The sequence below is a fragment of the Musca vetustissima genome, unplaced genomic scaffold (assembly GCF_032173495.1).
Source record: "Musca vetustissima isolate MV318-11 ecotype Yass unplaced genomic scaffold, APGP_CSIRO_Mvet_v1 utg4240, whole genome shotgun sequence".
NCBI lineage: Eukaryota > Metazoa > Arthropoda > Insecta > Diptera > Muscidae > Musca > Musca vetustissima.
The window spans coordinates 1-209,196 of NW_026877284.1; the positions used below are offsets into that span (position 1 = coordinate 1).

Genomic DNA, 209,196 nt, shown 5'->3' on the forward strand with positions numbered 1-209,196 from the left:
ATAAAAATCTGAGTGAATCTATAGGTCACAAGCCGAACATCACAACACATCCCATGGTGAAAGGAATGTGGACAACTATCTGGTGTAAGAGCTGTACTGAATATTGGGAATATTCGGAATATATGTCAGTGTAATGAAGAGATGCTGTTGATCTCTAATCGTTCAAGAGGGTACAAATATGACGATATATTTCCCAGACTCGAAATAAACATCCGCAGAAAATTAGAGTTGCGTGGTATTTGTGTAAGGTATCGTATTGTCGACCCCGTCCGACTATGTTTTCGTTGACAATTGGAAGCTAGATATTTTAAAAAATATTTTTTCTGTAACTTTAAAATTCCTATATTTTTCGAGGACTCTTAAAAACATCCACTTTATGTGATTTTCATTTATTCATTTTTGTAACAATATCTTTCCAAGGACAGTAAAATTCCTGTTTTTTATAATTTTTAATTACTACTAAGGCCTGCAATTAAAATAGGTTCAATACTAAAGAGTGGTATTGTTCAAAATATTTATTAGAGTTCCCACATAATCCTGAATTAAAACAAAATTAGGGTTTCTATAGGGATTTTTAAACAAATATTGTGGAAGCATAATATTGTTTATTATAGACTGGGTTATTTTTTGATATTTTCGGAATTTAGAAAATGTTGCATCAAAGGTGTCCTTGTTAGTGCCGTTCGATATAGGGTTGGAAACTTCATTGCAAAGAAATGTCTATATCCTTATGATCGAACATAACACCTCTCTTGCTTGTTTTCCTGAATAGCATTTATCACATTTTTTTTTCTTAAAAGGATTATAAATATATTTATTGTTATACCCTTCACCACACTGTGGTACAGGGTATTATGTCTTTGTGCATATGTTTGTAACAGGCAAAAGTAATCGTCTGTCCGTCCATGTATTTTTGTTAACAAATTACAGGTCGCATTTATGATCCGATTGGGATGAAATTTGGCACAGATCACTTAATTGGCCCCAGGACGAACCCTATTGAAATTGGGAAAAATCGGTTCAGATTTAGATATAGCTCCCATATATATTTTCGTCCGATTTAAGGTAAATGGGGCACCAAAGTCCCTATATATATTTTCATTTGCCCGAAATTAGGCATAGAGTAAAGAATTAGGCCTAGAAATATGTGTGTAAAGTTTCCTAAAAATCGGTTCAGATTTAGATATAGCTCTCATATATATTTTCGTCCGATTTTAGGTAAATAGTGCACCAAAGTCCCTATATATCTTTCGATTTGCACGAAATTTGGCATAGCGTACTTAATTAAGTCACGTTAAGTTTCGTGAAAATCGGTTTGGGTTTACATATACCACCTAAATAAATTTTCGTCCGATTTAATGTAAATGGTGTACCAAAGTCCCTATACATATTTCGATTTGCACAAAATTTGGCATAGTGTACTGAAATGAGTCTGGAGTGATGTGTGTAAAGTTTTCTGAAAATCAGTTCAGATTTATATATAGCTCTTATATATTTTTTCTTCCGATTTTATATAAATTGTGCACTAAAGACCCAAAGTTTGTCCGATTGCCACACAATTTTGTACAATAAACTTTAGTTAATATAAGTTAATCTCTACCATTCTCATTGAAATCGGTTCAGATTTTGATATAGCTTCTACATATATATTTGACACAACTTTTGCACAACGTACTAAAGTTTTGAAATGTGGAAAGTTTTGAAATCGGTTCAGATTTGGATAGAGCTTCTATTATATATATATATACATTTTCTCCCGTGTTTTTGTAATTTTGTCCCATTGTAAAAAGCAACCCTATATCTGAACAAATGAAAAATTTAGTATAGGTTGCAGAGTTCGACATCTGTTAGCATTCATCTGTTGAATATACCCAAAGTGGTGAAGGGTATCATATAGTCGGCCCCGCTCGACTTTACTACTTTCCTTACTGTTTTTTTTTTTCAATTTGTAAGAAAATGAACCAAAATTGAATTCTCCTAAAATTTAGTATGAGTATATTAACATATATATTTTGTATGAATAATACTGCCGTTCCCATTACTACGAGCCCTTCTAAGCTCTTTCTACGAAAATATTTTTTCAATTAACATAAATGATTTCATACATTATAATTTTAAAATCATTTTAAAATGATAGATAAATTATTAATACTGACTCATATTATTACACTACCAGAAAATCTGAACATATATTAAATATATGATTCATACATGTTTTCGTTAAAAGTTTTTCTCACAACTAAACTTTTCAATAAACAAAAAAAAACACTCATATTTTTTATCCCAAAATTTATTTTTATTAAATAAATCTTGCTAAAGTTTTTCTTCACCCGAAAAAAAAACACTGAAACATAAATAAAACAAAAATATCCCGCCTCATCTAAGCGAGACAGTCCCACCCTCCTTCCCTTTTGATAAATGTCATAATCGAATTTATGCCTTGGCTTTTCACTTTTTGTTAACAATTTATGACATTTCAGGAGTAGTTTGAAGTCAGCAAGGGAGACACGAACTATTATTGGGGTCACATAATCAAAAGCGTTCTAGGAAGATGCATAAATATATGTTCCATTACATGAATACACCATGAGGAGGATGATGATGATGACGACGGCGACGACGACGAAGATGGTGTCAAATGCAATTTATGCGTAAATTTTGTGTTCTCCTTGTTGAACTTATTTTTGCATAAATGATAAAAGGAAATAGTTGGAATTGATTCCCCTCTGCTCTTTTTTTATATTAAACGGTCTCCTACTCCTCCTCCAAGAATGTCTAGTGGGAAATCCCTTTTTGACATAATCACGACTAGTAGTTAGTAAATTTATGTGATTCTTCTTCGTTTGAATTTCATTTTGTGGAACACTACCAACACCACTCCACAAAAAGAGCTTCACAACTTGTCTGTTAAGCTGACAGCCGCTACTACACGGTGCAATTCAATTCTAAACATAAATCTTTAAAAATAAATTTTTATATATTCCATACGCGACACAACACCGCTCGGCGGTGATGTGACAAATGCAGTACAACATGAACATACAGTGGGTCGAAATACCAGATTTTATTTTAAGTGAAATAGCTTGAGGTAAAATTTCGGCAGGCAGTAGCTATTGAATAAAAGAGAATAATCGGAATTCTTAAGTTATGCAAAATAAACATATATTCAAACTAATAAAAATTGTAATAATGGAAGTTGAGGAAATACAATTGGAATACCTAAAAAACTATGTGAACTGATGACAATCTGTAGGGAGATCCGAAACGATATTATTCCCTGCCTTATATCTGTTAGTGCTTATTTTTTCAAAAATCAGGACTTAAAATATTGCGCATGTGGCTCTAATATTCCTTCAAAAAATCTAAAAAAAAACAAACACACATATCGTTCTGATAGTCCTTAAAAAATTACTGTGACAGTCATTTTAAGGGGACTACCCCGAAAGTTGAACAAATGTCGATAAATTTTAATTGCCCTTAAACAAGCAAAAAATTGTTAGTAACCGACAGATATATACCCCCAGTCTATGGCATACGAAGTTCTACGGAATAAAACCCAGGTTTTATTATTCGTTGTATGAAAAAGTACATGATTTTATTAAAGAGTTGACCATCTTTGGAGAGGCACCCGAAGAGGTTGCCCTAAAGACCCCATCTTAGAATTTAATGTAGGTTTGAAAAACGATTATGATTCCATTATCTTGATATTGGATTAACAAATTTTCAAAATGTTGGGATTTGTGTGGAATGTACCAGATGGAGTGGACCAATGGGTCCCATCACTAAGCTTGATCTATGTAAGATAAATATATTACAATGTCCAAAGATTGTATGAAATTGGATGTTCCGTTCGCTCCATTCAAGATTAATAAGCTTTCAAATGTTGACCCTTTGTGGGGAATGTACTGGAAGCAGTAGACCAATATGACACTATGTAAAATGCATTTTTAGCACAATATGGCCAGTTTGTGGGGGAGGTACCAGAAGGAGTTGGCCGATGGGTCTCATTTTTCAATTGAATAAAGTTTGAAAGAAATATTATATATGGGAGCTATATCTAAATCTGTACCGATTTTCACGAAACTTAACACACATCATTCTAGATCTAATTCAGTAACTTATGCCAAATTTCGTGCAAATCGAAAGATATTAAGGGACTTTGGTGCACCATTTACATATAATCGGACGAAAACATATATATGGGAACTATATCTAAATCTGAACCGATTTTCAGGAAACTTAACACACTTCATTCTTGACCTACTTCAGTACGCTATGCCAAATTTCGGGCAAGTCGAAAGACATACATGGACTTTGGTACACCATTTACAATAAACCGGACGAAAATATATATGGGAGCTATATCTAAATCTGAACCAATTTTTCCCAATTTCAATAGGGTTCGCCCTTCGTCCAAATAAGTGACCTATGCCAAATTTCATCCAAATCGGTTCATAAATGCGACCTGTACTTTGTTCACAAAAATACATGGATGGACGGACATGCATAAATCGACTTAGAAAATGATTCTCTAAAGGAACCATGTGTCTATCTCGGAACCACAAAGACATAACACCCTGTACCACGGTGTGGTGAAGGGTATAAAAAATTGGTTCTATTTGGACCGCTTAATATTGGCCGATCTTCGTCAGCTAAATCCCCATCCCCATGTACAATTTCCTGGTGTTCGGGTCATAATTGTAGTCTCTAGAGCGAACAGAAAAACATACCAAAATAAGGTTTTTTGTTCATTTCATTCCCCTTCATTCATTAAGGGTACCTCCCCCATTCTCGATTTTAAATTTTCATTGAGCTGGTAGATGAATACCAATGCATGTTATGATTTGTAACTTTACACATATATATATATATATATATGAATATATAAAAGAGAAATATTAGCAAAATTTAGTTGCTGTAGTTTTGTTGTTGTTTTTAGTGATAAAAGAAAAGTCCTTATTTTTGATGGCGGGCATGATAACTCCTCACTGGAACATCTGAATCCGGAATCCAAGGGTGTTAGAAAGAGTATATGTCTATACGAATACAAATTTGTAATTTTTCACGCAAAAGTCAGGGCTCATTTGACCCGCTAAAAATTGCCAATCTTTATCAAACGGGCCAAAGAAGGATTCCCTTCTCCGTGTAAAAATTCGAGATGTTTGGGTCATAATTGCAGACTCTGGAGCGACCTGAAAATCAGACAAAAATAAAGTTTTTGTTCCATTTCATCACCTAAATATGAACCGATCTTTACGAAAAGCAATAGCGGTCTTAATTGGGCATCCTACCAATCCTGAAGATTGGTCCATAACTGTGGCCTGTATCGTGTTTACAAATTATAATGGACAGACGGGCGGACGGACACACATGTCTAGATCGACTCAGCTAGTCGATATATGACGATCGGTATACTTAAAGGTGGGTCTAGGACCAATATTTAGCGACGTTACAAACTCTTGGGGCTGCACAAAGTTATAATACCCTGACAACACAGTTGTATAATAAGGAAGTTCTTCACCGATTAGCTTTATCCCAGTTCATACGATAGTTATACACTCCCAGAGAAACGTGTCAAAATTTGGAACCGATTGGATTATTAGTTTTTGTGGTATCTGCTTGGAGAAAATGCATTTAAAATTTGAGAAATCACTTAATGCTGACACAATAAATTCGCGATATCTTCAAGAGTTATTGAGATTTCCACTTGAAATTTTGTAGGGGTATTATTGTATCCTTAATTTCATATTTCCCTTTGATAATTCCCAAATATATCAATTCATAAAAATACCTGCTGAGCTCCACTGTACATAATGTTAAAAGTAATGCATTACTAATTTGGTCTATTTTTGTTGTTCAATGTGTTTTTTTTTTCAAGAAGAAAAAATAAAAACAACAACATATAAACCTTGTCATTTATGTTTATTTTGTGGGGATTTCAATTTTTATTTTAAAAGTTTGTTTGTTTGAACATTCATGCTAGGGGCTGAATAAAACTCCACCGAATAATTTTCATTTGAAAATGTTAATGCTACGGATAGGTAGGTGCATCTTTATATTGTTTTTTTATTTGGGGGACATTGGTGAAATGTGATCAATACACAGCTACAGCATTTATGGCTACAAGAAAATTGTGTTTTTATTTTCTCCAACAAAATTTAATGGATTTTTTCTCAAATTTTTAGGCAATCAACTAACCGAACCCACCAGCATCGTGATATTAAATTAATAAAAAAAATTTTGGTTTGTCATAATTTTTATGTCATAAAAATGCACTTTAACGCAGACATTCTCTCGCTCACTCTCTCTCTCTCTCTCTCTCTCTACTCGATTTCATTTAGTTTATTAGTAAAGAGTAAAAGTGTGACAAGTTAATAATGCCAGCGGATTAAAAACTACTTAAAAAATATTTGGGAAATTTCGTAAGTTTTTTATGGCTTTGGATATATAGATTTTCACAATGTGCATAAATAAATTTAGTAGTATATTTCTATTTGTTAATCATAAATTAAATCATAATGGAAATTGGTCATAAAACCCAAATACTTCCACCCTTTCATTTTTCTTCTGTTGACACTATCAGCAATCAAAATGTGAAATGAAAATTTCGAATATTATGATTCATTGAGTTTAGTAGTTTTATTATTATTGGACAGTTTGTGGGCCACACGTTGAATAGATTTAAGATAATTTTAAATTGGTATTTAATAGATGATTGAATTTAACTGCCTATAGATAAATATCAGACATATTTAAATACATTAAAATATTGATTACCAAACCACTGTAATGTTTTCATTTAGACGACAGTTCGACTGCTTGTCTTCTCTCCTTTTCAAATATTTTTTTGAACTAATAAAAATAATATTTTTCTATTTTCATTTCAGCATTTGTAAAATATACACTCACTAAAATCACTTTCAAACAAGGAGGAGGCCACAATCAAAAACGGAAATAAAATGTCTTCTGAAGCAATCAAAAAGAAATGAAAAATTTTAAAAAACCCAAAATAAACAAAATTATTGTACATCATCTATAATCATAACAAAAATAGGAATAAAAATAATAAGTGTAATAAATTTCTCTCAATAAACAATAAAAACGAAGATAGAAAGAAAAAAAAAATTCAAAATGTTCAACAAAATGCAATGAAAAAGTGAAAAACTTGATTTTTTTTTTTTTTGAAACAAACCTCCAACCAAGGAAATTTTTTCGAAGTGTCTGCAAGTGTTCCTCAAAAAAATGTTGACACCGTACAGCTGTTTCTTGGCCATGTCATGGCGAGGTGTCGTGCAGGAGCATCTATGATGTTTTCGGCAATATCATAAACCCTTCAACATCTCTGCTCCAAGATTATTTGAAGTAAAACATAAAAACTATAAATAAAATTTAATTTTTGTGACAAAAATTTAAATATAAATTTTGACGACTAACCGCCATTCTAGCCAGGCAACATTATTTATAAAGTGTCCTTATTATTGAGATAATTTAATACAAGAAATAATTTTGAAGAAAATATGGCTTTTATGAACCGAAGACTAACCATGACCTTGCTACAAATCATACTGTGGCTGGTGGTGTGTAGACTGCAGGGTATCAATTCCATGAAAGGTGAGTACCAAAAAAAAATATTCTATATTTTATTTTTAAATGATAATTTCGAATTAATTAAAAAAATATTATTATCAACGACTTGTACAACAACAATATGATTTTTTAATAAATATAACATAAGAATTTTTAAATATATTTTTTCAACGACATTTTCAAGGACTACCATAGCCCCTGATTTTTTTAAATATATTTTATAAGAACTACCATACGCGTAGATTTTTAAAATGTATTCTTTAGAAGTAATACAAGGTGGGGTCATTCTTAAATGTATTTTTTTTTTTTTTTTTTTTTTGATCGGCAATTACAAGGATTCAATTTTTTAAATAATAATTTTCCAGGACCATGGATTTTTATACCCAACTCAACTATGTTCACGGGGCATTATAGCTTTGTGGGGCCCCAAGAGTTTGTAACGCAGCGAAATATTGGTCCTTTAAAATACCGATCGTCATATCTCGACTAACAGAATCGAACTAGACACGTGTGTCTGTTCGTCCTTCCGTCTTTCCATTATATTTTTGTAAACACGCTTCATGCTACCAATCGTCATGTTGCATGTAAGAACGTATCCCATATTGTTTTTGGTAACGATCTGTTAATATTTAGGGAATGAAATGAACCAAAATCTAGAGGCCGCAATTGTTGTTGTTGTTTGTTAGCTGGCTTGTGGCAGAACATTTGTTCCAAAAGTCGAGCTTAAAAAATATTTCCAGGCGCGTTGGTCTTTTGCCAGCTCTTCCAATTTGAAAGACCATGTTTCGAAATGTTCTCTTCTACTTGATCTTTCCATCTAATTCTAGCCTTCCCCTTCTGTGTGAGCTATCAGCAGGCTCGCTTTTTCACAGTTGGCCCGAGTCTACTGGACGTCTTGCGCGTTGATAACATCATCGAAGTAGGCGAAGTATGACCTTTTCCACGGCAAGCTGTAATCTTGCCTTCGGCATTAAATGGATCCGAGATGTCTTTTCGGACCTTAACTGCCGACCTTGTGCTAGTTAAAATTATACTGCATAGCCGTATTAATTTTGCAGGAATGCCAAATAAAGACATGGCTTTATACACCTCTGAACGGATAGGGCTGTCGAATGTGTCGATGTGTTTTTCATGGGTCTTTGCCAGGATTTGTCTCAGAGTGAAAATCTGGTCAATGGTCTTCATAAACTCGATAGCACTTTATTCCCTTTTTATGCACGGGACACAGAGGCCGCAATTATGATCCCCAACTCTAAGAAATCTCAGAAGTTCTTCAGTCTTTTCCATTCACACTCCAGCAGCTCTTGTTCTTCTTTGCAAATTTTGCATTCGTCAGCTTTTCCGGAGACCTAATAATCCTTCTGGTTTTTAACAGCGAAAAGGCGCTATTTTTTCCGGTTCACCGTAGCGAGATAACTGCTTCTTTATTGTCGTGAGCCTGATATTATGCTTGTCCATTTATTCCATTATCTTATCAGTCTCTTCGCATCTACTCGACTACAGATGCCCAAAAATACATATATGTAAGAAATGATTGCTCACGATCGTAGGATGACAGCGGAGACGAATCAACGACACCCTCCGGTACTGGGTAGTTTAGTTTTTTTTTATTTTCGAGGAATACCCATCAGTTTTGATACGCGGGATAAAGCCTTAAATGTTGGTGATTAAACTATTCCATTATCTTCAGGTTTAACTGGTTGTAATAGATTAGTACATTCATTTAACATATGGAGGGTATAAAAACTTAACATTCATAAATTATTATTCATGAATAAAGAAACACTTTCTTCAGAAATACAAAATTTGTCATATTTTTTAACGAATTCCATTTAAAGAACCACTTGTCTAATCTTTCGTCAACTATTTTTTCTGAAATTTATCACTTTTCTAATTTTCCTCAAATTATTATTTTTGTTTTAAATTAATGGAATCGGAACTTCAGATACATTTCCATTTGAGTCACAATAAAAATGCGAGAACTTTTCGTTGCCATGCGATTAAATTGTCGTTCGGTTCCTCATTAGCAATTTATTGCCATGAGGGCAATGTTGTGAAAGGTCATGATTTTCTAAGAAAATTTAAATAGAGAAGAAATCGTGGAAAACAAAACTAATGGAAAACGAGTGACTCAGCTAGATCGATATAAGAACATATATACACACATATACATTTGAGTGTATGTACTCATATTGAAAATGGCAGCAAAATGTGTATTCCATATCTTGGGCCTGCAATAATTACTATAGACTTTTCCGGTCTTAATAATTTTGTGTACATCGTTTATTTATTTTTTTTTATTTTACAAAATTTAACGTCTAATCTTAATATAATGAACAACAAAACATGACATCTTAGTGACGCCCAGACAAAAATCAGCAAAATCCAATTGAAAATGAAAACCATCTGACCATAAGCCTTTTCGTCTAAAAGCCAAACGAAAACAAATCTATTCTGAATATTGACAAATGGCCAAGAAAAAATATAAACTAAACAAAAAACACATTTAGACTTTGGGCTTTAGTTAAAAAAACGAAACAAAAAATAAATTAGAAATCAACTAAAAGTAAAATACAACAAACCCTGAAGAAAATCTATAAAAACAACAACAAAACCAAAAAATAATGCAACTCTTTTGCCAAGAAAATAAAAGTGAAAATACCTCGCCTCGTGAAGATGTGCTCACATGTGTGGCGAAGAAGAAGAAAGAATTGTCTGTCTGGCCAAAATGAACGAACAACAACGTTCTGCTATGGATGAATCATCCATCCCAATCTTGACGAAATGGTGATCATCAAAAAAGCAAAACACCAACTGCAAACAACAACAACAAAGAACGCACATTTGCTCACACATCAAAGTGACGTCACGCACCCATGAGTGTGAAAATAGTCGAAGAAAAGCGAAGAAAAAAGAATCGAAAATAAAAAATATATATAAAATGAATATTTAGACAAAAACAAAACGCTACTCTAAAATTAATCGTAAACATTACGTATTCGTACTAAATTAAATTGCATACAAAATACAACGACTAAAATTGCACAGAGACGTGGCTAAATGGGGATTAGATTGGGCGCCATTATTATACCCTACACAACTATGTTGTCAGGGTATTATAGCTTTGTGCGGCTCCAAGAGTTTGTAACGCCGCGAAATATTGGTCCTAGACCCACCTTTAAGTATACCGATCGCCATATCTCGACTATTTGAGTCGATCTAGACATGTGTGTCCGTCCGTCCGTCTGTCCATTATAATTTGTAAACACGATACAGGCCACAGTTATGGACCAATCTTCATGAAATTTTGCATGTAGGGTGGGTTCTGCCCAATGAAGACCCCTATTGTTTTTGATAAAGATCGGTTAATATTTAGGGGATGAAATGGACCAAAAACTTTATTTTTGTCGGTTTTTCTGGTCGCTCCAGAGGCCGCAATTATGATCCAAACACCGCGAATTTTTGCATGGAGAAGGTGATCGGGCCAACGAATATGCCTGTTTTGACAAAAATCGGTCAATGTTTAGCGGGTCAAATTAACCCTGACTTTTGTGTGAAAAATTACAACATTTTTATTCTGAGGCTTATATATTTACTCCTGAAGGATATAGACCTGAGGAGTTGATAGCATATCCAAGAGGATTGGTTGGCCTTTAAGTTAATACCAAATACAGTTATGTATCTACTCAGATCTGGGAGTTACACTCAAATATTTACAGGTGCTTACGTATTCAGATATTATTTACTAACACATTACCACATTAGAGGGCGGAAATATCGCGCTGATCGCTTTTAAAATTTCTATGAAGTTCCAGTTATGGTCAAGGACAACGCCTACAATTTTCGGAGATGATCAGATAATAGTATTGGGATGAAATGGACCGAAAACTTAATTTTTTGTGTGTTTTCAAGTCGAATATAATCCGAACATCACAACACAACCCACCGTGAAGGGAATCTGGATTAGTAATTAGAAGGGCTGTACGGAGTATTCGAAAATGTAAGGATGAGGTGCTGTTGACCTCTAATCGGCAAGAGGGGGCAAATATCACGAAATATTACCCAGACTCGGAATAAGCGTTCGTAGAGAGTCAGAGTTCCGTGGTAGTTGTGTAGGGTATCGTATGGTCGGCCCCGTCAGACTATACTGCTCCGCTCACTGGTTATACATGTTATTTATATATTTTAAATATGAGGACCACTCGTGTTGTCTGACGCCATCTGGTATCTCCATTGGAAACTTTGACATTTTTTTATCATAAACATACTCAGTACGATTACACGTACGACCATGTGTTGTGGTGCTTATAGTGAATTCAAAAGAAGAATTACCTGTTGAGTATTTTGATGTCATTATTTTTCACAACTATCCTTGTGGATTTTACTGTAACAAAAAATCGACGTCATGATCTGGAGGGTGGAAAATTCCTTATGGGCATGAAAACCCTTGGCGAGTATATTATGAACCCAATAGGACAACAGTAGCATATATTTGTAAAAAATATCCTATTTTGAGTCCTTGCTCGTCCTTTTCGTCCCTATTTAGAAATCGACAAAAAAATCTCGAATTGATATATGGTTTTCTGAGCAAGAATCGGAAAAATGACAATGAAAACATACAAATGTCGACTTCTTGTCTTTGTGATCCCTATGTAAAATCTTATGAGCGACATTTTTGTAGAATAGTAGAAGGTCAAATAATCTCGTCTTACGGTTGATGAAAATAACGACGAAAAAGGCACACAAAGCTTCAAGGTAGAAGAACGGTATGTTTTACAAAAATACATTTGATCTAACAAAAAGCTGCAATATCCGCAAACATAGATATAAAACATTTCCAACCAACAATTCATCAGGTCATAACTCAAAAACTTGACCTATGACGAATTTTTCCTTCTGAGTTTTGAAAATAATCTTCAAGAGCTTTCAACCCAATAAATAATTTCCACCCTCCAAAATGTTGTGTTGTTACGACCCTAAATCTTTGACCTGTTATTACTCTTGAGGCCATAGGTTTTATAAAAAAAACATCACTATCTTACCCGATTATTTATTGTTTTATTTTTATTAATTATATCACCGTTCTTATTCCGTCTAAATAGATGATAGATAGATTGTAGCCTTTCCTAAGTGATGGTGCTGCCATCTATCGTCGCCTAGAAAGAAAGTTTCCTTGAATTTTGTACAGTGGTTGATTTCCTTGCTTATTTAGTGTTTCCAGTTTCCTCTGGGTGGCACTACCTCCTGCCATTCCTATTTTCCTATCCTCATGTCGCTCATTTGCTGTAAGACAGGCATAACTCAAAAAAACATGATTTCCATTATAAAGTGTGAGTAAATTGAAAACTTAAAACGCATTTTCTGCAAAATCGATTTTTATACCCTACACAACTATGTTGTCAGGGTATTATAGCTTTGTGCAGCCCCAAAAGTTTGTAACGCCGCGAAATATTGGTCCTAGACCCACCTTTAAGTATACCGATCGTCATATCTCGACTAGCTGAGTCGATCTAGACATGTGTGTCCGTCCGTCTGTCCATTATAATTTGTAAACACGATACAGGCCACAGTTATGGACCAATCGTCACGACATTTTGCATGTGGGATGGGTTCTGGCCAATGAAGACCCCTATTGTTTTTGGATAAGATCGGTTAATATTTAGGGGATGAAATGGACCAAAAACATTATTTTTGTCGCTTTTTCTGGTCGCTCCAGAGGCCGCAATTATGGCCCAAACACCGCGAATTTTTGCATGGAGAAGGGGATCGGGTTAGAGAATAAGCATACATGTTTTGATAAAGATCGGTCAATATTTAGCGGGTCAAATGGACCCTGACTTTTGTGTGAAAAATTACAAAATTTGTATTCTATGGCATATATATTTACTCCTGGAGGATGTAGACCCCAGGAGTTGATAGCATATCCAAGAGGAGTGGTTGGCCTTTAAATTGATACCAAATATAGTGATGTATCTACTAAGATGTGGGAGTTACAGTCAAATATTTACAGGTATTCAGATATTATTTAGTAACCCATTACCACATTAGAGGGACAAATATCGCGCTGATGGCTCTGAAATTTTTCATGAAGTTCCAGTTATGGTCAAGAACAACGCCTACAATTTTCGGTGATGATCAGATTAAAATTTTGGGATGAAATGGACCGAAAACATAACTTTTTGTGTGTTTTCAAGTAGAGTATAATCCGAAAATCACAACACAACCCACCGTGAAGGTAATCTGGACAAGTAATTAGAAGAACTGTACTGAATATTCGAAAAAAGGAAGAGGTGTTGTTGACCTCTAATCGGACAAGAGGGGGCAAATATCACGAAATATTACTCAGACTCGGAATAAGCATCCTCAAAAGGTTAGAGTTCGTGGTAGTTGTGTAGGGTATCGTATGGTCGGCCCCGTCCGACTATACTGCTCCGCTCACTGGTTTGAGTTATGTTTGTCTTGCAACAAATGAGCGGTATGTTGATGCCGATACATATACCTATTCATCTGGATGAGGATGTACTTTTTTATATTATGAACTCATTTTGAAGAATGTTTTCTTCGCAGCTGGGATTCTAACGCGTGACCTATCGCTTTTTAGCTCTACACGCTGATTAAGCACCAAAATATTTGGTTTTATTCTATTACTCCTCCTAAAAGCATAGGACTTTCAGAAAGCATCGCCAATTTACTTGATTATTGTTTCGGTTTGCTTTAACTTGCCGGGTCCGCCATCTAGTGTTGCATAGAAATTACAATCAATGAATTTAGGACAGTGGTTTGGGACCTTGCTTATTTAGTTTTGGCTATTTCCTGTGGTGGTATTATTACCTGCCTTTCAGCCTTGTATTATCCTCAATGTTGGTACCGGACAATTTGGGCAGAGACTGTCATATACAACGATGTTACAGTGGCAGACCCGAAGGTATGCTTCGGCGCTGAAAGTGTATAGACCAACTACAGATATGCAACATTGGTATCGGAGTGGGTTAATTGTGAGATGGACAGCTCGGCAGTCCATAGTTTCGTTTGTCTTACTCTAGAGTCCCGGCATCACATCCGTTGACGAACCACCCGTCATAATAACGTATGAAACATTCGAATTTCCAAGACCATGAAAAAGTAGAGTGGTACAAAGTTTTTCGTCCAAAGAGCTGTTAGAATGTGAGGTAGACTTCTTCCATAACATGCTGCTTCTTATGCTGAGGCCTAAGAGGAAGAGGGTATGCTCTTGAAGTTGATTGGTTAGTAGTCGAAGAAAGTATTCAATGATGATAAATTATGGACAAAGATTGCATACAACCATGTTACAGTCGTAGACGCGAACATGTGCATGTGCACGGGAAGTGGCTAGTCCGCCTGTACCTATACAAAATTGATAGTGAAAAAATGTCAATTATGAAGTTGAGATCTCAGATCGTCCAGTAGTCATCACTGCTGCCATCGCTTATTTATAAATTATGTAACCTAACATTCTATAATTTCCTTTTGTTCTGACTATATTACCATTCTTACTTCCCTAGACAGATCACACGACTTTAAAACTTCTAAGACTCCCGACATTTTTGACTGTTTTACAGAGTTTATAGAATAGACCTCATACTAATAGACATTCTGCAACATAAGAGAAGACTGTTCCAGTCGCTATACAACTTGAGAAGCAATACCAGAGATAGGCATCATTGTTGTACCAGGTGGACGAAAATTCGACAAAGCACATAGAATATTCAACATCCACCGCAGATCCAATAATGAGACAATTTAAAGTCAGCAGGCTATTATTTGAGCGTAATCTACAGGCTAGACTACATTAAAATATGCAAGGTCTACTCAAATGTTATTTTCCCGACCGATGAAGTACCGCAGCAATTTAAGCATAGACCACCTTAACCATATGTTATAGGTTTTTACATTCCGCGACTTTAAAGTGATAGACTGGAAGATGTGTTCGTTTAATTTTAACCTACGTTTTATAAAATACTCTAAGGTTGACAGAACTATGTTTGGTGTCTTACATCGCATAAGGGCCTTTCCGACCGAAAAAGTACCACAGCAGCTACTAAATTTTAGGCAGTTTGCCTCCACTGCTGCATTCTGACTAAGATGCCAACAGGGATATATCGAACCAGCTGATTTCATATTTTCCTTAATGTTTCTGATATTCCAAGGTCAGCAAAAGTCATTGATATAGTTATGAATGAGAAGGATGGTACGGTGGGGAAATGCGGAAATTGACCTCCATATATTGAAAATTGTCTCCGGTGATATTTTTCATCCTTCAAGAACCAGAAATGCCCAATCACAGTCATATCGGTGAAGAACTTATACCGAAAATGATGTGGGATCTTTAGTGGAGCATATGTCAAACATGAACCTACATTCAAAAGTTTCTATGCTCAACTATAACCAATTTAGTCGGAGAATGCTGCTAAAACCATAAAAATGCCGAAATTTGAGCGGGACCTTATGGTGGAGATTATGACAATTTTCTGCAATTGTGTTTATCATCATCCAAAAAATCCGTCTATATTTTTCAAATCACCGAATATTGAGGGGTACCGTTTTATGAGGGCTACAGTAAAAAATGGATCGATATACCAAAATCTAAACTATAGAGATTTCACGGAGAGCCCGATGTACATGGTTTATTATTCGGATCAAAAACTGTATAAACTTTGAGGGATTTACGACGAAAATTTCGAGTGTTGTCAAATTTAATACTCACTACCTCTTAGAGGATATTTTTAAGCAGTGGCTCCCCTTTAAAAATTAGTAATTTTTCCCTTAGTTCTACTCCCCATCTCTGTCTTATTTTTCTATTTCTTCTCATTTATGTCTGGGTGCGCACACACATAACCTCACCATTCAATTACAATATTTTGAGTGTGACAGACCTTTGGTTTGGGGCATGTGATCCGCACCAAATGCGTTCTGGTTGCACGTTTGCACGGTGCAGGCACAACAAATAAAAAAAAATCGATTTTTTTAGAAGAAAAACACAAAACAACATTGACTATTCGCTCGCTACTATCATGACTATGAAGAGAATGCGCTTTTACAAGTCAAATGTCAAGCGTGAAAAATGCGTTAACCGTTTAGTGCTGCGGTGATGCATTTCGCAGAGAGTCTTTCTTTTTTTGTGAATTTTATTTGCAAAGAAAAAAAAAAAGAATAAAAGACGGCAAATGGTGTTTGTGTGCGGTTGCGACGGACATCTGGCGGCAATTTTTACAGTTTTTTTTTCTTGTTGTTTTTTTATTCGGTTTTCTTCATGGCGGCACGTTGTTGTGAATGATATTTCTGTAAAGATATTCATATCTGCGTTTTAACACTTCTTCATGGTTTTTCTGTTCGCATCGATTCTTTGTTGCAAATTGATGTTTGTTGTTTGGAAAGAGAGGACCAGTAATGGGTGATGTTGGGTGCCACATAAACTTTAAGAGTGTTCAGGTGCATGTCAGGTCAATCGAATGAACGTATGGTCTCTGATGGAGCATTTAAATAAACTCGGACGATCATATATATATGGAAGCTATATCAAAACCAGAACCTAGTGTCACCAATATTCTAAAAATGGTTTTATGTATGTCCTTCAATTATGCGTCTATCTTATAAGTATGACCCAGGCATAAAGAACAACACAGATTAGAAGCAAAGATTCTCTCTCCAGTATTAGGAATAGCTATCCTGTTGCAGAGCAATTATATGGGTTCTAAAGAATGATCGCATGATCGCCTTTCAAAAGTTTTTCATTCAATATTTACATATAAGACGAGGGCTAAACTAGAACAGTGTGTGCTTTAAATGCCAACAATTCCGCTGCACTGAAATCGAAAACTCATGCATCTAACCCTGTTTGAAACGACAGACAATCAATTATATATCTTCGTGAAGTTTTAGAGGTGCTGAACAACTCTACTTTTCCGACACTCCATGTTTTCTAGGCAATATTTCAAGAAATATTGTACGATCATGACGTCGCTTCATTGCGTTAAGAACGTATCTGAAAGGTAAAACCAACTCTCCAAATCTTGATGTCATTCGGCCGGATTTCATGTTTTTATCTACTGTGTATACTTACCGACTACGTATACATAATCAGAATAAAAATCTATGGCGATTTAGACTGCCCGTCTGAATCTCTGTGTCAGTTTCACTTTTTGGATATATTTAAATAAAAATCCAGGCTTTTTCATAGTTCCTATATAAAAGTCCGGCCTCATGTTCGATATTTTGAAGGTTTTGGCAGCATTTCTCAACCGCGGGGGCAAGATGATTTCCTGCAAATATGGGTATCAAATATGGGTATCTTTTCGATATTCTGAATGTTTAAGCCGCATTTCCCCACCGACGAGGATTTAATTTCGCATTCAGGTTTTTATAGGCTGAGAAATATCTTTCCAGAGAATGTTATATATAAGTCCAAGGTTTTAGTCACATTTTCCAACCGAAGGGTTCCTATGGCAATCTCATTCTGTAGAGGGTGAGGGAGAGATTTCCAGACCAATTTTTACACATTTTACGTTCCGAAGGGGTGGCATTGCGGGTTCTCAACGTCTAAAAACATATTTGCAGAAGATTTTCGATATAGGTGCATGTTTTAGCATATTCACCCTATAAAGTTACCCATTTTCAATATTTGATAAGTTTTAGGTGAATTTTTCCATCGAAGTCATTATAAATTGGTATTAGTACTTATTGGGTGAAACATATTTTTGCAGAACAGTTTCCATACACCTCTATGTTTTAACGTTGTCCCTCAAAATATAAGGTTACCGATCCATTTACTCTACTGGCTGGCCTTTCATGGTAAAGAAATTATTTGTTGTTTTAAAAATTGTCTATTTATACCCTTTGCCATACTGTGGTACCGGGTATTATGTCTTTGTGCATATGTTTGTAACAGGCAATAGGAAACGAGATATACCCATGGTTCATTTTGAAAATATGCATAGAATCACTTTCTGAGTCGATTTATGCAAATCCGTGTGTCCGTCCGTCCATGTATTTTTGTGAACAAAGTACAGGTCGCATTTATGATCCGATTTGGATGAAATTTGGCACATGTCACTTATTTGGCCCAATGATGAACCCTATTGAAATTGGAGAAAATCGGTTCAGATTTAGATATAGCTGCCATATATATTTAAAATCGGTTCAGATTTAGATATAACTCCCATAAATATTTTCTTCCGATTTTTGACATATAATGCACCAAAAGTATCAATTTTAGGGCGACTGGCACAAAATTTTACACAACGTACTGAAGTAGGGATATCCTCACATGAGTCAAGTTTTATTGAATTTGCTTTACAATTAGATATAGCTTCCATATATATTTTCGCCGCTTTTAGGTGAATGGTGTACCAAACTCTTCATGTTTGTTCGATTGACACCAAATTTCGCAGGACGTTCTAAAGTTGGTATAGCCTAACATTGGTTAAATTAAGGTACTAAATTGAGCAAAAAATTAGTTCGGAGGCAAATATTACTCCCACATAAATATATGTTCGGCTGACTTCATGTTAATTGTGCACCAAATAATGGACTGGTGTCCTATTGAAATTACATTTTAAACAGCGCTCTGTGTTAGAGAATGATTAGTTTGATATAAATCGATTTACATAATTTTGTCCCACTGCACAAAATGACTCTAAATCTCCCGTAATGAATTTGCCGAGAAAATGTGGATTGATGTATTCAATTATACCGCATTGTACAAAATTTCAGCGAATTCGGTTGAAAAGACCGCTCAAGAACCGAAAATTACCCTTATATGGGGGCTACCAGAAAAAGTGAACTGTTATTTATAATTTGATATTCAATAAGAATCCATTGTACCAAATTTCAGAGAATTCGATTTAAAAGCGGACTCAAAAACTCTCCATACTATGATTGAGGGCATAAAAAAGTTACACATGTACCCTGTTATTGATCATAGGGTTAAGTTGTTCCACATATAGATACAGATCACACATTTAATTTAGTCCAATTTTATGTCAATGGTTCTTCAACCATTGTTAGGATGCATCTCTTGAATATAGCCAAAGTGGTAAAGGGTATCATATAGTCGGCCTCGTACGACTTTACTACTTTCCTTACTGGTTCTGTTTTATGTTTTCTTCATTGTTATACAATGTTAAACATTCGGCTGGGCTTGTTGCACGTATAAACACTTGTTTGATATATTATAATTGGCATTTATATCGAAAGAATTTAGAAAATACATATGCGAATTCTATATCACAATGCAGATGTCTGTAACAGTGTCTTTAATAATGGAAGAATAGAATGCAAAATTAAGCACACAATCGAGTGAGTGGAGAGTAAAAATAAAAGAAAGAGTAACAACCATCAAGTGAGGGGAGAGGTGGGGGAACATTATACATTTTTTGGAAAAAGTAGCCGTTTTCCCATAATTTTAATATTTTTTTTCTAAGCGAGGTACCTCAACAATATGGAAAAAATGTACTATAAATAAAATTAAGAAAATATTCATTAAACCTTATTTCTGTGTATTGACTCAACAATATGGAAAAAATGTACTATGAATAAAATTATGAAAATATTCATTAAATCTTTTTTCTGTGTATTGACATCTGTGAAGAAAATTTGTTGATATATCACTCTTAAAAAATATTGCCCTATTTTCTGTGTTTCGATGGTTTTAGATGCATTTTTTCACCAAAATGGCTTCACAATGTCTGGTGAAGAGAAAACTTCTTCCCACAATTTTTATAATCTTCACCACTCTGTGGTACAGGGTATTATGTCTTTGTGCATATGTTTGTAACAGGCAAAAGGAATCGAGATAGACCCATGGTTCCTTTTGAGAATATGCATAGAATCACTTTCTAAGTCGATTTACGCATGTCCGTCTGTCCGTCCGTCCGTCCGTCTGTCCATGTAAAATTGTAAACAAAGTACAGTTCGAATTTATTATTCGAATTGGACGAAATTTGACACAGCTCATTCATTTGGTCCAAGGACAGAGCCCTATTGAAATTGGAAAAAATCGGTTCAGATTTAGATATAGGTCCCATATATATTTTTCGTCCGATTTTATGTAAATTGTGCACTGAAGTCCCTGAAATTCATTCGATTTGCACGAATTTTGGCATAGCCAGGGGACCAAAGTCCCTTCAAATCATTAGATTTGCACGAATTTTGGCATAAGTCTGAAATGTCGCGTGCTATGTTTCCTGAAAATCGATTCAGATTAGATATAGCTCCCATATATATGTTCGTCCGATTATAGGTAAATGATGCACCAAAGTCCCTGAAAATCATTCAATTTGCATGTATTTTGGCACGGCGTACTGAATTAAGTATATAATGATGTGTGCGAAATGTCGTGAAAATCGGTTCAGATTTACATACACCTCCTATGAGGGAGGTACGCAGGGGGGCGGCTCTGGGGGCCCAAGTTTCCTTGAAATCGGTTCAGATATAGATAAAGCATAGCTTACATATATAATTTTGACTTATTCATGTTAATTGTACACCAAATAATCAATGGGTGTCGGATCGAGATTACATTTTTAACAGTGCATAGGTTGCAGAATTGCATGTGAAGCGATTGATTTTAGTCGTTTTAGATATAGATAAAGATCAGATATGCTGCTTCGAAAATGCGACGTCTTTTAAGATACATATTTAGAATATACCCGTAGTGGTGAAGGGTATCATATAGTCGGCCCAGTCCGACTTTACTAATTTCCTTACTCGTTTCAATATATTTCCCGCTTACTTATACCACTTTCGGCATATTTAAGTTTCTATGTCAATTTTCCAATATGAGTATCTGTAATTAGCCATTTAGTTTTCAGATCATAAACAGCCTTCTAGTAGACAATTTACAATAACATAGTCGAACTTAATACTTCGTCTGTTTTTGGTTAAATTTACTTATAGAAATTTTAAAAACAACATAGTCCTGATGATACCTAAATTTAGCACTTTACATACCTCTTAGACAATGTCTCTATGTTGAAACTTCGAGCCCTTAATCTTCTTCTACACTCTATGGAATACCTTGAGTGTTCTAGACATAAATCATCATCTATAACCAGAAAAATTCTCTGTAAGTCTCCAATTCCCAGAAGTCCTACCACTTTATAACAAGGAAAACCTCATATTTAAATAAAATGAATTTCCTTATGGTCTACTCAAGGTTGCACCAACCTGCACTTGCCGGTTGCGCTACTCATCACTCAAAAAATGTTCAATGCAAGTGCATGGTTCCTTGTTGTTTTTTTTTCTTCTTGTGGTCTGTGCCATTACCCTGTACAGTCATTTCTTGGAGTCGCTCAGTTTTATAATTAATTTATTTTTTGGCATAAATGAACATGTTGTCTGTATTTTGCTGTTGGTGTTGTTGTCGCTCGGCGACTTTGTTGTGTTTATTTTTTATGCATCACATCTTCATGGGTACAAATTGAGGACATGAACATGTTTCATTTTAGTGGCTGTTGATTGTTTTTTCTTCTTCTTCAGAAGTGCAAAAATAAAACCGCCACCAATACATTGTCAATTTTTGTCACTCGAAGCTAAAGGAAAATCCATGCAGGAAAATGATTGGAAACAACCAACCAAACACCAATATTAACAAACTGCTGCCAATTGTACATCGTCGTCGTCGTGTCCCTACCATTTTTGGCTTTTGTGAAGGAAACGTAACGCAAACACACAAAACAACCAAAATCGTGCTGAGATTTTTCAAATCAGATAAGATGAATTCGGAGTTCGATTTAGAGTTTTATATTTTCATGGTGAAATCTGTAATGGAGATTTAAAAGTGCAACAGAATTAGAAGTTGGCATATTGTATCAAGGTAATCAGCGAATGGTCAATGATAGCTGGTGGGCGATTTGGTGTTTTTTTGAGTTTTTGTGTTGGCTTTGTTAACCAAAATCATATACAAAATATCAGATAAGAAAATCTAGGACTACTGACTGAATATACATTTTTATGCAATTAAAATATGTTTCTCTGTTAGAATTAGATCTGTTCGAGATAAGTTTTAGCCAAATTTAGTAATCAAGTGTTGTTAAATGTTGTAGATTTTTGAAAAACTGTAACAAGGAATACAAAAAACCCAGTAGAAACGTCGTTATGTGCGGCCGGCCGAACTTATTATACCCGATTGATCGAAATTTTAATGTGAGCCATGTAGCCATGAATAATTTGTTAACTAATGAAAATCCAAAATATCAAATTAGAATCAATTCGTTGGAAAACGTACCCAAAATTCCCAACCGGGCTACCAAATTTTTTTTTTGTTTTTGGAAAAAGAAGTAATGAATTTACCAATGTCAGACGGCACCGACTATAGACCATATACATAAATTGTATATTTAGCATAAATGTACTCAGTAATGTTTTGCTGATAGTGCTGGTCGTAAAATAGCTTAATTTGATGAAAATCGGACAAAACTATATATGGAAGCTATGTCTAAATCTGAACCGATTTCAACTGAACTTGACACATGTTAGTCTATATTCACTTCGATATCCTGCGCAAAATGTCAATCGGACGAACCTGGGGAGACTTGTGCACCAATTTATTGAAAATCGAATGAAACTCTATATGGGGACTACATTTAAATCTGAACCGATATCAACAAAAAATTATACACGTCATTATAACCTCATTAAGCACGTTGATTACAAAGTTGGGGTTTTGGTGCATTACTTACATAAAATCGGACGAAAATATACATATACAGAGGCTATGTCTCTATGCAGGATAACTTTAAGTAGCACAAGATCAGCAGTTAAAGTAGGAAAGGACCTATCGGAGTCCTTCAATACCTAACGAGGATTCAGACAAGGTGACAGTTTGTCGTGTGATCTCTTTAACATCCTACTGAAAAAGTCATACGAAACGCAAAGGTGAACAGAAATGACACTCTGTATACCATACAACACATGTTACTCGCCTACGCCGATGATATCGATGTAATGGGTCGAACATTACGAGGGGTTACAGCCACCTTTGAACAAATTGAAAAGGAGTCTGCCAAAGTGGGTCTGGCAGTAAACAGCGAGAAGACCATGCTGATGGTATCAACGCGCAAGACGTCCAGTAGACTCGGACCAACTGTGGAACTTGAGAACTACAGCTTCGAGGTAGTTAAAGACTTTATATACCTTGGTACCGCCATAAATAAAACGAATGACATCAGTTTTGAAATTCGGAGAAGGATTGTGATGGCCAACCGATGCTACTATGGTCTGAGCAAACAACTCAAAAGCAAGGCTCACACTTTACAAGACGTTGATACTACCCGTGATATTATATGGATCAGAAGCATGGGTACTTGCGCAAGCAGATGAGGCAGCTCTTGGGGTGTTTGAAAGAAAAATTTTCCGAAAGATCTACGGGCTGATCTGCGTCGACGGTGAATATCGGTGTCGAATGAACCACGAGCTCTACAACTTATACGCGGACATCGATCGTATTGAGCTGCAGCGACTACGGTGGCTAGGCCACGTTGTGCGGGTGAATGAGAATGTCCCAGCTCAAAAGGCATATAAAAACGAGCCTACTTATGGTTCCCGTAGAAGGGGAAGGCCACGAATTAGATGGAAAGACCAAATAGAAAACAACATCTTGGAACGTGGTCTTCCAAATTGGTGGATTTGCGGACAAGGCCGATGCGCTTGGAAATCTTTTTTAAGCTTGGCTTATGGAACAACCGTTCTGATTTATTTTTCCCCAACCTAATAATAATTTTATTCTGATTTCAGAAACCAACTTCTTACCTCATTCTTACCAATTGAACTTTTAGTAAGAATTTCCAAAATCAATTACTTTAGCTCTATATTTTACCCGACACTAAATGTACTAATTTTAGTTCCTTTTAGTTATTTACGTAAGTGATAATATGAGTTACAAAACCGTCCACTTTCAAAACAAAGGAGAATATCTACTATATAATTCACCATCGACTCCTCACTCCAAATTGTTAGTGTTCTTCATGTCCAAAATCAATGCTCCCATTTCTAGTACCTTTTGCGTATTATGGTTTTCCATATATCTTGCCCTATCACAAACCTACATAAAAATATTGTCCCACTTTTTTCAAATTTCTAGATTTTAGTTTCAGCCACTTTGCTGGGGTTTTGATAATCCGTCAGTCCACATCACGCAACACTTTTTTTATCAGTGCATGTGTGCTAATAAATCTCCAAATCCTTCTTATCCATCCATAGTTGTGGTAGAGTATAATTATGACTCCTAACCTTCCCATAAATCCTTACTCAAAAAGAAGGTGGTAAAAGTGAATTAAACCCCCCTAAAAACACACATGCCTCACGCTTTACTATCAGCTGTTAATCCCTTAACACGAATTCACGTGCCAGGTGGGAAGTTATGGAGGTATGCATGTGATTTTTATAAAAAAAAAAAACATTACCAAAGGATTTACCATTTGGTTAACTTTAATCCTTCACAGTATGTCAATCCACGAAAATGACACCACCCGTAGAATTTCACTGGTTCCTGTTTATGCAACACAATCCTAAACAAATACGGAAAGAACCATACGACTCTCCCTACTCTCATCTGTTCAAATAGCTGAATAAACACTCACAATATTGAAATTATATCAAAGTCAACTTCAAACATTTAGTGTTTCATTAGATAATATAATTTTGTGTGTTTTGAAGTACAGTTTTGATTATTTCACACATCCTCATGGGCCATTTCCGACGACATATGTCCTCATACTCCTCATGTTCATAAAACGAATGTTATGTTTGTAGTAGTTGTGTCATATGCGGAATGGTGGGTGCTTGCTGGTTGTGAAAGAAAGAAAGCAAGAAAACACAACAAAAACTAATTTGTAGAACATTGTACTGCCCATAACACAAAAAGGCATTTAAGAAACAGTAAACGCAACTCTCTCGGAACTGACACATTTTGTGACATGCAATAGCATAGCGTATGTCGGTCACAATATGACGGAACACCTAAAATAACACAATTGTGAAAATATACAATTGGTGATTGTTTTTCCAAAAATAAAACAATGTCGCTTTCTTAATGTAAATAGAAGGAACCAAAGAAAAATAATTCAGATGATACTGCATATATTATTACTAGGAACTTAAAGGGTTGTAAAAAGGCATGAAAAGTAGTAAATGTCGAGGTTCGGATTTAAAAGTTTTGATTGAAATAAGTTTTAATAAGTCCAAAACGGCAGAATGAATAAAATTGCTCCAACACTACTATGTAATGTAATTCAACTGCTTCTGGAATCCTCAAATTTCGACGGCTTGTGATGCTTTAGCAAGGTATTACTATATTGACTCAAATGTTGGTGTAGACCTTCTTTTTTCGGTATTTTGGGTAATTTTTTCAATCGAATTGACATTTAGTATACCCTACACAACTATGTTGTCAGGGTATTATAGCTTTGTGCAGCCCCAAGAGTATGTAAGCCGCGAAATATTGGTCCTAGACCCACCTTTAAGTATACCGATCGTCATATCTCGACTAGCTGAGCCGATCTAGACATGTGTGTCCGTCCGTCTGTCCATTATATTTTGTAAACACGATACAGGCCACAGTTAAGGACCAATCTTCACGAAATTTTGCATGTAGGATGGGTTCGGCCTAATGAAGACTCCTATTGTTTTTGGGAAAGATCGGATAATATTTAGGGGATGAAATGGACCAATTTCTTAATTTCTGTCGGTTTTTGTGGTCGCTCCAGAGGCCGCAATTATGGCCCGAACATCTCGATTTTTTACATGGAGAAGAGGATTTGGCCAAATAATAAGCATACAAGTTTTGATAAAGATTGGGTCAAATGAACCCTGACAAAATTTGTATTCTATGGCGTATATATTTACTCCTGAAGGACATAGAGCCGAGAAGTTGATAGTATATCCAAGAGGAGTGGTTGGGCTTTAAATTGATACCAATTATATTGCGGAATGTACTCGGATGTGGAAGTTACACGTAAATATTTACAGGTGCTTATGTATTCAGATAATATTAAGTAACCCATTACCACACTAAAGGACGGAAATATAGCACCGATTGCTTTGAAATTTTCCATGAAGTTCCAGTTATTGTCAAGGACAACGCCCACAATTTTTGGTGATGATCAGATAGCAATTCGAGTTGAAGTGGACCGAAAACTTTTTTTTGTTTTATTTTTTCGAGACGATCTATAGGCCACAATTATAAATCGAACATCACAACATCACCCTTGGTGAAGGGAATCTGGACAAGTAACTAGAGGAGCGGCTGTACTGAATATTAGTAATATTCGGAAAATATGTCAATACATCGGACAAGAGGGTGCAAATATCAAGAAATATTACCCAGGCTCGGAAAAAAAATCCGCAGAAAGTTCCAGTTACGTGGTAGTTGTGGTCGGCCCCGTCCGACTATACTGTTCCGCTCACGGGTTTGTTTTGATATTTTGGGTTCCCAATTTTTGCAACATTTTTCTATCAACAGTTATCAATATTGTTTCACGTTTTGGTATAGTCTCCGTATGACGGAACCCAAATTTTCAGTATTGGCTTTAAATATATATATTTGATTCTCATTGGGTATAAAATATTCCTACCAAAAATTATATATACCGGTCGATCTTTGGGTATAAGGCCCATATAAAATCTCTTTGGGTATAAGCCCCAACTGATTTATATATGTATTTTAATGGTCCTAGGCGCATTTTTCAACCGAAGGGACTATATTTTTGGCATTACGAAAGGATTGGCAGAATTGTCTCTACCTAATTCAGTACGCCAAATTTTAGTCTCAATCGGGCTAAAGTTGTGAGTTTGGAGCACCATTTAAATAAATTGGAATGAAACTATATATGGGAGCTATATCTAAATCTGAAATGATTTCTACGGATTTCAGCGGAGTTATATTCTGAGTCTAGGCACAATATTGGGTCCTCTAAGCAATACACAACTATGTTGTCAGGGTATTATAGCTTTATGTTGCCCCAAGAGGCCGCGAAATATTGATCCTAGACCCTACTATTATATTATACCCATATCCCGTCATATCTCGACTAACTGATTAGATCTAGAACATGTGTGTCCGTCCATTATAATTTTAAAACTCGATATAGGCCACGGTTATGCACCAATCGTCACGACATTTTAGATGTAGGACGGGTTCTAGTCAAATAAGACCCCTATTGTTTTTGGTAATGATCCGTTAAGATTTAGCGGATCAAATGGACCATAAACTTTATTTTTGTCTATTTTTCTGATCGGTCTAGAGTCTGCAATCATGACCCAACATAATAAAATTTTACATCACGGAGGGAATCTGGCAAAAGAATAGGCACGACTGCTTTTATGAGGATCCCTCAATATTAAGCGGGTCGAAAAGATTCTGACTTTTGTGTGAAATAATAAAAGAAATTGTATTCTATGGCGCAGCAACGTACACAGGATTTCATTTCGGGGGGGGGCCCGGTAGTACAAAATGAAAAAATTCGCTGTTACAAACATAAATTTACTGTGAAAAAAATTAATTTCGGGGGGGGGCCCGGGCCCCCCGGGCCGCCCCCCTGCGTACGTCCCTGCTATGGCGTATATATTTACTCTTGAAGAAGGCTCGAGATGTTGATAGTATATCCAAGAGGACGCCAATTATATTGTCGTAGTACCTGCGTGAACCATTTGTTTTGCTTTTATATGCCTTTTAAGCTGGGGCATTCGCATCGATACGTCTGACTATATCAATGTCCGAGAATAGATGGTACAACTCATGGTTCATTCGACGGCAATATTACCGTCGACGGAGAATTAAGGCGAATTTTTCATCTGTTGAAAAAAAAACTATCCGAATCTCAAAACCGATGTCATTTGCTTCATTTATGGCGATACCGGGGTAGATGAAATCTCTGACTACATCAAAGCTGTAATTTTCCAGTTCCATTGTTAGTCCAAGACGTGTTGATACCATTAGCATGGTCCTTTCGCCATTTACTGTCACTCCCACTTTGGCGGACTCCTTCTTAATTCGTTCAAAGGTGGCTGTTACCGCTAGCAATGTTCGGCCCATGTCGTCGGCATAGGCAAGTAACATATGATGTTTGGTATGTATACAGAGTGCCATTTCTGTTCATATTTGCATCTCGTATGACCTTTTCTTATCAGCAGGATGTTAAGAAGGACACACGATAGACTGTTCCCTTGTCTGAATTCTCGTTCGGTATTGAAGGATTCAGAGTGGTCCTTTACTGTATAACTGTATTAATTTGGCAGCAATGCTGAATGCAGACATGGCTTGAAACATCTCTCGAATGCGTTTTCTGTCTTTTGTGCATATGTTTGTTACAGGCAAAAGGAAACGAGATAGACCCATATGAGAATATGCATAGAATCACTTTCTGAGTCGATTTATGCATGTCCGTCCGTCCGTCTGTCCGTCTGTTGGTGTTAAATTGTAAAAAAAGTACATGTCGCATTTATAATCCGATTTGGATGAAATTTGGCACAGCTCATTTGTTCCGCCCAAGGATGATTTAAGGTAAATGGTGCACCAAAGACCCTATATATCTGTCGATTTGCACCAAATTTGGCATAACTTACTGAATTGAAGCTAGAGTGATGTCTGCCAAGTTTTGAGAAAATTTGTTCAGATTTAGATATACCTTCCTTATATAGTTTCGTCCGATTTCATGTAAATGGTGCCCCAAAGTCCCAATATGTCTTTCGATTTGCACGAAATTTGGCATAACGTACTGACTTAAGCTTAGAGTGATGTCTGCCAAGTTTCGAGAAAATCGGTCCAGATTTAGATATAACTCCCATATATGGTTTCGTCCGATTTCATGTAAATGGTGCCCAAAATCCCTATATATCTTTCGATTTGCGCGAAATTTGGCACAACGTACTAAATTGAGCCTAGAATGATGTCTGCCAAGTTTCGAGAAAATCGGTCCAGATTTAGATATAGCTCCCATATATAGTTTCGTCCGATTTCATGTAAATGGTGCCCCAAAGTCCCAATATATCTTTCGATTTGCACGAAATTTGGCACAACGTACTGAATTGAGCCTAGAATGATGTCTGCCAAGTTTCGAGAAAATCGGTCCAGATTTAGATATAGCTCCCATATATAGTTGCGTCCGATTTCATGTAAATGGTGCACCAAAGTCGCTATATATCTTTCGATTTGCATGAAATTTGGCATAACGTACTGAATTGAGCCTAGAATTATGTCTGTCAAGTTTCGTGAAAATCGGTCCTGATTTAGACATAGCTCCCATATATGGTTTCGTCCGATTTCATGTAAATGGTACCCCAAAGTCCCTATATATCTTTCGATTTGCGCGAAATTTGGCACAACGTACTGAATTGAGCCTAGAATGATGTCTGCCAAGTTTCGAGAAAATCGGTCCTGATTTAGATATAGCTCCCATATATAGTTTCGTCCGATGAAAAATAGGTGGAATGTGTCGATATGGTTTTCGTGGGTGTTTTTCAGGATTTGGAGCAGTTGGCTTTGTAAGAGGTAAGGTTTATACCAAATTTTCATTTATGGGTCTTAGAGGTTTAGGTAGATTATTTTTTGACATATTCCCTATATCTTTCTCTGAAAATACATTAACTTGTGTCAGAAAATATGTCACATTTTTAAAATAAAAACAACTAAAACGATGTTAAGTTTGGCCAGGCCGGATGACATTGAAAATATCTAATGGGACATTGGACATACCGAAAAATACGTGAGGCTATACAGAAATTATAATACAAAATATCATATTGCAGCCAAACGATAAATCGCATTTGTATTATCAACAATCTTAGAAGTACTTGCAATGTCTGTAATATTGTCTTAAATGTCTTAAATATTGTGATATCTATCGTGAAAATTTATTCAAACAAATAAAAAGGGTATTATATGGGAGCCCAATGTTGATAACGTGTCCAAAATTCTCAAAATACCGAAACATCCCTTCCAAATTGTACCGACCACTGATTTTAAATTTCCATTTTTTAAAATACCTGTCTCATATTTTTTTATTTTATTTTTAAAAATAGAACGAAGTATCACCAAATTTAATTTGACATTCAATGCACCACTTATTAGGTCAAAATGATCTGAATACTCTATTTTAAATCATTTTAACGGTTCGTTAATATTGGAGATAATATATATAAAACACATAATTTCAATCATTCAAATTTAAAAAAAATTGTATCTGCTCTCAATTGGACCCCAATCGAAAACAGAACAATTTACGTTGCCCTCTCATTTTCAGGCATTTGACCGCCTGCACGTTTGTGCCACGTTTTTTGTTCTGGTGTTGCAGTTACAACATTTTAAGTTATAGTTTATTTATGATGCTTGTTAGAAGAAACACAGCAACAACAACAAACATATATAATATCAGACCAGACATAGTTCGTCTGTTCTTCTTGTTTTTGTTGTTCCTGTCTTGTATGTTGTTGCAGTCTGAGGTCTCCGTGTTTAATTAATCTGTTTATTTGTTGTTTTATTGTGTTTTTGGTGGGTTTTAAATGACTTACTTGTGTTTTTGAGTTTTTTTTTGTTGTTGTTGTGGTTTTTGGGGAGGGAGATTTTTTAATTGGGTGATACAATCTTTTGGCTGCCTCCACTGGATGATGTCGTTTGTGTTTGTTTTTTCTTATCCCAACCACATAGGGCCGAAATGATGTGATGTGATATCTTTAGATTTCAAATCTACAACACGACAACGAAATAGAATTATGAAATGAGTTCGTTCTTGTTCTTGCTGTTTTGTGGGTGCAATAAACTTTAGTGTTTATTAAAAACTAGCATCGGAGGAGACAAATGTCATTGTCTATAATTTCGACAATTTACTGACCACCAAATGTAATAACTTATTTGATAAAGAGCGGTATTTCTGTTTGGTTTTTGATAGATTTTTTTCCCAAATGATAACACAAATGAATTGATATGATCTGTTTGTGTTTTGGAGGCACTTTGAGGGCGATAATTATAATTTAAGAATGTTTATAACAGTATGGGTTATGATCTCCAGCATAGAACGGGATGGGGAAGGAATATTTATGTTTTATGTTTAGGTATATTCTATCCACTCCTTGTAATAGTTGTTGAAAAAATATATTTAAAAAATCCAAGCCTTGTAATAGTCGTTGAAAAAATATTTTTAAAAAATCTAAGCCTTGTAATAGTCGTTGGTCTTAAAATAATTTAAAAACCAGTAAGGAAAGTAGTAAAGTCGGACGGGCCGACTATATGATACCCTTCACCACTATGGGTATATTAAACGAATGTATCCTAACGAAAGGACCATTGACATGAACTTGGACACTATAATATATATATGACCTTTATCTAAATGTGAACCGACTTAGATCAATCCATAAACATGCCATTCGTTTGTTACAATGGGACAAAATTATGTAAATCGATTTACGTTGTACGTTGTGCAAAATTTCATGTCAATATTACAAACATAGGGAATTTGGTGCACCATTTACTTAAAATGGGATGAAAATAGATATGGAAGCTATATCCAAATATGATTCGATTTCAACGAAACTTGTCACAGGTTAGATTGTGTTACTTTCAGCAGGTTTTGTTCCTAATGGCCATATTTAAAATCGGACGAATATATATATATATATATATATATGAGAGCTATATCTAAATCGGAACCGATTTTCAAAAAAATTTACACACATCATTCTAGACTCAATTCATTACGATATGCCAAATTTCACGGAAATCGAAGGATATATAGGGACTTTGGTGAACCATTTACATTAAATCGGTCGAAAATATATATGGGATCTATATTCAAATCTGAACCGATTTTCAAGAACTTTTACACACATCATTCTAGACTCAATTAAGTACGCTATGCCAAAATTTGTGCAAATCGATTGATTTTCAGGGACTTTGGTGCACCGTTTACCTAAAATCGGGTGAAACTATATATGGGAGCTATATATAAATCTGAACCGATTTTCAAGAAATTTTACGCACATCATTCTAGCCTCAATTCAGTACGCTATACCAAATTTCGTGCAAATCGGAAGATATGTAGGGACTTTGGCATACCATTTACCTAAAATCGGGCGAAACTTTATATGGGAGCTATATGTAAATCAGAACCGATTTTCACGAATCTTAGCACACATCATTCTAGACGCAATCCAGTACGGTATGCCAAATTTCGTGCAAATCGGAAGATATATTGGGACTTTGGCATACCATTTATCTAAAATCGGGCGAAACTATATCGACGCCTCCGAACCATAGTATGCTAAGTCTGAAAAGTGAGTTTTTCAGTAGAAGCTCTCAAAGTATGGAAGTTTCATATATCCAACGGGCCATGCTAAGTACATTTTTGCTTATAACTTTGGTTTAGATTGGCCGATGATTACCAAAATTTCAGAGAATATAAATTAAGGACGGTAGTATCTAAAAACGTAAAGAACTTTAAAACATGCTAAGTCGACTTAGCATACTATGGTTCGTAGATATATAGAAGCTATATCTAAATCTGAACCGATTTTCACGAAACTTAGCACACGTCATTCTAGACTACGCTATACCGAAATTCGTGCAAATCGAATGATTTTCAGAGACTTAGGTGCACCATTTACCTAAAATCGGGCGAAACTATATATGGGAGCTATATCTAAATCTGAACCGATTTTCACGAAACTTAGCACACATTATTCTAGACTTAATACAGTACGCTATACCAAATTTTGTGCAAATCGAAAGATATATAGGGACTTTGTTGCACTATTCACATAAAATCGGGCGAAACTATATATGGGAGCTATATCTAAATCTGTACCGATTTTCTCCAATTTCAAAAGGGTGAGTCCTTGGGCCAAACAAATAAGCAGTACCAAATTTCATCCAAATCGGATTGTAAATGCGACCTGTACTTTGTTTACAATTGAACACCAAAAGACGGACGGACATGCATAAATCGACTTAAAAAGTGATTCTATGCATATTCTCAAAAGGAACCGTGTGTCTATCTCGTTTCCTTTTGCCTGTTACAAACATATGCACGAAGACAATACCCTGTACCACTGTGTGGAGAAGGGTATAAAAAGGGGGTTATATATTTGGACTATCCCTATCCCGAATTCGGTTGAAAACCGCGCTCAAGAACCCCAACATACCAAAAGGTACCCTTTTATAATTCTTAGTGGGGAAATTTGGTACAAAATAGGAACTCAATGTACCAAATTTCAGCGAATATGGTTGAAAAACGCGCTCAAGAACCTCAAAATACCGAAAATTTGGGGGTACCCTTATATGGGAGCTATGCCTAAACGTGGACCGATATAGCCCATTATCGAACTTGACCTGCCTGCAGACAAAAGACGACTCTATGCAAAATTTTGGCGATCTATCTCAATTAGTTTAGACGCTAGAGTGATTATAACAGACCGACGGACTGACGGACATGCTTAAATCGTCTTTTACGCTGATCAAGAATATATATATATATACTTGATAGGGTCGGAAATGATTATTTCGATGAGTTACAAACGGAAGAACAAAATTAATATACCCCCATACTATGGTGGAGGCTATAAAAATCCACGCCTTGTATTAGTCGTTGAAAAAAATATTTGTAGAAAATCCACCACTTGTAATTTTTAAAAAAATCGTCGCTTATAAATATTTAAAAAAATATATAATTTTTTCCTTCCTCATTTTTAATTCCACCTTCTAACCTTCCACCAATTTTCCACCTCTTCTCTTTCCAGTTTCATTCTTTGGCGATGGCTACATATCGATGCCCCTGCAAGAAGCGAAAATGTCTACAAACATACGTGTTAAATTTCGTACAGCTCAGGAGAATGCATTTCTATTTATGGCTGCCGGACGAACAGATTATTGTCTAATGCGGCTGGAGGCAGCTGCCATTACTTTTACCTATAAAATAGAACGCAATACTGTACAGGTAAGTTCACAATGCTAACTCGAAATCATTTTCTCTGTTGGCAGGTTGTTATTAACTGACCGCGATCACACGATAACACAAATCGCAAACACATCTTCATATTTATTTATACATACCAATGTTCCAGTGCGGATCTTTACAAATCTCTTGGTGGAGCGCGTTATTTTAATAGCCAAATGCCACTGGAAAGCTCATAAGCCATAAAAATTCCTTAGATCTTAAATTTCATTATTTGAAATTGGTAGTTTTTGTGCACGTGTGTGTGTGTTTGTTATATTATCTCTTTTTCAATAAATTACGCATGCTGAGATTTTTAATCACTTCCCATTTTTTCACCATCTTTATTATTTTTTTTTCTCTTTCATTACAGTTACGTTCACCGAAAAAACAGAAGCTCAACGATTTGGAATGGCATGATGTCGCCGTCCAACGCTATGAAAATAATATCACCTTACAGGTGGATGGCAATATTATAAGAAAAACATTGCCGGCGGATATGGGAGCATTAAATGTTCACTTTGGCACTTCGCTGGGTGGCCCGGGTGAATATTCACCTGATTATTTGAATGATTTGGCCAGTTTTAGAGGATGCATATCAGATGTAAGTTGTAAACGATTACAAAGTGTAATAACAATTTTAATTGGTAATATGATAGGAAATAAATTTAATTAGAGCAGAATAATGAGGTTAGGTCCTGTCAAGAGAATAAATTAAAAAGTTTTCGGTGAATAGCCTTCAAAGCCTTATATTCTCCAAATTTTGTATCCTTAAATGAATTATATTATGCGAACATTATTGTGTATGGTATACGTGAGTCATTGGTATACCTAAGTTACCAATAAAGGTAAGTTCTTGATGAAGGATTGGAACCAAAGGAACTAGGCGAACAAAAAAAAAATTAAGTAGATAAACGAAAGAGCTGGACATAGTACCGATCTTCTTCTTCTTCTTCCGGAATAGTTTCGTTGAACTATTCCGTTTCGGAACAGACGGATGAGGCTAAATCTGCTTTTTATATTGAGATCTCGAATTTTGATATCTATGATATCTAAGAAAAATATGTTCAAATTTTGGACCCAATAAGGGTTTGATAATGGGGCCATATAATACCTACCATCGAACTTGATTTATGTTTTAGAAATATTCCAAATCTGCTTCCTTCTTCTGGAGATATGGTGCACACCAGCCAGACAGACGAAAGGACGATGGTTTATAAATCGACTACATATTGTTCACATTTTCGATTCGATCAGCTTATTTACCGCCAATTCCCTGATATTTTCAAAACTTTAATGTTAGTTTGAGTATTCACATTATCGAGCGTTCACTGTATATTCATATGCAATATCTTCTACATCAATGGTGTCATACCGCCTGTGATAGAAGCACAACTCGCTATCATGATCACATCACCTTTTTTTGCAGTTCGTTGATCCTACTCAAGAATTTCAGTGCACCTAAAACCAGGACCCTGTTAATTCTGTCCCCTAGTGATCAATCAGTCTCTATTAGAGTGCCGGATAATCTGTCGATTTGTCGGCACAACTGGTGACGGATTGCAATCAAATTTCTGATAAAAAAGACTCCCCTATCTCGGATCTCAGGATAATAATCCACCTGTGCTTCAAGTTAACCTGTTTCAATAATTACAATGTTCCCTCTTCTTGATGACGCTTGAAACTGGCATAGGTTCTTAGTCCAGGTTAGCTTTTTCTTCTACCAATCAGAAGTGCTATTCTTGAATAGCGCACGACAATAAAAAAATTAGATGGAAAGAAACCAAAAGGGAAATTCAACATAAATTATATTCAAATTGTTTGCTGTAAATTGCATGATCCACTTCTTCAATTAAAGTATTCCTTCAACCGATCCTTGCGGAAAGTGATGCTTCAACAATTGATGGGCGCTTGAAACTGAGGTAGGCTCTTTGTCCAGATTTTCTTATTCTCTTCCACGTTAGATCAAATCTTCTTCAATGACACACGAAAATAAATGTCTCTTTCCCCTTAGAGTTGAATGGAAAGGAGTAGCTACAATAACAGAACCCAAAGACGGATTAAAAATATGTGATTCCATGCTTTCAAAGTGCTGCGCAATGTGTTTGCGTAAAGTGCTGCGACCGAGCAGTTTCGTTGTATATATCCCTGTGGATTCCGACTTACATGGGATTGAAAACAACAGCTTCCATGTTCTCCTCCGGATTAATGACACACGTCATACTCCAAATTAGCGGCATTGAAATTGGAAAACTATCATTAACCTATTGAATAATTTCGGCAAACATGTTTATATACGCCAGGAAGCAAATTATAGCAACTTCGATAAGACAATTCGTTAAAAATTTTTATAATACCAATAATTGGTCAGTCGCTCTATCAAAATATCGATTTTTATCTAAAATTGTCTAAAAACATTTGTTTTTCGCGCTGCAAAATCTCAAATCTCCAAATTATAGCAACTTCAGTGGAAAATTCGTCTGAAAACTTATAAATACCTCGATCTTTATATGGAGGTTATGTCAACACAGGAACTTATTTCTAAAACTCGGGGGAATTGGAACCAGCGACTCAACGGTTTATTAAATACATTTCTTTTAAAATTTGGATGGTTTATATCTGAAAGTAGAAAGAAGTAGATTATTGGTCATAATCAGTATAGCCCCTCTAATTACTTGTCCAGATTCTCTTCACCGTGGGTTGTGTTGTGATGTTCGGCTTTCGACTCGCAAAGTACAAATAATTAAGTTTTCGGTCCATTTCATCCGAAAAATTATTATCTGATCATCACCTAATATTTTAGGCGTTGTCCTTGACATTAACTGGAACCTCATGGAACATTTCAAAGAGATCAGCGCTATATTTCCGCCCTCCAGTGTGGTAACAGGTTACTAAATAATATATGAATAGTTAAGCACCTGTAAAAATTTAAGTGTAACTCCCGCATCCGAGTAACTACGACAATATAATCGGTATCAATTTAAAGGTCAACCACTCCTCTTGGATATACTATCAACTTCTCGGGTCTATGTCCTTCAGTGGTAAATATATACGCTATAGAATACAAATTTTGTCATTATTCACACAAATGTCAGGGTCTATTTGACACGCTAAATATTGACCGATTTTTGTCAAAACAGGCATACTTATTCTTTGGCCCGATCACCTTCTCCATGCAAAAATTCGCGATGTTTGGATCATAATTGCGGCCTCTGGAGCGCCAAGAAAAACCGACAAAAATAAAGTTTTTGGTCCATTTCATCTCCTAAATATTAACCGATCTTCAACAAAAACAATAGGGGTCTTCATTGGCCAGAACCCATTCTACATGCAAAATTTCGTGAAGATTGGTTCATAACTGTGGCCTGTATCGTGTTTACAAATTATAATGGACAGACGGACGGACGGACACACATGTCTAGATCGACTCAGCTAGTCGAGATATGACGATCGGTATACTTAAAGATGGGTCTATGAGCAATATTTCGCGGCGTTACAAACTTTTGGGGCTGCAAAAAGCTATAATACACTGACGACATAGTTGTGTAGGGTACAATTACCAAATTACTTCTGATTAGGTTGATAAACGTGTCCACAAGCTTCAAAATACCGAAAATGCGCCAAACGCCTCCTCTTACTGTTTGCTGTGGTTGTGGTCTTTACTTATTTAGTATTGCTATTTTCCCCTTGGTGGCGCTACTCCGACCATTTTGGTGTTATCATCATGTTTTGATAATGATGCTGAGGTTGTTTAAATAAATTCCTGGGGGCGTCGGATGCCTGCTGGGGAGTAAGCCTATTTTGTGCAGTAGTTTGAATCTTTTCTTATTTAGTATTACTTTATTCCTCTGGGAGGCGCTACTTCTGAGTTATCCTCCTGTGTTGATGATGATGCTGAGGTCCGGTAAGAATATCTTTAAAAATATTTGTTAATCAATTTTAAGGAATTTTTTTCCTCCTACACCGCTGGGATTCGAACCTGTAAACCATCGGTTTATTGAATGCCTTACCTTTAAATATGTTTATTTTTGAATTTTGTGCAGTGGTTAGAATCTTGGCTTATTTAGTTTTGATATTTTCCTCTGGAAGAGCTACTACTTTCAGTAATTGTCTGTGTTATCCCCATGAATGTTAAGATTGGTTATTAAAATGTCAATGGATGAATTTCATAAGGGGCGATATGTAAGCCTCTTTTTCAAATACTCGAAAACCACATTGAAAGATTTGTTTCGGCTCCGCTGTGATTTAAACCCGAGAACTAGCAGTTTGTTGATTACATAACTTTTACTTTTTTATACCCTACACAACTATGTTGTCAGGGTATTATAGCTTTGTGCAGCCCCAAAAGTTTGTAACGCCGCGTAATATTGGTCCTAGACCCACCTTTAAGTATACCGATCATCATATCTCGACTAGCTGAGTCGATCTAGACATGTGTGTCCGTCCGTCCGTCTGTCCATTATAATTTGTAAACACGATACAGGCCACAGTTATGGACCAATCTTCAAGAAATTTTGCATGTAGGATGGGATTTGGCCAATGAAGACCCCTATTGTTTTTGAAAGAGATCGGTAAATATTTAGGGGACCAAAAACTTTATTTTTTTCGGTTTTTCTGGTCACTCGAGAGGCCACAATTATGGCCCAAACACAGCGAATTTTTGCATGGAGAAGGGGATCGGGCCAAAGAATAAGTATGCCTGTTTTGATAAAGATCGGTCAATATTTAGCGGGTCAAATGGACCCTGACTTTTGTGCGAAAAATTACAAAAGTTGTATTCTATGGCGTATATATTTGCACCCGAAGGTCCTAGATCCGAGAAATTGATAGTATGTTTAAGAGGAGTGGTTGGCCTTTAAATAGATACCAATTATATTGTCGTATGTACGCGGATGCGGGACTTATACATCAATATTTACAGGTGCGTATGTATTCATATATTATTTAGTAACCCATTTCCATACTAGAGGACGGAAATATAGCGCTGATCGCTTTGAAATTTTCCATGAGGTTCAAGTTATGGTCACAGACAACGCCTATAATTTTCGGTGATGATCAGATAATAATTTTGGGATGAAGTGGACCGAAAACTTATTTTTTGGTGTTTTTTTTTCGAGTCGATCTATAGGCCAAAATTGAAAGCCGAACATCACAACACAACCCACGGTGAAGGGAATCTGGACAAGTGACTAGAAGGGCTGTACTGAATATTTTTAATATTTGTTGACCTCTAGTCGGCCAAGAGGGTGCAAATAATGCGAAATATTGCTCAAGCTCAGAATATAGAACGACAGAAAGTTATAGTTTCGTGGAAGTTGTGTAGGGTATCATATGGTCGGCCCCGTCCGACTATACTGATCCGCTCACTGGTTTAATTACTATATGTGAAATTTCCAACTTACATCGCCATCTCTGTGAGTAAATATAGGTCCACATTAATGTGGCGCATTTTTAATATTCTCTCGATATTTGTTATATTAGGGAAGACAAGATCTGATTTACACTAGACAATTGCACTTGGGGCAATCGCAAGTTGGTTGGCAAGCTAGGTTAAAGGTGGTCATTTCCCTTAACTACAGAGTTGAGGCAATTCAATTTGCCTAATGTAAATCAGGACTAAGAAACCTGTGCGGAATATGTAAATAGAGATATTTAATATGAAAATGTTAAAAAGAAACAAACAACAATATTATTTTCAATATAAAATTGTTTTTCAATAATCTTCCACTTATGCCGATTAATATTTCCTCTAGGTCTTCTATAATAATATCAACGTAATCAAGCGGGCCAAGGAAGGTACCGGCCATACGGATAGTAAACAAGTCTCATGGACATGTAGCGCTGAATTCAATGGAACCACTAAGGATGCTATAAGCTTTCTCAATACCGATTCCTATGCTCTAATGGCCAAGGAATCACACCCAGCTGGAGAGAGGTGAGTACCTATTTTTTAAAGTTAGAAGCATTTTTAAAACGACCACATTTTTTCTTACAGTGTATCACTGCAATTTCGGACAATGGAAGAAACTGGAGTCATTTTCTATAACGGCGGTTTCGATTATGTGCTGGTGGAAATTGAAAATAAACTACTGATTTTTACCTTTCACAAAGAGGGTAGTCAAATCAAGTTAACCTCCAATGATTCCGTGGCAGATGGTAAATGGCATAAACTGGTGATGCGTTATAATGCCGAAATGGCGGAAGTCACTTTAGATGATCAAATTTATCGGGGACAGCATGATAATGACACTAAGGCTACCATTAGTTTGGAAAAGAGTTTCTTTGTTGGCGGAGTGCAGGAGGAGCTGAGGCGTCGCCTTTGGCATAAGGGTCTGCGAATTAATGATAACAGTTTTATGGGCTGTATGAAAGATGTGCAAATAAATGGCAAAGATTTGGGTTTCCCACACATCAATAAGTCGCAGCATTTGGATTTGAATTGTGTGTGGAAATATCCCTGCGTGGAACATGAACCTTGTTTGAAGAGTGGTTACTGCAATCAGTATGGGGTGGATGAGTTTATATGCTATTGTGATCAATCGTATTGTATTAAGGCGGATTTTCAAGGGCCTTATAAGGTAAGGCGGAAATATTTCTTCTCAGAAAATAAAGAAAAAGGAGCATCAGTTTTTTCTAGATAAAATTCGACCTCAGACCATGTGAGGTATCTTTTTCTATAGAAAAAAAATCAACCTCAGTTCATCTAAAATATTTTTTCTATAGAAAAAAAATCCGACCTCAGTTCTGAGAGACTTTTTTTCTATAGAAAAAATTCGGTAGCTCAGAGACATATTTTTATATTCCCTATTTTTCTCTTTCCAGATCTTTACGGAAACCAGTCCAACCCTGGAGCTACTCTATGTTTCCCCCATGCAGTTACTCGAAGGAGGAACAGTTTTTCTCTCACCCAATTTTTTGGATACCCTTTTGGATTATCGCAAAACTCCTGGCGTCTCTGAGTCATCCATTGTCTTCCACGTTGTACAACAGCCCCGTTATGGTCAATTGTTACAATTCTCCCAAGAGAAAAATAACTTCGTGATATGTCGCACTTTCAATATGGTGGACCTGTCCACAGATAAGGTGAAATATGTTCACAATGGGGCGGAAAATTTCAATGATCATGCCATGTTGGATATGCAGATCTATGGCGATATACACAAGGTGCCGGAAAATATTTTGGGAAAACATCGTTTTATGTTGCATGCCAATATCACGCCGATCAATGACCCGCCTCAACTGCAAATACCCTCAAATAAAATTCTGCGAGTCATTGAAGGAATTGAAAAGAATTTGGATGTAGATCTTTTTAATATTCAAGATCCTGACAGTCCACCCAATGTGCTGATGTATACCATTTTGCCCTCTACCAATCCTCAGGAATCCTTTGGACGTTTCATTATCAATAATCGTCCGACCATGACTTTCTCCCAGGCCGATGTTAATACGGGAAAGGTGACATTCCTCTATAATACCACAACGACGGAATCGTTTAGCTATCAGCTTCTAATGCATGTCTCCGATGGTATTGAGACCAGTGATACGGTATTTTTGTCGGTTTCCGTGCATCCGCTGGAATTACGATTGGTCAATAATACCGGCCTGATCATGATCCACAAATCTTCATTACTCCTTACACCTTCGAATTTATCGATTGGCACCAATGCTGCCGATGAAAATATCGATATTCGTTATGATATTGTAAAGGCGCCACAGTATGGAGCTATACAACGTCTGCGTCAGGTTGATGCCACCTGGGTCAATGTGGATTGGTTCAGTGATAGTCAGCTACAGCTGGGTCACATACGTTATCTGCACAATTTGGAATTTCCCTGGCATGATGAATTTAAGGTAAGGGTCGATCAGAATTGAGGTCTGATTTTTTTCTATAGAAAAAAGGACATCTACTGAAAAAAGTCACCCGAAACTGAAATCGGATTTTTTCTATTGAAAAAATTCCATCAGAACTGAGGTCGGATTTTTTTCTATAGAAAAAAGTCCCTCAGAACTGAGGTCGGATTTTTTTCTATAGAAAAAAGTCACTCAGAACTGAGGTCGGATTTTTTTCTATAGAAAAAAGTCCCTCAGAACTGAGGTCGGATTTTTTTCTATAGAAAAAAGTCCCTCAGAACTGAGGTCGGATTTTTTTCTATAGAAAAAAGTCCCTCAGAACTGAGGTCGGATTTTTTTCTATAGAAAAAAGTCCCTCAGAACTGAGGTCGGATTTTTTTCTATAGAAAAAAGTCCCTCAGAACTGAGGTCGGATTTTTTTTTCTATAGAAAAAAGACCCTCAAAACTGAGGTCGGATTTTTTTATAGAGAAAAGTCCCTTAGAACTGAGGCCAGATTTTTTTTCTATTGAAAAAAGTCCCTTGGAACTGAGATCGGATTTTTTCCTATAGGAAAAAGTCCCTCAGAACTGAGGTCGGATTTTTTCCTATAGAAAAAGTCTTTCAGAACTGAAGTCGGATTTTTTCCTATAGGAAAACGTCCCTCAGAACTAAGGTCGGATTTTTCCTATAGAAAAAAGTTCCCCAGAACCGAGGTCGATTGTTTTCTATAACAAAAAATAACCTCAGAACTGAAGTCGAATTTTTATTGATAAAAGACCCTCAGAACTGAGGTCAGTTTTTTTCCTCGGAAATGTTTTTATTCCAATTTTTATTTGATTTTTCTCCTTCTTTTCTTTTTTCCAGTTTATTGCCTCCTTTGGTTTTGTGACCACTCAAACCTTTGATTTCCGTATTACATTTACCCGTTTGCGTATAAATTCCCGAAAACCCTCAATGATAGCCATAAATGGCTCCAGAGAATTTATCCTGACCAATGAGGTGTTGTCCTATGAAACCGTGCCCATTGAGACCTTCCCTCGGAATATCATCTACAAAATTATTAGTCCCACCAAATATGGCAACATTTATGTGGAGGGCTCTCGGAAATTCGCCAAGGAAATGGATTCATTTACCCAATTGGATATCGATAAGAATCGCATACGCTACAAGACTCATCATTCGGCCTACTCCAGTTTTCGTGATTATCTGGAATTTGTTGTCTCAGTGGCGGAATGTGATGATGTAATCGGCAAGGTGACAATTATGTTTACACCACGAGATGACCTGGTCAATAAACTGTCGTATCAAACAAAAGAAATACTCAAGGTCCAAGAGGGTGAAAGAGCTTTGATAACGAAAAATCATTTTGAAATACGTTTCAACATTTACGAAAGTCTGCGATTCGTGGTGACTCAAAAACCCAAATTTGGTACCCTTTGTCGTTATGATGAACGGGACCACAAAGTGATTATGGCCAGTGAATTTACGCTGGAGCAAATGTTTCTCAATGAAATCTATTATTGTCACGATGATACTGAGTCCACAGAGGACTTCTTCGACTTACTTATTCTATCCAGTGAGGAGACGGATTTACAATTTGTCTCACGAATCGATGTACGGATTAGCCTGCACAATGATAATGCACCATATCGTACCATGGAACGTATATTTCATGTTATGCGTGGCGGGATACGAACCTTGAATTCGGATGTCTTGCAGTATTTAGATGCCGATGTGGATACAAATACTTCGAATATCCACTACCTGCACATATCCTGCAATAATGGAGCATTCTACAAGTCTGGTCATTATGTGGATAGTTTTACCCAAGATGACATAGCCAATAGGCGTATAATGTTCCAACATACTGGAGCCGATGTGGGTACCGTCTCATTTATTGTCAGCGATCAAATGCATAATGTCGATGGGCTGTTGGAAATTCATGCCTCTGACGCCTTTGTTTCAATGTTGGCGGGTAATGCCACCATTGTTCAGGAGAGTAAATTTGTAATACTCCGCAATAAGGATTTTGTTTTGGAAACAAATTTAGATATGAAATTGGATGAGATCTACTATGAGGTAATTAAGCCTCCGACCTATGGCATACTAATGTATTTGGGGAGACCACGATCAACGGAGGATACATATGGGTCGTCTTCGGCGTCCTCACATTATAAATCATCTAATTTAACTTCGTTAAGTAATTTCACGCATTTGGATATTGAACGGGATCGTTTGGTCTATTGGAACACGGAAATTGCTTCGATGGATAAGTTGAGGTAAGGGTAGAATTTTCAGATTTTTTGGTTTATGGGCAGAGATTTTTAATGGTATTTTCCTTTTCTTTTTAGATACCGCGTCCACATTAAAAACATCAGTGCCGAAGGCGAGGTTCTGTTCCGCATATATCCCTCTGCATATTGGGAACCGCTGCAGGTGAAAAAGAATCAAACGCTGTATGTTGAAGAATCGACAAGCGTACTGATTTCCCGTGATGTCTTGGAGGTGAGTACTAGCACCCAACTAAAAAATCTGACCTCAGGTCTGAGGTATTTTTCCCAAAAGAAAAAAATAACGACATCAGGTCTGAGGTATTTTTCGCTCAGATTTGAGGTGTGTTTTTTATATAAAAAATCCGACCTCACATCTGAGGTCCGTTTTTCTACAGAAAACAATCCGACCTCAGTTCTGAGGTCTATTTTTTCTTTAGAAAAATAGAAAATAGGTCATATAGGAAAAAATCGAACTCTGTCTGAGGTGAAGTTTTTTCTTAGAAAAAATCCGACTTCCCTTTCTGATATGTGTTTTTTCTATAAAAAAAAGTCCGACCTCAGTTCTGAGTTACATTTTTCTACCGAAAATAATCCGACCTCAGTTCTGAGGTCTTTTTTCTATAGAAAAAATCCGATCTCGGTTTTGAGTTTTTCCGTTTTTCTACGTATTTCTCAGTTCTGAGGTCGTTTTTTTTTCTGTAGAAAATAATCCGACCACAGTCTTTAGGTCAGTTTTGCTATAGAAAAAAATCCAATCACGATTCTGAGGTGCTGGACCGAGTTCTAATTTTTATCTTTTTTTTTTGCTATAAAAACAAATTCAACCTCAGTTTAAGATCCCTTTTGTATAGACAAAAATCGGACCCCAGTTCTGAGGACCTTTTGAGTTTCGACGTCAGTACTGCGGTTATTTTAAGGTCCGACCTCAGTTGTGAGGTCCTTTTTTCCTATAAAAAGTCGGCTTCATTTCTAGATCTCTTTTCCTATAGAAAACAATTTCGACCTTAGTTCTGAGTTATTTTTTGCTATAGAAAAATTCCGAACGCAGTTCTGAAGTCCTTTTTCGGCATAGAAAAAATCCAACCTCAATTTTGAGGTAGGTTTTTGCTATAGAAAAAAAATCCGACCTCAGTTTTGAGGTCCTTTTTTCTTTTGAAAAAATCCGACCACCGTTAATGCTGAGGTCCTTTTTTCCGACCTCAGTTCTGAGCTGTGTATTTTCTATAGAAAAAATGAAACCTTAATTCTCAGCTGTGTTTGTTTTTATAGAAAGAAAATATACGTCAGTTCTGAAGTCCTTTTTTGCTATAGGAAAAGTTCCGTACTCAGTTCTGAGGTCTTTTTTCTATAAAAAAATCCGACCTCAGTTCTGAGGTCCTGTTTGGAGCTCTGTTTTTATATTTTTCTATCTTTTTGCATATTTCAGGTTGTCCATCCGAATATCTCCCCCGGTGATATAACCTTCCTTGTTACAGCCTCTCCTCTGCATGGCTACCTAGAAATGCAATCCATGTCCTTCGATGATGAATACAATTGCAAAGTGTTCGATCAATCGGCCATCAATACCGAGAAAATGTTCTACATTCAAGCGGGGGTAAATCAATCAAGTGACTATTTTATATTCGATGTAACCAATGGCATCACCTGGCTGCGGAACCTTATGCTCCGTATAGTCATTATCCCCGAAAAGTTATATATGCATACGAACACCATATCAGTGGTGGAGGGTAAAACGGTGCAACTAACCTCTGCGGATATACAACCCTTCTCAGAATATTATCGTGGTAAAATATTGGAATATATTATCACCTCCAATCCCTCGGCGGGTTATATTATGGCTTCGAATTCGAAAGTGAAGAGATTTACCCAGAAACAATTGGATCAGGGTGCCATACATTATATCCATAATGGAAGTGAAAATTCGACAGATGTTATGACTTTGATAGCGACAGCAAGGAATAAGGAAAGTGTGCCGTTCGATTTGGAATTTTCCGTGGTGCCAGTGAACGATGAACAGCCAGTGGTGGTGACCAACACGGGACTGCAGGTGTGGAATGGAGGGAGGTATATTATTCGATATACGGATTTGAGTAAGTAGACCTAGAACCTGGGAAATAGAAAATTTTAAATTAATTTTACTCTCTCTTTTCAGTGGCTCGTGATTATGACACCCCACCGGAAAATCTCACCTTTGTGGTGAATCACATTTATGGTGGTTATTTGGCCTTTAAAAGTGATCCGGAATCGAAAATCGAAAACTTCACCCAAAATGACATCAACAATGAACAGGTCTATTTTATACACGATTCAAATTCCCGACGCAATGAAATGTCCTTTATGGTCACAGATGGTCTGTTCAATACGACGGAGCAGGTTCTGAATATTGCCATCAAACCCATTGAAATTATTGAAGAACGAAATGAAAATCTCCATGTCTTCCCGTTGACAAAGAAACAAATTCTACGCGATCATTTACATTTCCGTTGTTCGGACGAAGAGCGGGAGATTCGATACAACATAACAGTACCCCCCACCTTGGGTCGTATTATCAACGAATATATGATTATGGATAATGGCCAGCCGAGAGAAGTGTCGGAATTCACTCAATACGATATTGATAATGGCCATATCTTTTACGAACATACCGCGGTCGTCATTGAATTTCGTATCAATGATTCGTTTAACTTCGATGTCATTGCGAAGCGGAGTGACCGTTTGTTGGATCAAAAATTTAATATTGAAATATCTGTGTCTTCGGGAGGTTTGCTGAGATTCTTACCCGTTTCGAAGTTGAATGTGGATGAAGGTGGTTCAGTGCCAATTAATTTGGATTTTTCAAAAATGTTGGAATATCTCAAGACTCGAGCTGGTATTAATAATCCAGAGTTGTTTATTGAATCGGTACAGAAGCCCAGTCATGGCACCATTGGTCTAGGGCATGAATTCCGTCCCACTCAGAAATTCCATCCAAGTGATTTCTTTACCCGGAAGGTGTACTATATTCATGATCACACCGATACCTTGGAGGATACAATTTTGATGTCGGTGTATTTGGAACAGGGGTGAGTACAAGATAAAATGTAGATAGATGTAGAATCACTGAGAATAGATCCGACCTTAGCTCTGAGACATATTTTCCTATAGAAATAATTTTTCTTTAGGAAAAATCGGATTTCAATTGTGAGGTATATAAAAAATCGGAATTCAGTTCAGCGATAGTTTTTTCTATGCAGAAAAAGTAAAGAAAAATACCTTTGGTGATCTGAGGTCGAATTTTTTTATTGGAACTAAACACCTCAGAACTGCGATCGATATTTTTTGTATAGAAAAAAATTTTAATATTTTTATGACGGCTTTCTTCTATAGAACCTAAAGACCTCAGAACGGCGGCCGATATTTTCTATAAAAAATAACTCAAAATTAGCTCGATTTATTTTTATAGAAAAAAATCCTCAGAACTGAGGTCGGACCCTAAAGGATCTCAGAACTGAGGTACTTTTTTCCTATAGAAAAAAATCCGACCTCAGCTCTGATGTACTTTTTTCTTAGGTCCTCTTTGTTATAGAACAAATCCGAGCTCAGCTCTGGTCTTTTTTTCTGTAGAAAAAAAGTTCTACCTCAGCCCAGAGGTTTTTTTATAAAAAAATCCGACCTCATTTCTAGATCTCTTTTTCCGACTTTCTTTCGGGTTCCTCTCCAAATCCGACTTTAGTTCTGAGGTCCTTGTTTTCCTATATAAAAATACGATCTCAGTTCTAAGGTCCTTTTGAGGTCCAACATCAGTTCTGAGGTTATTTTGAAGTCCGACCTCAGTTCGGAGGTCCTTTATTCTAGAGAAAAAAAACAACCTCAGTTCTGAGGTGCTTTTGATGTTCGTCCTAAGTTCTAAGGTAATTTTTTATATATATAAAAATCGACCTAGATCGCTTTTTCTATAAAAAAAATCAGACCATAGTTCTGAAGTATTTTTTACTATAGATAAAATCGGATCTAACTTCTGAGGTCCTTTTTTGCTTTAAAAAATAGTTCGAGCTCCTTTATAGCTATAGAAAGAAATCTGACCTCAGTTCTGAGGTGCTTTTGAGATTCGATCCGAGCTTAGTTCTGAGGACCTTTTTCATTTAGAAAAAAAGATCCGACCTAAGTTCTGAGGTCATTTTTTCCATAAGAAAAAATTAAACCTCAATTCTGATGTACGTTCCTATACAAAAAATCCGACCTCGAATCTGAGGCGTGGTTTTTTCTATGGAATAAAAATCCGACTTTAGTTTTACTGGACTTTTTCGATTTTTTTTTTTTTTTTGCATAGAAAAAAATCGACTTCAGTTCTGAGGTCAGATATTTTTCTATAGAATAAAATCGACCTCAGTACAGTATTTTTTTGCTACAGAAGTATCTGTTTTCAAATAGACGGCGTCGTCCGAATTTTCTCTTTTCCCTACCGATTTTTAATTTTTATTTTCCCCTCCCCTTTGCAGCCACATCTTTCTATGCAATCTCACCGTACCGGTTAGCATAAATCCCATTAATGATCAACCCTTCAAGCTGATTACCCACCAACCTTCGATGACAGTGGTTGAGGGTGAAAATCGTACAATAACCCGCAACATTTTGGTAACCGAAGACAAAGATACACCACCCGAAGAAATCATATATGACATAATGAGTGGTCCAACATTGGGGGTATTGAAGAAAATCTCCAAAGATGGTGTGGCCGAAGAGCTGCTGGCCTATTCAAATCAATTTACCCAAGCCGATATAAACAACGATCGTATTGTCTACGTGCACTTCGGAACTCCGCAATCGACAACATTTTGTTTCACCGTATCCGATGGGAAATTTAATCCCGCCTATGAAATATTTACCATTAAAATTGCACCCATTTCGATAGAACCAACGGCACAACAATATCCGGTGACGGTCCAGCAGGGTGCCACCACCGCTGTTATGAAATTGGAAAATATTGGCATTAAGACAAATGCTCAGATGCAGAGGTTGTCGTATAACATTACAAATTCTCCTCTCTATGGTATTATTGTGCTGAAACATCAGCCCACATTGCGGTTTAATCATCAGCTCCTGGAAATGGGTCAGATCAATTATATGCAAACGGATTTGAATCGTTCGAATGATACGTTCCAGGTTAGTGCCTATGTGCCGGGTACAAATTATGTGGCAACTGTAGATGTACTGGTTCAGGTGGAGCCTGTTATCAAGATTACAGATATTCCAATGCAAGGGGTGCAGGCTGGGGAGAAAATACGTTTGATGTCCCTGCTGGTGCCGGATAATCCCCTCTCACTGAAGCTGAATAAATTCAATCCCAAATTTCTGATAACCCGTCTTCCCTCGACTGGGCAGATCCGTAAAATAATACGCAGTTCGGGTCTATCCAGTGATGCCCAAAATGAACGTCCTACCACTTCCTTTTCATTTAAGGAATTACGAAGTGGTGTGGTGTATTTTATACCTCATGAATCCGCCGCAAATACCCGAGCTGATAATGACAGTTTCGATTATCAGCTTCATATAAAAACCGTACAGCCAGCCCAATCTTCAGTGAAAATTATTTATCGGAAACCCGTCGACGAAATGGCCAGGGATGTCACGAAGGCCTCAACAGGGTTCTCGCTAAATTATGTGGCCATAATTTGTGCGGTATTGATTTTGCTGATGTTGGTCCTGATCATTATGTTGGTATTGAAATTCCGTTACTTGAAGAAACATAAAGCCAATATTTCAAAGGATCAACCCCCCTCTTTGCCCTGTCCACCAGATTTGACCTCTGTCAGTCCTCAACATCATCATCCCCATCACAGTCCTCATCATCATCATTATGCCAATTCAGAGGCAGACTCAGTACCCGTTACAGGCAACTCAACACCTCTGCCCGGCTTCAGTAATATACCACATTGTAAAATTATACCCGTCGAATCGTATAAACATGATTTCCCCGACTATGATCCTGATGAGGATGAAACCGATGATCAATGTGATCCTCAGCAAATGATGTTGCCACAGCGTTACAATCCATATCAGTTAGAGAATGATACCTGGAGTTCATCGTGTGATATGGCCAATGATTTTGCGGGTTACTCAAGTGTGCCACAAAGTAGTGGCCAAGCGGCCTCAGCATCCACACCGCCTTCAGCGCCACCTAGTAATCCTTTGCTAAGGCGTAATCAGTATTGGGTCTGAAAATATTCTCACAACCAATATGAGGTTGAGGGTGAAATAGTTGTAATTATTTTTAATATATATTTTTTAATTTAAGAAAAAAATACGAACTTAACAAAAGATACGAGACAAGTGCTTTAAAAGTGCCTTTAATATTTTTCTATATAAATAAATATATTTTTTTAATTTATTTTTTAACAAACTTGCCATAAAGGGAAGACCTGCAAAAGCCTTCTCTACACAATTTCCAGTTATATGCCAAATAAAAATAATTCTAAACTGGACCCAAATTATTTTTAATATAATTAAATTTTATATTTAACATTTAGTGTTAAGAAAAATTGTGTATAATTTAGTAACTAAGTTAGTATTAAAATATATTAAATAATTAATAAAAATTACGCATTTTTTAAAATAAATTTTTATATATAAATGCCATTTCTTGTCGTTGCCATCATCCATAACATTTTAATGTTCTATGCCATGAATAATTTTTTATTGTAAGTTAATTTTTTGTGGCCATAATGTTTTTAATAATTTAATTTTATACATATCGATATTTAAGGTTTACATTCTATTTACTCATAGATTTAAGTGCTGCAAATAACTTATTAATAAATAATGACAATAACTTAACGATGATTCAAAATTTTAGTGTTTTATGGTTCCGAATATTTTTGGATTTTTTAAAGAATTTTTACCATGGCCTCGAAGAATATTCTTTGAAAGACCTAACCAAGGCGTAGATTTATTAAAGAATATTTTTTCAAGGACCTCAACAAGGCGTAGATTTATTAAAGAATGTTTTTTCAAGGACCTCAACAAGGCGTAGATTTACTAAAAAAAATATTTTTTCAAGGACCTCAACAAGGCGTAGATTTATTAAAGAATATTTTTTCAAGGACCTCAAAAAGGCGTAGATTTATTAAAGAATATTTTTTCAAGGACCTCAAAAAGGCGTAGATTTATTAAAGAATATTTTTTCAAGGACCTCAAAAAGGCGTAGATTTATTAAAGAATATTTTTTCAAGGACCTCAAAAAGGCGTAGATTTATTAAAGAATATTTTTTCAAGGACCTCAAAAAGGCGTAGATTTATTAAAGAATACTTTTTCAAGGACCTCAAAAAGGCGTAGATTTATTAAAGAATATTTTTTCAAGGACCTCAAAAAGGCGTAGATTTATTAAAGAATACAGGCCTGGATTTATTAAAGAATATTTTTTCAAGGACCTCAGCAAGGCGTAGATTTATTAAAGAATATTTTTTCAAGGACCTCAGCAAGGCGTAGATTTATTAAAGAATATTTTTTCAAGGACCACCGCAAGGCGTAGATTTATTAAAGAATATTTTTTCAAGGACCTCAGCAAGGCGTAGATTTATTAAAGAATATTTTTTCAAGGATCTCAGCAAGGCGTAGATTTATTAAAGAATATTTTTTTCAAGGACCTCAACAAGGCGTAGATTTATTAACGAATATTTTTTCAAGGACCTCAACATGGCGTAGATTTATTAAAGAATATTTTTTCAAGGACCTTAACAAGGCGTAGATTTATTAAAGAATATTTTTTCAAGGACCTCAAAAAGGCGTAGATTTATTAACGAATATTTTTTCAAGGACCTCAACAAGGTGTAGATTTATTAAAGAATATTTTTTCAAGGACCTCAACAAGGCGTAGATTTATTAAAGAATATTTTTTCAATGCCTAAACAAGGCGTAGATTTATTAAAGAATATTTTTTAAGGCCTAAACAAGGCGTAGATTTATTAAAGAATATTTTTTAAGGCCTAAACAAGGCGTAGATTTATTAAAGAATATTTTTAAGGCCTAAACAAGGCGTAGATTTATTAAAGAATATTTTTTTAAGGCCTAAACAAGGCGTAGATTTATTAAAGAATATTTTTTCAAGGCCTAAACAAGGCGTAGATTTATTAAAGAATATTTTTTCAAGGACCTCAACAAGGCGTAGATTTATTAAAGAATATTTTTTGAAGGACCTCAAAAAAGCGTAGATTTATTAAAGAATATTTTTTCGAGGCATAAGCCAGGCATGGGCGCACAAAGCGTCGATATTTTAAAGAATATTTTTCAAGGATCTAAACAAGGCATGGACGCAAAAAAGCGTCGATTTTTTAAAGAATATTTTTCAAGGATCTAAACAAGACGTGGACCGAAAATGGGTCGAGTTGTTAAAGAATATTTTGAAAAGACCCATCGATTTTTTAATTAATATTTTTAAAGGACCCATAGAAGCGTCGATGTTTTAAAGAATATTTTTAAAGGACCCACGCTTCTATTTTTTTAAAAAAAATATTTTTTGGACCAAATTATGTGAAATTATCAGCGAACTTGGTTCATGTCCATACTAAATTGTCATTATAACTTAAACATGTAGGTTGGCAACACGAATATCCATCGATATCTCACAATTCATGCCACCTTTATCGATAACAAATTATCGCGACTTTTGAAGTTCTTACGATAATTTTTAGAAGTCATAGAGATGCACATACAGTATGTAATGAATGAGTTTACACATTTAATAAATAACTACTTTTGTGATTTTGTTAGTAATAAACATATATGATTATTTATTAAAATAATTTGTTATTTATTTTAATTGCATACATTTGTACAGATAAAATAGAAAGCAAAAGTAATATCAATTTTGATTTTAAAACATAAAAAATATAGAAAACCAAAAAAAAAAAAATTAAATTGTACCATTTCAATTAACCCTTTTCACATCACGTAAATGCCCTCTACATCTACCACACATTGTATACGTTTTTTTCCTCGAGTGGACCAACATTTGTCAGAATTCTTTAGAATATTGTGCCACTCATTCAAAAATGCAATTTTTTTAATGTTTATACATTTTTGGGTTGCACTTTTCTTAAATAGACCCACAAATGTTCTATAGGTTTAAGGTCGGAACTTTTGACTGACGTATCCAAAACTTTGCCACAGTAGCCACATCCGCACTATATGTGACTTATTCTTAGGATCATTATCCTCATATGTGCAAAATAGCTCGTTGTCCCTGGTGAATTCAAAGTCCATGGCAAAATGTTTTTATGTCTAAATATTTTAAAAGTTTACTCCAAACTCTGGTTGGTCCATCGCTATATAATAACATAATTGTAGTTTCTCCTCGCAAAACCAGCAAGGAAAGTAGTAAAGTCGGGCTGGGCTGACTATATGATACTCTTTACCACGTTGGGTATATTTTATATATGTATCCAAACAATTTCATGTCAGTGTTCTTCGAGGGAATTGAACGAATTTGTATATGTGATCTTTATCTATAAATTAACCGACTAACATTATTCCATACACTTGCCATTCTGCAACCTATGTTATATTTCATTTCATTCGGGAGATTTAGAGTCTTTTGCGTACAATGGGACAAATTTAAGTAAATCGATGTATAACACACTTGATTCACACTATTCGGTATGCCACACTGTTCAAAATTTAATCTCAATCACACACCCGTTCGAAATCTATATATATATATATAATAGAAAAAAATTGTTTGTTTGTATGTTACCGATAGACGCCAAAACCGCTGAGCAGATGTTAATGAGATTTACACAGTATGTCGTGGCATGCCCTGAAAGTAACATAGGCTATATAAACTTCAAAAATTCCGCGTGGTTGCAAAGTTATAGCATCAATAGTAAACATACCTCAAAATTTCTAAACCTATAATATGCGTATATCTTGGAAACGGTTACAGGTACAGCCTTCAAAATTTTTCTGAATAACGTAGGTGTAAATACGCATCATCCATCCATCCCCCTAATGAGCGCGGTACATTTGGGGGTAATGTAATCCCCATTGCACTTAAATAATCTACATACAGGGAATAAAAAAAGTTTGGTTTGAAAAGTCAACAACCGCTGAACAGATTTTACTGAGATTTTTATAGCATCTGATGCTACCCAATAACATAAATACAGGCTAGATAAAATCTTAAAATTCCACGTGGATGTGGAGTTATACCATCAAAAGTATTATCAACTCTTAAATAACATAGACATTCTATGCTTATATCTTAAGAAGGGTTACAGATTCCCACTTTAAAATTTGACTGAGTAAGTTGGTTACAAATAAGCATTATCCCTATAAAAATTGCCGTGAAACAATGAGGAGAACCTACTCCCATATGAATTTAATTTATCTATATATAGAAAAGCGAATCGCTTTTGGTTTTAGACACAAAAATCGCTGAATTGACTTTGCAGAAATTTTCGCAGTCAGTCATGCCATCCCATGGAAGTAAAATAGACAAAATAAACTTCCTAAATTCCGCGATGACGAGGAGTTATAGCATCAACCGTAATCATACCTCTGAACTAATATGCATTTCCTACGAACATATTAGAATATCTTTAATAAATCAGTTCATAAAAGTATGTATGATATTCAGATAATTACAAATCCAATCTTAAATTACCAGGAAGTAAAAATTGGTCCAAATCAGAAATTTTCGACTCATACTTTTTTCCTATTATGTTATTATCAGTAATGATAAAAACCACCATTTCAGTAATTCCGCGAACGTATGCTGTTGTTTTATCCCTCCATTGTCATCACATATTTGAATAACATTATTGATATTACAATTTTTACATTTTGTCAAGAAAAGAACATATTTCAGTTATGGAACTTTTTTGAATTTCAATAATTCTATAACCATTGGGGAAAATAAATATGAATTTAATAAAAGTATGATTCAGCTATAATTGGGAGATATCCAGCAACGAAATGCTGTTGGTGGATTAAAAGTTATAAAAATCTGAAATCTGTGGTGAGTTATCATCAAAGCTGAACTGTAAACAAAATGGGTCCATTACTTATTAAGTTTAGTTGATCAAACTGATATGACAAAACTATTATTTTGAAGATGTATAGATGAAATGACTAACTCAATTGCCACAAATTCTATCTTGATCTTGGTTTTCTTAAGAATACTAAGGTATATAGAGTTAAGACCAGGGACGTACGCAGGGGGGGGGGGAGCCCGGGGGGCCGGGCACCCCACGAAGTGAATTTTTTTCCACTGTAAATTTATGTTTACAACCGCGAATTTTTCATTTTGTACTACTAAAATATTGTAAACAAACAAAAAAATGAATAAAAAATATTTCAGAAAAACTAATTATATGTGATGATAAGCTCCGTGGAACTATTTTTTGATGATGAAAATGTTCAAGGTGTGTCATTTATTAGAAGGCATTTAAGAGATAAATCTATTAGAGAGATAAATCTATGTGAGTAGATGCTGACGTGTAGAGGAATGTTCAATCAACTGCTCATATTAGCTTGAAGTCGTATTTTCAACTACCAAAAGATGCCGTTGTGTACATAGATGAAGCCTTAAACCCTGATTTCCGAAAAGCCTGGCGGTCAACAGCAATTCCTCCTCTCTTAAAAATGTGTGCAGCTCTGATGTTTTTTGTGGAGGGAAGTTTTCAAAAGACCCATAGCAATGACCTCAACCTTGGCATGGCTCAACCGACAATGTCGGTGGTTTTCGCCGAAGTTATCCGGCTAATAGAGGAAAAACTGTGTAAAATTTTGATTGTATCAAAATTAACGCAGGAGGAAAAAGGGAAGAATAAAATTGTTTTATTCGAAAACTAAATTCCAGGTTGTTGACGGATGTATTGATGATACACCCGCACATATCATGGGCCCAAAAGAAGATGTTATTATAAACAGCAACCAGAAATAAATGGTTGCCGAAAAATTCTATTTGAAGCAACTGAAGTTGACAACAGTTGCCATCCATAATGCAAATTTGACAACTGGCAACGCACTAAACTATGTTTGCCATCCGTAATCGACCCATAAATCTAGGTTCGGTAATCATATTATAATGTGATAATGCATGCTTTTGAAAACCTTAACAGGAATTATACAGCAGGGATCTAAGCGATAGCAATCGGAGCGAGGGAGGGATCCCAGCCATATAATGGGGAATCAGATGAGAATACAGACACAAATGTTGGTGGTAATGGAAATGAATGATTGTATTGGTCTTTGAACGATTAATGAAAAACATGTGATTACTGGAGAAAATATATTAGTGTATAATCCTATTGAGATAACTCAAGCCAAATTTGTTTTTAATATCACCACATTTAATCAATGATTATTTAAAAATGTATTTCTAATCTATTGAATCGAATAACTCATACATTAACCAGATGCTACGATATAATTACTGATATTACACTACGAAATATCTATAGCCGAACAGTAATCTTGCAATTTGGCTACTATAATACCTATACCATGCCTATCAATAAATAGTAGCTTTTAAACTGCATACAAATTGTTTTCTACGTGAATTTTCCCAAGTTAACCACTTTAGTTGGGGCAGCGAAGCGCCACGGGTCCAGCTAGTATATATATAAACTATGTCTGCATCTGCACCAATTAAGTAAGGGGTTTTTAAGTAATAATAAGGGTTTTTTAAGTAATAGTAAGGGTTTTTGGTAGAATTGGATAGTTCCGGAACGAACTAGTACAATGGAACTATTCCGATAAAGAAACGATGGGAACTAGATCCAGTTCTTTGGTCCCTTATTCTGATCTATTTCCTTTATTTAATCTCATTCCTTTTTGTGATGTTATTCTTTTTTTACTGATCTCGTAACCTTTTCCAATATTCTTCATTCGTTCTCCATCGTTTTTCTTGATACAATTGTATCTAGAAAAATATTATGTATTTATTGTCCTGCATTTGGATGCTGTAGCTTCGGATTATTCTACTAAATAGCAATTAACTTAAGGGGACCACAAAAAAATAATTTAATTTTTCGAATCTACACTTATTCAAGAATGTACCTACAAAATTTCACGTGCAAATCTTAAGAACTCTTGAAGATATAGCCGATTTATTGTGTCAGCATCAAGTGACGGCAAGAGTGTTCTTCAAACTTTAAACGCATTTTTCTTGAAACAGTATTTTTACGAACAGCGGGCACGATAACTCAACAATTAATAATCCAAACTGTTCCACGTTTCTCTGGGAGTGTATAGCTATCACATGAACTAGGATAAAGCCAATCGGTGAAGAACTTCCTTATTCTTGGCTGAGTTGTGGTCGATAATAGGTGAATTTCCAAAAAAAAATCAGAGTTCCACCATTTTGTTAATCCTAGTTCATACGAGAGCCAGACATGTACTCTTTCTAACAACGTCACCACAAACAACAACAAAACAAAAACCAAATTTTGGAAATTATTTTTCTTCTCTTTTAAATTCAATTATATATGTGTAAAGTTCAAAACCTTAACATACATTGGTATTCATTTACCAGCCCAATGAAAATCTTGAAAATTTAAAATCTAGAATGGGGGAGGTCCCCTTAAATAAGTTTTTTTCGTTTAGTTCAGTTTGTTTACTTTTATCAACCACCAACGAATCAACACGCAACTCTGTGAACGAAAAAACGAAAACTACAAAAAAGGAGAAAGATTCAAAGGAAATATTTAGGGGGTCAGAACCATATGGAGCAAAGGAACTATATTACGGAACTAGTTCCTTTTTAAAAAAGGAACGAGAAAGATCAATCCATTCCGTGAACGAGATTGCCCAACTTTAACGTGGTGAGTATTTGTCTGTCGAAGCGTCGTTGTGGAAATTTGAGGGTTTTGCATAATCTTTCAAATAATTATGCGCTCATTAGGCTTATTAATAATGGGTTTCGGAGCATCTTCTCGCTTTAACTCCAATTTTCTATCATATTTTAAGGTGATTTACAGATTAAATTTAATCTATATATATAGAATATGAACACTCTTTTTGTTATAGACACAAAAATCGCTTAATATATTTATTGACATTTTCACAGTAAGTCATGCCATCCCATGAAATAACGATAGGCTAGACTTCAAAAACTTATAAAGGTTCCGAATTAATGCGTAGTTATATCATCATCAATCATACCTTGAATTATCAACCATATCTTGAATTAATTGGTTTGAATCATAAATGACCACGAAGTAAAAAAATTGTCCATATCAAGATTTTTCGACTCATAATTTTTTTTCCAACTACCTGTCATTATCAGTAGTGACAATAAAAATCAGTTCAGTAATTCCGCTTTAATTTTTTATTTTCGGTTCTAAAATCTTCGATATTTTAAGAATTTGATATTCTGTATTCTGTATCTTCATTGTGGGCAAAATCTATTTAACAAAAACCCGTAACAATCGGAACCGAGCTGGCTCTAAAAATAGAAAAAATCGAGAAAATGTTGTATTTTTATGGCCCGTAGCGAATTTCCAAACGATGTTTGCAATATCATAGCTCCCATATGAAGGTCCCAATCGATTTTTGTATTCTTCACCTCATGGTCAGAGGTATAGAAATGAAGTTCGAACTTGTTATTTTTACTATTATACAAAAAAATCTATTTTTATAATATAAATGATCCAATTTATTTTTATATTTCTTAAAAATAACATCTTATATTTAATTATATAAATTACATAAATAAAATAATTTATGATAATTGTAAACTTACATAACTATCACTAGTATATATGAACGTATGTGATGATAAAATGGATGGATTGCTTGGTTGGTTTTATAATAATAATATTTATATAATATCATAAAAATTTCATATTGTGGACTAAATATAAAATAAATCATGGAGGGCTATATAAAACCGAATTTCCACCAAATTTAAAATATATAAACTAGACTAACAGGAAGACTATGTGAGAAGGCTTTAATAAATCCTTAAAGGTCAGCAGTTACCCAGCAAGGCATTAAGTACGTGAGGGCCGCAGACGAGGTTTGGGTCGTAAATCGGAAAAAAAAAAATGTTTTTAACATTTTCTTTTTCCGAAACAAATGTGATGTAAAGAGTGGTGAAATTCCTTTGCTTAATTCCTATTGGCTGACTGTGGAGATGTTCAAAATACCACCGAACCACCTCCTGGCTTTTCCGACACTGGCGTCACAGCCAATGCTTGATTGTCATAGGAATATTCATTTGTAATGGCTTGTGGTGATGGTGTTTGATTTTCGGCTGGATGGCGTGAGCTAATTGGTGTTGTCATTGTCATCACTGAACCTTCGACACCTGAAAGACACAATGAAGAGGAGACGGAAATAGATAAGAGATTAGTCTCAGTTTTTCACTTGGGAAAAATGTCATAAATTGTTTTCAGCCAAACCACTTTAAAATGGAATATTAAAGTCAACTGGCGTCCAGCATCAATTTTTAGATTACATTTGCTTCTTCTTCGATCTCTTACCTGTCATACTGTAAATCTGTGACGGTGCCCGCTCAACATCATTGATGACACACATATTTTGTATTGTTGTATCTTTGCCATTGACATGCGCTGTCGGCGGTAAAGGACCTTTCTTCAATTGTAGCTTCTTGAGTACCTGTCGGAAGCATCGTTGTTGTCGCAACCATTTCAGACATACCCAGGTATAGTGGAGACACGTAATGATCAGCAGAAATATCAACAGATATAGGATGAGACTTTGTTGTGTTTGTATCTGATGAATTTCATTTTGTAGGGGCAACAATTTGAGGAATTCTGAAAAGAGAGAAAATGCGACAAATTAAAAATGTGTGACAATTTTGGATAATAAAATAAAATTTTCAAGATTAAATATATTCTTAAGGACTACTACACGGCGTGATTTTTTCTTAAATATAGGCATGGATTTTTAAGTATATTTTTCAAGACCTAAATATAGGCGTGAATTTTTTAAAAATATTTTTAAAGACCTTAATATAGGCGTGAATTTTTTAAGGTCTATTACAAGGCGTGGATTTTTTAAGGTCTATTACAAGGCGTGGATTTTTTAAGGTCTATAACAAGGCGTGGTTTTTTTAAGGTCTATTATAAGGCGTGGATTTTTTAAGGTCTATTACAAGGCGTGGATTTTTTAAGATCTATACAAGGCGTGGATTTTTTAAGGTCTATTACAAGGCGTGGATTTTTTTAAGTCGATTACAAGACGTGGATTTTTTAAGGTCTATTACTAGGCGTGGATTTTTTAAGGTCTATTACAAGGCGTGGATTTTTTAAGGTCTATTACAAGGCGTGGATTTTTTAAGGTCTATTACAAGGCGTGGATTTTTTAAGGTCTATTACAAGGCGTGGATTTTTTTAAGTCGATTACAAGGCGTGGATTTTTTAATGTCTATTACAAGGTCTATTACAAGGCGTGGATTTTTTAAGGTCTATTACAAGGCGTGGATTTTTTAAGGTCTATTACAAGGCGTGGATTTTTTAAGGTGTATTACAAGGCGTGGATTTTTTAAGGTCTATTACAAGGCGTGGCTTCTTTAAGGTCTATTACAAGGTGTGGCTTTTTTAAGGTCTATTACAAGGCGTGGCTTCTTTAAGGTCTATTACAAGGTGTGGCTTTTTTAAGGTATATTACAAGGCGTGGATTTTTAAGGTCTATTACAAGGCGTGGATTTTTTAAGGTCTATTACAAGGCGTGGATTTTTTAAGGTATATTACAAGGCGTGGATTTTTTAAGGTCTATTACAAGGCGTGGATTTTTTAAGGTATATTACAAGGCGTGGATTTTTTAAGGTCTATTACAAGGCGTGGATTTTTTAAGGTCTATTACAAGGCGTGGATTTTTTAAGGTCTATTACAAGGCGTGGATTTTTTAAGGTCTATTACAAGGCGTGGATTTTTTAAGGTCTATTACAAGGCGTGGATTTTTTAAGGTCTATTACAAGGCGTGGATTTTTTAAGGTCTATTACAAGGCGTGGATTTTTTAAGGTCTATTACAAGGCGTGGATTTTTTAAGGTCTATTACAAGGCGTGGATTTTTTAAGGTCTATTACAAGGCGTGGATGTTTTAAGGTCTATTACAAGGCGTAGATTTTTTAAGGTCTATTACAAGGCGTGGCTTTTTTAAGGTCTATTACAAGGCGTGGATGTTTTAAGGTCTATTACAAGGCGTAGATTTTTTAAGGTCTATTACAAGGCGTGGATTTTTTAAGGTCTGTTACAAGGCGTGGATTTTTTAAGGTCTATTACAAGGCGTGGATTTTTTAAGGTCTATTACAAGGCGTGGATTTTTAAAGGTCTATTACAAGGCGTGGATTTTTTAAGGTCTATTACAAGGCGTGGATTTTTTAAGGTCTATTACAAGGCGAAGATTTTTTAAGGTCTATTACAAGGCGTGGATTTTTTAAGGTCTATTACAAGGCGTGGATTTTTTAAGGTCTATTACAAGGCGTAGATTTTTTAAGGTCTATTACAAGGCGTGGATTTTTTAATTGGGACAAAATTTTTCACAGCGCACTGAATGTGTGTGGATTTTTGTTGAAATCGGTTCAGATTTAGATACAGTTCCCATATATAGAGTCGTCCGATTGTATGTGAATGATGCACCAACTCCCAATATTTGCCGGATTGGCACAAAATTTTGCACAGAGTACAGATTTAGATCAAGACTGATGTCGGCAAAGTTTTGTTAAAATCGATTCAGATTTAGATATATCGTGAAATTGAAATTTGTTCAGATTTTGATATAGGTCTTATATATTTTTTCGTTCGATTTTATGTAAATGGTAGTTACACGAAATTTGGTAGATGGTATTAAATTGAATATAGTGATTACAGAACACAAATTGTGTAGGCAACGGTTACTTAATTAGTTCCATGTGTTTATATATATCTTACATACATAATTTGACTCGATTTCGTACAAATGGAACACCAAAGAATCCAAGTCTATCCGTTTGACATTCAAATTTTCATTGATTTCAGAATGGTATGTGTATGGGGGTTTTCAATTGGTTCAAATATTTATATAGATGGCACATTTAATTTCCCCCGATTCCACCTCAATGGTCCTTCAAAGATTCTATGACCGTTCTATCTACAGGATATTGTAGATATTGACATGTCTTGCATTTACCCAAAGTGGTGAAGGGTATCATATAGTCGGCCCGTCCGACTTTTGAACTTTTCTTTCTGGTTTAAATATATATTTTCAACGACTATTACAAGGCGTGAATTTTTGAAAAAAAAAATTTACTAAGACTTCGGACTTTTTCGACTTAATTTTATATGCCACAATGAGGCAAGCCATTATGAAAAAAGCAACCACTGACCACGTGCTCTTATTTGGTGGTCGCTGTGGAAAAAAATGCTCAACATAAAATGTACCGCAAAAAGAACTAAATACTGCCATCAGAATGTGTACCACCCACTTTTCTTCCGAATCGAAATAAATTTCTATGTGGCTTTATGTTGTTGTGGTTTGAATTTCTCTTGAATTTTTTTGTGAAGAAGAAACCAATGATGCTGAGGTTTTCTCTTAATTGCTTTTTATAGAAAACTATGAGGTTTTTCGATCACAAGAACTAGCTGGTCGTCTGTATGCTTTCAAATTATTTTTGTTTCTTTACCAAATTGTAACCACAGTTCTATTGCTGTTTCTATCAGCAGATATAACAGTGTCGAGTAAGAATATATTTTTCTATAATCTTATCAGAGCAGATTGTTGTCATCTGATTATGCGGATGTTATTGTTAGTCACCACCCACCGATGCGATAACTGACGTAGGTCAGTATTTCCTGTAGAGAAGTCTATACTATATTGTGAAGATGATATTTTTTGTTATTATCAAGAGTGGTAATAATTGTGATTATTTTCAATTGAAGTGTTAATGTATTTTGATTGATTCAGGTAGTGAATCATTTTTATGGGAGATTGGTAATGAAGAAGTATTAGGCATTCAATTATATACAAATTTTTGAGGAATGATTATCAATTTCTATATAAAAGCCGGACCAACAAAACTGAAAACCTAAATTTGAGTACACCTTGTATAAATCCTTGCATTGTATATAACATTTTGCATAGCATTGCCCGTCTATATTTTTTAACATGTTATGAAAATAAAATCTATAACACGTATATTTGATCAAAATTCTAATATGTTAAGAATCTAATCACATTATTAAAAATCCACCTTAAACCATCTCCCCTATATTTAACTAATGACTCGAATATTTATTCTTTTTTATAATTTATCAATATATATATAGAAAATTTGCATATACAAACATTGTATTTGACATAGAAGATAACTCTTATTGCAAATTTACCAACATTACTAACACCTGGCTAAAACATACAAACAAAAACCAGTTCCAATAAAATTACAGGTAAAATAAAATTAATTTGCAGTTGCATTCAATTTTGTTTACAACTGGTTATATGAATGAAAATGACGTCATTGATAATTAGAAATACAATTACAATGAAATTCTAGAAAATTTCATCGAATTGATGCTAAAAACTCAAATAAGCATCACCTGAACTTTGATTGGATAAATATGGGAAAGTTTTATTTGAGCTTTAACTATAACTGATGTTGTTGTTGCTTGTATTAATACAAAAATTTGATTTACAGGTAGAGAACAATTGGGTTATGTTATAAAACAATATAAGGCTTTATTTTATAGAAGTCCCATGGGCATTCTAATACGATGACTACTACATATATTTCTGGTCTATGTGGCACCAACGGACAATTTGACGTACCACCATGTGTCTTCAAAAATCAATGTGCAAAAAAATCGAATGAAGTCGTGAACATTTTCGTACGATAATTTTTCACAACTATCGACGTGGATTGTCATAAGAAGAGAACATCGATGAGCCATCCTTGGACGTTTCTTCAATTAGCATACATTCGATATTGCATGAATGCCTGACCATAAAAAAAGTTTTTTTGGTTGAATTCCTCACAAACAGCCAATTGATAAAAAAAGGTTCATATTGATTGATTATCGATCGAAAGGAGTTCCTAGTAGAAACACCACGAAGCAAGTAAACGAATGTTTCCTCTACTAAATTAGTCATGTGACGTTTGTTCCCCTTTAATAACGTATAATTTTTTGACTGGAGATTTTGAAGAAATTCGAAAATCTATGCGGAAGATCCATTTAGTAGCCCTGTTTTCGTGGTATATCAGTCGGTGCGGAAAAAGGTCTTCGACATAAGTTTGAGCTCTGGAAAATATTTTTAAATAAGTCTAGTCATCGTCAAAACTTATTCGTTGGGCAGTTTCCCAGTCAACTACAAAACTTTGATACAGAGTTGATAATAATCCAAATTATAATTATTGTCTCAAGAGCCTCAAAATAAAATTGTTGGTCCATAAATAAAATTGTTGCCGTTAGTTTTTGTTTGGGAAATTAATAAGGGGCAGTGTAACTCTCTAAGAGAAAATATACAACCGATTCAATTAAAATACTCTAGATTCAATCCAAACTTTACACATCGTAATATTTCTTTAAACCCTAAATCGTGTTCGAAAATGGAGAATATCAGACAACTCCTTCTATTACCTCCCCTACAAAAGGTGAACATTTTGCTGAAAAATAAATGTAAATTATCTTGGGAAAGGATATTCCGTTTGGACCCAAACTTTGCATAACATAATATTTTACTAAAACATGTTTTGAAAATGTATAAATATCTTATGATGCGAAGAATCAAGAAGAAGGAGAATCTGATTTAGTAAAAACTTTGCAAATCGTGATATCTTTGTCATTTTTTTTTTTGGAATATTAAAATGAGATTTATAGACCCATTCCCTGTAGTAACTCTCATATAAAGGGTCAACATTTTTGAACATGTTTAAATCGGATACAAAGCTTTTTGAGTGTCCGGTTTGAACTCAACTCCGCACAAAGTAATATTTTTTTACCAAATTTAGACCATATCCGAAGATGTATAAATAATCATGAGATGTATATATAGTCAGCCTATTTATTTACCAGCACTCAGCGTACAAACATTTCGAAATTAGTGCCAAATTTGGAACCCACAAAATTCTCCATTCGCTTAACAATCGATTCAAATTGTCTAAAATAGAGATGTATGCCAGCCTCCAAAATCTCTAAATGTCAAATAAGAAAATGAGGCTACAACCCTGAAAATATCCAACAATTTGGTGGGGCATTTATATGGGCGGTACATAGACATATAGGGATAATTTTCGGCGTTGTTGTCTCAACCTCAAAAAAAAAAAATGGTATAAAAAATATTCCGTTGAAAACTACTCTTAAAAATACCAACAAATTTTCAGAGCTCTATCTGAAGTATTACGATATCTTTCGTCATTGTAAAAGACGGGCATTTAAGGGATTATTTATATGAACTAGGATTATTGACTTCGCTCTAAAATTAACCTTGGAAAAAATATTTTTGGAAAATCGCCGATTTTTGACCAAAAGTTAAGTTAAAAAATAAGGAAGATCTTCACCGATAGGCTTTATCCTAGTCCATACGAAAGCTACACACTCGATTGGGTTATTAGTTTTTGAGTTATCGTGCCCGCCATTCGCAAAACCAATGTTTTGGAGAAAACCGCATTTAAAGTTTGAGAAGCCCTTCAGCCGTCACTTGATGCTGACACAATAAATCGGCTATATCTTCAAGAGTTCTTCAGATTTTCAGATTATAATCTTCAGATTATCAGATTATAATCAAGACTATATATACTTAATGTGGTCTTTGATGATTCCTACGAGGTGGTCCATGCGGAATAACACATTTAATATACACTCCACCATATGGCGGCCTATGAAGTACAAAAAAACGAACGGAAAAACTTGGACCTATATAAAAGTGTGTATAACTTTCATCACACTGTGGTACAGGTCTTTGTGCATATGCTTGAAACAGGCAAAAGGAAACGAGATAGACTCATGGTTCCTTTTGAGAATATGCATAGAATCACTTTCTGAGTCGATATATGCATATCCGTCTGTTCCTCCGTTCATGTATTCCTGTAATCAAAGTACATATAGGTATTTATGATCCGAATGAGATGCAATTTGACACATCTCACTTATTTGTACAAAGGACGAACCCTATTGAAATTGGAGAAAATCGGTTCAGATTTATATATATATATATATATATATATATATATATATTCCTCTGATTTTATCTAAATGGTGCACCAACCTCCCAATGTTTGGCCGATTGCGACAAAATTTTGCAAAGCGTAATGAAGTAGGTACAGATTGATGTGTGCGAAGTTTTGTTGAAATCGATTCAGATTTAGATAAAGCTCCAATATATATAGTTTCTATATAACGAAATTTGGTATAGTTTACTGTATTGAGTCTAGGATTTTTTTCTTAAGTTTGAAATCGCTATATATATAGGATAGCTCGCTCCCATATATATATTTGTCCGATTTTATGTAAATGGATTTCGATTTGCACGAAATTTTGTCTAGCACATTGCATTAAGTGTAAAATGAAGTGTGTTAAGTTTTGTTGACATCGGTTCAGATTTAGATATATCTCCCTTATATAGTATCTTCCGATTTTATGCAAATGGTTTGGCAAATGTTTGTTCGCTTTACATGAAATGTTGCATAGCGTATTGTATTTAAATCCAATATATTTTCGTCTGAGTGCACCAAATTGTGCACCAAATAATAAACTTTCCTCCGATCGTGAAGAATTTTGGACATCGCATTGTATTTTGCAGTATACCAAATGGTGAATGCTCAAATAGGTCCAGATTTACGTATTGTTCACATACATAATTTTGCTCGATTTCATACAAATGGTCGCCAAATATCCCAAGTCTACCCGATTGACATGCAATTTTTCATAGATTTCAGGATGGTATGTGTATGGGTTGATTTAAATTTATTCAAATATCTATGTAGATCACATATTTAATTGTCTCCGAATCCATTTAATGGTCTTCCAAAAATGCTATGTCTGTTCTATATACATCTGTGTCGTTCCGGAAGGATTTTGAACATACGATTGGAATAGGTCCTCTATGTACCTAGTTCCTTTTGCTGTGTCGTTCAGATAGTTCATTTTATGCTCGTTCCATTGTTCTCGTTCATCCATTTTGCCCGGTCATTCTTTTGTTCCATGTTCTCCAGTTCTTTTTGCAAACGTTGTTTATTTCGTTTCACCAGCTCATATATGTGAATCAGTTAATGTAACATTTAGTTGTGTCTATCATTTATTGATGAATAAAATAGTCCGTATAATAATTAAACGTTGTACAGCATATAAGGAAAAAAACAAAAAAGAAGAAACATTTAGTTCCATAGTTCCTGAACGAGTTAATTAAAAGGAACTATGGAACTAAAGTTCCTTTTGCGTATAGGACAGAACAAGATTGAGCCGCTTAAGGAACTATATTGCCCAACTCTACAATATACCCAAAGTGCCGAAGGGTATCATATAGTTGTCCCCGTCCGATTTTTGCTTTAGATGGAACATTTTCCCAAAATATCAAAAAAACAGGCGATATCGTTATGTGAGAAACATTTTCCAATACCAAATATTTTGGAGCTGCAACAAATATCAAACCTGGAGCTTTGCCAGTATATGGAACTATATCATAACATTGATACATATATCAAATATCAAAAATCGTGGGAGTAGTATTAGATAGTGTGATCCATATCGTGTTTCCTTATGGAGCCTTCGAAGAAGACTTCGAGGTGTTGTAAACTGAATTACACATTTAATACACCCTATACCTTCATAGCTCCTCTGGTGGAAACTTTATGAGGGGGCTACTCTGATATAAAATCTGTGTTATACTTCGAATCTCCTTTTGAGTCGAATTAAGACGAAGGATGCATTTTGGAAATTGAATTTGATTGAAAAATAAATCCCTATTGAAGTTAGCGAAAATCAGAATCTTTCATAAATACAGCTCTAAGGTATTTTTGTTCAATTTCATCGGTCTGATGGACAAGAAATTTAGTAAAAGTTACGGAATTTAGTCTAGAATCAGATTTGAATATAGATCTCATTTGTAATGCTACCGATTAGAATTATACATAGACAAAAAATATTATTTCCAACGATTTCAGTATGATTCTTAAAACCAGGTCTTGCATATGCTGGTGTAGAACATCATATAGTCGGTGCCGTTCGATATTAGCCTTTTTCATAAATGTGGTTCCTTATAAACAACTGTGAGGTACCTTCAATGTTCACAAGATCTATATGAAGGATTTCTAATGTAAAAGGGCTTCTGAAGGGAACCTACAGTAATTTTTCTATTGCATTACACTAAAAAATGTTTACAGACGACTTTTGCAAATTCGAATATCTGTATTCCGTTTGTAGAAGCTCTTCCATTCATCGCTCTATTTAAAAGAGACCCATGTCTGGCATCTACAGATGTCCCAATAGAAAACCTTCTATCTAACGGAAAACCTACAAATTTAATATTTATTAAAAAAAGTTGTCTGTGTCTAACTTACCACCACATTCTCGGGTGCATTCCACCGGTTTATAGTTAAGATCTTGCGGATCGCATGCCGACGAACAATTCACACAGGTAACTTCAAAGTGTGAGCAAAATTGTTCCACTGGATGGCATAATTGGCCGTGACAGTCGGTACCAGCCGCTGATTCGGCTGTCATTGCAATGGCGTCAACGGTTTTGTGGAGGGCGGCGGGTAGAGTTAAAATTGTGGCGGCAGTTGTTCTTAGGGCGCTAAAATTAAACATTTTCTGTTGTCGTTGCTGATGTTGTTTTTGTTGTCTGGATACACAAGGAAGTGTCGGATTTTTCAAATGTTTGTTATTATATAAAAATTTTGTTTTGAAACGTGTTTGAATTTTAAAGTAAAATATTTTAAGTTATTTTTTTTAATTTCACACAAACGTGAAACAATTTCACGGCACGAATTTTCTTTTATTTAGAAATTTAGTTTTTATTAAATTCTGTTATTATTAGAAATTTGTTATTTTTTTATTTATATTAATTATTTATTAACATCTTTTGATTGTTCAACTGTTTTTTGGCCAACTGAATTGACGTCTGAAGTCTGTCGATGACTCATCTACCAATTGGTTGTTTGTTAGTAGACGTTGACTCTCAACAGATCGTGTGCTGTTGTTGTTGTTCTTGGTGTTTTAACTCTTCTTTGTGTAACTGGTGTTGTTGTTGTTATTTTTGTTGCTGTAGGCTGAAGATTGTTTTGTTGGCCAAGACGCCAGCCAGTTAGTTGTTCATAACGTTTGTGGCTAATTTTTCTGGTTATTGTTGGAATGGTCGGTTGGTTGGCTGGTTCGTGGATTGCTAGCTGCTTTTCACCATTGCTCTGTGTGTGAGTGGTGTGTTTGTGTCTGTCCGTCCGTCCGGTTAATGCCTCAGAAAACAGGTTTTCACTGGGGTTTTTTGTTACTTGTTTTGCGCATTTAAGCCTTTATTATTTTTTGTTGAACAAAAAACACTTTTTTTAAATAAAATAATTATAATTTGTTATTGTTATTTGTTTATGTAAAAACAAATTCGAAATTCTCACTGTAACCACAACTGGTTTGTTTATTTTTAATTTGAGTGTGTGTTTTTTCCGAAATTGAACGTTGATTTTTTCGTCAAATAAAGCTACCCGAACTCGATATCCACAACTCAACCGCCTTACGTTCACTTAAACACTAAACTAATAAAACAAAAAACTCACCCATTGCTTTCTGCATCTCTGACAGATCGGTGTCCGCCGTCACCAAGTCAGTGCGTAACGATCATAAGCGGAACAACATTACTGCTCATATTCCAACTGACTTGAGATTTTTCTTCTCTCACTGAGAGAGATTGAAGGTGGTTTAGGTGTTGACGTTTTTCTCACTTCATTACCTGTTTTACGTTGAGTAGTTATTTAACGGCTTCAGGTGAGTTGTTTTACTCAATGAGAATTGTATTGGGAAGACAAATGTGGCTTTAACCCATTAAGAGAGTCTACCGATTATCATCATAGAATTTCAAAGAAGTAGAAGTTAAAAAGGCTTATGTTGAGTTTAGGGGCTCATCAGGAAACTTTTTAAAATTTTTACCATATATATTTATCGTCCCCTTGATCACGACGATATATAAATTTTATATATCCCATGTTTGGTCCCCATAAATTTAAACCATTGTCATTTATGTAAAGATTAAGGAAATGAGGGTGACTATGAAGAAAAATTATTTAAAAGAGGTTTTGGTTTGTTGGAATTTCCACCCGTCCATTGTAGAAAATCTTGGAAACCCAGCGGTTTCCAAGATCTAAAGTTAACGGGATCCCCCTCTCTGTTTCAAAAAAAAAATAATTTATTTTCTATTTAATTCGAACATACACCAATTCATGAATGTCCGTATAAAATTTTGGTAGACATTTCAACAACTCTTGAAGATGTACCCGATTTATTGTGACGATAAGAGAGATAATCATAGTGCATACCAGAGGCAAACATGTACTCTTTCGAATATCGTTGGAATTTTTGGATTCGGTCGTTCCAGTGGTCGGAAATTATGTCTGCTATCGAAAAGAAGGACTTTTCTTTAGTTACAAAAAAACAACAACAAAAGATGTTTTTTTTAATTCCCCAAAAATTCAAATCAGTATTGTGGGGGTTGCCCTTAAATATAAATTTGATCTCATAGCCGACATTTTCAAATTTACAGGAAAATGTTTAAATACCCGAAAGAAGGCCGGTTGTTTTGGAAATTTTTTAATTAAAACCAGTAAGGAAAGAAGTAAAGTCGGACTGGGCCGACTATATGATACCCTTCACCACTTTGGGTATATTGTACATATGTATCCTTACAATTCGTGTCAATGTTCCCTCGAACCTGCAACCTATGATAAATTTAATTTCATTCGGCCAGATTTAAAGTCGTCTGCGTAACGTGGGGAAAATTTATGGAAAACGCGCCGCGTAGTTAAAAATATAATTATATGTGGGAGCTATATCTAAATCTGAACCGATTTTCACGAAAATGAACATACATCTAGACTTAATTCAGTACGCTATGCCAAATTTCGAGGGATATATAGGGACCTTGGCGCACCATATACATAAAATCGGACGAAAATATTTATGGGAGGTATGTCGAAATCTAAACCGATTTTCCCGAAACTCACCAATCATCATTCTAGACTCAATTCAGTACCCTATGCCAAATTTCGTACAAATCGAATGATATATAGGGACTTTGGTACACCATTTACCTTAAATCGGACGAAAATATATATGGGAGCTATATCCAAATCTGAACCGATTTTCAGGAAACTTGACACACATCATTCTAGACCTAATTCATTACGCTGTACCAAATTTCGTACAAATCGAAAGATATATAGGGACTTTGGTACACCATTTACATTAAATCGGACGAAAATATATATGGGAGCTATATCTAAATCTGAACCGATTTTCTCTAAACTTGGCACACATCATTCTGGACATAATTCAGTACGCTATGCCAAAATTCGTGCAAATCGAAAGATTTTCAGGGTCTTTGGTGCACCATTTACCAAAAATCGGACACAAATATATATGGGAGCTATATCTAAATCTGAACCGATTTTCTCGAAACTTGGCACACATCATTCTGGACATAATTCAGTACGCTATGCCAAAATTCGTGCAAATCGAAAGATTTTCAGGGTCTTTGGTGCACCATTTACCAAAAATCGGACAAAAATATATATGGGAGCTATATCTAAATCTGAACCGATTTTCCCGAAACTCACCATTCATCATTTTAGACTCAATTCAGTACCCTATGCCAAATTTCGTACAAATCGAATGATATATAGGGACTTTGGTACACCATTTACCTTAAATCGGACGAAAATATATATGGGAGCTATATCCAAATCTGAACAGATTTTCAGGAAATTTGACACACATCATTCTAGACCTAATTCATTACGCTGTACCAAATTTCGTACAAATCGAAAGATATATAGGGACTTTGGTGCACCATTTACCTTAAATCGGACGAAACTATATATGGGAGCTATATCTAAATCTGAACCGATTTTCTCGAAACTTGGCACACATCATTCTGGACATAATTCAGTACGCTATGCCAAAATTCGTGCAAATCGAAAGATTTTCAGGGTCTTTGGTGCACCATTTACCAAAAATCGGACACAAATATATATGGGAGCTATATCTAAATCTGAACCGATTTTCTCGAAACTTGGCACGCATCATTCTGGACATAATTCAGTACGCTATGCCAAAATTCGTGCAAATCGAAAGATTTTCAGGGCCTTTGGTGCACCATTTACCAAAAATCGGACAAAAATATATATGGGAGCTATATCTAAATCTGAACCGATTTTCCCGAAACTCACCATTCATCATTTTAGACTCAATTCAGTACCCTATGCCAAATTTCGTACAAATCGAATGATATATAGGGACTTTGGTACACCATTTACCTTAAATCGGACAAAAATATGTATGGGAGCTATATCTAAATCTGAACCGATTTTCAGGAAACTTGACACACATCATTCTAGACCTAATTCATTACGCTGTACCAAATTTCGTACAAATCGAAAGATATATAGGGACTTTGGTACACCATTTACATTAAATCGGACGAAAATATATATGGGAGCTGTATCTAAATCTGAACCGATTTTCTCGAAACTTGGCACACATCATTCTGGACATAATTCAGTACGCTATGCCAAAATTCGTGCAAATCGAAAGATTTTCAGGGTCTTTGGTGCACCATTTACCAAAAATCGGACAAAAAAATATATGGGAGCTATATCTAAATCTGAACCGATTTTCCCGAAACTCACCATTCATCATCTTAGACTCAATTCAGTACCCTAAGCCATTTACCAAAAATCGGACAAAAATATATATGGGAGCTATATCTAAATCTGAACCGATTTTTCCCAATTTTAATAAGGTTCGTCCTTGGGCCAAATAAATGAGCTGTACCAAATTTCAGCCAAATCGGATTAAAAATGCGATCTGTACTTTGTTTACAATTTAACATCAACAGACAGACGGAAGGACGGACATGCATAAATCGACTTAGAAAGTGATTCTATGCACATTCTCAAAAGGAACCATGTGTCTATCTCGTGTATTTTTGCCTGTTACAAACATATGCACAAAGACATAATACCCTGTACCACAGTGTGGTGAAGGGTATAATAATTGTAAATATAGGTACACTGTGGTAGCCTACATATATGTATCGGTACTTCGGTATTTTGGTAGTTTTTGGGCAGGCTCTCAACCAATTTTTGTGTAAAACAAATAAGAATGTATAAGTCGGTATTGTCGAAAGATATATCCCCTCAGCCTATGGTTTGAGAAGGTAGCTTTATTTGAGGTATATTTTTGTATCAAAGATTCGAAGATGGTCTCGAACTTGATCTAGATTAGTAAAAATATTTCAAGTAGCAAATTTTTGATAAAATTCCATTTTTTGATATAGGACTAACAAATATTAAAATTGTTGACATTTTGTGGGGAAAGATTGAGGGTCACTGATGGAGTGTAGAATAGATGTAGAAAAGGGCTTTTTGGAAATTCAAACTATAAGTATTCGAAAAGTACTGATTAATTACTAAATTTGGTACAATTTCGTATGTGAATGGATTGAGCAAAAAACTTGAAATTTGGAATGCAAATTAAGGTTGAGAAATAGGGTCGATATGAGGAGAGTTTGGAAAGTTTGATTTGAAGGTACAAATCGAGCTGGAATCCTGAAAATTGAAAGTAACATTACCGTCGGAGTGTGGGATTGGGATATATACGTAGTTTTAAAAATTTTTACTTATGTGTACGAAAAGTACTAAATCGTACTATAATTGGTACAATTTGGATTTGGGTGAACCGATAAAGCTGGAACAATGAAGTATTGAGTTAGGATCATTGTAGGGATGTAGGATTAGGGTCAGGATTCAGTTTAACAAATTAATACTTATGGGTACTAAATTTGGTACATTTTTATTCTAGGTGAACCAATAGAGCTAGAATCATGAAATTTGGAGTCAGGAGCACTGTTAAGGTGTAAGATTGAAATATGTAGGAAGTTTTAGAAATTTGTACTAATGTGTAATAAAATTGGTACACTTTAAATTGTAGGTGAAGCGATATAGTTGAAATCATGAAATTTTGATTAGGATCACTGAGGAGGTGTAGAATTGAGGTTCCAACATGGCAAGAACCGAAAGAAATATTAAGATGTGTACATTTAGCATCCAATTGGACATTCCATACGATTGCTATTGGAATATCACATTTTCAAAATGTTGACCAAATGAAGTGAACCGATAACCAAATATAGTGGACCGATGGTTCCCATCTTCAGACTCGATCACGCTCCATATCAAATATTCATAACTGTGGATCCTTTGTGGGGGAGCTATTAGAAGAAGTGGACAAGAAGTCCCATCTTCAAAGAATATGCATGTTTGATAAAAGTATTTGGATGTATAAAGTTTGGCTTAAATCGAATACTCATAAATTTACAGCAAAATTTTTATCATTTTGTGGAGGAGGTACCAGAGGGAGTGGGTCGACATTCTCCATCTTCGAACGTGATATATGCTGAAACGGATTTGGTCCAAAGAAACGTAGGGTATAAAAAAATTTACAATTTCATCAAAACTTTATACATTGTAATATGCTTACCAACATATATCAAGTTCGAAGGTCCGACACGTCGGTCCTCTCCCTCTGGTACCTCCCTCACAAAGGGTCAACATTTTACAAACCTGTAAATTTAATTTAAAAAGAATTTAATAACAGGTTTTGTTTTCTTGGAAATGCATTGAAATTTTAAATACCCTTTACCATCATAAAATATCTTCGCGATATAACAAATTTTTTACTTTACTAACAATTTGCCATTATATTGCCCCCATATAAAAGAGTTGGTCGTTTCTAGGCATTTATAATATCCACGTCATTATGAGTGTCACAAAAATTCGGGCCGGCCGCAGCTAATGACTTTTTACTAGTTATTTATACCTTTCTAGCATATGCCCACAATTCACATTGTACCAAATTTAGTACACAGTAGTACGAATTTCCAATACTTCCTACTTAACCTAAACCCCCACATTGATCCTAAATCAAGTTTCAGGATTTCAACACTATCGGTTCGCCCACAATTCACATTTCCAAAACGTCCTACTTAACCCAACCCCCACAGTGATCCTAAATCCAAGTTTCAGGATTCCAACTCCATCGGTTCACCCGCAATTCAAATTGTACCAAATTTAGTGCATAGTAGTACCAATTTCCAAAACGTCCTACATACCCCAATCCTACACTTCCACAGTGATCCAAAATCAAAAATTTAGGATTCCAACTCTATCGTTTCACCTACAATTTAAATTGTTCCAAATTTAGTACACATTAGTAACAATTTTTAAAACTTCCTACATACCTCGATGTTACTCCCAACAGTGATCCTGACTCCAAATTTCATTGTTTTCGCTCTATCGGTTCACCCAAATCTAAATTGTACCAATTATAGTATAGATTTAATACATTTCGTACACATCAGTAAAAAAATTCCAAAACTACGTACATATCCCATTCCTACAATCCGACGGTAATGTTAATTTCAAATTTCTGGATTCCAGCTCGATTTGTACCTCCAAAACATGCGCACACACTTTCAAAACCATCTCCTTAAATAACCCTACTTCTCAACCTCAATTCACACTCCAATTTTCAAGTTTTTAGCGCTATTCCTTCACATGCTACAGAAGTGTACCAAATTTAGTACTTTTCGGATAGTTATAGTTCGAATTTCTAAAAACCCTTTGGTACACCTATCCTACACTCCATCGACGATCACCAGTCCGAATTTCAGAGTTCTAGCTCCACCGCTTCACAAAATACAAATGGTATCACATTTAGTACTTTTCGTACCGTTTTACGAATTTCCAAAAATCCAAAATTTTAAGATTCTAACTTCAGCTGTTTCGTCTGGGCGTTGATGAATCGTTAAATCAATCAGTCACTCAATCACTTTAATCTTTTATTAGTATAGATGTAACTAAGTAGATTTCTACAAAAACGTCTTCTCGCTTCCCCTAGTTCTCTTGTAATTATCATTATGCCGAAGCGACATCTATACCGTGTAGCATTGACTACGAAAAACCTGGTTTGTGACTTTGATAATTTTATTATACATAAATTTGGCATCACCTAATAACATTTTAAACAAATTATGAACTTGGCCGAACTATCACTGTTTAGGATATGTTCATTTTAAAATGGGGTTACATTTAAATACATCCGACAATCTATACTCCCAGGAATTTAAACACCTTGAGTCGAAAGAGTTAGCTTGGCCAAATTTGATCGCAATATTCAAGGTGAAGCTATTGCAAAAACATTACTGGTATTTGTATAAAAAATTCGGTATTTTGGATACGTACGTAGAAATTGCACTACAAATATTCTCAATAACGATCCATATTTCAGGTTATACGACATATTTGGTATTTTGGGTTCTCATTGGTTATGAAATCTTCTGACTCCTGTTTAACACCAATTACCGAAATGACTCTAATTATATATTTTTACGGTTTTATATAACACGATACCTCTGATTATAGGTATTATTACTGATTTTACACGTATCGAATTATCTGTAATTTGATACTCTGGGTTCTCACTGAATATCAAATTTACCTACGAAAAATAACAATATTGTTAATCTGTTGTAAACAAGCTATTTTCCGAAGGGCACTTCATGTTCATATTTCATATGGTGTGGAGGAAGTATCCGATTTGGTTTTTATTTGTTGTTGATTGTATTTGAAAGTACATGCCATCCCCTGCATTTGACTGATTTGATTATTCAAATATCTTAATCTTAATTTAGGATATTAAAATCCATCTTCAAATAACGAGATCTAAAAGTTTTCATATCACTAATTTGCTGAAAAACCGTCAAAAATCAAAAATCGGGACTTTGGGGTTAATGATAACAGACTTCATATTGTGTAAAAAAATCTTTTATACACTTCGATTAGGAACTATAGAATTTCCTCTGCTCTGTATAAGGTGGTAGGCAATTTGAAAGATTTTTGATTTATGCCGGTCATGCAACAAATGATATAACGCTACTACCCATATTTATATATTTTAAGGGTATTGCGACTACTTTACTTCGGGTTTATTTGTTTTTATTTACATTCTCCCGAGAACATATTATGTTTTTCATGACGAATAATAAATGTGTTTATTTTGACACAAATTACCACAATTTACTTAAAGATAAAAATAAGAATTAAATTGGTGGTAAGAGAGCAGTAGTAATATAGGGGTTCATTGCCATAGTCAATATTTGTTTTTCCTTTTACACGTACCATATTTAAAATTTACTTTCGAAAAATCCTATTGGTAACATTTCTTTGGAATTGGCCCATGGAAATTTCATCTAATTAATGTTGCATTGGTTGTAGCCACAAAATTCTACCTGAATCTGAAGAGGATGTAATAGCGTATTAACCATGGTTTATATGGGGGATTTCCTTCCACAATTTATAACGAAATCCCAATAATTATAATATGGAAATCCCTACGAAGGAAGGCAATGATTTTCAAACTGTTGTTATTGGTTTTCAAACTTTATCTGGCTACCGTATTAAATGTTCTCTCTTTGCGTTTCTTTGAGATACATTGGTAATATTTGCAGTTAGTGATGCCAACAATGTGATATTATGTGATTTTATTTTGAAAAAAAAAAAAAAATACTTGATTAATTATTAATATGTTGGTAATGTTTAGTAAGAAAAATTTGCCTCCCAGTGAGAACTATAGTATATGTATATATAACAAGGGGGCTACTTTAAAATTTGGACCAATAGTAATCATTTTTCGTTGAAAGATTTTTATCCATTGAAAATACCGAATAATGTCAGGAAACCCGAAACGTGGACCAATATTTTCTACTTGGAAAATGTGTCCCAACTACCGAATATTGACAGGTACCCCAATACGTGGACCAATATTTTCCACTTTTGGTAAAAGGTATTTTCCACCCAATGATTATTCTACAGTATTAAATGTTTATATGCACATCTGAATTTGCACGATTTATAGGGCTTAAAAAACGATAAATGCATATAATAATTTTTTGTTGAGCTAAAATAAATGCTCTTAAAATTTGGGTACATAGCAGCGTAAAACCTTAAGTATACCACCTTTAAGTATACCTATCGTCATATCTCGACTAGCTGAGTCGATCTAGACATGTGTGTCCGTCCGTCTGTCCATTATAATTTCTAAACACGATACAGACCACAGTTATGGACCAATCTTCACGAAATTTTGCATGTAGGATTGGTTCTGGTCAATGAAGACCCCTATTGTTTTTGGTAAAGATCGGTTAATATTTAGGGGATGATATGGACCAAATACCTAATTTTTGTCGGTTTTTCTGTTCGCTCTACAGGCCGCAATTATGGTCCGAACATCGCGAAATTGTACATGAAGAAGGGGATTGGGCCAAAGAATAAGCATGCTTGTTTTGAAAAAGATCGGTCAGATTTGTGTGAGAAATTAAAAAATTTGTATTATATATAGCTTATATATTTACTCCTGAAGGACATAAAGCCGACAAGTATATAGAACGGTCCATTTCATACCCTAAATATTAACGGATCATTGCCAAAAACAATAGGGTTCATCATTGGCCACAACCGGTCCTGCATTCAAAATTACATGACGGTTGTTCCATAACTGTGGTCTGTGTTTACAAGTTATAATGGACACACGGACAGACGAACACACATGTCTAGATCAACTCAGTTAGTTGACACGTGACGATCGGTATACTAAAACTTGGGTCTAGACCAATATTTCGCGGCTTTACAAGCTCGTGGGGCCGCACAAAGCTATAACACCCTTACAGCATATGTAGATGTGCTGGTTTTAAATATATCTGACCATACTATACTACTACCACTGAAGTTTTACTTTATTCGGATTTGAATACCAAGCATGTCAAATTTTCGAGAAATTAGTATTCTCTTGAACCATTTTGGAATATGTGACATATTTACAAATCTTGGTGTGTCTCCCATTTTCGTCCTCTAACATCAACACAAAGGTTTTCAAAGGTTGACATAAATAAATATTTACTAATCATTGATCCGCTAGTAAAATTTTGTCATGTTTGGGTCATAATTATGACCTTTGGAACTACAAAAAAAAACTGACAAAACCGGTAAAAGTAGTAAAATCGGTCTGGACTGACTATATGATACCCTTCACCATTTTGGGTATATTCAACAGATGCATCATAATAGACGACACATTTTTAAAGGACCACTGACATGAAATTGGAATATTTATATCGATATAAAGCAAACTTGACAATCGCTATTCGGTATGCTCAGCCCACAGTGCAAAATCTCAGTCGGACACTCGAAGTCAAAATTTGAACCGATTTCAACAGGTTAGTCTATACTAACTTTGGTATGTTTACATTCTCCCGAGAACATATTATGTTTTTCATGACGAAAAATAAATGTGTTTATTTTGACACAAATTACCACAATTTACTTAAAGATAAAAATAAGAATTAAATTGGTGGTAAGAGAGCAGTAGTAATATAGGGGTTCATTGCCATAGTCAATATTTGTTTTTCCTTTTACACGTACCATATTTAAAATTTACTTTCGAAAAATCCTATTGGTAACATTTCTTTGGAATTGGCCCATGGAAATTTCATCTAATTAATGTTGCATTGGTTGTAGCCACAAAATTCTACCTGAATCTGAAGAGGATGTAATTGCGTATTAACCATGGTTTATATGGGGATTTCCTTCCACAATTTATAACGAAATTCCAATATTTATAATATGGAAATCCCTACGAAGGCAGGCAATGATTTTCAAACTGTTGTTATTGGTTTTCAAACTTTATCTGGCTACCGTATTTAATATTCTCTCTTTGTGTATCTGTGAGATATATTGACAATATTTGCAGTTAGTGATGCCAACAATGTGATTTTATGTGATTTTATTTTGAAAAAAAAAACTTGATTAATTATTAATATGTTGGTAATGTTTAGTAAGAAAAATTCGCCTCCCAGTGAGAACTATAGTATATGTATATATAACAAGGGGGCTACTTTAAAATTTGGACCAATAGTAATCATTTTTCGTTGAAAGATTTTTATCCATTGAAAATACCAAATAATGACAGGAAACCCGAAACGTGGGCCAATATTTTCTACTTGGGAATATGTCCCAACTACCGAATATTGACAGGTACCCCAAAACGTGGACCAATATTTTCCACTTTTGGTAAATGGTATTTTCCACCCAATGATTATTCTACAGTATTAAATGTTTATATGCACATCTGAATTTGCACGATTTATAGGGCTTAAAAAACGATAAATGCATATAATAATTTTTTGTTGAGCTAAAATAAATGCTCTTAAAATTTGGGTACATAGCAGCGTAAAACCTTAAGTACACCACCTATAAGTATACCTATCGTCATATCTCGACTAGCTGAGTCGATCTAGACATGTGTGTCCGTCCGTCTGTCCGTCTGTCCATTATAATTTCTAAACACGATACAGACCACAGTTATGGACCAGTCTTCACGAAATTTTGCATGTAGGATGGGTTCTGGCCAATGAAGACCCCTATTGTTTTTGGTAAAGATCGGTTAATATTTAGGGGATGATATGGACCAAATACTTAATTTTTGTCGGTTTTTCTGTTCGCTCCAGAGGCCGCAATTATGGTCCGAACATCGCGAAATTGTACATGAAGAAGGGGATTGGGCCAAAGAATAAGCAAGCTTGTTTTGAAAAAGATCGGTCAGATTTGTGTGAAAAATTACAAAATTTGTATTATATATAGCTTATATATTTACTCCTGAAGGACATAAAGCCGACAAGTTGATAGTATGTCCAAGAGGGGTGGTTGGCCTTTAAATTGATACCAAGTATATTGTAGTATGTACTTGGATGTGGGAGTTACACGTAAATATTTACAGGTGCTTACGTATTCAGATATTGTTTAGTAAACCATTACCACACTAAAGGGCGGAAATATAGAGCTGATCGCTTTGAAATGTTCCATGAGGTTCCAGTTATGGTCAAGAACAACGGTGATGATCAGATAATAATTTTGGGATGAAGTGTCAGTATAAGGAAGAGGTGATGTTGACCTTTAATCGGGCAAGAGAGTGCAACTATCACGAAATATTACCCAGGCTCGGAATAAAAATCCGCAGAAAGATAGAGTTCAGTGGTAGTTGTGTAGGGTATCGTATGGTTGGCCCCGTCCGACTATACTGCACCGCTCACTGGTTTATTTTTAATAAAAGTAGTGAGCGAGGGTGTATATTCGGACGGTGCCGACCATATCATACCCTACACAACTACATGCTTGGATGATATTTTTCGATATTTACACCCTCTCGACCCAGGTATATTTTTCCGAATTGTATTTCATACTTCAGCATAAATGCTACCAATTTAAAGGTGAACTGCTCCCCAACTTGGTCTTGGTCCATTTGACATACTGAATATTGATCGATCTACATAAAAACAGTCAAGCATATTCTTTGGCTCATTCCCCTTCTCCACGTAAAATTTCGTGGTGTTTGGGTCATAATTGTAGTATATAGAACGGTCCATTTCATACCCTAAATATTAACGGATCATTGCCAAAAACAATAGGGTTCATCATTGGCCACAACCGGTCCTGCATTCAAAATTACATGACGGTTGTTCCATAACTGTGGTCTGTGTTTACAAGTTATAATGGACACACGGACAGACGAACACACATGTCTAGATCAACTCAGTTAGTTGACACGTGACGATCGGTATACTAAAACTTGGGTCTAGACCAATATTTCGCGGCTTTACAAGCTCGTGGGGCCGCACAAAGCTATAACACCCTTACAGCATATGTAGATGTGCTGGTTTTAAATATATCTGACCATACTATACTACTACCACTGAAGTTTTACTTTATTCGGATTTGAATACCAAGCATGTCAAATTTTCGAGAAATTAGTATTCTCTTGAACCATTTTGGAATATGTGACATATTTACAAATCTTGGTGTGTCTCCCATTTTCGTCCTCTAACATCAACACAAAGGTTTTCAAAGGTTGACATAAATAAATATTTACTAATCATTGATCCGCTAGTAAAATTTTGTCATGTTTGGGTCATAATTATGACCTTTGGAACTACAAAAAAAAACTGACAAAACCGGTAAAAGTAGTAAAATCGGTCTGGACTGACTATATGATACCCTTCACCATTTTGGGTATATTCAACAGATGCATCATAATAGACGACACATTTTTAAAGGACCACTGACATGAAATTGGAATATTTATATCGATATAAAGCAAACTTGACAATCGCTATTCGGTATGCTCAGCCCACAGTGCAAAATCTCAGTCGGACACTCGAAGTCAAAATTTGAACCGATTTCAACAGGTTAGTCTATACTAACTTTGGTATGTTTAACAAAATTTTGTACCAATTTTGAACCGATTTTAACAAAATATGACACACGTTAGGCTATACTTACATCAGTCTGTTTTGGCAAATTATGTGCCAATCGGGTATATTTCATATGTATTTCATATTCTGCATATAGCACCATAATACTTTCCAGCATTGAGCGGCATAAATTGAATATTGAAACCAATATCTTGGTCCAAATCTGCAGTACTAGAAACACGCTCAAAGATTCAAAAGTGCTCCACCATCTTTGATTGTTTTAGGGATCGTAAATTTTGTTCTGTAGACGTCTCACATACTGTCAGGATCCATTATCACCATATAAAACTATTTTGGAATCGTCCGATCCCAACGTATTTCTTCGTTTTCCAACTATTGGTTATAGGTTACGCTGCTATTATTTTGACCGCAACTGTATATAGAGCTCGTCCTTAAACCAAATTAATTGGCTGTGCCAAATTTCATTTTATTCGGATCGTAAATACGACCTTACTTTGTTTACAATTTAACATGGACAGGCTGGTGGACATGACAGGCTAGTTGCGGGGGAAACAACACACAAAGTACGGGGGTAATCCCTTTAGATCCACTAAATATATATCTGTCATCTTTAGGCGTCGAGCATACATGTATAATTTTGTGACAATTGCTTCACAAAAGCGATGTACACTTCGATTACCAATTATTATGGACAGAGGTACATACAACTAGAATGATACGAGATATAATAATCGGTATACTAAAAGGAGGGTCTAGACAGGGAAAGTCAGAGTGCAGACCGTTTAGGCGGCTTTTTACACACTAATTTTCTCTCCTGGGGCCAGGACCACTTATAATTCCCTCACATCTTTGATGTGTAGGATATATAAAACAGTTTGTGGTTTTAATAAAATATCGATTTACGTGTGGGGAAATGAGACATTTTTTCAAAGGTGTAGTTCCCACAATTCGGCCAGGTTTTGTTCAAAGCGAAAATAACGCAATTGCCCATGGGAATACTTCGCTATTTTTCTCGAATTGCCTATCCATGTTTTGGGTACATTTTCAACACACCCCAGGTAGAAATTACAGAAAGTAAACATTTTAGCGTTTTTTCCTCCCAAGGAATTGGCAACACTAATATTGAGATATATGTTTACAGAATAAAATGTATCTGAGAGATACTTTTGTTCTCTCTCTCCCTCTCTCTCAACACACATTTGCTTATGTGTGTGCAAACAAACACAGATATGTGTGTTGTCTTGTTGCAGCGGCAAATTGCGGTCTTAGCTCAAATGCCGATTTTGTTTTCAATGAGCAGCGAAAGCATGCAAACGTACGTGAGCGGAGAAGAAGAAAGAAATTGAAAAAAGAAAAATAAATAAATACAAATAATAATTATTATTCGAGATATAATAACGGAATGACGGTAGTACGATAATACGGTACGAAATTAAAAATAAAAGTGGATAAATTAAAATTATTGAAAAAATAGTTAAAAGAAAGCGTTGAAGAATTTTAACAGAAATATTGAAAATAAATAGAAGTAAAAAAATATTAAAATAGAAAAAATATAAGTGAGAATTTTAAAGCAAATTCCAAAATACGTGCTAATGATTTTTTGTTCTTTAAAGTGAAAATAAAAATTTTCAAAAAATTCTTAACTAAGGGTTGAAAGTGTATTTTGTGAAAATCACCGTAACGAAGCATAATTTTCGTGTGTGTTGTTGTTGGTGCATAACGCCTGATAAATGAAGCATAACAAAAGTGCAGCCGCCTGTATGGAATAACCAATCAATAATAGCTCATCTCCAGACAGCCGACCAACCAGCCAGCCAGCTATACGCTTTAATGAGAAGCCCCTTACCCAGTAGCTGCTGAAAAATTACGAAAGGCCATTTGTATTGGAAGTGATTAAACATTACGAGAATTTCGAACAAATGTTTCCAGGTTTTGTGACAAAACGGGCATGAAATCACAATTATTATCAGCCACTTCAGCAAAACAGAACAACTCAGCTGCAGTTCCCCCTTTTTGAAACCACAAGAGGAAAAAAATACCACAATTTTTATTTTTTGTTGCTGCTGCTGTGATGAAATACCATTGACAAGTTTTTAAGATATATGTACGTCCATTGACCAGGGTAGCGGAATAGCTGATACATATTTTTCTTGTGGCCCAAACCCCTTTCATCCTGCAACGACCCAACCGACCGGCCTGTTAACTAACCGCATACATACAGACATTCGCATTACACATTCTCACAGATACAGATAATTGAGCTCTCTGTGAAATGCTACTACTTCTCTTCTTGGCTTAGCCGCATAGAAGCAACATAAACACACAGTTCCAGGCATCCATCCGCAACCACAGACCATAATTGAGAAAAGTTCAAGGAATAAACAACATACACATAAACATTTTTTTCCTATTTTGGCCAAACAAAATTACGGTACATTTTTTCCATCCATTCATATATTTCAACAAGTATTGAAAAATTCAATACCGCTCCCCAATAAAAAAAAGAAGAAAAAACCAAACCTCGAGAATCAAAACAGAACCCAGAAAAAAACGAACCGAACGAAAAACAATAACAAACTTCGCCAGCCACAAGATATCCAATATCTCAATATTTTGTCAGCGACAACAAAAAATCAAAACAAACAACAGAAATACAGGTTTGACAACAACAACAATCTCAGAGTGCCAAAAAACGACAACAATAACTATTTTTTCGTGAGCCAACCACCACCGCCACCATTACCACTATTTGGATGACAAACTCCCCAGGTTATCAACATTCTTAGGAGCAACAACAACAATAGTCCGACAAATTTCATCAACGACGACAGCTGCAAATTTCCTTCTAGTTTTTTGTTATCGTCCTTGACGCGACCACATACCCTGCTCTTGCACCCTAAGTGGTGGTATCGCCGCCTAATTTCTCATCAACCAGTTTCTTGAGAATTTGCAACAGCGATCGTCAAACGGAGCAGTTCGTCGACGTACTTCGAAACACACATAACTCTTTTATTGTCTTAATCGGGTTTTGTGTTCGTTCACTTTGTTGCTATTGTTTTTTGTTGTTGTCATTATTATTTTGAACCTGTTTTAATCTCTCGTTGAGTCGCTCGTCGTGTGTGTTTATAAGCGCCCATTGTGCATTAGTAGTGTGACTGTGGCACTTTGTAAAAAGGTGACTGTCGTCGTCGTTTTTTGTTATTGTTTTTTTCGTTGACATCCAGTTTTTCCATGAGTGCAAAAATGAATAATTTTCCAACGGCAGCAACAACAACTGAAACGCTACCAAAGAGTGGCCATGTTAATGAAGGTAAGTCGGAACAAAACACATTTTTTTTTATTTATTTCTATTTTGTAAGGTAGACTAAGTGGTGCGACCTCTAGGAGGGTAAAAGTTGGGAAAAATTAAAAAAAAAGTTCAAAGATGGAAGATGTCTGGAAAAAACTAGAAGAATTCGTTAAATTATAGAATACCACCTTGGCTATATAACCCTAGAATACCTTATAGGTCTCATAAACATAAAATACCTAATTAATCTTACATCCACTGAAAACCGCATAGGTCATCCATAGAAGACCTCAAAAATCGTTTCTCCAAAGAAGACTTAATGAGTCGTCTATCAATAGAAGACCTCATAGGTTTTTTATCCGTAGAAGGCCCCATGGATGGTCTATCAGTAGAACACTTATCTGGGAATATAACACGACATCTATCATCTATTAATATTAGACCTCATAGATCTTCTATCCATAGAATTCATAGACCTCAGTGTCCATCTTTTAATAAAAGACATCTTAGGATAAGACCTCATATGCCTGTTATCCATAGGAGATCTTATATGCATTCTTCTCATAGAAGAGCTTATAGGACATTACACGATAAGACCTCATATGTATTTTATCCATAGGAGACCTCATAGGTTTTTCCCCATAGATGAGCTTATAGGTCTTTTTTTCATAGACGACGTCATTATATAGAAATTAGTTCACAAGATGCCGAGTGCAACCTAGAAAATTTCATTGACCTTATATCCACAGAATACCTCCAATCTCTAATTTATATAGAAAACCTCAAAGGTGTTGTTTCCATAGAATATCTCATATGACCTCTATATATTGAACACCTCATACATAGGCTTTCTATACATAGGAGACCTCATGGTGTTCTGTAGTAAAATAACTTCACTCTGACATCAATTCCAAACATATTCTTCAAAAGATCTACGGTCTAGGTACCACGCTCAGACCTTAATTCCAAATATATTCTTCAAAAAAATTACGGTCTAGGTATCATAAAAAAACTTAAAAAATCCTATGGTTTGATACAAATGAGAAAATGTTTTAAACAAAAATATCTGGTGAACGTAGAAGATATCACGGGTCGTCTATCCATAAAAGACCACATATATCAATAGAAGACCTCATCTATTAATAAAATACCTCACCTAACAGTATAGGACCCCATAGATCATCTACATGATAGATATTTTCTTCATAAAAAACCTCAGATGTATTATTTTCATAGACAATGTCACAGTATAAGATCTCATATGCCTTTTATCCACAGAAGACCTCATAGATTTCCTTCCCATAGACACAAGGTGTCTGTTGAAACCTATACAACATTTTTTGAACCCACAGAATTTCTCATTGACCATCTATACACTGAATATCTCATAGCTCTTCTGTAAATAGATAACCTAAAAGGTGTTCTTTCCATAGAATACCTCATATTGAAGAACTCATAGGTCTCCTATACACAGAAGGCCTCGTTGGCCTTCTATAGTAAAATAACTATTCTCAGACCTTAATTCTAAATTTATGCTTCAAAAGATCTACGGTCTAGGTACCACAAACAATTTGAGAAAATTTATATGGTTTGATACACCATGAGAAAAAAATCTAAGCTTCAGAAAAATACATACATTGAAAACTAACAATTACATAACTGTGAAAAGAGCTTGAACAAAATTAAACTTTTATAATGAAATCTACACCTAAGAAAAATTCCAAAGCCCAGAGTATAGCTCAGATACACCTTGAAAAAATATTTATAAGAAAATTCAAACCTATGGTTCTATATACCTACCTTTATATTAATTCATAACCGATGGTCTGATAGACATTGACAAATGATGCTGAAAATTCCTTTAGTGGTGACAGTCTATCAAATATCTTCCCAAAAATTGTCTGATAGACATTGTAAAAAATATCGTAAAAAAAATCTAAGTCAATGACCTAATAGGTCTTGACATTTTTTTTTTTAATTTTTCAGTCTTCAAAATTTACCCTTTTTATACCCTACACAACTATGTTGTCAGGGTATTATAGCTTTGTGCAGCCCCAAATGTTTATAACGCCGCGAAATATTGGTCCTAGACCCACCTTTAAGTATACCGATCGTAATATCTCGACTAGCTGAGTCGATCTAGACATGTGTGTCCGTCCGTCCGTCTGTCCATTATAATTTGTAAACACGATACAGGCCACAGTTATGGACCAATCTTCACGAAATTTTGCATGTAGGATGGGTTCTGGCCAATGAAGACCCCTATTGTTTTTGGAAAAGATCGGTTAATATTTAGGGGATGAAATGGACCAAAAACATTATTTTTTTCGGGTTTTCTGGTCGCTCCAGAGGCCGAAACTATGGCCCAAACACCGCGAATTTTTGCATGGAGAAGGGAATCCGGCCAAAGAATAAGCATGCATGTTTTGATAAAGATCGGTCAATATTTAGCGGGTCAAATGGACCCTGACTTTTGTGTGAAAAATGACAAAATTTGTATTCTATGGCATATATATTTACTCCTGGAGGATGTAGACCCGAGGAGTTGATAGCACATCCAAGAGGAGTGGTTGGCCTTTAAATCGATACCAAATGTAGTGATGTATCTACTCAGATGTGGGAGTTACAGTCAAATATTTACATGTGCTTACGTATTCAGATATTATTTAGTATTCCATTACCACATTTTTCATGAAGTTCCAGTTATGGTCAAGAACAACGCCTACAATTTTCGGTGATGATCAGATTAAAATTTTGGGATGAAATGGACCGAAAACATAATTTTTTGTGTGTTTTCGAGTAGAGAATAATCCTAAAATCACAACCCAACCCACCGTGAAGGTAATCTGGACAAGTAATTAGAAGGACTGTACTGAATATTCGAAAAAAAGTAAGGAAGAGGTGTTGTTGACCACTAATCGGACAAGAGGGGGCAAATATCACGAAATATTACTCAGACTCGGAATAAACATCCTCAGAAAGTTAGAGTTCGTGGTAGTTGTGTAGGGTATCGTATGGTCGGCCCCGTTCGACTATACTGCTCCGCTCACTGGTTATTTTTATTATTATTAAAAAAAAAATCCAAGTCATTGACAAGGCAGATCTTGACATATTTTTTAACCTTGATAACATATTCTTTAAAAATTCACGTTTACGTTCCGACAATACTTCCGAAAATTTTCTCTAACAATTTGCCATTTGATTGTGAAAAATGCCAGTCTATGGTCACTTAAACAAAGATTTTACGACCCTGATAGTCATTCCAAAAATATTCTTTAAAATTATACTCTTATGCAGGGACGTACGCAGGGGGGGGGGGGGCGAAATGAATTTTTTTCACAGTAAATTTATGTTTGCAACAGCGAATTTTTTCATTTTGTACGGCCGGGCCCCCCCGAATTGAAATCCTGTGTACGTTGCTGCTCTTATGACTCCGATATTACTTCCAAAAATATTCTTTGAAAATCTACTCTTTTGACTCCGATAGTATTCTCAAAATATACTCTGTAAAAATCTATGCTTATGACTCTGATAATCCCTGAAAAAGTAGTCTTTAAAAATCTGCGCTTATGGCCCCAACAGTCCTCCAAAAAATTGTCTTTAAAAATGCACTCTTATGGCTCTAATAGTCCTTCCAATGTTTTTTTAACCTAAACCCTAAGCTTATGGCCCTGATAGTCATTCTTTACAAATCAACGTTCATGACTCCAATAGTCCTTCCAAAAATATTTTTTAAAAATCTTACGCTTATGGCTCCTATTGTAATTCCAAAAATATTTTGTCAAAATTTATGCTTCAAAAATATTTTCAAAATATTCAAAAATATTTCTAGAAATGTTCGTTTTGTTCCTTGAAAAAATCCTTTGTCTTCTAGTGCTTGGAAATATTTAAAACAATCACACTAATACAGCGTTTTGAGCTTCTAATTGTCATTGGAAAAATATTTTTAAAGATTCTACTTTCTTCTAGTTTGTAAAATACCTTAAAAATGGCATAAAAAATTTACACATACAAAAGTTCTGAGATAACTCAAAATTTTAATGCAAAATTCACAATGTCCTAAAAAATCTAAGCAAAATTAATAAAAAACGTAAAACTGTGTTAATTGTCTAAAATAGTTCTATATACCAAAAGTACTAGTTTCCGATTTAAAAAAAAGTAAAATATTACAAGTTCAGAATATCACAGAACAGTTTTCTGGCTACTTGACTTTAGTATAAAGTAAAGTAAATTGAAAGAAAACCTGTTGAGTGGTATAACAAGTTTCGATAATTTTTTTAATAAAATTAGACAACTAGAACAGCTAGAAAATTAAATATGAGAATATAAATTGAAATTATATTTTCTCTTAATGTTGAATTACAGTATTTTTCGGTTAATTGACCCTACGGTTAATTGGTTTCTGCGCTTAATTGCACCACATGATAGGGCAAAAAATATTGCATATGAAAACACATGTAAATTTCCTCGGATAATTAAACCCTGTTAATTGATTTTTCCGCTTAATTGGTTCAAAATTCATGTCATCAATAACAAATTTCCCTTTACTTTACACCGGTTAATTGCAAAATAATAATTGGAAAAGTAATCTGTCAGGGTATTATGTCTTTGTGCATATGTTTGTAACAGGCAAAAGGAAACGAGATAGACACATTGTTCCTTTTGAGAATATGCATAGAATCACTTTCTAAGTCGATTTATGAATGTCCGTCCGTCAGTCCGTTCATTTGTCTGTCTGTCCATGTTAAATTGTAGACAAAGTACAGGTCGCATTTATGATCCGAATTGGATTGGCCCAAGAACGAACCCCATTGAAATTGAGAAAAATCGGTTCAGATTTAGATATAGCTCCCATATATAATTTCGTCCGATTTCAGGTAAATGGTGAACCAAAGTTCCTAAAATCTTTCGATTCGAACGAAATTTGGCATAGCGTACTGAATTGAGTCTAGAATGATGTGTCTAAAATTTCTTGAAAATCGGTTCAGATTTAGATATATCTCCTATATATATTTTCGTCCGATTTATGTTAAATGGGACACCAAGTCCCTATATATATATATTTCGATTTGCACGAGATTTGGCATAGAGTACTGAATTGACGCAACAATGACGTGTGTCAAGTTTCGAGAAAATCGGATACGATTTAGATATAGCTCCCATATATATTTTCGTCCGATTTCATGTAAATGGTGTACCAAAGTCCCTATATATCTTCCGATTTGCACGAAATTTGGCGTAGCGTACTAAATTGAGTCTAGAATGATGTGTATACATTTTCGTAAAAATCTGTTCAGATTTCGATATAGCTCCTATATATATTTTCGACCGATTTAATGTAAATGGTGTACCAAAGGCCCTATATATATATTTCGATTTGCACGAAGTTTGGCCTAGCGTACTGAATTGAGACTAGAATGTTGTGTATAAATTTTCTTGAAAATCGCTTCAGATTTAGATATAGCTCCCATATATATGTTTGACCGATTTAATGTAAATTGTGTACCAAAGTCCCTATATACGATTTGCACGAAATGTGGCATAGATCCCTAGAACGATGTTTGTTAAGTTTCGTGAAAATCGGTTCAGATTTAGATATAGCTCCTATATGTACGTTCGACCGATTTAACGTAAATGATGTACCAAAGTACCTATATATATTTTGATTTGCACAGCATTTGGCATAGCGTACTGAATTGTTTCAAAAATTATGTATGTTAAGTTTTGTGAAAATCGGTTCAGATTTACATATAGCTCCCATATATTTTTGCCGATTTAATTTTAATTTTGCACGAAATTTGACTTAGCGTAGTGAATTGAGTCTAGAATGATGTGTGTAAAGTTTCCAACGTACTAAAGTTTGTGCAACATAATATGTGTCAGGTTTTGCTGAAACCTGTTCGGATTTTGATATAGCTCCCATAAATATTTTCTTCCGACTAAAAAAAATGGAGCACCAAAGACTCAAACACAAAATTTTGCACAACGTACTTAAAATAGTTTAGCCAAGCGCGTGTCAAGTTTTGTTGAAATCCGTCCAAATTTAGATATAGCTCCCATATAGTTTCGTCCGATTTTAAATAGGACCCAAAATAGGTCCATTAGGAACAAATCGTGCATAAATTAGTCTAAATTAGTTTATGATCTAAGTCGATTCATATTTAGATATTTTAGTTCATACAATTTCATGGTGAAGGATATCATATAGTCGGCCCCGTCCGACTTTACTACTTTTCTTACTGGTTTATATACATATTATCATAATATGTGAAAAAGACTAGGTGGGATCTCTACTCATTGAAAACATATATTTTTGTTAAGGAAAAACTGCGGGAAAGCGTATTTTGTATTTGACATTGGATTTCTTTTTATTCATAAGCAGTTCCAATTATACGTGATTTCTGTAATTGAACAAACTATTCAATTAAGCGGGTATCGGATAATTGGTTTCTCGGTTAATTGAACAAAAATTTGTGCAAATTTTGATGTGCAATTAACCGAAAAATACTGTATAAGAATACAAATTAAAATTATATTTTGTTTTAATTATCATGCAAATTTGTACAGCGCCAGAATTCGAATAATAATTTTTGAGGTCATACGTATTTATTGTTTTTATCATGTTCAAAAATATATTGGAGTCTTATGCGTAGATTTGTTATGAATAATTTTGTATTAGAATTATTATTAGTACCACAAGGATGTATTTTTATGATAGACATATTTTGAATGCATATTTTTGAATGCCTTTTATTTTTCGATGGCTCATCGAGGCTCTGAATTTTATATTTTAATGAGTATTCTTAAAAGGTTTACATATTTTTTCAAAAAACTATTGGTTAAGGGAGATATATGATTTCTTTAGCATTCATAGCCCCTACAATTTGCAAATGTGATGTGTAAACATAAAACCAACCACGACTTACTGACAACTATAAATTTTTTCCATTTGTTAACATTTTTTATTGTTTTCCAATATTCAAATGCCTTTTCCGCATTCAAATCACATAGTATTCAAATGCATACTATGATATGCCCTCTAACATCATCTTCTATTTCTTGTGACCATCAATATTCATCAAAAAAAGTTTTTTTATTTTTACATAGGGGTTGTGTTGAGTGTTGAGAAGGGGTGGTTATTATGCCTGTCAATATTACAACATACCACAACTTCCCATCGACCACATTACTCAATATGACTTTTTGGGGGTTGACCTGACCCATATATATCTTCTCATCATAAACTCATAATTTATTGGACAGATTTAGTGTTAATTGTATTAAACGATTCGCTATGTTAATATGCTTTGTTTCATATAATTTATTGGATAAACATGAAAGGGTGTGGGAACCCCGAAATTGTGGGAGGAATAAAATGCGGGATTCTTGTTTGGTAAAGTTTTAAGAAGTTTGATTAATAACATAAAAACAAGGCAGACCAATGGTAATATTTGTTGAATGGATTTTATTAGGCAGACAAGAGGAAGAGAGGGAGAGAGAGGGAAACTATTTGAACATAAAAAAATTACTTCGATTCGGCCTTGCTAATATGCAGTATAAAAACGCCTATGAATATTTTGTCCTCAAAAAAATATATTTAAAAAATCCACGCCTATATTTAGCCCTTTTCGTCAAAAAATATATTTAAAAAAATCCAAGCCTATATTTTTCCCTTTTCGTCAAAAAAATATATTTAAAAGAAAATCCAGGCCTATATTTAACCCTTGTCCTCAAAAAAATAAATTTAAAAAAAAATCCACGCCAATATTTAGTCCTAAAAAATCCACACCTATTTTTAGCCCTAAAAAATATTTTAAACCCAGCGAGCGGAGCAGTATAGTCGGACGGGGCCGACAATATGATACCCACGAAAATGTAACTTTCTGTGGTTCTATATTATGAGCTTAGGCAATAATTCGCGATATTTGCACCCTCTTGACCGACTAGATGTCAACAAATATTTCTAATATTCAGTAGACGAGGGCTGTACTTGTCCAGATTCTTTTTACCGTGGGTTATGTTGTGATATTGGACTTTCAATTGTGGCCTATAGATCGGCTCGAAAAAAAAACACAAAAATTTAGTTTTCGGTCCACTTCATACCAAAATTATCACCGACAATTATAAGCGTTGTCCTTGACCATAACTAAAATCTCAATAAAAATTTCAAAGCGATCGGCGCTATATTTCCATCTCTAGTGGGTTACTAAATAGTATCTCAGTACGTAAGCACCCGTAAATATTTAAGTGTAACTCCCACATCTGAGTACATACGATCATATAATTGGTATCAGTTTAAAGGTCAACCATTCTCGGGTGTAGGTCCTTCAGGGGCAAATATATACGCCATAGAATACAAATTTTGTAATTTTTCACACAAACGACAGGGTCTATTTGACCCGCTAAATATTGACTAAACTTTATCAAAACAGGCATGCTTATTATTTGGCCCGATCCCCTTATCCATGTAAAATTTCGGGCCATAATTGCAGCCTCTGGAGCGACCAGAAAAATCGACAAAAAATTAGTATTTGGTTTACCAAAAACAATAGAGGTCTTCATTGGCCAATTTTCGTGAAGATTGGTCCATAACTGTGGCCTGTATCGTGTTTTCAAATTATAATGAACAGTCAAGATATGACGATAGGTATACTTATAGGTGGGTCTAGGACCAATATTTCGCGGCGTTACAACTTTTGGGGGTGCACAAAGCTATAATACACTGACAACATAGTTGAGTAGGGTATAAAAATCCATGCCAATATTTAGTCCTCAAAAAATATTTTTTAAGAAATCCACGTCTATATTTAGACTCAAAAACTATTTTAAAAAATCCAGGCCTATTTTTAGACCTCAAAAACTATTTTAGAAAATCCAGGCCTATATTTAGACCACGCCAATATTTAGTCAAAAAAATATTTTAAAAAATCCACGACTATATTTAGTCCTCAAAAAATATTTAAAAAAACCACGCCTATTAAACCCTCTGAAAATATCTTTAAAAATCCACGTCTATAAATCACTATGAAAACATGCAAAAAACGGACCTGTATTAAGCCCAGCAAGGATATTTAACGCCATCTGTTTTCTCATTATTCCCTTTTTAACAGAATTAATTCTCCAAAAGGTGCACCCTCGCATGTATCCTAGAAAATACATCCTATACATCACTCTTCCTCTCCCTCTATCAATTGCCTATTTATATTGATTGATATTGGAATTCATGTCACCTGTTTTTTTCTGTGTGTGACTGAGTGATTCGTTTGTATGTATTTATCTATTTTCCCTTTTATTCAAATTGAGTCCCTCTCTATTAGATATTCTAATCAAATTGTATAGATGGGTCTGGTATCTAGTGCAGCTGCAAAAAAGAGATATTTAAATAACTAAACTCCTTATGTTGTAGTTTATTCAAAGGAGAAAAAAGAGGTCACATTTCAAAAGGAGTCTGTCTACCCATCCACCGCACCATCTAACCATCAACAATGTAACACAAAGATGTCTTCGTATTGGACCATTGTGCGTGTATCCATCCAATGCTGCTCCTTCTCTCAGTTTCTGTTTTCTTATGTGAGTGCGTGCATGTGTATGCCACGGTGTGGCACCACTTACATTTAGCGAAAGGTGGATGGATGGATGCTAGCCAGAACAAAGGCGTCTAAGTTCCTTTTGGTCCATTTTAGATGGCAGTAGTCTTCCTTCCCTATTTCGTCGTTTTTTTAAAGGCAGGGTGTTTTGTGTTGTTGATTTTATTGCAGTTTCTTTAATGAATCACCCAGATGATGTTGTTCATGATGATGATTATGGAAATCATCATCATGATGATGGCAATTATCAACAACGTGCACCAACTAACACCAACATCATTATCATCTTGTTCTTCTTCATCATCATGATTATAAAATGAGTCCCTATATTTCTTCCTTTTTTGTTGTTGTTGTTTTTTCCTTCCACAATAAAAATGAACTCAAACTGTCAGTCAAACATCAGTTGATGTTTCGTTTTGTTTTTTTTTCTTCTCCTCCTAAAGTTCTTTCCCTGTTTTTTGTAGTTGCTGTTGCATTCTGTCCATTTTAGTTGTGGCAAAAATATAACTGCAACAGGGTACACACTCACAGAAGTCCTCCATAGTCCAGAGATGTAAAATGGCAAAAACAAAAAAAAATATATGGAATAGCACGAGTTTCCAGGGGTGGAGTTAGGATTAAATCCCAGAAGGGGTGCCAAAAATTTAATTGAATACTTGAAGTGAATTCAGATTCCTTACAGCCTGTGAGTCATATTTAAGGAAAGTTCGTGGGATATATTTATATCAATCGACTTTTTATAAACGTTCATCAATTTAATTTTAAGGACATATTGCTTTTGGGAACTAAGAGGCCTCTTCTTGGGAACTAAGAGGCCTCTTCTTGAAACATAAAAATTTGTGGATCTTAATTCCTTTTTCGTTCTCTCTTGACGGAATCTAGGATACATATCCTCTCTGATTCATATCTAAGGACACTTTGTAGGAAATATTTTTCTCAAACGACTTTTTACAACAAGATCAAATTACCCATGAAGGTCATACTTCTCCTGGGCTCTAAGAATCCTCTTCGTCTGGGAATTCGGTAATATACAAATTTGTGAAATTTTATTTCTTTTTCTTTAACCCAACGCAATCCAGGCTCCATACCCTCTGAGAAGAATAGTTTTCATAAGACCCTAAACGAAATATTTATTGATAAATTCCAATATATATCCAAACTTCCGGAGAATTTTTTCCTTCTCTAAAAATTATTGCCCACGCCCCTGTCAATTTTTTGTGTATATTCCTTTTGTGTACAAGTGCCATGTATTGAATAGAGGTGAACATCACTTTGTGGCAAGGCAAAAAAATGCAAGAAGAAAGCCTGTGTGCTTCCTGTAAACGGAAAACAGGGAATCATGGAACAAATATTCGCCTGCATTACAAGCTTACTCATTGCATGTTTTTCTTCTTTTGGTCGGAATGATGTAGTGGAGATACAGTAGCAAATTTTCGTTCTTTGTTGTTGCTGTTGTTTTTTATTGTATTGGCACAAAAGGTGCAGGGTGAATGCATTGCAATGGAACAAAAACAAAAATTGGGACTGAAATGGGTTACACTTAAAAAAATTTAAATATTTTTTTAGGAGTTTTTGGGTGTGGAAAATTTTCAAAACTTCTAAATACGAGGTCTTTTAGATATATATTTTTGTCCTAATTATGAAAATGCGAACATTCTTCAGCATAATTTACAAAATTTCTCAAGCACCCAACCAACTGCCGATTCCCACTTTTCACTCCAACATATTTTTTTTAACTCCAAACTTATTTTTTTAACGCTCCAGCTTCTGGCATAGAAAATCGCTGCATAGTCATTTTTTCTATGTAAGCGGGAATAAAACAATAATTGGGTGCCAGGTCTGAGCCAAGCCAGGATAACCATTAATTCCATGTGCGTTTTTCAAATTTCTCCCAAGTCTTCAGGGAAACACATTGTGGTATACCCGCCAAAATTGACCTCATATGATACTCAAGCGAAAAATCGCTGCGTGACCAGTTTTGCCAAAGAAGCAGGTGACCGTTTTCTCAAAGTGCTTATTTCACAAACCACCTTTGAATCGCCTTCGAAGAGCCGCGTAGTTGAGTGCTATTTTGGTCAGGCTAATATTCATAGTTCCATGATTTCAAAACGGGTCTTGAAGCACCACAATTGGTTATTTTTTAAAGCACCATTTTTTTAAAATATTATTTAAGTCACCCAATATAGGAGTGTTTCAACAGAATTGGTGTTTAGGATAGCTCCCAAATAACGGAACCTCTCAAAGTTCGACATTTTAGGCAATTAGAATCAGCTCTTATTTTATATCATTGGATGACAAAACTTCCCCATATAACGATACCTCCTAATTTCAGAATTTGTAGGTCCAAATCTTCCTACAACAATTTTTCAATATTGGTCGAACATTTGGGGTACTCCCCATATAATGATACGGTATTGTGGGTAGTTTGGGTACATTTCTCATTGGATAGAACATCGTCCTTGCCCAGATTCCAAATAATCAATGTTAAGGGTTTTGGTCACGCTTTTCAAGCGAAGTTGCTCTAATTTTATATTTTGGGTTCTAATTGGGCGCCAAATTTCCCTAGCAGAAATTATAAATATCGGCCGATCATTCATATAGATCCTGACATTTTATAGGTATTCAGATGGTACTAGGTACATTTTCCAACCGAAGTGGCGATATTTTAGCGTTAGTGGAAGTAAATTTGCCATTCGGCGATATTGGGTGATAAATAAAATCTTCGCAGAACATTTTCTTAAGAGGAGAAGAAATTTAAAGTCACATTCTTTTTTTAATTTAAAGGAGATAGGTTGAATTTTTTATAAATTCCACGATAAAGTGTACATTCAAAATATATAAAATCAATCCGAACTTTTATAATATCCATACATACGTTTATAAATTTGGTGATTGTAGTTAGGTATTTCGTTGTATTAGCCTATCTAGAACCTTGAACATGCCGAAAATGTCGTGTGACTTTTGTATGGGGATTATAAAAGTTCCGATCGATTTTAGATGTTTCACTTCACCGTGGAGGTTATAAGAAGTTCAGTTTTTAATCCAAAATTTGTCTTAGTGCATATTTTTGCCTTCCAACACTTTGCCAGTATGATTATAGGCTGTATGCCAAGCAGGCATCCAACTAAGCCAAGCCATCCAACTGATGGACTACGATGACTGTATGCCAAAACAATCAAGCCAGCAGGCATATGGCTAAACATTGTATGCCAAAAATAGGGGTCGGTCTGGGGGAAAACACAACATTAGCATCTTCAGCAGCAGCATCATAATCATCCTTCTCACCAACGTCATCATGACCACCATCGTTCGTCTTCATTGCGATTATTTTAAATACAGAGTAGCAGAACATTATTATCGTCTCCTTGGCATGCATATTTTGCAACAAATCAAGCATCTGGTGAATTTTAAAATCAATGTTGTTGTTGGTGTTGCATTTTAGCAAAGATGCTAAAAAGGAAATGAAACACAAAAAATATTGGCTTAAACAACTTTAAAGACTTAGCCAAGGAGGTTGGTATGCGAAGTAAGTGGGGGATTCTTTACTTATTTTTTGTTTTTGTATTTTTTTATTCGGTTTCTTTGGTTTTGTAAATTCCCTTAGACCTGTTCTTATGGTCAGCGAATTTATTATCGTGACCCAAATGATTCAATTCTGAGAAAGTGTTTATTTCTCCCCTTTTAATGGAATTTGCGATGAAATATGACACTTTTTTTGAGTGTGCAATAATGGGACACTTTCCATGCTCAGCGGTATGGAGAACAAGGAGAAATGGGTGATTCATTGTGGATTTTTTGTACTGAATCCAAAGGAGGTCATTTGTGTGAGTAAGAGGAAGAACACGAAATTTTGTTTTTTATCAATGAAATGAGGATTTCGTTCAAAATTATAGTGGTGTGAAATTTTCTTTGCAAATCATCAAAATATTCGATAGGGATCCTAGAAAGAGTGACATTTTTTGACGAAATAACTATACCCGATATGTTTAGGGTCCCAGCATAATTTTCCAGCCTGAGTAATTTACCATAGTATAGTCCCCATATAAATGTCCCGATCGATTTTAGGTAGTTTTAATGTCCACTTCATAGTGGAGGGTACCAAAAGGCCAGCCAGGCCGATTAGAATTTCTCACTTTCCCTTCTCAGGAGGTCGTGGGAAATAATATTATCGTATATCCATTTAACACCCAATTTTTCTAGATTGTTTTATATTTTTTATAATCCAATTTTTCCCACCCAAACACCATTTGTAAAACTTAACTAAACCACAATTATAAGTATAGTTATAAAATAATAATTTACACATTTTTAACGTCTCCGAATAAAAAGCTCAAACGTTGATTGTATTTTATAAGTACATATTAAAACAAAGTCTTACGTATTTTTATAACTTCCCCCTGTCAAAAAAACAACTATTCCAAAATTACCATAAAAAATACCGCGGGGCAGTATACCCATTAAAGCTGTCGTGTGTGTTTTTTTTTCTAACTATTAAACAAGTTACGCAAATCTGTTAGTTAGGCTTGTTTTAACACAAAATTTACAACCTATGAACAACACAAATTTTCGTAAAAGGAAGTTAAAGTCGGACATTGCAAATCAGAGGCAAAAATATAAACATAAACAAAAAATTAAAAAAGTTCAAGTTATTAAGTTCATGTGGACCGAATGAGGTGGACATTCAATAAATAACTAAAATCTGGGTCTGGACCTTTCTATGATAAATTGCTGCCAAGAGAAATCAAAATACGAAACTGCAGACATGCCTATATTGGGTGTCCAAAAAAAAATATCCACGCCTATACTGGACTTTTTTTATCCACGCCTATATTAGGTGCCTTAAAAAATATTTTTTTATCCACGCCTATATTGGGTGCTTTAAAAATATTTTTTTATTCACGTCTAAATTGGGTGCCTTAAAAAATATTTTGAAAAAATCTACGCCTATATTGGTTAAAAAATATTTTTAAAAAATCCAAACCAGTATTGGGTGTCCTATATTGGGTGCGTTAAATGTTTTTAAAAAATCGAAACCAGTATTGCGTGCCATAAAAAATATTTTTTAAAAATTCCCGGCCTATATTAAGTGCCTTTAGAAATATTTTTCAACAAGTAAAAATGCGAATATTATTAATTTTTGGTAGGGAAATTTGTTACTATATACGACTATAAAATACCAAATTGCAACGAATTCGGTTGAAAAACGCGCTCAAGAAACCCAAAATACCGAAAGTTGGGGATACCCTTATATTAGGACTACCCGAAAAATTTAACCCATATTCACTTTTTTGTGAAGAGATTTGGAACCTATTAAGAACTCAAAATATAAAATCACCAATTCGGTGAAAAAATACGATCAAAACCCCCAAAATACTGAAAATTAGGTGGTACCGCTATATGGGTGTTACCTGAAAAAGTTAGATATACCTGGAGCTATGCCTAATCGTGGACCGATATACCCCATCTTCGAACTTGACCTGCCTGCAGACAAAAGACAACCCTATGCAGCATCCTATCTCAATTCCTTCACAAGATAGCGTGATTACAACAGACGGACGGACATGGTTAGATAGTCTTAGAATTTTATCCTGATCAAGAATATATATATACTTTATAGGGTCGGAAATGAATATTTCTATGACAAACAGCATGACAAAATTAATATACCCTCCATACTATGGTGGGGGTATACAAAAATAATTCGCCCCTATATTGGGTGCCTAATTTTTTTTCAAATCCACACCTATATTGGGTACCTTAAAAAATATTTTTTAAAAAGTCCACGCCTACTTTGGGTTACATAAAAAAATATTTATAAAAAAACTTAACGCCTATATTGGATGCCTTAAAAAATATTTTAAAATCAGTGAGCGGAGCAGTATAGTTGGACGGGGCCGACCATATGATACCCTACACAATGTTCACGAAAGTCTAATTTTGTGTGGTTCTATATTCTGATCTTGGGCAATATTTGCACTCTCTTTACTTTCACAGTGGGTTGTGTTGTTATGTTCGGATTTCAATTGTGGCCTATAGATCGACTCGAAAAAACCCACAAAAATTAAGTTTTCGGTCCACTTTATCCCAATATTATTGTCTGATCACCACCGAAAATTACAGGTGTTGTCCTTGACCATACCTGGATCCACATGGAAAATTTCAAAGCGATCAGTGCTATATTTTCGCTTTCTAGGGGGGTAATGGGTTACTAAATAATATTTGAATACGTAAGCACCTGTGAATATTTCAGTGTAACTACCACATCCGAGTACATACGACAACGTAATTGGTATCAATTTAAAGGCCAACCACTCCTCTTGGATATATATTCAACTTCTATGTCATTTGGTGGTATATAGAATACAAATTTTGTAATTTTTCACACAAAAGTCAGGGTCCATTTGACCCGCAAACTATTGACCGATCTTTATCAAAAGAGGCACGCTTATTCTTTGGCCCGATCCGCTTCTCCATGTAAAATTATGATGTTTGGGCCGTAGTTGCGGCCTCTGGAGCGACCGGAAAAAACGACAAAAATAAAGTTTTTGGTCCTTACCATCCTTTAAATATTAACCGATCTTTACCAAAAACAATAGGGTTCTTCATTGGCAAAAACCCATCCTACATGCAAAATTTCTTGAAAATTGGTCCATAACTGTGGCCTGTATCGTGTTTACAAATTGTAATGGACAGACGGACGGACGAACACACATGTCTACATCGACTCAGCTAGTCGAGATATGACGATCGGTATACTTGAAAATGGGTCTAGGACCAATATTTCGCGGCGTTACAAACTTTTGGGGCTGCACAAAGCTATAATACACTGACGACATAGTTGTGTAGGGTATAAAAAGCCTTACCTTTATTAGGGCCTTAAAAATGTTTAAAAAAATCCTCACCTATATTGGGTGCCTTAAAAGATATTTTTAAGAAGTCATCGCCTTAAGAAGTCCACGCCTAATTGTGGCCCTTAAAAATTGATTAAAAATCAACGCCTTAAAATCTACCCCTTTATTGGGTGCCTTGAAAATATTTTTAAAAAATCCACGCCTAATTGTGTCTTTTAAAAAATAGTTTAAAAATCAACGCCTTAAAATCCACCACTTTGGGTGCCTTAAAAATATTTCCAAAAAAATCCCACGCCTATATTTGGTGCCTAAAAAATATATATTTTTTAAATCTACGCCTATATTGGTTACCTTAAAAATTAATTTTAACAATTTTTCTAAAAAATCCACCCTTACATTGGTACCTTAAAATAATTTTTAAAAATCTACCCCTATATTGGGTGTCTTGATAATATATATTTTTTAAATCTACCCCTATATTGGGTGCCTTAAAAAATCTTTTTAAATAAATTCTCAAAAATATTAAAAAAACACGTCTATTTTGGTGCCTTAAAGAATCCACATAATTATTTGGTATCCCAAAACCTATAGTCGGTAGTTTTATTGATAGTTTTTTATAAGGAGATCCAAAAACACAGGCCTGTGTTTTCCCCTTATGGAAATGTGAAACCATTCGCGTATTTCTCCAGTATACCGAGTATTTTGGGTATTTAAAAAAAACTCCCCTCCCCCTATCTTACACATTGATTAGCCATCCTCCAATAAAAATGACACAATACGTACAAGATATATTATGAATAATCCCAGCCAACAATGAAAGTGATTGATATTTTGTCTAGGAAAAAAATAACAAACACACCAAATGTTTCTGAAGCTACAAAATTGAGGGCGTTCTTTTGGGGTGAGACAGGCGGACAACAACGGCAGCAGCAGCTGAAATGCAATCTAAAATTATCATGGAAAAAGGAAATGTTAAAAGATAAAACAACACACAGACACACACACACCTTCAAAATAAACTCCATAAAAACACACAAAACTTTCACACATTTTTCACACCTCACATTTACATAGGAAATGTTAATGAAATTTTGTTGGCCGTTTTCGAACAAATCTTGGGATATTTTTTTTTCTATTTGGCAAAGACTTTGCCGTTGAAGTCCCCAAGAAATAAAAAGCTTATAAAAAATAGTGTAAATATAAAAGAAGTAAAAAAAAATTCAAAAACTGTTTTGAAAAATAAACACCAAAAAGCTATGAATGTTGGCATATGTTGCTCATCTTAGAGGGGGACAGTGGTATGGAAGGATGTTCATGAGATGGATGTTCAAATTCAGGAAATGTAGATTTAAAAAAAAAATATATGTTGAGACACTCTACCATAAGATGGATGTTCAAAATCAGGAAAAGTCGATTTTAAAAAAATATTTTGAGACTAGGTGTCTCAAAATATTTGGTAGATTTTTTTAATAATTTTGAGACCCCAAATGCAGGTTGCATTTTGTAAATTGTTTTTTTAAGGCACCAACTATGATCGTGGGTTTTTTACACATATTTTTGAGACTCCACTGTGAGACTTACTGTGCAACATTTAAATGGCACCAAGAACTGAACCCCAAAAAAAATTTTACACACAAACTATATTTAACATCATTAAAGAATTTTTAATTCCATACCACTGTGCAATAGATGCATGTGTATGTTTAACTAAAAACACATTTCATGTAAAAATACTTAGATGGCTAAAATCAGATATTGTTTTGTTAAATACAAGACATCAAGAGCAGCAGCACAACCAGCAACATGTGTATGCTGCACATCAGCATTAGTGGCCAGATATCATTGGCTATAAAGACAATTTTGTCTGCCTGCTTTCAGTGTGACTACAAGAAAACAAAACAAACAAACAAGAGATCAACATCTGACAGCCAACAATACCACAAATGTTAGAGAGGGAGGGGATCATACAATCAGCAAAACGTAACATTGAAAGCCAATTCCAGCCAAATCAAAACAGCAAAGAAACGAAAGACATGAAATGAAAGAAAGTGTCTATGTCGAAATCGGATGGCTGATGCTACGCTCCTCCAGCAACCAAAAAAATCAACCATCTAACATTTGATGGAAAAGTTTTACAGCTGTTTCGGTTGAACAGCTGAAGTGTTCATGTTGTTTTTCTTTTCTTTTGAGTATTTTTTGTTTTGGTTTTGAAATTTAAAATTTTTTTTTTTTTTGTACGAAATAATATCACAAGAAATTTGTTATAGATAATGTGATAGGTAATTTGCCTGAACATTTAAGAGAGAAAGCCAAATTTTGTTTAATTACTCAATTAATTTCAATAATTTCAATAATTTGTTATCAATTTGCTACAATGAAACTAACAGGTTATTATTAACTAATTACTTTCAAAATTTTGTTAATAGGTGTAATTTGTATTTCACTTCGTGTAGCATAAGAAGTACAGGAATTGTGCAATTTTAAAAACAGAGACGTTACTTAGCATCGTATGAGTGGGTACTATAAACTCTTCTCTGGATCGATTTCTGGAGGGGAGAAGTTATTCAAGCAAACATACCTAAGAACTAAGGTATTTTTTCAATAAAAAAAATCAAAAGACCTCAGTTACAGCTGAGGTATTTTTTCCTATAGAAAAAATCGAAAACCTCAGTTCTCTGAGGTATTTTTTTCCTCTAGAAAAAAATCGAAAGACCTCAGTTACAGCTGAATTATTTTTTCTATGGAAAAATAAAAAGGCCTCGCTTCACCTGAGGTATTTTTTCTATAGAAAAAAATATCAAAAGTCCTCAGTTACAGCTGAGGTATTTGGGCCAATCTTCACGAAATTTTGCATGTAGGAAGGGTTTGGCCAATGAAGACCCCTATTGTATTTAGGGGATCATATGATATAATTATTCAGGGGATGAAATGGACCAAATACTAAATTTTTGTCGGTTTTTCCGCTCGCTCCAAACGCCGCAATAATGGCCCGAACATCGTGAAATTTTCCATGGAGAAGGGGATCAGGCCAAAGAATAAGCATGCCTGTTTTCCCTGACCCTGACTTTTGTGTGAAAAATGACAACATTTTTATTCTATAGCGTAGTACATGGACCCGAGAAGTTTATATTATATCTAATAGGAGTGGTTGACCTTTTTTTACAGGTATCTCCGTATTCGTATATTATTTAGTAACCCATTATCACTCTAGAGAGCGGAACTATAGCGCTGGTCGCTTTGAAATGTTCCATGAGGTTCCAGTTATGGTCAAGGACAACGCCTATAATTTTCGGTGATGATCAGATAATAATTTTGGAATGAAGTGGACCGAAAACTTAGATTTTTGTGTTATTTTCTAGTCGATCTATAGACCCTAAATGAAAGCCGAACATCACAACACAACCCACGGTGAAGAGAATCTGGACAATAGCTGTACTGAATACTCGTAATATTCGAAAAATATGTCGGTGTGAGGAAGATGTGCTGTTTACCTCTAATCGGGCAAGAGGGTGCAAATATTGCCCAGGCTCGGAATACACATCCGCAGAAAATTTGAGTTCCGTGGTAGTTGTGTAGGGTATCGTATGGTCGGCCTCGTCCGACTATACAGCTCCGCTCACTGGTTAGAGGATGGTATGGACCAAATATTTAATTTTTGTCCGTTTTTCTGGTCGCTCTAGAGGCCATAGATATGACTCGAAATTTTACATGGAGAAGAGGATTGGGCCAGAGAATATGCGTACCTGCTTTGATAAAGATCGGTCATTATTTAGCGGGTCAAATGTAAGCTGACTTTTGTGTGAAAAATGACAAAATTTATATTCCATGGCGTATATATTTACTCGTGAAGCATTTAGACCCGTGAAGTTGATAGTGTATCCAAGAGGAATGGTTGACCTTCAAAATGACTCCAATTACATTGTCGTATGTACTCGGATGTGGGAGTTACACACAAATATTTACAGGTGCTTACGTATTCAGATATTATTCATTAACCCATTACTTCATTAGAGGCCGGAAATGTAGCGATGATCCCTTTAAAAGTTCCAATTATGGTCAAAGACAACGTCTATAATTTTCGATAATGATCTGATTAAAATTTTGGGATGAAGTGGACCGAAAACTTAATTTTTTGTGTGTTTTCTAGTCGAATATAGGCTAGCATCACAACACAACTCACCGTGAAGGGAATCGGAATAAACAACCGAGTTCCGTGGTAGTTGTGTAGGGTATCGTATGGTCGGCCCCGTTCGACTATACTGCTCCGCTCACTGGTATTTTTATAGAATTTTTTTGTTCTATAGGAAAAATCAAAAGACACAAGTAACAGCTGGGGTATTTTTCCTATAGAAAAAATCACCTGAAAAAAATCAATAGGCCTCAGTTACAATCTTTTATATAAAACATTTATATTTTTAATTTAAAATGTTTGGTTTCATTATGGTTTTGACAATTTCCACTGATGTGTTATGAGATTACAACCGAAGATTTATGACACCTTATAATAAATCTCCACATACTTTTTTATTACTTTTAAATCAGCTGCTACTTCTCATTAAATGACAACAAAATTATTTTTATACCCTACACAACTATGTTGTCAGGGTATTATGGCTTTGTGCAGCCCCAATAGTTCGAAACGCCACGAAATATTGGTCCTAGACCCACCTTTACGTATGCCGATCGTCATATATCGACTAGCTAGCCGTCAGTCCGTCCTTCCGTTGTCCATTATAATTTGTAAAAACGATACAGGCCACAGTTATGGACCAATCTTCACGAAATTTTTCATGTAGGATGGGTTCTGGCCAATGAAGACCCCTATTGTTTTTGGAAAAGATCGGTTAATATTTAGGGGATAAAATGGACCAATTACTTTATTTTTGTCGGTTTTTCGGGTCGCTCCAGGGGCCGCAATTATGGCCCAAACACCGCGAATTTTTGCATGGAGAAGGGTATCGGGCCAAAGAATAAGCATGCCTGTTTTGATAAAGATCGGTCAATATTTAGCGGGTCAAATGGACCCTAACTTTTGTGTGAAGACTGACAAAATTTGTATTCTATAGCGTATATATTTACCACTGAAGGACATAGACCAGAGAAGTTGATAGTATATCCAAGAGGAGTGGTTGACCTTTAAATTGATACCAATTATATTGTCGTAGGTACTCGGATGCGGGATTGCACTTAAATATTTACAGATGCTTACGTATTCATATATTATTTAGTACATTATTACCACACTGGAGGGCGGAAATATTGCGTTGATCGCTTTGAAATGTTCCATGAGGTTCCAGTTATGGTCAAGAACAACGCCTAATATGTTAGGTGATGATCAGATAATATTTTTCGGATGAAGAGGACCGAAAACTTAATTATTTGTACATCACAACACAACCCACATTGAAGGGAATCTGGACAAGTAAGTAAGTGTAGGGTATCGTATGGTCGGCCCCGTCCGACTATACTGCTCCGCTCACTGGTTTTTATTGTCGTTTCACAATTCACTTTCATTTCATTAAAAAAAAAACAAATATTTTCTATTCATGGAGAGTAACACCTTTGACGCCAGTAAACATTTTTATTAACATTACAATGCACAGTGGGACACAAGGGGGAAATATCAATAACAAATTATGAAACAATAAAAAATGTTTGAGACTAATCTATAAAATACAAACCATTAAATCTGATATTAATCGGGGAAACAAATATTTTGATATTGAAAATTTTTGGTTGTTGTTGTATTTGTGTGTATTATGTTTAATGTTGTGTCCACTGTTCCTATGGACTTTTCATATTCCACACATCTATTCATATCATTACTTTACAAATATGCACTTCATTAATGGTATTATCATCATCATCAGTCAAGCGTATCGGATTAACAACAGATGATAGTAACAAAAAAAAAATAAAATTAAAAAAAATTAAATTTTTTTATTGTGAAATAAATCTTTTATGTTGCAGCAGACAACCATCTAGCCATTCAACCAATTTTGTTTTGTGTTTGAACCCATTGAAAACAAATTTGAATTGTATCCATAAAAAAATCAAACAAAACGAAAAAATAAACATAATGCCAAGTTTGACCATCCATGCATGCATTTAGCCATCATAGATGGCCATGCCAGCCAAGCAAGCACCTAGAGCCGAACGAACATTGTCATCCGCTGGCTGTCCCTATCGATTGGTGGAAACCTTTCAAACGCATTTTTAATGTCGTCGGTGTCTGATGGCAAAAAACACAACAACAAATTGTCCATTCTGATATGCGTCTGTCTATATTGTCTGTCAAAACAAATTGTGTATTTGCAGCCGGTTATATTTACGTCGCCGTTGTCTTCCTATTTTATTCGTGGTCTTCTTCTTCATCATCTGATTTTAGTTTTTTTTTTGTTTTGAATTCGTTTTCCTCTTTTTTGTTTAATTTTGATTTACTACCCTCAAGCCTGGTTGTGAATTTTTAAACAGGGTTTATTTTTGTTGGCTTTGTTTTACAACAATTTCTGGAAGCTATAACCGAACCATTATTGTTTATCCGGGTTTTAATGGTTTTTGACCATTTAAATTTACATACATATGTACATAGCACCTTGTAGCATGTTATTTAATTTTTGTTTTTTATTTCAATATTTTTTTGTTTATAACAGTTTCAACTCCAAGATGGGTCACCTGAAGGCCAAATAAATATAAATATGATATTTGTAATACAGTGGAACATGGCCAATCTTTACAAAACTTAGGTAGAGGTATTTTTTGCCAAAAAAATGCCATTTCCAATTTTTTTATTACTAAATAGGTTTCTACCTTATTTCTTTTAGCCTTGTTTTACTGTAATCTCTGGAAAATTTTGGAATTTTCTATACAAGGTTTAAAACCATTTCCTTGTTTGCCACCGTCCCCCAAACCATACAATGTTGACCGACTGCAGTTACTTGCATTAACGTTTGTTGTTGTTGTGGCCCATCATTATATTGGTGCTTACGTGTTTTTTTTTCTAACTATAATTTGCGCTTTGCTTTGTGGTCACCACTTGTGTCATGTAATTCCCGGTTTATTGTATGCATAAAAATAGATATGGAACTCTGTTCTTTGTGAAATTCAATATTTTTGGGTTAAATTAGTCATTTGACTAATTTTGAAAAAAAAAATTCTACACCCCATCCCCAATTCTAGAAAAAAATATGATGAAACGAAATAATGAAATAGCAAGTCTAATTTACTGAGGCCTTTGATTTTTTTCTATTGAGAGTCCCCTCTTTGATTTTTTTATACCTCAGTTGTAACTGAGGTCTTTTGATTTTTTTCTATAGAAAAAAATTCATCAGTTGTAAATGAGGTCTTTGGATCTTTTTCTATATATTGTGTCAATTGCTATTTTTAATTTTTTATAGAAACATACTCAGAACTGCTAATATTTTTTAGAAAACGGTTCATTTACTGAGTCTATTTAAAAATACCTCAGTTACTAACATTTTACCTCGAGCGTAATAACAATAACACATGTTATGGAAAAATAGGCAGTAGCCCGATGATGTCTTTAATACAAAACAATAAATTAAACAAAGAAACTTACAAATTTGTTGTTGTTATTTAATAGTATTGAAAGATGGATTTCACAGAGATGTGAACAAAAAAAAAAAAACTAAACTATAAAAATAAAGTTATACAACAATATGTTGTATAAAATTGTTCGTTTTATTTTTTTCTGTCTTCTTCTTCGTTATGAATCCGGAATTAATAATCATTTTTGTCGATTGTCATGGAAATTAGAAAGTGTTTTAATGTTGTTCATCGTAAAAATTTGTTGAGGCTTTGGGTGTATGGCTTTTCAATCTGCAACAACAATGTGATGATTTTTTTTTTTTTTTTGGAACTGGCTCCCTCCTCATTTTATGATGTTATGGTGGTGCTGGTGATGATGATGGTGTTGATAGATAAATACAAAATACGCCATATATCACCAAACGGCTTGGCAGGCAGTCCGACCTGCCATCCAGCAGTAAAACTTGAAAGACAAGAAAATTTACAACAACAAAAGCAATTGCTTGTTGTTCAATGTCTTTTTTGTTCAAATGCCTGGAAATCTTTTGCAATGAAAGTGGAAAAACCTGACTCAAGGCTGTTACCATTGTTGTGATTGTTGTTGTTGCAGTTGGTGTTGTGTATTGTGCCTCGGCTGTCATTATCATTACCAGTTGTTGTGCATGGCGTCTAACTAACGAACATTTCCGCCATGCCAACCCAACAAAATTGAAAAACTAATGACGTTAAGGTGATGTTTACCCAACATCTTCATTATTATCTTCTTCAAATATTAACCAAAAAATAAAGAAAAAAAATCATTTCCTCCAAAGAAAACATTGAACTTTACCACATACCAGTTGTGTGTGTATGACTGCCTGCATGCATCTCTGTGTGTGTGTGTGTAGGCTACATGCAACAAATTTGTTGCATGTTTGCACATTACAGTAATTTTTGAATACAATGCAATTGTCGGGTTCAAGGTCTTCAGATAATTTAAATCTTCATTGTTTAGTGTGTGCTGGCTGCCTGGCAGGCTACCTCCGGTGCGGGTGTAATTGATCTCCTGTTGTGTGTTTCCATTTAGTCCCGTTATCAGTTTTTAAAGTAAATTGAAATTTTATGAGGTCTATAACGGTTCACAGGGTGATCGCTCAGCAGAAGCCGGCGCAAGAAATGACATTACAACCCTCGGTTGATATTCGATATGGAAACAATTTAACAAAGGGCTATTATGGCCCTCATAAAAAAGGAGTGGAGGTTTTGTAAGTGATAAGAATTTCATTATCCATCACCCCTATATGAATCTCAGATCGAAATTGATAACAAATATTATTACAGATGGCATGAGGACATCTGTCATTCAATCAATTAGTTAGGGGATTCTATTGATTCTATTTTTTGATTCTATTTTTTGACGGTAGGCTGAGATTTGTTTCTCTATCAGAGTTTGAGTTCCGCAATAGAAAATGTGTAAATGACATGTGGGTAGATTATGTAACAATAATCTTGATACTGAAATAAAATGTCACAATTAGAGAAATACCAAACTACACACATTCAGGTTGAAAAATTAAGATAGGAATTTGAACATACCGATAATGGTTCGCGAAATATTGGTCCTAGACCCACCTTTAAGTATACAGATCGTCATATCTCGATTAGGTGAGTTGATCTAGACATGTTTGTCCGTCCGTCTGTCCATTATAATAAACACGACACAGGCCACAGTTATGGACCAATCTTCACGAAATTTTGCATGTAGGATGGGTTCTGGCCCTATTGTTTTTTGGTAAAGTTCGGTTAATATTTAGGGGGTGAAATGGACCAAAAACTTTATTTTTGTCGGTTTTTCTGAAGAAGGGGATCGGGCCAGAGAATAAGCATGCATGTTTTGATAAAGATCGGTCAATATTTAGCGGGTCAAATGGACCCTGACGTTTGTGTGAAAAATGACAAAATTTATATTCTATAGCGTATATATATACCCCTGAAGTGGATGAAGTGGACTGAAAACTTATTTTTGAATTTATTTCGAGTCGATTTATAGGCCGCAATTGAAAGCCGAACATCACAACACAACCCACGGTGAAGGGAATCTGGACAAATAATTGTAGGAGGGCGCAAATATCGCAAAATATTGCCCAAGCTCAGAATATAGTACCACCGAAAGTTAGATTTTCATGGAAGTTGTGTAGGGTATTATATAGCCCCGCTCACAGGTTTTAATTTAGGGTATGAAGATTTGTCACCTAATAATAACTTAAAACATCAAAATAGACCCATCTCTATTGGAGACTATGTCTGAAGTCCTCAAATTAGGCTGTACCTGATCATGTACACCAAAGTCCCCATAGGAAGATTTTTCTTCCAATTAGAACCCAAAATATCAAAGTATGAAAACCCTGAAATCATCCAAATAACGAAATTTAGGTACCCTTTCGTAAGTCATAATGGGTATGTATTATTGGACCAACCCCGAAACTTGGTAATATTTGTCAAAAAGATCTTCTATCCAAGAGCCTCGGATAATGATGCATTTATTTCTATAGCTAAAAATCAGGCCTCTGTTATTGGGACATTTTTTGTATAAATAAAAAATTCGGTTCTCAGCTACTGCGGCATTTTTTTCTAAAGAAAAATTGTTTTTCATAGAAAAAATATTGGCCAAATTTCACGCAGCCTTTTTGTATTGAAAAAATTCTGACCTCAGTTATGGGACATTTTTTGAATTAAAAAATTGGGCTCAATCGAAAGGTATTTTTTATATATAAAGAAAATACGGGCCTGTTATATTTTTTTATAGGAAAAATCAGACCTCATTGCCGGTGGTATTTTTTATAGAAAAAATCAGACCTCAGTGCCGTTGGCATTTTTCAAAAAAAAAAAAAAAATCAGACCTCAGCGTATGGGGCATTTTTTATACAAACATGGGGCTCGGATAAGGAGACATTTTTTCCATAGCAAAGGTTATAGAAAATAACTGAGATGTTTTTTTTTATAGAAAACTTAGGGCTTCCGTAAATGAAGAATTTATTTTATTTAAAAAATCGGGACTTAAATAATAAAGATTTTTTCTAACAAAAAATTTCGGGCCGGGGATTTTAGTTTTATAGTAAAAAGTTTGACCTTAGTTTTGTAGAAATTCTGAGGTATTTTTTTCCTATAGTTTCGGAGGTTTTTTCCCTATTTCAGAACTCGGTTTCGGTGGTATTTTTATGCAGAAAAAAATGTAGACCTCATATTATGAGGGTCAATGAACATTTTTTTCTATAGCAAAAAATTCGGCCTCAGTTAACTGAGGTATTTTAAATATATACAAAATCAGACCTCCGTTTTTAGATGTTTTTTTTCATAAACAAGACCAAAGCTTTTGAGGTATTTTTTTCTATAGAAAAAAATGGGGCCTCAGTTAATTAGAATATTTGTTATTGCATCATATTTTAGAACATGTTTCTTCTTTCCCCATAAATTCATTAAAACCTATCATTTATTCTATAGCTATCACTATCCGAATCCATTAAGTATCGATTAACTCGAAGTCATGATTCATTCCCAATTTCAATAAACTAATACTTTCATTCCGGACACATCTCTTCTGCTTCTTCTACGGTCATTATCTTTATGGCTATCATAACATTAGCAGATAGACATGACAAACCCTACCCCCAACCCCCACCAAACATCAGGGAACTATCTGTTTCATTGCTATTTCATCATTTTGGATGTTGAAAGACAAATGAAAAAAAAACGAAAATAGCGTCCGATTTAGTCAGGTTATGCGTTCTTCGTTTTTTGTCTTCATTTTTTATTTCTGTTCTCTGCTATCTTGAAAGCTTCCTCAATTACGGCTTCAAATCACGACAGACTTCTAGTCAAATAGCCAAATGGATGGTAAAGACAAATAGACACAAGACATCGAGGAAGGCGAAATGAGAATTGCCGGACAGACACACAACGTATGGGTTGGCCTGCTCTTAGCATTTGAATGTGACTGACAAACTTTTTTATGCTAAATAAATACGCTGCGTCATACGATTGGTTTTGTTGATATGTCGTCGTCGACGACGAGACTTCAACATTCTGGCTGGCAGTCGGTTCATATATCAACATTTTTAAATGTTTACGTTTGCATTCTAAGATTTTTTTTTTTGCAACTTCTCCTGTACCCCCGCTTGAATATTAACAACTTGGCAGATTTTTTTTTATTCGGAAAAAGAATCGTTTTTAAGGTTATACCGGTGTTAAATGGAATCGAAATAGGGTGTTCGGAAAAAAGTAATACACAAAAGCCACCGAGGAATTCTGGGGATTTTTTTCTATAGAAAAAATCTCGACCTCAGTTTTTTTATATTTCTGAGGTATTTTTTCTATAGAAAAGAATTAGATCATAGTTCTGATGTATTTTTGTTTAAAGAAAAAATTAGACCTCAGTTCTTAAGTATTTTTTTTCTATAGAAGAAAATCAGACCTCAGTTCATCTGAAGCATTTTTTTCTATGGAAAAAAATCTCGACCTCAGTTCTAAGGTATTTTTTATAGAAAAAATCTCGACCTCAGTTCTATAGAAAAAATCAATAGACCTCAGTTCATCTGAAGCATTTTTTTCTATAGAAATTTTTTTCTATAGAAAAAAATCAGGCCTCATTTAATGAGGCATTTTTTCTATAGGAAAACAATCAGGCCTCAATTAAGTAGGCATTTTTTCTATAGAAAAAAATAAATAGACCTCAGTTCATCTGAGTTTTTTTTTTTTAATTCAAAGACCACAGTTCATCTGATGTATTTTTTTATAGAAAAAATACCTCAGAACTGAGGTCTTTGGGTTTTTTCTATAGAAAAAATACCCAGAACTGAGGTCTTTGGGTTTTTTCTTTAGAAAAAATACCCAGAACTGATGTCTTTGGATTTTTTCTATAGAAAAAATACCACAGAACTGAGGTCTTTGGGTTTTTTCTGAGGTATTTTTTCTATAGAAAAAATCCAAAAACCTCAGTTCTGAAGTATTTTTTCTATAGAAAAAATCCAAAAACCTCAGTTCTAAGGTATTTTTCTATAGAAAAAATCCAAAAACCTCAGTTCTGAGGTATTTTTTCTATAGAAAAAATCCAAAGACCTCAGTTTTGAGGTATTTTTCTATAGAAAAAATCCAAAGACCTCAGTTCTGAGGTATTTTTTCTATAGAAAAAATTCAAAGACCTCAGTTCTGAGGTATTTTTTCTATAGAAAAAATCCAAAGACCTCAGTTCTGAGGTATTTTTCTATAGAAAAAATACAAAGACCTCAGTTCTGAGGTATTTTTTTTCTATAGAGAAAATCAGATCTCTGTTTATAGAAACTTTTTTATAGAAAAAATCAAACGCTATCAGTTCTGAGATTTATTCTATAGACTAAATTATATTATATAAAAAAATTCGGACCTTCAATTGGAGGTATTTTTGTTACATTGAAAAAAAAAATCGAACTCAATATTCTGAGGAATATTTTCTTTATAACAAAAAAATCCTACCTTTATGAGGAGGTATATTTTTTTCTTTTTTTGGGATAAAACTTCTATCTTTCCTGAATACAATAACCCTATTATCCATATACCAGTAGCTAACCACAAGTTCATTGCGATGCAAGATTGAAATTGTAGATATATTTTTGTAGTTGTTTTTGGATTCTAATGTAGAATGTCGTTTTTACTGGTATGAAATAAAATGTGTTGATTTAAGATGTCTGATGATGGGAATTGAAAAATTAAATAAAAAATCATGTGTTTGTTTTACGAACCTCTCTACATAGTTTCTGACTGCTTGACGTGAATGAGGTTTAAAAGGAAATCAGAACCTGAGCAGTTGTTAATTGATAAAAACGAGCAACAACAACACAAGAGAGAAAAAAATCATAGTAATGGCAGAGAGAATAAAACTAATTATATCAGCAAATTCCTGGCTCACATTTTCTGGTTAACCGCACAATAACAAAATGATTTACAAAACGTTTATCAAACCCGAAGCCAAAGCGAAATGTGAACAATTTCCTGTATTGGTTAAAAAAAAACAATAACAACAGCAACAAAAACAATCTAAACAAGATGAGGGGAACACGAAACCAAAAGTAGAAATAGACACATCTTCCCTGCATCTGCTCCATCTCTTCTTAATCATAGGTAGGTTCATTCCGAGGAGGCAACAAAATTATCTATGCCCTATGTTCTGATGTTGTACAGTTTTTTTCTTCTTCAGAATGACGAGAAATCCAAAGTTGAAGCATAATTTGATCCACTTATTCTGGAATAGTTTGAAAAATTATCTAGTTTCCTTTTTGCAGCAGCAGAAAAAAACCATCACATTTGTCTATCAACAATATTGTGATTACATTAACATAGACATCCTTACATACATATACCTCATACAAATGAAAATGTGCAATTGTCTATATTCATATGGGTGTATGTCTGTCTGTGCGCCTCTATAATTAAGGTCGTGACTGAGTAAAATCATCACGTAAATGCTCCGGCAATGCAAATTTTTTGCATTCACAGCAAACGAATTATCAATGGGCATGGGTGGAGTAATAAGCACCTAGATAGGTATGCATGTATACGTGTGTGTGTATGTAATGTAATTGTTCTATAAATTGTCTGATTTGAGGTTATGACAATGCACAATAACTGGGAATTCATATTTACCCTATAACCCAAATAACACTGGGAGAGAAATTAATTTGAAAAAGTATATTATTTTATTGGAGAAATTTTTAAAATATTAGTCGATTTACTAATTTCGGCCTATCCGAAACTGTAATACCGTACACCATAAACATGGATATCTTAAATACCTAAAATCGATCAGGACTTTTAGGAAAGAATAAATTGATGCCACAAGAATTCGAAATACAAAACTACAGACACCCAGGTTGTAAAATTGGGATAGGACTTTGGACCGAAAATGTAGGGTGACCTTTGTATGTGGATTATATATCAATATGGACTTATGTTGAAAAATTTTCACGAAAAAGTTTTTTACCAACCTAAAATGTCATATCCAGCAATTTTTTAATGCGAAAATATAGTCACGTCCGCTGGAAAATGCACCCAGAACCACCATAATGAATAAAAAAGGGAATGGACCTTTACATGAGGTCTACATCCATATATCGACGAGCATTTATAATTAAAATGCATCGATGCATATGAGGGCTATGCCATGGTAAAATGTTCTACAATAGATACAAGAAATGCCTATACGATGGGATGGGCTTTCACATGGAGTCTGTATCCAAATATTGACCAGCATTTATAATTTAAATAGATCGGGACTGTTATATAGGAGGCTATCCCAAGGTAAAATGCTCTGTAATAAAACACTTAGGTTGGAGAATATGGCTAGGACCTTGAAAATACCGAAATATACGCTTGAACTTTGTAGAGATACTATGTAGAACGTGGACTTATTTTTAAAATGTTCGGTGAAGAACTTATTTGTCCACCTAGATCACGGAATACCACAGCTACTTTGACATGTCTGAAATTAGAGCCATTATATGACTTATATCTGGGCAAATGTGGACTATTTTTGGTAGGGAAATTTTGTACCCACTAAGAATCCAAAATACAAAATTACGGCCTACAAACATTCTGGAGTGTTAAATTACAGCCACTTCGTAAGGCAAGGATTTAGACACTTCGATTAGAAAATGCGACTAAAACTATCAATATACTTATAATGAGGCTGCCCCTTTATATGAAGGTTGCACCCAAATATTGGAAGCAGTTTTGAATTTTTGTTTCGTCCTGTATTCTACAGCAAAAAATAATTCTATGGATCTTCTAGAATGTAATGTGCTCGTATTTAATGGATACAAGGTTATTTACGGATTATCTATGCTAGATAGATTATAAGGCTTCAAGACCTTATTTATGACATTACTTGTATAGGTCTTTAACTGTAAGTCTTCTGTGGCTAGAAAATTGTATGTGGATAGAAAGATTTTCTATAGCTAGGAAACCTTATTTGGATTATCATGGCTAGAATGCCTCTTACATGATGTCTGAAATATTTCACTTATAAACTTTCTGCAGGTTTGCTGAAACGTCTTATGTGGGTCTTTATAGTTAAAGGAACTTGTGTGAATCACCTTTAGCAATAAGTCCTTCTGTATGTTCTTTTTTGGCTAGAAGACTTTCTGTATGAATTCTTTGAGAAAAAAACTTCTGTGGACGTTCTATGTCTTCTATTTTGTAGATCTTTTTTTGAATAGATGACCATCATTATAGACCTTCTTCCTGCAATAAAGAGGACTTCTAGCTTCTGTATTTTTTTACTGCAGGATAATTTTTTGTGGGTCTTTTATACCTTAAAGAGCTTGTGTGTACTATCAGAATGCCTTCTACAGCTGAAAGAACTTCTGTGGGTCGTCCATTCTTAGAAAATATGCCATTGTTCTCCTATGGCTAGAAGACCTTATGTCGGAATTCTATGGTTTTCCTACGGATCTTCTACGACAAGAATACCTCTTGCTAGTTTTTTTTTATATTTCGAAGGCCTTCTGTATGACTTCTATTGAAAGAAGACTTTCTGTAGGAAATATATGGATATAAAAATCTTGTCTGGTATTTGTTATGCAATGGTTGGAAGACCTTCAGTTGGTCTTATATATACATACTGTGAGATACCATTTGCTGTTCTTCAATTGTTAGATGACTGTCTTTAGGTATGTAGCTATTTTGAGTGGAATCTAAAAGACCTTATACAAGAACCCTGTGACTAGCAAAATGTCTGTTTTCGATGGATCCCGGGCCTTCTGTTGGGTTTCCTTGGCTGAAATACCCTCTGTAGCCGTCTATAACTTAAATTTATTATATATCTGTAAGGCCTTCTGTAGGAACCCTATGACTTGAAAAATGTCTGCAGATCTTCCATCTCTGGAAGACCTCCTCTAAGTTTTGAATGGACTGTGGGAGATTTGGAGATCTTTCTTGGCTAGAAAATCTTTTGTAACTGGTATAGCTTAAATACCTTATATAGGTCATCTTGAGGCAAAATGTCTTCCGCAGGTTTTCTATGGCTAGTTAGACATCTTCGGAATCGATATATTTCTAGAATACTTTCTCTAGGTTTTGGATAGATCATGTGACTTCTGAAGATCTTTAGTAGCCTTTTATTACTTAAAAATCGATATAGGTTCTCTATCTGTTTGGAATATAGTATGTAGGTTTTAATATAATGGTTTTCTGGACGCCTAGATGTATTAATGGGGGACTAGAGGATCATCTGTTGGATTTGTTATTTGAAGAGCTACTTCTATTGGTATTTTATGACTCTAGACCCCTCTGGAGCCTTCTGAGAATATTTTGGCAGTTGTTTTACAAGAGTAATGTATAATATTTAAAATTTATGTAAATAATATATTTAAGCTAACCTTAATGTTAATATTGTCGACATTTTCTAATGAATTTTTTCTTTTCTTCTTTGCAGGTATGTATTATTGTCAACAATTTAAAAAAAAATCCATCTGCAAGGTAAGACCACACGAAATCATGGATGGGTATCTACATAATTATACAACGGGAGCCGACACTTTGTTTATGTCAGTAATTCTTATGGGCTAACGTCTTGTTGGCCTATGTATATAAAATTCCATGATATTCCATTATCTTCCCGTGATCATTAAATTTCCAAATCTTTGCATATACCTTTTATTCTTAGGGCCTTATGTCCTTAAGGAGGAGGAGGGCCTCTACAGACGCGGGAATATTTTTGTTTATCGTACGCCAGACCTGATATTTATTGATTTTAATAAAATTTTATAGATAGAAGTAGGTCTTATTGGTATTTATCTTATGTGAACTTATATGCCTGGAATGATTTTCTGTAGGGCTCATATGGCTCAACGGTCTTCAGATGGTCTTAAATGCATTTAACGTCTATAGGTATAATAGTATTCGGCGGTCTTTTTATTAATATTCTGGCCCTGGGACTTCTGCACCTGTAAAACATTTTGTAATAATTCTATTGATATGTATATGCCTTCTTTGGGTGGAACTATTCATTCTATTGACCTTCTAGAGGTCTAACTGGAGGGTCTCTAGAGCAAGATAGCCATCTTTAGATTTTCTATAGCATTAAGAAAGACTTTCTATATGACTTCTATAACAAGTAGCCCTTCGATATCCTAAATACCTTGAATAGATAGCAAAAAATTTTGTTAGTCTTCTAAGACGAGCAACTATTTTGTAGATTTACCATGGCTAAATACCGTCCATGGGTAGAAGACTTTATGTAAAAAAAATCTATAGCCAGAAAAAAATTGGCTAGAACACCTTCTGTAGGAGTTCCAATGGCTAGAAAAAAATTCTGTAGGTCTCCTATCACTAGAGAACCTTCTGTAGGTTTCGGGCTCCTTAGGAGTATATCTTTTGTAGGGTAAACAACCATCTATAGTTATGTTATGTGGATTTATATGCCTAGAAACACATCTTTAGATATTCTAGGACCGACAAACAAACATTTCTTAACTCTGATACTTTGATTGTTAAATCCTAACCGACAATACAATTTTCCTTTCGATTATCCTTTTGTAGCCTGATATAGATACATATATTTCAAAATAATTAATAATTATATTATTTTTTCAAATTTATTGAATTTCAAGACACTGTGCACTTATTCAAAGTACGACTTCTTTGTCCGTATTGTTTTGTTTTTTTTTTTTTGTTTTTCATTTTGTCTCCGTTTTGCGTAACTTGGTATTTAATTTGTTTTCATACTGAGCACATGTGCAGTGCAAGTAGTACTAAAAACTCAATTATATGCATAAATGCATATACATACACATATGTGAGTGTGCATGTACAATTTCATATTCATAACACGTTTTGTAAAGAAAAACTGAAAATTTAAATAGTTTCATGTGTTTCTGAGTGGGAGTCGTCGTCAAATAATAATTTGTAACTGGCTAGCTGACAGTTTGGCTAGCTGGAATGGCTGGCTGGCAGGCTGACCGTTTCGAATTTGTTTATTATTAGCAATTTACTCAAAAACCCCATTGTTGTTGTTTCGTTTTCCTTCCTCCATTGTGATGATGACGATGATGGTGGTGTGGCAGCTACTTAAGGTTATTAACTTATCGTCAAGTTCTTGTAAATAGTTTTCATTTGAATAAATCTGGAAGTGGGTATATTTCAGTTGGATTTTGTTGTTGTTGTTACTGTAATTAAAATGTAATTTGATTTTCATTTTGTAAATTTAATATTAATAACAATTAGACGAACGGAGAGAGTTCGGGGGAAATGAAGTCAACTATTTAATATGAGTAGGGGTTTTTGAAATGAATTCCTGGAAATGTTTACCGGCTTTCGAATAGGGGAACTGTTGTTGAAGAAATTTGGGACAAATTACATGGTTGAATGCATTTTTATAAGGACCACCCACAAAGGCTTGATTTGTTATAGTACGTTTACATTTAACCGGATTTCGTTAACCCAGTGGGTTTTAATTGTCAATTGCTTTGCATATATGTCAAATAAATTCTCATAAAGTAGGTTAACCCGGTAAAAAGTTCTAATGTATATGCCATTTTAGACATTTATGAAGGTTGAAACACAAAAAAAATATATGAATTTTTTTATACATTCTGGTCTTTTATGAATTCCAGACCATAGGTATGTTTCCTATGTCTGCAACACCATCTGCAGGTTTTATATAACTGCAACACCTTTTGTAGGCTTTCTATAGATTAAAGACCTTCCATAAGTATACACAGCCAGCAGACCTTTAGGAGACATTGTGGGTTAAGAGAGGTATAAACTAGCTTGGGTATCTTTCATAGCCCGAACACCTTCATCAGGTCTTCTATTAGAAAAAAAATAAAGCTGCATGTCATTTGTGGATTTTAGACTTTCTGTCGGGTTCCTATGACTCGGGCACCATATGCCGGTCTTATATGCCGGCAACACCTTTTATAGGTCGTATATACCTAAAATACTGTCCATAGATTTTCTACAGCTAATAACCTTCTGTAGGTATTCTTTTGGAGTGTAGGTCGTAGATAGTCAGGGCACTTTCAGAAGGTCTTAAACTTCTGTAGTTGTCTATGGCCAGGTGGACATCTTTAGGTCTTCTATATCCAAAATATCTTACAAAAAGCCATAGAATAGAGCTTAGGTTTTCCATCGCTAGAAGACATTATGTAGTGATCTATGGCCAGAAGACCTACTGTAGGTCTCATATAGTTATAAATGGTCCTATATGAATCATATGGCTAGAAAATTTCAGCAAGTCTCCTATGGCTAAAATGTAATCTCTAGGAATTCTATGTTGGTTTTCTATATCCAGATAACCTCTAGATTACAATATGTGAGCCGTCTATGACTAGAAATACTTCTATTGATCTTCAATAGCTAGAATATCTTGTGTAGGACTTCTATAACTAGAAAACCCGGTTAAATGACGATCTGTAGATATTCTATGACTACACGGTCTTCTGTAGTTATGTCATGTGGATTTCTATGAATAGAAGGTATTTTGCAGGATAGAAAAACGCCTGCAGAAGGAGACCTTCTGTAGGTTTTAAATGTGTCTAGGATTTTTTGGAGGTCTTCCTTGGCTTTGAAGCCCTTTGAAACTTAAAGATCCTATGTAGTTCTTCTAGGGCAAGTATGTCTTTAGTAAGTAAGTTTTACAGTGACTAGAGGACAACATGTGGTATTTATATGGATTGGTGGCTTTCTAAACGTCTAGAAAGAGTTATGAAGGGATTTAATAGCCAGAAACCCTTCCGTAGTTCTTTAATGTGGGCTTTTATGCCTTTGCTTTAGGAACTATATGACTAGAAGAATGTACGCTGATCTTCTATCGATATAAGACCTTCTGTAGCCATTTATCACTTAAATATCTTATTTAGATCCTATAGGCCAAGAAACCCTGATGTAGGTTTTATATGGTGTCCAAAAAGACTACATATAGGTCAAGAAACCCTGATGTAGGTTTTATATGGTGTCCAAAAAGACTACCCTTGTTATTTCATAGCTAGAGGACCACCTTTTCGGTTTTTTATTGTTCAAAGGCCTCCTGGAAATCTTACTTGACTAGAAAAACTTTTGTAAGTTTCCTATGACTATAAGGTATTCTGTGATTATTTTATGGATAGTGGACGTTCCGTAGGAATTCTACAGCTGAACATATTTCTGAAGGTCTTCAATGACAGGAAGCTCTTCTAGGTCTGCTATGGGTAAATAACCAAAACCGTATCTGTGGACTAAAAAAAAATACTATTGATCTCCAAGACATTCTGTTTGTATTTTATATCTAGAAGTCCTTCAATAGATCTTCTATGATTAAAGTTATCCTATAGCTAGAAACCATTAAGTAGGTACCCGATCTTCTTTAGTTCTTGTATGTGAATTTCTATGTCTAGAAGGAAATATGTAGGGACATTATGGCAAGAAATAAACCTGCAGGTATTCTATCTTTAGAATACATTTGCAAGTTTTGGAGAGATCATGTGCCTTCTGGAGGTCTTACTGCGCAAGAAGAGTCTATAGTATATTATAACATACAAACCTTATGTAGGTTCTCTATGTCAGGTTTTCTGTGGCGTCTAAAATGATTTCTGAAGGACTTTAATAACTAAAGGATCATCTGTAGTTTTATATAGCTCGAAGGCTTTCTTATATGGCTCGTTAATCTATTGATAAATACATTCTCTGCAGGTTCTCGAGAACCAACCAACCATCTGTAGGGTTTCCAGAACATTTTAGAAAGACTTCTGATACTTAAAGTACTTAAAGGCTATGGATATGGCTAAAAAAATCGTCTATAGGCTTTATATGGCTCCAAGAGCTTTTGGAGGACTTCTGACCTGGGGACTTCTGCTCTTGTAAGACCTTTTGTAATTTTTCTGTTCCTTCTCTAGTTGGAACTCATTCTATTGACCTATTATGAGCCTTCTGGAGATCTTACAGACCTGAACGACCTTCTGTAGGATTTTATCACTTAATACGAGGTCTTATGTAGGTCATTTGGGGCAAGTTAACCTGCTTTAAGTTTTCTACGGAGACTTCAGAAGCAGTGTAGAGGTTTTAAGGCTCGAAGGCCTTATGAAGGACTTATATGACTAAAAAATGCTCTCTATGTATTTTTTGGCTAGCCGTCATTTGGGTGTCTTCTAAGCACATAAACATAAACATAGAATAATTTTTATATTATACTATTAATAAATCTATGCCTTCTTTGGTCCCTTATGAAGCCAAAACCAGTTCGACATCTTCTACATTTCAAACCCAACAACTAATAAACCTTTTATTATAATTTCATTCATAAAACATTTAATCATAATGTTCATATTACGTAGGCTGTTTGGAGATACCCAAGCAACCGAAGATAACCGTGAGAATATTTTGAAAATTTCTACCACGCTTATCGAAAATGGAAATAACTTGTATTTGATATTAGCACACATTTGAAAAAAAATGAATGAAATTTGTATTGTGAATATAAGTTTTCGTAATTTATTACTCCATTTATCATTCTCATCTCTTATTATGGAAATTTTTACGAATATTGAATGAATTTATATCAAGTTTACTTTTTGTGTGTTACTTTTTGGCAATTAAGAAACAGCTGATTTTGATGATAGATAAGAACATGCTCTCAACATGTATTGATTGAAACCCACAGAAAAAAATAATTAATTCATGGTAATTATGAGATTCATCTGATGTCTAATGAAACTGATGGAATAATTTTCTAGGAGTATTCGATGTATTTCTGTGGTAAAACGACGACTTGGATTTTGTAAAATATAAGATAGCATCTATAATATAAAAATTTAATTAAAAATATTTTTAAAAATTTGCCTTTAATAAAACTCTAAAAAATAAAAGAACGCTCCTATTATTAGCCCTAGAAAAAATCCACTCCTGTTTTTAGGAATAGCTTTTTTTTATCCAAACCTATTTTAGGGCTTAGAAAAATATTTTTTTAAAATCCACGACGATTTTTAGGCCTTGAAAAAATATTTTTTTTGTTCTACGGATATTTTTGGGCTTTTAAAAACTGTTCATATCCGAAAATTACTTTACTTGAGTACCATATTTCACTTAGCTGGCTTTTGACAGAACATTTGTTCCATAAGCCGAGCTTAAATTTTTTCAGATTTCTCAAAAACTTCAAGAGCTGCCTCATCTGCTTGCGCAAGTACCCATGCTTCAGATCCATATAACAGGACGGGTAGTATCAGCGTCTTGCAGAGTGTGAGTTTGGTCTGGCGAGTACGAAATCAGACTTTTTGCGTTTCTATAATCTGAGCCTGGACAATATTTCGCGATATTTGCACACTCTCGAAAGATTATAGGTCAACAGCTCCACTTTCTAACCCTGGCATATTTTCCAAATCTTTATTTTTCCCGAGGTGAATATTTACGCCATAAAATAAAAATTTTATCACTTTAGGTTTTACTTGATTTTATCCTCGGAATACTGACCGATCAACCGTTCTAAGTATTTGGTCAGATCCCCTTCCCCGTGCAAAATATGTATTATAATGGCATCTAGACCGATTAGAAAATCTGACAAAAATAAAGTTTTCGCTTCGTTGATTTGGGCGTCGTCCTTGACCATAACCGTCCTTCAGAAGTAAATATATACGCCCGAGAATACAAATTTTGTAATTTTTCACAAAAAAGTCTCGGTCCATTTGACCCGCTAAATATTGACCGATCTTCATCAAAACAGGCATGCTTATTCTTTGACCCGATCCCTTTCTCCATGATTTGGGCGTCGTCCTTGACCATAACCGTCCTTTAGGAGTAAATATATACGCCTCAAAACACAAATTTTGTAGTTTTTCACACAAAAGTCTCGGTCAACTTAACCCACTAAATATTTACCGATCTTATCAAAACTGTCATGTTTATTCTTTGAACCGATCCCTTTCTCCATGTAAAAATTTGCAATGTTTGGGCCATAAACCGACAAACGTTACTGGCCAGAACCGGTCCTACATGCAAAAATTCGTAAAGATTGGTCCATAACTGTGGCCTGTATCGTGTTTACAAATTATAATGGTCAGACGGACGGACGGACACATATGTCTAGATCGACTCAGCTGGTCGAGATATGACAATCGGTATACTAAATGGTGGGTCTAGGACCAATATTTCGCGGCATTACAAACTCTTGTGACTGCACAAAGCTATAATACCCTGACAACATAGTTGTGTAGAGTATAATAATCTACGCTTAATGTCAGACCTTAAAAAATATTTTTTAATCTACTTTTTAAGACAGGTCTCCAAAAGAGACCAAAAAATACCTGTTAAGAAAACAGATTTTTTCTTAAGGACCAGCCTGAAAAAATATTGTTTTTAAAATCTATACTTAATGACACTTTCAAAATGTCGATTTTTAAAGTATACCCCCAACAATAGACCTTTACAAATATTTTTAAAAGTCTATGCTTAACGAACGCTATTACAAAAAATATGTCTCTAAAAATCTACGCATAATGACTATTGATAGAACTTTCTAAAAAATATACCAACAAGACCACACCCTATTATAATAGGCCTTAAAATGTTTTCCTTATAATTTAAACTCTGAGGCTCTGCCTAAAAATATTCTGTTATTTGTCTAAAAATATTCTTTAATTAATATCAGAACCCTTGTAAATCCGAATTCCTTATAATAAGTACCCATAAATCAATCTCGATCTGAGAACCATTCATTGACCTTGCCATGTTCCCGATTTTTATTTTTGGCCCACTCAAGTGTCCCTCTTCTACAGCTATTGTCCACATATAATTCATTTTTCGTTTCGTAACACTGTGCCAATAGGAAAACAAAATAAAAAACATTCAAGAACGTGACTAAAGTGAGTTGATAATAAAAACAACAACAAAAATAAATAAATAAAAAATTATGTACATATTTATACACATTCTATGAACAATGCGGTGTTATATGTATTTCTGTGTGTCGGAATATACTAAGTATATACTAAGTATACAAAATTTTGCCGGCTGTCCGAACGTCATATTTAAATTGTAACCATATGGTCTGGCTTGGAAAACACAACAGAACTCAACATCAATAGCATTAAGAACAATAAAAGCAAATAAACAAAAAAAACTGGCGGCGGGAAGAAAAAAATAACCTCCCCAACTGTTGTGACTTTGTATAAATGACCGAGATTTTTTAGGACAAAAAATAAATAAATATTGAAATTTATTTATTTCGCAAAAAAACAATTGCAAATAAAATCGTCAAATAAATCTGCACATTATATTTTGTTTTGGGAAAGTTGGCTATTGTTATTTTTATTTGTTTATGTTTTTTTTTTTTTCGAAAAAATAAACAGAAACCATAAAATCTCTTTTCTGGCTCATGTGGAATTCATTCAACTTTAGCATTTGTGCCAATAAGTTAGGCAAATAAAATAATATCTCCTGTTTTTTGGCATATCCATCCCTAAAGTCAGTCGTACATGCATATTTATATGTAAACATATTAATATGTGAATGTGTGTGTGTGTCTGTCTGTGTGTATAGGAAACATTTCAAAATTCCTGGCTTAGCAAAATTCATCTCCTTGTGTTTTGTTGAGTTTATTTGAATTTCGCATTGCAACAATGTAGACTATTGGGCAGGGTTGTCATTAGGGTTTGAAAATAAAAAAAAAATGATCGGAATGGTCGATACTCTTTAAAAAGGTTTCTTCACAAACATTAACAACTGAAGGACCATTAACTAGAATATGTGATCTTTATCTAAATGTTAACCGACTTAGATCAATCCATAATTTTACACACATCATTCTAGACTCAATCCAGTATGCTATGCCAAATTTCGTGCAAATCGAGATATATAGGGGCTTTGGTGCACCATTTACCTTAAATCGGACGAAACTACATATGGGAGCTATATCTAAATCTATACCGATTTCCACGAAACTTAGCCCACGTCATTCTAGACTTAAATCAGTACGCTATGCCAAATATCTTGGAAATCGGAAGATATATAGGGACTTTGGTAAACCATTTATATTTAATCGGTCGAAAATATATATGGGATCTATATCCAAATCTGAACCGATTTTCAAGAACTTTTACACACGCCATTCTACACCTAATTCATTACGCTGTGCCAACTTTCGTGCAAATCTAGAGATATTAAGGGACTTTGGTGCACCATTTACATTAAATGGTATATTCTAGACCTAACTCATTACGCTGTGCAAAATTTCGTGCAAATCGAACCATATATAGGGACTTTGCTGGACCATTTGCATTAAATCGGACGAAAATATATATGGGAGCTATATCTAAATCTGAACCGATTTTCAGGAAACTTAACACACACATCATTCTAGACTTAATTCATTACGCTGTGCCAAATTTCGTGTAAATCGAAAGATATTAAGAGACTTTGGTGCACAATTTACACTAAATCGGTCGAAAATGTATATGAGAGCTATATCTAAATCTGAAGCGAATTTTTCAGGAAACTTAACACACATTATTCTAGACCTAACTCATTACGCTGTGCAAAATTTCGTGCAAATCGAAGGATATATAGGGACTTTAGTGCACTATTTACCTAAAATCGGACGAAAATATATATGGGAGCTATATCTAAATCTGAACCGATTTACACGAAATTTAACGCATATCGTTCTTGACTTAATTCGGTACGCTATGCCAAATTTCGTCCAAATCGAAGGCTATATAGGGACTTTGGTGCACTATTTACCTTAATTCGGGCGAACATATATATGGGAGCTATATCTAAATCTGAACCGATTTACACGAAATTTAACGCATATCGTTCTTGACTTAATTCGGTACGCTATGCCAAATTTCGTCCAAATCGAAGGCTATATAGGGACTTTGGTGCACTATTTACCTTAATTCGGGCGAACATATATATGGGAGCTATATCTAAATCTGAACCGATTTACACGAAATTTAACGCATATCGTTCTTGACTTAATTCGGTACGCTATGCCAAATTTCGTGCAAATCGAAGGATATATAGGGACTTTGGTGCACTATTTACCTTAAATCGGACGAAAATATATATGGGAGCTATATCGAAATCTGAACCGATTTTTCCACATTTCAATAAGGTTCGTCTTTGGGCCAAATTTCATCCAACTCGGATCATAAATGCGACCTGTACTTTGTTCACAAAAATACATGTACGGACGGACAGACGGACGCACATGCATAAATCGACTCAGAAAGTGATTCTATGCATATTCTCAAAAGGAACCATGTGTCTATCTCGTTTCCTTTTGCCTGTTACTAACATATGCACAAAGACATATGTACCACAGTGTGGTGAAGGGTATAAAAATCTCCCCTTATTTTTAGGCCTTGAAAAAATATATTTAAAAAAATCCACGCTTTATATTAGGCCTTGAAAAATATGTTTAAAAAATCCACGCCTACTTGTAGGTCTTGCAAAACTATTTTTAAGAAATCCACGCCTTATATTTGGCCTGGAAAAAATCCACGCCTACTTGTAGGGCTTGCAAAACTATTTTTAAGAAATCCACGCCTACTTGTAGGCCTTGCAAAGCTATTTTTAAGAAATCCACGCCTACTTGTAGGCCTTGCAAAGCTATTTTTAAGAAATCCACGCCTACTTGTAGGCCTTGCAAAACTATTTTTAAGAAATCCACGCCTACTTGTAGGCCTTGCAAAGCTATTTTTAAGAAATCCACGCCTACTTGTAGGCCTTGCAAAGCTATTTTTAAGAAATCCACGCCTACTTGTAGGGCTTGCAAAACTATTTTTAAGAAATCCACGCCTACTTGTAGGCCTTGCAAAGCTATTTTTAAGAAATCCACGCCTACTTGTAGGCCTTGCAAAGCTATTTTTAAGAAATCCACGCCTACTTGTAGGCCTTGCAAAGCTATTTTTAAGAAATCCACGCCTACTTGTAGGGCTTACAAAACTATTTTTAAGAAATCCACGCCTACTTGTAGGCCTTGCAAAGCTATTTTTAAGAAATCCACGCCTACTTGTAGGCCTTGCAAAGCTATTTTTAAGAAATCCACGCCTACTTGTAGGCCTTGCAAAGCTATTTTTAAGAAATCCACGCCTACTTGTAGGCCTTGCAAAGCTATTTTTAAGAAATCCACGCCTACTTGTAGGCCTTGCAAAACTATTTTTAAGAAATCCACGCCTACTTGTAGGCCTTGCAAAACTATTTTTAAGAAATCCACGCCTACTTGTAGGCCTTGCAAAACTATTTTTAAGAAATCCACGCCTTATATTAGGCCTGGAAAAAATCCACGCCTACTTGTAGGCCCTGCAAAACTATTTTTAAGAAATCCACGCCTTATATTAGGCCTTCCAAATCTATTATTAAAAAATCCGACAAAATCTTAAATTTGGTCTAAATTTAATGTGGTACAACAATTTAAAACCCAAATTGGTAACCTTTCAGGGCATAGGGAACACCATCATAACTGACAATAAAACAATCCATAACAACAACAACAACAGCAACATCATGTGAAAACTACAGAACAATAAAACTTGAATATTTGGTGGCGTTGTTCCTCGGAACAGCAGTAGCACAGACAGACAGACATCGGCAGCAGTAGAATTTAGGTCAAAACAAATGACTGTTGCAGAATTTCATTTCATTTCTTTTGTGTGTGAGTGGTTCTGTTTGTGAAAACAAAACAACAACAAAAACGTTCTATACCAAAACAAAAACAAAGTTAAAGACAAGGGGAAAACAAAAATTTTGTTGGAATAAAAAAAAAATCAACCATGCAATTTAATTTCGTTGGCTGAGAATAAAACAAAAAACCTCAACTCAACTCAACTCAAAACATTTAAGTAAACCACATTTGAAAGTAGTAGCCCATTTAAAGAAGAAAAATTGTTATAATTGGTCATAGGAGACCACATGATGTGCGGTACCACTACGACTACTACCTGGCACCATCGTTAGTATTTCATCTCCACCATATGTTCGTGAATGTTTGCAGTTGTTTATCTAAGGATATTTTGGATTTTAGTGCACCCGTGTATTATCATGGCATCATATTGCGACAGATGTTACGCTTCATTTGACGAAAAATATATATTGAAATATCGTAAATTTGTAGCGATTATTATATTCAGTGCTAACAAGGATGGATGGGTGGTCTGTGTTAAGGGAGGGAGGGTTCATTATCTAACATTATTACGGGTATTTAAGGACGAACATAATTGGTTTTGTTAAATACATACTTGAGGCGGGGTAGAGCACAATATGATATAGGGTGTTATATTGCGAGGAATTCTCATTTTGTTTTATGATTGAGTCAGAAAAAAAATTTTGCGGCGTTACAAACTCTTGGGGCTGCACAAAGCTATAATACCCTGACAATATACTTGTGTAGGGTATAAAAATCCACGCTTCTTTATTATCTTCAATTTTTTTTTAATCCCTGCCTATAATATTTTGATAAAAAGCCACGCCTTAATTTAGGCCTTTCAAAAATATTTGTTAAAGCCCAGCCTGTTTATAGCCAAATATTAAAAAATCCCCACATCTTTATAGTCCATAAAAAATATTTAACAAATATTTTTTTTAATCCACTCCTATGTTTAGGCCTTAATGTTAAATTGTTGTATCGAAACAAATAAATTTATTTCCAATATTATTTATTACCCAAAACATTATTTTTTCACAACACAACAGTTTCTAAAGTATTTTCCTTATTTTGATGTACATTTGTCAGTCATTCCCCCTCCCTCTTTTTTCTAACACTTCATTGTCATTTATATTTTCTCCCCGTAGGGTGCATAGCACCTAGCAGGCACATCATTAACCTTAAATAAGTATCATTTAGACCACATATCTGTCTTTACATCTCTCTCCAAATGGGTATGTAGATTTAAACAAAAAAAGCGAACAGCAACAACAACATGATAATCAGAATAATGAAAGCATTAAAATACGGTCGATCCGTCACTAAACGTCATCATCCCATACAGCACAGCCCAGCTCACCTCTTGTCTTGTTATCGGTATATTCAGAGCTTCATTGTAATACAAATAATCCAAATACACCAATGCCCGTGTGTAAAACTTGAAATGTTGTCGAACCAGGCAGCAGCAACAACAACAGTAAAAAATGAGGTGAAAACAATAACAACAACAATTATGATAAAATAAATATGTTAACTAGCGCGCATGCGTCACTTTATTTTCTAAGTATTCATATGGTTTGGAAATAAACAAAGACTTCGTGTTAAATAAATAAAACAATGAGTGAGAAAAATAGAGAGAGGGGAGAGAGCAAATGAGATCGTGTAAAATGGGTGGTTAGTATGAAGATTTCGGAATATAATATATACGATTTTAAAATTTAGGGAAGAATGATCTCTCTCAAGTGGTAATCGGCCAGACATAGAGTCATGCAGCGATCAGAGACTAGAGAAATCGATATGGACCCATCGGGTTTGTTCCAGGGATTAGTGTATTTCATTAGCATGCCCTCTCCCCAATCTTTTTTGATTTTTTAATATCGATATCCATCCCCAATCCTTCCAAAGCAACCTCGAAAATTTCCCCACAAACCTTAAATTTTCACAATTACTTAAGACAATTTCATCAGCTGTATTTGTTTTTTATTTTAAGTGGTTCTACTTCGAAGAACATTTCAACATGAGCTGATAAGCAGTAAATAAACAAACCGACGAACATTTTATTGGGGTTTTTAGTTCAAAAACACCTCAGCCGCATACATATTCGGTGGGTGCTTCTTCTTTGTCTTTGGTTTAGCCCTGGTTTTCTTGTTTAAAATTCTTCCCCACCAAAGGCACTTAAAACCGACGATTACCTTCGGAATACGAAATGTTTGCTACCATCACTTTTACTTTTGAAATGTGCCAATTTCCGGAAATGTTTTTTGTTTCAAAACAAAACAGATTAAGTGGTTTAAAATGGATTTGCAAAAAATGGATGAAGAGCACAATGTCTTAATCACTTGACAAAATTACTAGGTAGCAAGCAGGCAGCAGGTTAATGAATAAGGAAGGAAATTAGTATTGGGGTATTAATTTTTAAGGCTTAGCTGAAAATGGAAAATATGGCTATTCAGCCAGACAAAATGCTACATTTCGTAGATTTGTCAGATTTAGATTTAGTAGATTTTTATTCGAAATCACTGTTCAGCCACGCTGAATAAGAAATTTCCTATGGAAATCGATGGAAATCGATATTCAGCCAAGCTAAATAGGATTTTTCCTGAAGAATTCACAATTCAGCCAGGCTGAATAAGAAATTTCCTTTGGAAATCTCTATTCATCCAGGCTGAATAAGAAATTTCCTTTGGAAATCTCTATTCATTCAGGCTGAATAAGAAATTTCCTTTGGAAATCTCTATTCATCCAGGCTGAATAAGAAATTTCCTTTGAAAATCTCTATTCAGCCAGGCTGAATAAGAAATTTCCTATTGAAATCTCTATTCAATCTAGAGAAATCTAGATTCAGTCTTACCAGTCAGTGATTTATTTATAAAATGCCTTAAGTAGTCTTGCTGAATATGGATTTTTAATGTAAGTATTATATATAACCTTGCTTAATCTGTATTTTAATTAAAAATCTCTTATTCAGCCTGGCTGAATAGTGATTTCTGTAAGAAGTTCCTTATTCAGTTTGGATGAATGATGATTTTGTTATAAAAACTCCCATTCTGCCGCTGTAAATAGAGTTTTCTTAGCAGAATAGCATTTTCCTTAGGAATTTGAAGTTATTTTCATAGCTCCCATGACAGCTATCGTTATAAATTTCCCAAACTGATAAGAAATCGAAATATTCTTAAAATAAATAAAATTATTATTTGGGCATATCAATAAATTTTGAAACCAAATTTCTCGACCACGGAAATACAAAAATATAGGAATAAACCTTTCTTCTGTGAAGCTACAAGAATAATGGGTCTCTTCACATCTTCACACGTTTCACATTTATAGGCTATCATAAAATAAATTATCTGGAAAAAACGAAAATACTTTACAAAACATAAATAATAGGAACAACAAATTCCAAACTTTAGCTTACAACTCGCACACACAGACACACACATGCATTTAAAGAACCAATGACACATCCACAAAGCCGTAAATAATAAAAAATAAAATAAATTTAATTACCCTATTAGAGTAGCAATGGATTGCTGAGAGAGGAGGAGGAGGATGAGGAAGACACACGCTCTAGCCAAGAAGAAATGCATCTTCATGCAGACACACACGCACATCATCATCCACACATTGCACCACCACCGCCGCCGTCATCCCATTCACCGACAACACCACTAAATCAACCACCAAACAACCCAATTTCTTGGACAAAGAGTTCAGCAGAGGTTCTTTCGAAGAACAACAGAAACTCAAGAAGACCACGAAGAAGAAGGAGGAAAACGTTGTTTAAACGACAATTTATGAAGATCATTAAAACAATTTTAACGATCTGAAAACAAAACTTTTACACGGCAATCATCTAAATGGAATCCTAGGGAAATAAACAATTGTTGTTGTTGTTCTTATTCGAGATGAAAGCTGGAAAATAATGTTTGTTTTTTATACAAAAAAAATTGATAAAGAAAACGTTATAAAAGAGATTCGTAAGAAAAACTCTGGTCATTGTGAGAAATGGTACAAGACATGGGTAAATAACAGAATACATTGAGCTACAGTGGTGTAAAAAATGTTTTCATGAATTAATACTTCGATACGAAGGATTTTTTTTAAGTAAAACTAAATTCAGCTGAGCTGAATATATTTTTCTGTAGAAAATCTTATATTCAGCTAAGGTAAATATTGATTCCATAGCATTTGTTCAATTCATCCTGGCTGAATAGTAATTTCTATAGGAAATTTCTTATTCAACCTGGCTGAACAGTAACTTCTAAAGGAAATTTTTAATTCAAACTGGCTGAATCGGAATTTTTATATGAAATTTATTATTCAGCCTCGCTGAATAGCAATTTCTATAGGAAATTTCTTATTCAGCCTGGCTGAATAGTAATTTCTATAGGAAATTTCTTATTCAGCCTGGCTGAATAGTAATTTCTATAGGAAATTTCTTATTCAGCCTGGCTGAATAGTAATTTCTATAGGAAATTTCTTATTCAGCCTGGCTGAATAGTAATTTCTATAGGAAATTTCTTATTCAGCCTGGCTGAATAGTAATTTCTATAGGAAATTTCTTATTCAGCCTGGCTGAATAAAGATTTCTATAGGAAATTTCTTATTCAGCCTGGCTGAATAAAGATTTCTATAGGAAATTTCTTATTCAGCCTGGCTGAATAGTAATTTCTATAGGAAATTTCTTATTCATCCTGGCTGAATAGTAATTTCTACAGGAAATTACTTATTCAGCCTGGCTGAATAGTAATTTCTATAAGAAATTTCTTATTCAGCCTGGCTGAATTGAAATTTCTTTAGGACATTTTTAATTCAGCCTGGCTGAATTGTAATTTCTAAAGGAAATTTCTTATTCAGCATGGCTGAATAGTGATTTCTATAGGAAATTCAGCCTGGCTGAATACCGAATTCTATAGGAAATTTCTTATTCAGCCTGGCTAAATAGTAATTTCTATAGAAAATTTTTTATTCAGCAAGGCTGAATAGCGATTTCTATAAGAAATTTCTTATTCAGCCTGGCGGAATAACGATTTCTCTAAAAAAGTTTCTTATTCAGCCTGGCTGAATAGCGATTTCTATAGGAAATTTCTTATTCAGCCTTGTTGAATAGCGATTTCTATAGGAAATTTCTTATTCAGCCTGGCTGAAAGCGATTTCTATATTAAATTTCTTATTCAGCCTGGCTAAATAGTAATTTCTATAGGAAATTTCTTATTCAGCCTGGCTGAATTGTAAATTCTGTAGCCTAGACTCGTTGAATTACGAGTTATATGGGAAAACTATTATTCAGCCTTGGCTTAATATTAATATTAAGAGTGACAATCCGTTTATAAGAACATTAATGAGAGGTTATTACAACCCTTTTGAGTTCAAGTTCTCTCTGTACCTTCAACCTGTTGCAACACCACATAATTATTGAAATCTTCAGCTGCCACCTTGTAATTTCCCCCTCCAAATCATTATGTGCTTCAAGATCATGATTATCAAATATTAGTGGGGATGCAGTTCTGGCAAGTCGGAATATTTGGAATAAACAGAAAAGGGGAACATAGTAGGGACCAAATGATGGACATACATACAAACATGACTAATGCGATCAGAGGTATATATGATTGTTTGGGTAAAAAACTCTAACAAAAAAGAAGAGAAAGACCAAAACACAAACAACACCAAAGAAGCCAAAAAAGAAGCACGTTGGTACCTTGCTAACAAATTATAGGGCTTTAATAACAAAGTGAATCGGAGAACTAACAAAAAATATCAGACAACAACAAATGAAGCCAGAACAAAAACAAGAACAACACCAACATGAAATGCCACAAATAAATACATAAATATTTCCTCTGAACTAATCATTCACTGCCGCCGACAACATCGTGTCGCCACAGAAAAAGAAAAACAATCTTTGGAAAACAACAACAACATCCTCACAAACGCTTCTGCGTGTGCTGCGGGATTTGTGACTTTATACTCTTTATATCGCTCACACAGTGCTAGTAACTTCTGAAGATGCAACACAACAACACATTTGAACAACAACAAAACGAGAAGACCAAAAAAAAAAAGAAGTGGTGGCCCAAAAGTAAACTAACGTTGGAGTGTGCGTGCGTGCGGGCTTAGTTGCGTGTGTTAAGGGTCATTGTGGCGACCAATTAAAATTCTACTCCAATTTCCTTAGAAGGCATTATTGCATTAAACACATTGATGATGTTCGTGATGATGGCGATGATGATCATCCTCATCATCGTCGTCATCTTGTTCAGAATTACAGCCTTTGGCTGACACCATCTACCGCTTGATTAGTCATTTTATGCTGCAACACGTTTGTGGTTTTTTATTCATATCCGTCTTAGGTTTTTTTTTAATTTTCCAATTTCGTTGATTGAATTTATGGTCTAATAATACTTCTCATTCCAAAGAGGGGTTGGGGGACTCCATTGAGTGTTTGTGTTCTTTAAATTCCTGGGAAATTGTCATTAAAATCTATTCTGCTAGGCTAAATGAGAGATTTCCGATAGATACTAAAATTCAGATAGGCTTAATTAAAGTTTTCTTATATAATTCCTTATTCAGTCAGACTGAATAAATTTCCTATAGAAATCACTATTCAGTCATGCTGAATTAAAGATTTCCTATTGAAATCGCTATTCAGGTAGGCAGAATTAAATATTTCCTATAGAAAACATAATTCAGCTAGGCTGCATTAAAAATTGAATATAGAAATCATAATTCAGCTGGGCTGAATTAAAGATTTCCTATAGAACTCATTATTCAGCTAGGCTGAAATAAAGATTACTATTCAGCTAGGCTGAATAGGAAATTTCCTATAAAAATTACTATTCAACCAGTCTAAATACAAATTTTCCTATATAAATCACTATTAAGCCAAGGTAAATTAAAATTTTATATCAAAATGACTATTCAGCCAGAATGAAAAAGGCATTTTCTATAAGAATTACTATTCAGCCAGGCTCAATAAAAAACACTATCCAGAAATGCTGAATGAGAGTTTTCTTATAGAAAACACTATTCAGCCAGGCTGAATAGAAAATTTCATATATAAATATTTATTCAGCTAGGCTAAATTAAAGATTAATTGTAGAGATCGCTATTTAGCCAAGCTGAATAAGAAATTTCCTATAGAAATCACTATTCAGCCAGGCTGAATGAGAAATTTCCTATAGAAATCACTATTCAGCCAGGCTGAATGAGAAATTTCCTATAGAAATCACTATTCAGCCAGGCTGAATGAGAAAATTCCTGTAGAAATCAATATTCAGCTGTGCTGAATTACGATTTTCTTATATAAATCCTCATTCAGTTCAGCTGAATAAGTGCTTTCTTATAAAAAAAACTCTATTCCGCCAATCTGAATAAAATACTTCTATTTAACAAAACCGAAGACCAGTTTTCCTTTAAATTATTCCTTTGTTCAGTTTCCTTGCAGGAAAGGTAAATTTGATTACTCACTTCCGGTACAATTGTAAAACCCAGAATCTCCAGAAAAACCACAATTTATTCCCCCAACCCAAAGTATCAAACTGCATAATCTAAAAACAACAACTACCGTCACTACCATTTAAAAGAATCTCTCTTGTTTGTCTTTTCAATCTGATAAATCTGCATCATCCCGACACATCTACTACTATTCCTCCTCCTTATTAAGCGGCTTATGTGATGTTTAGAAGAAACAAGAAAACATACTACGGCTAAATCAGTGACCATAGAAAACAAGAAAGACAAATAGTAACGAATCAAAGGTAAAGGGAAGTGACTCATCACCGATTCGAGAACAAAAATTCAAGTACTATCGGTCGGGCGGTGATCTTCAACATTAATCATGGCATTAATGTTAATTACGATGACGAAGATAATGACCAATTGTGAATCCAAAAAAAATAACACTACAACAACAACAAGAATTGATCACACACTCACAAAAGGTTGGCCCTTGCATGATCTTCTTACAACTCAAGTGAACGCTTCAATTATATTTCTGTTGGAATTTTTCATGCATTCGTACTTTGTTGTTGTATTTTTTTCGATTCTAAATCAATTTATCATGGATATTGAATTTCTTTTATGTCAATATTTGTCAAAAAGTATTTCATATCAATTGGCTTTGTTGTAATAATCAACAACAACAACAGCAGCAGCAATACTACAAAATTCCGTAATCGTACTTGAGAGGTGGTCTCTTCTTTCCAAATGTTGAAGCCTTATAGGGTTATATATGATGGCCATTTATTCAGGGCACAGTGGGATATAAAATATCTAAAAATGTATAAGAAACATTTTTAAATTAGGTGATCCGAATAAAGTATTCCTAGGAAATCTTTAATTCAGCTTGGCTTAATAGTGATTTCAATAGGAAATCTTCAATTCAGCCTGGCTGAATAGTGACTTCTAAACGAAATCTTTAATTTAGCCTGACTGAATAGTGATTTCTATAGGGAATCTTCAATTCAGCCTAGCTGAATGGTGATCTTTATAGGAAATCTTCAATTTTGCCTGGCTGAATAGTAATTTCCATCGGAAATCTTTCATTCAGCGTGGCTGAATAGTAGTTTCTATAGGAAATCTTGTATTCTGTCTGGCTGAATAGTAGTTTCTATAGGAAATCTTTAATTCAGCCTGGCTGAATAGTGATTTTTTAGGAAATCTTTAAATCAGCCTGGCTGAATAGTTATTTCAATAGGAAATCCTTAATTCAGCCTGGATGAATAGTGATTTCTATAGGAAATCTTTAATTCAGCCTGGCTGAATAGTGATTTCTATAGGAAATCTTTAATTCAGCCTGGCTGAATGGTGATTTCTGTAGGAAATCTTCAATTCAGCCTGGCTGAATAGTGATTTCTATAGGAAATCTTCAATTCAACCTGGCTGAATAGTGATTTCTATAGGAAATCTCTCATTCATCCCGCCTGAATACTGATTTACATAGGAAATCTTTAATCCAGCATGGCTGAATGGTGATTCCTGTTGGTAATCTTCAATTCAGCCTGGCTGAATAGTGATTTCTATAGGAAATCTTCAATTCAACCTGCCTGAATAGTGATTCCGATAGGAAATCTTCAATTCAGATTGGCTGAATAGTGATATCTATAGGAAATCTTCAATTCAGACTGGCTGAATTGTAATTTCTATAGGAAATATTCAATTCTCAGGCTCATTCTCTTGTTTATTTCTTATGTTGTGCTTCTTTCAACCCACTGTGCAAATTCTAGGTACATTTGTACCCAATAAGAAACATCGACAACAAAGTGACGAAGTTATTTTTTCTTCTATATCTTCTGCTTCTTCTTAATATCGAATAGTGTTAATCAATTGTTTCCACTGCAACACGGCACCAATTGAGTGTTCTCGTACACTCCTCTCTTTTTCAAGTGCAATGACCAACCAACGACCTTTTGAAGATCGAATTTACCGATCTACTCAATGTAAGTCGCACTTATGAACTGCTAATGATGAGTTTGTTGTTGTAATAACAACAACATTTTTTCTAGGGCATTTCGTATCAAATTTCTTAGATTCCATTTTAAATTGATTTGTTGTTTTTGTTTACATTTTTGTTGTATTTAATTTTTTTCGTTCTCTTTGTCCCCACTGTTCCATTACAAATCAATATAAATTAGCATTTTCATATGAATATAAATGATTATAAACGACAGCTGGTTGTTTGGAACTCAGCATGATAGTGATGGAGGTTTATACCGCCGCCTACTTTTCTCCCCCTCCCTTAACTCTTTCTTCTTTCTTTATTTCCAATTAGAACAATTTTGTTTTTTTTTTTCGTCCTAAATTTTACCCTTATCTTTATAGAAGAAGAATAATATCATTGATCGTCATCATCAGAAAAAACGTGAGGGAGTAGTTTTTTGTTTTTATTGTTGTTGTTATCGTTTTTCATCGAAACATTTCTATTTATTAATTAATTCTATTCCAAAGAGAAGCCGCAATAGTTTGAGGTTTTGAATTGTGACAGATCATTGTATTTTTTATTAATTATTAACAATTGTTATAATAGACTCACATGATAATGATGATGGCCTGTCAGTTTGATATGTACGTATGTATGTCATTGTTAATCAAAATTATTAATAAGCGATTGTTTAAAAAGCTGGAATTGCAATTTAAACTGGGGCCATAGAAAGTATTCCTAAAAAATCCACACCTTATATTAAGCCTTGAAATAATATTCCTAAAACATCCACACCTTATATTAGGTCTTGAAAAAATATTCCTAAAAAATCCACTCCTTACATTAGGCCTTGAAAAAATATTCCTAAAAATCCACGCCTTATATTAGGCCTTGAAAAAATATTCCTAAAAATCCACGCCTTATATTAGGCCTTAAAAAATATTCCTAAAAAATCCAGGCCTTATATTAGGCCTTGAAAAAGTATTCCTAAAAAATCCACTCCTTACATTAGGCCTTGAAAAAATATTCCTAAAAAATACATGCCTTATATTAGGCCTTGAGAAAATATTCCTAAAAAATCCACACCTTATATTAGGCCTTGAAAAAATATTCCTAAAAAACACGCCTTATATTAGGCCTTGAAAAAATATGTTTAAAAAATCCACGCCTTATATTAGGTCTTGAAAAAATATGTTTAAAAAATCCACGCCTTATATTAGGCCTTGAAAAAATATTCCTAACAAAATCCACGCCTTATATTAGGCCTTGAAAAAATATTCCTAAAAAATCCACGCCTTATATTAGGCCTTGAAAAAATATTCCTAAAAAATCCACGCCTTATATTAGGCCTTGAAAAAATATTCCTAAAAATCCACGCCTTATATTAGGTCTTGATAAAATGTTCCTAAAAAATCCACGCCTTATATTAGGCCTTGACAACATTATCCCTAAAAATTCCACGCCTTATATTAGGCCTTGAAAAAATATTCCTAAAAAATCCAGGCCTTATATTAGGCCTTGAGAAAATATTCCTAAAAAATCCAGGCCTTATATTAGGCCTTGAGAAAATATTCCTAAAAAATCCAGGCCTTATATTAGGCCTTGAAAAAATATTCCTAAGAAACTCCACGCCTTATATTAGGCCTTGAAAAAATATTCCTAAAAAATCCAGGCCTTATATTAGGCCTTGAAAAAATATTCCTAAAAAAATCCACGCCTTATATTAGGCCTTGAAAAAATATTCCTAAAAAATCCACTCCTTATATACTTTATCTACTTAGCTGGCTTGTTACAGAACGGTTGTTCCATAAGTCGAGCTTAAAAAAGATTTCCAAGCGCGTCGGTTTTGTGCGCATCTCCTCCAATTTGAAAGACCACGTTCCAAGATGTTATTTTCTACTTGGTCTTTCCATCTGATTCGTGGCCTTCTGCTTCTACGGGAACCATCAGTACGCTCGCTTTTATATGCCTTTTGAGCTGGGACATTCTCATTCATTCGCTCCACATGGTTTAGCCATCGTAGTCGCTGCAGCTCAATACGACTGACTATGTCGATGTCCGCGAATAAATCGTGAAGCTCGTTGTTCATTCCACGCCGATATTCACCGTCGACGCAGATCGGCCCGTAGATTTTTCGGAGTATTTTTCTTTCAAACACCCCAAGACATGCCTCATCTGCTGAGTTTGGTCTGGCGGGAGGTGGCATTGTTTCTAAACTGCTTACTTGGACCATAGTAGCATCTGTTAGCCATCACTATCCTTCTCCGAATTTCAAAACTGATGTCATTCGTTGTGTTTATGGCGGTACCAAGGTACATAAAATCTTTGACTACCTCGAAGCTGTAGTTCTCAAGTTCCACAGTTGGTCCGAGTCTACTGGACGTCTTGCGCGTTGATACCATCAGCTTGGTCTTCTCGCCGTTTACTGCCAGACCCAATTTTGCAGTCTCCTTCTCAAAGGTGGCTGTTACCGCTCCTTGTTCAAAGGTGGCTGTTACCGTTCTCAGTGTTCGACCCATTATGTCGATGTCATCGGCGTAGGCGAGTAATATGTGTTGTTTGGTGTACAGAGTACCATTTCTGTTCACCTTTGCCTCCCTCTTATGACCTTTTCCAGCAGAATGTTAAAAAGATCACACGACAAAGTGTCACCTTGTCTGAAGCCTCGATCGATATTAAAGGGCTTCGAGAGGTATTTTCCGACTTTAACTGCTGATCTTGTGTCAGTTAAAGTTATCCTGCATAGTCGAATTAATTTTGCAGAAATGCCAAACGCAGACATGGCTTTAAACACCTCTGAACAATTAGGGCGGTCGAATGTGGCTTTATAGTCGACAAATAGGTGGAATGTGTCGATGTGTTTTTCGTGGGTTTTTTCCAGGATTTGGCGCAGAGTGAAAATCTGGTCAATGGTGGATTTGCCAGGTCTGAAGCCGCATTAGTATGGTCCAATAATGACATTGACCATTAGCTTCAGTCCTTCACACAGTACACTGGATAGCACTTAATATGCGATAGGAAGGATTCTTCTTTGTCTTCTTTTTTGTACACGGGACACAGGATGCTGAGGTTGCAATCATTGGGCATACATTCTTCTAACCAAATTGTACTAATCAGCTGGTGCATGCTCCTTACCAGCATCTGACCACCAGTCTTGAATAGTTCAGCTTGTAACCCATCGGCACCTGCTGCTTTATTATTCTTCAGCCTATTGATTGCTATTCTGACTTCCTCTTGGCTAGGTGGTATACACTCTATACCGTCATCTATTATTGGTTCTGGGGTATCCACTTCTCTGCTACTATTTGATACCAGAAGTTTTTCAAAATGCTCCTTCCAGATCCTGTATCTGTCACCAGGTTTCCTTCTTTATCTCTACTGGAGGATGTGCATGCACCAAAGCCTTCGGTTGGTGTTTTAGCCGTTGTTAGAAATTTTGACTCCTGTACATCTCGATTTGAAAAAAATATTGTTTTTTGGTAAAACTAATTTTTTGTTTTGTTTTTACTTACAGTTTGCAAAGAATGGCTGGTGCGTGAAGATGGTGCCTTGGCCTATAAACTTCAATCCCAAGAGAGTAAGTACCATGACATAACCTCAAAAAAGGATATCCGATACTAATAAAAAATCTCTCCTCCTTAGTTACCGATTTTTATAAAGGCAATCGTATACGCAATGCTGTGGTAAGAGAAGATTTCCCCACAGCCTTGCAGGAACAGATCAAAGAAAAGGAGACGGCTGAAAAACAAGCCGAGGCCTATCGGCGTAAATTAAAGGAACAGTAAGTAGTGGGAGGTTAAAACCAGGAATTTCCAAATTAAATATTAATTACAAAACTCTCACCTTTTCAGGGAGGAATATGACAAACGTGTGGCCAAAGAAATTGCCGAAAAATTGGAAAGAGATTTGCAAGAACAACGTTTGAGAGAATTGGAAAGTGAACGGATTGCACAGGATATGCAGGTATGTTTGAAATATAATTTTTGTAAATATGTATGTGTGTAATTGTGTGTACTTTTCAATTTTAGGCCATCTATGTGAATTTACCACCTGTACCCCCACCATCGGCACGTGACAAAAACAAGGTACCACCACCCCGACCAGCTAAAAGTTCCACTTTGTTACAACAGCAACAACAACAGTCCATATCACCACCCAGTGGCCATCGTAATCCACACAGTCCACAATTTCCTATACTATTGCAACAACATCATTTCACCTCCAATACCAACACCACCACCGCCGCCGCCACAACGGATGGTTGTTATGTTGGTCTAGCATTGCATGCTACCCCAGCACAACAGCAGCGGTCGCCAACCCACACCAACACCAGTTGTAGTAGCAATATCAATAATTTAGTGGTAGGTGGTGATCAACATCGATTGTCACCAACTCAGCTAATGTCAAAACACCAACAATTACACTTTCATTCACAGCAGTCATCACCATCACCAACATCCTCATTATCGCCATCGTTTACCTATCGTGCTGGAGTACCGGCCAAGGGAGGATCGCCCATGAATTCATTGTCCTCATCATCGTCTGCCTCGAGACGTCATCATGTAATTGAGAGTCAATTAAATATGCCGTTGCCGGGTCACAATAATGGCTATCCACAACAACAACAACCACTAACACCCACAAGTCCACATACACCCCTTACACCCAAGACACCCAATAATACACATGCCTTTATGCACACTCCACCACCACTGCCCCCCATGAATGGTGGCACACCTCCATCACCCCATGTCTCCTTCCATCATCCCGATGTTGAGGAAGTGATTGAATATTCGGATGTTTGCGACAGCATTAGACGTTACGATATGACGAATAAATCCTCGACGGATACCCTTGATTCGCACAAATCACACAATAGCGCCTCATCACACCATTCATCATCACCAGCACATTCGCACTCGACTCATCATCAGTCGTACAATAGCAGTAGCAAAATTTCCATGTCCAGTCGTCTAATGTCGTCACCCTCAAATGACAATTTACTAAAGAATGAGCATGTGAAATTTCAGAAACTCTCACCGGAAAAATATGACAGTTTGGTGGGTAATAACAATAGCCAAGGTGCTGTGGCCAAAGAACGTCAAATGCAGGAGCATGCCGATGATATTGAATTGTATGTGGATCCATGTGATTATAAGGAATTAAAGGAAATCGGTTTGCCCATGGGTGAGATAAAGGAGATCAATGCCAAATTGAAACAGGAACAAAAGGATGAGGTAAGGAGTTAGTTCGACAAACACACCCTGACAACTAAGTATTCGTACGAAGTACAAAATTTCAATGGACAGAGGAAAATAATATCCTATCCAAGATCCAGATTTTAAAATATGTCATTCAAGTGACTGATTTCCGAGTCAGGAACTTCGAAAGTGTTCTGATAATTTACTTCGTTCGAATAAAAAGTTGCCAGAGTAGTACATATGCTGAGTAGTTTTACAATATAAATATATTTCATTCCGATCTAATATTTCATGTAGCTCTTAGCTCGCCGCTTACAAGAGCTGGAAGTTACCGATGGCATGACCCTGGAAGAACGTGATCGTATGCTGGCCATTGAAGCTCAAGACAAAGAATTGGCTAAAATGTTACAAGAAAGGGTAAGTTCTATTAATATTTGTATGGTTATGTTTAATATCACGATACGATCATATCGACGCTGTTACATTTCGTTGAAAGTCACGTTTATTTTACAATTCAGATCAGAGTTCCACCACTATATTACCATACAAATCAGCTAAAGAATTAATTTCAGTCGATTTCTCATTAAAATGAATATTTGACATCTCGGTTAGATTAAATTCCATGGATATGTTCATAATCCATTAATCAAAGCCTACATTATAACGGACACCTATAATTTTGACCCACAGAAAAGGTACAGTAACTAGTATTTCTATAAAAGAACCGTAGGTTCCAAATGGAATTTTATCCTGTTACTCTTCTTGAAAGCATAGGGCTTCCACAAAACATCGCCACTAAACACACGGACAATTCCTTGTGTTAGTTCCAACGTTAATTCTGGAGATGAGCCTGCCATCTATCGTCGCCTAGAAACTACGCAAAATTGATTCTTTGCAATGGTTACGGTCCCTGCTTATTTATTGTTGCCATTTTAGTCAGGTTGGCACTATCTCCAGTCTAATATGTTAATGTTTATGCCAGGGCAATTCCTTGTGTTAGTTCCGTTAATCATTGTTTTATTCCGGAGAAGGGGCTGCCTCAGAAACAAAGCATACTCGATTTTTTGCAGTCCTTGGGAATGCCTTTTTCGTCTGGGTGGCGCTACCTTCTGTCTAATACATTAATATTTATGCCGAGGGTGGTTATTAGAAAATCAGAAGGCTTCGGATGTCTTTCGTCCGATGATAAATATTCAAAAACCATTTTGATTCATGGGATTCCAACCCGGAATGAAGCTGCCTTCTATCGTTACCTAGTAATAACATATAATTTAAATTTGTGCAGTGGTTTTAGTTCTTGATAATATAGCGTTGCCATATTGTTGTGTTGTCATGCCATTTCTTTCTTAGTTCTTGAACTGAGGAACTAAAATTTTACTTTGCCTGCCAGATTTCAATGCGATTCTTCAGGTGGAGATTTAATCAATAACCTCCGTTATTGCTTAAATCTGAACACTAAATTGCCAACCATAAATATCCAACTACAAAAGGCAATTGTCTGTACTAGGTGATGAGACTGCCATCTGTCGTTGTGTAGAAACAATGCCTCCATGAATTGCGCAATGGATGGTATACATGCTTGTTTAGGGTAACAATTCTACCTCCATTCCTATTCTCTGTTATCTTTTATCTCCATTTAGGGGCGAAACTGATTAATCCGACCCCGCTTTTTGCCAAATAGAATATAAAGCGCCTGTCGCATACTTAAAACCATTTACGGATATAGGGGAGAGGGGGGCACCTTTGAACGTGGGGCACCTTTGAACAGCGCTCATAAAATCTTGGTTTAATATTTTTCCGACCCGCAACCACATTTTTGTATATGGCAATCTTGTTCTCTATATGCGTAAACCACTTTGACTTGATTTTTCAGTTGTCGAAAAATTATGCATGGGTGACCATGTTTTCTCAGTGTCATTGTAAACTTTTATTCATTTGGTTGTAAAGGCGCAGGAAGAATTCTGTGATTGTTTTCCTTCGCCAAGCAAATTTTTTGCATTCCAACAATCATTTCAAACATAACTAATGTAATTTCTTTCATATATATTTATTACAAAAAAAAGTTATTTTAAATTTCCGTAAAATGCCGTGGGTGGGGCACCTTTGAACATGCTAATTAAACTCGGGTAAAAAAAGGATTTTTTAACTTTTCGCTTCGATTTATCAAAATTTCAAATGGGCAAATAAGATTACGAAATTAACTGTATTTTTCACCATATTAATTTTTGTTTTTAAGTCATTTTATGTTTAATAACTTTTGATATAAATTTTTTAAATTTTGAACATTTTTATATATTTTTTAATGAATTAATGCATTTCTGATATGTATGAATAAAATACATACATATTTGAACATAAACACTGTAAAAAACCATGTCGTTCAAAAATGCCAACCCCTGTTCAAAGCTGCCCCCCTGGGGGGGCAGTTTTGAACACTTTGAGTTCGTCCATTAAAACAGTAATAAAATATATTTATCAAGCTTATAGTATGTCATATGTATATTCATTTTAAAGGTTACATATGTACCTATTAGTTAAAATTTATAAGAAAATTATAAAATAAAAAATTTTATAAGGCTTGAAAGCAAAAAGTGTTCAAAGGTGCCCCCCTCTCCCCTATTGATACAGAACATAATTTTCCTCATGTTACTCCCCTTCGGAATATAACACGGCTTCCACAAAGCATCGCTTGTTATAGTTTCGTTAATCTTTGTTTTATTCCGGCAAAGTAGTTAATTGTTCTGATGATTTAGTCAAGCTGAATAGATAATTGATTAACTGTTATTTGTCCAAGGTGATAGGACTGTCATCTATCGTTGCCTAGAAACATGACGTTTGTAGTGGTTGGTGTCCTTGCTTATATAATGTAGACATGAGACAATCCCTGCCATTCCTATTGTGTGTTATCCGCACTAGTTGTCATCTATCGATGACTAGAAACAATGTCTTTGTGCAGTAATTGAGATCCTAGCTTTTTTATGTTGACATTTTCCTCTGGGTGACGCCATCTCCTCTCATTCTATTTTGGTTATTCTCATGTGATGATATTGATACCAAGGTTGGTAAATAAAAAATTCAGGGGTTTTCACAAAGCGTTGCCATCTTACTCGCTGGGTCTTTGTGCTACATTTGTTCTGCAGCAGATGGGAACTCCAAGATTTGTTTGCAGTACTCGGGCTCCTCGTTTATTTAGTGTTACATTTTTTATCTGGTTGGTGCTATCTCCTGTCATTCTTATGTGTTATAATCTTGTGGTGATGTTGGGGATCGAGATTTGGTATAAGAAAGTTAGAGGGCTTCGGTACATTTCATCTGGAGGGGGCTGAATGCCTCATTTTTCACATTTTCGAAAACCAATTAGAAAGAATATTCCCTGGAATTCAAACCCGGGATAATATGGTACACTATCTACTGCAATTCGACATCCAAGACACAATACGCCTCAAATCTTCAAACAGTACTTTTGAGTGAGACCGAACATCTAAAACAAAAGTTGTTACACCATGTGAAACTTTTATCCAGGACTCATGGTGTAACAGAACTCTAGTGTAAATGTCCTCACAACAGTAAAGACGGGACTGGAAATTGAAATTTCATCTGTCCTAGGTGATTGGGATGCCATCTATCGTTGTCTAGAAACAACGTTGATGTTGATGTCAAGGTTTAGAATGTCAGGTCTCTTTTTACAAATATTTGTATAAAGTAATAGAATCCATCTATAGAAAATCTTCTCCTCAATATACTCTTTGTCAAATCATCGCATCTTCTTACTTCCTCATAATTGTCCATACTTCACTGCATTCCCATTTAATTCGTTCAACTCCATTTCTATATCTATCAACTTTTCGGCTAATCTTCTATTCTATCAAAATTTATTCCTTTTTTCCATCGGCAACCTACTCCTCCTCTTTCAACCAGATGGATTATACTACGTGGGATATATTGAGGCCGGGTGTAGTAACCATAAATCGTGGCTTTAGTTTTTCACGTGCCTTATCGGATTTACGTTTAGATACATTTACGGGAATTCTACCCAAAGAAGCGACAAATAGAATATGGGTGTGTGGTTTCGTTTATGTTTGATACTAAAATTTGTTATAATCAGGATTGCGGCGCCCAAACTACAACATTTGAATTATTTTTTTAATCTGAGCACTAACAATTAAGGCTCTGGGAATTTATTATGAAATAGGATAAACATATTTTTGGGAAAATAAGCCGACATATTTTATAGAGTTTGAAAATCTCGTTCCTGAAGCGCTTCGATAATTTTCGTTTCGCTCTTCAAAAGAGACTAGTTCATTCATTTAGTACTATAGTTTCTTTTAGTTCAATGAACATTAAGATATATGTAAACGATTGGATCAAAAGCATCTATGTGCACGAAGCAAAGGGGAATAGCTACAGTTAAGGGATTTATATGAACGAAAGAACTTTACCTAGTACCCATCGTTCCTTTTTATGAAATAGCCCCTTTAAACTAGTTCGTTTAAAGGATTGGGTCAACTTCAGCTAGGTGAAGGAGAGCAGGAACTAGTTCATTCCTTTCCATGGTTTCTTTTAATGTAATAGTACACTCAGTATATTCGGACAATGAACGGTAGGACCTACATGAACGATAAGATCAAATGTAACTAGGTGTGCAGATCAAAAATGAATGGCTGAATTTAAGAAAATTAGATGAACGAAAGAACTGGACCTAGTACTGATCGCTCCATTTTCTCAAAGGATTGGATCCAAAAGCAACTAAATGAACGAAAGAACCTGACCTAGTACCGATCGTTCATTTTTCTGAATAGTTTATTTTAAGTAGTTTTTTATTCTATTCTAACATTTTTCATATCAAAGGGCGCCCAAATTGGCGGACAACCAGAATCCGCAGTCCTGATTATAACTTGTGTATTGCGTACAATAAACCTGTAGACAGTAGTTCCTCATTTTTAATACAACAAACTAACAATTGTGTCCTCTTCATCTTCTACAGGAAAAAGCCAAAGCCAAACGTGCCAAAGAGAAGGCCAGGCAACGTAAAAGTCAACAGGGTAAGGAACCCCATCAAATAGCCAAAGGCTTAACACACAATGGTGTTGGTCATTATCCATATCCCGACGATGGTGGTATGCAGACATCGACCAGTAGTAGTTCGGCCCGACACAGTCACATGTCCTCAATTGACAATAGCCAACAACAACTGCAACAATATCACCATCAACAAGATGAAGAAGATCCTCTCGATTTGGAAGCCTATTCCAGTCCCATCGATGTGCTCAAACACACACAACGCACACAAAACGGTTGCCTGACAAATGGTAGCCTTCAACGTGATATTGTCAGTCAACAGGCACGACATGCCAGTTTGGCTAAGGATGATGATATTTATACACTGCCTGTGGATAGTTGCCGTCCTGGACCAACACCACCAACCACGAGTAGTGCGAGTTTGCGACCAGCCTCAATGAATGTGTGTGCGGAAACAATTCCTACGAATGGTGGGATACACACTGGTGGTTATTCACAGAATTCAATGACTAGGTAAGTGGGACATTTGGTATTTCATTTTTTCCTGGCCGGAATTTTTCATGGTATAGTTACCAAGAAAAAAAAAAAAACGATAGATTTAAAGTATTTGAATGTCCAGCTCTTGGTGGAGGGTATAAAATGTTCGGTCGGTTCGAACATAATTATATTTTTACTTGTTATTTATTTTTATTAATCGTTATATTTTCCTCTCTTTCTTTTCAGATCGGAAAACTTTTCCATACACTCACATGACTCGGTTAACTCACGACACAGCTCCACATCGAAAACACAATCCTTCGGTATATATGTATAATTATTCCCACCCCGTGGTCCAAAAAATTAAACTAACCTTAATTTCTTCTCATTTACAGATCAAAAGAACTCAAGCCCCACACCACCTTACATGCCAATTCAAGGTACGCGACGATCAAATTCAAGTGAAGATCGTAAAAAGAAGTCCAAGGACAATAAATGTACCCATCAGTAAATAAACCGAAAAATAAATCGCTTCCTTCCTCTCTACCCCAGGAAGAGTGGTGGTATTAAATGGCCAAAGTTAAACTAAAAAGAAAATAAATCTGATCACACAGAGATGAAACCCTTATCTCGTAGAGAGCAAACCAAGTCCATAACAATAAAATTGTTATTGAGGAAAATAAACCCCCGGTTTTTGTTAAATTCGCTTAAAAAATTACGTAGTTAAGGATATTTAGGAAAGAATCCACAGAACTAAGTCAAGATTTTGAGAAGAAGAGCAGAGAACACAGACAGCATTGGAATAACAAAGAACTCAACATGATTTGTGGTTAGGGAGAACCCGCTGAATGCTGCTGAACCCACCACAAACAAAAAAATCTATCACTGCAAAATAAAAGACTTCTGGAAATAGCACCCCCAACCCTTTCCCAACTTTCAGTAAAAATTTAATGTTACTTGTAATCATACTTGTTTGGAAAATTCGTCCAAAGAAAAACACGAATTGTTGGTTAGCTGTTTCCATAGTTAAATTAAAATTAAAAAAACAATCTGCTGAATTTATTCTGATATCAAAAAAAAAAAAATGTTTTTGAAGTAAACTTAAAACTGATTTTTTATAGTTATTCTAAGCATAGTCTATACATATATCATTTATTATATTACTATTGTCTTATATACATACATATATAACATAAATATATCTTATATTAATTTATAGTTATCGAATCGAAATCGGCATATAATATACTTATTCACCTACATACCCACACATACATAAAATTCATAATCAAAAAAACTAAAAACAACAACTTTAAGTATTCAATATTTAAGGGTATTTTCTATGATCTACTATAAATATATAATAGTACACATAAACGTACATATTTACGTGCTTACATATTAAATATATCTATACAAACTCTTTTTTTTTCGTAATATTTAAGCTTTGAAAATAAAATAATTATTGGGAATAATTGAAATGTGTTGATTTTTTTCTCTATATACAAATTTAAAATACTGGGATTAAAAACAGAAAATCGGAATACCCAAAATATAAAATTGAGTCTGTAGACCCATTTCAAATGCTAATGATACTAGGAAGAAAACAAAGACTATTAAAAACGTCGTCAAGTACGGCCCGGTCGAACTTTTCATATCCTGCAACATAAAATGGATATTAAAAACAGTTAAAATCAAGCGGGGCCGACTATATGATACCCTTCACCACTGTGGGTATATTAAACAGATGAATCCTAACAGACGTCGCATTATTGAAGAACCATTAACATGAAATTAAACAATTTGCAACCTATACTAAATTTTGGTCATTACGATGGGACAAAATAATGTAAATAAATTTAAAGCGAAATATCGAAATATAGGTTACACTTATTTCATATGGTTTTTGGGCCACATTTTGAGTTCTTTATTTTCTTATAAATCCAAATTTACTTATAAATCCAAAATCGGACGAAAATATATATGGGAGCTATATATACCAAAATTAACAGGTCTTATTCAGTATGCTATGCGAAATTTCGTTCGAATCGAAAGATATATAGGGACATTGATGCACTATTTACCTAAAACGAAAATATATATGGGAGCTATATCTAAATCTTATTTTCACGAAATTTTACACACATCGTTCTAGACTTAATTCCGTACGCTATGCCAAATTTCGTGCAAATAACGATATATAGGGACTTTGGTGCAATATTTACCTAAAATCGGACGAAAATATGTATGGGAGCTATATCTAAACCTGAACCGATTTTCAGGAAATTTAACACACATCATTCTGGACCTAATTCAGTACGTTATGCCAAATTTCGTGCAAATCGAAAGATATATAGCGACTTTGGTGCACCATTTACATGAAATTGGACGAAACTATATATGGGAGAGGAAACTTGGCAGACATCACTCTAGGCTTAATTCAGTACGTTATGCCAAATTTCGTGCAAATAATAAATTTGCACCATTTACATGAAATCGGACGAAACTATATATGGGAGCTATATTTGACCGATTTTTGAAACTTGGCAGACATCTCTCTAGGCTTAATTCAGTACGTTATGCCAAATTTCGTGCAAATCGAAAGATATATAGGGACTTTGGTGCACCATTTACATGAAATCGGACGAAACTATATATGGAAGCTATATCTAAATCTGGACCGATTTTCACGAAACTTGGCAGACATAATTCTAGACCTAAATGATTAGGCTGTACCAAAGTTCGTGCAAATCGAAAGATATATATGGACTGTTTACATTAAATCGGTTAAATATATATATGGGAGCTATATCTAAATCTGAACCGATTTTTCCCAATTTCAATAGGGTTCGTCCTTGGGCCGAATAAGTGACCTATGCCAAATTTCATCCAATTCTATGCATATTCTCAAAAGGAACCATGAGTCTATCTCGTTTCCTTTTGCCTGTTACAAACATATGCACAAAGACATAATACCCTGTACCACAGTGTGGTGAAGGGTATAAACAGTTAAAATCAAGCGGTACTTTTATATGAGGGCTATGTCATGATAAATTGCTGCGAGGAGGACTCGAAATACCAAATTACACATATGTTGGGAAATTAGACTTGGACCCTATGTATACCAAAATTAAGGTCATTCGTTATGCTAATGATCTATGTGAAACTGCATTATTTCGCGATATTTGCTACATCTTGCCCGATTATAGGTCAATAGCTCCACTTTCTAACCCTGGCGTATTTTCTAAATCTTGTTTTCCCGAGGTGAATATCTACGTCATAAAATAAAAATTTGGTAACTTTAGGTTTTTGTTGATTTGACCCTCGGAATATTGACCGTTTAGATGATGATCGGTCAATATTCCGAGCCGTTCTATGTATTTGGTCTCTAGGAAATCTGAAAATCGGTTCATTGCACCCCTTAAATGTCATTTCAAAGTTACTGAATATTATAGGCGTCGTCCTTGACAATAACCGGAACTTCATGTTAAATTTCAAAGCGATCAGCGCAAGATTTGCGCCCTCTAGTGTGGTAATGGTAATACTAAATAATATAATAAATATTTACGTATAAAACCCACAACAACCTATTTGGTATCAATTTAAAGGCCAAAAACTCCTCTTGGATATAGTATGAATATCTCGGGTCTATGACCTTCAGGAGTAATTATATACGTCATAGAATACAATATTTGTAATTTTGCGCACAAAAGCTAGAAACCCGCTAAATATTGACCGATCTTTATCAAAATAGACATGCTTATTCTTTGGCCAGATTCCCTTCCTGGTGTAAATTTTTGTACTGTCCATAATTCTTGCATTTAGAGCGACCTGAAAACCCAATAAAATTAAAGTTTTTGATCCATTTCTAATCGATCGTTACCAAAAACAATAGGGTTTATTTTGTCAGAACCCTACATGCAAAATTTTGTGGTGATTCGTCCATAAATGTGGTTGGTATTGTGTTTATAAATTATAATGGGCAGATGGATGGACGGACACACAGGATCGGCTCAGCTAGTCGAGATATGACAAATTCTTGGGGCTGCGCAAAGCTATAATACCCTTACCCTGTGTAGGGTATTATTAGATGATCATCATATGTCGACTATTCCTAATCGTGGACCGATATTGATAATTTTTAGTAAAAAAAAAGATTTGACACCCAATGAGAACCAAAATTCCATAAGCCCAGGCAATTTGGTTGAAATCGTGTCTGAATCCCTAAAAACCAACAATTTGGGGTTCAATGTGGGCTATACCAAAAACACGTGAACAACCAATCAGAACCCCAAATATCAATATAGAGCCAATTCGGTTGAAAAATAATACTCAAATTTTTTGGCATCCAAAAATGAGAATCCAAATTATAATTTTACAGACAACACAACTATAAAACTTGCACATAGTGATATTTCTTTCAAACTGAAATCAAGTTCGAAGATGGTGAAATCGGTTCACTCCGTCTGAAACTCTCCAATGATGGCCAACTTTTTAAAAAGACATATAAAAGCGAATAAATTCCGTAGACATCCCCCAAATGTTTGGCAACAGCAACTGACATTTTTACCTTTTTTCTTTAGAATTGTCTTTGATCAAAACTATGCAAATCGTAATATTCGGCATCACAAATCGCTCTTTGTCTTTATTGTAGTATCAATAAATTTTATTTCAAATACGTATTTTTGTAAGGTTTTATAATAGTTCGACATTTCGATCTACTGCATCAATATATGGCGTCCCAGTCTCAAAATTGACTGGTCGTAACGGAAAATCAGGATAATGGTAAAATTCAAATAACTTTAAAATGGCTTGAGATATTTCGAAAAAAAAATCCAACAATTATTTAAAACTTCAAGAGGTTCGCTTTCGATATAAAATGTAGTTAGTCTTAGAAAATTGTATAGAAACTTTCCAATAATTCTTGACATTATTTTTTAGCAAAATGTACCTGCTTATGATCTGAATTTTAAATGAGTCAGAGAGTTCTAAGCTTCAATTCGTTTAAAAGCTATTTAAATGTTATTAATGCCTTGATGTTCGTGCCACTTGACAATTTGGCAACCGCAACGCCATCTATTGATGCAGTTGATTGAAGAGGCGAAAGTGAAAAAAAAATATATAAATATATGATCTAGTTTTTATTTCATAACTTTTGAACTACTTGTGGTATTGTAATAAAATTGGTGTCAAATAAAAACTTCGAAGTCTGGCTATCGCATCTTCACAAACATATAAACATTTTTATGTGAAACAGTATCACCATATACAACTATTTATACCCTTCACAACTATGTTGTCAGGATATTATAGATTTGTGCAGCCCCAAAAGTTTGTAACGCTGCGAAATATTGGTCCTAGACCCACCTTTAAGTATACCGATCGTCATATCTCGACTAGCTGAGTTGATCTAGACATATGTTTCCGTCTGTCCATTATAATTTGTAAACACGATACAGGCCACAGTTATGGACCAATCTTCTCGAAATTTTGCATGTAGGATGGGTTCCGGCCAATGAAGACCCCTATTGTTTTTGGAAAAGATCGGTTAATATTTAGGGGATAAAATGGACCAAAAACTTTATTTTTGTCGGTTTTTCTGGTCGCTCCAGAGGCCGCAATTATGGCCCAAACACCGCGAATTTTTGCATGGAGAAGCGGGTCGGGCCAGACAATAAGCATACCTGTTTTGATAAAGATCGGTCAATATTTAGCGGGTCAAATGAACCCTAACTTTTGTGCGAAAAATGACAACATTTGTATTTTATAGCATATATATTTACCACTGAAGGTCGTAGACCCGAGATATCCAAGAGGAGTGGTTGATCTTTTAATTGATACCAATTATATTGTCGTAGGTACTCGGATGCGGGAGTTACACTTAAATATTTACAGGTGCTTACGTATTCAGATATTATTTAATAACCTATTACCACACTGGAGGGCGGAAATATAGCGCGGATCGCATTGAAATGTTCCATGAGGTTCCAGTTATGGTCAAGGACAACGCCTAAAATGTTAGGTGATGATCAGATAATAATTTTTCGGATGAAGTGAACCGAAAACTTAATTATTTGTACTTTGCGAGTCGAAAGCCAAACATCACAACACAGCCCACGGTGAAGGGAATCTGGAGAAGTATGTAGAGGGGCTGTACTGATTATTAGTAACATTTGCTGACCACTAGCCAGTCAAAAGTGTGCAAATATCGCGAAATATTGCCCAATCTCAGAATATAGAAGCACAGAAATTTTGATTTTCATGGAAGTTGTGTAGGGTATCGTATGGTCGGCCCCGTCCGACTATACTGTTCCGCTCACTGGTTTGGTATCATACGATCACAGCATGTTTCTTCGTTTTCCAACTATTGATTATAGGCTGCACTGATATCATTTTGACCGCAACTGTATATCTTTACCTGCGCATTGAAACTTTCGAATGATATGTGTATGGGTTAAATTTTCACAGACAAATTTTGTTTGTATGTAGGTCCAGTTTGTGACTTGGCCCCCTCATAAAGATCTCGCCCAATTTTCGATTTTTTGAAAAATGTGTTCTCTTTTTCCCTTGGCATTCCGATTTCGTGGAATATTCGCCAAAATATTCAATATCGGTCTATTTTTGTAAATAGCCTTCATATTAATGTGCCGCCTAATTTTGTGTATTTTTTTCTGCCAAAGAGCTGTAATTTAGTATAACAGGTTCTTGAAGGGTGAGCAATATTTTTTTTTAGAAAATTTCCTATATTAGATCAGGTTGTGACATATAAAGGAACCGCCTCATTTTTATCAGTTTGAAGGTCTTTGACGCATTTTTAACCCATGTTGCTGTAATTCGCTATTCCAGGTTCTTGGAGGGGGTCAACTATTTTTACATTTTTTCCTGGTTATTCCCTCCTTAGCCTTATGGTTAATAAGGGTATATACACTTTACTATGGCAAAATTGTACCTCATCGGAATATGGATTTTAGATCCTATGTTTCTTTGGACCAAATCCGTTTCAGACCATTTATAGTCGTTTTATGAATGACTGTCTATTTGGAATTCGACGATGGGACCCATCGGTATACTTCCCCTGACCAAAATTTTGCTGAAAATTTATTTTTTAATATCATTCGAACGAACTATTCCATTAAAACGTATTATTTTTACCAAGCATAGATCAAGTTCGAAGATGAGAACTATTGGCCTGCTCCTTCTGGTACCTTCCCCTTAATGGATAAACATTTTCATTATTGATACATCCAATATTAGCTCTGTCTGTTTACTCGATATTTGGTAACAATTGTTACCAAATGTTGTCGTTTACCCAAAAATCCTGTAAAAGAGAGTCAAGTGAGAGAGCAAGTTTGAAAGTTCAACAACTACAAACATACTGGAGTTTACTGAAAGAATTTTATGCAGTAAGATTTTGCAAACTCAGCCAATTTCGGATCAGCTGTTTTATGACCAAACACAAAAATTATTCAAAACATTTTTTTTAATAAAATTACAGAAAATGGAAGAAAATTTTTAAGTAATGCAAAGTTTCATTAAATTAGAAACTAATTCTTTATATTTTTAGGCATGTTCCAGAAAGAGGGAAATGTATTGATGCAGGAAGCTTAAATGTTCCTGGGGAACATACCAAATTAATTTTTCTTTTGTTGTTCATTTTATTTTTAATATTAAATGCAATAAAAATAATTGTGTTCGTCCTTTGTTTGTTTGTTTATTTTGGCGCAAATAAAATGTTTTCTTGAATTAGCTGTTTATTTACTAAATCTTACTAAATGTTGTCTGTTTACTTTTTTCAATATTATCGCAAAAGAGAGTAAAAACTACTTACTATTTGAACTAGAACTTACCGAGTAAATGTTACTGGAAAAGTAACCAGACACAACTATTATTTGCACATGTTAATATTTTACCAAGTCTACATTAATTCCGCAGATGGGCTCTACAAAGCAACGTCTTCTGCTACCTCTCCTCAACTCTTTGATGCAACGAATAATAAAACCTGTGTATAATTTCGTAGACCTCCCAAAATCGTAGGCTGTGAGTATATATGTGTCGGCAACACCACAGACCCTTTTTTAATTGTTTCAGTAAAATTAACATCACGGTTCTGGGAATGGCTAATTTGACGAATGTTAAGGTACATACATCATATGTTGACATATAGAGGCGCTCATGTATTTATACCGTACCAATTCTGTAAATGCTTTATTAATGTATAGATGTCGCTAAGGCGATGTATTTAACATAGCTATGGATTGGTTAATAACACTTTAGATGTAGTGGAAATGTTAGTTAACAGTTGCTGAGTTTTCGCACAGTTTAATAATGTTGTTTATCGACATTTTTGATTTTATCCGCTGGTTGGTTGGTCCATACCAAATTTGGTGCTTTATCATTCTAATAATTTTTTTATAAAGCATTTATTACTTTGAGGACATTAGTCAAAAAAATGTTGAGAAAAATTTATTCACGACTTTATAGGCCTTGAGAAAAAATGTATCCAATCAATAGGCCTTGTGAACAAATTTATTCAGGCTTCAAATTTATTCACGACTCCAGAAAAAAGAATATAAAAATACACGCCTTATTAGGTTTCCAGAAAAAAATTATAAAAATACACGCCTTTTTAGAAATTCAGAAAAATTCTTTCAGAATCCACGCCTTAATAGGACTTGTGAAAAAAAAAATATTTAAAAAATCCAAGCCTTCATAGGCTTTGAGAAAAAATTCACACCTTAGCAGTCCTTATTTTTTTCAATTCACGCCATAATAGGCCTTGATAAAAAAATGTATTTAAAAAATCCAAGCCTTCATAGTCTGTGAGAAAAAATTCTTAAATAAATTCACACCTTAGCAGTCCTTATTTTTTTTAATTCACGCCTTAATAGGCCTTAATAAAAAAAATGTATTTAAAAAATCCACGCCTTAATAGGCCTTGATAAAAAAATGTATTTAAAAAATCCACGCCTTTATAGGCCTTCATTAAAAAATTTATTTAAAAAATCCACGCCTTAATAGGCCTTGAGAAAAAATGTGTTTAAAAAAGCCACGCCTTAAAAAGTCTTGAGAAAAATATATTTAAAAACTTCACGCCTTAACTGGCTCTGAGAAAACATTTATTAAAAAAAGTTCACGCCTTAACTGGCCCTGAGAAAAAATTTATTAAAAAAAGTTCACGCCTTAATAGATCTTGAGAAAAAATTTATTTAAAAACTCCACGCCTTGCTAGTCCTTGAGAAAAAATGTTTTTAAAAAAAATCTGCGCCTTAATAGGCCTTTTGGAAAATAAAAATCTGTAGAAAATCCTTATAGGTTTTCCTTATATCTTTATAGCTTTATAGGTTTTGGGAAAAATACAAATTTTAAATTATCATCCCATTTTTGAGTACCCCCGTGAAACATTAATCTATTGAGCCTCAGCCGAATTCGAGTTATACATACCTTTTTCCATAAAATCAAAATTATCCATCCATCCTCCAAATATTTAAAAATGAAAAATCAAATGTTTATATATAGACATATTTTTAAATTCTTTTAAATTTAATTTAAAATTTTAGTTTTCTTTAATAAAATATTTACAATTGTTGTAATATTTAAAAAATATATAAAATAACAAAAACTTTTTGTATTTTTTTTTTTTTTTCAAACTAAATTCAGAAAAAAGAACATTACAAAAAAAATCAAACAGTAAGCTTGCGGCCAATACCGGAGATCAAAACTTGTGAAACTGTGATAATAAGTCACAAGTTAGGGTCTCAGGGAATCAGCCATACAAACATTCCATACTATTTTTGCTAGTAACAATAATTGTTTTTTTTTTTAATTTTTATTGTTTTTTTTTATTTTAAAAAATTATAGTCAACGCACAACCACAGACACACACACATACATAACAATAGAATTGAATTACCAAACAAATTTAAATATAAAAATTACAACACCAAAATAACGAATTGTGTGAACAATTGAGAACTGATAACATTTAACTAAATATAGAAAGTATTCCATAATTTGAACTTGAACTTAAACACTAAAACATCACATCACATTAGGGGTATTCACATGGTCCATTCGAGGCGTGTCGTGACACTTGGTGTTTTATTTAATGGATTTCGCTGCTTTTAGTCAAGCAAAGAAAGCTAGCACGTTGTATAGTATGTTAATTTTACAGAGAGACTACTATACAACCTACTACCTCAATTTGCCAGAGAGTGAGAGAGAGTAAGTGAGAGAAGAGATTAATTTTGGTTGATTGGTTTAATTAAATGGTTTAATTATTTTTGTCATATATTTGGCATCGTTATCTTCTTCTGGTGGTATGGGTTTAGGGTTATGGACTGGGTTTTGTTGGATGTTTATCGGGGCGGACGGTGTTGGGGGTTTCGAAGTAATCAAATTGATCTCCGATCTCCTTTGGGGTTATTGTTTTCAAAAAATAAAAGCTATTCAGTTTATTTTTATGTTGTTTACATTGACAGACTCCCATAATGCCGGTCTTGTAACCTCAATGGAATAGCACAAGTTCGGATTTACGGGTTTCTGTTAATGGTCCATAGTCAAATATGCACCATTTCAAAATCGCCTGCTCTCAATGCGTTACAAATTGGGGGGTAATTATTATTTGTTTGTAATATAGCACAGTATTATTATTATTTTTTTAATCTTTTGTTTACAACAAATCACTGAGGTGAAAAGTCCCTTTATAATTATTTATCAGGATTAATGGAGCAAAATGCATCTGGAAGAAAAAAAGAAAATTTGAATTAAAATAGACAAGACAAATATATATTTGATTTCCTGTGTATCCAGTTCTACATCCACTTTAAACATTTCAAATCTGTCCACAAAGCCATTTAGACCAATGTTTCCTTCCGATTTACATTTTTTGAATTTTTCAGTAAACTCTTCCTGATGTTGGTGGTGAAGAATCAGGAATTCATTTATATATTCTTACGATGACCTTGAAAATTACTTTCGTTCCTTATAATTCCATGTTTTTCGCACCTAGAAAGATAAAGAAATAATAGGGTATTATATAACTGTTTACATATACATTTTGAAATAAAATGAACTATGAAACTAGTTCCCTTATAGTTGTTCTATTTTAATTGAACTAGTTCCTTCATTTAGTTTACAGCAGGGATGGAAAATAAAAAATGTGAAATGGTACCAAAAGAGTACTTTTTTAATAAAAGAGTACTTTTTTCAAGAAAAAAAATCATTTTATTCAGTTTCATAAAGATCGATTTTCAAGATATCACTTAGTGTATCTTTCTGATGGTAATATTATGAGAATTCTTGCTTCTTTCGATTGCATATGAATATGTATGCTACCTCTTTCTCGAAAGCCAATATACCCCAAACTAACATGAATTTCAGTTCCAAAGTGCTCTGCAAATTATTGAAGTAATCACGACGATTAGGAATGTAATCCATTTGCCTACCTCTGGAGATAGCACAGAATATGCCAAATTGAGTATCTGACAAACATATCCATTTAAAACCCAGTAAGGAAAGTAGTAAAGTCGGGCGGGGCCGACTATATGATACCCATCACCACTTTGGGTATATTCAACAGATGAATCCCAATATATGGGGGCTATATCTAACTTCGGACAAACTTTGGGTATTTAGTGCACAATTTACATAAAATCGGAAAATATATAAATATAGAAGCTATGTCTAAATCTGAACCGAAACTTAGCACACATCATTCTAGACTTAATTCAGTACGATATGCCAAATTTCGTGCAAATCGAAAGATATATAAGGACTTTGGTACTTACATTAAATCGGAAGAAAATATATATGGGAGCTATATCTACAATCTGGACCGATTTTCAGGAGACTTAACACACATCATTCTAGACTTAATTCAGTACGTTGTGCCAAATTTCGTGCAAATCGAAAGGTATTTAGGGACTTTGATACACCATTTACATCAAATCAGACGAAAATATATATGGGAGCTATATCTAAATCTGAACCGATTTTTCTCAATTCCAATAGGGTTCGTCCATGGGCCAAATAAGTGACCTATGCCAAATTTCATCCAATTCGGATCATAAATGCCACCTGTACTTTGTTTACAATTTAACATGGACAGACGGAAGGACAGGCGGACATGCGTAAATTGACTCAGAAAGTGATTCTATGCTTATTCTCAAAAGGAACCATTTGTCTATCTCGTTTCCTTTTGCCTGTTACAAACATATGCATAAAGACATAATACCCTGTACCACAGTGTGGTGAAGAGTATAAAAAATTGGAACTCGTTAACTTAATTTAATGTTTGTAATTTTAATCCTAACTGAAAAGTTATCAGTCGAAAACCTGTTAATTTTTTCAAGAGAAATATTGCAATCACATCAATATCTTTATCTGCATACTTTTGTCGGTTAAATCCATAACAAATTCTAATCCAAAAAATATATATATCATGGTTTAATGAAGGATTGGAATGGTACTAAAATGGTCACGGGGGTACTACGGTACTTTTTTGGGTAAAAATGTACTGAAAAAAATACTAGTGTACTGAATTTTCCATCCCTGGTTTACAGTTTAGTATTTAGTTCATTAATATTGTTCATAGTTCACTACTAGTGCTGTAAATTTTAGCCGATTGTTTTGTATTTGTTCATCTAGTTCATTGATCGACTATCGGCTATGAAAAGTCGTTTTTAACGAAAACTTAATATTTTATTAAATATTTATTAATATTTTATTCACAATTAAAAAGGAAAAAAAAATATTGACAAGTATTCAATATTCTCACATATTTGAGGATTTAAGTTTTGAATGTGCATAAGTCATAAGCAGACCAATGACAACATTCTACAGCTGTGTTCCGTTAAAGCCTAAATAGTATAAATATTCCAGCTCAGAATATTTTGAAAGTCCGTTCTCGGTGAATGGTGATACTGATCTGGATTACATCTTTGCTGATGACCCAGGCCACCTTTCACCAGACCAAACTCACACTCTACAAGACGCGGATATTACCCTTGCTGTTGTAAGGATCTGAAGCATGAGTACTTGTGCAGGCAGATGAGGCAGTTCTTGGAGTATTTGAGAGAAAAATTCTCCGGAAGATCTATGGGCCAATCTGCGTCGATGGTGAATATCGCAGTCGAATGAACCATGAGCTATACCATCTATTCTCGGACATCGAAATAGTCTATGTCTTATGATATTGTTTAGTATTACTAACCCACTAAAGGGCGGAAATGTCACGCTGATTGCTTTAAAATTTTACATGAATTCCTGTTATTCAGATTTTCTAGTCGCTCAATAGACCAATATTATATGCAGAACGTCACATACTTTACCAAATAGATAGGACGATTGTTTAGATGATGATCGGTCAAATATCCGAGGGTCAAATCTACCAAAGACTAAAGTGACCAAATTTGTATTTTATGGCGTAAATATTCACTTGAGGAAAACAAGATTTGGAAAATATTCCATGGTTAGAAAGTGGAGCTGCTGATCTATAATCGGTTAAAAGGATGCAAATATTGCGAAATTTTGCTCAGGCTCAAAATATAGAACCACAGAAAGTTAGATTTTCGTGATAGTTGTGTAGGGTATCATATGGTCGGCCCCGTCCAGCTATACTGATCCGCTCGCCGGTTTTTACTATAGCTTCACAATTTTATAATATCTTCATAATTTTTATTGTATGGAGTTTATAAAATGTTCGGCCTGGCTAGACATAACCCATTATTTACCTTAAAAAAAAAACTATATTATTTTGGTATACCAATGAATCGAAGTAGATATGTTTGTCCTTCTATTATAACTTATAACCTGTAATGCGACTAACATTTACTAAAAACTTTATTTTTGTTTTTTTTTTTCCTAGTAGCTTTACAGATCATTTTTATGACTCAACTACCACGACGGTTTGATGACTTTAACAATAGACATAGACCTTTGTGTAAAAAATACACATTTTGTATATTATGGCGTATATTATGGCGTTGTCAGTGTATGAGACAAAAGTTGTCGACCTTTAATCTAATATCAATTCTTTTGATCTAAGAGGGTGCATATGAGAGATATACAAGCATTTATGTGTGATTTAATATTACTATTGCCAAACAAGAGATTACAAATATTGTGAAATTTCGTCAGGCTCGGAATTTAGATATGCAAAATGTTAAAGTCAATGGAAATCGTATTCGGTGTCATATGGCCAGCCGCTTCCAACCAGATCGCTCTGCTTACAGGTTTATATTTCAGCTTAGGTAATCAATTCCTTATAAATTCTTGAGTAATGTATAAAATCTGAGACCCTTTTTTGGATATTGCTGCACCCCAATTCCTTTAATTCTAAAAACTTCGTTATTAAAACCTTTATTTTATTTGCCAAGTAATTCAGCAAACAAATTTTAACAACACCAACAAAAATTCCTTTACACAAACATATAAAAAATGGTGGGTTAGGAAGAAAAAAGAGTTACATGCCTTCGGTACATCATACCACTACACCACCAGCCATCAAAAACAAAATTTCGAGACAAAAATCATATGGTCTGAATAGGAAAAATTGAAAAAATTCTCACCATATCTACTAGGTCTTGTAACTCTCTCTCTCTCTATCTGTGGTGTTTTGGTTCGGAGAATCCAACACTATTATTTCACAATATTAAGCCATATGATGACAATGATGATGAAGCTGCTGTTGCTGCTATTCTTCTTCTTCTTTATAACTCCATTTGTCGGTTGGTGTCTATCAATGTATTTTGGAGGAGTATGGGTCCGATGGAATTTCGCTATTCCTGTTCTCTTTCTCTCCCTCTATGTATCATTCCCTATGAAAGTAAATGGTGATACTGGGCTAAATGAAGTTATGGCTGATGTTGTGTGTGCGTGTGTTTACGTTGCGCCTCTGTTGCAGCTTCACTGCCACAAACTCTTGCAACTTTTTGGCCATATTTATCTATCTATGTATATATGGATGTGTAGGGTTGTTTGTCTGTTACATTTTAAAACGAACATTTTGTACAGATTTTCAATTGGAGATTTTCACCATACAGAGAGTTTTTCCACAATTATGTTGGTTGGTTGGATGTTTGTTGCTGGAGTTGTTGCAGCAGCTGCTGCGGCTATTGATGTTGCTTTGCTGCTGATGTTCGTAATGATGATGTTTCTTGTGCTGCTTTGCAATTTCAAGTTCAATAACCTTCTTTCGTTGGCTTGGTTGGCTGGCTGCCTGACTGGTTGGTTAAATGATTTTTCTATGATACAGGCAGAACTGGAGCCGGGGACATGGTGCAATCACGAATCACGAAAAGACAAAAACACCAACAACAACAACAAAAATGAATGTACGGAAAATGAAAGAAGAGAAAAAGATTGAAAACAAATTGCAGCACCAAACAGCGACAATGGCCATGCAATAATAACAAAAACAACAACAACAAGGAGAAAAACGCAATTGCAGTGGATTTATTTTCTTGTGTTTTTTTTTTTTTTTTTTTTGAAAAATTTTTACGGATTTTTTCCTAGGAGATTTTTTTTAATAGAAAGAATTTCTTTGTGAAGAAAACACAATTTCCAAAACTATTTTTTTTTGAACAATCTAAAAGGAGGAAGCAAAGAGACGAATTTTCCTTTGAGTTTTTCACAGTTATTAAGACTAATTCATGATTTATAAAATAGCAAACATGTAGGCCTTTTTTATAATTGAGTTGTTTTGAAAGTGGTTTAATCCAGTTTTTAGTTCTGATACAAATCTTGATTTCCTAGAAAAGTTTACATAAAAAAATTAATACCACTTAAAAATATTTTTGAAACCAATGTAATCCAAATCTTAAAATATCGCAATATAAAAAAATGGACTCAAACCATTTTCAAAAAAAAAAAAAAAAAACGACTAAAAAAATGCCTAGATTTTTGCCATTTTACTGAACAGTTTTTTGTTAGTTTTTTGAAAAAAATATAAAGAATATATAATTTTTATTTTTGCAGATATTTTTTCTGATTTTAGCATGTAAAAACTAGTTTACAAGGAAAATTTATTTTTTCATAAATTTTCAATGGCCTTACCAAGGTCTATATATTAGGTCATACAGTAAGGCCAGCGGATATCTACATTTTTTGTCAAAATATATTGAATTTTATTTCTTTTTTATTTTTTATTTCTTTTTTTATGTATAAAATTTCCTTCATTTTTTACTATGTATAAATATATAATTATTATATTCTGCAATATTATTTCATGACGATTACAAATGTCTGGAAATCTATGAATCAACTAGGAAAAATAGCAGAATTTTATCCGTTTTGTTTGGAAAATTGCGTATTTTTTGTCTGTCTCTTTCTTATTTCGTCTCATGACCAACTTTCAAAAAATTGTTCATCCTCATGAAGGGATATTTTTCCATACACCTTTTTTTAGGCCTACAAAATGTTCCCTATAATTAGTAATATTATTTCAGGGTGAGAAGTGGTCCGTAAATCACCACCTTTCATTGTCAATTTTCTAAAAAAATTAAAGTTATCAGAAGAGAATTTTTACATATTTTGTTTGTTTGTTTTGTTCTGACTGTCATCTGTTGTCTTCCATTGACTATTTTTACCACATGTCAAATCCTCATGAAAGGATGTATTCAAAACCCCTTTAAAAAAAAAAAAAAACGTACACTTCTTGTCCCTACTTTTTGTTTATAGAAATTTCTCCAGGAAAAAAAATTTACACAATTTTCCACCTATTTTTTTTAAAATTTTCCTTTTCTGTCCATAAATATTATTATTATTTTTTCTTATTATTTGCATCCTCGTTGGCAGATTTTTCCATTTAAAAAATTATTTTTTTACAAATTTTTATATATATATTTTTTCAAATAACCAGTTTTCAAAAAAATTGTCCATCAGCAGGGGAACATATTAATTTTTTATTCATTCTACATTACCTAATATTATTAATTTTCTAAAAAGCCCCATCCTCACCAGAGTAGATATTCCGGTTTTTTTTTTTTTTTTTTAAAAAAATTTATTTATTTTTTTGTCTCCATATTTTATTGTCTCCATACAAGTTGTCATAAAAACCACTTTTCACAAAATTTTCCATTCTCAAGGGAGTAGATTTTCCACTTTTTTTAGAAGTCATTTTTTTCCAGAAGTCATTTTCCACACCATTATCCACTTATGTTCTTTTTAAACATTTTTCTTCTCTTGTCTGCACATAGTTGTCTATTTGCTCTTTTTGCAAATTTTCACAACATTTTCCACATCCACAAAAAATGTCCATTCTCAGCTATGTTATTTTTGCAAATGTTCGCTAACATAATTAACTATTTTTACCAAATTTTCATCCAAAGATATATTTATTTTCGTCTCAGTTTCAATTTTTCTGAATAAATTTAAATTTTTTGTAATTGTTGTCTCTGCAAATTATTGTCTACAATTACCACAACATTTTCCATTTTCATCATGAATGATATTCGGCATAATTTTCTTTTTGTCTATTTCCCACTCCATTTTCCATGTATTTTATATTCGGAAAAAAAAATTGTCTGCATTTTTGTTCTATGCAATTTTTTCAACATTTTCCAATTGATCAAAAAAAAAAAACTTGGAAAACAAATTTTCTTTTTTTGCCTATTTTCCACAACCATTTTCCATGTATTTTTCCTTTTTATGAAAAAAAGCGTCTACATTTTTTGGCTCACAAATTATGTAGTATATGCTTCCTCCACAATTTTCCACATATTGTCGATTGAACAGATAGGGGTTTCCAAATATTAAAAAAAATTTAAAAAAAAATGTTTCTTATATTTTTTATTCACAAATTTTATAACACATATCTTTCTTCTCCATTTTCCCCACCATTTTCCATTTATTTTCTTCTTCAGGAATACAAATTTTGTCTGCATTTTTTGTCCACATCTTAGATATGTGTTTCCTCCGCAATTTTCCCAACATTTTACACTTGATCAGAGGGGTTTTATGCACAAACAATATTTTTTAATGCATAGAAAACTTTATGTGTGCATCCTTCGTTAATTTGCACAACATATTTCCAGCTTCACAATAATTTTTCCACATTATTTTCTGGTTTATTTTTGTTGGTTCCTTTATTCTTTGGAAAAATACCTTTAACATTTTTTACATTTTCGAAATTAATTACTTTTTCACACAATTTTCAAAAAAAAATGTTTTTCTCAATTATTTTTATTTCATTTTTTGAAAAAAACCGTCTGGAAGTTATTACCACGAATTATTATTTTTTTTTTAATTTCCATATATTTTCCAAAAAGATTTTCCAAGCATTTGTTTATTTATTTTATATATATATTTTTAACCGGAAATTTTTTTAACATGTAATTGAAAAAAATAATCGTTAAATATATTTAATTTTTTTCATCTGTCTGTCTGTCTGACGCGACAACGAATTGGAAAAAATATGGCCAACAACCACTGCCACAACCGTATAAACCACGAAATGAAATGAAATAAAACCGGCAACAAAAGGCAGCTAGAAGCAGAATCAACAGCAGCAACAATGGCAACGGCATCGTCATCGGCATCGGCATCAGCAGCTGTAGTAGTAGTAGTCGTAGTCGTAGAAAACAAAAATGCAAAGAGAGTGTACCACCAAAAACGATAACTTCAACATCCATGCAGCGAACCAACACAGTCTAGCTATGTAGAGCTCCAGCAAAACTCCACCAATGTCAGCCATCTAGCCAAGCAGCCAGCCAGCAGCATTGCTATTATGCATTGTAGAAACATGGCAAGCGAACAGCAACAGCAGCAATAGCAACATTACCAACATGTTGTACTAGTTGTTCTGTGTGGCAACAATACAAATAGCCCACTGCCAACAACGTACAACCAACAATTTTTCCATCTTTTATGTGTTTCGTTGTTGTTGTCTTTGCCTTCTTTGGGCAATGTTCCTTTCATCGAACAAATGATTTTTTTCTGAACTATTTCAAGAGATGATAATGACGATGGTGATGATGTTTTTCCAGCTCTCAGTAACAACAACAAGAAAAAAATGATATAACAACTGCAACAACAACACCAAACCAAGTTAGATCAATATTATTATTGTTGTTGCTGTTGTAGCTATTGTATCATGGTGTTGTAGTAATACACCATCCATGCAACCCAACCAGGCCTGCATCTCTCAAAAACTTCAACGAACACAGACACATTCAACCAACGGGGCCAAATTGATGAAGTTTTTGTGTATTTGGTTTTGATGCCACCATCGAACACCCAAACTCCCGAGGGGGAACCAACAACATCGGCAAAACTATTGGATTCGATGGAGTAACTAGTAGACACAAAAAAAAAAAACATATGCACAACAGTATCCCCCACCCAACACCACCACCACCATCAAATCATCACATCGCATCTCAACTCTCAAGTCTATGGAATTATAAACATAAACCAAATGTCGTTGTCTGGTTCAAACTGTTCTGTTCTGATAGACAAGAATTTACACCAAACAGCACATCATACACAACTACAACTACCATCAAACAACAGAGACAGCAGCAGCATCCGCATCATCATCATGGCTAGAACAAAGGCCAGTAGTTTAAGGAGGACAACGACGACGACGATGATGGGATGCCCGACGTTGCCTCCTGATCCAAGTAAATAAAATGACAGACATTGGAACACCAACCAACCATCCAACCAACCAAAAAGGAAACCAAAGCTACTACTTGTCTAAATCTGGTTTCTTATGTTGTCCAAAATAACTATGGAATAATTTTAAAAAGAGGAAAAAGAAGAAGAACAAAAAAACAGGAATGCTCAACGCCATATAATATTTCTCTAAGAATGTCTTTTTTTCAAGACATGTTGTAATCTATAAATAAACTTCACTGGTTGCTAGGACGGGAATGATTGCTTTTTGCGAACCAAAGCAAGATCACGGTGAAAATAAAAAAGTCGATGTTTTTATTCTATTTGACAAAGATTTTGATCTATTGGGGATCTTTTGTCTATTGGTAATAAATTAAAAATTTATTTTCTGAAACATCTGAAGACCTTCATATAATCTTTATTCTACATTTCTTAAATCGATCGGAATTTTTATATGAGGACTATGTCGTGGTCAATTGTTACCAAGAGGTAGAGAAAATTATCCAAACTCCCCTAAATATCGAAATTGCGGAGGTGCCGTTTTTCCAATTGATTGAGATATTTATTTTGATCATGAATATTATTTTGATTTTGATCATGAGGCCTCCATGGAATGTAGTTTTTGCGGATGGAAGGACAAATTCAATATACACTCCACCTGATGGTGGAGGGTATAAAAACGTTTTGTTTTGGGAAGACCTATAGTTTTCTATTGCCAAATTACATAAACTTTGACTGAAAAGGCGATTTGATTTTTAAAACACCTACAATTAAGGGTATATCAAACATAGACCATATATTGTAATAGAGATCCCTCTGTAAATAAATGGTTTACCCTCTATGACCATGAAATGGAAAATATATTTTGAAAATGGGGGAAAGGCTATGCAAATTTCAAAAGCCTGTATCTAAACATGGACTCATATTCGAAATAATTTGTCAGAGGTCTTTTTATCGTTTTACAGTAGTTAATAATGGAATTTAGAATGAGTTAAAAGGAGTAAATCCTTCAATTGAAGGAGATAAACTTCTGGAAAAGAATGAACAAAGAGTAAAACCCCAGAAATACCGATGGTCAAAAGTCAGTTTCAATACCAAATATGCCAAAAGTATTAGTAATGTGCATATGTGAATAATTTAAAAATTCTTTATCTTTACTATTGGAACTACTATCACGATTTATACAAACAGAGATGTCGAAAACAGTAATTTAAATATGTTATGGGGTCTTCGGTAAATACTTCGAGGTATTGCAAATTGAATGATATACTAATGAGCGAAGCAATATAGTCAGAAGGAGTTTACTCTGTAACTTATAAATTTTTGCGGAGCTAATTATTGTGGAAGGACAAAAATTCGCAAAATAAATACACTCTGCTGTGACAATAAAACTACATAAATATATTAGAATATGTAAACGTTTGTAAAGATCTTGGCATAACTCTCATTATAATGTTTATAAATTTAATGGTCGGGTTATGTATTTGTTGATTATAAATAAATGCCATAAAATGTATTTGTTGTCATTTAATATCGGTTCAAACTGAGATATAGCTCCCATATATATATTTTCATTCCATATATATTTCTGCCCGAATTCAGCATAGGTTGCAGAAAGGCATGTATATGAATTGATATTATTCGGTTCACTTATAGATAAAGATCACATATTTAAGTTTATTCAATTTCATGTCAATTGTCCTTCGATATGGTATCATATAGTCGACCCAGTCCGACTTTACAACTTCCCTACCTGGTTTTCTCTGTTATAAGGTAGACACAAATGCACATATATTGGCATATTTGCCAGAAAAGAAAACATAACTATGCCATATTTTGCCCCCATATTTTGCAAAATTTAGTGACGATTCATTCATAACTGATTGCAAATTATAATGAGCGGATGTTGGTTGGATGGACATATATTGTTACATCGACTCATCTGGTTTTTATATGACATTCGGTAACCAAGGCCATTGTTTCGCAGTATTACCAATTTTTTGAATCACACAACCTCATACAATTGAACAGGCGGGACGCTATACCACACTGTGGGCCAGATATCCCATTACAAATGTGAAATCAGATTCTGAAATTCAAATAAAATAAATTCAAAATGACAGATCAAACTTAAGAAAAAATTTAATATTTCATTTCAATGCAGATTTAAATATCGTTGGTTTATTTATTATGGGTATAAAACTATGACATACCTTAGTTTAATTTTAAATAACCGATTTGGTTAAAAAATATGCTCAAAATCTCTAACATCTCTTAACTCAAAAATCACGATTTTTGATTTATGCCTTGCAGCAAATGAGCGCTAAGGGTTCTATATGGAAATTGAATCGATATCAAAAACATTTAATTTCGCAAATTTCAATAGGGTTCATCATTAGCATCATTCACATACTATACAGAGTAAAATACCAATATATGAAGTTTGCGCATACGTTTGTAACACAGACCCATAGTTATTATTGAGGATATACATAGGATAAATTTCTGAATCGTTTTATGAATGTCCGCCCATTCCATTTATTTTTGTAAACAGATAGCGTGTGAGATGAAATTTGGCACAGCTCATTTATTTAGCCCAAGGACAAGCCCACTTGAAATTGGTTTAAAACGGTTCAAATTTAGACATAGGTCTAATATATTCGTCTGATAGTTAACAGCGTACAAGATTGAGCTTATAATGTATGTGTATTGAGTTTGTACCGAATTGATTTTAAACCAGTAAAGAAAGTAGTAAAGTCGGACGGGACTGTCCGACTGTCTGTCTGTTGTAATCACTCTAGCCTCGAAACGAATGGAGATAGATCGCCAACATTTTACATAGAGTTGTCTTTTGTATGCAGGCATGTTCCAAAATGAGATATATCACCTCACTCTTAGGCATTGCCCCCATATAAGGGCTCCCCCTAATTTTCGATATTTTGGGGTTCTTGAGTGCGCTCTTCATGCGAATTCGCTGGTACAATGGGTTCTTATTGGCTACCAAATTTATCCACAAATAAATCGACCCACTTTTTCTGGTAGCCCCATATAACGATATATTTATAATCAAATACGCTGAAATTTGGCACAATGGGTTCCTATTGAGTACATCATTCAAATTCCATTTCATTAGGGCAGGTTTACAGAAGTTTTTGTGCAATGGGACAACATTATGTAAATCGATTTAAGGGGACCCCCCATTCTCGGGGTCAAAAATTTTGTTGATATAATTCGAATCTACACGAATTAAAAAATGTCCCTACGAAATTTCAAAAGGAAATCTGAAGAACTCTTGAAGATATAGCCGATTTATTGTGTCAGCATCAAGTGACGGCTGAAGGGCTTCTCAAACTTTAAACGCGTTTTTCTCTAATTTTTTTTTTTGCGAATGGCGGGCACGATAACTCAAAAACTAATAATCCAATCGATTTCAAATTCTTACACATTTCTCTGTGAGTGTATAGATATCGTATGAACTAGGATATAGCCAATCGGTGAAGATCTTCCTTAAATCCATTAAATCAAACTATTCATTATGCTACAGCACAGAGCGCTGTTTAAAATGTATTATCAATGCATTATGCATTAACATGAATTCAGTCGAAAATACATATGGAAGCAAAATTTTCATCTGAACCAATTTTTACAAAACGCAACATTCTAGGCTCAATTTAGTATCCTAACTTAACACATGTTAGGCTATACTATTTGGTGTCAATGGAACATACATGAAGAGTTTGGTGCATCATTCACCTAAAATCGGACGAAAATATATATGGGAGCTATATCAAAATTTAAACCCATTTCAATAAAATTTGACACAAGTATAACACAGTAAAACCTAATACTGACGTTAGTATGTTGTGCAAAATATTGTGCCAATTGGTCTAAATTTGACTCTTTGGTGCACCATTTACTTAAAATCGGACGAAACTATATATGGGAGCTATATTTAAATCTGAACCGACTTCAGTAAAACATGGCAGACATTGGGCTATCCTAACTTCAGTACGTTGTGCAAAATTGTTCACCATTTACTTAAAATCGGACGAAACTATATATGGGACCTATAAGTAAATCTGAACCGATTTTTCCCAATTTCAATAGGGTTCGTCCTTGGGCCAAATAAATGAGCTTTGCCAAATTTCATGCAATTCGGATCATAAATGCGACCAGTACTTTGTTTACAATTTAACAGGGACAGACGGTCATGCATAAATCGGAAGTCAAAGAAACCGAACCTTTGGTACGAAATTATTGTATCCCTTTAATCTGAGTGTATAATATATAAAGCATGTATCTTACCTAGACTGACACGTTTTTGCTTTGAATAGGTTACGCTTGCGGAGATTAAAACTGCATCGAAATGAAAACTGAAAAAAATAAAAAATATAATTTTTGTAAATAAAAGGCTTGAAAAAATTATATACAAAGATATATTCTTAAAAATAAATAACAGTTGAGTTCTCATTGGGTGGCAATTATTTGTACCAAATATATACGGCGGTCTTCACGTATATCCACCCATATTAACATCCAACCCCTTTGTTGATATTTTGATAGTCTCAGTATACTCTTCCACTTATGCTGAAATTACTATATTATTACGAAGTGGTGAACTTGGCGGGTAAACAACTTTTTCACATAACCTTTTTATTATACGTCCATATTTCTATATACTTATGGAAGTTTTTATTTGTTACAAATTTGGCTATTCCAAATATTGCAGTCCAAACTTTTATCACATCACCATAGGTATATGAAATGAAAACAAGTTCTCGAGATATAATTCTATTCCTTTCATTTCTGATTTTTTTATACTCTGTCACCATAATTATCAAATTCTATTTACATCATATCCCAACTAAAAAATTTCTAACAAACCAAAGTAACAATTAAATACAATAGTTGGGAGAGATACTTTGTGTAGCAAATCTTCAGATAAGATCTTAGAAGACCAATTTGAACTTGAAAATGGCAACTGCAAATAAAAAAAAAATTATCTAATCTTGACATTGTTCGGAGATTCTAACAAATGTTACGAACAAAGAGATACCTATCCACATAGACAAACAAAAGATAAGGGCTAACCGCAATTATTGCACCTTCCACTCACTCACTCGCACAGACAGACAACAACAGAAACAACAACTACACCAACAATAATAATCTAGAGAAAAATTTAAAATGTAACATAATATGAATGACCGACCAAACCGAACGACCGACGTTTGGCTATGTCATCATAACCAACAACATGGGCAGCGTCCACCACCACCAGCAGCAACACCGCCATCAACATCATCATCGTCGTCACAAAACCCCAACAACCAGCACACGACCGCCATAGCCATCAACGACCTATCCCCCGGTTTTTTGTTTGGGGGTCCCCTTTGTCGGTCATCGTCGTCATCAACGACATGTGTGTGTGGCTGTGTTGCCCTCTGTGTGTATGTGTGTGCGCGCCTGTCGTTGTGTATTTGCAATATCATCTGTTTTCCTCATTGTCAGAGTTCGTTGGCTGTACCTATTTTTCGTGTGTATTCAGGACCTGCCTCAACACAAATTTTCGTACAAAAACACTCCCCCTTTTCGTATGGTGTGCCTTTCCTTCTTCCGTTGTCATCGTCATCATCGTCGACATGCCTTTGGCTGCCAACGCACACAAGAATGGAGGTAAGTGAAACAACGAAAAACAAAGCCAACAACAACGACAAAAATTCACTGACTGACTGGCTGGCTGGTGGCGTATAAAACACATGCATGCTGCCAACAACAACAACCCAAAACAGAAATAAAAAACAACAACAAATACTTCACTAACTGACTGACTGGGTACACAACAATCCGAACAACAACAACAAAAAAGTTTGCCAAAAAACAAAAAAGAAGTAATGTAGAACCTAAAATCCCAGAACGACCGAACGACGAATAACCGGACCGGTTAGTATGTCTGTATGTTTGTTCGTTCGTTCTGTTTTTCGGACTATGCTTCCTTCCTTATTTCGTTTTTAATGGCTCGGTATGCCTGCATTGTGTGGGCAAATGCTCTTGACATAGTGTCCATGTGTGCGTGTGTGTATGTGTTTGTATTATGGTGTTAACCCTGTTTGAGGTTCCAATCATGTTCCAAACATGTTGCCACAGCAGTCCCTTTGGTTGGATTCCTTTGTTAATAGCAGGTTCTTCTTTGTTAGCCAGATTCACAGAACATCAAAAATGCAACAGAAAACACAGAAAAGAAAACAACAATAACAACTCCCATGGGCGACGAAAAACAGAAATGTTGCCAAACTTTGTTTTTGTGGTTGCCTTAGGCAACATTTATATCAGATTCTCTCTTGAATGGAGTTCTCTTAAAACTGTTGCATTTTATGTGGAGTCGAAAGAGAACATTATGTGCAATTTCGAGATTGAATTATTTTGCAGACATTTTTTCTGCATTTCCGTTAGAGTTTTATTAAGAGCATCTAAAAACTAATTTCAAAATTTAATTCAGTTAAACTTCCATAACTTGAACCGAACAAAAACTGGACTGAAGGCAGCTTCAAGTTATGGAATTAATTATAATTTACCTCCTTAGTCCTGTCACTAGATGTAATTCGATTTAAAGAAAATTCGAGTTATACCCTCCACCACGAGGAAATATTTTCCTCCTGACAGGCATTTACTATAAAAAATAAATGTAAAACTACCGGCTTTCAGGTTGGAAAATTGGGCAAGGACTTTGAACATACCGAAATCTGCAAAATACCGAAAATTTTGTGGTAGCGTTATATGGGAGCTATACCATACCGATAATTTCTGATAGGTATATATAATATTTGGTAAAAGAATTTAACATTCAATGATAACCAAAATTATGAAACTAGAATCAAGTTCCGTACCCTGAAATTTAGGTCAATATTGATAATTTGTGCTAATGAGATTTTCTACCCAACGATAATCAATAATATACAGTTAAAGCAATTTTGGTTGAAAACCTTCCCCCAAACAACCAAAATTTGAAAGGTACCTGTAAATTGCGGGGCAATTTTGTTAATTTTGTATCCTCAGCGTCATGGCTATATAGACTTTGATACGGCAAAAATGAAGCTCTGCCTAGCCGACTCGTGCGCACAATAAATCTGGAAATGAGAAACCGATTTCATTCAAACTGTGGATATCGTCATATGTTAATCCAATCTTTGTTTAAGTTCGAAGATGGGATTTATTGGTCCACTCCTCCTGGTAAATTCCCCACAAAATGGTCAAAACTGTGCAAAAAAATATTTTATAATATCCGGCGAACGGATTATCCTATTCGAACCAAACATTTTTGAACCTATTATCTTTACCAAGCCTAGATCAAGCCCAAAGATGGTACCTCCCCAACAAATTTTCAATACTTATATATCCAATATTAGGAGAAAAGAATGTCCGGTTTGAACGAAACTTTGCACAACCGATTTTTTTACTAAGCCTAGATCAAGTCCAAAGATGGAACTCATTGCTTCACTCTTTCTGGTACAAATACCGAATAATGGGGGCTAGCATTATGTAAATGCTTCCCTAAAAAGTGGAGCTATATCGATAATTTATTGTAGGAAATTTTTAACCAATGAGAATCCAAAATACCTATTCGCTTGAAATACGTATCCCAAATATTGAGGTGTATCATTATATGGGGGCCTCACTGCTTTCAATACCAAACATCATAGAAGTAGTAGAATGTAGGTGCAAATTTCATTGCTCCATCTTGGATATTGCGAACTCTGTTGGGATTTCAACAGACGGGTAAATCGACATACAATTTTATTCTGATCCGAAAATATATAATTTATGGGGTCTTCGGAGAATATGTTGAGGTGTTGCTAATGGAATGAAAACTTTAATATAAAGTCCACCTCATTGTCGAGGTTATAAATATTATTATTATAGATTATAATTATCGGACTACTGGTGTCGTATAACTAATGACAACAGTCATACGCCACAGTGAATGCTCCTGTTTAATTTTAATGCCACTCTACATCCACCGATACCATTTTCTGTTTCTATGGATTATTGGATGATTGAAAACACCTCTATATATATCAACGTTTCGTCTAATTCTTGGTATTTTCTGGGGTTTTAAGCGCATTTTCCCACCGAAGTGACCAGAATTTTGCATTCTGGGTTCTTGGAGTTATGCAGAAAATGTTCGACATAGGTCCATGTTTGGTCACAGCTGTTATATAAAGCTCCCGCCTCATTTTAGGTATTCTGGAAGTTTTGAACATTGTATCCGCATTTTCTATGTAAAGTGGGTGTAATGTGGCAATCTGGTTTTTTAAGGCTGAAAAACAACCTGAAAGTTTTCACATAGCCCCATTTCCACCGAAATGTCTAAAAAACTTCGATATTGGTTCAGATTATATACGGTCTCCATAATGATTGGGTACCTTCCAAGTTTGGTATTTTGAAAATTGTATGCATCAGTCATACCTGATTTTGGAGGGTGATATAGCACCCAAATAAAGGTCCTGTCCCATTTTCAGTGTGTTTAAGAATTTATAATTCCCCCATCAAAGTGGCTGTAATTTGGTATTCCGGACCCTCGGTATGCGAAAAACATGCTTGCAGAATTGTTTTCCGATATGGATCCATATTTTGACATAGCTTCTAAATAAGCTTGGTATTTTTAAGGTTTTAGTCTTAGAAAAGTTTAAATTCGGCTAATCGAAATGGTGCAAAATTTTTTTGATATATAAAAATTCCGTCTCTTATTAGATATTTTGAACGCATTTTCCTACTAAAGTGCCTGAAATTTGCTAATTCGGTATTTAATTTTTGTTAGAGCGTGGGTTGTTTACGCTAGCACCGAATGTAATAACATAGGTCCATATAAATGTGGAGTTTGACCTTTTTAATTTATCCAGGAGAATAACTAAGCAAAACTTGTCTATTTGCTAAAATAAGTCTGACATGATTTACGGACATTGTGGTCAAGGCATAAATCCAAGTTAAGGTTCGCTTGATTGGAACACTACTGAAATTCACATCTAATGCTAACGACGAATACCTAAAGAACAATGAGCGCTTAATATGTTCAGTGTGTCGTATAACTAATAACAACAATCATACGCAACAGTGAATGTAACTTTTTTTTTAGTGAGTGACCGAACAGAACGACGTTTTTATCTTTTCTCGCCGATAGAAACCACAATTCGAGCCAGAATTTATATTAAAGCCACTTTTGTTCCAAAATGCACTAAATATTTTTAAAAACACAATATGAAGCGGAAGCCTTATCTAAACACAGCTACGTTTACAGCTCCGGTACACCCCTGAAAACGCCAGTTTGGAAAATAGTTTGGTTTTACGGATTCCTGGTGAATAAAAAACGCCCTTCAATAAAATTGTAAGTCAATTTTTTACATAGACCCCCATACAAAGGTATCGCATAAATTTCGATATGTTGAAGTTCCAAATCCAGTTTGCTAACCTTAGCATATGTAATTCGGTATTTAATTTTTGTCAGAGCGTGGGTTGTTTACCCTAGCACCGAATGTAATAACATAGGTCCATATAAATGTGGAGTTCGATTTTAGGGTTTTTTTATTTTACATGATGCAGAGTATAAAAAAGTTCGGACCGGAATACTTAACCACTTGTTTACCTTTTTACAGTTTTCTAACTATATTACTTATTTATATATATATCTTTAAAGTACAAGCCAATTTATTTACTTTATTCTGGGTAACAGTTTCATCAACAGCAAATGTGTTCAATAAAGCTCCACGTCCGGGACCTTAGCGGTATCTTCTTATTAATGGACAATTCAATGCTGATTAATACAATACAGCTGTAAATATTCCAATAAAGAATTTATTAATTCATCACATCTTAAAACCCCATTTCTAAAACTCTTTTCAAAACATTAAGTCCTTACATACACACATCTTTCCCCCACGTTTTAATTGACGAACGAATAAACGAGCATAATTAAAAAATTATCAAAATTGTGTCATAACCTCTAATAAATGACACATTTTGCATTGTCTATAACACAAACAAATACACAAAGCGCTTCCTTCTCATGTTTCCGTTCCGTTCGTTCATTCGTATGACAAAATGTCCTCCTCATACCAAAAAGTAAGTCACCCACTCATACACACCCACACGACAGTAGTCATCTACCATAAAAGAAAACAAAACAAACAATAAACAACAAAATAATAAAAACTACCTCAGCTGCAATGAAAAATAACAAAAATTACCTCATCATATTCATAATCCAGAAACAGAACCGAAACGACAGCAACAAAATGATGGCCTGGCCTTCCCCTACTTTAAAGTGCAAGCCATGCAATACACGCCAACTAACACCACCACCATCAGCAACCACGCCACAATAAAAAGCTAAACACTTCAACAACAGCTAACAGGACTTTTACCAAAAAAACGAAAAAAAAAACATGAATGAGAAACCCATAAAAAGACCCGAACATCGGAGCTACCCCAACTTTTTGACTGTAAACACAATAAAGAACGACAACGAACGATGTTGTTGTTATTGTTGATGGTCAATGGACGTAGTACAGAGCAGAAAAACAAAACGTAATGAACGAACACTATTGCATTCGTGTCCACACGACACGATTTGGAAGTAGCCGAGTGGTGCTGTTGTTGATTTTGGTGAGCTGGTGTACGGAATTTGAGTGCTTAAGTTTTCACTTGCTGTTGAGATGAGCAACGAAGTAGGGTTGTCGTTACAATTTTTTTTCATGTCGGAATAAACTTTTTATGTCTTCCTATAATGAGAAAAAAATAATTAAAATGTAGACGATTCCACATATATTTTGACTAGGAGATGTTTCATACTTCTATATCCTAATATAAAAATCACAGGTAATTTCCGCTACTATGTAATCGGTCAAAAGGCGGTATTATCTTGAATATTTCTTTTCGAAGAGTTATTCTATAAATTTTAACTCTGGGACCTACATCAAACTTTTGATTGGAAATGTTTGACCCGGATATGCCGGGGATAAAGCATGAAGAACACCCTATATTTTTAATTTAATTTATATTTACTGCACGTTAAATTTATTAATCAGAGTCCTAGGGCTCTCCTCTGCAGGCCAGTAAAGCGATATGGTCTGCGGATATCATTAGAAAAATTTACAACCAGTATACACAAAACATAACAGCCGTACAAAAATCTAAAGGAAAAATATTTTTTATTCCACCGTCGGAAAATTCAGCCTCCATGAAGAAACATCCAACAATTGCATGAGGTTGATTGACTTCGCGGCAGCAAACAACATGATAGTTAGCAGCACCAGATTCAAGCATCTTTATATACAAAGGGCCACCTCGATTTCTCCTGAACAAGCTTCTCGTTTCTTTGTCAGGATCATGTTGTGATAGAAGGAAGGCATTTATCCAGTGCTTTTAGACCCGTCTTAATGTAGCAGCGAAGGTGCGATCTAACATAACACGGAAACTCGACGTCGAAAAGCTGCAAATACAACAGAGAGCAGAAGACTACTCCTCTCAACTTACCCACTAAAGCACTTCTCGTTCCGATAATAGTATAAACGCATCAAGAAACCCTTGGTACGATCAGGAGTATCCCAATGCTACTGAGGTGAAAAATGCAGCGTATAGAACAACCCTGTAGACAGTAGCAACACGTAATACGAGAGGGAATTATCGGGAGAAAAGGAGAAAGGAAAAACGTATTTTCAGAAAAAATAAGAAGAAAAACGCAAGCGTGAGCAAATCGAGATGTCCAGGAGTCAGAATGAAGTCCGGAAATTTTACCAACGAGTAAAACACCAAACCGAAGGCTTTGGTGTTTGCACATTCTCCTGTGGAGATGAAGATACCCCAGAACCAATAATAGATGACGGTATACAGTGTATACCGCCTAGCCAAGAAAAGGTCAGAATAAGAATCAATCGGCTTAAGAATAATAAAACAGCAGGTGCTGATGGATTACGAGGCGAAGTATTCAAGACCGGTGGTCAGATGCTGGTCAGAATCATGCACCAGCTGATTACTACAATTTGGCTAGAGGAATGCATGTTCAATGATTCGAATCTCAGTATCCTGTGTCCCGTGTCCCGTGCCCAAAAAATGAGACTAGTCGATATGTGCCAACTTTAGAGGAATAAGGATCCTTCGCATTGCATATGAAGTGGTATCCAGCGTACTGTGTGAAGGACTGAAGTCAATGGTCAATGTGATTATTGGACCATGCCAATGCGGCTTCAGACCTGGCAAATCCGCCACCGACCAGATTTTCACTCTGCGCCAAATCCTGGAAAAGACCCACGTGAAATACATTCGACAGCTTTATCGGTTTAGAGGCGTTTAAAGCCATGTCTGCATTCCTTCAGTGAAAAAGTGCCAAAATATCAATGAAGCCCATCAGTATACTTTAAAGTAGCTGCCTACTCACACGCATTGTTATGCTCTTTCAGTCAGTCGTTGATTGACAGGCAACGAATGAACACATGCTGGGGTGCGCGCACGACGTTGTGTCCGCACAACTAGAAAATCAACGAAATAACACTTAGGGATAAAAGTGTTTCAGTATATTTGGATTTTTATTTCATTATTCAAAATGCGTTGTGTATGTTTAAAAATTTTTAAAAACAAGAGAACAATTGTTGTTTTTTTAAATTAATTAAATATTTGATAATTATCGTAGTATTTAATATTAATATTTAATATTACAATATGATTATTATCTCGGTATATGCTACTTTATAATCTTTTTTAGATTTTTGTGACATATACAATTTGTAATTCATATAAAACCATTTTTAATAATGATTTTAATTTATATAATAACAAAAATTAAATTCTTCAATAATTTTTCCGACCACCAAAATGTACACACAATTTTGTTCGGTACTGTTCTGTTTTCTCTCACACATACTAACGCATTTTAATTTTGGGCACCTATGCAAAATATGGACCTTAATCGGAAAATTTTTACATCTTTACCAGCTTCTATGAAGCCGAAATGCCAAATTACAACCGCTTTGATTGAAAATGTGGTTGAAAACTTCAAATTACCGAACATATGCGGGACCTCAAAACGGGAATTATGCCAATACTCACGTATCCGTATATTAAATTTCAATGTTCTGACTTAAATATTGATATCTGGTTGAATCGACAAATATTTCGAGGAATTGCACACGGAATGATACATGTAAGAATTGTCAGGAGTCTGAGTTAGGTTTTTGTAGTCTAGAATAAAGCATGTTGAATTTTGATGAAATCAGTTCAGATTTAGACATAGCCCCTGTTAATCCTTCTTGAGATTATAGTGCTTCAACAAAGAATCGATTTGTGTTATTTTCGATAATCATTGCGTATTTTTTATTCCAGCTAAGTATATTATTTGTCTACTGCATCATGTCTTATTATTGATAGAATAACATTTTATGTCGATTTGATTTAACCACATCCGTCTGTCTATTGAAATCACATTTTCTATTACTTCAACAATATTTGATATTCGAAATGAGGTATATAGGTATTTTGATCGGCCCGGCGGAACTTAACACCGTTTTACTTGTTATACCCTCCAGTATAAAGTGGAGTGTAATTTAAATTTGCCATTTCGAAATCATCAAGATTTTCCTCATGTTTTAACTTGGTTTGTAAATATTTTTTTAATTCCTAAGATAATGTCATCAAAAATCAGAAATTTTCTAACGTAACGAATTATAGGCTACCTGTAATATCGACAAAATTTGACCAAAACAAATTTTGAATATTATTTATAATCAGTCAATATTAATGTGGGGTTATTTGTAAGATCATTTTATAATTTTATTTTCCCGTTTACATTTGATAATCGAATGTTGACAACATTGCTACACAAAATGGAGCAAAAGTCAATTGTATAGATAAATGAAATCACTCATACGTACATAGTCCAGTGGGACTCACAAAATATTGCTTTGTCATTTGTCAAATTTGCAGTCACAAAAACAGATGTCTTCGAGAACCTAAAATAAATGTATATTGCGAAATTTGTATAGTGAATTTCCAAATTATAGGAAATATAAATAATTTTCAATATTTTGTTGTGTACTTTTATGTATCTTCACCATCATATTTTAAAAACTTTTATTTACTGGCAATTGAACATTATTTTCATTCACAACGCACTCAATTCCACAAACTACTCATTGAGAGTTGACATTGTAAATTCTCAATTGTAAACTGTAAACTTTACAAATGTGTTGCAAAGTTTTGTTGCACGTAGAGAGTTGTTGCTTCGTTAGCAGCAGTGGCAGCAGCAACATACCGGTGATGTTACAAACAGAACTGCACTGTTGCTGTCTCGTTGCTCGTTAACTCAATGCCAGTGTCAGGGTATTGCAAATGAAAAGCAACAACAATAACAGCAAAAAACAAGTCTAGTCGTGTTGACACAAACAAATCAAACGAGAAGAACGACAAAACTCGACCTCCACACAAAACGAATGTCTACATCTGTGTGTGTGTGCATGTGTGTGTGAGTGATTACTTTGCTGTAATTGTCTCACGTCATTGCTGATGGCAAAAGATGGCAGTAAATGCCAAAAGACGAACCAACAAAAAAATAAATAAAAAGAAGAGGAAGAACGGATGAAAAAAGGCAACAAACCACACCACTGTTGTCGCAGTCAATAAATGCAAACCAACGAATGTGGTACAACAACAACAACAAGAAAAAAATACTGTGCTGTTGTTTCTCATGGTGTGGTAGTGTGGTGAGTGGTGCAGGCATGCACATGTAACACGACTTCTCTTCGGTTTTTTTTAGCAATGCACTCTTTTTGCATGCATTTGGAATGTGCATTGCAGTGTGTGTGTTTGTATGTATGTTTGTAAGTGGTAGCAGAGACTAAAACAGGTTGAAATGTGAAATAAAAAAAGGCAACTCTTAGTGACCGCTGTGTGTGACGGCGGCATTGTTATTGTTTGCTGTGGTGTTCCGTCGATCGACGACAACAGCAACAAGAACAACAACACGAGCAACGACCATAAACAATATGGGGTCGCATCAACCTCGTCGTAGTCCATGGTCGTGTTGATATGTACATTTGTATGTATTACGACAGCCATCCAACCAGCCAAGTCATTCAGTACGTATAATCAACATACGTACATACATATAATCAACTGAAAGAATGTACTCATGTATATATGAATCATTGTTGTTGGTGTTCTTGTTGGCTGTTGTATTATCAAATAAGTATGTATGGATGTATTCATATATTACATACATACTTATTTATGTTTGGATGTACGTTTATATGTACAGACCAACACGTTGTTATGTATGAATGAACGATTGTAAATGCGAATATTTTGTGTTTGTCTTCGGCGAGTTCTTCTTGTTTATACATTCTGTGCGGAGCAACATACAAACGTGCATATCGACATACATATATACATACATAGGAAGCAAGCAGACGTGCAGAGTTGATTAACCTTTCAACGTACGCTTGCTAAGTTCTGTTCGGTTTGGTTTTTACTTCAGACAGAATCGCAGCAATGGCAGTAAACAAACAACAGCGACAATGATGATTATGATGATGACGACAACAACGACGACGACTACTTCGGCGACTGGGGCAACAATGAAAACAACAACAATATTCAATTCAATTTATGTTGAGTATCATCGTCTCTCTCGTGGAATTATTCTCTATCTCTGAACGACAATGATAACAATGAGGCGGTTATAAAAATTTCAAGATGTGGTTTTGATGGGTCTGAAGAACTTGAACAAATATTTAACAAAAATTCATATTTAGGGGTCCAAATGGCATCACAATTTGTTTTATAGGTATAAAATGGTTTAATGTTTGAAATATACCTAAATAATATTTGAAACCAAGTAAAATCGTCCGTGATCTGGGATTCACTACGGGGATAAAACCTTCTTCGCATGGGGCTATATTAAATGATGAACCTACATCAAATCAGGTTTTTAACCTACGAGAACACGGAATACTAAATTACAGCCACTCGTATTGCAAAAATACCGGAAACATTTTTCGACCTGTTTGATAGGAAAATGCAAAAAAAAACCTTCAGAATACCGAAAATGGGTGGCGCCATGTCAAAACTTAGAAAATGTGCGGCAATAATATGTTTCACCCACCATTAACCCAAAATGTCAAATATTCAGCAACTTTGTTTTGAAAATGTGGTTAAGACCTTATAAATACCCAAAGTTTGCGAGGCCTTCATATTATAATTATGTCGAACCATCGACACATATTCCCTCCCCGCTTCAATTGGAAAATGCGGCTAAAAATTCAAAATACCGAAAATCAGGGTATATGACAAAACATGGGCCCATATCGAGAAATGTCGACAAAAATTTATTTCACCCTCAAAATACCACCCAGCTTTTTTATGTGGGCGCTATGTCAAAACCAGGACCTATAATATGATTCAATCTCCAAGATTGGGAAAATGCGACAAAACCTTCAGGGAGGTACCGGAAGGAGTGGACTACTGGGACCCATCTCTGATTTAACCTAGACTTTGTAAAGATAATGGGTTGTGGAAAGTTTGGTTCATATCGGACATTCCATTCGCTTGATATTGGATTGACAAATATTGAAAATGTTGACCATTTGTGGGGCAGGTACCAGAAGGAGTGGGCCAATGGATCCCATCTTCGGACTTAATCTAGACTTCGTAAGGATAATGGGTTGTGCGAAGGTTGGTTCACATCCGACCTTCCATTCGCCTGATATTGGATTTACTAATATTGAAATTTTGACCATTTGTGGGGCAGGTACCAGAAGGAGGGGACCAATGTTTCCCATCTTCGGAATTGATCTAGGGTTGGTAATGATAATAGGTTGTGCAAGGTTTGGTTCAAGTCGGTCATTCCATTCGCCTGATATTGGATTTATAAATATTAATTATTTTGACCCTCTGTGGGGAAGGTACCAGAAGGAGTGGACCAATGGTTCCCATCTTTCTACATGATATAGCCTTGATAAAGATAATAGGTTGTACAAAGTTTCGTTAAACTCGGATAGTCCGTTTGGATGTTATTATAAAATTAATTTTTAGCACAATTTCGACCATTTGGTGGGGGAGATACCAGAAGGAGTGGACCGATATTCCCCATCTTCGAACTTTAACTAAGTTTGGAAGAAAGATGTGCAAAGTTTGAATGAAATCGGTTGCTGCCTTCGAGAGTTATCGTGCGCACCAGCCAGACAGACAACGGACGGACGGACATGGCTAAATCGACTCCAAATTTTCTGAAACGGATTTGGTCCAAAGAAACATGGGGTATAAAACCAATATTTAGATGAGGCACTGATTAGCCATAGGGATGAGGGTATGAAAAACTACGCTACCTTTTACTAGGCTTGAAATTTTTTTTAAAAACCAAGCCTATCGAAGACCTTGCAAAAATATTTATAAAAAATAAACAATTTTCTTAATCCACGTTTTCTTCCCATTATTTCCTTTGCCATTCACTCCTTTTATATTTATTTTTCAAATCTAACTGAAATTACAGCATATTCGCATCTTCACAGCAAATTCCACATTTAATTAAAATTCAGAACAAAAAACGAGAACAACACATCGCGTCACAACTAAGGAATTCATTTACCAGTTTTATTTTATTTTTTCTTCAGTTTCTTAGTCGCATTTTTTCCACTCGCCTGCCTTCTCCTCTTGTCTAAGCTTATCCTCCACAGCGTCATTGTTGTGTGTTGTCGTCATTCTTTAAGTCGGCTGTTTAACTTCCTTTTTCTTTGTTTGTCAAGTTTTTTTGCACGCGTGCATGGCTGCTTTGGACCCGACCCTTCCCCGCTAGGAGCCTGTCTGCCCCGCCACACATAACCATGGTCACCATACATACGAAATTTTGTGCTTTGTCATGATATTATTCTACTACCAACAATTTTGTCTCCGTCTGTATGTAAGGGTGTGTGTGTATTTCGCGTAGAACATAAAGAAAGACAACAAAAATAGCAATAATAACAACAGCAAAAAAATGTTGCACAAGACTTGTAATGGTTGTTGCTGCTGCTGGTTGTGCTGTTGCTGCTCTGCCCATACCTATGCGTCAAATGTTGGTGTGGGTCATGGTTTGCATGCTACGTAGAAAGAAAGAGGCTTGACTCGATTTTTCTTGAAGTACACACATACGCAGATACATACATAGTTAGCTACTACTATGCCTCAACAAACAGCAACAACAACACCAAAAATATAGAACTTTTATAGCAAGCAACTGTTACAGACGATAAGTTGTTGTTGTTTTCGTTTTTTGTTTGTTGGGGTTTTCGGCAATTTATTTTTTTCATATTGGCCCTCACATAAAAATGTCTCTCTCGTTTTTTTTCTTTGTGAGATTGGGGTATTTAGCTATGGGATTTATGATTTGTAAGTATTTGCTAATAGTAATATTGTATGTATTTATATAGTATGTATGTACTCTATAGAAACAAGTAGCGATTCATTTGTCGGCTTTTTAATTGAATTCACATGGTAATGTTTTTTTTATCAATTTCCGAAATCTTTAATTTCTTCTATTATAAACACTCATGTGTCTGGGTTGGGTTAGGTTAAATTGAGGGGCTTCTTTTTATAATTTTTTTGTTCATAGGTATAAAGAACACTTTGTTGTGTGTACTTGAAGAAGAGGGTAGAGAGGTCCAGCTTATCTATATTTTAGGAATATGTATTCTGGTTTTTATACCCTCCACAACAGGGTATATTAATGTTGTCATTCCGTTTGTAACTCATCCAAAACACTGAACTCTCGATGTTGTGCATGAATTAATGCCTGTTTAGTTCATATTTTCGAATTTATTCACATTTTCGATTCATCCTGCTTATTTACCGCTAATACCCTGATTGTTTAATGCTTTAATGCCAGTTTGAGTGTTCACATGATCGAAAGTTCACTGTATTCATATAGCATAGAGTCTTCTTTTGTATAGAGGAAGGTCAAGTTCGATGATGGGCTATATCGTTCCATGCATAGACATAGCTCCCATATAAGGGTACCCCCAATTTTAGGTATTTTGGGGTTCTTGAGCGAGTTTTTCAACCGAATTCGCTGAAATTTGGCACATTTGGTTCTTATTGGGTAACAAATATCTCCACTAGAAATTATAAATATAGGTCAACTTTTTCTGGTAGCCCCCTGTTATACACCCCCTAATCATCGGAATTATGGGAGTATTGATTGCATTTTCCACCGAATTGACTGTAATTTAGTATTTTGAGTCATTATTGGGTACCAAATCTCCACACTAAAAATTATCACTAGGGGTCCACTTTTTAGAGTAGCCCCTTAATAAAAGTACTCCCAAAATATGCGAATCGGATTTTGGACAAGTTATTCCATCTAATTGGCTGTAAATTGGTATGTTGGATTCTAATTGGGTACCAAATCTTCCCTCCAAAAGTTATCAATATTGGTCCAATTTTGTGAGTAGCCTCCATATAACGTAACTCCCAAATTTTCGGTATTTTAAGGATTTTGACCAAGTTTTTAAACCGTAATTTGCACATTGTGTTCTTATTGGGTACCAAATCTCCACACTAAAAATTATGAATATCGTTCCATTTTTTTCGTGTAACTCCTATACAATGGCACCCTCAAAATTTGCGAATTTGCTGTATTTTGGCACTTTGTGTTTTCATTGGGTACCAAATTTCCACACAACAAATTATCACTAAGGGTCCATTTCTTGGGGTAGGCCCCATATAAAGGTACCCCCAAAATATGCGATCATGAGAATTTTAACAAGTTTTTTCAATCAAATTGGCAGTAATTTGGTATGTTGGGTTCTAATTGGGTAGCAAATCTTCCTTCTGAATATCGGTTCAGTTTTCCAGGTAGCATTCATAGAAAGGTACCCCAAAATGTCGATATTTTGACGATTTTGAGAGCGTTTGTCAACGATTTTTTCTGTAATTATTTATATTTTATATTCGTATTTGGTAAAAAATCTCCCGACAAAATTTGTTTAATATTTGGGAGTAGTTCCCCCTTTATACCCTCAACCTTATGGCTAATGAGGGTATATAATCTTTGATACGACAAAAATGTGCCTCATCGAAATATTGGTTTTAGACTCCATGTTTCAAATACGTTTCAAAAAATTTGGAGTCAGTCTGGCCGGCTGGTGTGCACGATAACTCTCGAAGGGAGTAACCGATTTCATACAAACTTTGCACATCGTAATATTTCTTCCAAACATAGTTTAAGTTCGATGATGGGGAATATCGGTTCACTCCTTCTGGAGCCTCCCCCACAAAATGGTCAAAATTGTGGTAAAAATTAATTTTAAAATATCATGCAAAAGGACTATCCGATTTTACCCATACTTTTCTAGACTAAGTCCGAAGATGGGACTCATTGGTCCCCTCCTTCTGCTACCTCCCCCACGAAGGTTCAAAATTTGCAATATGTATAAATCCAATATCAGGCGAATGGAAAGTCCGATTTGAACCGAATTTTGCAAAAATTCCGAAGATGAGACCCATCGGTCCTCTCCTTCTGGTACCTCCCCCACAAATGGCCACAATGTTCAAAATTTATAAATTAAATATCAGACGAATTGAATGTCCGATTGGAGCCAAACTTTGCATATCCTATTATCTTTACAAAGCCTAGATACAGTCCGAGGAAGTGACCCAATGGTCCACTCCTTCAGGTACCTCCCCCACAAGCGAATTAAATAACCGATTTGATAAACATTAAATCCGAAATCTCTTTGATAAGAAAATATATCTTATATAAAGCTAATAATAATTCCGAAGACCTCCGCAAACCATAGGCTGGGGATATACATATATCAATCAGCAACACCGACTGACACTTTTTTACTTGTTCTCTTAGACAATGAAGTCCAAAATACCAAGAGTTTGTAACGCTACGAAATATTGGTCCTAGACCCACCATTAAGTATACCGATTGTCATATCTCGACTAGCTGAGATCTAGACATGTGTGTATGTAAGTCTGTCCATTATAATTTGTAAGCACAGTTATGTACCAATCATGACCAAATTTTGCATGTTGTAGCTGTTATGGCCAAAGCCACACCTATTGTTTTTAGTAATTTGTTTTTAGGGGATGACTGAAAACTTTATTTTTGTCGGTTTTTCTGGTCGCTCTAGGAACCACAATCATGACCCAAACACCACAAAATTTTACAATTGGAAAGGAATCTGGCTATGTGCATATATTTATATCTAAAGGGTATAGACCCGAAAAATTGATATTATTATATTATATTATATTATATCCAATAGGAGGTGTTGACCTTTAAATTGAAACCCATTATGTTGATGTACGCACCCGGATACTAGAGCTATACTTAAACTTTAAAGGACATTTTGCATAATGATCAGATAATATTTCAGGGATGAAATATACCGAAAACTTTATTTTTTATAATTTCTAGTTGTCCAAGACGCCGCAATTATAAGCCGAACATCACAAGTTTTCCATGGGGAAGGCGATCCAACTAATTCGAATGACTGTCATGATAATGAAAGTCAATAGTTAGAGGGTCAAATGATGCCGCAGAGGAGATGTTGACACCTAATCGATCAAGGTTGTGCAAAGAGAAATGCATTATTTTTTTCGGCAGATGGCTGTACTGATAGATTTCTCGTAAAGTATCGATCAAACAATTACTGATTTCTGCTCATTGGAGCGGTGACATTTCCCAGTAAAAAAAATACTGTGCTGTTTTTTGTTTGGTGCATTCAGTTGTGAGTTACAGGGTATTAAAAATGGAAGTGAACAAAGAGAAAATTCTGTATATATATATATATATATATATTTTTTTTGACAAAGGCGAAAATCCAAGCGTTTAAAATTGTGAATGGTGTTTATGGTTCCGATACTGTAACAACCAATTATGTGCAACTTTGGTATCGTAGATTCCGTTCAGGAATTTTTAGGCAGGTCGTCGAAAATGTCGATAAAATCGGAGAAATGGTCGAAGTTGGCCGGAAGTCGTAACATCGCCCAGGAGCTAAAAATCGACCATAAAATTGTTTTAACCCATTTAAATTGACCAGAAACGGCAAGAATTAGCTAAAAGGAGAGGTATCGTGTTCCACCAGGACAACGCTAGGCTAACACATCTACAGTGACCCGCCAAAATTTTTAATACATCCGCCATACAGTTCGTACTTGGCACCAAGCGATTATCATATTTTTCATGCATTGCAAAATTTCTTTAAGGGAACCCCCCATTCACGATTTAAATTTTTCAAGATTTTCAATGGGCTGGTAAATCAATACCAATGCTTGTTAAGGTTTATAACTTTGCACATATATATTTCAAGATTTAAAAAGGAAGAACAATAATTTACAAACATTTTTTTTTTTTTTTTTTTTGTGATCAAAGAAAAGTCCTTATTTTTGATGGCGGGCATAATAACTCCTCACTGGAACATCGGAATCCGAAAATTCCAACGGTGTTAGAAAGAGAACATGACTGGCTCTCGTATGAACTTGGATTATTGACTTCGCTTTAAAATAATCAAAATGGCGGACCTTTGCAAAACTATTTTTGGAAAATCGCCGATTTTTGACCAAGAACCGAGTTAAAAAATAAGGAAGATCTACACCGATTGGCTTTATCCTAGTTCATACGATAGCTACACACTCACAGAGAAACGTGTAGAAATTTGAAATCGATTGGGTTATTAGTTTTTGAGTTATCGTTCCCACCATTCGCAAAACCAATGTTTAGAGAAAAACGCGTTTAAAGTTTGAGAAGCCCTTCAGCCGTCACTTGATGCCGGCACAATAAATCGGCTATATCTCCAAGAGATATTGAGATTTTTACTTGAAATTTTGTAGGGACGTTCTTAAATTAGTGTATATTGGAATTAAATCAACAAAAATTTTGACCCCGAGAATGGGTGGGCCCCTTAATTATAAAAAATTGACTACTAAAGTTATTTTGCAAATAGAGAGCAGGACCTTTATGAGAGGGTTCCTGGCCCATAGTGCAATGTTATGAATATTTTAAATGATATTTATGTTTTTGAAAAATTACACAGTCGTATTGGGATCGAACTTTTTTATTTTTTCCTGTTATATTCTTTTTTATCTTGTGTGTGATTTTCCTTTCTGTATACTAGCAGTAAAAAATATGGATTTCTGGAGTCCATGAATTACCTGGAATTTAGAAGATTTTTCTAAAAAATGTCAATCTTTTCAGAATAATATAAAAAATTGTCTTTATGGATAATCAGCTGAAGCCTGATGAAACCACCACTGGAAACAAATTGTGGTCTTAGTTGACTTCGGGGTCGTGAGTCCTTCCAGTCGCGTAAAAACTACCCACCATCAAGCACTTAAGTTGGTCGAATAATTGTTCATGCCGTTTGTGTTTTTTCGTTCCGAAGATAAATCATTTCCTTTTCGTGCCTCCTATACAAAGTATCAAAACGTTGAAAATTGTTATGTTCCATATAAAGTTTACCGAAAATACGAATTAACCCAAAATTGAAACATCGTAATAGTTTTTTTAAACCTAAATCATGTCGATGGGACCGATATATATATATATATATATATATATATATAAATATATATATGACGACTTTTTTATGTATAAATATGTATATTCTCTTTTTGTAGAAGACTTTAGAAGTCCAGCCAATTTATACAAATATATTTATTTGTTTTTTATATACTTATATACTTAGCATTAGTTTGAATTTATGATTTGTATTTCTTACCTTGAAAATTTTTATATAATCAGGAGGCAATTGAAAACCTAAAAATATATATAAAATAAAGTAATTAGAAAAATTTATAAATTGTGCTTCAAAATGTGTTAAAAATATATAAATTTAAGCATGTTTATATCAATAATTCCGTAAAAAACTATCTTTATTTTCGATACACATCCTAATTAATTTCCAAAATAACTACTTGTAAATATTATTCCTAAATTTTGTATACACTGTATTCCTTTTATTACATAAAAAATCCCTGTGACTTCCTCATTGTATTAAAAACATTGTTATTGTTGTTGTTTTTATCTTCCTTTTTTAAAAACAATAAAACATTGTTTTTGCTGTTTTCCCATTTCTCCTCCTGCGCGTGTTATAAAAAATCGTTCATTCAACTTTGCTGGCTTGCCACATAATGATTTGTTGTTATTGTCTTATCCGTATTTTTTTTTCTTTCATATTTGTTATTCCCCTACACATGCAATGCAACATTGTTTCACATGAAAAACGAAAAACAACAAAAATGCAAAAAGTCCAAAGGCAAAACTGAAAATCCCTTTTTTTGATTCCTTAAATTATGCTGCCCTCCTTTAGTTGTTTTTTTTTTTGCTGGTTGGGATTTCTTTGTTTTAAGGATGTGTGTGAGAGTGTGTGTGTTTGAGTGCGTGTTTGTGTCTTGTGGGGGAGAGTATCATCATAACATGTGCTGTGGCGTTACAGGGTATAATAATGCTTAATTAGGTTTTATACCAATTTGTTGTTGTTGGTGGTAGTTTTGTTGTTTTAATTAACTCAGATATTAAATGTAATTTAATATAAGATGGAAATGTAAAGGAAGTAGTTTAGTAAAAGCGGGAGACATTTCCACTGTTGGACATTTTAATCTCTACATCACTAATCTCTACATCACAATCCGAAATGTTGATCATAGTTGGGTCTGTGTGAACTGACGGAACGCCCTTATTGATAAACCAGTAAGGAAAGTAGTAAAGTCGGATTGGGCGACTATATGATAACCTTCACCACTTTGGGTAAACCAGTATATGTGGGAGATATATCTAAATCTGAACCCATTTTCACGAAACTTAACACATATCATTCTGCACTAATTCAACGCGCCATGTCACATTTTGTGCAGATCGAAATATATATAGGGACTTTGATGCACCCTTTACCTCAAATCGGACGAAAATATATATGGGAGCCATATCTAAATCTGAACCGATTTGCATGAAACTTAGCACACATCTTTCTAGACTTAATTCAATTGAAAGATATATAGGGACTTTGGTGCACCATTTCCATACAATAGGACGAAACTATATATGGGAACTATATCTAAATCTGAACTGATTTTCCCGAAACTTGAACAGATCACAATTTACTAAATTTCGTACGCTGTGCCGAATTTCGCGCAAATCGATAGATATATAGCGACGTTGATACATCATTCGGATAAAATCGGACGAAAATATATATGTGGGTGATATATCTAAATCTGAACCGATTTTCCCCAATTTCAATAGGGTTCGTCCTGTACCAAATTTCATCCACATCTGATTATAAATCCGACCTGTACTTTGTTTACAATTTAACACCAACAGACGGACGGACATGTATAAATCGACTCAGACAGTGATTCTATGCATATTCTCAAAAGGAACCATGTGTTTATCTCGTTTCTAATTCTAGGTCCCGAGAATAATTTCCAAACGGAGTGGTTGAAAATTTGAATTTCATATTTATGAAGGTTTTAACTGAATTTTATAACCTAAGGGACAATAATTTTGTATTACGAACTCTTGGAGGACCTTTGCAGAACATTTGTATTGTAGGTTCATATTGTGGGGTATATTCTCTGCATAAAATGTCCCGCCTGATTTTAAGTTTTTTAAGCTGGTGGACAATTTTTTCAACTACAGTGACTGTAATTTGCCATTCGGGATACATGGAGTAAAAAAAATAGTTTTGTAGGAAATTGGTCAATACAGGTCTATGTTTTGGCATAAACAGACGATTGATGCCGACACATTTCGAGGTGCAGTTCATACATTTTTGGTGTTATGTGAAATATGGGTTCGATGTAATGCGACATATTTTTCGCCCACAGTTTGTCTGTCATTTTTTATATTTAAATTCCATTGGGCGTTCCATTCCATTGTTTCTTAGGCAATATTTCGTGTGGGCGTTATTATTACAGGCCAATGTTGCAATAACAAAAATGCAAGAAGCAAAATTGTCAATTCCCTTTGCAAAATTTTAAAAATTCCACACCAAGGCAATCCCACACAAACTGGAGACCCTAATTCTGGCACTCTACACCCTACACAATGAAACAACAAAGACCCCAAAGAGAAAATATGCAACTGCAACAACAACAGCATCATTATCAAGGGATAAATTTATTGCCTCTGTTTTGCTGTTGATGCTGTTGTCGTTATTGTTATTTTGTTGCTTCCTTTTGTCGGTTTTTATATCAAACGCTCTGTTAAAAAATAAAACACCCAACAAGAGATAATAAACAAAGATGCCATTCGGGAACAAGAAGAACAACAGGAGGAGCAGCACAACAACAACAATTGTGATTATTTTATTCTGAATTAATAAGAAGATGCACACGCGAACTTTCATAAATTAAAATTCAAAAAAAAAAAAAACACAAGAGAAGAAACATAAATAACTCAACACCCTTGGGATCAGGAATAAAATAAGACGATGAAGAATAACGGGAAATGTAAATAAAATAAAACATAAAATCGAAACAGAACAAATAAAAATTGTACATCATGAGTTGTCCATTCAAAATACCTATTATCGATCGGAACTTTTACATACGAAATGCCCAACTACAATCCCTCAGGGCTAGGACTTTGTTCATACTGATATTGAGGTTATGTATAAATATAAAAATAATCTGGTCCCATCTTCGAACGTCGTCTACTTTTGGTAAATTTAACAGGTTATACAAAGTTTGGTTCAAATCGGACATTTCATTCTCCTGATATTGAATTAAAAAATATTGAAAATTTTAACTCTTTGTGGGGGAGGTACCAGAAGGAGTAGACCAATGGGTCCCATCTTCCTACTTGGTCTAGGCTTGGTTAAGATAGGATAGGATCGTCCATTCGCATGATATAATAAAACCAGTGAGCGAAACAGTATAGACGGACGGGTCCGGTCATACGATACCCTACACAACAACCACGAAACTCTAACTTTCTGCGGATTTTTATTCCGAGCCTGGGCAATATTTCGTGATAGTTGCACCCTCTTGCCTTATTAGAGGTCAACAGCACCTTTTCCTTACACTGACATATTTTCCGAATATTGCTAATATTCAGTCCAGTCCTTCTAATTACTTGTCCATATTCCCTTCACGCGGGTTGTGTTGTGATGTTCGGCTTGTAATTGTGGCTTATAGATCGACTCGAAAAAAAACACCATAAATTAAGTTTTCGGTCCATTTCATCCCAAAATTATTATCTGATCATCAGCGAAAATTAGAGGCGTTGTCCTTGACCATAACTGGATCCTCATTGAAAATTTTAAAGAGATCACCTCTATATTTCCGGTCTCTAGTGTGATAATAGGTTACTAAATAATATCTGAACACGTAAGCACCTGTAAATATTAACATGCAACTCCCACATTCGAGTACATACCACAATTGGTATCAATTTAAAGGCCAACCACTCCTCTTGGATATACTATCAACTTCTCGGGTCTATGTCCTTCAGGAGTAAATTTATACGCTATAGAATACAAGTTAATTATTTTTCACACAAAAGTCAGGTCCATTTGCCCAGCTAAATAATGACCGATTAATATCAAAACAGGCTTATTCTTTGGCCCGATCCCCTTTTCTATGTAAAAATCGCGATGTTTGGGCCATAATTGCGGCCGATCTTTACTAAAAACAATAGGGGTCTTCATTGGGCAGAACCAATCTTTCATGCAAAATTTCATGAAGATTGGTCCATAACTGTGGCCTATATTGTGCTTACAAATTATAATGGACAGACGGACGGACATATATGTCTAGATCGACTCAGCTAGTCGAGATATGGCGATCGGTATACTTAAAGGTGTGTCTAGGACAATTTTTCGCGGCATTAAAAACTCTTGGGGATGCACAAAGCTATAATACGGTGACAACATAGTTCGAATACACCTTTCGAGAGTTATCATGCCTATCAACCGACCAGATAGGCGGTCGGACGGACATTTGTAAATCGACTCCAAATTGTCTGAAACGGATTTGGTCCAAAGAAACATGGATGTCGTTGAGCCACATTTTCGCCATATCAAAGTGTATATACCCTGATTAGCCATAAGGCTGAGTGTATAAAAATGGGACTATATGGGAACTACCACCAAAGGGGCCGAAAATATACATTTTTTTTGGTAGGGAGATTTATCACCAAATACGACTATAAAATACCAAAAAACAGCGAATTCGTCCGAAAAACGCACTCAAAACCCTCATGTTCTGAAATTTTGAGGGTACTAAGAAGAGTGGACCTATATTTATACTTTTTAGTGGAGAGATTTGGTACCCAAATTTTTTTCATCAAGTTTTTTTGTCCATCAAGTTTTCGGAATGCATAATTGCAGCCACTTCTTGATACTAAAATATATTCCCTTCGGTAGGAAAATGCGCTTAGGACAATCACAGGGACTTGGCATTTATGTCAATATTGCCAATATTTGGTAAGGAGACTTTCTACTAATATTCATAGAATATCAAAATTTTGTAGATTCCGTTAGATGGGAGCTATACCAAAACGTAGACCGATAAATCCCATTTTCAGTACAAAATATCCGAGGAGTAGTGTCAGTTTACGTGGAGAATTTTAAACAGACGAATATGTCTAAATCGGCATACTCTAACTTTCCTATATAACCTTAGTATATTCTCTCATTGAAAGCGGGATTTTGCAAATATTTTCATCACAAACTGTATATCCTTCGTGTGCCTTTTCCAGAAATGTGTAACCTCCAATCCACCGCACATTTACAGAAATCATTGTAAATAAAATAAAAAAAGAAAAGAATAACAAAAATCTGCATTACTGGCTGCCATCAATGGGAGCACAGTAACAAGAAATATTACACAGCCAAACAAAAGATACGACAGAGAATCGAGTTGTGGAAGTTACGACAGAATCAAATCATCTTCGATGTTGTTTGTACTTGCGCTTAATCAACATCAACAACAACAAAGAACGACATCATCATCATCATTGTCATCACCATTATCACAGTCGCATCAAGTCAACACAAACACAACAGCAATGGACAGCGCAGCACTGCAGCAGCAGTTGCTGCTGCCGATTTCTGCTATACAACAAAATCCAAGATGCAATTTCAAAGGTCAATGACACAAAATGTAAACCTCACCACGAGCACTCTCTGTACACGCGACACAAATACACACACACGAATATATTCACCAGTATAACAAAGAGCTTCACTAACTCTCAGCACTCAGTAAATTGGCGCAATTTCACTCAAACTTTTTTGTGCAGATTCGAAACAAAAAGGGGAGCTTTGTTGCAAAGAGAGAGATGAAATAGCAACATTTGAAGAGAGACTGTTTTCTCTTGAGATTTCAAATTCTCACCAACACAAATGTGGGGGGATTTTTAGCTTTGTGTTGCATTTGCCTTTAAAAAAAGGGGAAATGCCCGTTGGGTGGTGGGATGCATTTAGTTGTTGTTGTTATTTTCTTTGTTGTTGGATAACAAACACGGGAGAGAACAACATTATTTGAGTGAGTCTACAAAAATGGTTGGGGAATGTGCATTGGAATGCTTTTGTCCTTGGATTGGTGATGCATAGTTGCGGCGTAGGGTAGTGTTGTGTGTTTGTTGCTGCTTTTGTTGTTGTTTTTGGTCGTGTTAGGTGTGTGGGTGGAATGTTGAGGTTTATTTAAAAGGGCTGGAGTATATTGCGTATTTTGTTAATTGAAATAAAGAATTGTTTAATTTTTTTCTGTTGGTCAGATTGTAAATTCTTGAAAGGAAATATGTAATATCTATTTTTATACCCTCCACCATAGTATGGAGGGTATATTAATTTTGTCATTCCGTTTGTAACTCACCGAAATATTCATTTCCGACCCTATAAAGTATATATATTCTTGATTAGGTTAAAATTCTAAGACGATCCAGCCATGTCCGTCCGTCTGTCTGTTGTAATCACGCTATCTTCCGAACTAATTTAGATAGGGTGCTGAAATTTTGCATAGGGTTGTCTTTTGTCTGCAGGCAGGTCAAGTTCGAAGATGGGATATATCGGTTCACGTTCAGGCATAGCTCCCATATAAGGTTACCCCCGAATTTTCGGTATTTTGCGGTTCTTGAGCGCGTTTTTCAACCGAATTCGCTGAAATTTGGTACATTGGTTCTAACACTCTGTTGTAATCATTTCACCTGCGAAGGATATCGAGATAAAACACTAGAACGTACGGTTCGATAATGAACAACTATATGTGAACTATAGCCCGCATTTAGGCTTAGCCGTAGCCCCTGTGTGGGAGGTACCAGAAGGCATGGACCGATATTCCCCAAATTCGGACTTGAACTAAGTTTGGAAGACATAATAAGATGGGATGAAATCAAATTTTCCTGAAACGGATTTGGTCCCAAGAAACATGGGGTCTAGAACCAATATTTCGATGAGGCACATATTCACCGTGTGAAAGTGTATACACACTAATTAGCCATAAGGCTGAGGGTATAATTTTCTATTAAAAATTATTGCTTACAAAATCGGTTTGTAGAAATGTCGGTATAGGTCCATTTTTTTGTATGTTCCCTATATTTTTATTTCAAGTACCTGCCAGTAGATCTATGGTGGAGGGTATCCAAAGTTCGGCCCGACCGAACGTAACGCTTTTTCAGTTGTTTTCGTTTGTGCTTAGCCATTGTGAAGTATTACATTTTACGTAAAGAATTTTGCAAAGGGCTTGTATTGAAAAAAATACTACATAATAAGCAAGCAAAAAAAAATGGGTAGGTTCGGCCGAGCGGATTTCTTCCATGAAGTGAAGATAGTGGATTTCCACAATGAAGTGGATTTTGTATATCCACGATTGAGGCTTCCAGAAGACAACGAAATACCAAGCTATAGACACACAGATTGTGCTAGGACCTTGCAAACACCGAAAATTACGCGTCTAGGTTGAAAAACTGCCTGAACTCCTCAAAATACCGAATATTTGGATTACCGTTGTTTGGGGGCTACTCCAACGAGGAACGATAAAAGGATTTGACACACAATGATAATCCAAAGTATACAGCCAGATTGATTGAAAGATTGAAAATGTGTTCGAACTTTCCAAAATACCGAAATTTGGGAGTTAACATGATATGGTGGCTACTTTAAAAAAATACCAATATAAATAGTTTTTGGTAGGAAGATTTGGTACCCAATCGAAACCCAAAATATAAAATTAGAGCTAATTAAGTTGAAAAATTTACTCAACATTAAAAAAATTACGAATATGGGGGTACCGCCAAATGGAGACTACCCTAAAAGTGTACCGATATATCCAATCTTCAATACCAATAAAGGTGGAGGACTTGATGGGTATGCAAATGTCAATGCAAGTTAACCACGATGGTTGCGCATATCTCCACAGTCTCAGTCAATCTAGACATATGTATACGCCCGCCCGCCCGTCTGTCTTTCTATTATAATTTGTAAAAACGATACAGGTCAGTTAGGGACCAATCGTCACGAATTTTTTGCATGTAGGACGGGTTCCGTCGAAAAGAAGACCCTTTTTTGTAATGATCGGTTAATATTTACGGGATGTTATGGACTAAACTTTGTTGTCTGTTTTTCTAGCAGCTCTCGAGGCCATAGTTATGTCCCGAACACAACTAAATTGTACACAGAAAAAATACCCCATTAAATAAAAATGAGTGATATGATGAGAATCAGTCAATATTTAACGGATCACATGAATCCAGACTTTTGTGCGAAGGACATAGACCGGAGAAGTTGATAGCATATCCAAGACGAGTGGTTGGCCTTTAAATTTATATCAATTATATATTTGTATGTACTGGGATGAGGGAGTTTTACTTAAATACTTACAGATGTCTACGTATTCTGATATTGTTGAGTATTATCATTACCACACTAGAGGGAGGAAATGTAGCGTTGATGGCTAGGAAATTTCACATGAAGTTTAAGTTATGGTCATGGAAGACGCCTATTATTTTCGATGATGATCATATGATATTTTTTAGCTGGGTTTCTAGTCGATCTAGACGCCACAATTATATGCCGATCATTGCAAATTTTCCATGGGAAAGATGATCGACCAACTAATACGAATCGTTTTCACGATCTGAAACGACACGAGTCATACTTGGGCAACGTGTGTCGCTTCAGCTCATTGTGTAAAATCAATAGGGCTGCTACAACAAGTAATACGAATGGCTGTCATAATAATGAGCGGGTCAAATAAACCAAAACTTTTTTGTGTAAAATAACAAAATTCGAATCTTATATAGTATTATTTTACTCCGGCAAAATACGATTCGTAAAAGATGACGCAGAGGAATTGTTGAACTGTAATCGGTCAAGAGAGTGCAAATATCACGAAATATTACCCAGGCCCGGAATATATATCCGCAGAAACTTAGAGCTCAGTGATAGTTGTGTACGGTCGGCCCGGTCCAACCGCTCACTTCTTCTTATATCGGTCAATATCAGTCTAGTCCCCATATAATGATTACCATAATCTTCGTTAATTTTAAGACTACAGAAGTGTTCTCCAAACGAGTTGGCTCTAATTTGATATTTTGAGTTCTTATCTACCAAAACCTATTAATATCGGCAGATCTTTGGGTATACCTTAAACGTATATGATGATCCCAGGCGCATTTTGTTACCGAAGCATTTCAATATAAGTCCGTATTTTTTTTCTACATAGTCACCATCCAAAGTCACATTCGTCATTTCGGTATATTCAAGGTCCTAGCATAATTTTCCAATATGAGTGTCTGCAGTATGTTATTTCGATTTCTCATTATAGAAGAAATGTCATAGTCCCCATATAAATGTGCCGCTTGATTTTAGTACTTGGATTGCCCACTTCATGGTATAAAAAGTTCGGATCAGCCAAACTTCACGACGTTTATACTTGTTAGTATTCCAACTCCCCGTCATTGACATTCGAAACTCTAAACAGGTTGTGAAATAGTAGTTCCGTTCCAGAACCTGCAGGAATCTACTAATTCTACAAGTTTTGCAACTTTTTACTCGAAAAACGTTCCTGAACCAATAAAACATATAACCCAATTTAAGAAAACAAAATGGCGTTCTTTTTGTGGACTTTTTACTCGACATTTTTTGTGTACCCTTCACCACACTGTGGTACAGGGTATTATGTCTTTGTGCATATGTTTGTAACAGGCAAAAGGAAACGAGATAGACACATGGTTCCTTTTGAGAATATGCATAGAATCACATTTTAAGTCGATTTATGCATGTCCGTCCGTCCGTCTGTCTGTCCGTCCATGTATTTTTGTGAACAAAGTACAGGTCGCATTTATTATCCGAATTGGATGAAATTTGGCATTCGTCACTTATTTGGTCCAAGGACAAACCCTATTGAAATTGGGAAAATCGGTTCAGATTAAGATATAGCTCGCAAATACATCTTCGTCCGATTTAAGGTAAATGGTGCACCAAAGTCCCTAAATATTTTTCGATTTGCACGAAATTTGGAACAACGTATTGAATAGTGCCTAGAATGATGTGTGCTAAGTTTCATGAAAATCGGTTCAGATTTATATATAGCTCCCATATATATTTTCGTCCGATTTAAGGTAAATGGTGCACCAATGTCCTTAAATATCCTTCGATTTGTACGAAATTTGACACAGCGTACTGAATTAAGTCTAGAATGATGTGTGTTAAGTTTCGTGAAAATCGGGTCAGATTTAGATATAGCTCCCATATATATTTTCGTCCGATTTAAGGTAAATGGTGCACCAAAGTCCCTGAAAATCATTAGATTTGCACGAATTTTGGCATAGCGTACTGAATTAAGTCGACAATGATGTGTGCTATATTTCAGGTAAATCGGTTCAGATTTAGATATAGCTCCCATATATAGTTTCGCCCGATTTTAGGTAAATGGTGCACCAATGTTCCCGAAAATCATTAGATTTGTACGAATTTTGGCATACGTACTGAATTAAGTCGACAATGACGTGTGCTAATTTTCTTGGAAATCGTTTCAGAATTAGATATAGCTCCCATATATACTTTCGCCCGACTTTAAGTAAACGGTGGATCAAAGTCCTTGAAAATCATTAGATTTGCACGAATTTTCGCATAGTTTATATATATATATTTTCTTCACATTTTATGTAAATGCTGCACCAAAGCCCCTTATATCTTTCGATTTTGGGTACAACGTACTAAATTATGTCTAGAATGATGTGTGCAAAGTTTCGTGAAAATCGGATCAGATTTACAAATATCTTCTATGTATATTTTCGTCCGATTTTAATGGTGCACTAAAGACCCCTAGCTAGGCCGATTGACACAACGTACTGAAATTAATATAAATTAATCTCTGGCAACTTTCCTTGAAATCGGTTCAGATATAGATATAGCATAGCTTCCATATATAATTTCGACTTATTCATGTTTATTGTGCACCAAACAATCAATGGGTGTTTGATTGAGATTAAATTTTAAACAGTGCAGCATACTGAATAGCGTGTGTCATGTTTGCTTTAAATCGATTTACGAACTTTAGCATAGGTAGCAGAATGACATGTGTAGGGATTGATGCTAGTTGGTTTAGATAAAAATAACATATTTAAGTTCGTTCAGTTTCATGTCAATGCTCCTTCGAAAAGGCGGCGTCTTTTAGGATACATATGTATAATATGCCAAAGTGGTGAAGGGTATCATATAGTTGGTCCAGTCCGACTTTACTACTTTCCTTACTGGTTTTAAAATCATTCCTATATCGGTCAATATCGGTCTAGTCCCCATATAATGATTACCATAATCATCGTTAATTTTAAGACTATAGAAATGTTGTCCAAACTAGTTGGCTCTAATTTGATAGTTTGAGTTTTCTTCCTACCAAAAACAATTAATATCGGCAAATCTTGGGGTATAGCTTCTATGTAAACATTCAGCCTCTTTAAAGATATATTGATGATCCTAGGCACATTTTTTAGTCGAAGGGACTGTAATTTGGCAACTTGGGTAAACAACTTCTTTACTGATAATTTTCAATATCAGGTCATGTTTGTTGCTCCATAATCAACATCTAAAGCCACTTTTGTCATTTCGGTATATTCAAGGTCCTACCATAATTTTCCAACATGAGTGTTTGTAGCATGTCTCTCATGAGAGAAGAATTGAGCATGACATATTAATATCCCGATTGATTTTAGTATTTGGAATGCCCACTTTCCCTTTTACTAGCTTTACTATTAAAAAAAGTACTGTAACATAACAAGTGTAATAAACGACAGTTTAAATCAGAACCTAGGACATCAGGTTCGAGACCAGCCATTTGCTCGAAATTTTCGGTTTTCAGAAGAGGGTGGCATTCTTATTTTGGCTGATTTGGACGAAATCTCGACGACTTTGAAGGCATGACATCAACATCTCAAAGTCTGCTTAAATCAAAATCGTTATGGCGAAGATTGGAGAATGTGAATAACCATCAATGTTATTATTATGTATAAGCTACATTATGGAAGAGGTGCAAGTTCTAAGAAGTTTTATAAGGGACTCACCACAAAGCAGATTTCTAGCTCATCTGCTTCTCGTAAACTGTATACTAAAAGTTCGCTTAAAAAAGGTATAGCTCCCATATATAAATTTAGGCCGATTGGCACGAAATTTTGCTCAACGTAATGATGTTAGGATAGCCTAACATATGCCAAGTTTTATTGAAATCGGTTCAGATTTAGATAAAGCTCCCATATATATGTTCGTTCGATTTTAAGCAAATGGTGCACCAAAGAGTCAAATTTAGGCCGATTGGCATGAAATTTTGCACAACGTACCGAAGTTAGGATAGACTAACGTGTGTCAAGTTTTATTGAAATCGGTTTTAATTTACATATAGCTCCCATATATATATATATATATATTCAACCAATTTTAAGTAAATGGTGCACCAAAGAGTTTAAGTGTGTTCGATTGCCACAACATTACGCGCAACGTATCGAAATGGGTCTGGTAAATTTGGAAGTAATTGGTTGAGATTTAGATATAGCCCCCCATATATAGTTACGTCCGATTTTAAGTGAATGGTGCACCAAAATCTTAATTTTTATTCGATTGACATCAAATTTTGCACAATGTTCTAAAGTTAGTATAGCCTAACGTGTGTTAAGGCACTAAAGTCACCCTAGAATATTGCGTTGAACTGGTGTCTAATTGAGATCAAATTTTGAACAGCGCTCTGTGTATATTGTAGCATAACTGATAGTTTGATTTAAATCGATTTACATAATTTTGTCCCATTGCACAAAACGACACTAAATCTGCCCTAATGAAATGGAATTTGGCAGGAGGACATGTGTGTGGTTGATGTACCCAATAAGAACCCATTGTACCAAATTGCAGCGAATTCGATTCAAAAGCGCTCTCAAGAACCCCAAATACCGAAAATTGGGGATATCGTTATATGGGGGCTACTTGAAAAAGTGGATCGATATTAATAATTTTTAGTGAAGACATTTGGTACGTGGACCGATAAAGCTCATCTTCGGACCTGCAGACAGGAGACAACTTCATGCTAAATTTTGACAATCTATCTCAATTCGGACATGCATATATCGTCATAGAATTTTACGCTGATTAAGAATATATATACTATATAGTCGGAAATTATTATTTCGACGAATTACAAACAGAAACAAACTTAAAATACCCTCCATACTATGGTGGTACAAATATACCCGGTTATTGATCGTTGGGTTAAGTCGGTTCACATATTTCACTTAGTCGATTTTCATGTTAATGGTCCTTCAAAAATGCGATTTCTGTTAGTATGCTTCTCTTGAATATAGCCAAAGTGGTAAAGGGTATCATATAGTCGGCCCCGTCCGACTTTACTATTTTCCTTACTAGTTTTAATTCTCTGTTTTTCAATGCGTTTATATTGAAAATTAGGATTTTGAACAGAAAATCGATTTTTGAACCACCGTGCGTAGTTCTTTTTTGTCGAAAATAGTAGCTAAAATACCTAAAGTAGGGTGGTAAAACTGAACCCATTTCAATTATGAATAATTCGAGCTATTGCAAATGGAATGACGAAATTAAATTAATATACCCTTAAAATATGCTATTGACTGACACTCATATATATATATATATATATATATAAATATATATATATATATTCTCTAGTGCACATCATTGAATAGAACAATAAAATAGCTACTCTCCCTCTCTTTCTCTCTCCTATGACAGCTTTGTCTATTAGTTTTAATTTACACACTGCATGTGTTTCGCATTGCAAAAGTCATTGTTGTTATAGTAGATGTTATTGTTTTTGTTGTTGTCATTTACATTTTGTGATGTAATTTTTCAATTATCGGCGTAAATAGCCTGAAATAATTTGCGTTTTATTATTTGCATAAATTATTGACAATTGTTAAATTTAAAGATGAATAACATTTCTACAAAGTCATTGAGGGCGGAGCTTTTGTGGGTATTCTTTGAATTTTTCTTTGTTTAAAATACAATATTAGATTTGAGAAATTCTATAGTAAAGTTATTTATAATATCAAAAATTCAAGCATGTTAATTCGTTAGTTAAACATGATTAAAATCCAAGCATAGATGATTTGCCAATTCTTGACAAAACCAGAAAAACCTTGTAAAGTCATATCTCGACCAGCTGAATCAATCTAGACATGTGTGTCCGTCCGTCTTTCCATTATAATTTTTAAACACGATACAGGCCACAGTTATGGTCCAATCTTCACGAAATGTGAATGTTATGTAGGAAGGATTCGGCCCAATGAATCGGTTAATATTTAGGGGTTGAAATGGACCAAATACTTAATTTTTTCTGGTCGCTCCAGAGGCTGCAGTTATAGTCCGAACATCTTGAAATTTTACATGGAGAAGGGGATCGGACCAAAGAATAAGCATGCCTGTTTTAATAAAGATCGGTCAATATTTAGAGAGTCAAATGGACCCTGACTTTTGTGTGAAAAAGTCAGAGTCCTCTGAAGGACATAGACCGGAGTACATACGACAAATTATATTGTCGTATGTACTCGGATGTGGGAGTTACACGTTAATATTTACAGGAGTTTACGTATTCAGATATTATTTAATAAACCATTACCACACTAGAGGCCGGAAATATAGCGCGGATCGCTTTGAAATGTTCTTGTGTAAGGAGAAAATATGCCAGTGTAAGGAAGAGGTGTTGTTGACCCCTAATCGGGCTAGAGGGTGCAACTATCACGAAATATTACCCAAACTCGGAATAAAAATCCGCAGAAAGATAGAGTTCTGTGGTATTTGTGTAGGGTATCGTATGGTCGGCCCCGTCCGAATATACTGCTCCGCTCACTGGTTTGGGTGAATATACCAAAGGGTAATTCGATATTTGAGAGGTACATTTTTATGGAGGCTATCCTGATATCCTTGAACAAATATTATTAAAAAATGTT

At 34.9% G+C, this 209,196-nt stretch overlaps 3 protein-coding genes across 3 annotated transcripts; 2 read left to right on the top strand and 1 right to left on the bottom strand.

Annotated features, from left to right (window-relative positions):
• The first annotated feature begins 7,544 nt into the window (after positions 1 to 7,544).
• LOC133321851 (chondroitin sulfate proteoglycan 4) lies at positions 7,545 to 50,832 on the top strand. The gene is made up of 11 exons (XM_061530922.1): positions 7,545 to 7,611; positions 34,333 to 34,529; positions 34,900 to 35,130; positions 40,280 to 40,461; positions 40,522 to 41,104; positions 41,349 to 42,377; positions 43,223 to 44,637; positions 44,710 to 44,863; positions 46,058 to 46,721; positions 46,784 to 47,693; positions 49,110 to 50,832. The coding sequence occupies exons 1-11, from the start codon at positions 7,545 to 7,547 to the stop codon at positions 50,827 to 50,829; spliced, it is 7,152 nt and encodes a 2,383-aa protein (XP_061386906.1). The 3' UTR covers positions 50,830 to 50,832.
• Positions 50,833 to 59,748: 8,916 nt separating this feature from the next.
• Positions 59,749 to 69,355, bottom strand: LOC133321852 (protein grindelwald-like). The gene is made up of 3 exons (XM_061530923.1): positions 69,106 to 69,355; positions 60,094 to 60,387; positions 59,749 to 59,918 (listed from the first exon to the last, which is right to left on the bottom strand). Exons 1-3 carry the CDS (start codon positions 69,353 to 69,355, stop codon positions 59,749 to 59,751), a joined length of 714 nt encoding a protein of 237 aa, XP_061386907.1.
• Positions 69,356 to 86,364: 17,009 nt separating this feature from the next.
• LOC133321853 (uncharacterized) lies at positions 86,365 to 151,656 on the top strand. The gene is made up of 11 exons (XM_061530924.1): positions 86,365 to 86,442; positions 143,963 to 144,025; positions 144,091 to 144,229; positions 144,300 to 144,411; positions 144,477 to 145,309; positions 145,400 to 145,685; positions 145,947 to 146,066; positions 150,634 to 150,790; positions 150,872 to 151,181; positions 151,377 to 151,463; positions 151,539 to 151,656. The coding sequence occupies exons 1-11, from the start codon at positions 86,376 to 86,378 to the stop codon at positions 151,654 to 151,656; spliced, it is 2,292 nt and encodes a 763-aa protein (XP_061386908.1). The 5' UTR covers positions 86,365 to 86,375.
• The last annotated feature ends 57,540 nt before the right edge of the window (positions 151,657 to 209,196 follow it).

Bases quoted from the DNA above. Each gene is read 5' to 3' on its own strand.
- LOC133321851 (XM_061530922.1), top strand. From the start codon at position 7,545: ATGACCTTGCTACAAATCATACTGTGGCTGGTGGTGTGTAGACTGCAG. The intron at 42,378-43,222 runs GTAAGGGTCGAT...TCTTTTTTCCAG, and splicing joins CCTGGCATGATGAATTTAAG to TTTATTGCCTCCTTTGGTTT. The intron at 44,638-44,709 runs GTAAGGGTAGAA...TTTTCTTTTTAG, and splicing joins GCTTCGATGGATAAGTTGAG to ATACCGCGTCCACATTAAAA.
- LOC133321852 (XM_061530923.1), bottom strand. From the start codon at position 69,355: ATGTTTAATTTTAGCGCCCTAAGAACAACTGCCGCCACAATTTTAACT. The intron at 60,388-69,105 runs GTAAGTTAGACA...CTCTCTTTTCAG, and splicing joins ATGCACCCGAGAATGTGGTG to AATTCCTCAAATTGTTGCCC. The intron at 59,919-60,093 runs GTAAGAGATCGA...TGTGTCTTTCAG, and splicing joins ACAGATTTACAGTATGACAG to GTGTCGAAGGTTCAGTGATG.
- LOC133321853 (XM_061530924.1), top strand. From the start codon at position 86,376: ATGAATAATTTTCCAACGGCAGCAACAACAACTGAAACGCTACCAAAG. The intron at 145,686-145,946 runs GTAAGGAGTTAG...TATTTCATGTAG, and splicing joins AACAGGAACAAAAGGATGAG to CTCTTAGCTCGCCGCTTACA. The intron at 151,182-151,376 runs GTAAGTGGGACA...GTTATATTTTCC, and splicing joins TCACAGAATTCAATGACTAG to TCTCTTTCTTTTCAGATCGG.